Genomic DNA, 254,968 nt, shown 5'->3' with positions numbered 1-254,968 from the left:
GGACCTATGCAACAAAGAAAACTGTTCTTGAGAATATAATATTACCAATGTAGCATATTTTATGTTCTTATTTATTAACACAGTAACCAGAATTCCAATGTTGGATGAATAATTTAAGAAACCCAAAGAAATCAAATACTTATAGATGTTAAACATTAATATCCATCAAATACACATTTTATAGTATTACTAATATATAATAAAACTCTCACATAATAAAGTAGTCTGGTAATTCCATTCATTATGAAGAGCTAAAATGAGGTAACTATACAAATCAAAAATTCAAAAATCTGAGTTTTTCTTATTTCACTGCTTGCCTTAAGCAAATTATACTCAATTAGGACCCAAGTTTCCTCATCTGTGACAATAAAAAATTTTATCTAGAAACAATAGAACATGATTGGGGTTTACTGGATTCAGCATACAGTTGATCTTTTATTTGCTAAAAGTTCCATATTTATAGCAAATTTTCAGACCTATTTAATGTTTTCACTATTAGTTCATTTTCTGGAATTATTTCTAGTTCAGAAAGTTTATCATTTTTTGAGCTGATATCTTGACATAGAACACAGTACATCAGCCAAATAAGCAGAATGTACACCTCACTTGGACCATCTCCCAACCGTGATTACACCCACCCTGGTTGGGATTCTTGGAGAAGTCTTTCCTAATGACATACTTCACACTCCTGCCAGACGGTGCAATCAAGTATGGTAGATCTTTGCTTAAGAGATTCTAAGAGTGAAATGTCTCTACTTAGATATTCTTGCCTAACGAAAATTTCTCTTTAGAGGAAAGTCATCATCTTGGGCAGACCTAAAAGGGAACACCTCTGGATGGTGGCATGTGAAGAGGGGCATTTGGAAAATGGCATCTACATTGTTAGCTAGGCTGTCTGGAATGTGAGTACATAATAGATATTGTGGTTTATTCCCCAGTGTATCCATTATATCCCAGGAGACTTTGTGAGCAAATTATGGTGACTCATTTTCCTAACAACGATTAATTCAGGAAGAGCCTGTAACCCAACTGTGGCTGTTATATGTATAATTCTAAAGTGACGCCCCCACAGATGTCTTACCTTAATCCCCAAATCTTATAAATATGATGAGATATCACCTGAATGATTATGTTACATTATTTGTCATGTTTGGTTTTTTAAAAAGGGTGTACCCAATCTAATCACACAGGCCTTAAAAGTGAAATGCTTTCTTTAATTGATGGGCAAAAAGAAAGTCTGAGAGATTCAAAGTACAAGAAAGATTCAAATGAACTCCTTGATGAGGAACGTAGTCAGACCCAAGAGCTGAGATCAACCCCCAGCTGAGAGCCAGCAAGGAAACCGGGACCTCAGTCTTACCACCACAGGGAACTAGATTTCACAACCTGAATGAACTTGGAAGTGGATTCTTCCTCAAATCCTCCAGAGAGCAGGCCAACACAGCCTTCACACTGACTTTAGCTTTGTGAAGTTCTAAGCAGACAACTCAGTAGAATCTGCCTGCGCTTCATCCTATAGAACTGTAAAAGCATAAATGAGTGTTGCCGTGAGCTACTAGTATTGTGGTGATTTCTTATGACAGTAATAAAAAAACTTGGTTCTGAGGAAGTTTTATTACTTCTACAAAAGAACCACGGGGAAAAACTATGACCCTTCCTTCTTTGAATATTGCTCTGTCTGAACCTAATGCCTACAGCTAACTTGTAAATGTACACAATTATGTGGATGACATTCCTAAAGATGAATCACCCTGGCGATTGTGGAATAACCCCTCCTACTACATAAGATTATTTGAAGATGGAGCAAACCTAAGTCTTTGAGCCACTAAAGAAACTAAACTTGCTGTCCACTCTACCTCTGGAATTACTGATATGTGAGATAATAAATTTCTTTATTCTTGTAAATCAGTTTTAGTCAGGGCCTGTTACAAAATATTTTAACTGATAGGTTTATTGACATACAACTACAAATAGTCCTTGATTTATAATCATTTAACTTACAATTTTTGACTTTATAATAGTGCTAAAGCAATATGCTTTCAGTAGAAACTTTACTTTGAATTTCAATATTTTCCTGGGCTAGTGAAACTATTACACTGTCTCATGCTGGGTAGCGGCAGTGATATCCTGTGGGAGCCGCAGGGGACCAAGGACAGAGTCCTCCACTGTGAGAATGGTGGAGGAACTTGGTTTCTGGTCCCTGGAGCCGGCGGGTACCTTGACATTTTCCTAACCTTCTCGTTCCCAGCCTTGAAGGATATAACAAGATTTTGGCATAGGTGTCATGTTCCAAGACGGTTATGAGAACTTCTTGCCCTTTTGATAGCTTAAGGGAGTGCACGAACTTTGAAAAACAACATTGTTTCTAGTTCCTTGCGGTCTTGCTTCAGGCGTTAGCAGTTTGTATATAAGACAGCTGTTCCTTGAATAAAGTTGCCATTTGCCAGCAGAGCATTTGGTCCTCTCCATTCTTTCAGTCCCTCGCCTCATCTCGCGATCGCCCTTGCTGCGGCGGGCCGCGGCAATATCCCTCACCACAAAATTGGTGAGGGATACCTGATTGGAATCAGAATAAACTAGGTCAGTGAAAATATTGCTGCATGGAATATCTGAAATTGTCCTGACTATGTGCTCCTCTAGGACTTTAATGATGTCATGACTTATATTTAAATCTTTTATCCACCTTGAATTTATTTTTGTGTATAGTGTAAGTTGGTGCTCAAGTGTCTTTTTTTTTTTTTGCATGTAGCTGTCCAGCTCTCCCAACACCATTTGTTGAAGAGGCTATTTTTACTCCATTTTATGCTGCTGCTTCTTTTGTCAAATATTAATTGACCATAGAGACTTGGGTTTATTTCTGGGCTCTCTGTTCTGTTCCATTGATTTCACTAATATGTCCCCTAGAGCAAGGAACATAAAGGAAATAATAAATAATGGGACTTCATCAAAATAAAAAGCTTCTGCATGGCTAAAGAAAACAGTATTAAAATGAAAAGAGAACCAACTGTATGGGAAAACATATTTGCCAATGATACCTCAGACAAGGGTTTAATCTCCAAAATATATAAAGAACTCACACAACTCCACTCTAATAAGACAAGCAATCCAATTAAAAAATAGGCAAAAGACTTGAACAGACATTTCTCCAAGGAGGGTATACAGAGGGCCCAGAGACATATGAAAAGATGCTCAGTATCACTAGCTATCAGAGAGACGAAAATTAAAACCACAATGAGATACCACCTCACACTGGTCAGAATGGCCATCACAAATAAAGCAACAAACAAGTGTTAGAGAGGTTGTGGAGAAAAGGGAACCCTAGTGCAGTGGAGGTGGGATTGCAGACTGGTACAACCACTATGGAAAACAGTATGGAATTTCCTCAAAAAACTAAAAATTGCCTTTTGACCAGGCAATTCCACTGCCAGGATTATATCCTAAGAACCCTGAAACACCAATCCAAAAGAACCTATGCACCCCAATGTTCATAGCAGCACAATTTACAATAGCCAAGAGCTGGAAGCAAACCAAATACCCATCAATAAATGAGTAGGTCAAAAAACTGTGGTACATTCACACAGTGGAATTCTATGCAACAGAAAGAAAGAAGGATGTCCTACCCTTTGCTATAGCATAAATGAAACTGGAAAATTATGCTAAGTGAAATAAACCAGGCAATTAAAGACAAATACCATATGATCTTACCTTTAACAAGAACCTAACCAACAAAACAAACAAACAAGTGAAGTATAATCAAAGACACTGAAATTGAGAACAGGCTGACAGTGACCAAGGGGGAGAAGGAAGGGGATTATAGGGGAGAAGGGTGAAGGGTTTGCAGGAACAGTTATAAAAGACACAAAGACAATAACAAGGAGGGGGTAGAAACAGGGGAGGGAGGTGGGGAGGGCTGGGGTTGTGGAAGTTGGGGGAAAAGGCAGAAAACTACTTGAACAACAGTAAAGAATATTTAAATAAATAAATAAATAGAATAAACAAGGTCAAGGGCACAGAGACTAGAATTTTGAGAAGTGCTTGTCCAACAATCAGAAGTAGAGCAGAGATTCAGAAAACTTAAGATAAAAAACAATTGGCTGAGTATTGTAATTCCAGTGCATTATTTTATTTCAGTGAAGATAATTTCATTTGTGAGGCGAAGGAGGTGGAGGGTAAGCAAAAGACCAATTGTCGGTTGGGCAGTGGGAGGGGCACTTTATCTTCTGAGACAGGAGGGAAGAAAATATAGATGAATGCAGATGTTTATCACCGCGGAAATGCACAAATGTGGGCACATGGAAACAATACAATAGCAGGGTACCTAAGCTCAAGTGAACTAATCACAAAGAGGAACAATGCTTAAGCAATTTCTTAAAACACCATCCTACATAATCAGAATAGCTATTGATGTCCAGGAAATGGCACCAACCTCAAATGCAGCTATAAGAAATAATTTACTTTTCTACAATTCTCAGTAGAGATGGCTGTAGCAAGTAATCTTACAGGAATTTGGATATTGGGTAAATAAGATGGTCCATAAGGCTTAAACTATGTACTTATTTATAAGTGATTTGTATGCAGTCATCTGAAAGACAGAATGCCTGCCAAATGTGTAAGATTGGACTGTACTTTATTAAATATATTAACATAGGTAGTGAAAGACACTGATTGGTTACAGAAGTAGAGTAAAAGGGGACTCACCCAGGAGAATCCATCCAAACACAGGGATGAATATGTTTTTCCTGCTGGCAGAGCTCTCCTGTTGGGAAAATTAATTAAGAAAATATACACCCAGAGATTATTATAATTCAATCTATAGGCAGAATAACATGGTAACTAGGAGAAAAAGAAAACTTTTAACTGACCAATGACATATGAGCTTTGAGGCAAAGAGGATAAAAAAAAAGGTTGTCGGTTATATGGAAGAATTTACTACTGTTCTATAATTTTTTCACTTCTACATGTTTTGTTTTCCCAACTATGTCATCAGGTTCTTTCTGGTCAATCTACATAGTAAGATTGTAAAGGAAAAGAAACTCTCAACATCAGTTGCTCTAGAGAGGGGATTACAACATAAATCCATCAGGTCTACCATCAAAAATGCAGAACACATTCTTTCCCATGACCTTGCAGGAATTTCTGTCAATTTGGCCCTTGACTTGGAATAGTATCAAAACTCTTCTGATTTTCACAGTAAGCTTACAAAGTAGTCACAGCTGTTGTCATATTACCAATTAAGGGTAAGAACTGGAGGCTATGCAAAGAAGTAGGGATTTGTTCAAGATTACACTACTTCTAAGAAACAAAAACCCAGAGCGGGTAGGAGAAGACCATCTTCACTTGTCTGACAAATGAAGTGTTAGGTCTTCCGGGTACCACAGAAACAGACATAAGAAGACAACATCCTTAGTGTCAAGGACATTACAGTCTAATACAAGAGTAGGCAAACTACAGCCCCCAGGCCAAATCCACTGCCCTGCTTAGTTTGTAAATAAAGTTTTACTGTAACATGCCCACATCCTTCATCTCTATATTGTTAACTGTTTTCCAGCTACAGCAGACTTGAATAGTTGCAACAGACCTGGGAAGCCTGAAATATTTACTACTTAGCTGTTTAGAGAAAAAAAGTCTAGCAATCTCTAGATTAATAACTCCTTGCATTCTTGCTCACTTCATGGAAATCATGTCTGTTTTTTAAATATTTTTAAGTTGGTGTTATTATATTAAGTTGATGTGATACATTTTTAACTTTTTAAAGAATTTCAAATGTACAAAAAAGTTATAGGAATAGTTAAAAAATTCCACATACCCTTTACTCAGATACAATTATTAATATTTTGCCATATATGGTTTATCTCTAAATTATAATTTTCATATTAGATAATTATATTTATTCCATATATTTATATGTATTGTAATTTTATGAATCATTTGAGATAAAGTTGTAGATACCCTGCCTCTTGTCTGCTAAAAACTTCAGTGTATGTTTCTCACACAAACACAAAAATAATCAAAGTCAGGAATTCTAATCTTGAATAATATTATCTAATCTATAGAACTTTATTTAAGTTTTACCAATTCTTCAATGATATCTTTTATAGCAAAAAAAAGTCTGGTTCAGGACCAGACTGGGAACTAATCTGGGTCCCATTTTACATTTAGTGTTTATGGCTCTTTTATTTTCTCGGATCCGGAATGATTTGTTAGTCTTTTATGTTCTTGATATTTTGGAAGAGTACAGGCCAGTCATATGTCCCTCACTTTTAGATTCATCCAATGATTCCTTACAGTTAGAGTCAGGTTATGCATTTTTGTCAGGAATATACGACATAAGTGTTGCTGTGTTCCCACCAGTCCTTTACATCAGAAGGCACATGATGTGGATTTTTCTCCCTATTGGTGATGTTAACTTTGATCACTCAGTTAAGGTGATGTCTGCCAAGTTCCTCCATTGTAAAGTCACTGGATTTTCTTATGTAATTAATTGGTAATTTTTTATAAGATACTTTGGGACTATATAGATATCCTATTCTTTATCAGGGAGATAGTTTAAGTACTTATTATGATTCATACCTGAATTAATTGTCACCAAAGAATCAATTTTTTAAGATTTTATTTAGTTATTTTCAGGGAGGGGATGGGAGGAAGAAAGCGAGAGAAAGAAATATCAATGTGTGGTTGCTTCTCTTGCACTCCCTACTACGGACCTCACCTGCAACTCAGGCATGTGCCCTGACTGGGAATGGAACCTGCAACACTTTGATTCACAGTCCAGTGCTCAATCCACTGAGCCACACCAGCCAGGGCCCTAAGAATAGGTTTTTGACTTTCCATTGGAAAGGAATGAGTCAAAAGGAAATGGACAGAGACTCCTTGAAACCACGGCACATTATGTCTGTGTTAGACAGTTGAGCTGAGAACTCCAGGAACGTTCTAGGCCAAAAATAAGAATTCTTTTGTAGATTTTAAAGGAAGCAAAATTTTTAAATGTGGAAGAACATGCTGCTATTATAGCTAAATGGCCATTAGTGAGAAGAGGACTGCACCCTAGTTTGCAATAACTCACTAAATAGTTAAACTTTAACTGCAAGAACTTGCACATACATCTTTGTCTAGTGAATGTTCAAGAAAATCAAAGAGAACAGAAAAAATGTTAGGACCAAGAATTCAGCCTAAGGTGCTCTAAGCTTTAAATTTTATCAAGAACCAAAACAAGGTGATCACTGGCCCAGGGTTAGAATGTGTTCCACCGAGGTTGAGAAGCAACCCATCCTCGGTTTGTGCTCAGAGAGTAAAGGAGAATATTGTAGGTAAGGGAATTGTCTTCCTCTGCTCATCTTAGTTTCTCCAGTTGGGGCCCTATAAATCAGACTGCCCAAACACAAATTAACAAGAGAATAGCAAAACAATTTATCAATAATAAATTAAAAATAAATAAATTAATTAATAATATATTAATGAATGTGTTATTAATATGTGTGTCATGCGTGTATGCATGGGAGCACTCAGTGACGAGTAGCCCAAAAAGATAGTTAGAACTTGAGTTTAAATACCAGTAAAAGAAAAGGAGTTTAGGGCTTTGGAGTAAAGAAGGCAAGTTATATGAAAATGACCAGGAAAAGCATGGTAAACAAGGGTTGTTTAGTGAAGTTTGTTATGCAAATTTAAATTTGTGCCTTCTTCACTGATAAAAGTTGCTAAGAGTCCTTCTCTTCCTGGTAAGGGAATTGAAGACATCCTACAAATGAAACTTTTTTCACATTTTTTAAATTTTATTTTTAATATATTTCATTGATTATGCTATTACACTTGTCCCATTTCCCCTCTTCATGCCCCTCCACCCTGCACCCCCCCTCCCACCCATATTCTCCCCCTTTAGTTCATGTCTATGGTTGTACATATAAGTTCTTTAGCTTCTACATTTCCCATGCTATGCTTGCTGCCCTCCCCCTGTCTATTTTCTCCCTATCATCTATGCTATTTATGCTCTGTACCTTTTCCCCCTCTCTCCTCCTCCCACTCCCCTGTTGCTAACCCTTCATATGATCTCCATCTCCGTGGTTCTGTTCCTGTTCTAGTTGTTTACTCAGTTTGCTTTTGTTTTTGTTTTAGGCATGGTTGTTAATAATTGTGAGTTTGCTATCATTTTACTGTTCATATTTTGTATCTTCTTTTTCTTAAACAAATCCTTTTAACATTTCATGTAATAAGGACTTGGAGATGATGAATTTCTTTAACTTGACCTTATCTGAGAAGTGCTTTATCTGCCCTTCCATTCTAAATGATAACTTTGCTGGATAGAGCAATCTTGGATGCAGGTCCTTGCCTTTCATGACTTGGAATACTTCTTTCCAGCCCCTTCTTGCCTGCAAGGTCCCTTTTGAGAAATCAGCTGACAGTCTTATGGGAACTCCTTTGTAAGTAACTGTCTCTTCTTCTCTTGCTGCTTCTAGAATTCTTTCCTTCATTTTAATCTTGGGTAATGTGATTATGACGTGCCTTGGTGTGTTCTTCCTTGGGTCCAACTTCTTTGGGACTCTCTGAGTTTCCTGGAAATCTATGTCCTTTGCCAGATTGGGGAAGTTCTCCTTTATTATTTGTTCAAATAAGTTTTCCACTTGTTGCTGTTCCTCTTCCCCTTCTGGTACCCCTATAATTTGGATGTTGGAATGTTTAAAGATATCCTGGAGGTTCCTAAGCCTCTCCTCATTTTGTTGAATTCTTTTTTTCTTCATTCTTTTCTGATTGGATGTTTCCTTCTTCTTTTTGGTCCACTCCATTGATTTGAGTCTCAGTTTTTTTCCCATCACTATTGGTTCCCTGAACATTTTCCTTTATTTCACTTAGCATACCCTTCATTTTTTCCATCTAATTTGCAACCAAATTCAACCAATTCTGTGAGCATCTTGATTACCAAGTGTTTTGAACTGTGTAACTGATAGGTTGGCTATCTCTTCATCACTTAGTTGTATTTGTTCTGGAGCTTTGACCTGTTCTTTCATTTGGGCCATTGTTTGTTTGTTTGTTTGTTTTTTGTCTTGACACACCTGTTGTGTAGTCAGGGGCAGAGTCTTAGGTATTAACCGGTGAGGGGGGGAGGTAACCCACATCACTGTGTTGTGATGCTTTGTGTGGGAAGGGGGACTAAGCGGGAAAAATGGCACTTGCTCTGCTCTCTGCCAGATTTCAGTCACTTCCCCTGCTTCCCACCAGTAAATTGGGCCTTTCTGGTGCTGATTCCCATGTGGGTGGGTTTGTGCACATTCTAGGAGCCTGTGGTTCTCTCCAACAAACTCTCCTGTGAGGCTGGGAGTTTCTCCTGCTGCCTCCTCAACCCCCACCATTGTTTCAACCAGAGGTTTGAGGCTTCATTTCCCACCTGCTGGGCCCCTGGGTTGCACAGACTGTCTAGCTCCCCAGTTGTTGCTCCTGGTTGTCTGCGCACAATGTGGGACCACTGGCTCCACCAGCCACTGCCTTGCCAGGAGTCCTCTCTCCTGGGCTGCCTGTTTCTACCCCTCCTACTGGTCTGGATAAGTATGTCTTCTTTAACTCCTTGGTTGTCAGGCTTCCTTACAGTTCACTTTTCTGGCAGTTCTGGTTGTTTCGGGTTTTTTTATTGTTGTTATCCTTCTTTTGGCTATGCAAGGAGGCACAGTGTGTCTACCTGTGCCTCCAGCTTGGCTGGAAGTCCAAAACTTTTTTTACGAATGTAAATTTCCTTTGGGGTGGGACCAAAAAATTTGTGTCCTCTTTTTAGGACTTTACCTACATCTCCTGGTTTTCAATAGCTTTTAGCTAGAAATAATTCATATGCTCGAAGGAGCATATTTTGGAGTGCGTGTTCAGGTACCCTGCTAATATCTATAAAGTATTAAGGTTTCTGCTAGTTCTTGCAGGAGTGGAACCAGAATCCATCTCAAGCTGCCAGAACCAAGTTTGGCAAGTATTATTGGATGTTCTTTGCACCTTTTCCCTCGTGAGATGGGCAGCAAAGAACATGACTGCAGGGCTTTTTCAAGTCATCACCAGCATGTTAAGCAGAGTATGGTGCTAGAAAAAAAGAAAGGGATGGTACAGAAAAATAAAACTTTAAAAAATTTTAGGGATTACTTATAGTGGATTTACCTTCAATTTTTTATTATGGTAAAATACAAATCACAAAATTTATCGGCTTAATACTTTAAGTGCACTCTTCAGTAGTATTAAATACCTTCAAAATATTGTGCAAAAATTATCATCTCCATAAATTTTTTTATTTTGTAAAACTGAAATTGTATACCCATTAAACAATAATTCCCAGCTCTGCCTAGCTCCTCAAAACACCATTCTACTTCCTTTAGTTTTTTATTAAATATTTTATTGTTGTTCTATTACAATAGTCCGTATTGTACTCCAGTGTGAGAGCCAAGCCCTCCTGCTCCTGAGTGCCCTTGAAGACAGGCAGGCACTTGCTAACTCACACACACCCCATACACTTGTCTGCACACACACTCACTCACACATGTTCTCACTCACTCTCTGCTGGACTTTCGAGTTGATTGCTCTGTTGTTCAGCTACCAGACCTGTCTGGTCTGAGACCTAGTGCACAGAGCTTCCAGGTATCCTGCAGCTATCTTGGATCCCCATTCTGATTTCTGATTCTATGATTTTTACTACTCTAGTTACCTCATAAAGTGGAGCCGTTCATTATTTTATGACTGGCTTTTTGTACTTAGCATAAAGTCTTCAAGGTTCATCCATGTTGTAGCATGTGTCAGAATTTTGCTTCCCTTTTTTAAAAGATTTTATTTATTTACCTTTAGAGAGAGGAGAAGGGAGGGATGGAGATAGAGAGGGAGAGAAACATCAGTGTGAATACCTTAATCTCACATGTTGCATAGCCCCAACTAAGGATCTGGCCCATAACCCAGGCTTGTGCCCTGACCAGGAATTGAACCAGTGACCTTTTTGTTCACAGGCCAGCACCAAATCCACACCAGCAAGGGTGGTTTGGTTTTGTTTTACTTAAAATTTTATTTATTTATTTTCAGAAAGAGGGAAAGGGAGGGAGAAAGAGAGGGAGAGAAACATCAATGTGTGGTTGCCTCTTGCTCACCACCTAGTAGGGACCTGGCCCACAACCCAGGCATGTGCCCTGACTAGGAATTGAACTGGCAATCCTTTCGTTCACAGGCCAGCACTCAATCCACTGAGCCACACCCGCCAGGGCCATGAACATTCTTTTTAATCTTCATAAAGTCTAGTGTGTCTAGATTTCTTTTGTTTCCTCTGTCTTTGATGGCATATCCAATAAGTCATTACCAAATCCACTATCATGAAGCTTTTGCCATATGTTTTCTTCTAAGAGTGTTATCATTTTAAGTCTAGTTAACTTCTGTATATGGTGTTAGCTCAGGGTTCAATATATTATTATTATTGAACTAATTTATTATTTTCCATGCGAATACCCAGTTTTCCCAGCACCATTTGTTGAAAAGACGCCTTTCCCCATTGAAGGCCTTGGTACTCTTGTCAAAAATCATTTGACCCTATTTGAGGAAGTTTATTTCTGGACTCTGTTCTCTTCCATTGCCTAATATGTCTGTCTTTAGACTTATACCACCCTGTTTTGATTACTGTAAGTTTATAAATCAGGAATTGTGAGCCCTCCAGCTTTGTTCTTCTTTTTAAAGATTATGTTGGCTATTTGGTGTATTTTGAGAGTTTATATAAATTTTAGGAGCCCTGGCTGGTGTAGCTCAGTGGTTGAGCGTGGGCCTGCGAACCACATGATCGCGGTTCAATTCCCAGTCAGGGCACATGCCTGGGTTGCAGGCCAGTTCCCAGCAGGGGATGCATGAGAAGCAACCATACATTGATATTTCTTTCTCTCTCTCTCTCTCTCTCCTTCCCTTCCCCTCTAAGATAAATAAATTTTTAAAAATCTTTTAAAAAATTTTAGGATAGATTTCTCTAATTTTGCAAAAATCATTGCTAGGATTTTGATAGGGATTTGTTTGAATCTATAAATTGCTTTCAATAATATTAACATCTTAACAACATGCATCTTCTAATCCATGAGCATGAAATGTATTTCTGTGTATTTTTGTCTTGTCTAATTCCTTCCAGCAGAGTTTTGGAGTTTCCTTTGTAAAAATATTTCACCTTTTTGGTCAATTTCTACATATTTTACTCTTTTTTTCATGCTATGAGTAACATGCAACAGTATTTAAACTTTTGATTAAATAAAATTTTTCACTTAAGAAATTGTTTAATATAATTAAAGGTTTATATAGGGTTTAAAACTTTTTTATGTTTTTATTTTAATTGTTGTTCAGGTACAGTTTTCTGCCTTTCACCCCCGTCCCAGCTCACCCCCCCCCAGTGCTCCCCACCTCCCTTCCATTTCCAACCCCCCTTGTTATTGTCCATGTGTCCTTTATACTTGTTCCTGCAAACTCTTCCCCTTCTCCCCTGAAATTCCCTCCCTTCTTCCTTCTGGTCACTGTCCATCAGTTCTCAATTTCAGTGTCTTTAGTTATATTTTGCTTGTTTGTTTGTTTTGTTCACTAGGTTCCTGTTAAAGGTGAGATCATATGGTATTTGTTTTTACCACCAGACTTATTTCGCTTAGCATACATACAGAGGATCCAGAGACACATGAAAAAATGTTCAGTATTGATCACTATCAGAAAGATGCAAATTAAAACCACAATGAGATACCCCCTCATACCGGTCAGTACAGCCGTCATAAACAAAGCAACAAACAAGTGTTGGAGAGGTTGTGGAGAAAAGGGAACCCTAGTGCATTGCTGATGGGAATGCAGGCTTGTGCAACCACTATGGAAAACAGTACGGAATTTTCCTCAGAAAACTAAAAATGGAAATGCCTTTTGACCTGGCAATTCCACCCCTAGGATAATTCTAAGAACCCTGAAACACCAATCCAAAAGAACTTATGCACCCCAATGTTCATAGCAGCACAATTTACAATAGCCAAGTGCTGGAAGCAACCTAAGTGCCCATCAGTAAGTGAATGGATAAAAAAAAACTCTGGTACATTTACACAATGGAATTCTATGCAGCAGAAAAAAGGAGGATTCCTACCCTTTGTGACAACATGGGTATTTTATTCTTTTTGATGCTATTGGAAATGGAACTGTTCTTGTAATTTCATTTTCAGATTGTTTATTGTTACTATATACAGATGCAGCTGATTTTTGTGTTGACATTGTATCCTGCTGCTTTGTGGAATTCACTTATTCTAACAGGTATTTTGTGAAATCTTCAGAGTTTTCTGTGTACAATATTATATAATCTGTGAACGGGTAATTTTACTTCTTCTCCAATTTGGACGTCTTTTATTTCCTTTTCCGGACTAATTGCTCTGACTAGCACTTTCCATACAATCAGTGATGAAGAATTTTTGCAACTTTATAAATTGTTGTGACTTCCACAATGTTATAAGACTTGACTTTGCTTATTTGTTTATTATTTTATTTTCAATTTTTGCAGTTTATTGAGCAATCTTAAATTTTGAAGGCAGTGCTGAGGGGAAAACAAGGTAAAGGTATGCCAAAGGTTAATTTTAGCCATTAATCAAAGGACATTCTCACATATGCTCAGGAAAACTCAAGTAAGTATGGATTTTTCTTCATTGATCATTTTGACCACACCCATAAAGTCCATTCATAATTCACTTTAAAGGAGTATAATATTTGAAAACAATCCAAAGAATGAAAATTAACAGTCATTGAGTACATAGTCTATGATTTGACACCACCTATTCCTTAGAACAATTGTGTAATTTTTTTTAATTTACAGAAGAGAAAAACTAGAGTTTAGATAGGGTGGTGATGAATGTGTGATCTGTAAGTTAGAGAACTAAGATTAAAGCCCAGTTCTGATTCCAGAATTCTTTTCATATGCCATGTTGCTTACATATTACTTTCATACTAACAAGCATTTCCTTGAAAAATAAAAAAGAAGAAGAAATGGCTAAGGGCAATAATAATTTGTAAAATGACTGTTATATGTCATTCACATACCTTTCAAATTTCAGTTGGATTATAAGAATTTTCAATCTGTGCAAAGAATCACTTGGTAATAGCTATTATCTATTACTAGGAGTAATGTCTATTTATTTTTGATCTAGAAAGTCCACTAGCTTCTCTAAAGACATTTAAAAGGAAGGAAATTCATTTCAGTGAATTCCTAAAGACTACAGAAACATCAAACTCACACCAACTACACAGATACAAAAACTAAAGAAGAATAAAAATGAAAATGCATGTGATAGGTTTATGGGTTGTTTTACTTTCTTTTAACAAATCAAAGTATCCTTTATTGCTATTGTCTTTGTTTATTTTATAACAAATAAACATCAGGAAGAAAAGTATTACAGTGGAGTTTGCTTCTTGATTGCACTTTTAGCCTCATTTTAAAAATTCCCATCCTTATGGAGAAGAGACTGGTGGTTGCCAGAGGTGAGGGGTTGGGGGTTGGGTGAAAAGGTGAAGGGATTCAGAACTCCAAATTGGTAGTCACAGAATGGCCCTGGGGATGTAAAATACAGCATGGGGAATATAGTCAATAATGTTGGAATAACGATGCACAATGCCAGGTAGGTACTTAGAATATCAGGGAGACCACATTTGTAAAATGTGATTGTATAACCACTATGCTCTATACCTAAAACTAATACAAAATAACATTGAATATAAACTGTAATTGAAAAATAAAATAAAAAACAGAAAAAGAATGAGCTCAGACTGATGTAGCTCAGTTGATTGTACATTGTTCTGCAAAGCAAAAGGTCACTGGTTTGACTCCTAGTCAGGGCATATGCTTGGGTTGTAGGTTCAGTCCCCAGATGGGGCATGTACAAGAGACAACCAATCGATGCTTCTATCTCACATCAGTGTTTCTCTCCCCCTCTCCCTTCCCTCCTCTCTTTCTAATAATAAATAAATAAATTTTTATTAGAAAAAGAATGAAAGAGTAGATACATAAAAGAGGATATTATCTTTCTGAACATTGGAATGAATTGAATTCTGGATGAACTAACTTAGAATTAGCTTTTTTGGGTGCTTTTACAACACAAATGCTTCAGTCTATGCTGAGTCAGTAAATTCTGTCTCCCAGGCAACTTTGTGTAAATCAAAGCTGAAGGTCAGAACAAAATTAATGCATTACATTAAAGAAATACAGAATTGTTTTGCATTTCAATTAGTGCTATTTGGTTTTGTATGTTTAAATATCTCTGTTATCATTTTTTGGTTAATTCTAGTTTGAATCTCTTACGCATTTAAAGTCTAAAGCATTTTACATAAGAAAATTTAAATTAAAAAATAAACAGTAGTTAAACGAAAGAATTAATAAAGTGGTAAATTGTTATCTTTGTAAGTAATACAAGACATTAAAATCCAAACAATAAGATAATATTTTTCACCAATCAAATGAGCAGGTTTAGAAAATAACACCCAGTACCAGTAAGGGTTCAGAGAAATGTTTCCTATTTTGTTTTCACATTTCTACAGCCTCCTACTTGAGGTTTTCATTATCTTCTGCCTGGAGAATCTCAAGAACTCCAATCTGACCTGTCTGGCTGATTCAGTCTTATATATCTTAAATCCTACACTGCAGCCTGAGAAATTCATCTACAATTTCATTCTAACCATATTACCACGTGTGTTTCTCAGCCTTTCAGTTTCAAAGGTGGGAGAGTTAATATTGCCTCTGTAAATAAATAGCTAAATGCATGACTGTGTTGGCAAAAATGGCACCAGGTGTTAGACTGGTGGAGACAGCCAGGACCTTGGTTCAGTAACCTCAATATCAGAGTTCTGGCTAAGAAAAAAATTCAAGGTTGGAACTCAAACTATAAAGGAACGTTTATTTAGAAAACCACAGAGCAAGTGACCTGGAGAAGAAATTGGCTCAGGGAACAAGTTACTGGGGCAAAAGAAGGGCACAAAGAGCTGCCCTTCTCTGAGCTGCCCAGAGAAAGAGAGAGACAAGGAAAATGTCTTAGGGAAGGGGGCGGGGGAAGGTCAGGGAGTGCTTCATAGAGAGAGCCACACAGAGTCCGCCATCTGAGGGTATTTATCTGGAGGTCTCAGTGGAGGATCCCAATAGAATATTCATCAGCTTTTCAGGTGTGTCCTTTTAGGGTCATAGTTTCCACAGATCTAGGGCTTCTTTTAACCCATTGGATGGGCTACCTGCTTTCTTCTTGAGCTGACCTATTGGAGCCTGTTCCATCATTGTCTTCTGTCTTTGTATGGAAGTCAGATGGGTCTTTTCTTCAGCCTTCTTATTCTTCTCTAAGGGGGCAGGGTTCTAACCCTTGACTGGCTACAGGCCAGGGGAGAAAAGGTCAGGGGGAGGATCTGATTGCATGACAGGAGATGATCTGGGGGAGGAAAGGGTGCCTCAGAGTGAGGTCCTAACTAACAATATTTATTTTCAATCATTGTTCTCCCAGTTCTGCCTTTTGCCAGGTACTCATTGCTAGGTGCCTGGGACTTCCTGCCCTGGTGACATTCTGTGCCTGACCCATTGTCCTGCTCTACTCATGCCTGTGTGACTATCATAGCTGCAGTTCAGTTTGACATGGTCATTACAGAAAATAAAAAAATCACCAAACCCAAGGTTTGTTCCTCTGACAGCCATAGGAAGCCAAATCAAAATTACAGTGTTGCTTAGTAAACATGGAATTAGCAATTCAAATGCTTAAAGAAATCAGGTTAAAGGAGCTTGGAGTTCTCACCACCTCAGCGATTTTTGTCGATCTGCACATTCTCTGCTTGGACAGTGCTTATATGGACAATGGCAACTTTTGGTTTTAGGGTTCCATATTTTCTACTCCCAATGGAAGTCACCGTTTTTGTTTATATGAGGGGTTCAAAACATTTCCTCTACCATCTTGGAGTCTCCAGCTAGGCCTGAGAATTATATTAACATAAGACAGATCAAAAGCAGACAGAAGAAAAGCATTCACATTTTATTTTCACATGTACATGAGAGTTTTCACTAGAAAACAAAAACCCAAGAAGTGATTAGACCTAAATGCTTGTATATTGCGTTGAACAAAGTGTAGTAAGTGAGTAAAAGTACATAAAGTATATTAGGAGACTAAAGGAAAATAAGGATTATTTTAACAGCATTTATGGGTACATATTTTTTTGAGCCTCACTTCCCTGTCTCTAGTGATAAGAGTGTACTTTTCTTCTAGGTTCAGAAAAGGCATCTTTTACACAGGAGTTTTCAGGAAGAAAAAGGAGACCAGAAGACCATCTTTTGTTTTTCAAGTATCTGTAGCTCAAAAATATTCATTATGCCAAGTCAGCATCTTTTGGATGGTGTATTTGGAACCCCTTCATTTACATCATCTTTCTAAATAAGATTGATACCACTGCTTAAGGTTTTACTTATTAAACTTTAATCATATTCCAGACTTGTCTACCAAGATGGCATCTAAGTTTATTTTCATTATATTATGAGGCATTCCCAAACTCTTTAGTCCTGCAGTTCTACACAGTCCCCAACTTAAGCAAATATTTGAGTACCTACTCTATGCAAAGTATTATTTGATGTTCTGAGGATAACCAACGGCTTAGACGTACACTGTGGCACTTTTTTAAAAAAATGCCACAGTGTAGCTTTCCCAGGGGGCGATGTTATTTTTTATTGTTACCGTATGGCTTCTCACTGTCAGCACTATTTCCAAAAATGGAGTATTGTTAGGCTTGCTACAAACATTAAGCAATTATTTTATAGCACAAATGATCATCTCATAACTATCTATTACATATTGGCTTCAAAATGTTGACTGAGGATGACACTACTTTTACATTCTCCTTAAATTTAACAGTAGATAATTTTATTTTTCTACAGTTTACTTGCTATTATATTTTTTCCATTACCATTATGCCCCTTATACCACTTCCACCTCCACCCGTTCCCCTCCCCACACTGTTGTCGGTGTCCATGAACCATTTTTTTTTGCTTGAACCCTCCACTCTCACCCTATTGAACTGTCAGCATGCTCTCTATCTATGAGTTTGTTCCTGTTTTGATTGTTAGTTGCTTATTCATTTGATTCCACATATGAGTGAAATCATATGGTACTTGTCTTTCTCTGACTGGCTCATTCCATTTAGCATAATGTTCTAGAGGTCTGTGCATCCTCTCACAAAGGGTAAAATTTTCTTCTTTTTTAAGCCGAGTAGTATTCCATTGTGTAAATGTACCATAGCTGTTTTATCCACTCATCTACTGACGGACACCTGAGTTGCTTCCAAATCTCGGCGATTGTAAATAATGCTGCAATAAACATAGGGGTGATTATATTCTTTTGAATTAGTGTTTTCAGTCTCTTCAGATATATTCCCAGAATTGCTGGGTCAAAACGCTTAATTCCATTTTTGACTTTATGAGGTATCTTCATAATGCTTTCCACAGTGACTGTACCAATTTGAATTCCTATCAACAGTGCATAAGCATTCCCTGTTGTCCACTTCCTTCCCAGAATCCAAACCATTGTTGTTTGTTGATTTATTGACAATAGTCATTCTGACAGGTGTGAGGTGATATCTCCTTGTGTTTTTTAATATATTTTATTAATTATGCTATTACAGTTGTCCCATTTCCCCCCTTTATTCCCCTCCACCCTGCACACCCCCTCCCACCCACATTTCCTCCCCTTTAGTTTATGTCCATGTGTCACAAGTTCTTTAAATTCTATACTTCCCATACTATTCTTGCTCTCCCCCCTGTCTATTTTCTACCTACTGTCTATGCTACTTATTCTCTGTACCTTTTCCCCCTCTCTCCTCCTCCCACTCCCCTGTTGCTAACCCTCCATGTGATCTCCATTTCTCTGGTTCTGTTCCTGATCTAGTTGTTTACTCAGTTTGCTTTCGTTTTTGTTTTAGGTGTGATTGTTAATAACTGCGAGTTTGCTGTCTTTTTACTGTTCATATTGTTCATATTTTTATCTTCTTTTTCTTAGATAAGTCCCTTTAACATTTCACAAAATAAAGACTTGGTGATGATGAACTCCTTTAACTTGACCTTATCTGAGAAGCACTTTATCTGCCCTTCCATTCTAAATGATAGCTTTGCTGGATAGAGCAATATTGGATGTAGGTACTTGTCTTTCATGACTTGGAATACTTCTTTCCAGCCCCTGTTTGCCTGCAAGGTCTCTTTTGAGAAATAAGCTGACAGTCTGATGGGAACTCCTTTGTAGGTGACTGTCCCCTTATCTCTTGCTGCTTCTAGGATTCTCTCCTTCATTTTTATCTTGGTTAATGTAATTATGATGGGCCTTGGTGTGTTCCTTCTTGGGTCCACCTTCTTTGGGACTCTCTGAGCTTCCTGGACTTCCTGGAAGTCTATTTCCTCTGCCAGATTGGGGAAGTTCTCCTTTATTATTTGTTCAAATAAGTTTTCCACTTGTTGCTCTTCCTCTTCCCCTTCTGGTACCCCTATAATTTGGATGTTGGAACGTTTAAAGATGTCGTGGAGGTTCCTAAGCCTCTCCTCGTTTTTTTGAATTCTTGTTTCTTCCTTCTTTTCTGTTTGGTTGTTTCTTTGTTCCCTCTGGTCCACTCCATTGATTTGAGTCCCAGTTTCCCCCTGTCACTGTTGGTTCCCTGTGCATTTTTCTTCATTTCACTAAGTGTAGCCTTCATTTTGTCATCTAATTTATGACCAAAATTAACCAATTCTGTGACCATTCTACTCACCGGTGCTTTGAACTGTGCATCTGATAGGTTGGCTATCTCTTGGTCGCTTAAAAGTATTGGCTCTGGGGCTTTGATTTGTTCTTGTGTTTGAGCCCTTTTTTTTTTTTTTTTTTGGTCAGGACGAGGGCAATTGCATCACTGGGTTGTGACACTGTGTGAGGGGAAGGGGTCAGAGAGGGAGCAATGACGCTTGCTCTGCTCTCAGATTTCAGTCCCCTCTGCCTCTTCCCACAAGCAAATTGGACCCTTCTGGTGCTGGTTCCCAGGTAGGTAGGCTTGTGTATGTTCTAGGACCCTATGGGTCTCTCCAATGAACTCTCCTGTGAGGCTGGGAGTCTCTCCCAGCACCTCAAACCCCACAAGTGTTTTCAATCAGTGCTTTTAGGCTTTATTTCCCTGAAGCTGGAACCCTGGGTTTCGCAGTCTGTCTTGCTGTCTATTTTCATCTGGTTTATCTGCACACAAATGTGTAACTGTGGTCTGCTGGCCGCCTTGTGCACCTCACTGGGTCTGCTCGTTGCTTCCCCACACCCTGGGTCTGCCAACCACTGCTTTTTCTTTCTGTGACCCCTCTCTGCCAGCCCCTGTCTCCGCTCCTCTTCCCGGTCTGGATGAATGGTTGTTGGACTTCCGTACAGTTCAATTTTCTGTATGTTGGTTGTTTTTTTGTTTCTAAATTTTTGTTGTTCTTAATTTTGGTTGTGCAAGGAGGCACAGTGTGTCCACCTACGCCTCCATCTTGGCCAGAAGTCTCTTCATGTGTTTTTAATTTACATATTTGATGATTAGTGATGTTAAGCATCTTTAGTATGTTTAATGGCCATCTGTATGTCCTCTCCAGAGAAGTGTCTGTTCAGGTCCTTTGTCCATTTTTTAATTAGATTGTTGTTTTCTTTTTCTGGTGTAGAGTTTCATTCAAATGCTTAAAGAAATCAGGTTAAAGAAGCTTAGAGCTCTCACCACCTCAGCAATTTTCATCAGTCTGCATGTTCTCTGCAGTTTTTTATAAATTTTGGCTGTTGATCCCTTATGAGATGTATCGCAATATGTTAGACAATTCTATGGGTTGTCATTTCATTTTGTTGATAGTTTCTTCATTGTGCAAAAACTTTTTAGTTTGATGTAGTCCTATTTCTTTTCTTTTTAATTTTTAATTGTTACTCTGTTACAGTTGTACCAGTTTTCCCCCTTTGCCCTCCCACACCCAGCCCACACCCTGCTCCCACAGTCAATCACCACACCATTGTGTATGTCCAAGGGTCATTCATACATGTTCCTTGACTATACACTTTCTCTGCTTTCCACATTATCTTTTCCCCCAACCCTCTGGTCATTACCAGTCTGTTCCAATTTTCCATGCCTCTGGTTGTAATTAGCTCATTAGTTTATTTTGAACATTAGATTTCTCTTATAAGTGAGATCATATGGTATCTGTCTTTCACTGCCTGGCTTATTTCAGTTACCATAATAGTCTCCAATTCCACTCATTCTCTCTCAAAACACATGAGTTCCTTCTTTCTCCTGCATAGTATTGCATTTTGTAAATGTACTACAGTTTTTTGATGCACACGTTTGCTAATGGGCACTTAGGCTATTTCCAACACTTGACTATTGTAATTAGCATTGTTTTGAACATAGGGGAGCTTAAGTTCTTGTGAATTGGTGGTTTGGGATTCTTAGAATATGTTCCCAGTAGTGGAATTGCTGTGTCTAAAAACAGTTTAATATTTAGTTTATTGAGTAAATTCCATACTGTTTTTCACGATGGCTGCACCAGTCTGCATCCCACCAACAATGCACTGAGGTTTCTTTTTCTCCACACACTAGCCAGCACTTATTGTTTGTTGATTTAGTAATGGTGATCATTCTGACAAGTGTGAGGTGATATCTCCTTGTGGTTTTATTTTTTCTTTTTTTATTGTTGTTCAAGCACCGCTATTTCCATTTCCACCCCACCATTCTCCACTGCCTCACCCAATCCCACCTCCCACCTTCAATCCTACCCCCCTTTGGCTTGGGGTGGAAATGAAAATATCCATGCATCCTTTACACCTGTTCCTTAACGACCCTTCCCTTTCTTTTCCCCATCATCCCCTCAACTCCCCTCTGGTTACTATCAGTTTGTTCATTATTTCCATGTCTCTGGTTATATTTTGGCTTACTTGCTTGTTTTGTTGATTACACTTATAGGTAGATCATGTGATATTTGTCTTTCACCACCTGGCTAATTTCACTTACCATAATGCTCTCCAGTTCCATTCATGCTGATGGGAAGGGTAGGAGCTCCTTCTTTCTTTCTGCTGCATAGTATTCCCTTGTGTAAATGTACCATAGTTTTTTGATCCACTCATTTACTGATTTGCACATTTGATGGCTAGAGATATTGAGCAGCTTTAGATATATACATTCATATATACATTCATATATATATTTCATATATCTATCGGCATTCTGTATGTCTTGAAGAAGTGTCTATTCAGGCCCTTTGCCTATTTTTTAATTGGATGGTTCTTATTCCTGGTGTTGAGTCATATAAGTTCTTTATATATTTTGGAGATCAAATTTTGTCCTATGTATCACTGGCAAATTTCTTTTCCCATAAAGGTAAATCAATAAATGTAGCACACTATATTAACAAAATAAAGGAAAAAATCACATGATCTTGTCAATATATGTTGAAAAAGCATTTGATAAAATCCAGCACCCATTTATAATAAAAAACACTCAGCAAAATAGAAATAAAGGGAGCATATTTCAACATAAGAAAGGCCATATATGAGAAACCTACTGGCAATATCATACTCAATGGGCAAAAACTAAAATCCTTCCCCTTAAGATTGGGAACAGACAGTGTTCCACTCTCACTTCTGCTGTTCAGCACAAGTATTGGAAGTTCTAGCCACATCAATCAGGCAAGAAAAAGAAATAAAGGGCATTAAAATTGGAAACAAGAATGTAAAACTGACATTATCCACAGACGACATGATAGTGTACACAGAAAACCCTATTGTCTCTACCACACAACTACTCAACCTAGTAAGTGAACTTAGTGAAATAGCAGGATACAATGTCAATATTCAGAGACCAATGGCATTTTGTATACCAACAATGAGATATTAGAAGGAGAAACTGGGAGGGGGGAGAGGAATCCCATTTACCATAGCAACAAGAAAAATAAAGCACCTAGGAATAATCTTAACAAAGGAGGTAAAAGATGTGTACTCATGTGTACTCAGATAACTGTAGAACATTGAATAAAGAAATTAAGAAGATACAAATAAATGAAAGCATGTATCATGATCATGGATTGGAAGAATTAACATCATTAAAATTCCATACTACCCAAAACAATTTATAGGTTCAATATAATTCCTATTAAAATGCCAATGGCATACTTCACAGATGTATAAAAAATATTTCAAAAATTTATATGGAACCAAAAAAGATCCCAAATAGCCTTGCCATCTTGAGAAAAAGAACAAAGTAGGGGGGAACACAATTCCTGATATCAAACTATACAACAAGGCCATTGTAATCAAACAGTCTGGTACCGTCACAAGAACAGACTCATAGACCAATGAAACAGAATAGAGAGCCCAGAAATAAACATACTTTTTAAATTTATTCTTCATTACCCTTGCCTGAAAAAATATATTTTTAAAAAGCATTGCAATGAGCAAGCAATGTCTGAAATTTTTACTGCCTGTGTTTTTTTTCCCTAGGATTTTTATTGTTTGGGGTCTAATATTTAAGTCTTTAATGCATTTTAAATTTGTTCTTATGTGTGTCATAAGAAAGTAGTCTAGTTTCATTTTTCTGCATGCATCTATCCAATTTTCAAACACTATTTATTGAATGAATTATCTTCAGCCCATGGTATGTGCTTGCTTCCGCACACAAATATTAATTGACTATAAGGGTGTGGGTTAATTTCTGGGCTTGCTATGCTGTTCCCATGATCTATGTGTCTGTTTTTGATGTCAGTACTATGCTCTTTTGATTACCATGGCCTTATAGATTAGTTTCATATTATGTTCCATGATTCCTCCAACTTTGTTATTTTTTTTCTCAAGATCACTGTTGCTATTTGGGGTCTTTTGTGGTTTTATATAAATGTCTGAAATATTTTAGTTCTGTAAAATACATCATTGGTATCTTAATAGGAACTGCATTGAATCTATAGATTGCTTTGGGTAGTGTAAACATTTTAATGATGTTAATTCTTTATTTCCATGAAAATGGTATGTATTTCCTCTCATTTGTATCTTCTTCAATTTCCTTCTTCAATGTCTTATAATTTTTTAAGTACAGGTTTTTTACAACCTATTTAAATTTATCTTAAGTATTTTATTCTTTTTGAGGTAATTGTGAATAGAGGTGTTTTCTTAATTTTCCTTTTTGATAGCTCATTACTGACATATAAAAATGCAACTGATCTTTGGATATTAATGTTGTATTCTGCTACTAGAATGAATTCATTTTTTGGCTCTAGTAGTTTCTTGGTGTAATCATTAGGATTCTCTATGTACAGTATCATGTCATCTGAAAATAATGACAGTTTTGCTTCTTTGTCTCCAATTTGGGTGATTTTTCTTTCTTTTCTGATTGCTGTGGCTAGCACTTCCAATACTATGTTTAATAAAAGAGATGAATGTGGACATCCCTGTCTTATTCTCAATCTTAAAGAAGATGCTTGTAGTTTTTGCTCATTGAGTATGATGCTGACAGTGGGTTTGTCATATATGGCCTTTATTATGTTTAGGTATGTCCCTCTAATTGCACTTTGCTGAGAGTTCTTATCATAAATGGGTGCCAGATTTTATCAAATGTTTTATATCTATTGATTTGATCTTATAGCTTTTATCCCTCATTTTATGTATGTGGTGTATCATCACATTTATTGATTTGCAAATGTTGTAACAACCTCACATTCCCAGAATAAATCCCACTGGATCATGGTGTATAATCTTTTTGCTGTATTACTGTATTCAGTTTGATAATATATATTGAGATTTTAACATCTATCTTCATCAAGGATATTGGCCTGTAAGTTCCTTTTTCCAGTTTCTTTATCTGGTTATGGAATTAGGATATGCTGGCCTTACAAAATGAGTTTGGAAGTCTTGCCTGCTCTTAATATTTTTTGGAATAGTTTGAGAAGGAATGCTGTTCTTAAAATGTTTGGTAAAATTCACCTATGAAACCATCCAGTCCAGGGTTTTTGTTTGTTGGAGTTTTTTAATTACTGCTTCAATTTCACTAATTATTATCTGTCTATTCAGGTTCTCTGATTCTTCCTGACTTAGTTTTGGAATATTTTGTGTCTCAGAATGCATTTTATTCACGTTGTTCTTTGTTGGACTGTAGTTGGGATATTTTCTTACTATTCTTTGTATTTCTTTGGGGTCAGTTGTTATTTTTTCATCTTACAGTTCTTAAAGATTGTATTTATTTATTTTTAAAGAGAGGGGAAGGGAGGAAAAAGAGAAGGAGAGAAACAGCAGTATGTGGTTGCCTTTTGTGCACCCCCCTACCATAGACCTGGCCCACAGCCGGGCATGCATCCTGACTGAGAATTGAACCAGTAACCCTTTGGTTCAGAGACCAGCACTCAATCCACTGAGCCACACCAGCCAGAGCTCTCCTCTTGCATTTATGATTTTGTTTGTTTGGATCCTCTCTCTTTTTTTCTAGATGAGTCTGGTTAAAGTTTTCTCAGTCTTGTTTATCTTTTCGAAGAACCAACCCTAGGATTACTGATATTTTGTATTTTTAGACTCAGTTTCATTTACTTCTGCTCTGATCTTTAATATTTCCTTTGTTCTACTCACTTTGAGCTTTGTTGTTCTTTTTCAAGTGTCTTTAAGTGTAAAGTTAGATTGTTTATTTCAGCCTTTTCTTTTCTTGTTTTTTTTTTTTTTTGAGATAGACTGTAATGCCATGATTTGCCTTCTTACAATAGCTTTCCCTGTGTCTTATAGATTTTGGCTACAGTTGGCTTCATTTTCCTTTGTTTCAAGGTATCTTTTGATTTCTTCCTTGATATCATTGTTGACTACTCAATGTTCATTAGCATGTTATTTAGCTTCCATGTGTTTGTGTGTTTTTCAGTTTTCTTCTCATGTTTGATTTCTAGTTTCATAGCATTATGGTCAGAGAAGATGTTTGATATGATTTTAATCTTTTTAAATTTATTGAGACTTCTTTGTGTCCTAATATGTGGTCTATCCTAGAAAATGTTTCATGTGCACTTTGAAAGAGTATATATTCTGCTGCTTTGGGTGAAATGCTCTGAAGATATCAATTAAATTCATTTTATCTGGTGTGTTTATTTAAGGCTGCTGCCTCCTTCAATGGACTTCTATCCACTGAAGTCAATTGGTTGTTAAAATTCCCTACTATGGTTGTATGTCCATCAACCTCTACCTTTATATCTTGTTAAGATTTGTTTTACATATTACAGTACTACTATATTGGGTCCATAAATGTTTACCAGGATTATACCCTCTTGTTGGATTGTTGGACACTACATTATATAGTGTCCTTCTTTGTTTGTTACTATAGCCTGGTTTTAAAGTCTATTTTTCTATTTAAAGTCTATTTTTAAAGGCAATATAAGTAGTGCTACCACAGCGTTTTTGTCTTTTCACTTGCATAAAATACTTTTTCTTTCTCATTACTTTCAGTCTGTGAGTATCTTTGACTCTGAGGTGGGTCTCTTGGAGACAGCATATATATGGGTCTTGTTTTCTCACCCATCGAGCTACCCTATGTTTTTTGATTGAGCATTTAAGACATTTACTTTTAAAGTGGTTATTGATAGACATGTATTTATTGCCATTTTATTTTTAACTATTTTGTATGGCTTTTTTGTTTCCTTTTTCTCCTTGTTCTTAAAGCAAGCTTTTTAACATTTGTAGCAATACTGGTTTGGAGGTAATAAACTACTTTAGCCTTTTCTTGCCTGGGAAGCTCTTGATTTCTCCTTCAATTTTAAATGATTGCCTTAATAGGTAAAGTAGCCTTGATTGTAGGTCCTTGTTTTCATTGCCTTGAATATTTCATGCCACTCCCTTCTGGCCTGAAATGTTTCTGTTGAGGTATTAGATGACAGTCTAATTGGAGCTCTCCTGTAAGTAACTATCTGCTTTTCTCTTGCAGCTTTTAAGATTCTCTCCTTGCCTTTAAGCTATGCCATTTTAATCATGAAGTGTCTTGGTGTAGACAACTTTGGGTCCATCTTTTTGGGACTCTCTGTGCTTCCTGGAATATGTGTCTTTTTTTTCCCCTTCACTGGAATAGAAAATTTTTCAGTCATTATTTCTTTAAATAAGTTCTTGATCCCTTACTAACTCTTCTTCATCTGGTATTCACATGATGAGAATTTTTATGCTTCATGTTGCTCCAAATGTTTCTTAAGCTCTCCTCATTTTTTTTAAATTTTCTTTTTCTTTTTACTGTTCTGCCTGGATGTTTTTATTTCTACCTTATTTTCCAAGTCATTGATTTGATCCTCTGCTTCAACTAACCTACTGTTTATTTCTTCCAGTGTATTTCTTTATTTCAAAGACTGCATTCTTTATTTCTGATTAGTCCTTTTTCATAGTTTCTATATTTTTCATGCTGTTTAACATTCTGATAATCATTATTTTAAACTCTATACCTGATATATTGTTCACCTCCAATTCACTTAATTCTGTTTTGGAAAATTCTCATGTTCTTTCATTTGAGACCTCTTTCTTTGTCTTCCCATTTTGGCTACCTCTTTGTGTTATTTCTTTGTAGTAGGCAGGTCTGCAAAGACTCTGGTTCAGACCTATGTCAGACACTGCCTTTGAATCTCCCTGGGCAAGCTATTTGGAGCTATTAGTGATCCCCGATTTGTGGCTCCTTCTGATGGGCCTGGGTGTGTGTAGAAAGAACCTACCTGCTCATCAAGGCCAACTTTTATCTGCACCAGGCATAGGGGAGTATCAGCTAGTCTCAGCCCTCCCAGAGATTTACCTTCACCTGCAGGCTTTCTTTTAGGCTTAATCACTGCGAGCTGTACTACTTAGCAGCTAGGCTAAGTTCCACAGGGTGGGACAAGAGGGGTTCCTGCAGGGGGTGCTATTGCTTCCCCACAACATGATGCAACATGGAGGGGAGTACTCTGCCCAAGAAAGATAGTTCCTGCAGTATGGAGAGTGATTCAAAACAGGACTCCTGGCAGCTGACCCTTCAGCTCTCTCTTCAGAACCACCAGCCCCAGACTCTCCTTACTTGTCTCTAGACTTCTCTGCCCTCTGTCTGCTAGAGATCAGGGTAAGAGGCTGCCAACAAAATTTGCGTGGTGTCCCTTTAAGAAAATATCTGCATTGCTAGCCATCTTTCCCCAGCAGAGAGAAGCCCTGATGTTTATCACATCCAGAAATTATTTGGGTTCCTTTCCTAGTTCTTGTGCTCTAGGCTGGGGATCCCAGCTTGGGTTTAGAGCCCACACTTCTAGGGAAAATCTCCTGCCCCTCACCACTTAAACATCCCTCCAGAACTTCAGCCACCAACCATGGGAGCCCAGTCAGGCTTCTCGTGTCTCTGCACTTCCTACTAGAGTATTGTAGTGGTGTGGGGTTTTTTTCTGTAAGTCCTTGGTTATAAGGCTTCTCTCTAGCTATTGTTCATTTGGTTATTCAGGATGATTTTTCTATAATGTAGTTGTAATTCCAGTTTGGTCCTGGGAGGAGGTCAGTGTGTCTTCCCCTTACTCTACCACCATCTTGGATCTCTGGCTTTTGTTTCAACAGTAGGAATTTTAGATAACATGATAGGTTTTGCTTTTAATTCATGTAAAGGGATTTGAATTGGGGGCACAGAGTTTAAAAAGTTGTCATTAAATATTTTGCTATATTTACATACTTGCCTTATCCTCCATCACCTGACAGTATCAAACCTTTATCTGAGCTCTGAGTTTGAGCAGCAATGGTTAAGAAATCCTTGTACAATTTTGTGTTCCAGAAAGCGGCTAATCAGAAAGCACAACCCTGGCCTTTCCCATTGCAAGAGGCCTCCATCCTTCCTCATAACTCTCCTGGGGCTATGACTTCCATATTTATCTGCCTCTATAAAATTCCAGGTTTCTACCCTTTCCATGAGGATTCCATATTAATAAATGCTTTCTATATTGCAATTATTTAAATAAAATAATCTCCTTAAATGTCCAGCACACTTTGTCTTTACACTCTAAGTCATAATGTTCAAGGCTGCCTTAACACAAAATTGATTGGGTTTTTATGAGGATTAAATGAGTTGGGGCCAACTTGGGGCCTGGCGCATGACCCAGGCATGTAACCTGACTGGGACTCAAACCAGCAGCCCTTCAGTCTGCAGGATGATGCTCAACCCACTGAGCCACACCAGTCAGGGCTTGTGTATTAGTCTGAGTGGTATCAGACATCAAGTACATTATAAATGATATATTCTGTAATACTTGTATTACCTATAATTATTATTATTATTTATTATTAATCCCTAATCAGTGTGAGAGAATAAATATTGTTTAAATATTATAGAAAATGGTTATTACACTTGTTGAAGATGGTAATGCAGGCTGTTCAAGAGGAATCATTGCAATGGATGTAGAAAAACTGCTATGGGTTGTTGCAGAAGGGGAGAGCCTGGTTACCACAAATAACCACAAAAATAACCACAAAAGCTGATTGGATACAACTTCAAATACAGCATAGTCACATGGGAACTTGTAGCCAAGGGGCAGGGTAGGAGAGGGGTCATTACTCCGAGGAAACCAAAGGCAATTTTGTCCAAACCTACCTAACAGGATTCTTGCTGAAGGAAGGCTAGGGTTATCAGATATCCCCTGGGGGATGATGGCAGATGAGAAACCCAATTAAATATTGAGAATAATCAGATATAGAACATGGGCGATTCCAGTTAAACTGACTTATCAGGATACTTGCTAGAATTAGACAATGCTGAGAGAAACACCAAAGTCTAAAAGTCAGGCCTAGTTGGGAAATGGTTCAGCAGAGACTGAGTAGTTTTGTCAAGGAGAGACTCTTTATCATCAGGGAAGGGTGCTTAGAAAAATATGGTCATCTATATACTTAACTACAGTGCTGCAATCTGACCTGAATTGCCCAGAGGAGGAGAAGGAAAAGGTTTAAGGGGAGGTGTGGGGATACGGCCAGGCTCTTCTACAAGATTCCCAATGCTACATTGGGACAATAATGAGCATCTTCTCTTCCCACCTCACCATTTGAAATCTGTGTCCTCAGTCTAAATCCCCTCCCCACCTCACAGCACCACCGTTCCCATCTAGCAGACACCTCTTCCTTCTCCTTCAATATACTGCATTCTTCCTCTACATCAACATCTTCTGCACCCAAAGCAACTTAACAGCTCCAGTTCTCTTAGTCCCCACTTCCCCCCTTAACGCTTCAAACCTCCATTTCCATTCTAGTACCCAGACACTTGCAGGGCCTTTGCTTTGACCTTCTTCTCATCCTAATGACCAATTTTTGATTATTTAAACCAAAAATCCCTCTGTTGACAGAACTTCTTTTTCACCTGCCACAATTCCACTTTTAACTTACAGGCTAACCTTCACCATGACTTTTAGTTATCTAGCAGGTTAGAAGTTATCTTCTTGCCTCCTAAGACTTTCTTCAGACTCCAGTGTGTCAGGGATGTTTCCAGCTTCAGGGAATTAAGTGAATTAACTCAGAATTTTGTGAGAGCTTCAAAGGGTTAAAAGTAAGCTGAGATAGTGATCACTTAGGGGACATTTAAGGTATGAGAGACTGGCTCCAGTCCTGAACAGCTATATCCACCTGCATGTTGATCCACCTACCTGTGGCATATAAATACAATATTATCCTTTCTGTGTGCTCCAAGATATGGAAAAGGATGGGAAACACTGAACTAAAAGAACAGAACTTTACTAACCTTCTGGGGTAGACTGTTCCAGGCTAGTGCTATAATTCAACAATGCCACTGGACAACCAGGCTCTTTCTACCTTTTTGGTCTGTCATCCTTGTCATGCTCTCGACATCCTCTTACTTGCTGCCTCACTGTACTAAATGGTGCCATGTCTCCAGGCCTCAAAACCACAAACCACATCTGCTTATATCTCATTGGCCAGAACCATGTTGCACGCCCACTTCAGTTTCAAGAGAGGCTGGGGAGTTGAGTTTTACATTTTATAGCTACTATAATAGAGCCAGATAAGAAAAAGGCAGGGAATGAGTGTTGTATGAACCAATCTATAATATCCGACAAACTGAGATTCCAAGATGACAATATTGAATACTTCCATCTCTAGCAGAAATTCAATACCCTAGATGTTCCCAACTCTGCAGTGGACCTATAGTGTCTCACTGAACCCTGAATCTTTCCCAATATCTGCTTCTAGCCACTTCTTGAACAGCAGGATGGTGGCGAAGGAAGAACGAGCCCAATCTAATGATTAATTCTTACTCTTCAGTTGAAATTTCATCTTATTGCAGCTCAGCTTTTGTGGTTATTACTGGTACTTCTTTTAAATGTCCACCCCTTTTCTTCATAGGAATGAAAATAATACCAAAACTATATAGTGTCATATCTCTTGTCATATGGTAAGTCAAACTCCCCTTTATGCTCTTAATACTAATAGCAAAAGCAGAAGGAAGAGTGAGACCAGCTCAAGATCCAAGACAAGTGGCAAAAGCATTAAGACTGAAGAGAGGGCTGTTGTGAAACTGAAGTTGAAAGGAGCCGATCGAGGTTGCAGCTGTTATTCAGCAGCCGTGTGAATAAGGAGGGCAATACATTCAGAGGGTGTACATTACACCCAAACAGAGTTGTTTGGACTACGCTGGGTTCTAATCTGCATTATTCTCTGATGTGGTCTCTTGAGAGCTCTGGTCCTGCCTCCAAGAATGTGCCACAGGTATTAGTTACATCCGCTGTAGTTTCTCCTATATTTCTATTTCTTTCCTTGGCATTTTATTTTGTTTCAGTTCCACATTTCAAAGTCCTCATAGAGTAAGCCCAGGCAAATGTTTATGGTCTGATCTGCACAGGAACATTAGAGTGATATTGGAAGCAAAACAGAAACGAAAGCCACCTGCATTGCCATCTTTATAAGTTAAGTTCCAATTTGCAGGGCATAAACCGTGAGAAGCTTCTGGTACAAACTGCTAGGAGAAAGAATGGTGCCAGAGACCCTGACCTGGAGCTAGGACCGCATCTTACCCCCTTGGTTTAGAAGAGCAGGAGCACAAAACAGCCGTTTCAAAGCTGCCGATGGTTTTTGTTGCATCACAAAACATGGAAACATATTTGGGACAAACAGTTCCTTCGTTCTCATTAACCCCCTCAAAATTTTTTTGTTATGTAACTGGAAACCAGTGACTACAATGATAAAAAGAGAGGTTTTGGTTAATTTTGTAAAATATTGTTCACTTGGTAGATGAGCTGAATTTCCACAGATTTGGATCCCCCAATGAATGCCTTCCCTGAGATTAGCACGCCTTTGTACCTTACAAGAGTTGCTTTTCTTGGGAAATGTGAGCTGAGGACATTGCTGATAGAAGATAGGGACCTGGGGGCCAGAGGATGAAGGAGCTGTTTACATAAAACACATTCTCAACACTGCTACTTTCAGCTCCTGATTGTGAGGCGTGATATAGAGTTAGGGAGGCAGAGTCCTCTGCCCAAAATCTTTCATCATCTAACAGGCTGAGGAATGTCAGCTTTTAGATAGAACCTCAGATGTGGAAACAGCACTCAATGCTTCTCTCTCTCTCTTGCTCTCTCTCTCTCCCCTTCCTTTTCTCCCTCCTCCTCCTCCGTCTCACACCCGGACCCCTCCTTTTCTCCTTCTTTCTCCTCTTTCTCCTTCCTTCCCTTCTCTCTCTCATCTACCTCCTTCTCTGCCTCCTCCTTCTCCTTTTTCTCCCTCCTCCCCCTCCTGTTTCTTTCTCTCTCTCTCTCCCCACCCCTTATTTTTCTGTATTTATAATCTCTGCTATCTCTCTAGTAGTTTCATTATCTTGTATTACAAACAAGCATTCTCCACAAGATAAGAAATAGTATCGCTGGCATCTATTTTCAAAAACGAACCCTAGGATCCAAAAGCAAGGCCTTCCTTGCTATCTCCATTTGGTGAAATGGTACGATTTGAATCATATGACTTACCTCAGCAGAGGCGGAAGTATTCTGACTGACCTGGGCTGAGCCACATGTTCAGGAATATATGCTTTGCCACTGAAGGAGAGTGTGATGGGAATTGGCCAGTAATTTGACTGGTGTCCTTGGCAGCTAAAAACAATAGCTAGCACTTGCATTATGTGAAAAGCTGAGCAAAGAGTTATTTCTTAACTCTGGGCATATATCCAGTGCTTCAGAGCCCCATTCGTGCTGCCTTGTACTCTCAGGCAAGTCCTTAAGGAAACAGAGAAAAGACGTATCCAAAGCTTGAACACTAGCTCTAGGAAAGGCACCCAAATATTCGTGAGTGAAGAAATAAATGAAAGTCTTGAATGCATTATTTCCAGACCTTTCCCATCACCTACTTTGTTCACCTTGCTCCTTTTTTGTAATGATGTCACCTATGGTGGGGGCCAGGGGTGTGAGGCACGTGGGGATGGGGGGGTTCGGGGGAGGGTGCAGATAGGTAAGAGGAGTTGTCCTGTCTAGCTGATTGTTGACTGGATACTAGAGGATGAAGCTTTAGGGATACAATTTATTTTCAACAACATGAATTTGAGCCATTTAATACCCATCAGCATGTGAATTAGAAACCCAAGGTCTTGGGTTTTTAAATGTGTTAGTCAGTATTGAGTGTAATCAAGTTGAAACTATATATAGGATCAGATTTTTAATATTTACCATTTTTTATTGAAAAATATCAATAAAAATAATTTTTAAAAGGGGAAAACAGTTTATGGCAGTAATATAATTGCAATCATTAATAAATTGCCTACCACAGATTCTTAATTACTATTCAGGACAATTAACAATTATGTTTTATTGTCAAGTATGTATCAAATTTACTTTGCAAATTCTTTTCTCTCCAGTTTCATTGAGATATAATTATATATAATTATAATTATAATTATTAGTTTACGTTGTATAATGTAATGATTTGCTATGTGTTTACATTGTGAAATAATTACCACATAGTTTACTTAACATCCATCTCCTTACATATTACTTTTTCTTATGATGAAAACTTTTAAGATCTACTCTTAGTAACCTTCAATTTTCAAATATACAATACTGTATTGTTAACTATAGTCCCAGAATTCATTTATCTTATAACTAGGAATTAATTTTGTTTTTTGTTTTTACCACTTTCACCTATTTCCACCACTTTTGGGGATATTGGCCTATAATTCTCTTTTCTTGTGGTATCCTTGTCTGGTTTTGGTATTGGGAAATGCTGTCTCATAAAATGAGTTGGTAAGTGTTCCTCTTCTACTTTTTGGAAGAGTTTGAGAAGGATTGGCATTAATTCTTCTTTAACTGTTTGGTAGAATTCACTAGTAAAGCCATTGAGTCCTGACTTTTCTGCATTGGGAGCTTTTTTATCACTGATTAAATCTCCTCACTAGTAATTAGTATATTCAGATTTTCTATTTATTCATAATTTAGCCTTTGTAGGTCATATGTTACTAGAAATTTATGTATTTTTTTCTAGGATGTCATTTGTTCATGTATAATTGTTCATAATAGTCTTTTATAAACTTTTTTATTTTTTAGATATCAATTGTAATGTCTCCACTTTCATTTCTGATTGTATTTATTTGGGTTCTCTCTCTTTTTCTCTGGGTGAGTCTAGCTAAAAGTTTGTTGGTATTTCTTATATGTTCAAAAATAACTCTTAGTTTTATTGCTCTTTTTAATTGTATTTTTATTTATTTCATTTATTTCTTCACTAGTCTTTGTTTTCTTTCACTTACTAGCTTTGAGTTTTGTTTGTTCTTCTGTGTGTAGTTTCTTGAGGTTTAAAGTTTGCTTATTTGAAATATTTCATGTTTCTTAATGGAAATGTTAATCACTATGAACTTCCCTCTTAGATTTGCTTTTGCTGCATCCCATACATTTTTGGTATATTGTATTTACATTTTCATTTGTCTCAAGATTTACTTTAATTTATCTTTTTTTTTAAGTTGTTGTTCAGTTAGTTGTCTCCATTTCCACCCCATCACACACCCTCAGCCCACCCATCCCTGCCCCCCACCCTTGAAATTACCCATCCCTGCCTCCCACCCTTGAAATTACTTGGGCTTTGTCCATGTGTTCTTTATACATGTTACTTCATGGGCTTTCCCCTATTTTCCCCCATTATCTCTCTCCCCTCCCCTCTGGTTACTGTCAGTTTGTTCTTATTTCAATGTCTCTGGTCATATTTTTGCTTGCTGGTTTGTTTTGTTGATTGGGTCCACTTATACATAAGTGGATCATATAGTAAGATCATATGATATTGGTCTTTCACCACCTGGCTTATTTCAGTTAACATAATGCTCTCCAGTTCCATCCACGCTGTCACAAAAGACAGGAGTTCCTTCTTTCTTTCTCCTGCATAGTAGTGCATTGTGTAAATGTACTACAGTTTTTTGATGCATTCATTTACTAACGGGCACTTAGGCCATTTCCAGCATTTGGCTATTGTAAAATTGTACTGCTATGAACATTGGGGTGCATAGGTTCTTCTGAATTGGTGTTCCAGGATTCTTAGGGTATATTCCCAATAATGGTGTTGCAGTTCCATTTCTAGTTTTCTGAGGAAGTTCCATACAGTTTTCCACAGTGGCTACACTAGTCTGCATTCCCACCAATAGTGCATTAGGGTTCCGTTTTGTCCACAACCTCGCCAGCACTTGCTGTTTGTTGATTTGCTTATGATGGCCATTCTGACCGGTGTGAAGTGGAATCTCACTGTGGTTTTAATTTAAAAAATTAATTTAAATTATGCAAAATGCATAATTTTTTCTAAAAATTATGGTTGGTTCTCTTTTCATTTTACTGATGTTTTCTTTAACTATGCTGAAGCTTTTTATTTTAATGAAGTTCCATTTGCTTATTCTTTCCTTTATGTCCCTTGTTCTAGGATACATATTGGTGAAAATATTGCTGCATGGAATATGTAAGATTATCCTGCCTATGTTCTCCTCTAGGACTTCCATGGTGTCACAACTTACATTTAAGAGTTTAATCCACTTTGAATTTATTTTTGTGTATGGTGTAAGTTGGTGAGATGAAGTTTGATTTTTTTGCACGTAGCTGTCCAGTTCTCCCAACACCATTTGTTGAAGAGGCTATTTTTATTCCATTTTATTTAATTTTTTTATTACATATGGATTTTTTGTGGGAAGGGAGGAGTTCAATGCTCCTAAAACCTGCATTGTTCAAGGGTCAACTATGTAAAACTCCTGGTGAAGCCAAGCACACCTGGAATTGTTTCAGAACTACTCTTGTGGCCCCAGATCCTTACCAATTTAAATACATTTATTACTTTCTGGTTTAGAGTAATTCCTTATTGCTCAATGTATTTTTTACCAAAAGCACAAATGTAGAGGAGCCTAAGTTTTCTGGATATCTCATCAAAACTGCATATTCATCTTTTCTCTGCCCTGCTTTAAATTTATTACTTGTTATTTTCTCTCTGGGAAACAATGACAATCTTTCCAATATGCAGTTTATACTTTCTCATCCTAATCATTGTTGCAAAGCTTTTTTTAAACTTGGTGCTTTTTTTGTTTGTTTACAGAAAATAGAAAAGAGGAAACACTTTTCAAACGTTTACTTTGCAAACTCTACATTGTCCAGAATGTTCTTCAAAAGTACAATTCCACCCTGATGCTGTTAGTTTTTTATGAGGGTCACTGTTCTTTTCTAAGACTAACATTGTGCATCCTGGTATCTGTGTGATTCCAGTAATCTGCAGCATTTATAGCCCCTGTGTTTTGTCTCTTCAGTTCTCTGCCAATAGCCTTCTTCAACCATGCTAGGGAAGATGGTTCCCTATAGTAACATAGTCATACAACCTCACTTTGTAGATTAATCACTAACATGGACTGATTACTCTCATTTTTGACATTCTTATAAAAATAGCACATGCTCGTTAAAAGATCATCTGAAGAATTACAAAAAAGAACCAAAAGGAATAAAGATTTAGCCCTACTCTCCTTCTAGGTATATTTTTGGTGTGACATTTATATGCATATTTGTACATCTGATTATATCTCTCTCTATAGTTTTATTAGAGCATATTATAAAGTCAAATCTATAAGAATGTTTAAGAATCTTGTTGAAATTTGCCAACTTCTTATTTCTTAAAGGGAAAGTACAGAAATTATCTGGGATTTTAATAATTAATGGAAAGCAAGGAGGTTGGGGAAACAAGTTACTTTATATAATAAAAAATAATGACTGGTTTTATAAATCATTGACTTGGATTCAAGCCTTACTTTTGCAGCTTAAAAACAACAGCTACTATTACAAATTATTCAAATTATACTTTTATTCATCCTTCTCCTTGTCTTGCTTCTCCTCCTCTTTTTCCACCCCTACTAATATTTTCACTCTCCTTTAATGTAAAGTGGTACATTAAGAGAGAGTAGGTTTTAAGAGTTTTAAACCTACTTTCAAGAGTAGGTTTAAATTGAATAGAACTTTCACTAATCTTACCTCAGCCTTTACCCATGTGAAAGTTTCCATATATGGCCTAAATAACTTACATTCAAAAGAGATATTACATTAATCTTCAAATAAGATCTGTTTTATGTTGCTGCTAATCAAATGGTAGACAAAAAGGGTCTCTTCATAAGTTATTTAATAATTCAGTAAATTATATTTGCTTTCTATTTATAACTTGAAGCTATTATATTAATTTAAAACATATAGATTCTTTCTCCCATAAAGAATATTATCCTATATATTAACAGAATTATTTTGTAATTTTTAACTATGAACAGTTTCATGTAGAAGTGATAGAAATTATTTGGCCTTTATTGAGTATACAGAATTTATGGTCTTTATTATATATGTGTACTGTACATTTTCTCCTTCAACATTTTGACAAGCAGCTATGATGACAAGAACCCTGTTCACTGAGCGATCTTTACTGAGATTTTGTACCGGCTTGGTGTGCGGTGGTATGGTAGAGAACATCTGCTATAATAAGCAAATCTGTTTTATGCTCTATTTAGAGCACCAGACCTTGGGATCAAACCCTGGGATCTCAAATGAGGAATTGCTTAAATGCTATAGTGGAGACAAGCAAACTTTGGGTTGGGCTGCCAATATTGTTGGAGCACACATTAATATTGTTGAGGAATGATCTTCTCTTTAAGCTAGAATACTAGAAAAGAGGCTTTCAAAAAAATTTAGCATTTCAACTTGCTCATCTGATTGCCTAATTATATATACAAGGTCTGTCCAGAAAAAGTCCAGCCTTTTTAATATATGAGAAAGTATGCAGGACATTCATGTAATCTGGTAGCTGAGGACAATGTACTGGAATGTGCATATGTGAATAATAACAACTTCAATGTACTAGTAAATGGGGGCAGTAGACACTGTTGAGTGAGCATGTGTCTTGTGTGGCGCTCACATTCAAAATGACTGACTTCATGGAGCAACAAATCTGCATCAAATTTTGTGTTAAGCTTGAACATTCCTCCATGGAAACTATTTGGGTGATCCAGAAGGCTTTGGGGATGATGTAATGAGTGTAGTGCAAATGAAAGTGTGGACTAAATGCCTCAAAGATGACCAAGAATCTATTGTGTGACCCATGTTCTGGAAGGCCTGCAGCAGGCAGAACACCTGAGAATATTGAACATGTATGGGCAGCAGTCAACAAAGATCAGTGACTGACAGTGAGAAATAGAAGCTGATCTGGGGATTCTAAAAATTACTGTGTCTAAGATTTTGATTCAGGATCTTGGCATAAAACATATTGTGGCAAAATTTGTTATATCTTTCTTGTTGGGATCAAACATCCTAAATAAAGAATGCAGATACATTTCTACAGAAAAGTCAAAGTAAACAAAACAAAACAAACAGGAATAAGTTACCTTAGGCAGGGGCTTAGAAGGTTTGCCATGGAGTCCTCCAACAAATTCAAAATGTGATCAGAGTGAGTGAGGAAATTCAAGAACCTGATAGGTTTAAATGAGTCACATTTCAGCCTTCTCCTTTAACTCTCGTAATGGAGCGGGCTTTCCTGAAGGGACAAAAAAAGCAAACAATTGGCAGAGAAAATGTGATTATACCAGGCAATTTTCTGAAAGGAGCCTGGAATAATGTAGCCAAAGATGTTTAAATGTGTCTTGGTTTGAAAATACAGTTACAAAGTATATGTTTTATATATATTTTGTTCATGTAGATAAAAGAGTTAATAGACTTTTACCAAATGCCACCCGGTACATTCAGAATCATAAACAAGTATTAATCTAAACACTAAATTAAACACATATTTGTTTATTCTGCAAAGAGTCGAAATTAACTCACCCAGATATAAACAATAATTTCTACTCCTTAATTAACTAACCCTACCACACCCATGGAGACACCTTCCCTTAGTGTACTTAATCTGTATTCCACAATTTAGCAAGTTATTCCCTTATTCCTAGACATTCCGAGTACACTGTGAGGTTTTTGAAAATATCGCTACTACTGCATTTGGTTCATATTAGGAGCTAAATAGTATTTATAGGTTAAGTAAAAGTATTTGCAAGAAACTGCTGGAAAATTTTCATAAAATATGGAGATAAATGTGCTCACCCATAATTTTGTCTCATTTTTCTTTTAGTAATGAGTCATATTTTTAAAATATAGAGTAATAACTTGTATGTCCACCCTTCAACAAGATTTGGAGATTTCAAAACAGATGATCTGTAAATACGTACGTAATGAAGGAATGTGTAATAATTATTAACCTTGAATTATAGGTTCCTGAATCTGAGATAAGATCACTTTATCTCATTGTGAAGGACTCCTTCAAGTAATATAGGAAAATAGTTTAACTTAAATAAAACAAAGCTTTGCAAGGGGAAACCTTTTGCTCAATGCTCCATAGATATTGTGCTAGAAATATGTAACTCCTCAATATACACATCTTACTGCTTTGATGAAGATAATTAGTGAAATTTCTAATGCCTCTTATTGAAGATGAAAAAATTATAGTAAAATTGACATGTAGAATAAATACACAGAGCACAGAGAACTTTTAGGCCAGTGAAACTACTCTGTAAAATCCTATGCTAGTGGTTACATGACATTATATATTAACATCAAGAATGAATGTGAACTATGGACTTTGGATGATAATGATATAATATACTTTCATCAATTATAACCAATGTACTTCTCTGTTGGGGGATGTTAATCATAGGGGGGGGCAATATGCATATATATGTGTGTGTGTGTGTGTGTGTGTGTGTGTGGTCAGGGCATATATTGAAAATTTCTACTTAATATTGCTGAGGACCTATAACCCCTCTATGAAATAAAGCCTATTACAAACCAACCAATAAATAAGAATGACTATAAGATTGCTTAAAGAACTCTTCAGTGCCTCAATTTGTGGTCTCTGACTTCCTGGAGTATCCTGTGCTGGTAATGGACCACAGGGCTCAAACCAACCACATAATTTAAGCATTTCTGTAATATTTGTGGACTGAAAGACTATTTCTACTATTTCATCATTTCTCTTATAAAGACAAATTCCTCTGACTCTGACTTTGTATGTATACAAACTCATCCTCCAAGGCACTAGGAAAGTTACAACTTCATGCTACCCACTGAAAACATGACTTAACCAGGGCTTCATTATAAATCTGATCCCAGATCTCATTAAATGTTTGGGACCAAAAGACAAAATAAAGCACATATGTCATAATTTTTACCCTCTCTGTGAAGGTCATTTGATGACTTAATTCTGACATAACCAGTACATAGGATACAAGGATTGGAAGTTCTCCACAATACACTTTTCAAATGTGTAACAAGACAGAAGCAGGAAGTGTACACTAAAGATATTTCAGTGGCTCAGTCAGCAGCTCTCCACAGGGTATAACGACATCTACAGGAATAACATCAAACCTTGATTCTTGCAGTTTTGTTATGTTTCCTATTAAAAACGACATTTTTACAGAGCTTTTCAATAAAATCAGACAATTCCAAAACATTTCTTGCATTTGTGAAAAAATATGTTCAAAATGTATCTTTTGGCAGATCATTTGTCTACTTATTTCTCCAGCTGCATGAAAAATAAGAGCACCATATCATTTTAAATTAAAGGTGTAGGGTAAATCTCAAATTTAATAGGAGATGATTTGTTGGAATCAACAAAAAAGGAAGCCTATGATGTTGGAACAACTACTTCATGACCTCTCTGGACAAGTTCATCCAGGATTATCTTCGTATTGACCCAGTGGTCTATCTTCTGTAGACCACACCAGTACCTTTCCACAGCTCCCAGGGCTAAAGTTACAACTCAGCTACTGCAGCAGAATGACTGGAATCCATTTCATAAACATCCTGGTGGAACACAGTACTTCTTCTCAAATTGCTGACACTTCTGCCATTGACCATGCTTATAGCCAAGGAAAGATCAATCACAAAATTAAAATCACAACTCGTACTCCTCTCAAAGTATAACCACAGAACTAGCTCAAACTGGTCTTATCCTGTTTCTATCAAGACCCAGAACCAAAGTATATGCCACTCAAGAGTAACACTTGTGAACCCTTAACTATTCCCCTCGCTGGAACCAAAGGACCTGGAAATGACCAGACATGAAACACCAGATCCCATTCATAATCAAAGGGACCATTGTCCAGGAAGATCTGGTGCTGAAACTGTTACTGAACAAAGGGTCCAAGGGGGGGGCAATACCTGGCCCACCGAGGGGTGCCAAAAACTGCTACAGAAAACAGGGGCCCCTCCCAAGGACGATACACTAATATCTATAGGGCTCTTCTGTCCGCCGCCAATTGGAAACACATCTCTCAATGCCAGAGATTTGTGAAAAGGAAACAAAATGTTTATTTAATGCTATTCAGGCCTAATGCCTTCCTTAAAATATTAAAGTCTTTAAGGGTATACACCTACACACACACACACACAGCGCTCCCTTCTCCCACTGTCCCAACTCCGGGTACCGTAAATCAGGAAAAGAGCACACGTCCGTTTTCAGGTCGCTGGCACGTGAGCTGTGTCGCCTGCCTGTCCAGGCAGGATCTCCAATTAATCCAAAGTCATGCGGCACCTTCCACTGGCAAGAGTTCTTTGTACCAAGTTCTAGTCAAAGTCTCTCCTGCTTTCCAGGCCACTCAGCCAAAGGGAGCACGCCAAAGCCGTGTGGGCCTCTTCTACCAAAGCCGCGTCTTTCTTCTTCACCTGGCCGCAGGGATCTCCATTCTGGCAAAGTTGCGTGGTTTTCTCTTCCACCTGGCCAAGAGGGGGTCTGCACTCTGCTGAAACTGCATGGCTCTCCCTCCTAATGGCTACAGGGGTCTACATCTTTCTAAATAGCGTGGCTCTCCCCCTCATCTGGCCAAGAGGGGGTCCTCACTCTGCTAAAGCCACATGGCTCTCTCGCAGGCACTCTCTCCGAGAAGCAGCCCCAGTTCCAGCCTGGTTAGCCCCCACTCTGCTAAAGCCACATGGCTCTCAAGCAGGCCCTCTCTCAGAGGCAGCTCCCAATTCTCGCCTGGGTAGTCACTCACTTCTCCCTCACCCAAAACTTGGCCACAGCTCTTTAACATATCTATCAAACCAGTTAGAGGTTATAGATATGTTAAATACCATTCCAGAGGATAGCTGCAAAACTGTTGCTATGCAAAACAGCTCTCAATGGCCCTGCTCCATTCGTCCCTTCCCCCAACTGACACCTGGTGGGGGGGGGGGGGGTGAGGACATCCTAATATTTCCTCCAATATTCCTGTACACTTTGAGTTCTGGACACCATTCTAAATCTTTTCTGGGCCCCCCTTGGCTGCACCCTGTATCAAAACCTCTTACACCTGTTCTAAACCCTGGATCAGGGAGACAGATTTGAGCCCTGCCCCCAGTCTCCTTGTCAGTTGACTCACAAATAAAAGCCTTTTTGCAAAAGCTGATATCATAGTATTGGTTTCTATGCATATCAGGCAGCAAGCCCTCGCTCAGTAACAAAAGTAAATACATGCACAGTGAGAGCATTTGGATGACAAGTGGAAAGAGTGAAAGATAGGTAAATAGTTAGGCAATGATGATGACTCAGATTTTTGCATGAAAACACTACACACATTTATAACAGGCAAGTTTTATTAACTATCTAGTGTGATGATTATTTACTACTCATTAAGTGGAAGTGGATCAACATAAAGATCTCCATCCTTGTCATCATGCTGAATACATTGAGGAAGAGGAAGAAGAGAAGGGGTTGGTCTTGCTGTCTCAGGTCACGACAGAGGTAGAAAAGTTGTAAGGGAGACAGGAGAGGCAGGCACACTTGGTGTAACGTTACAGTAATACACTTAATTTCTGTCTGACTCCTTTACTTTTTATTTCTCTAAAAATGCTTCTATACAGTGCCAATCCGTCCACTGTTGACCACTGTTAATAAAAAATGCCTTCAGGCACAGTCCAGTACACCCTGTTAGAGGAAAATCTTGCCCCTTGAGGACCACTGTTCTAAACCTAGGTTGACCAGTAACCACCTGTGACACTTGAAATGTGGTTAGTCCAAATTGAGGTGTGCCACAGAAGAGTTCATGTTGTAAAAGAAGTCAAAAGTAACCTTAAATATCAGAACCCTTCTACCAGATTGTCTGATTACAGTTTGTTTTCTGGCACTGCTTCTCCATCTTCTTCCTCATCTCTGGCTTATATGGTATTTCTATTTCTAAATTTTTAGGGAACCTGAATAGCATTTTTCACAGAGGCTGCACCACAATGCATTTTCATCAACAGTATATAGGGTTTCCTTTTCTCCACATCCTCACCAACACTTCCTGTCTTTTGTCTGACAACAGCCATTCTAATAGGTGTGAGGTAGTATTTCATTCTGGTTTTGATTTGCATTTTCCCAGTGATTAGTGGTGTTGAGAACTTTTTCATGTACCTGTTGGCCATTTGTATATCTCCTTTAAAAAATATCTATTCAGATTTTCTGCTCATTATTTAATCGGATTGCTTTTGTTTTGTTGTTATGACTGTTGAGTTGTATGAGTCCTTTACATACTTTAGATATTAACCCTTTATCATATATAAAGCTTGCAAATATTTTCTCCAATTCTAGGTAGCTTTTTCATTTTGTTAATGGTATTCTTTGCTATGCAGAGCTTTTCAGTATGATGTAGCCCAACTTGTTTTTTTTTATTGTTTTTCTATTTACTACTATTTAAAATTTTTTCTATTGTTCAATAACAGTTGCCCCCATTTCCCCCATTACTATCCCCTGCTCTACTCATCCTGCACTTCCACATGCAATCTCTCCCCTCCCCTTGTCTTTGTCCTTGGCTCCTTTACACATGTCCCTTGACTCTACCCTTCCCTTTCTTTCCCCCATTATTCCCCACCCTCATCCACTCTGGTCACTGTCAGTTTGTTTTTCATTTCAAGGTCTCTGGTTATATTTTGCTCACTTGTTTGTTTTGTTGATTAGGTTCCACTCATAGGTGAGATCATACGGTATTTGTCTTTCACTGCCTAGCTTATTTCACTCAGCATAATACTCTCCAGTTCAATCCATGCTGTTGCAAGGGGTAAAGTTCTATCTTCTTTCTGCTTCATAGTACTCCATTGTGTAAATGTACCACAGTTTTTGACCCACTCACTTATCTGTGGGCACTAAAGCTGTTTCCAGCACTGGGCTATTGTAAATAACACTGCTATGAACTTTGAGATGCATAGGTTCATTTCAGTGGGTATTTCGGGAATCTTAGGGTATAATCCCAACAGTAGAATCACCAGGTCAAAAGGCAGTTCTATTTTTAGTTTTTTTGAGGAATTCCATACTGTTTTCCATAATGGCTGCACCAGTCATCCACAGTCTGTGGTTATCTTCTTCCATTGTTAATCTAGCCAATTGGTAATCAGCATTCAGGCTTAGGCTTTATAGGGTGGAGCAGAACAATTCCTTTCAGCGGAGCTATTGCTCCCCCTCAGGCTGATGTCACTTGGAGGGAACTGCTCTGCCTGAGCAAGATGGCTCCTGCAGTATGGGCAATGGCTCAGCACAGGGATCCTGACTGCTGCTCCCTCAGTTCTGTCCCCAAAGCCACCATCCCCAGCCTTTCCTCCAGTGTCTCTAATCCACTCTGCCCACCCCCCACCTTGCCAGAGCCAAGGGTAAGTGGCTGCAAGTGAAATTTTATGCATTGGCCCTTTAAAAGGCTCTCTGTGCCTCTAGCTATCTCTCTGGTACACAGAAACCCCACTGCTTTTCACAGCTGAATGTTGTCTGGGTTTCTTTCTAGCTCTGGTGCGTTAGGTTGGGAAGCCCAGTTTAGGTTTAGACCCCACGTTTCTCTGGGAGAACCTCCCAGCTGCTGAAATTTCCTTCTGGAGCTTCAGCTGCTGCCTGTGGGAGGCCAGCCAGCCTTCTTGCCCCTCCCCCACACTCCATACCAGTCACATTTTGGTGAAGTGGTTTCTTCTCTCTTCCTGTGGTTATAAGGCTTCTCTCCAGTTATTGTTCAGTTGGTTCCTCCAGATGATTTCTCTACAATTTAGTTGTGATTCCAGACTGGTTCTCGGAGGAGGTTAGTGCAGCTTCCACTTGTCTGCACTCTTGGGTCTCTCCTAAAACCTATTTTAATATTATTATACCCATACCAGTTTTATTTTGGTCAGAGTCTTTATGGCCTAAACTTTTTAACCATTTTACCTTCAACTTTTCTGCATCCTTATATTTAAAATGTTTCCTTTGCAACATATAGGCAGCCACTTTGTCCCCATCTGACAATCTTAAACTTTAATTAGAATATTAACCCATTTGTAGTTAATGTTATTTTACTAATACAACTATTTGCTTTCTACTTGTCCCATTCTTTCTCTATTCCTTTTTCCATTCTTTTGCACTGTTAAATTAGTAATATTTTGTTTATTCTTTTCCCCACTGCCATTAGCTTATTAGTTATATACTTTTAAACTTTTATTTTAAGTTTAAAAGTATATAACTAATAAGCTAGAGCATGGTTTCTAGAGCATGGTTTCTCAAGGATGTTATGATTAATATTTAGGACTACATTCTTTATGGAGTGTGGGGAGGGGCTGTTCTGTGTGTATTGTAGGATATATAGCAGCATCCATGGCTTCTACCCACTGGATACCAATAGCACCATCCACACTTCCACAATCATAATAATCAAAAATGCCTTCAGGCACAGTCCAGTACACCCTGTTAGAGGAAAATCTTGCCCCTTGAGGACCACTGTTCTAGACCTAGGCTGACCAGTAACCACCTGTGGTGCTTGAAATGTGGTTAGTCCAAATTGAGGTGTGCTCTAAGAGTAAAATACCAGGTCTTAAAGACTTAATATGATTTTTTAAAAACCTTCTTCACAGTGTTTGTATTGATTTATGAAATCTAAGATGTATTAGATGAGAATATACATTATTAATATAATTTCACCCACTTTTTTTTTACTTTTTGTAGATAAGACTGCTAGAAATTGAAGAATTATTTATGTTGTTCTCATCTGTGGTTTGCAATATATTTCTTTGACATCACTTCTCTAGAGATTATGGAATGAATCCTTCACTTATTAGAGTCTATTATAAATTAATTAGTACTTTATCTGTGGCTAGTGTGGCTCAGTGGATTGAGCACTAGACTGTGAAGCAAAAGGTACACAAGCTCTGGTTTGCACATGCCTGGGTTGCAGGCCAGGTCCCTAGTAGGGGGCTCATGAGAAACAAACACAAATTGATGTTTCTCTCCCTTTCTTTCTGCCTCCCTTCCCCCTCTCTAAAAATAAGTAAAGAAAATCTTTTTAAAAATTAATTAGTACGGCCCTGGCTGGTGTAGCTCAGTGGATTGAGCACGGGCCTGTGAAGCAAAGGGTCACTGGTTCAATTCCCAGTCAGGGCACATGCCTGGTTTGCAGGCCAGGTCCCCAATAAGGGACACATGAGAGGCAACCACACATTGATGTTTCTCTCCCACTCTTTCTCCTTCCCTTCCCCTCTCACTAAAAGTGAATTAATTAATTAATTAAAAAAAATTAATTAGTACTTTTGAAAATTACCAGACAATGAGAGGAATTTAGAACACCCTGTTAACTGTTCTTTTCCTCCTTTTGTGCTACTGCTATAAATTATTCTTTCTCTTATTTTTTTTCTCAGCAATATTTTTCTTCTTCACATCTTATTTTATTGATTTTTTTTTTAGGTGGAGAAGGGAAAGTGGCAGAAGAGAGAATAGAGACATTGCCTTGTTCTGCTCATCTGTGCATCCAATGGCTGCCTCTTATAAGTGTCCCTACCAGGGACTGAACCTGCAACCTTGGCACACCAGAATGATGCTCGAACCAACTGAACTACCCTTTAACTCCTTGGTTGTCAGACTTCTATACAGTTTGATTTTCTTGCAGTTCTGGTTATTTTTTGTTTCTAAATTTGTTGTGGTCCTTCTTGAGGTTGTGCAAGGAGACAAAGTGTATCTACCTATGTCTGCATCTTGGCCAGAAATCAGTTTAGTATTCTTCTGACACCAGGCATAATTATTACAATATAATTGACTGTATTCTTTATGCTGTACTTTTACATTCCTGTGACTATTGCATTAAATGCTTGCTATCTTATCCAAGAATAGTAAGGGAGTTTATTTTCAATGCTAAGTAGAACATTGATTTTTAAAAAGTTTTTTTTAACTTTTTAAAAGTCTTTAATATTGTCTCTATCTCTCTCTATGTGATAAATTAATATGCACTAATGCATTCAGAAAATATTCTTCTTTCTTCAATAAGTCCACTTTACCTGGCTGGGTAGCTCAGTTGCTTAGAACATCGTCCTGATACACCAAGGCTGTATGGATTTGATCCCCAGTCAGGACACATGCAAGAATCAACTAATGAATGCATAGATAAGTGGAATAACAAATTGATATTTCACTCTCCGTAGCTCTCTCTCTCTCTGTCTCCCATCCTCTCCCTCTAAAATCAACAAGTAAATTTTAAATATAAAAACACATTTTTAAAAGAGAAATCCACTTTATCTGTCTGCATGAAAGACAAGAAACTTGTTGGCTGTATGCTCTCATTTTTCTTATATTTTATAAATTTTGAAAATGAGATAGATACATTATGTCTCTGGTAGTATTCGGTACTCAAACATGTGGGCCAAGAAACTGCAATGCCCAAGGATGGGGGCCTGGCCTAGACACAAGTAAATTAAGTGCTTCAAATTGCATCATCACAATTGTCACCTTTATTATCTTCATTGATCTTCCTGTTTCTCTCTCCCTGTTTCTCTCATCTCTCAGAGGGGAGGGGATGTATTGGTTTTCTTGTTGATGTTTAACAAATTACCGCAAACTTAAAGGCTTTAAACAACACATATTTATTCTGTTAAAGGTGGAAGTCAGAGTCCAAAAGTAGTCCCACCAGACTAAACTCAAGGGATGGGCAGGGTTAATTCTTTCTGGAGGTTCATAGGGAGAATCTGCTTCTTGCTGTGATGGTTAATTTTATGTGTCAACTCAACTAGGCCACAGAGTGCCAGATATTTCATTAAACATTATTTGGGGGTGGGGATGTATGCAAGTTTATAGATGAGATTAACATATGAATCTGTAGACTGAGTAAAGCACATTGACCTCACCAATGGGGGTAGGCCTCATCCAATGTATTGAAGGCCTGGATAAAATATAAAGGGAAAGTAAGAAAGAATTCACTCTTTCTGCCTCTCTTCAAAATGGACATCAGTCTTCTTCTGACTTAGACTTAAACTCAAAATGGAACTTATACTATATACACTCCTGAGTCTCTGTAGCTTGCCAACTAAAAACCTTGGGACTTCTTGGTCTCTAAAAGCCAATTCCTTATAGTGAATCTCTTTATATATTTTTTCTGTTCCTCTGGAGAACCCAGACAAGTGAACTTGCCTCCTGCACTACTAGAGGCTGCCAGCCTTACCTGGTTTGTGGCCACATCCCTCCAATCTCTGCTTATATGGTCACACTGCCTTCTACTCACTCTGATCTCCTGCCCTGTCTCTCATAATGACTTGTGAGTATAGCAGCTCCACCTGAAATGAAGTATCCAAATAATCCAGTACAATCTTCTCACCTCAAGATTTTACTCATATCTGCAAAGTCTCTTTTACTTTGTAACTAATTGACAAGTTATAGGCATTTAGATGCTGACATCTTTAGGTGGTCATTACTCAGCCCACCTCAGAGGATGTCTTGTTCACCAACTGTCACAGTAAAGTCCTAGGAAGTATTTTTATTGGCCCAGCTTTGGTAACAAGCCCATCCCTAAAATAATTACCATGGCCAAAGGGATGTCAAGAATTGGCCAGCTAAATTTGCATTTGCACTCCTTCTGAAAGACAAAATGGAAGTGTTGTGGCGATGGTCACACCAGGTCCATAAGAACTGGAGAGAAATAGCTCCCCCCAAAATGTATTGCCATTATCAGAAGAGAAAGGGCTGGTGAGTAGAAAACAACAACAACAAAGTACCAACAGATGCTCACCACGCAGTCCCACTCGGACCACACAGTCAGCACTCTGATAACAGCGCAGGACTGCCCTTATTGAGAAGTTCTAAGGATAAAAACGTGTGCTTCACAGGTTTATGGTTTGGACAAAAATAGCAATAAACAAAGGCATGGGATTTAGAATCAGAAAAACCTGGGTTTATAGTCTGACTCTAACTTTTCTGGCTGTGTACACCGTTAGACATGTTACTAAAATTTCCTGATTTGCAGTTCACTCACAGGTAAAATAAAGTTGCTCGCTATATTGGACATGGATATTTTTTAGTATTCTCTGACTCTGCAGCACATTTTGAAAACACCTTTACCATACTGGAGTATCCCCAGATTTCAGAGTCCTGCTTCCACAAGGTAGAATGCAGAAAACAAAATTCCCAACCTCTCATGCAGTGGCTTTGGCTTCTCCAGTCAGGCTCACCCACACAGAATAGTGCCAGTAAGGAAGCAAGGAGAACAGGAAGCTCCAATCAGAACCCACTTTGGCCGGCACGAGAGGCAATAATGCTGCTTCTTCTGATTGCAGCAGCAACGTGTACACAGTTTCTCAATGCTTTCTGAGTCCAGCTCTCAGCACAGAAGTGACCTAGCCGGGGGGGCTGGGAGCTGGAGGCACCCTCCCCGATGATCTGTGAGACACGCTCCTTTTCCTCTCTCGGCCTGCTGTGCCGTGTGGTTTTCAAAATCGTTCCATGAGCTTAACATTCAGTTTAGTTTTTCAGGCCTCCCAGCAACTCGATGGTCAACAAGTATCCTTTTAATAAACTTGCTTTTTTGGCTTGTCATGTTTCAGGATAGGCTTCTGAGGGGCTCCAATGAAGACACACCTTATTCATGGAAGCCCAGACTCAGAAAAAGAGTTCTACATTGATTTTGTCGATTTTAGATACAAATAGGTATTTAAAACTACAGTTCCAAAGGGAATGCCTCCACCATTGCCTTCTTCAAATCAAAATGCTAAAGTATTGAATTTTATTTTTTAAATTTTGAGGTCATTCCCATGACTTTCTAATGTATCTGGCATACATTTTTTATTTCCCATAAAAATGTTGGCAACATTCCCTAGAGGGAGCAATCTTTTTAATATATCAGGTCATCTTTTTGTTTATCCCAGAGGTAAAGGTTTAATATGTGGTTGCACTGGAAATAGTGCTGAAATTTCAGAATGCATTTAAAATAGTGACACTCATAATCTATAATATTCTACTGATTTGGAATATAGTTTACAAGAAAAACCAATTACTTTTATAGAGAAATTGAAAACCTTACACTGAGAATATGTGAATGATTTTCTTTTAAACAAATTAAGAAAAGTGATTCATCTTTGCTGCAAAGTGATTCTGTTGCATTTAATCAGGGAACATTCACAGTGTTTGAGCTCAGTGTTTCTGAAAACCTTAAAAAAAAAAACAAGAACAACAGCAACAACAAAATAGAGCACATTTTCCCTCAGGCTTTAACTTGAAAACTCAGTTAAAAAGTTATTGATGAAAGACTGCACCAGCTAAAATATGTTATCCTAATTTATGAATCAATAAGCATTTCTGTGATTTTTTTATGCACTATCAATTACATAACTTAATTTATGCTTAACTGATGTCCAAATGTGTCGGTAAATGAGATGCCTAAAGCAACGTGTGGATCTATACAATTCCGTTAATGTTGAAAAAGTCATGGCACTTGTATTCTAATCATAATGGAGCTTACGTAGACTGTTTTAACAATTGGCATACTAGATTCATTTTATTTATATAGTGGTTCTTCTTTTCTTGCACCTGGCTGATCCACCCACACACCAAAAAGACTAATTGAAAGTCTCAAGAAAAATTTTAGGCAATTGCCTCCCTACTTTTCTATTTCTCTTTCCCAAAACTCACACCTCCTTCTAGCCTGCTTTGGTTTTTGATTGGCTGCATTTGTAACAGAGGAGAACCTGAATTTAAAATATTGCGTGAGAAACTGGCATCCTTTCTCAATTTAGGTACCTGTAGACAGTTTCCTGGGAGATCTCTGCTTTGCTCCTCCTGATATTTTTCCTCAAGACTCCTTGGAATCTAGAGCTTGCCCCTAGGGTAAGGTGTGGGGACATTTACATACTGATGAAGGAGCCACTTGGGAAAACATAAAGTAGGATCAGAAAAACTTCCTTTTTAAGGTTTAACATTGTTAGAAATTTTCTGACAGATTGAGGAGGATCCATCCAGGATTTTTCATTGGAAAATAGCATCATGGTCTTTGAAGTCGAACTCTCTCTCAGTGATTTACACTAAGACCTAGAGAAGTCAAAAATATAGATGTTCAAAATAACCAGCTTTGAACAAAGCGTTTATGAAAAGGACAAAGCTATTCCAGTAGATTCTAGTAATGGCCTGACATGTTATCAGTTTGGGGGATGAATGACGGGATGTGTATGAGTATAAACTTGAAGCCTGATTATGGTAAAACTGTAGAGGGCTGAAGAGAGCTGGATAAGAAAGGATGTTACTGCAGCAGCAGATAGATGTTTTTCAGACTGTGCAATACAGGTGCTCAGTAGAGACACCTAGTCAATAACAAACAAACAAACAAACCTGGCACAAATGCCCTCAATAGACTTTTGGTTCTCTCTCCCCACTTCTTTCTTTTAAGATTTCATTTATTTATTTCAGAGAGAAAGGAAGGGAAGGAGAAAGAGAGGGAGAGAAGCATCAATGTGTGGTATCCTCTTGTATGCCCTCAAATGGGGACCTGGCCCACAACCCAGGCATGTGCTCCAACTAGGGATCAAACTGGTGACTCTTTGGTTCACAGGCCCCACGCTCAATCCACTGAGCTACACCAGCCAGGGCACTCCTCACTTCCTCTTGGAAGCTGAACTGATCATTGTAGACCATTTTTTGTGGGAAGGCCACAGGAGGCAGACATCGTTCTTTCTGCAAATATGATAATGAGGTATGCGAAGCTGCTAAATTAAGTTGTGGTTTCAGCTCTACTCACTCTTAAGAGTTTTAGCAGCCTTATTATACTCCCATGTCTCTGGGTATAAGCTACATCTATTGCAAACTTAGATCAAAGTTCTAATTTTTCTATGGAATGCAAAAATTGAGCAGAAAAATATAGTCGATCATGCTTCTTAAATACCCACATAACTCAAAATATTAGGAAAGGTTTCTTTTAAAACAAAAAGCCAATGTGTAGATTTTTAATAGCCTATTTTACAAATGTCAAAGTATTTAGGCAAACAGTAAAGACCTAGCTAACTGAAAAAGAACCTGAAACACAAGACTGACTGAATGATAAGAGAAGGCCACTTTCTGTTTAAGAAAGGATGGGTGACAAATAGGAAAAGACTTAGATAAAAGTAAGACCAAACATAGCCTAGAAATTGAAACTGTTTGTCTTTACTCTGTGTTTTAAAATCAGATTCACACTACCACTTCTTACATGGTTGGTACCCAATAAAAACCAAAATTTTGGACAAAAATATGTTATAAAATGAAATGGAAGCATCCCATTTACAAAATCACATTTTAAAAATAAAATACTTAGTAGTAAACTTTAAAAATTAAGATCTTCTTGTAAAGAAGGGGTGTATGAAAAAATAAATAAATGGAGGTATACTTTGATCTGGTATAGAAAGATTCTTTTTTTTGACAGTGAAGCTCTGTTCCATTTATTGCAAGTACAAGCAGGTTTTTATATTTTCATTTTTGGTAGTGATTGACATTTACAGGTGTATAGCATGATCAGTTAAGCAGAAAAAATCAATACAAAGGTAACCAGGAAAAGTACGAAAGTTTAGAAAGATTGAATAAACACATATATTCTCCCAAAGTTTAATAGGTTCATTCAATGTCATCCCACAAAAAAAAAATGCAAAGAAGTATCTTCCTCTCTTTGAACTTGCAAAAATAATACTATAATTTACTTTAAAAAATAAATGTATAAGTACAGCCAAAAAAATCATTAAAAAGATTAATGTGGAGGGAATATGACTACCAGCATCAATATGTGTAAAGCTTCAATAATAAGAAATGTTATTACTAGCCAAAACCAAACAGGTCTGTGAAACAAAAGGGAATTCAGAAATAAACCCCCAAACAAAATAGGAATTTAGTACATATAAATATATCTTTTCAAATGATTGAAGAAAAATAAATTATCCAATAAATGATGTTAGAACAAATGACCTAGCAATTTCAGAAGATCTTAAAATAAATTGCACATATGTAAACAACTAAAAATTATATCATAAAAACACTTAAAAAGATCATTTTTTATAATTTTATTTAGAAGACTTTTTTCAAATACACTTTATTGATTATGCTATTACAGTTGTCTCATTTCCTCCACTTCATTCCCCTCCACCCTGCACACCCCCTCCCACCCACACTCCCCCCTTTAGTTCATGTCCATGTGTCTTAAGTTCTTTAGCGTTTATACTTCTCATACTATTCTTGCCCTCCCCCTGTCTGTTTTCTACCTACCATCTATGCTACTTATTCTCTGTACCTTCTCCCCCTCTCTCCTCCTCCCACTCCCCTGTTGCTAACCCTCCATGTAATCTCTGTTTCTGTGGTTCTGTTCCTCTTCTAGTTGTTTGCGTAGTTTGTTTTTGTTTTAGGTGTGGTTGTTAATAACTGTGAGTTTGCTGTCATTTTACTATACATGTTTTTTATCTTCTTTTTTTTACATAAGTCCCTTTAACACTCCATAAAATAAGGGCTGGTGATGATGAACTCCTTGAATTTAACCTTATCTGAGAAGCACTTTGTCTGCCCTTCCATTCTAAATGAAAGCTTTGCTGGATAGAGTAATCTTGGACGTAGGTCTTTGGATTTCATGACTTGGAATACTTCTTTCCAGCCCCTTCTTGCCTGTAAGGTCTCTTTTGAGAAATCCGCTGACAGTCTGATGGGAACTCCTTTGTAGGTGACTGTCCCCTTATCTCTTGCTGCTTCTAGGATTCTCTCCTTCATTTTTATCTTGGTTAATGTAATTATGACGTGCCTTGGTGTGTTCCTCCTTGGGTCCAAATTCTTTGGGACTCTCTGAGCTTCCTGGACTTCCTGGAAGTCTATTTCTTTTGCCAGACTGGGGAAGTTCTCCTTTATTATTTGTTCAAATAAGTTTTCCAGTTGTTGCTCTTCCTCTTCCCCTTCTGGTACCCCTATGATTCAGATGTTGGAATGTTTAAAGATGTCCTGGAGGTTCCTAGGCCTCTCCTCATTTTTTTGAATTCTCGTTTCTTCATTCTTTTCTGTTTGGTTGTTTCTTTGTCCTTTCTGGTCCACTCGATTGATTTGAGTCCCAGTTTTCTTCCCATCACTATTGGTTCCTTGTGCATTTCCCTTCATTTCACTTAGCATAGCCTTCATTTTTTCATCTACTTTGCGACCAAAATCAACCAGTTTTGTGAGCATCCTGATCACCAGTGCTTTGAACTGTGCATCTGATAGGCTGGCTATCTCTTGATCACTTAGTTGTATTGCTTCTGGAGCTTTGATCTGTTCTTCTGTTTCAGCCACTTTTTATTGTCTTGTCGCACCTGCTATTTACTGAAAGGCAGAGCCTTAGGCATTCACCAGGACAGGAAAACCCCTGTAGCTGGGTTGTGATACTGTATGTGGGGGCAGGGTCCTAGAGAGAACAATGGCACTTACTCTGCTCTTTGTCAGACCTCAGTCCCTTTTGCCACTTCCCCCAAGTAAATTGGGCCCTTCTGGTGCTGGGTCCCAGGTGGGTGAGCTTGTGTATGTTCTAGGACCCTGTGGGTCTCTCCAATGAACTCTCCTGTGAGGCTGGGAGTCTCTTCCTGCACATCAACCCCCACAGGTCTTTTTAATAGGTGTTTTGAGGCTTTATTTCCTGGTGCTGGGCCCCTTGGTTGCATGGTCTGTCTTGCTCCCCAGTTAAGTGTGAGCAAATGTGGGACTGCCTGGTCAGCCAGCCATCTTTGCGCATTGTGCCTCGCTTCACACTCACCCCCTCGCTGGGTCTTCCCATTGCCACCCCATACCTGGGGTCTTCCAACTGCTGCCTGGGTGCCCAGATCCTGTCTGCTGCCATCTTGCACACAAGGGGTGCCTTGCACACCTGCTGTCACTGCTTCTTGTGCTGCAGCACCTCTCTGCTTGGCCGCCCAACTCCACCTCACCTACTGGTCTGGATAAATGTGTCTATTTCATCTCCTTGGCTGTCTGACTTCTATACACTTCAATTTTCTGTCAGTTCTGGTTGTTATTTTGTTTCTAATTTTTTATTGTCTTTATTTTAGTTGTCCAAGGAGGCACAGTGTGTCTACCTACGCCTCCATCTTGGCCAGAAGTCCCATTTAGAAGACTTTTTATAAGATTAAAAATCCAGAAGTCATTAGGAAATGGATTAATACATATGATTACATAAAAACTAAGAATTCCTTCAAGGCAAAAGCAAACACTACAAATAAAAAACAATGTACAAGCAATCGAAGGAAAAAAAACTATTTTTAACAAATGACAATAAAATTCTAATTTTTTTAATATGAAATTAACACTTGCTAATTAGTGAGGAAAAAAGGCAACAGAATAGACAAAAACTGACATAGGGTGTAGATTTGTAAGTCTATTTAAAATATTTTATTTGACAAAGGAACACTTCTGGTACAAAACAAAGTCTCTTTCATGAGTCTTGATTCCCATAGGCAGGCCTTATACTCAGCTGGGAGACCTTGTGTGGCCATACTAGTTGCTTATGACTCATGCCTAATGTGGTCAGCACCTACGCCCCTTCCAGTTGTTATATAGGTTTAATATCATCCTTGCTAGTGGGGGACTGATGGACAATAAACCAACAAAAATGTACAGCAGAGTTTCTCACCCTCTGTAGCATTGCCAGTTTGGACCAGTAGTTCTTTGCATTGGGGCTGTCTGAAATATCGCAGGATGTTTAATAGCACTCTGGCATCTACCCAGTAAATGGAGGTAGTAGCAGCTCCTCCTCCCCAGTTGTGATAAGCAGAATTGTTTCTGGACATTGTCTAATGCCCCAAGCAAGTAAGTGTTATACGGTTGGGTGGAGAGAGACCGAATAGAGAGGAGATATGTGTACCTTCAACAGGGTGGTAAGGGAAGAGCTCTGAAAAGATGCCATTTGAGCAGCAACCTGAAGTGAGTAAGCCACATTGCCCTTGAGGGAAGAGGATTCCAAGCAGAGGGAACAGCAAAAGCCAAAGGCCCCAAAACATAACTATGTCTGGCATGCTTAAAGAAAAGCAAGAAAGCCAAAGTAATTGGAGCAAAATGAGAGGACGAAAGAGAGAGAGAGAGAGACATATTGGTAGATGAGGTCAGAGAGGAAGCTGGGAGCCAGATCCATTACAGTCTTGTAGGCAGTGGCAAGAACTTTGAATTTTACTTTGTATAAAATGGAAAACCACAGGAAGGTTTTGAGAGAAGACTGATGTGATTTATCTAATGTTAACAGGAAAAAAAGAATAAAAATAGCTAAGAATCTTATGAAAAAATAATCAACTTCAGTTGTAATTAATTCAAAGGACTTTTAAAAAATTGATATACTGCTTTTTTCACCAAGGATATTAGCAAAGGATAAAAAGTTGAAACACCCAGTGATGGTGAATCTTTAAGGAAACAGGCACATTCCTCTGCTTTTGATGGATGTAAATTTCTTTGAAGAACAATTTGTTCACATCTATTAAAATTATAAATTGATATAATTGCATTTAAAAAGAACTTAACATACAGATATAGTCGCATGAATGTGCAAAAATGAAGTTAAATCTTGTTGCATTGTTTGAAATAGTAAAATCTCAGCGTTTTGTTGAGGGTCACCACTACATTGGACTAGTTATATAAATTAAAGCAAATCCATGTAATAGCAATTGTGCAGTAATCAAAAAGTTTAAGGTAAATCTATATAGGCTGAAATGGAAATATTTCCAACAAATATTGAAACATTAAAAAACTAAACTTAAGGACAAAAGCAACTTATAGTATAATTCCGTTATTATTTAAAGCATTAGAAAGGCACATGTTTGTTTGCTTTAAGGATATTTCTTTTCTTTATATTTGGTTCCAATTAACTGATTTGTTCCCTGTAATTTTCACTGAACATAGTAAAAGATGATTGTTAGTGATTAGTTCCTTTTGCTTGGGTGTTTGATTTTTAGAACTTTGCCTATTTTATATGTTTAATTTGAGAAACTTTGCTTTTTTAAAATTTTGCATTCCTTACATTTATATTTTAATATAATTTTATAATAAACATAATAATAACTCTAAAAGTAGAAACTCTGTACTGCCATATGGGCAGAAAATTCCTGGAAGGATCCATAAACAGCTGTTACCAATGGTTATCTCTGGAGGGTGGAAGCAGAAGTGAAAGGGGGGGAGATTTTGTATTTCATTTTATATTTCTATATACTTATTAAAATTTTAACATGTGCATATTTTCTATAATATTGACAATTTGAAGTAAAACAACAAAATATAGTCTTCTAGAATATCAGTGCCATTCCATGAGCAGTCTCTACACCAGTGGCTTTGAACTCCCATCTCCTGGGTCTGTCTTCCATTCCTGGTGCAGGATTACTTCTTGGACACGATAACAGATTTTCCTTTCCCAGATTTTTTTCTCGATAGTCTAACTCCATTTTCATTTCCTGTTCTTCCTAGCACTTCAAGTAACCATCTCATATGATTTCACTTGTGGCCCATCTGCTTGTGTAACTGGGATTCAAACTTGGCCTTCTGTGCAAGAGGGTCAGGTCAAAGTTTAATAAAGTCCCAAGTACAAGCAAGTAACACTATCACCTAGGAAATGCTTTTGTAAAAGATGATAACATTTAATAGAATCAACTTCATTAAGATGCTCAATAGTGGGATTGCATACAAGGGAAAGTTAGATTTAAAATGGTTTTGCTGTTGTCTTCATACTTTTATCATCAAAATATAAATTACTATGGATTTTATATGGTTTAGGGCTGTTTGAACAAATGCATGAGTTAGTGGGCATTTGGTCCTTCCAAACGTCTGAGGAGAACTGTGGTACATACTAAAAGGTCCTTGATATTTGGTTTTGTCCAAAACATCCATTGAGATATTTGGCCTGCATAGTTAACATAAATCCTGCTCTTCTCCAAAATTTGGACCCTAGCCCACCTAGCCACCCCCATGTGCCATTACCAGCTAGGCTACCGTTACAAAAAGGGTTATTATTGGTCTTACAGGCACAGCACAATTATTGGACCAGTAAAACGTGATAGGATCCTTTATGTATTAATCCTGAAAACCAAAAGCATAAATAAATATATCTGATGGTGGACCCTTTGAATAGGACCAAATTTCAAAGATCTTTCGGTGTGGACCAAATGTCTCTGTGGGTATCATGAGCAGAACCCAATGTTTTTCAATGGATGCATGCCTAGCTCAGATCTACTCGCACCACAAAACAGAGGTACCAATGACAAAATAGTAGATGGTTTGGTCATTTTTTTCTTACTGGCCTTATTAGGCCCATGTTTGGTGCCACACAGTTCAGAAAATATACAGGGATATTGTCTTAGATTGATTTGGGGCAACATGGAGTTTGCAAGGAAGAATTTCTTATCCTTCTGTTAACCACCCTTCCTCCCGTGTTGGTTTCCTCTCACCATTCTTAAACACTACTTTCATAGCCATTACTCCCGCCTCTCAAATCTAGGTTCAGTGCTTTTCATCTCTGCTACTGTGATAGGTTACCCTGAGCTGTTAACAGGTAGCCAATAATAAATGATGGCATTCTTGACATTTTCACAAGGAATAAAACAATGTATGTAGGTGTACATGTCAATTTTTGATGTCCAAACTCATTCATGCTTTTTCTAACCTTTATTGTTTTCCTTTATATATAACATCTATTTCCAAGCAGAGTTTTCTATATCAAAATGTACTGATTTGTTGACATGTTCTGGCTGAATAACTGTCAGATTCCAATTTGGCCTTTGTTCTTTCTTCTGCTCCAAGTGGATAAACACTAAGGAGGAAAAACACCCAGATATTCAGAACCAGCCCAAATAGCATATGTTTTGTCCTACTTAGCCGGAGTCAGTGGCATTGCAGCTTCAATGAATAAATGTTGTTTGCTGCAGCAAAATAATAAACAGTCATTATTTTTCAGTAATTATACTAAGATAATTATCGAGGTATCCTACTCTTTAAGGACAGATGAGATTCCATAAACTGTCTGAAACACTAATTTGATTAAATCATGTTTTATATTTTAATTACAAAATTGGAGATATTCTCATGGAAAACAAATTCTGTAATTGCCCAAGTCAAAAGCTTTTAGGAAAGAAAAGACTGTTATGATGATTAGTATTGCAGTTTGCTAGGCACTGTCAGATAAACACATTCCAGACCATTGTTGTACCTAGTGATTAACTCTTTTTGTCTTCAGGTATTGAACATTTGGACAAATCTCAGCGGTAACTTCCCTACTTGACAATCTACCCTTTCATTATTCCCTTCCACTAGAAAACCTTAGGAATGTCTGTTTTGCCAAAGTATATCCAGGTACTTCATAGAATGCTCACACCTCTTATGCTTTCAAAATGTGTTTGTGAACCTGTACAGATAGGTGACTAACACCTGGTATATTTCTCAGGAAAATTTCTTAACTTCAAGTAATGTGTTAGGTTCCTATTTTGTCAAGCCTGAAGTTTCATATGTTGAGTAATAAATTATATCTGCTATGAATATTTTACTTATTATAAACCTCCCTGTCAATGTAGAAAGCATGAAATATTAGCAATAGGGCTTTAATTTGCAACCAGCCTCAGAAGGACTGCTACCACTTTATACACAAAGATGTTTCATCTGAGATATGAAAAGAAAAGACCAAAATTTTAGTTGCTAACATAAAATAGTAATTATTGAGAAGGGATAACAATGCTATATATATATATCTTTCAAAAATATGATTACATGAGAAATTAAAATGCTTTTAACATTGTAAAAATAGGTTCCTTAATTTAAGATACATGCATTTGCAATATGGAGTGAAAGTTTCTTGAAATCTTATTTTAATTACCTGCTTTGTAACCTGTATATAGGGTCTGGCAGAAGTAAGGCCTCTTTGACTGTGGTTGGTAGGGTAATAATATGGGTGTAATAATTTATAGTTTTAATTTGAACATTTCACCTAAAATATCATCTGGTGTGCTTGAGTGTGATATTGTTATGTTACAGAATTACACACTTATGATTTTGTAATAAAGAATTTCGTAATAAAAATGGGAGTTATTTGTGCCCTATATTTTGCAAATACAATAATTTATGATTACTAATAAATTTGGTAACTCATCAATTTTTTATTTATTTAATAGTTATATTATCAGCTCTGACAAAGAATACTTATAATTATTAAGTTGTATTTAGATTTTTCTTTTCAAGTTCCTTTATAAAACAGTTTGTAAAGCTGAAAACATTTTCTTAAGAAAAACATTTCATTTATTTATTTTTAGAGAGAGGGGAAAGAAGGGGGAAAAAGGAGAAAAACATCAATCAACTGCATTTCTTATGTGCCCTGATCAGGGACCAAACCCACAAGCCAGGCATGTGCCCGGACTGGGAATAGAACCAGTGAACTTTTGCTTAGTGGGAACAACCAACTGAGCCACACCAGTCAGGGCAAGCTGAAAACATACTTTCAAGCCAGGTCTTTCTTCTCTACATAACTATGTATGTTCTCCTTCTAGAACTTTCTTTGAAGTGACAATAGGCCAAAAGATGAAGAGGGAAGCACTAGAGAGAAATCAAAATTTTACTGCAGCAATTTTATTATTGTCGAGTCAACTTGCCAACCTTAAAAGAACGGTGACATGAAGTGGTGAGAAAAAAAGATCAGATGGAACAAGGTGGAACAAGGTTTGAATGAAAGGCTGACAAACTTGGATTGAACTCTACAAGTAAAATGAAGTCAGTGAAATTTCCTGACTAGTGGACTGACAATAAAACATTACCCATGCAAAGGTTAATTGCAACTCTGTTACAAATTGACAGGAGTCAACAGAGACGGGAAAGATGAGATAGGAATCTGGTCACAATCATCGTAGCCAGGTGTTCTGATGTCCGGCATAAAGTGGTTGTGAAGCAGAGGCAGAGAGCATTTAAGAAATATTGTGAAGAGGAAATGGGCATTTTGGGAACTGATTGGTATGGGAGGGGAAGATAAAAGAGACTCTCAGGCAATGCAGCAAGATTAACAAATATTTTTAAAGTAAGGATGTCTTTTTAAGAAAGTCATAGCCATTTGCAGGATAGTAGTTGTACCTTAATCCAATGGAGAGAAATCCATCATAACAAACAGCTGCCATTAACTCAATATTGCTTTTAGATGTAGTTGTGTTTTATGCATCACAGCAGACTTATGTCTGCTCACACTGTGCCCTGCTCGGCTCTTCTGCGTGTTGACATCGATATGAATGCTACCCTGGGAGTTGCCCAGTAGACAACCTACCCTACTGTACATGGTGGCCATGACTGCAGTTTCTACACGTCTTTAGAAACTGTTGAGTGAACTTTGAGAAAACCCATTTATTCAGTTTTCAGATACTATCTAGTTCAAAAGGGATTCAGGGACGCTTTGCAAGGACTTCTGAATTCCCCAGAAAACAGTCATCCATAGACTGGCTACCAACAGGAGGGTTATGTTGTTGTGAACAGTGACAGGAAAGTTCATGGAGGGGAGGACTCTTTTCCCACCAAATCCCTGGTGTCTCTGCTTCCTAAGATAAAGTAGGGGCTAAGAATTATCTACTATACAATATTAGTTTCCCAGAGCTGCTATAAAAATTTACCACAAAGTTGGTGACTTAAAACAATGGAACGTTTTTTTCTCACAGTTTCAAAGACCAGACACCCCAAATCAAGGTGTTGGCAGGCTCATACTCCCTCTGAAGGCCCCAGGAAGGATCCTCACTACCCTTTCCAGCTTTGGGGACTCCTAGCAATCCCTGGTGTTACTGGGCTCGTGACAACATCATTCCAATTGTGTCTTTGTCTTCACACAGCCTCCCCAATCATCTCAGCATGCCCTCACCTCTTCTTAGCAGGACCCGTCATTGGATGTAAAGCTGACTAATCCAGTAAGACCTTATCTCAAGATCCGTAACGAATTACATCTGCAAAGACCTTGTTCCTACAGAAAGTTATATTCTGAGGTACTACATAGACATGAATTTTGGAGAAAACTATTTAACCTCCTATATATAACTAAGTGAAAACCTAAATATTTCACAGACATGTTCTCACATCTCTGAAAAAAATATTGCATTTTTATAGTTGAGTTTTATAAAGGTAAAGAAGCATTATGTTCTGATTCTGGAACTCAAATAGGAAAATAATAACCCAAGGCTACATTGGGAATTGGTTAAAAGTGAAAATATTTCAATGAAACAAAACAATACAGGGCATGAAAGAAAAGGCAAGGCCTCCGAGCTCCTGCTTTAACCTCTGGAGAACACAGCCCTCCCCTGACAGGCGGCTTTTATACACATGTGCTTTCCCACTTGTGATAGACAAATCCTGCTTTTATTTCATTATAAGAGAGGAAATGAAGGAAAGGAGATAGGACATAGTTCTGCAGGCTTGTTATCTGACTTTCTTTTCATAAAACAAAAACCTTTTATTTTCTTGTTAATTGATATTTAAATTGTACAATTAGTTATTATCTCGATCTTTCTTTTTTCTACCTCAGCATATTCACACACTGAAGCCTGATTAGAATGTTTTATTTTATTTAAACCATTCTGATTGTTTATTAATGTGCAATAGAATGTGTAGGATTTTTAAAATATTAGTTTATAATTCCCTTTTTTAAAAGTTTATTTTATTCTCATTCAAGAGAAAAAGAGAAAGAAAAACATCGATGTAAGAAAAAACAATGATTGGCTGCCTCCTGCATGGACACCAAGTGCAAATCAATGCACTTGGCCCTACTGGGAATTGGATCGTGACCTTTCGATTGTGGGACAACACTCCAGCCTACTGAGCCACACTGTCTGGGGCAATATAAATAATTCTTTTTGAAATTTGATTAAAATTTGGAATTTAAAAAATTCATCACACTTCTTTTCATAACCTGAATTCTTTATCCTCAACATAAAGAAATAGGAAAAAGATAATATGAGAAAGGACTGTAGATTTATAAAGCTATGTTCTTCTTATTCTTTGTTGCTTTCATGTTTCCATGTAGTAAATTAAGGAAAAAATTACATCATTGTAGGAATTTAGTAACCTTTTCCTATATAAGGCTAAATTTGTTCTCCTGTCTAAATTAAACTTAAGAACAGAAGAAATAAGTTAGCCAGAATAATCAGGGCTGATGGTAAAGAGATGAGTAAAACTCTGCTCCTGCTACTGAAGTGCTGAACAAACTAGTGTTGACAAAATAATTATAATAAACACATGCTACAGCGGTGAAATTTATATATTAATATGGCATTATGAAAGACAAGTTGGTCAGAGAAGGCTTTACTGGGAGATAACACTGGAGCTAAATCTGGAAGGATAAGAGAGACTTTGCCAGCCAGATAATAAGCTAGAGAAGGATGTTCTAAGTAAAATAAACAGCTGTGCTAACTCATGGAGAATGCTGTGTTCAGAAAACGGTGAGAAATGTGTTGTGCCTGAAGAATGGGGTTTGTGTAGCAGATCGAACATAGCAGGGAGTGGGGATAAAAAGGAAAAAGCTAATCAGGATCAGGTTGTGATGTGTTTTGTTCATGCAGTAGCAATAGTTCTTTACAAATACTAGATCACTACATTTTAATATCTCCATGAAAGCACGTTCCTTTGCATTTTTCTACTTCTAAAATCAAGCAATGATGAGACTTACTCATCATTGTCAGGGTAGGAGAAATACTTTAAAATAATGTGAGTTTTGATGAGCTGTCAGTCTCCAAGCAGATTTTCTTGGACCTCTTTGGGATGCTAGTAATCGAGAGAGCTAGATATTTATAAGAGAGAGACAGGGGCTTACTAAATTCCTTGACCTCGCCCCCTAATATTTCAAAAGCCATCCTACAGAGTTTGTGTAGGGAGAGCCAGTCCAGACAGGATGGTGAAATTGAAAGAGTCTGCCCCTTTCAGCCTTGTGGATTTTAGTAGAAAGATAAGAGGTAGACCAGGAGCACATTTTCTCTCTCCTCTCAGTTCCTGCTTTGAGACAGCAAAGGGATTGCAGGTAGATGGTGGGGCATGAGAGAAAAGAGCATTTAGAAACACTGAAACAGATATTGCAAAGACTACGCGCATTGGGTCCATAGACTCACTGTGTAGGAGCAGCCACAGCAGGCCTAGGAAAACCCCATCCTCCACTCAGTGCAGCGTTCACCATGCCATGGGAACCTGACATGAAGGCAAGCATAGACAAGGGCCAGAGATAACTGGAGGCACAACTCCTGGCTGCTCCTGTCCTGCAGGGATCCTGGAAGTTCCTGAACGCTCTACAGAAAGGGGACCTGAAGCAGCTGAGAGTGCCAGTAGACCAGCATAGCCTGGAGTCCCAGAAAGCACACTCAGTAAAAGCAGTGTAAGGCCCAGAGCAAATGACCAGGCTTCAGCCTTAGGTGCTACCATATCACCCTAAAAGTTGTACCTCCGTGCTCACCAGTCCACAGAGAATACCCATCCAGGCTCTTCACAGCAGAGATTAGCCAATCAGCCAGCTAATATTTTTGTTTTGAGTAACAACAAGCTTTGTTGTAGGGATATAGAAATGAATAAGACAGGCAGAACTTTATGATGGTTTTTGACTTGAGCCCCAAATCGTGAGAGGGAGGAGGCACATGGGGATCTGGAGAAAAGTATGATGTGGGCTAGAGCCCTGTGACTGAGGAGGACAGTGGCAGGAGATGAAGTGAGAGAGGGAGGCAGAGGCAGAAGATGGAAGGCTTTTAAGGTCATGGTAGAGAGTTTGGAGTTTATTCTGGTTATAGGGGGAAATCATTGAAAGGTTGCATGAAGAAGACTGACTTGATCTGATTTCCCACTAGAAAGATAATCTTAGGTGTTGTGTGAAAGGCGGACTGTAAGGGACAAAAGTGAAAACAGGGAGGCTGGTCAGGAAGTGATTTTAGCAGTTCAAGTGAGAAATAATGGATTCTTAGACTAAGTTACAACAGCAGAAATAGTGAACATTGTTAGATTTAGCATGTATTTTGGAAGTAGAGCCAAAAGGTCTTGCTGATGGAACTGATTGGGAGGTAAAAAAAGAAATGGATGTTGTTGGTTTGAGCAACTGGGGTACAGTGGCCATTCTGACATGAGGAGCGTTTGGTGGGAGATGAGTGAATTAGGAGAGTTTTGTCTTGGCCTTGCTAAGTTTGAGATGTCAATTAGACATCCAAGTGAAGATATCAAGTTGGGAGATGGATATATGAATTCAGAGCAGGACGATTTGGGATTGGAGATGAAAAGTCAGCCCACAGGCCACCTGCAGCATATGGATGGTATTTAAAGCAAAGGGGCAGGATGAAGTCACCGAGACAGAGAGGAAGGAACTCCTCCGTCACCACCACAAGTTTGTGTGAGATGTACCCCCTGTCATCAGCTCAGAGACCCCTGGGGGGTAATGGTAAGAGGAAGAAGAAATCTGAGAGACTAACGTCCTAGAAGAAACTACACATTTATTCCAAGAAATGTTTAAAATTACTTTCCTGGATTAAATTTACAAATTTAAAGTAGGATTTAGATTTTCTTTTAGCCACTATACAGTAAGAGAGGGCTTATCAGATCAGCCTAGAGAAAATTAAAAAAATTTCTGTTTTCTTTATTTACCTGAGCATACTATGAATAAATCTGAGATCTTGTTTCATATATAATTTTAAATCCAACAATATTTGCTGTGAATAAATTTCCCCTGTTACTCTCCTGAAATGAAATCTGTGGGTAACAAAACTGGCCTATTCACGGTTTAAAAAAATAATATACTATGTAATGTTGTATATATAAGAAATAAAAAACAAGTAATTTATTACAAAATAAGATGTATTTCAGCATGTTAATGCCCGAACACAACTACACTGGAAAACAAGAAGCAGTTGGATGCTTGCCCCTATGTACAGATAGACCCACCACAGATCTGGCAGTCATGAATGTGGATGCATTTTCAGCAACGCAAATTCCCCAAGCAACACTCACAATCAGTGACATGTTTCTCCAAAGTGGCAAACAACTTTTGTAAAGTTCTAAACAAAACTAAGGTACATACTTCCCTCAGTTTACACAATACAGTTCACCCTGAACCACAGGAAAGGGAGAGGGTGTTAGGCATATCCACCACCGCTACTATGTAGAACTTTTGACTCCCCCCAAAGTTAATTCTTAATAGCCTGCCATTGACCTATCTTACTGATAACAAACACTGTTGATTAACACATATGCCATATGTTATATGTATTATATTACATACTGTATTCTTACAATAAAGTAAACCAGAGAAAAGGAACTATTATTAAGTCAGGGCACATGCCTGGGTTGCAGGCCAGGTCCCCAGTGGGGACGACCAAGAGGCAACAACACATTGATGTTTCTCTCCCTCTCTTTCTCCTTTCCTTGCCCTCTCTCCAAAAATAAATAAATAAAATTTTTTTTAAAAGAAAGAAAATCATAAGGAAAAGAAAATACATTTACAGTATTTATCAGAAAATAAAGGAGACTCCCGCCAAGATGGAGGCATAGGTGGAAACACTGTGCCTTCTCCCACAACCAAGTTTAAAAACAACAAAGCTTTAGTAAACAAAAACGCAGCCAAAACACAGAAAATTGAACTATACGGAAGTCCAACAACAACGAACCATTCAACCAGACAGGTAAGAGGGGCGGAGCCAGCAGCAGAGCAGGATCAGGCAGGAAAGCTCCCCTGACCCAGGCATGTAGGCAGCCATGGACAGATCCCAGGTGTGGGGTAGCAATGGGTGGACCCAGTGAGGGCGTAAGGTGGCAGGTTGACTGAGGTCACACATTCGAGCACAGATAAACCAGCAAAGGAGTGAGCAGTGAGACAGACCACACAGGCCCCAGCAGCAGGAAGCAGCGAGGGGACCGCCATTGCTCCTCTTTGACCTCACCCCCACATGCAGTATCACAACCCAGTGACTGAGTTGCCCTGCCTTGGTGAACACCTAGGGCTCCGCTCCTCATATGTAACAGGCATGAACAGTCCAAAATATGGCTCAAGAACTCAAAGCCCCAGAGCCAATAAACTCCAAGCAACCAAGAAATAGCGAACCTCTCAGATGCAGAGTTCAAAATACTGGTGATCAGGATGCTCACAGAACTGGTTGATTTTAGTCACAAGTTAGAGGAACAAATGAAGGCTAAACTAATTGAAATGAAAGGAAATGCACAGGAAACCAATAGTGATGGAAAGGAAACTGGGACTCAAATCAATGGAGTGGACCAGAAGGAAGAACAATACATCCAACCAGAAAAGAATGAAGAAACAAGAATTGAAAAAAATGAGGAGAGGCTTAGGAACCTCCAGGACATCTTTAAACGTTCCAACATCCGAATTATAGGGGAACCAAAATGGGAAAAGGAACAGCCACGAGTGGAAAACTTATTTGAACAAATAATAAAGGAGAACTTCCCCAGTCTGGCAAAGGAAATAGACTTCCAGGAAGTCCAGGAAGCTCAGAGAGTCCCAAAGAATTTGGATCCAAGAAGGAACACACCAAGGCACATCATAATTACACTAGCCAAGATAAAAATGAAGGAGAGAATCCTAGAAGCAGCATGAGATAAGGGGACAGTCACCTACACAGGAGTTCCCATCAGACTGTCAGCGGATTTCTCAAAAGAGACCTTACAGGCAAACAGGGGCTGGAAAGAAGTATTCCAAGTCATGAAATCCAAAGACCTACATTCAAGATTGCTCTATCCAGCAAAGCTTTCATTTAGAATGGAAGGGCAGATAAAGTGCTTCTCAGATAAAATCAAATTCAAGGAGTTCATCATCACCAAGCCCTTATATGAAATGTTAAAGGCACTTATCTAAGAAAAGGAAGATAAAAAATATGAACAGTGAAAGGACGGCAAACTTGCAGTTATTAACAACCACACCTAAAACAAAAGCAAACCAAGAGGACAGCTAGATGAGGAGCGGAACCATAGAAATGAAGATCACATGGAGGGTTAGCAACAGGGGAGTGGGAGGAGGAGAAGGGGGGAGAAGGTAAAGAAAATAAGTAGCATAGATGGTAGGTAGAAAACAGATAGTGGGGGAGGGCAAGAATAGTATGGGAAATATAGAGTCTAAAATACTTGAGACACATGGTCATAAACTAAAGGGGGGAATGGTGGAGGAGGGGTCTGCAGGGTGTAGGGGAATGAAGGGGGGAAATAGAACAACTGTAATGGCATAATCAATAAAGTATATTTTAAAAATTTAAAAATTAAAAATTAAAAAAGGAAAATAAAAATCTGCAGATAAGTGGACCGCACAGTTCAAACCTATGTTATTCAAAGGCCAACTATACTTCCGCTCCAGTAAAACTTCTGTTTAAATGTGTATTAGGTTTTCTGCTTGCATAAATTTCTTGAGAGCCATTTTAAAGTTATGAAGGATGTGAAATAATTTTTCATTAAACAAGACTGTCAATGCATTTTAGGGCATCTAGCCTCCTTGCCTCGTGATCCAATAAAAGCTAGTAAGACTCCCAATCCTTGTGACAGCCAAAAACGCACCCAGAAATATGCAAATATCCCTAGTGAGCAGTATTACTCTCATTGAAGATCACTTTTGTTTCTTTTTATTATTTTTTTAGAGAGAGAGAAAGGAAACAGGGGAGAGAGAGAGAGAAAGAGACATAAAGTTTTGTTACACTTATTTATGTGTTCATTGGTTGATTCTTATATGTGCCTTCATGGAGACCCACAACCTGGGCATATAGGGATGACACTCCAACCAACTGAGCTACCCGGCCCGGGTGAAGACTGCTCTTGAAGTGATATGAAACTATTTTTCAGTTAATAGAGATCCAATGAATAATCATAAGCAGAAAGGTGTTCGCGCACCATTGTTTTACCACCAGTGGCATTGTATAGATGGAAATGAGTGGAAATTATTGGCTAAGAGTTCCATTAAGTAGCTGTTGCAGTGCTTCAGATAATAGATAATAAAAGCCTACATGAAGGTTGCAGCATGATAAAGGAGAAGAAGAATCAAAAGCTAGAGATAGTCTAAAGAAAAGTGAAAAAATTTAGAGGTCAGTTATACATAGATTGGGGAAGAGAGAAAAATGCAGTATGGCTCTGAGCTTTCTAATTTGAGAGACTGTGCCATTGATAACACCATTAGCCACATTAATGAATACAGAAAGAAAAGAAGGTTTGTATCATAAGGGAGTAGAAGACAAGTTAAGTTTTATTTTATTACTATACAGCTTGAAGAAATGGTAGGGCATTTTTACTCTCACCATTAATTCGTTCAGCAAGTGTGCATTGGCTGTCAGCTCTGCCTGTCCTCAGCTTTGTAGCGGTTAGACAGTTAAGATGTCCACCCTCAAGAAATTGCCATCTAATAAGAAAGACATTTCAACCAAAAATCATAAACACAATTATCTAATTATAAATATAGTTCAATTGTGAAAAATACAATAAAGAGTTTGGCAAAGTCAACCTAAATAGTCTGAGCAGTAAGGAGATGGCCCCTGACTGAGAAGCTCCTGCAACTTTTATGCCTTGCAGTCTCCCAACCATACTTCTTTACTTCGCTCTGCCCTTCACTGCTAAGGTCTGACACTGGTTGAGAATCATTGAGATGACTTATTTACGTTCCTCAGCCGTTGTTTTCTGTAGTCTCTGAGCCAGATGGGCAACCTTTATTATCCATCAGGGCTTTCATGTGAGAATACACACAACTGAACCAACTGGGCAAATTAAAATAAAATAAAATAAAAATATTTTTAAAAATAAATAAAAATAAATCATTTCTCCCTATTCAAACCCAGACCTTTTCTTATCAACACCTCTAACTTTTGGTGAAGCTGTGAAGCAACTGACCTTCTTTGAAGTCTCGTACACAGTCCACGGAGCAGACTCCTCACACCTGTGTCCCTATGCCAGATAATTTCCAGATATACATGCAAATATTTTCCTGACTCTTAATGTCACTCTCCAATTATCCCTATAAAAATCCACCTCCACTTTTCTGATTCATATGGGCAGCCTACAGGAAAGCTTGTTCTTTCAGAAATTGTCTGAGCCAACAATCTTTATGAGAATAGGAAAGCAAAAAGCCAATCTAACAACATTGTAGAAGTCTTAGAAAAATCAGCCGGCCCTCAGTGCAAATCCTGGTGAGTGTTCTCAGCAACACACAAAACAGTGAGATTACCTGACACTCCTCATACCCCAAAGAAGACTTGATCCCAAGGGAATCTCTCCTCACTTATACCTTGTAGGAGGGGCCGGTGTGGAGTGCAGGGCAGCAATTCTCAGATGACATAAAGTTTCAATTGTGGTCAGAATAAAAGGGAGAGGTATTACATAAAGCAGATGAAATAAAATTCTTCTTAAAATCTTTCCAAATGATGTTCAGAACATCTGCCTTCAAATTATTCAATATTGAATTGCCTGGAAGTCATATCATCAACACAGGAAATGTCAAAGGTTTTTTATGTTTTGAAATTTTGCCTGCAAAACTATGTTTTAAATATACTTTTAATAAGTAGGTCACAACTACTTTCTAACTCACAGTTTGAAAAATCACATTTGTTCGAACTTTTAAATTTGCTCCTAGACCCAAACCATAGTACAAACACACACACACTACTTTTTTTTAATAGAACAAATACAAAATATTGAAATCCAGGCTATAGTGAAAATTTTAAATGGTAACATCAATCTATACTTAAAAATATTATCTCACATCACAACAATCATGAATTCATAAAGCCCAGCCATCCTCCAAACACATGGTAGCTCTGTTGGGAAAATTAATGAAGAGGACAGTTTGCATCTGCAACGGGCCATTTTACTATTATTGACAATTTAAAGACTATAAATAAATACAGGCATTTCTTTGTAAAGCAAACAGGGTCAGTGGAACATCTATAGGAGAGTGATTCATTTGTGCTAATATACAATTAAAAATTGTGAGAATTTATATACTAAAATACTCTGATTATTTTAAGAAATAGAAATAATATATTGTATGTGTCATTGAATAGATAATTGAAAGATTTTCTTAGGCTCCACTGAGGAAGAAATGCCAATCAGCCACAGAGTTAGGCAGTATAGAGCTTTACTGGGGTTTGCACAGCCCGGCAAGGTTCTCCAGTCTGCAGAGTGGGGCCAGGGAAGTCGCGCCCAAGCAGAGAATGTGTCAGGGTTTTATTTTGGTTGGTTCTCTTCGTGGGAGCTGGGGATTGGTCCCCTTTGAACAAAGCAGCAATATATTATCAGTGGTGGTTTTCCTGGGGCTCAGGTTGCTATGCGGATATCCATTTTGGCAAAGCCCACCCTTTGGGCTCTCTGGTTTGACATCAGCCATCTTTTCCAGGTTGTAGTTCAGCCGCCATTTTTTCCTGCACCACCCATCCTGACAATAATCTGAAGCCATTATTATTATACTTTAATTACAGTTCTAGTGAAGTTAGAATCAGTTGCAATTCTGCACTGAAAGATGTGACATTTAAAAAGATATTGCTTCTCTTTCAGCTACTAAAAATGGTAACAATGGAAAGCATGAAACAATCTCAATAATTAGAATTGGAAAGGGGGTGCTGATAAACAGATTCAAACCTTAGGGCATATATTCAAACAAACAAACAAATAGAAAAAAAACATGTATCTATATAATGAGATCTCACTTTGCAATAATCTCTTTGGGAGCTCTTTTCAGATTCAGATATGAGAACCTGGGAAACACAAGCTGATGCAATATTTTGAAAAATCCTCCAGGGAAAGAACATCTACAAAACAAGCATATCAAATTAATTGTGTTCAAAAATTCAAGCCAATATGGTAACACGGAAAGAACAGTATAGGATCATGGAAGTAAAATCGTTTGTATTACCATTTTAAAGCATTCTCTCTGTCTAGGGACTATACAGTAATTACTTTAAAAAATATACTGTATGTCTCTTATCTGAAATTTTAACACTATATGTAGGTATTTTGTCTATTTATTTTTTTAAAGTGTTATTTTAATGATAGCATTCAATGTAAAGTAATGAAAACAAAAACTGCCCCCAAAAGCAGTGTTAAATAACTCCTTCTTTGACCACACCAACTTGAAAAATATTAAGGCAAGTTTAATGTTCAGAATAAATCCCATGGGATTTGAGAATATTTTCATGACTATGAATATGAAAGCTCCCATGAGAAACATTTGCATTTTGCCACTGCATAAAAAACAAAACAAATTGCAAATGAGGTGCAGAGAACTTGATTAAAAACACTTAACCAAATTTTAATTCTTAAGTACCTACCAAATAATTGTGATAATATTCTCATTGACTAGTTAATGTGAAAAATTTAATTTTTAATCTTAAATAGTTTTCTAAAAGTATAAACCATCCTCACCCTAATCTTGGTTTACAGTTAGTTTAAAGTGTTAATATATAATAAGTAGGCTACCTCCTGAATTATTAGGGAAAGTAATCACTGTGGTATTTGTTTTTATATTTTAATGTATCCAGTGGAAAAGATAGTTCTGTGAATTTAGGAAGATATAAAAACTTGTGATGATGTCTGTGCTTAAAATTCTTATACATTATTCAGTACTTATAATAATCTTTTTGCTTTGATATGAATAGCAACCTTACCCAGTACTTAGAAAATTTAGAAATCTTGATAGAACAGGAAGGCCTCTTACAAGTTACCTAGTATAAAGCTTGCATTAAAATTTTATTTTTGAATTATAGAATCAAATGTGCAGGAAAAAAATCATATACTTGGTGTCCATTCACTCTTCTGTTGACTGTTCTATGTCTTTGCCCATTTGCATTTTTCTGTTGGGGTGGTTGCCCTTTGTTTATCGATTTCAGATTTCTTTGTGTATTAGACACTGGCCTTTTCTTTAGCAAATGTATCCCAGCATTTTTTCTATTTTGCACTTTATTGATTGTTCTTTACTGTATTTGAGATTATTTTTTCATATAAATGTTTACACAGTAGTTTCATTGTTCATTTAGTGACTTCTAATTTTTATGATATTCTTAAAATGTCTGCCTCATTCATGTTTTCTGCATATACATTTATGGTTTTGTTGAATAACAAAATATTCACTTAAGTATTTGATCTAGCCATTTTGATTATAATCAGAGTAGTTAGCCTTATTTTTGATTTTCCAAGTGAGTAGCCACTTATTTTAATAACATATATAATCTCTTTTTCCCTCTGACTTGAATAATACTATCTGTGATAGACTGAATAATGTCCCTCTTAAGATGTTCACATCCTAATCCCCACAACCTGCAAAAAGTTAGGTTATATGACAAAAGGGAGGTAAAGTTGTAGGTAGAATTAAGCTTGCTAATCAGATGAACCTGTGATGTGGAGATTATCCTGTATTACTTAACTCAACACAGTGTAATGAAGAGTGCTTGTAATTGTTAGGAGGTAAATAGAAGAATCAGAGTCAGAGAGAGAGGCCAGAGGATGCTATGCTGCTGGCTTTGAGAATGGGGGTAGGGACCAAGGATAATGCAGGCAGCTTCTATAAAATGGAAAAGGCAAGAAAAAGGATTTTCCCCAAGAGCTTCCAGAGTGAATCCAGTGCTGCTAACACTTTGACTTTAGCCCACTAAGAACTGCTTTGGACTTCAGACCTCCAGAACCACAAGGTAATAAACCTGTGTTGTTTTAAACCAATATGTTTACAGTAATTTGTTACAGTAATTTGTTTTACAAAATAAAACTAATATGCCTTGTTTTGCAAACAAGGAAATAGAGAGTTAAAGTGCCATTTATTTTCTAATTAATGGCAAATTTTGGTTAATATAAATGGCCCCTTATTTTCAGTCTTAAGAGTTCAACCTCTTATATTTGTAAATACTAAAAATTAATAAAGGAATAAGAAAAACTAAAACTTAGAGATATAGCACAAATAACTGAAAAGTTGTATTATAAATAAAATTGATAAAAGATAGAAGGTAACTATTATGCTGTTCAACTATACTATGGAGAGTTTGGCTGCTTACCCTAAGGATGTAAAATGCAATTCTTTTAACTTTAGAGTATAATTTATTATAGATGTACCTGACATTTTTAGAATTTCTAGAGCCACACAAGTGAATAGGTCATAACAATGATGACATAAAATAAAGCTTTTTGTAATAAGAATCTATGAAACTTATGAGAAGTATATACAACCTTACCTCTGTACCCAATAATGCTTTCCTATTTTTAAAAAATATGTTTTATTGATTATGCTATTACAGTTGTCCCACTTTTTCTCCCCTTTATTCCTCTCTGCCCTTCACCACCCCTCACCAGCATTCCCCACGCCACTTAGTTCATGTCCATGGGTTGATCATACAAGTTCTTTGGCCTCTCCATTTCCTATGCTGTTCTTAACCTCCCCTTATCTATTTTGTACTGACCATTTATGCTTCTTATTCCCTGTACTTTTCCCCCCATTCCCACCTTTCCACTCCCCACTGGTAACCCTCCTTGTGATATCCATTTCTGTGATTCTGTTTCTGTTCTAGTTGTTTGCTTTGTTTGTTTTTTTGTTTTTATTTTTGTTTAAGGTTCAGTTGTTGACAGTTGTGAGTTTCATCATTTTACTGTTCATATTTTTTATCTTCCTTTTCTTAGATAAGTCCCTTTAACATTGTATATAATAAGTGGTTGGTGATGATGAACTCCTTTAACTTGACCTTATCTGGGAATCACTTTATCTGCCCTTCCATTCTAAGATAGCTTTGCTGGGTAGAGCAATCTGAATGTTGGCTGGATGTAGGTCCCTGTCTTTCATGACTTTGAATACTTCTTTCCAGCCCCTTCCTGCTTGGAAGGTTTCTTTTGAGAAATCAGCTGATAGTCTTATGGCTGCTCCTTTGCAGTTAACTGTCTCCTTTTCTCTTGCTGCTTTAAAGATTCTCTCCTTATCCTTCATCTTGGGTAATGTAATTATGATGTTCCTTCATGGTTGGCACCCTGTATTGTTGGGAACCCCCCTGCGTGATTTCAGGAATTGTAACTGTTCCCCCTGGTTAAGTGGGCGACCTCCAGAATGTGGGCCACAGGAGACAAAGCTCGTCTCTGGCAGCAAGTGCTGCTTGTGCTTCTTCCCCTGCCCCCAAAGCATGGTTGATGTCCATGGCAGGTACGACCCCTCAGAGAGTGGCAACCTAGGCCAGACACAATCACTTGGGAGGCCATCATGGAAGGACTCAGGGGGCTGCAACAAGGAGGGAGCAATGGACCCTCATCCCCCTGGCTATTGTGATGTAGCCTGAGTCTTCATTTCCTTTTGGGAGAAGTGCTGCCTGGCTCTAATCCACTTAAGCCTAAAAACCTATGATGGGGAAGGTGGTGCAGCCCTGTGCTGGAAAGGGTGGGTATCCGTGGTAAATCAGGCATAAGAAAGAATATATAACAATCCTGTGAAACCTGCGTTGTTTAGAATGCTCTCACTTAAATGATAAGAGTCCAAATAAGAAGTTTGTTCCTCAAAGTTTTATGACTTGTTTAGCTATCTGGCCCTTACTGAGAATAAGCCCTCATGGTTCTTTGAATGCTATCTATTGTTTGATCTTTACTGTAGTCTTGTGCAAACAAACCTGATAAAAGCCCCTTGAGCAGGGGGCTCTTGGCCTTTCCCCTTTGAGGGATCAGCCACCTTTCCTCCCCAAGCAGATCATGTCTTGGTAATATTTACTTTCATCTGTGGCACACAGGGGGGACTTGTGAGGAAAGTTGCCCCCACACTGTGTATTTTTTTTATTTCACTTTTCATAGCCTTCACTTCTTCCTCTATTTTGCATCTGTACTCAATCATTTCTGGGAGCACCCTGATTACCGGTGTTTTGAACTCTGCATCTGATAGGTTGGCTATCTCTTTGTCACTTAGTTCTATTTTTGGAGCTTTCATCTGTTCTTTTATTGGGGCCATATTTTTTTTGTCTCAGTGCTCCTGTTACATAGTAAGGGGCAGAGCCTTAGGTATTCGCCAGATTGGGCAACCCTCTTTGGTGTGTTGTGGAGATGTATGTGGGGGGAGGGTCTGAGAAGGAACAATGCCACTTGCTCAGCTTTCTGCTGGCTTTCAGTCATTTCACCCACTACCCACAAGCAAATTGGGCTCTTCTGGTGCTGATTTCCAGGTGACCGGGTTTGTGTATGTTCTAGGACCCTGTGGATCTCTCCAACGAACTCTCCTGTGAGGCTGGAGTTTCTCCTGCCTCCACAACCCCCACAGGTTTTTACAGTCAGAGGTTTTAGGGTTTATTTCCCTGAGCTGGAACCCTGGGTTGTGTGCTCTGTCTCATTCCCCAGCTGTTTCTCCTGGTTTATACACAAAGGTGTGACTGCCCAGTCCACCTGCCATCTCCTTGACACAAGTCCTCTCCTCCTCAGCTGCCCATCTCCTCCCCTCCTACTGATCTGGATGAATGTTTCTTCTTTAACTCCTTGATTGTACAGGACTTCCATACAGTTTGATTTTCTGGCAGTTTTGGTTATTTTCTGTTTTTAAATTTGTTGATGACCTCCTTTTGGTTGTGTGAGGAAGCAAAATATGTCTATTTATGCCTCCATTTTAGCCAGAGTTCCAATGTATACTTTCCTTTCCACACAAAGGTTGAAAAGGACAATTTCTTATATCAGCAAAAAGTGTAGGTTAAGCAGAGAGAATCTTTCTGTTAATGGGAAAAACCTGGTTCTTCTTGCTGACACAGTAAAGAATTACAGATCAGCAAGTCTATTAGTAAGCACCCAGGGTTTATCAGTGATGTGTTCTAATGGAAGAGAATGGCCCCTGCCAGGGTGGGGGAGAAAGGCAAGAGCAGGAGTGGCAAGAGCCCCCAGTCTTTTATTCTGAGGACTTACGTAGTTGGTGAAATGGAGGTGAGGGAGTTACATATTGATTGGTAGGTAAAGGTGGTGCCAGCTTCCTCCAGGGGGACATGAGGGGACATGACTACCCAAACATAGGTATGCGTCGGGGTTCTTTCCAAGATAGTGGAAATGGTACATACAATTTTAAGGACTTTCCTCCCTCCTTCTACACCTTGGGATATTGAAGACACCTGACAGTAAGATTGTTACAGAAGCTTTTAGAAGCCCAGTTTCAAGGATTCTCCCCTCCTCCTGTACTATCTTTGCTTGTGTTATTCAGAATGCCTGGCAATCTTATGGAACCAGGCTCAGGACCACTGAGTTAGTGGATGAGACATGTCTCCTTCTTTCTCCCTGTGCTGGTTTACTACCCATCCTACCTAAGTGCCAAAAGGCACTGCCTGGCAACCAGGGTGCTAGACAGTGTCCAGCAAGAGCCATGTAGTCTCACAGCTCTTTCTCTGCTGTCTCCTGCCTCATTTCTATGTGCACTATCTTTCTCACCATATCTTTTTCTAATGTATAGCAAGCATGAAGTGTTAGGCTTTCAAGAATACAGGGATTTACAGTCAAAAGAACACCATAAGTTTAGGCTTTCATGTACCCATTCAGCACCAAAGTGAATCAGTAATATATAAAAACAAAGAGACCTCATCAGACTCAAACATAAGATGCATCTCCATGGATGAGAATCAGAAGAGAAATGCTGCAGGTTCTGCTGGGCCCTAAATCCAAAAATAAGCATTGGTAGATGGTTATTTAAGGCTAACAGGAACAAAAAATTATGCCATGCAAGACAGAGAACTGAAACCACATCCACTGATCAAAGATAGCACCTAAGGTGAAACTCACCTCCTAAAAGGAAAATGGGAAAACGTGGTTGTATCTGCTTCTTTGCCCATAGCACACATGGAGCTTCGGGCCTAGGTAGAGAGAACAGACAAGTCCTTGACTACAAAGAAAAGCACGTCGTTTGTTCTGTTATTGGGGAACCAATCTGCAATGCTGCCAAATCAACATGAAGCAAGGACTCCAAACTAATGTAAAACTTGATTTTGGCCTGGAGGTGATCACACAACCACCAGACAAACACAGATGAGCACAGAGGTAGAGGGAATGAGAGAGCAATATGAAGTGGAATTCCAAAAATACATACATTTGCATTTGTGTGTGCATAAGAATAGTAGCAATAAAATCAACAGTCACAGGAATCTATCCATCCCAGATGAAATTAATTTGGAGAATAGTCTAACAAAAACATTAAAATAAGTGTTTAGCAAGTTCACTGATATAAAGGAAGGCATAGTTTTCTTTTAAAAAACAAAAAATGGAAAACAAAAGGAGAGAAAAATTAAAGAAAAAACAAACATGAGAATCACAGAACTTGTAAAAATTAAACTAAGAGTCAAAGCTACTGAGATTTTCAAAACTCAATAAATGGAATAAAACTTTAGATATAATATAATGTATACAGAGAATTAGCACACTTGAAGATAATATTGAGAAATTTACCAAAAAATAGAAATTAAGGACAAAGAAATTTATTTAAAAAGAAAGAAATAGAAAAGATAAGACTTAACATTTTTTGAAAAGAGATCAGGCAGTAGGAGCTTTAATATGTATCCAACAAGGGTATTCTAACAGATGATGGTGAAGGAAATGGCTGAGAAACTTCCAAACTCAAGACAGATATAAGTGTTCAGATTAAGAATACTCTAAACAGCATGTAGAAAAAATGCAAATAAATTCATACTGGGTATATCTTAATGAATCTATATCACATTAAGGATAAAGATTAAAAATATAATGAGACACAACCAACCACACACTACTAGAATGGCTTAGGTACAAAGAACAAGTAGAACTCCTCCTACGTTGTGGGTAAGAATATAACACTGGATAACCATTTTGGAAAACACCTTGGCAATTTCTTATAAAGTGAAACAAATAGTCTTCAAAACAACGAGCAATCACATTCTTGAATACCGACCTATCAGAAACAAAAACATACGTCTACACAAATTTCTGTAGAACAATTTTATTAAAGATCTATTTATAATAGCACCCACACTGGAAACAATCCAAATACTTATTAACTGGTGAATAGCGAACAAATAAACAAATTGTGGATCATCTTTACAGTGGACTACAACTCAGCAATAAAAAGACACAAAGTACTAATACATGCAGCAATGTAGTTAAGTCTTCAAATTATCACACTAATGATAAAAATCAAATGCAAAAATCTCTATGATTCCATTTATATAGTATTCTCAAAAATCAACAGAGATAATGATAAGATTATTGTCAGATATTAGAGATGGGGAGAAATTGAATAACAAGAATTATGAAAGAATGTTTTTGGTTAATAAAAATGTTCTATATTATTAAGGTATACACATAAAAAGAGAAAATTTTACTGTATGTAAGATATACCTCAATAAACCCGAGTTTTAAAAAACTAATAAAGAGCCATGGCTGGTGTGGCTCAGTTGGTTGGAGTGTTGTCCGGTAGCCAAAGGGTTGTGGGTTCGATTCCCAGTCAGGATATATACCTAGGTTGTATGTTCAGCCCCTGGTCCAAACATATGTGGGAGGAGGCAATGGGTCAGCGTTTCTCTCTCACATTGATGTTTCTCTACTCCCTTCCTCTCTCTCTAAAAGCAGTGAAGAAAAAGTGTCCTCAGGTGAAGATTTAAAAAATAATAAAGAAAAATATTAAAAGCTGCCAGAGGGAAAAAGAACACATTTTAACCTATAGCAGGCCTCTCCTCAATAATAGGCCACAGAAGGCAAAAAGTAGCTTTAAAGCATTGAGGAAAAATAACTGTTAACCTGAAATTTTATATCCAGTTGAACAATCTTTCAAGAGTGAGGCAAAATAATTTCAGATATACAGACTCAGAGAATTTACTACTTATGGATTCTCACTAAAAGAATAAATAAAGGATGTCTTTCAGTAATAATTAAAATAAAATCAGTAGGAATATATGAGATTTTTACTGATGTGTTAAAAATTAATTTAAAATTTAATTAGTACTGATTGTAAAAAAGTCTCACTACTTTTTTATTTAAAAATTTAAACAATCATAAGATTGGAGGGTATAAAAATGGATAATTAAAGCACACTAAGATAATTTTTATATTTGGGCAAGAATAGAAACACCAAATAACTTGAAATCTGTAAGAAAAACTTGTATTTAAATATTATGCCAAAAAATATGGATCACAGCTAAAAGGTGAATATATAATCAGTAGTAAATGACTTAGCAGACAAAAAGCTGAGAATTGAAAACTGATGAACTAAGGGAAAGTAGAATAAAATTTTAAAGCAACAACAAAAAAGATAGGCATAAAATATGAAATAAAATGATAAAAATTAGTGGAGATAAACCAAAAAATGAGACTCTTTGAGATTGTTATACAGGCTTGACAAAACAACAAAATCCTGCTTTATATTGCTAACAATATACTAAACCAAAAGACCACACATGATAGTGGAAAATAAAATATAAGGATATCTGATATCTTATGCAAACACTAATCGAAGAAAGGTATTTTAGCAATATAATATTTGAAAAAATAAAAATTCAAGAGAGCAAGAATATAAACCACAGACTATGACAAAATATTTACAAAAGACACATCTGATTACAATAAGCAAAAACTGTTGTCTAAAATATATATAAATTTAAAACCAAAATAAGAAAACAAAAACCTCATTAAAATATGGACCAAACCCTGAACAAACACCTCACCAAAGAAAACATACATATGGCAAGATATGCTTATGAAAATACACTCCACATCATGTCCTTAGGGAATTTCAAAGTAAAACAATGATGAGTTCCATTACATACATATGAGAATGGCCAAAATCCACACACTGACAACACCAAATGTTGGAAAGGATGTAGAGCAATAGGAACTCTCACAGATTGCTGGTGTGAATGCAAACTTATATAGCCACTTTGGGAGACTTTTGGAAGTTTAGTGACTTCTTACAAAGCTATACATATTCTTCCATATGATCCAGCTACTGTGCTCCTTGGTATTTATCCAAAAGAGTTAAAAAGTTACATCCCCACAAAAAACCTACACATGGATGTTTATAGCATCTTTACCCACAATTCTCAAGTCTTGGAAACAACAAAGATGTCTTTCAGTTGCTGAGTGGTAAGTTGTGGTACATCCAGAGAATGGAATATTATTCAGCACTAAAAAGATACGAGCTGTCAAGCCATGAAAAGACGCAGAGGACCTTCAATGCATATTACTAAGTGAAAGAAAACAATCTGAAAAGACTACATATTGTATGGTTGCAATTATATGACTTTCCTGAAAAGGCAAAATGGTAAACACAATAGAAAGGTCAGTGATTGTTGGAAGTCTGAGGGACAAAGCTGAATATGCAGAGGAAGTCCGAGGCCTACTAAAGTAATAAAAATACTCTGAATGACTTTATAATAATGGCTATATATCATTATACATTATACTCTCCTCAAAAATAACAGGCAACAGAAGGCAATAAAGTAAAAGCTTTAAAGCATTGAGAAAAATTCATTGTATTTCATAAACTTGAAATTTTATTTCCAGTCAAACTATCATTCAAAAGTATATGTTATATATTTGTCCAAACCCATAGAATTTACAAAAGCAAAAGTGAATTCTATATTAAAGGATGGGCTTTGGGAGATTATAATGTAACAATGTAAGTCCATCCCTGGTTTAAAACACACACACACACACACACACACTACTCTAGGGAGAGATGTTGACAATGGGGAAGCTATGTGTGTGTGGTGCAGGGGTACATGAGAAATGTCTGTACCTTCCTTTCAATTTAGCTGTAAACCTAAAGCTGCTCTAATAAAATGAAAACTTAAAAAAAGATGCAGTGTCTGGGCAGCGGAATCTTTGTAGGACTAGCTTGGCTTCAGATTTAGTTTGTATTTGCATAGCTGCCAAAATGGATTCTCCTTTCCAGAGATTCTGAGAGGTATGCAATATCCTTTACTAAAATCCTTTTCTGCTGATACCTAGCAGAGCTGGTTTTATTGTTTACAACTAAGAACCCCCACTGATAACAGCTGTGAGGTCTAATCCACCTGGAAAATAAAGAAATGTCATCACACAAGGTCTGTCGAGAAACAAAGGCTTTGCCCTTGGGCTGTATTGTTGGAAATCTGAGCATGCTAGCATGGGCAAGAGTTTGAAGAACCCACTGACAAGCTACTTAAACTGCTCTCTCTGATTTGTTTACTGCTAAATCCAGTGGCCTCTGTTCTCTTCTCAAGGTTGACCATTATGCCATATTTGACACTATTGACCACTCCTTCCCTCTGGAAGCTCTATTAGCCCTTGACAGAAAGCATGTCAAGGTCAGAGATTGAGCAGAATTATTTTTATATTCCCAGCATATTGCATTCGGCTTGACACACAGCACTCAATGCAATTTCAATGAATGAATGAATGAATATATAATGAATTTATAACTAGGACTAAAGGAAAGAGCATAACTGAATAAGCACACAGAAAATTTGGTTGAATGGTAAAAAAATAACAGTAACTCATTTTGAATGTTTTGAGCTCATTTAAATTATAGTAATTAATTTTCATGTAAGCATATTGTGGATTAATACAACAAATAAGTTAGATAATTGTCTCGAAACTAAAACATACCAATGGGATTTGCTTGTTTGCTAATATATGTTGATTTGTAAATTAAATCGGAGAGTAAAGAAATAATAAAGGAGCTACAAAAACTGTATAAAGCTATAAAGATTCCAAGGAACATCAAAAGTCCTGTGGATATTCAGTTCATTATACAGGTCTTCACCTCAAAAAAAACAAAAGTGTCCTTGCTGGTTTAAAAACACCACCTCATTTTTGGGTCTTCAATGATCATCAGATTGATTTTACCACACCTAGCTTAAAATCTGAAAATAGAAATTATTTTTACCAGGACAAAATTGAATCAACTCTGTAGGAGATTTACATTTTAATCATGCTTAGATCAAGCTCAAACGTACCCAACCTAACCAGACATTAATCTACAAGCATTGATTGATCAGGAAGAGGAGTCAGAACACAATAGCCTATGGACCAGATTCAGCCCCTCATCCATTTTTGTAAATAAAATTTTATTGGAACACAGCTGTGACCATTTATTCCTGTATTATCTATGGCTGCTTTGGCTCTACAATGACAAATTTAAGTAGTTGGGACAGAGATGGTATGGCCCACAAAGTGCCTAAATTATTGACTATCTGGCACTTTACAGAAAAAGTTTGTTGACCTCCAATTGAGAATACATGGAGAACGCTAAGAGGTCTAATCTACATTTTCAGACTTGTTCAAAAAGTTCCCCCAAAGAGAATTCCTTCTTTTTCGATGTCACAGCAGAAGTTTCTCCTCTAATCTACCCCCTTATCACCTTCCCCTTGCTCCCCACTTCATTATAATCAGGGTTTACAACTATGAACAATTCATGGAACAAATTCATAAGTAATTAAACTTTGTGATTAAAAAACTATGGTATTTAAGAATTCCACACCCACTTGTAAATTATCCTAATTCTTTTCCCTAAGTTCTCACATTGTTCCCACTTTTTCAAAAATAGTAGTCTCCTTTTTTATCTACAGTCCTTTTATTTCTCAATCAATTTTTCTCTTCTTATTTTCCATGAATATCTTTAAAATAATACTTTCTTGTGTACCTGTCCTTACCATTATTTTCATCTGGCTCTACACTCGCTTGTGCATATTTACCTGCTTCCACAGCTTTCATCATCCTTCCGTACAGCTAATTCCCCCTCGCTTTGACCTTGCCTTTAAACCTCATACCTGCATTTCCAAATGCTATGCATCTTAATTTTGGTATATTGCTTTACTACCCACATTTGTCTCATTTAACAAACTAAATTTCTTTTTGACGTCTAGGTCATTATCACTGCTTGCAAACACAAATCATAAAACGTATCCAAAAATTGCAACTTTTCATTGTTTACATTCCCTGACTCAGCTAATTGCATCACTTTCCAACTGGTTTCCAAAGCTAAAAACAAAGGAACCCTCTCAACCATCTACTTGTCACATAATTTAAAGATCTGAAGATTCTTAAGTTTTAAATGCATTTAGAAATTCTTTCCTCCATGTCATTTCCATTATTGTATTTTATGTCCTCATCATTGAATAACTTTGAAACAGTTGCAATCCGTACTCCTGTCTTCAGTTGACTGTTTCTCTAACTCATCCCTTGTACTCTTCCCTCACTTATCTGGTTATAGTAACAATTTGATCATGACACACCTTTGTTCAAAATTTTTCAAGTTTGAACTACAAAATGTTTGGAGCGGCATTCAAGGCCAATCATACCCTGAGCTACCTTTCCCGATTTTTTTCCAACTAAACCCTAATAACTGGGTTTAGTGAAATTTAAACTCTAATAACTGAATTATTTTTCATTTTCCAAATCTATCTGTGGCATAGAGTTGAGTCACTTTTCATTCACCCTCCTACGCCCATCATCCTAAATCCATGTAAGGAACAATAGGTGGTTATAGTTTGACTCACACTTAGATTTTTCTTTGCTGATAATCCAGTGCAAGTTGGCTAGAGGAGAAAAGAGCGGACTTAGTAAGGTGCTTAGAAAGGCTGCTGAGGAGACTCTGAGGAAGGAATAGATGATTATAAGAAAAGAGAAACTTTGCAGAAAGAGCAGTGTTCAGCTGTTTTGCTGTGTGGCCCCTCCCTTTGTTTTCTCATTAAGTCTTTAGTAAGTCTATATTACAAAGCAAGTTGAATTTATTTAAGGGCTAAAACTGAATGCTCTGGTCTGAAGGTGTACACGAGACTAGTCCAAGAAGAACTGGATTCCACCAAACTCTGTAACTATTTGCTTCCACATTTATTTTGTAAATTTCTTTGAAGGCATGAATCATGTTTTATGGTAACTGATCTCTGTTTATGCTACTGATTTAGATTCTATCCACCTCTAACCTGTATTTTTCCCATAATCTTTAACACTATCTCTGTGTTCTGCTCCCCCATTCCTTCATACTACAACCAGCTGGACAAGTGAGCAGGTGCTCTTCCACAATTTTATCTCCTACATCATGTCACTGTCACATACCCTCCTCTCCTACAGCCTGTCGCTGCCACCAGAAAAGCACGTGCTCAGGAAAGCTCCTTGAGCCTATTTGTTCATCACTTAAACCAGAAATTTAAAAGTTACTAAGATTCTTTAGAAAATAGCTGTCCTGTTAGATATCTTACCCATTACCAAACAACTTTTGCTGGATATACCCCCTCCTCCCATTAAATAACATTACATATGGGACACTTTTACTGAGGCTCGGGTGGGACATTGTACCCTCAAAGCTCTGTTGTCCAGTGTACTGAGTGAAATAAGCCAGGCGGTGAAAGACAAATACCATATGATCTCACCTTTAACAGGAAGCTAAACCACAAAACAAATAAGCAAGCAAAATATTACCAAAGACACTGAAATAGAGAACAGGCTGACAGTGACCAGAGGGAAGAGGGGATGAAATTTCAGGGGAAATTTCAGATAATACTTATACTCAGATAATGATATGGACACGTNAGACACTGAAATAGAGAACAGGCTGACAGTGACCAGAGGGAAGAGGGGATGAAATTTCAGGGGAAAGGGGGAAGAATTTATAGGAACGAGTATAAAGGACCCATGGACAACAACTAAGGCAGGCGGAAATGGGAGGGAAGTAGGGAGTACTGTGGGTGGGCTGGGATGGGAGTAAAAGACAGAAAACTGTACTTGAACAACAATTAAAACAAATTTAAAGTGAAGATAAAATACAATGAAATAAAATTTAAATACATTATAAAAATAATAATAATGTTTAAAAGAAAAGTATGCTAAACACTGTTCTAACAGTGCCAGTTAGCAAGAAAGACAATCCTTATACTCATTCTTGTTACATTCTCATACAGACAGAACAAACAAGTAAATAAAACAAGAAAATACCAGATAATGATATGGACACGTTCAATCCCTTTAGATCTTGTTTGTTTATTATGTACATTACAGAAGTCAGGCAACTGAGCTCCTCTGAGATACTGGAACTGCGACCTGAAGGACAAGAAGAAAGCAGTTATGTAAATATCTGAGGAAAGAGCATTCCTGGCTGAGGGAACAGCTTTGGTGATAGATCAGATCTATCATCTAAAGGTCCTGTCAAACACTAACAGTTTTTGTTCCATCTGGTTTGGTGGTCAGAAATTTTGTGGGCAAAAAATAAACTATCAATCTCTACTATCTCTACTATCAATCTCTTCATCCTTCTCTCTCCTCACAAATTCCTTTCTTCTAACATAAAAGTCATTGTTATAACTAGTGCCTGTAGGGGGTTGGTGTTTAAACGTACCAACATGGGGCTGCTACTACGCCAACTGTTGCCAAGAGAAGCAATCACCCCCAAGTCACTGTTTTATTGTTTTATATGGAACCAAGCATCTATCCTCTTCATTCTACTCAAAGAATATGGTTTCCAAAGCAAGGTATACAACACAATGGGGAGCAAGAATAAAATATTAGACTCAACACATATTAATTAACATTGAAATATAAAATATGAAGGGATTATGCTTTTCTAATACCTAACATGCTGACTGACACTGCTGTCCGAACTTGGCCCACAAATCAAATACATAGCAGTCGGGGAGGGCATCGAGGTGTTCATTTCCTGTCTACGTATTATGTTGTCAATATGGTTAATTTTTATAAAATAAGATCTTTAAATAATAATGGAGTCTTTCCATTATTTTGTAATAAAGCAAGAGTTCACCATGAAAATCATTTTTACCACATGGTAACCTATTTACTGGTTTTCTGTACAAAGGATTGTCCAACTAAAAGCTGAGTAAAACTTATCTGTAAAAATAAGTTGACAGGTATTCCCAATTTGCTGACCTTTTCTAGGAATACAAGTGACTGTGAGGTATTTCTTGGAAAAAAATACTCTTAGTCAGTTTCTTCAAAGTAAAGGTGACATTTTTAATAATGAAAGAGAAAGTAACTGCTTCTCAGATGGCATTTGTGCTATGGACAGAGCATTTCCTGTTTTTAAAATAAACACTTGGAAATGTTCCACTATTACATAATTTTGTTGCTGAAAACAATTTTTAATGTAAACCTCTTCACATCTGCACATTTAAAAACTTAGAAATAGTTATTAAGACTGTTTTTAAAAATCTTTCAAATGAATAGTTTCAATGAGTCAGTTGAGCCCATTTCTTAAAAATTCAAAAAATGCAATAACTTTCGACTAGTTTGCCAAGAACAACTGACTGACATTGGGAGTTATATATGTTTGCTAGCTGAATTTCAACAAACTCTTCCTGTAATTGGGGATGGGGGTGAAAAATGAGTATCATGATTTGGCAAGCACGGATAATGGTATGCTTCCTCCACCTGGCTGTACTTATTTTTGTGAGATAGCTCTTTCAGCTAAAACAGCCATGAAAAGCAACATGGGAGTACACTGAAGTTAGAACCAGACCTCTGAGCCACTATATCACAAGGCGTGAAACCAAGATTGTTTTAATTGATGAAGCATTGTCAATCAAATTGCTCTTACCAGAAAGACAAAAAGCTTATTGAACCATTGATAAATAGAATAAAATAATATGGAAACTATTTTTTAATTTTCTTAATCTCCTCGTGCTTCATATCAATTTTGTGTTTGTTTTACCAAATATATATTACAGCAGACCTTTGTTATGTATAATTATACAATTATAATGTATGAGGAATGTTTAAAAAACTTTAGTTTGATGACAAACAGAATAGAAACAGAGGCATAGGTATATGGAACAGACTGATAGCTGTCAGGAGGGCAGGGGACTAGATTAAAGAAGGTGAAGGAATTACCCAAAGAACAGGTATGCAGGACCTATGGATGTGGACAATGGCGTGGGGATTGCCTGAGGGAAACAGAGGTGGGGGGAGTGGAGGTGGACAAAGGGGGGATAAATGGGGATGGAAAGCAACTTCGCTTTGGGTGATAGGCACATGCTGCAGTGTGCAAAGGATGTTGTGTGGAGACGTACACTTGAAATCTGTATGGTTTTAGGACCCAATGTCACCCCAATAAATTCAATATCATTTTTAAAAATTTTGAGGTACATAATCAAAAACAAATTTTGAACCCTGGCTGGTGTGGCTCAGTGGATTGAGTGCCAGCCTGTGAACCTAAGGGTCGCTGGTTTGATTCCCAGTCAGGGAACGTGCCTGGGTTGTAAGCCAGGTCCCCAGTAGAGGGTGTGCGAGAGGCAACCACACATTGATGTTTCTCTCCCCCTTTCTCCTTCTCTTCCCCTCTCTAAAAAATAATAATAATAATAAATAATTATTTTTAAACAAACAAACAAATTTGGAGATCACTACTTTCATATAACTAGTCTCACCATGTCTCAGATTCCTGTTACCTCAGGCATCTTTGAAAGCACAGTCCTTCCATCATCTATTACAACTTGGCCCACTATTCTCATACTGCTCTGTAATTTTCCATTCTGACTGAATCCCTCTCCCACCTCAACCTTTCCACTCCGCCCTCTAAAAAGCCTGGGTCAAGATCAACACACTTCTAGTGGTAGCTGATCTCATTAATGCCTGCCAATGGATCACATCTCCTGATGTGACATCATTGTGGGTCCTGTCTCTTGAATCTGAACTGGTCTTGTGACTCACTTTGATCAACAGAATATGGCAAAGGTGAGGCAAAGCCAGTTTAGGGTCTAAGTCTCAAGAAGTTCTGGCAGCTTCCATTTTTGTGCTTTTGGGAGCCCTGAACTGTCATGTTAGCAGTCCAGTTACACTGCTAGAAAGTTCAGGAGGAGAGGGAGAGACCCCGAGATATCAGAGAGAGAGAGAGAGAAAGAGAGACAGAGAGACAGAGAGACAGAGAGACAGAGAGAGACTGGCCCAGGCATCCTGCTAAGCCCAGCTTTTTCAGTCATTTCCATTAAGGTGCCAGATATGCAAATGAACCAACTTGGATTTTCCATCCGAATCAAAGTTCCAGATGACTTCAGCTGCTTCAGACCTCATGCGAATCAGAAGAATCACCCAGCTGGGCCCAGTCAACCTACAGTATCTTGAGAGATAATAAAAGTGTTATTTTAAGCCACTGTGTTTGGTGTAGTTTATTAAGCAGCAATACATAGCAAAACCCTGTTACATTCTTAATCTTTTGGAAACCTTCCCTTCCATCTTTGGATTGAAAACTGACTTCCCAGTTAAGGACATTTTACTTAGAGTCTTCTCAAGAGACATCTGCTTTTCCCATCACACTCCACCTACCACAGGGCCAATAGAGTAGGTATTGTCCTTGCTCCCTAGCGTCCTCCTGCAGAGACCTCTGCTCCCTCGAAGCCCATGCCATCTGGCTATATCCCTCTCTAAATCACATCACTGCCATCTGCTGATGTCTTGGCCATTCCTCATTCTCACAGATAACCTAGCCCCTGGCTCACACTCCATCTCTACTTTTGTCATCATGCTCTCTGATTTCAACATCTATGTGGATAACTCAACTTATAACCTTCCTCCCGGTTCCTTGACTTCTTAATTTTCCCTCTACTCCTCTTCAGCCACCTGTTCCCATGATTGGACACTAGAACTTTTCAATGGAATCAGCTCCAAAAAAAACATTTCAGATATCCTTTTGGCTCATACGTGCTATTAACTGTACTGAAACCATTTTTTTTAACACATTAGAATTTCCAATATGCAGCACTGAAGAAAACAATACAACCAGGCTGACATATTTCCATTGATAATTACAAAACTCACGTGGACATTCAATAGTCCTAACAACGCTACTTAATTTCTGCATTCAGTTTGCATTCATCATTTTGCACACAACTACTTCCTGCTGTCTCTTCTGTCCTCAAACCGCCTACTTCTCCTGCCCTGCTTCATGCTTCATAAATAAAATAGAGGTTATTCAGTGGAGACTCTCCATTTTCCTGCCATCAAATCTACTGACTAACTCACCTGTCTGTATCTTCACTACTGTTACAGAGACTCACTTTAGGTGTCTGTCTTTCAGGCCCAGCACCCTGCTAGAGCTCTGTGTCCCATCTCCTCTTCCTTTCCAAAGGTTTTGTACCTTCCATTGTTGTTTACTTTGCATTATCAATGATCGTTCACTTCAGTGTAAAAAATAAAATCTCTTAAAACCCGTATTTTCGTTTATTAGTCCAATGTACACAAGCAATCACCTATTGGTCCTTCCTCAAAGTCTAACCTTTGCTTTGCTTCCCAGTATTCATAACAATTATTCTTGCAGAATCAACAATATTCTCATTGCCAAATCCAAGGCATACAACTGGGTTGCCATCTTGTTTCTCTCCCGGTTTTTCTCATTTGAATACAGGACACCACAAACCATCCAGTCACTTAAACCAGAAATCTCAGGCTTAGTTAGTCTTAATCACTTAGCCTTAATTTCTCCTTGACTCTCTCCCCCAAAACTAATTCATCAGCAAGTCCAGCCTTTCAACTTCTAGACCTCCAATCCTCTTACCTTTCTCCTCCACTACAACTACCCTGGTGCAAGGGTAGTTGTACCAGGGTAGTACAACTACCACATGTCACCTCACGGATCACCTCACGGATCTCACAAGTCTCTCGTCAGCAGCTCTCCTTATTTCCACTTGTCTTTGCAGCAGCCAAAGTGATCTTTCCAAATTGGAAATCAGTCTACGTTACTCCACTGCTGAAGACCTTTCACGGCTTCTTATTTGTACTTAGAGTGAAATTCAGACTTGTACCATGGTATAAGGGTAATTTTTGTACCCTTCTCTCTGCATTCCACAGGGAGGAGAGAATTCTCTCTCTGTAGAAAGAAAATCATGGAAATAGTCCTGGGTTTTTCTCAGCAATTGCCCCCTCCACTCTCATCCCTTAGGACCCCTTTTTACTCCTAAGAGAGAGAATAATCTCACTGATGAGACAGGTAACAATAGGAACTGAGAGTGTGTGGCTCTAAGACTTCTTGGGTTCTTTCTTTCAGAATGGCTTAATTCCCCTTTGCCTTATAGTAAACAGCTTCCCCTCTGTAACAAAAGCCTGCAATTCAGTCTGCGTGAGACAACAGAGGAAGTAAACTCATTCAGGATGATGACAGTGGGAAGAGTAATAGAAAGCCCATTTTCCTGTATTCTCCAATAAGCAGAATCAGTGATACAGCTGCTATTTTGATCTCCATCTAATCTGACTCATGAGTCCTATATCTCATTTGGTTCTAAATTCTGGAAAAACGCAGAGGGCTTAAAGCCCCAAATTTTACTATATCTAACTTTTTGCTACCTCTGCAACTTCATTTTTTGGTACTCTTCCCTGCTTCATAGGCTCCAATTATTCTGGCCTTCTTTCATTTCCTAAAACATCGCCACAATTCTCCTGCCTCAATATCTTTGCATGTGTACCTCTCTCTGCCTGAAAAGATTCCCCTCTGGCTTTTTGCATGATTTGCTTCTTAGTTTTAGGTCTCATATTATTACTTACCCTGTTCCAAGGGTGGCCTTCCCACACAATGTTACATAAAGGTACTTCCACACTGCCATTTTTGCCTGCTGCAACTCCTTACCCGCTTGCTTCACAGTACTTATCACATCTTTATGTTTGTTTAATTTGCTTGTTTGTCCTCCTTACTCAAATGTGTTCAATGAAGGAACAAGTTTTTATTGTCCACTGTTATATCCCCAAGAATTAGATCATAGCAGGCTAGTAATAAGCATTTCTTGACTAAATAAATGATTACATGAAAGAGCAACTTAAAATTAATACCTGCTTTGCTGACTTGATTATTATGAAGTGTTTATTCTAATTAATTTCATGTGAATTTTTCATATTCCTATCATTGTTTCCCATACAGAAAACCAGGAATTAGTTTGTTTACCATAAAAACCAGGTTCCAGAAGTTCAAATGTTTTAGAGAGATTATTAAGAATACAGAGCCAGGTTAATAATGTTTATTGAAAACTTACACATATAAAACAATTACCAGGTTCTAGGAAGGAAAAATAAATCTAAAAAGTGGATCTGGAAAGATGAAAATGTATATCCATGAAGTGATTAAAGCACACATATAAGATGATAAAGTCTTGCCCTGGCTAGTGTGGCTCAGTGGATTGAGTGCCAGTCTGCAAACCATGGGGTCATGGGTTCGATTCCCAGTCAGGGCAGGTGCCTGGATTGCAGGCAGGGTCCCAGGTGAAAGGCATGTGAGAGGCAACCACACACTGATGTTTCTCTCCCTCTCTTTCTCCTCACTTCCCCTTCTCTAAAAATAAATAAATAAAATCTTAAAAAATAGTAAAGAATAATGTGATAAAATCTATTTTCTGGCATGATTAGAGAACTAGTTAATACATTTATCAAGTATACTCATATATAGATATCACATATGTAATTTTTATACATTTCGAAGAACAGAATAAATTTAAAATTGAGTACTGAGGCAGATAGAATAATGGCTCTCCCCAACTCCCAAAATGTCCATGTCCATGTCCATGTCCCTGGAACCTGTGAATATGTTACCTTACATGGCAAAAGGGACTTTGGAGCTGTGATTAAATCAGGGATCACAAGATGGGAAGATTATCCTAGCAGGCCCCAGATAATCATGAGGGTCCTTGTAAAGGGAAGAAAGAGGCAGAAGGATGAGTGTGCTGTCTGGAAGTAGCACACAAGCTAATAATGTCAGAAAATGCAAGGGAAGTGATTCTCTTCTAGAGTCTCCAGAAAAGGACCCAGCCCTGCCAATACCTTAGGTTTAGCCCAGTGAGCTCCATTTTGAACTTCTGACCTCTAGAACCGCAAGACATAAATCCGTATTGTTTTAAGCCAATAATTGTTTGGTAATTTGTTACAGGAGGAGCCATAGGAAACCGATACAAGTACATTAAGCAAACTTTATTCAGTTCTTAATACTTTGGAATCTTATAGCACCTCAGGATCATTATGGGAATTAATTAATATTGACTGTAAATAAATAGACATACTGGTTAATGAGGTTTTTCTGTTTAGAAGTCTGAATAAGCCAGTTTTTATTATAAAACCTACATATGCACTAATCAGGGTTGGAGCAGACTAAATTAGAATATGTCTTAAGGTAGTTTTAGGTGAATTTTTTAAAAGATTTTATTTATTTTTAGAGAGAGGGGAAGGGAGAGAGAGAAACATCGACGTGAAACATCAATTGGTTGCCTCTTGTAAGCTCCCCACCTAGGGACTGAACAGGCAACCCAAGATGTGCTGACTGTATGCAAACGGCTGACCTTTCACTTTGTAGGAGGACGCTCAACCAATTGCGCCACACCAGTCAGGGCTTTAGGTGAATTTTTAAGTAGATAAAAGAGGACCCTGAAAAGAAGAGCAGAGCCTCCAAGAGGATCAGGAAAAATTCTAAGAGTAGGAAAGAGGACAATTACTGGTAATTTGATCTGTATATAAAGGAAGATAATCTAATCAGAATTCCTCTTTTGAATTATTTTATTTCTTTATCTAAAAGGCCATTCTTTTTTAAAAAAGATTTTATTTATGTAGATTTAGAGAGAGGGGAAGGGAAGGAGAAAGAGAGGGAGAGACCCATGAATGTGAGAGAGCAGGCGCCTGGACGAGGAAGGAGAGTAGAGCCTGTGACCTCTTGTTTTGCTGAGCGACACCCAACCAACTGAGCCATACCGATCGAGGCTAAAAGATCATTCTTAAAAATGCTGGTAATGTGTTTCACAAGAGAAAGTATAGTTATAGCCTATTAACATATATTACTCGATTAATTTCCTATCATCTGAAAACAAAGCATTTTTAAAAAGAAACCAGATAGATATCCTAGCCAGTATGGAGAAGTGGGTAAGATAAAATGCGGGTGTCTTTTTCTCATGCATTGTCATAATGAAAGTGAGCTTAGGGATGAGGAACAAGTTTATACAAGGCAGGTGATAAAATGGAAGGAGCAGGGACTTTGAAATCAAGCAGACTTGGTTCAGATTCCAGCTTTACATTTTATTGGTCCTGTCACATTAGGCAAATTAATTAAAATATTTTGACTCTCCATTTCCTCATCTGTAAAATACCTAACTCATGTGGTTAGTATTAGATGTTAGTATTACATAAGAGTTTCTGATACATAAATAACCAGAACAGGAGGAATGAAATTTCTTAAGACCGAGTTTTTCTCTAGCAAGTCTGTGAGGATGTGCATAAGAGGGTAGGCGGGGTGGAGAGTAGAGATAACTTCCTTAGTTCTACATTTAGTAGAACTAAATGTCTCTATTAGAATCAACCACAATGAGAAAAATATTTCCTAAATTTGAAAGACAGTTCATTCTTTCTCCTCTCGACAAATTCTCCCAATTTTTACAGAGAAGAAATCTGAGAGAGACAAAATGAACTGCTTCCAAAGACAAATTAACTGCCAAAAGAGCTAGTTAGAGGTGGAGTGAGACTCAGCATTCTTGTGTGCTGAACTCTCTTTCCCTCTCGTAAATACCCTCAACTATTAGGTCTCTTGGTGTTGTTCTCAAGCCATCTATTACTTTCCTTTGGCATTATTTTCTCATTGCAATGAAATGTGGAAGACAAAATGAGGTGAGAAAACTCAGTAAAGTGCCTGTAAACATGAGATCTCATTTTTCTCTGAGCTGGTATCTCACTAATGAGCTCTTTAAGGACTAAGTTAAATTTGAAGTTTAGAGGAAAGGAAACAAAGTCTACCCTTTGTTTTGATAAGTTTACCCTTACTTATCAAATGGTCTAAAAAGATACAAATATGTATAACAAATTCCTGCATGTGTCATTTAGAATTTTGGAAGTATTAGCAAGCATTTAAACCCTCCTTTGATGCAATAGAATGGTGAAGTCAAATTGAAATTAAAATAGGCTGAATGTTATTTCAAGAATTACTGAGCCTATGTCCCAATTAAAAGTAGCTTTGTTAAATATTCAAAAATAAAGTATTATAGTGGTACAGAGATCCCATCTTTTATACTTGTAAATTTCAAAGTAGCAGGAGAAAAAAATACTTGTACAAGAAACTCTTGCTTCAAATAAAGATATTTTACAGACCAGTGTTATTTTTTAGTCTGTTGAGGTCACACGAATAAAATATTTTCCCTCAACACATTTATCCACATATTATTGCAGTGAACGTTTGAGTTAGAAAAGCTTAGATTTTACTTCCGTTTCCTTTATTAATTAGTTATAGCTCCTAAGTTAAATTATTTGACCTCTCTGAACATATTTTATACTTTGGAAAGCTAAGATCATTGTACCTCTGACATAGTGCTGTTATATAATTTAACATAATAATGCTATACAACATCTAATCAATCACCAAGCCAATACCACCTCTTTACCATGTCTCAAGCCTGTCCATTGCTCTCTATGCCCATTGTCTCTATTTTAGTTCAGCTCACACCTGGAATATTACAACAGTAGCCTAAGTGTCCCGGCCTCCAGTCTAGAGCTCATTCTTAGCCACTTTTCCACGTTGTAACTACTGAAATACTAACTATGTCATTTTCAAACTTAAAACCCTCCAACTACTCCCTGCTGCCCTCAGGATAATGTCCAATACCTCCCCTCAGTCCCCAGGCCTACAGGATGTGGCCCCTCTTACTTGTCCACTTTAGTCCCATGACCTTCTTTCTCCCTTTCCCCAGAGGGAATGGAATGCATGAGTCACTCTGCCCATGAATTGCTTGCAGGTTCCTGTAAAGTGTTTTATCCCATCTAAAAACTATCTATTTTCGTGGAATAAGTAGACATTAGTCAATTTGAGGTGATAGACCATGAAAAGAGTTTTAAGATTTCATAAGATCTAGAAAATGGTTAATATATTAAGTAGATGAGAGGTGGGGAAGATAGGGTTACAGGGAGCCAGGGGTTAAGACATTTTGATTGTTCAGTCTGATGTCGCCTAATTTCACTGAGACCTTTTAAAAATAAAGAGTTTAAGCAGAAAACTGTTCCCTGCCAAATCATTGTTTATCACTGCGAAGTTCAGTTACCTACTCCAGTGAGATTCCCTTAAATGACATTCAGAGCATCATGGTAAAGAGGAAGCAATCTGTTCCCTACTATTCTTGTAAAGAGCATTCTCTCTCTTCTCTTTTTACTTTCTTTCTCTCTTCCCCTCCCAGTACATTTACTTTAAAGAATTTAAATCACCTTCTAACCTCTGTGAGGTTACCTGCGTCGGTAAGGTGTGTTTATAAACCATACCAAAATGTAAGTTTCCTACTCCTTTCTAATAAACATTTTCCTTGATAGTCTCTGCACCCCCAAAGCTAGGGTAACCACAAACTAATTCTCAACAACTGGTCATTCAAATAAGTCTGTGAAACTTTCTGATGATGTATATATTTTGGATAGAATTTGAAAGTGTCTGCGTGGGGCCAGAATTTCATCCCTCATTTGGGAGCAGGCCTAATCACAACCCCATTGTTGCCTGACATGGAGGACAGGCACCAGCAGATTTATTTCTGGAAAACTCTTTTACTATCAGATGAATATTCTTTTACTTATTTATGTGATCAATGATTAGAAGTATTATCAAAGCAATTTTTCTCACATATAACATCTTCAGGGGCAGGGGCCGTAAGAGGCACTCAGTAAATCTCTATTGAGTGAATGGGTGCATAAAAGTACAAAGTCTAGACTCCACCCGGTGGGGGGCTCGAGTCTAAGAACAAACATAGCAGCTATCATCATTATAAATGGTATTGAATAATTTTACTTGGTGCTAATAAAAATATTAACAACATTCTTGTTCCCTTTCAGAATAAGAATTCTGAAAGAATGAAAAGGCTTATTCATACAATAGATTTTTATTGACCACTTGCTACAATGTGCTAGCATTGTTTTGGCATTGGTGATATAATGACCAAGAAGGCAAGACAAAAATGTCTGCCCTTCAGGAACTTAAATTTAATGGGGGTGACATTCAATATAATAGCTTAGTAAAAAGTGCTAAGGAAAAAATAAAGTATGGAAGTGGGAATATGCAGTGAGAGAGTGTTGAAATGTTAGAGAAAATAGCTAGGCAAAGACTCATTCAGGCAACTTTTGAATTTAAAAAAATGAAGTAAAGATAGGAGAAAAATGCTATACTCCTATAATAGGAGAAGAAAGGAGAGGGGAACTAATATTGAACGTGAAAGAGGTAAGAATTCCTTCGGTCCACTTCTGCATGTAGCAGTCAGTATAGGAGTCCCCCCTTATCTCAGGTTCCACTTTCTGCAGCTTCAATGATGTGCAATCAAGGTACAAAAATATTAAATGAGAAATTACAGAATTAAGCAATTCATAAATTTAAGTTGTGCTCTGAGTAGTGAGATGAAACATGGTGCCATCCCTCCCAGGGTGTGAATCATCCCTTTGTCCAGCATATCCACATTGTACACCGCCGCCCCCCACCCCCACAGCCGTTAGTCTCTTAGTGCCTGTCTCAGTTATCAGACCTGTTATCAGAGAGAGAGTGGGGGAGACTACATCACAGTCATGTAACTTTTATTACAATATATTGTTATAATTGTTCTCTTTTATTATTAGTTATTGTTAATCTCTTACTGTGCCTAATTTATAAACTTTACCACAGGTATGTATGTAGAAGAAAAATTAGATAGTATAACTAGTATTTGGTACTATTAGTGTTTTCAGGCATTCACTGGGGGACTTGGAATGTATCCCCCGAAAATAAGCAGGGACCACTGTAGTAGGTCTCACAACAGTTACTTACATACCAGTCCTTCGGACTCACACTGCATGCAGTACGCCTGGACAGCCCAGTGATTTTAATTGGTATGAGTGCTGAGGGGATGGCTTGGGGATTCAAGCAGAAAAAGAAGGACACTCAAAGTAGCACCAGGTGGGAAGTCACGAAGATATACTAATTGCCTTTGCTAGTTCCCATTCATACATTCAAACAAGAGAGATGCTCTCAGAGGGTATTGCAGCACATAATTAGAAAAAGAAGTAGCAGGAAAAATTAAACAAGTCTGGAAGATATTAATGAAGGTTAAAGAGAGAAAAAGAGGGATGAAAAATGAACAGCAATATAAAGCTCCAGGTGGTTTTTGGAGAAGTCCAAAATGAATGTGGAACATGGTAGGGCATGTGTGAGTTTGGAGGAGGATTGGAATGTGCATTGGTGTGTGTTATGGATTGAATCTTGTCCCTGCAAATTCATATGCTGAGGTCCTCACTATCAGTATCTGGGAATATGACCTTTTTGGAAATGGGGTGGCTGCAGACATGATTAAAGATGAAGTCATACTAGAGTAGTTGGGCCCCCAATCTGCCTGGTGTCCTTATGGAAAAGGAAGATTTGAAGAGACATGCCACGTGCTACCACAAGCCAAGGACCCATGAGAAGCTAGAAGGGTCCTGGAAGAAGAGATCTTCCTTTGTGCCTTTAGGGTGAGCATAGCCCTGCCAACACTTGATGTCAGCCATCTGCCTTTTCAACCATGAGACAATCCATTCCTCCTGTTCTAAGCCACCCAGTTTGCGGTACTTTGTTATAGCAACCCTAGGACACTGAACTCCGTAAGATTATTTTGAGGCAAACAGAAAAATCACCCTAATATCACAGAAAGGAAAGAAATGTAGCACACCAGTGAGGTGCCTGATTATCATGTGCATTAGATTCATCTCTGACTTCTGCAGTTAAAGTATATTTCCTTGTTTACCAAACCTCTTTCTTTTTAACAATTGTGTTGTTTTAGAAAAATCACATAAAACCTGTTCTCTGCTGAGCAAATTACAAGGCCCATTCTGACTTGTGAGCTTGTAGTGTCAGTTAGATCACTTGCCATACAAATGGCAAGTGATCTAACAGTAGGAGGGATGAAGAGGGTAAAAAGCGCTTTTTCAACATTGGATCAAAGAGTAAAAGTTGCAAGGGGAAAAGAAACCTCAATTCAGCTGTTCAGCATCTCCCTCCCACAGGCTGTGCAGCTGACTGCTCCCCTCTCCCCTGCACGTCTTGACTCCTTACCCCAACTGTCAGGTGTCAGGGCACGACCAGGTGGCGGAAAAATGGAAGATTCCCTCCATCCTCCACCCCCAGGGCAGAGAACCCCAAATCTGCCCCACCTCGCGCGCATGCCTAGTTGGGAGGGCGCCAGCCAAAGGGAGCACTCCGCTCAGGTTTTCCCAGCAGCTGGGAGGTACCGGGAGCCATCGGCGACCCCGTGGACCGAGGACGCTGCGGCCAGTCCACCCTGCGGGGCAGCAGCCAACTCATCCGGACCTTTGTTTTCTAGTCACGTTCAGAGGGAGCTGGGTACATCTTGGTAGGGTGGAGCCCGACGGCACCCCTGTTAAATGGCTTCTCAGGCGTCTTCTAGGGAATGGAAGGCCGCACCCCTCTAGAAAGGAGGACGACACACTCCCCACACTCCCCGAGGAAATCCTGGAAAGGTCCCTCTTCTCGGCGGCTCAGACCTCTCCGTTTTTAAACTAGCTACAACCAGGACAATCTGAACTGTCCCACCGATACTCCCGCTAATAATAAGCGCCCCTCCACTGGGCCCAGAGGCCACAATGAAAACGGGCGTCCCTAAGTATCTGTCTCCAAGAGGCGCTGGCCTCGTCTCCTGGACGTGCATCCCAGTTTCGTTTCAGAGGTCCCGCAGACGCGACCTGGCGTCTACTCCTTCGGGAAATTCCCGCCTTTGCAGCCGGATTGTCCTGTAATGAACACGAGGTCGTCGTTGTCCGGGTGTGGGTTGGCGGAGTCGGGGTAACAAGCCTGGGGCAAATCGGATGGTAGCAGCTTCAGTAGCGCCCCGCATGGCCTTCTCAGGGTACGCCCTTCTGCCCGCAAGGCGGTAACCACCAAGCTCCTCCGCAGGGACTACTGCTGGTCCGCAAACACAGGCCCACCCGCAAGCTCAGATTCGCTTGACACAAGAAAAAAAAATAGAGGAACTGAGCATGCTCCGTGGGGAGGGCGGGGCACTCCGGCCGCGCGTCGGGGCGGGCACTTCTTAGGCCGCCTCCACGCCTCCGCCGTCCGCCCGCTGGTTCCCTGGTTCCGAGCCGCGCCCGCCGCAGGCTGCGCCCGCCGCCCCGCCCCACCCCGCCCCACCCCCAGCCGCTCGTCCCCGAGGCCGCGTCGCCCGCAGAAGCAGCAGCAGCAGCAGCAGCGGCAGCAGCAGAAGCAGCTGCTGCTCCTCCCCGGCGTCTGCCCCCCGTGGTTCCCTCCCTGGCTGCGGGAGAAACAGAGGTAGAGGGAGGACACGGCGCCGCGCTGCCTGCACCGGAGTCCTTCGCCTCGCCCTGCCGGCTCCTCACCCTCTGGAGGAACATGGGTAAGTCACCCTTCCTCCCCCGTCATCGCCTGACATTTTTCTCTTTCTCGGCTTGTTGCGGGGTAGGAAGCATTTCTCGCTCAAAGTTGCCAGATTTCTTAAAAATCCCGGTGTTAGACACTGCTCTTCCTCCGGGGAGAGTCAGCGCACGCGGAACGCACGCCGGGTCCGAGGTCTCGGAGGGTCCTGAGCTCGGGGTCCGACCACCGCCCACCTCGCCACCTAAGCCGCTTCACCGGCACCCCGCTGCCTCGCCTCTCCTCCTCCATTCCTCCTGCTTAAGCCGGTGGCCGGGCACCAAGGAGCCTGCCCCGCGTGTGCAGGGCTGCAAGCGGGGGTCAGGCTGCGAGAAAGCCCACTCCACCGAACTTCCCTGGCAGGGCGACCTTTCCCCATCTTGGGATCGGCTCTTTCCAAGACGGGGAAGTGAGAGCAAGTAGTTCGTGAGGTGATTTTACCACCTGCACGGAAGTGATTTTTTTAGGGGAGAGCGGACCGCCTCATAGGTTGAAAGGATGACTTGTCAGAGGCCACGAGGGACCCGAGGAAGGATGGTTGGAGCCGCTAGCTGTTGAATTAGTGTTTGGTGAATACAATGTACAAGTATTCCTGTGCTCAACCCATTTACTGGGCTCCTTCGCCTGTCTACTGTAGCAGGAAACTGCACCATGTAGCACGTTACCAAACTTAGTTATTCGTTCCCAGCTTCCCCTGCCTAAACCTACGTTAATCTGATTTTGGTTCCTTTGTAGTTACAATTAATCTCAGGAGGTTGATTTTAATGAAATATTTAAATGCAAATGTGTATTGTGAGACTACATATAATTTATCCTGAAAATTTTTCTTACTTTGTTGCCTATTAAATTCAGTAATTAACGAAAACGGCCGATGAATTCTTTTAATGTAATTAAAAGCCATAAGTTTTTAAAACAAGAGTAGCAGTTTGGAATACCATACTTATTTCTACATGTTCCCCAGTTTGTTTTCACTCCTGTCTTATAATTTCCTCTTTTTAAAATGTGCACCATTGGCAACTGTCTACTGGGGCTTTTCTCACCCTTCTGTGCAAGTTATTTTAAGCTGAAATGAGTGTGGTCCTTTCATCTGTCATGCAGTGTTCAGCATATCCAGCCTTAGGTCCTGGCAACCCAGAATCTTACAGGAAGTTATCTAAATCTAGAAATGGTGTCAATGGAGCTTACTTTTGAAAAGCAAATGCTTTAAGGTCTGATTCTGACCTTTGGCCATTTATCTGGAAGAAGCCGGTGTTGCAGGAGGAGGTGATATGAATGAAAAATGGATCTAAGGCTCTTAATTTTATTTTTCAGTTGTTTAGTATTTTCCCTTTTAATGTAATACTGGTATGATGAACAAATTTCTGGAAAAATTGGGTGGCTCATTTATATGTAGACTTTCTCTGGGATCATAGATTTTAAGTAAATATTAATACAGATTATTGGACACATTTTGTTTTTCCCTTGAACATACTAAATTTTTATTCTCAATTATAGACTACAAGTTTGGTTTGTAAAATACATTTCTGCATGTTTCAAGGTGAGCTAAAAAAATCCATTTAATTAACAGTTTAACTTTCCTGTCAAATCAGTACCTTTTCAATGGGAGAAATCCAATGCTCTTGCAATGCTAGTGAATAAAAATACTTAAAGCAAATGAAATTATTTACTAAAAAATAATCTTGAAACTCTTGAGTTATTGCTTGACTTTAAAAAGACCAAATAGAAACCCATCTCTCACATGAAGCTTCTCAGATAACTCTTTGATTAAATTCACCTCTCTCTTTGTAGAGCTCTGCGCTTTGTTGGAAGCTTTTTAGCGCTTACATAATCTACTTTATAATGAGCTGTTTATGTGTGTGTTGTGTATTTAATCGTGAGTTCCAGAAGATGAAAATTGTCTTATTAATTTTTGTTCCCCACAGTGCTTTCCACATTGTAAATATTCAGTAAATCTTTGGTGAATTAATTATTTAAAACCTGTCTGTTATTTTTAACTTGTTAACCTGGAAGTACAGGCCCTAAACAAACAGTTGAGTTGTTAGGCGTTACAGAGGTATGGAAGAAGCAAAACAGAGAAGTACAATTAATTGTATTATGACTGCTACTCTCTAGAAAAAGAGTGGGATTGTCTCAGCGGTATGGGTTTTGGGGCACCTCCAGCCAAGCCATTTCCTTCTACACTACTGTTTTCACTGGTAAGGCAATTGAATGTATGATCAGTAGGTACAGACAATGATGTAAAACTGAAACCTTGGAGAGCAGTTTTATATTCTGAGCCAAGGGAGTTTTTATAACTCTTCATGTACTCACAAGAGGCAGAAGGAAGTCTGATAAGTGTTAGGGAGAGAAATCACTTTTTTAATTTGTCTTTATAAAAAAGAAATAAGATGACTTCAAAAAAAGATATCCTTATGGCAGTGATTTTTCTCCATAAGAAAATGAAGATAACTTTCTATATAATTTTATGGACCGTACTATTATTTTAAATATATATTTTATTATAAATTCAACGTGTATTTAATACTTATTGAATATCAGCTGCACACAATGTACTGTGAGAGGACAAAGATGAATAAAACATTCATATTTCAAATTGCTTATAATCTTAACAGGAAGGCTTATAACATACACAGGTAACTATAGTAGAAATAAAGTAGAAGTGATATTAAAAAAGCCTTTACATATATTACAGGGTTAGGATGGAGAGGAGATTTTAGAAAAATGATGTTATTTGAATCAAAGGTTGGGTAAACTTCTGAAAGATACAAATGAATGAAGACTGTCAGGTTGAGGATGGGAGGAGAGAGATGGCTTAACTGAAGACAGATGGAGAGGGAATATTCAAGGAGTTTCCAGATATGATTAAATAGCCATGTTTGCCTGGAGCAAAAGGTAAGGAAATAGTAGGTGGTAGGGATGAAAAAGTATTAATAGAGAAAGACCAGATAGTAGAGGAGAGTAAATGCCAAGCTGAGGAAGTTTTTGGATTTGACTTGTCTACGGAAGGACTATTAAACATTTTTATATAGTGAAGTGATGGATCACATCTCTAGTTTAGAAAAATTAATCTGTCAGTGAAGTGCAGGATGAATTAGATAAGAAATTAGAGAAGGCTTCAGAAGGTGGTGGCTGTAGTTTGGGGGGAAATATTTAATAGCCTGAACTAGGCTTAGGCAGTAGGAATAGAATATTGCAAATAAAGAACGGGATTTACTTGGCAATTGATTGAATATAGAATTGAGAAAGGAGTCACACATTATCACCTTGGCAGTAATGAGAATGTGCAACCTAGTAATATATATTTAACCCATTGGAAGAGGAAAAATGAGTAGTTTTTTTGGGGACCTTTGAGTTGTACATTTTGGTCTGTAATTTAGATTATCTGTTCCTTAATGGACAAGGACTTTCATACTGTTTGAATACATTTCTAACACTAGTGCTTGGCACACAGTAGCTATGCAGTAAAAGTTTATTGACTGCTCTGGCCAGGTGCTCACTTGGTTGGAGCATCATCCCTTAAACCAAAAGGTGGTGCTTTCTATTACCAGTAGGGGCGAATAGGTAGGTAATTGAGGCAGCTGATTGATATTTCTCTGTCAAATTGATGTTTCTCTCTCCCTCTCTCTGCCTGTCTCTCTTGTGATATCCTCCAGTGAGGATTAAAAAAGAAGTTTATTTACTGACTGAAACTAGGTACAAAGTATTTAAGTTATTTTAGTTCTCAAGAGGCTCCAACTAGAGAGCTGGAAGTTATCCACAAATACCCTGCTATGATATTTGAAGTCAGATGGAAAGATGAGAGGAAACAAGGAAAAAAGAGAAAATTTGGCCAAGGTAAGAATCTTGAGGAATACCCTGTAGTTAGGGTAAAGAGTAGAATGATTTCACACTGAAAAAGACAGGAATAGGTAGGTAAGAGTGAAAATACTAGAATTGGCCTATAGTTGACTTCGAGAAAGAGTGAATTGTCAAAAAGGTTTGTTACTTCACAACAGTCAGAGTATTAAGGACTGAGAAAAGGTTCGAAGTTTGTGTGGTTTGTTTAGAATATTACCCAGTATATATATATATATATTTTTAAATATTTTATTTATTTATCTTTAGAGGGGAAGGGAAGGAGAGAGGAAGAGAAACATGAGTGTATGGTTGCTTCTCGTGCATCCCCTGCTGGGAACCGGCCCCTGCCAGGAACTGGCCTGCAACCCAAGAATGTGCCCTGACTGGGAATCGAACTGCGATCACCTGGTTCGCAGGCCCGTACTCAGTCCACTAAGCTACACCAGCCAGGGCTCCAGTATATATTTTTAAAAGCTGCTTTAAGAGGTATAGTAAATATGGAGGTCAATTATCAATGCTAAATGTTAATGAGTAAGTGGAAATAGTTTATTATGTATAGTCATTCTGTCTTCCTTGCCCTGCTTAAAGATCAGTAGATTAGAATAGATTTTTTTTAAAAAAATTACTTACTGAATTTTTTAGAGAGAAAGAGAAACATCAGTTTGTTGTTCTACTAATTTATGCATTATTTGGTAGATTCTTGTATGTGCCCTGGCCAGAGATTGAACCTGCAACCTTGTCATATCAGGACTATGCTCTGAGTTACCCAGCCAGTGTCAGCATAGATTCTTTAACATTTTAATAATGTTCCACTTTACATGGAGTGACACATGCTGTTTTCTTGCCTGGGAATAATTTGTAATCTCACCATAGTGCCTCATACCTCTCTGACATGTCTTTGTGACTTAGTATAGTAACTTTTATTTTTGAAATGACTGTCATGCAGAGTGAGTTTAGGAATGGTTTCATAATTTTATATGACATTTTGCATATTCTGTACTGATGAATGGTTTTATCCATTTTTATTTACTATTAGTCTTTGCAAAATTGGAATTTCTCTAGTTATATGTGTGCCTCTAATTTTATTCTTATTTCCTGGAATTTTGTTTTTCCCTGTAAATATGTATTTAGCATTATAGATATCTTTTTTCCTTGTATTTTTAAGTCCAAGAGTGGTTTTATGAATAGTGAAAAAATAGTATGTTTATTTGTACTTTGCAGGTCACAGTAGAGTGATAAAATAATTTTGTAGGCTGATAATCACTAAAGTTAATTAAGAGAGCATAGATGATAATTTTTCTTATGTTGGCATTATATCTATTTGTATATGCTCATTTTTTTCCATATGGGAGAAAGGCTAAATTCACTATCCCTGGAAGTATCCTATTCTGAAGTGTCTAATACTACTATTTAGAAAGCAGTACTAGCTTTAATTCATTTTGAGAACCATAGAGTTTTAACTTTCACAGTGAAATGTTGGAACTTCTAGGTATCTTTGGAGAAATGTTGGGATTGCTCTCTCCAGAGATTCCAGATTGCCTGAATCTGAGCTTGGTAATTCTGGAGCTCTTGGTGGTACCACAGTAGCCCTAAGAATGATCTAAAATTTTAATACCCACTCATGAACATTAGGGTGGGAGAAGGAAAATATACTACTTTGAGAACTCCATGTTAATTTTAGATAACTAAATGTTTGCATAACTGTAAGGAAAAAAATTTTTATTATTTTCCAAGGCATTTAACTTAGCAAATAGCTCTTTCTTGTGGAGAGCGATAATAATAAATGAAGATATTAGAATGGATTTTAAAGTCTGTTTCTTTCTATGATTCTTTGAAACTATGAAATATACTTAGTATCTTTGATGTTTTAAATATGTTATAATCATTCCTATATAACTTATTTTTCTTTAGTATTCAGAGGGTATTATGTACTTGAGGTAGCAACTTCAGGGTTTGAACCAACTTACTAGCTTTATCTAAATAGATGGCCTGAAATACCCATGCTGGCCAAGATATGGATGGTGGATTCAAGTTGCAGAGTAATGTAATTCTCTCACTGCATCTATTGATGCAGTGACAACTTTTGTCGCCTAAAACATTCTAGGAGTTAAAACTGAGAATTAAGATAGTGATAAATGGACGTAGTTAAATTGCTAACTTAATTTAACTTGTACTTACAAATTCCAAAGTCCTTTTTGCTCACAAAATGAAATGTTTCTGTGTGTGCTCAGTACCTGGCTTCTTCTCTAAAGACTGTTTTTGCTCAATTGTGACTGTGTCTTTGCTTTCAACTACTATTTACATACTATTGGCACCTAAATATATATCTCTGGGCTGTACCTGTATATCTAGCAGACTATTAGACATCTCTACATGCATAGTAAATTCAAATGACTTGAGCTCAAAACTGAATTCATGGTGTAATTTTTAATAATTATAACCAGAGGTGTGCTGGTTAATACTTAACCCAAAGCGCCTGTGCAAAATGTTTAGACTTTTGGCGGTGGTTCATTTCCTGTGAATGCACAGTAGGGAAGAGATGAAATGCAGCCTGCCATAATGTAGATTATTTGCTACACAGACATAATGACCTCATGAAAACAAGTATTATAAAATGTAATAAAATAATTAGCGAGTAATGAGTTTTGAGTATTACCTTTTATAGTGTTCTCACATAACTTAATTTTAAGTTTATATAATTTAATTTTTAATAATGTCTGTTTTGATAACTGCCTTACAAAGTTTCTGAAAATTTAATAGTTCTATCTCATGTGCTGGTACAGGGGGCTTTCCAGTATGCCATTGGACTAATAATGACCATTTATTAAGAATTACTGGTATCAGTTATATTTAGCTTTACTGCTTTTTAATATGTTTTTATAATTTAATTTTAATCCTGTCAACAGTTCTCTGAAGTGGGTGACACTATCCCCATTTTATTGACTCAGAGGATTAAATAATTTATGCAAGGGGATGCAATTCATCTCTAAAATCCCATTTTAACGGTTCTCAAACTTCAGCTTGTGGAAGAATCACCTGGAGAGCTTATTCAGGGGAAAAAAATTACCGGGCCCAACCTCAGAAACTCTGTTTCAGTAAGTGTGGGGTGGGTCAAAAATTTTTATTGTCAAAATATTCCCAAATGCTGCTGTGCTTTGAATAGCACCACACTGTAAAGCAGAAGTATGCAGACTTTTTACTTAAGGACCAGATGATAAGCATTTTAGGCTTTATGCAGGCCAAGAGGCAAAATCAAAGGTATTACATGGATAAAACAAAATACATATGATGAGAGAAAACAGTAACTATCATCAAAATTTTTTATTGCTGAAATTCAAAATACAAAATTAATTCACAGTTTATTGTAATATAGGCTTTAATCATCTTACATTTTCACAAGCTTTGTAGGTTTACTCAATTAAGCCTTTTTCTCTTCCTCACATATTTTCACCATAATCAGTTGTAACAGCAGATTCCGCTTCAGGTTGTACTGCATTCATGTTTTTTTTTTCAGCTTAGAAAATATTCTTGCATATTTTTGTTTTATGCAGACTTTCTGTAGAGGCCGGTTGTTTAGTCACTTCATGCTCAGTATTGACTTATCAAAAATAACCACCCTAAGCAATATCGAACATATCTGTCAGCTCATCAAGAACCAAGAAACCTCTCAAATTCGTTTATCCTTTTTTTAATTGAATATTAATATGGCCCTGTGTCCTCACTTCTGCAAGCAGCTGTTTTCACTGAAGGCTATTCTTAAACAAGTCCCCCCTGCCCCAAATATTTCTTTGGTTGCTGTAGTTAAAACACAATTTAATTAACTCACCATGAGTAAGCACCTTTTCTTGCTTGGCTAACAAATGAGCCACACAAAAACATACTTTGCAGTTTTCTCTTCTCTTCTCCTCTCTTCTCTAGAAATTCTGCTGTGATGAGACACTTTGTTTTATATTTTCTAATTTCTCTGATGATTACTTTCCTATGAATTGTGAGTATGATGAATGCTTAGTCTGGTAATATAGGTATATGTTGTATTTTTCTAGCATAGCTGTAGTGTCATTGCATGAGATAGTAGTTTTTCCTCTAATTCAGTAATAAGATAATCCATTTATCACTTTAAATTCATGACACTTGAAGGACACTTTTTCTGTTCTGACACTATGGTGAAAATGCAATGTTGTGGTATGACAATAGACATGGCACTTGAAATACTGGACAGTCGTAGCTGCGGTTTGTAATGCATCAAGCAACAGTGTGTGACTGTGAGAGTGCCACATAGGTTCTTGCCTTAGCTACTCAACTGTCGTCATAGTGTGGAAACAGCTATAGACAATGCATAAAGGAATGATTTCTCTCCACTGGTTGTGTGATTTAATTTTCACAATAATCTCTTAAGTTTAGAATAACTGTGTTAATTTTCAAAAAGTGATAGGTTTAATTTTACCACAATTTTGAATACAATTAACTCTTTAGTAATTCAAAAGCTATAAGAGAAATCTTAGAAACTGCAAAATCAAATACCTCCTTAAACCAGATAGAATATTAATTAGTGATACATATGATATATATAGTCATCAGTCATCTTTAAACTGAATTTTCAATTGACCAGAATGATATAAGAAATCAAAGAGATGGAGGATAGGATCTCTGTTTTCTATATTTTTCTTGTGCAGTATAATAGACTTTGGCAAGTTATTTAACCTCTTTAAATCCCCATTTCGTATGTTTTAATATATTATTATTATTATTATTATTGAATAAGAACCAAGGAATAGATTTCAAATGAAGTGGAAAATAAGAAAGTGGAGGGGAGCCCATTTCATAGGGAAATAATATAAATTATAATATGAAAGCCTTCAAGCTCAGTTACCTAAAAAGATGTACCAGCCCTGGAATCGTGGTCTGTTTTACTATTTTGTTCCATTTTTTTAATATTTTGGCCCTTGAGTTTAAATATACTTTTAAGGAAAAAATTATAGCATGGCATTTTAAAAAGTCATAAAAGTGCTGGGCTGCTGGATTGTTTGTACAACATATTATTTTCTTATATATTAGAAAGCATTTTCCAACATTAAGTATTATATAAAATTAACTAAAATATTTATATAAGAATTATATAAAAGCCTATGATTTTTAAATTATTTTAATATATATTAAACATTATGTAACATTTATAAAATAATTTTAAGTAGCTAGGAAGTTCCCCAGTTTATGGGTGGAAGTTTTGTTTTCCATAGTCAGAAAACACAAACCAGGAATCATTTTACTGTGATAAAAAATTTCTTTAACTCTTAGGAAAAATATTCCCCTTTGAAGATTCCTTAAGTAACTTTAGTATAAAATATGAACCATCATTATAAAAAAGCAAAACTTACATTGATGTATGAGTATTCTCTACAGAAATACAGATGTTTATCTTTAAGGTTATAAGATATTTGGTCTCAAAAATAAAATTATTTAGAACAAGCACAGAAAATTTACATGAGCTGATTAAATTAATATCTTTTTAATTGCTAGAATGCATTCCTGGGGAGGATAGTGATAAGCTCCAAGAAAGAATAACTGTCCACTGTGTCTTATTTCTGGCTTTGGTATGGCTTGTATGTAACACTATCAGTCAAATCAGAAACTCAAGACTACAATGTTAGGCATTATGGAAAGTGAAAAAATAAGTAGCGCAAGTAACCACATTTTCTGCTTTTTAAAAGCTTCACTTCTAACTGGTAGATAAAGAATAATAAAAGAAATGAATAGTAGATACAGATAAGGCCATAGTTCTCAAAAGAGAAACAGAAACGCCTAAGAATTTAAATTAGAGGTTAGATCATGTTACCTTTTTAGCGTCTAGTACAGCTTCTCTGAAATATACAAGTGCTTATTAATTAAAATGACCTGGAAATTTTGCCTAGAATTCATTTACTTCATCGGTTAAACACTTACTGAAAGCTAGAGTATGCACTTAGCACTGTACCATTCTTGAGATACTATGGCAGAGAGTGCTTCCTGGTACATTCCATTGTGATTATTTTTTTGTTTTTGCAACATAGATCTGTACACAGTTGTTAGCTAGTGCAGCTATTTAACATGGTTGGGTAGTAAATTCATTCTTGAAGAGCTTACATCTATATAAAGCAAGATCCAGATAGTCCTTGCTTTGCACAGTTCTGATATGCATGAGATCTGCATGGGTTTTGTTTAAGATGGTAATGTGCAGACGGCCTGCCTGTTCAGTGGAAAGAACCAGGACTTTGAAGACACACATGTCTGGATTTATTCCAACTTTGGCACTTATCTTTCTGGGCAAGATACTCGGCTTCCGAATTCAATTTTTCCAAGTATTAAAATGTAGATAATAGTAATACCTATTTCACAAGGTAATTTTAAATATTAAAATTTAATCTCTATTTCCAAGTTGAGAGTTTTAATTTCTATTTCCATGGCTGAAAATATAGTCATTTTGGGGAAACACTATTTTATATTGAGGTTTAAACCAATCAAAGGATATAGTACTACTTACTATTTTAACAAAATCATGCAGTGAGTATGAAGTTATTGGAGCAGATTATACTTTTCTTTTTTTTAAAGTTAATTTGAAAGAGACAAATAGACAGATGTTGATTCGTTGTTCCACTTGCGTATGCATTCATTGCTTGATTCTTGTAAGTCCCCTGACCAGGGAGGGAACTTGCAACCTTGGTTATCAGGACAACGTTCTAACCATCTCAGCTACCCAGCCAGGGCCTCTATTTTCCAAAGATAACTACAAACAATGTCTCTAACCCCACATATTCTTTTAGAACTTGCCACTCCTCATTGAGAAATCCCACAGAGTTCTCTTCTGTGGGATTTGAGCACACTTATGACTGGTAAACCAGTAGAATGCTTCAAAAATAATACTGTGTGGGCTCAATCTTAAAAGGTAGTACTTCTTCCACTGTGTTTGTTTGAACACTCACCTGCTTGGAGCACTGAGATGTCAGAGACCTTGAAGCTGCCGTGCACTGAGGAAACCAAGCCATGTGGAGAAGCCTAAGATCTCATGTAGTCAGTCCTAGCCTTTAAGTACTTCCAGGCCAGTCATCGGACATGTGAGTGAATGAACAATCAGATGATTCAGATGATACCAGCCTCAGCCACTGAATTACTCCCAGAGACATCCCTAGACTTTGAGACTCTGCTTCAAGGCTCCAGTCCTGCTGAAGCAGAGATAAACCGTCCTTAATGTGCCCTTTGTGAATTCCTGGTTCAGAGAATCTGTGAGCACAATAAAATGGCTTTTGTTTTATGTCAGTAAGTTTGGGGTGGCTAGTTATGTAACAATAATGATTGGAAAGGATATAAAACCTGAAAGATACATTGTCTCACCAAGAAACAGGTTACTATTAAAAACTCATCAAAGTGGGAACTACCTGTTGAATAAATGTTTATTAGGTTTGTTTTTTTCATTTTAAATGAAGATAGCCAAACAGCTCTCTAAATGAGAAATTGATTTCCTTATCCAGTCAGTTAATCAACCAAATGTTCACTGGGTACCTCTTATGTGCCAAGTAATAGGTATAATGAAATGACTATACAACATACATCTTAGGGGGATATGTTCTAAGACTGCTCTCCCCACCCCAGTGGATACCTGAAACTCAGGATAGTACTGAAACACACACACACTGTTTTTCCTATACATACATATCTGTGATGTATAGGAAGTTTAATTTAATTTAAGTTTTTAAAGTATGATTTAAAAATTAGGCACACACAACCATAATAATAAAAAAGAATTATAACAATATACTCACAAAAGTTATGTGAATGTAGTATCTCTTACTATACAACACTTACCTTTTCTCTTAAAGGAAGCACTTTACAGCTTCTCTTTGGCACATATAAATTTCCAGCACCACTATTCGTGTACTTTGGGGGCATTATTAAGCAAAATAATGGTTCCTTGAAACAAGCACTGTGGTGCCATGACAGTTGCTCTGATAACCAAGATGGTTACTGAGTGACTAGTAGGCCGGGAGAATATGGCATGGGGAGCTGGACAAAGAGGGAGGGTGGGACTGAGTGGGAAGGCACAAGACTTCATCCTGCTACTCAGATACTCAGAACAGGATATAATTTAAAACTTATGAACGGTGTATTTCTGGGATTTTCTGTTTAGTATTTTTCGTCCGCAGTTGACCACAAGTAACCGAAACTATGAAAAGTGAAACTGCAGATAAGCGAGGGACTACTAGAACTAACAAGGTGCCCTGTACAGTATTGTGGGGGAGCATCTATTAAAAATTAAGCAAAATATGACCAAAGATACTGAAATAGGGAACAGGCTGACAGGGTCCAGAGGGGAGAGAATCATAGGGGAAAAGGGGATGGACTCACATGAACCAGTATAAAGGACACATGGACAATAACTAAGGGGGGGGTGGAAAGGGGAGGGAGGTGGGGAGCACTGGGGGGGGCAGGGCTGGGAATATAAGACAGAAAGCTGTACTTGAACAAGAATTAAATTAAAAAATTATTTTAAAAAAGTTAAGCAAAAAATGTTAGAAATTGTGACCGGTGCTGTGAAGGTTGGGTGCACTGATTGAGAGTGACCCTGGAGGGTAGTGAAGAGGAGATTTAGAATGTGCAAAAATGGTCTCTGGGCTGGTGACATCTAGGTTCAGACTTGATGAGGAAGGGATGGCAAGCAGAGTATTGGGGTTGGGATAAAGAAGAAGTTTTCAAAGACCCAGGTATCAATATAGGTGGTGCCAAATAAGTCTTAAGTGCTTTTATTACTTATTAACAGGTAGTTTTGATGGGTTGCTGTAATTTGACTAATGTTATGTCTTATTTTTCCCCAGTGTTGTGATAAAAGTTATAGTTGAAGTTACCTTTTACTTTAATTATAAGAGAACTTAGATGTTATACATTTTTATACTTTATTTAAAAAGTTAACTTATTATCCATTTAATAAGATTAAACAAGTATATCTGAGATATGCCCTACAACTTTTTAGTTTATCGAAGAGATACTTACAGGTTTTTTTTCTGTAGAAAAAAAAGCAATTTCTTGAAACTACCAAGCCCCTCCTAAGGAAAGAAATATTAACCTTGGTTATGAATGATATCCTGGGATTTTTAATAAAGTGCAGGTTTAGGCTTACTAAATTAGTCACTGGTTGTATCAGTCATCACTAGAGCAGGTTAGTGTTATTGATCTATATTTTTAAGGCTGCATCTTCCTGGGTTGACATGGAACATAAATTATTTCTTATTTTATAACAGAGGATTCCATTATATTTTTAGACTCTGTCATGAACTGGCAATGCACAAAAATCTCATATAATATATACCTTACTTTGAAGTAAGAAAATGCCTGAAATTCTAAGATGAGAGCAACAGTCCAGGTAGGGATGTGGTCCTGGGTATCCTACTAGAGTGTCCATCAGGTAGAAATTCTTTGCATAATGTCATCCAGACAGCATTTGTCTTTTTCATTGTGTTGACATTTGCACTAATAAGATGTGAGTAAAAAACTGCCAATGCTTTAGTCTGTGTGAACCAGGGTAGTTAGTAATAGCACCAAACTGTACTAGTAGTTACAGTATTCTTTATTTACCTTCATATTGTTGAAGTAATTATCAGCAGTTTCATTTAAGAATGCCCATAACAAAGCAGGAAAAAAGTCTTTTTCAAAATATCAACCTTGCCCTGACCAGTATGGCTTAGTTGGTTGGGTATCATCCTGCAGAGTGAAGGGTTGCTGGTTCAATTCCTGGTCAGGACACATGCCTAGCTTGTGAGTTTGTCCCCGGTAAGGAGCCTATGAGAAGCAACTGACTGATGTTTCTCTCTCACATTGATGTTTCTCCCCCTTTCTCCCTCCCTTCCTCTCTCTCTGAAAATACATAAATAAAATCTTTTAAAAAACCCTCAACCTTTGTGTACACATTAAAGCTTTTGTCTGATGAAATGAGAAGTACATACATAGCACTTTCATTACATTGCAAAGTCTGGTGGTTATTTTGAAGAAAAAGCACTTGTGGTTGAGTTGTGAACTGACCAAGGTACTTTTTTTGGTCATGGAATAACATTTTTTATTTGAAAGAAGTGACAAACTGATTTTTCGTATTTGGCAGACATTTTTCTCACAAATGAATGAGGTTAATTTGCCATTTAAGGAAAACAACTGACCGTATTTGCTGCCAGTGATAAAAATGGAGTTTCTAAGAAAAAATTAGTGATTTGGAAAACTTATATCACCTTGAGCTTGACTAGTTCTCAGTATTGAAGGAGTTTTTAAATGAGATTGGTGGCATTAACAAATGTGGTATTTTAAAATAGTTCAATGAAATGTGTCAGTATTTGGAAGGTATGCATAACTCTGACCTAAATTTTAATGACCCAGTGTATTGATGATAAATATCTTGTATGCATAACAGATTTAAACTATAAGAGACCAGTGGATTTTAATGTAAGAGTTGGAAAGGGTCATTAATATTGTTTCAGATTCCACATGGCAACTATCCTTTAAAAAACTACCACCTGTTATGTTTTGGTGTGATATCAAAGAATATCCATGATTATCAGAAAATGCCATTAGATTCCACTTCTGTTTTTCAACTATGTATATGTGCAGTGAGGCTGAATTTTCTTCATCTACTCAGCCAAAACAGTAAATTACAAAAGATTGAGTAGAGAAGCAGATATGAGAATCAGCTATCTTCTATTAAGGCAGACGTTACAGTGATTTGTAGAGAAAATACCACCTTTTTCGATGTGGTGCATAAATACAATGGGATACTACTCAGCCATAAGAAAAGGTGATATACCGTCATTTGCAACAATGTGAATGGATCTTGAGAATGTCATGCTAAGTGAAATAAATCACATGGCAAAGTCAGTAACCATATGATTTCACTCGTATCTTGGATATAAAACTGAAAGCAACAAACAAAGAAGACACATAGAAACTCGTAGACACAGACAACAGTATGGTGATTACTAGAGGAAAAGGAGAGTTGAGGAGGCAGAAACCGGTAAAGGAGCTTAAATACATGGTGATGGAGATGACTGGGTGGGGAGCACAGTGATTTATTATAGAATTATACACTTGAAACCTATAAAATTTTATTAACCAATTTCATCCCAGTAAATTTAATATTTTTTTAAATACCATCTTCTTCAATAAGTTTTTATCTTTCAAATATAGGTATTTTTCATTATAATATCAATTATGTTACAGTAGTTTTATAATTGTCAGATTTAAATTAACTAAAATCTTAAAAAGTCTGTTTTAATTTTTAGTATATTAATTATTAATAGGAATAATTGGTGTAAAACACTATTAGAGATTCTGAATAATTTTTAATACTGTAAAGAGATTTTGAGAATCTGTGGCCTAGGCACAGGAGTGTCCAACTTTTTGGCATCTCTGAGCCACACTGGAAGAAGAATTGTCTTGAGCCACACATTAAATATATTGCAACACATAATCACAAAAAAATCTTGTAATGTTTTAAGTAAATTTATGATTTTGTGTCGGGCCACATTCATAGTCATCCTGGGCCACGTGTGGCCTGAGGACTGCCAGTCTGACACCCCTGTTGGAATCCAAATAAAATTTAGGAGGTGATCATAGTTTTATGATAAAAAATGTACATTTTTTAGCCCTGGCTGATGTAGCTGAATGGATTGAGTGCGGGCCTGCGAACCACACGATCACGGTTTGATTCCTAGTCAGGGCACATGCCTGGGTTGCAGGCCAGTTCCCAGCAGGGGACTCATGAGAGGCAACCATACATTGATATTTCTCTCCTCCTCTCCTTCCCTTCCCCTCTAAAGATAAATAAATAAAATCTTTTTAAAAATATACATGTTTTGGCTTAAAGCGATATTTTGATTTGAAGTGTTTTTCAAATAGCAGTGTTAAAATAGGTTATGTGGTTATCAGACTTGGTATTAATTTAAGTCATATTATTTTGAAACATTTCTAAACTTTTATCTTTTTTATGTCTTTAAAATACAGCAGAGGAAGCATAAAATGAATAAAATACTACAATTTTTCTATGGAACTAAAGTTTTGGTTTTTGTTTGTTGTTGTTTAACTATGACTCATTTCCTGAACAAGCTAAAAAATAAGGTATAAGAATGCTGAAAAAGATGTTCTGTGACAATTTGTTGGATATTCCTGGCATTTTCCCCAAAATAGAGCCCATTGCCTATTAGTGGTAACTGTTACGTAGCATGAGGTGGCCATATTGTTAGTGAGGTTTCTGATTTCTTTTTTTTCTGTACACAGATAATCTCAGTGATACCTTGAAGAAGCTGAAGATAACAGCTGTTGACAGAACTGAGGATAGTTTAGAAGGATGCTTGGATTGTCTGCTTCAAGCCTTGGCTCAAAATAGTAAGTTTCATTATGTTCACTCAAATGCCAAAGAGAAAGATCAGCAGTCATTGGTATGTAGTTTATCGTGTAACTTGCACTCACATAACTTGAATTCTTTTGAATCCTATCTCTAAATACTGAGGTTGTTTTACATATTCACTCTCCTACCCCACATCTCCACCCACAAGGTTCTAAAAGCCATGTTGATAGTTGGAAGAAAGGAGGGATTGACTGGTGGCAATGATGGCATTAATACCGTTCTCAGAGAGAAGCCATTATTTTACTCATAACAGATAAGCACCGTAGTTGCTTTTCTTCCTAACACATTGGTTCTTTCTCTTAAAAAAAAGGAAGACTGTGTTTGTATGTGGGAGGCTAGGGAGGAGAAGCAGAGGAACCTTAAAATACCTAATTACTTTTTCTGAGATTTTATGGCCACACTTTTAATAATTTTACTTAAAAAATGTGTATGCTTAGATTTAATTGAAAAGAACCATTAGTAGTTATGCCCAAGTCCCTTGAAACTGAGGTAAGACTTTGGTGGTATGGTAAATAATGTTATAAGTAAAATTTATAAAGCTCTTCATTGACAAACACATTCTATTATTGCATTTGATCCATCATATTTCTGTGCATTAATTTCTGTATTCTCACAGTGAAGAGATAGGTGTAGAATGAATTTCATTTCACTTGGTTGTTCTATGGTTTGCACTGTGCTTGTTTGTAATTATGCCATTATCTTATCCTGGGACTAATTATGTAGTGACAGAGAATTTAGGGGAGAGAGAGTATATATTGTTAAAAGTTTCAATTTCAAGCACTCAGAGATATATGTGTCACTTCTTTTTAATTCATTTTTTAGTAAACTGATTAGAAAATCTAAAATAATTGATTTTAGTACTCTTCATCAAAAAACACGTTTTAAAGCTTGATTTGAACATTCTTTTTCCATAATTCTCTTTCTTTTGATGTTAGACATAACAGAGAAGGCATTTAACATAAAGACTTTAGTAAGAGCATCTGGATAAGGTTCACAATGGTAAAGGAAAAGAGGTACATGTAGTAAATACCTGTGGCTATTTAAATCTAATAATTAAATTAAAAACTAAGTTACTTAGTTTGACTTTCAGTAGCCCAGTTTGGCGAGTGACTGCCTTCTTGGGTATCACAAATACAAATCGTTTCCATTATCACAGAAAGTTCTTTTGGATAATACTGGTCTAGAGGACTAGAAAAACCATGTGATGGCCTGATTTTCACACATGCTTATATAAGCAGATTTATATAATCATGTCAGTAGTCTAAGTAAATTGAGTATTTCAAGTTCATTTCTTTTGAATAGTTGTTTTATTATGACCCTTTGTTTTCAATGGCCCAGATTTTTCTCTGTGCTAGAAAAAGGTAGAAATATTTAAGTGAATCATTTGTTTGGGAACTGAAGGGCATGGATGCAGTATCATTTGTTGTGTGTGGAGGGTTGCTCAGTCCTTCTGTAAAGACTGATAAAGAGGTGGAGAAAAAAATTTAAAAAGGAAGCAAAAGTTTATAACTTTTTAAAGAACAGATTCAAGAAATATTAATAATTATGTAAATGTTCGATTAAATTTCAGATTTACAGGCTTACTCATGGAATCTATTTATTGAAAATGGTCTTGAATTTGTCTGTCATCAAATATTAAAGTCAAATAGCCACAAGGTATTAATAAAAAACAATAAATTCTACTGTTTATTGACTCCCCAGGAAGGAAATGAAAGAAATAAGTCTTTTGTAGAAGCTATATCAAAATTTATGCCCTCATATCTAAGATATTGGCACACAAGAATTTTTTTTTTTGCTTTACCTCTAAAACAGCTTTATTGGTGTCTAACATCTAATTGGATACCATCAAAATATGAATGGATTTCTCATTCCTAAATTTTTGTTTTGTATCTTCACAGTGCCTTCCTTACACCTTCCCAGGCAACTACTGATCTGCAGTCACTACAAATTAATTTGCATTTCCTAGATTTTTACATAAATGGAATCATGCCCATATGATTCCTTTTCACTTGGCTTCTTTCACTCAGCATATTTTGAAGGCAAGAGAATTTGACGTAGGAAAGGGAAGTTCATGCAGATGAACTAGTCTAGTCTAGACTAGTCTAGTCTAGTCTTTGACTGAAAGACTGATTTCTATCATTGACTAAGCACCTACTGTGTACTCAGCACTAGACTGTATAGCACTATAGAAAGCACTGAGACTCTTTCTCAGCACTGTGTCTTTCCTGTAGCTCTTGAGGAGGTACTATTACCACTATTTAAAAGACATGGAAACTGACCCTGTAGTGTTACTTGCTTTGCTCTGGCAGAATCAGAGTTTGGATTGAAACTCTTAGTTTACAAAATAAAAAATGACATTCTGAGTAAAGTGCAGCTTTTTGCTGAATTTACGGAATGTGAAATTGTTTGTGTAAGCTAGGTTTTAATATGCCTTAAATATTTATTTTTTAAAAAATTAATTTCAAATTGTTATTTAACAGAAAGGGTGATGTATAAACCTTTGTTTTTTCCACTTGAGCTGTAGACTGTTACTTTTAAAGGTATTTATTGTTATATTTTATAAAATTAACACCTGGTTTTTAAATAAGAGAAAGTAAAAATACCAGTAAGATGTTTACTTTATACAGTTGTTCCTACTTCCCTAAATAAAGTGATTATTCTGTTGCTACTGTCCTCTTAAAGGTAAAATTATACAACATCTAACTTAAGTGAATCTCTAGTGTTATATATAAAACAGAGACCTTCTAGTTTCGTAATTCTTCTTAGTGTCAGGTGCTTTAACTAAAAATATCACTGTTTGCACCAGCATTGCACCTGATCGAGAAAGAATGATTTCTCCGTTTTGTCCAAATATAAGATGGTAATGTGTGCAATGGGAATCTAAACTTAAGTTTCATTTTATAATCTGCTACCCTCTCATTGGAAAGGGCAGTTTTGAAAGCAAAGAAATTAAGATTCTAAAGTTTACGCTGTGGGAATTTAGTATATTTGAATTGCATGTTACAAATGATCATAATCTGAAATTAGAACTTTGATGTATGACTTCAGAGTGCTTTTCATTTTTGTTTTGATAATATTAAATACAGTATATGTGTCAGAATCTTAAGAGATAAGAGAGAATTTTAGTACTTACTAGGTTTTATGGAAAATGTTTTGTTAAGCAAGCATTTTGTGTAAGTCTCTGATCTAAATTAATATAGAAGTATTCATTTTCTTATATAAACACCTCAGATCTCAGTTTTAAAAGGTTTTTAGTAAATATATGAAGGCTACGAGCCAAGAAATCAGCTTCTGTTTATTTTTGTCTCCTTTGATTCAGAAACTTGTTAGAAGATTCTCAATAAATGCTTGCTGAATTGTAGTATGATTACTTTATTTTGTCCTTTTTTGAAAATTAGAACAATATGGCACCTATTTTCATCTCTAAACATTAAGACAGGAATTGTCATTAGAGACAATCCTAATCACCTTGCAAGACAAACTGTCATAAATCAGAGGCCCAAAGACAAGAAGAATTACAGTCCATTCCTTATAAAAATTCTGTTCCATAGTAAGAGCATGGGGACTATGTTGCATAATTGGGGAACAAAAAAACAATGCCAGCATGATAACCAACATAGCTTTAAATTATTTTCCTGTAGGATTAGGCTGTTTTCCTCTGGCTCATTGTCTCATTTACCTTAAAGTACTGTAACTTTGTTTAGTTAATTGCCTGATGACAATTTCTGTTTCATACAAGAGTTACATAATTGTTTATTTCTATAGAACAACCCTGTGAGCCCTGGCTGGTGTAGCTCAGTGGGTTGAGTGCTGGTCTGCAAACAAAAGGATTGCTGGTTCAATTCCAGTCAGGGCACGTCCCTGGATTGTGGGCCAGGTCCCAGTAGGGCAGCTGGGAGAGGCAACCACACATTGATGTTTTTCTCCCTCTCTTTCTCCTTCCCTTCCCCTCTCTCTAAGAATAAATAAACAAAATCTTAAAAAAAATAAAAAACTTAAAAAAAACAACCATCCTGTGAGAGAACACATTTACTTTTCTTTAAAGAAAAAAGTATTTGCTGTCTAGCTCCACATTCCTAACTTTATATCATAGTATTTTTGTGCCTGTTGAATTCTTAGGTTATTTCTCAGCCCTAATATTAATTTTTGGCTCTCTTCTAAAATATAATCCTAAGTATATCAAATTATGTACACAAGCTGCTAATGTAGGTTACTCTGATTTCCTTTCTAACAGTAAGAACTTTCTGTTATTTGTTTTTGGTCTGCTTTGTGACTTTTATGTTTATGAACAAGTTTACTGTCAGGTACCAATATTATTTGTTAAGTTAGGGACTTTAAAACTTACGGTCAACTGTTTTTCAATAGCCATGTTAAATCTATAATTATTGAACATGAAGGATTGCTGCTGTTTCAGTAGAAATGAAAAATTATTTCATTTAATTCTTTTGTAGTAATAACCAGATTTCACTTTTTTACCCTGAGTTATCAACTACACCATGGAAGAGATATGTTTCCTTTGCGTGCTAATTCATTATGTTCTTCACTTCCTTCACATATTTTTGTATCCTCCGGCTCTTTTTTATTTTGTTTATTGTTTCATGAGAGCTTATGGTTGGTACTAATCATTAATTATCAAAGGGTCAGTTTTTCCTAAATAAATACAAGGGGGAGAAAAAGTAGATTTATAGTAGGTTTACAGTTCATACAGAAAAAGACATGCAGGTTATAGCTTTATTAACTCTGTTTCACATACAACTATAAATCTGCTTTTGCCCACTTCATATAGTATTTGAAGAACAGAGGAGATGAAACTAGATAAAATGGTCAACTAAAAGCACATCGACAATTCTTGATGAACTGACACTCCGGGATTGCCATTATTCTGTAATAGTGACAGCAATCTAAATCTGAATTTTTTCCACACATCCTGTAAAAATTCATACAGATCAACAAAAAGATCAGATAAAACCAACTAACCATGACCTATTCCTCCAGCATAACTAGGAGACAGACTAGTAACTACAGATTATCTAGGAGAGAAATAAGTGTACAAATATAGCCTAGTCAGCTTCAGAGCCCATTTTGAAAGTGTTCAGTGAAGACTGCAGAGACTAACATGGAAAAGGTGAAAGGGGAATGGGTTGAACCATGATCCCAGGGGTGATATAGTACACAATCAAAATTGCCTTTAGAAAGAAAAAGTCCTACTTTGGTGGGAAAATACTAAGAACTGCTCTTAGATCCTATTAGAGTGCTGGCTGTTGGGAAATTAAAAGGAGGAGATATACAAAGAACACAGAACCCTATAGGCAACAGATCGGGACAGTGCTGCTTTTGTGTATGAAATGGCTCACCTTTATAACTTGGTGGTGAAGGGAAAGAAGGAAGTAAGAAGGAGAAATTAAGTGTTTGGTAGAAATAAGAAAACCATAAAATAACTCTCTTTGGCTTAAGTTCAAAAGAGGACTCTTTTGGACTAAGAAACCTAGGTATTTGTTTAAATCTTTACTTTTTACTGTGTACATCTTTTATTACTAATTAAGGAAAATAAAGATTGCACTGAATAGGAAATTACAGATGATATATCCAAAAATGCTACAAGGAATAAAGCAGAAAATAAGAATCAAAACATTTAGCTGTTAAAATTTTCCTCTTAAATCAACCATGAAGCAGTTATCAGTAACAGAACATTATGACCTATATTAAACATCCTTAAGCCTTTGCAGATGTGAAAAGAAGAAACCTCAAGTAACAAATTCAGAAACTTGGAATCCAAATGGATAAATACCAAGAAGATGTGAACTAAGACTTGACCAGGAGAAATTTAAGAAAAAGACAGGATTATTTTAGAAATTAGGACTAAATTACAAGGTACCAAGGAAGAATAGAGGTAACTGAAAATTTAGTATGTAACATTGAAGATAATTGGCAGAAGAATGAAGACAGAATAAAGCATCAGTAAGCAAGTGAGTGGTATAGATGATAGGCAGAAAGATCCAACATACATACAACTGGAGTCCTTAAGGAGAAAAAAATGGAACAGCTAATCTTTAAATCTGTGAACTTTTCTGGAGTAAAGAAAGACTGGAATCTATTGATAGGTCTCACCGTGTACATGGGAAAATTGACTAACTAAAATGAGTTAGTCAATTTTGGAATGATTAACTCAAATGAATAGTCTAGTAAAACTTAAGATTTATAGGTAAAAATAAGCACAAAGGAAAATTCTCAGGATCTCCATGCCAAAAAATCATTATTTAAAAGGAAAGAAAAATCAAAATGGCATCAGACTTCTCACCAGCAATATATAAAGCAATTCAATATTGAAGTAGTATTTCACAAAATTCATGGAATAAGAAATTTCATATTGAGCCAAAGTGCTCAGTAAGTATCAAGACTACCTATAAGGTTTCTTTTGAGAAATCAGCTGATAGTCTTATGGGAACTCCTTTGTACATAACTGTCTCCTTTTCTCTTGTTGCTTTTAAGATTCTCTTTTTATCTTTAATCTTGGGTAATGTAATTATGATGTATCTTAGTGCATTCCTGTTTGGGTCCAGCCTCTTTGGGACTCTCTGAGCTTCCTGGACTTGTATGTCTATTTCCTTCACCAGATTGGGAAAGTTTTTCTTTTATTATTTTTTCAGATTACTTTTTAATTTCTTGTTCTTCCTCTTCTTCTTCTGGCACACCTTATTTGGATGTTGGAATGTTTAAACTTGTCCTGGAGGTTCCTAAGCCTCTCCTCATTTTTTTGAATTCTTGTTTCTTCTTTCTGTTCTGGTTGAATGTTTCTTTTATTCCTCATGTTCCAAATCATTGATTTGTGTCCTGGTTTCCTTCCTTTCACTGTTGATTTTCTGTGTATATTTTCTTTATCTCACTTTGTATAGTTTTTGCTTTATTTTGCATCCATACTCAATCATTTCTGTCAGCATCCTGATATTCATTGTTTTGAACTCTGCATCTGATAGGTTGGCTATCTCCTCATCACTTAGTTCTTTCTCTGGAGTTTTGATCTCTTCTTTCATTTGGGACATTATTTCTTTTTCTTGGTGCATTATAGGCAAGAAGGGACTGGAAAGTAGTATTCAAAGTCATGAAAAACAAGGACCTACATCCAAGATTACTCTCTCCAGCAAAGCTATCATTTAGAATAGAAGGGCAGATAAAGCACTTCCCAGATAAGGTAAACTTAAAGGAGTTCATCACCAAACACTTAATATATGAAATGAAATGTTAAAGGGACTTAACTAAGAAAAAGAAGAAAATAAAAACCATGAACCGTAAAATGATAACAAATTCACAACTCTCAACAACTGAACCTAAAAAAAAACACCTAAGCAAACAATTAGAACAGGAATAGAGTCACAGAAATGGAGATCACATGGAGGGTTATCAGCAGGGATGGGGAGGAGGGGGGATAGGGAAAAAGATACAGGGAATAAGAAGCATAAATAGTAGGTACAAAATAAATATAGGGAGCTTAAGAATAGTATAGGAAATGGAGACACCAAAGAACTTACACGTACGACCCATGGACATAAACTAATGGGGGAAGTGCTAGAGGAAGGGGTATGCAAGGCTGGGGAGATACAGGGGAGAAAAAAATGGGACAACTGCAATAGCATAATCAATAAAGTATACTTTTAAAAAAGCCTAAAAATACTGTGGAAGAACCTGGGGAATACTACTCACTAGCCTTCTAGAGCAGTAGTCCCCAAACTTTTTAGAACCAGGGATTGGTTTCATGGAAGACGATTTTTCCATGGACAGTGGTGGGGTGGTTTTGGGGTGATTGAAGTGCATTACACTTATTGTGCACTTTATTACCATTATTATTACATTGTAATATATAATGAAATAAATATACAACTCACCTTCATGCAGAATTGGTGGGAGCCCTGACTTTGTTTTCCTGCAATGAGGTGGTCCCATCTGGGGGTGATAGAAGACAGTGACACCTGAAGTGTGTTACTTATGTCTAATTTACTCCATAATCTGGTTTTGGTTGCCGTCACTGCAAAAAAAAAGACACTACTTCACAAAGATAGGGTGTTGTAAATGGAAGCAGGCTTTCCAGTGTTTTCGTGGCAATCCCAGGATATTCCGCCTTGACTTTAACCCAGTGTATGGAGATTTGAAGTTGCTCAAACATACTTTTTGACAACTGTCATTTGCAATCTCAAGCAGTTGATCTTCTTCTAGCACAGACAAAGTGGATTCATGTGGCTTATTTATAATTTGGTCAAGGATCCATTCCTTCCCAGTTAGGGGTCTTTTATGGTTGGGAGGTAATGCCCAGGCTGTTTCAAAAGCCGAGATAGGTGATCATGCATCAGTTGGGAGAAAGGAGGCCCTGGCTCAGTCTCTTTCAAAATCTCTGGTAGTATTTGAAACACGTCAAAAATCCCAGTGTTCACTTGTTGCCCCATAATTACAGTTTGGCTTTGAATGCAGCCAATTTATCTGCCAGCTTGAACACAGTTGTCATTCTCCCTTGAAGTGACAGATTTAATTCATTGAGTAGGTTGAAAATGTCACACAAGCACATTTGGTGACCCATTCTGTGTCCCTGACATGTGCTGCCAGTGGTGCCTTTTTTCTGAAAGAAATGTCTGCAGTGGCTCTTGAAACTCAAAAGCTCTGGTCAGCGGTCTACCTTTAGAAACATCTCACTTCTGTGTATTAGGGAAGACGTGTGTGCTCTGCGTCCATCTCCTCACAGAGCTGTGTGAATAGACGTGAATTAAGAACATGCACTTTTTAAATGTGGTTGATGATTTTAGTCATATCCTACAAAACGTTAACTTCAGGTGACATTTTTCAGCCAGGCTAGCCGGCCTTTCTTTGTGGATGACAGTGTGTAGACTCACATTCAGAGGCGACCTCTTTGGCCCGAGTACTGTAACCAGAAAGCCATCTAATCATGGCAGCTGCTCCATCCGTGCATATACTGACACAAAATGACCAATTCAGTTTTCCTGATACGAAATCATTCAAAGACTTGACCAGTTCTGCAGTTGTGGTGTTGGTCGGCAACTAGAGTGCACATGACACATCCTCAGGAACCTCCTCCTGAAACATGCATCACACAAAAACAAGCTTGCTCTGCTGTCAACGTTGGTAGACTTGTCAACCTGGATAGCACACGCAGTGACTCATGAATCCTGACAGTTGTGCCTCCATCTCCTCTGCTGTTTCATCACTTCGTCTAGTTATGGTGCTCGCCGAAAGAGGAACATGTGTCCCCTTTTGCACTGCAGCGTCTCGACAGATGTTCACGACAGATGTCCTTTGCAGCAGGCAGGATTAACTCTTCACCAATCGTAAAGGGCTTCTTAGCTTTATGGTTAGCCACTAAGAATTACAGTCCTAGTGCAGACACTTCTGGTAAAGTGGTGGCCTTCAATAATTGTTTCCGTTCTTCGTGTTCACATTTTTTTTTCTTTTGAAAAACTCCAAAGGTCTGTCTTTTAATGCAGAGTGCTTGGTCTTCATGCCACAAAGCAGTTTCGAAGTTTTCATGGCTTAGTTGGATAACTGGTCACCACATATTATACAAAGTGGGCGTGGAGAATGTGAATCACCTGTTGCAGTGAGCCCATAATTTCAGTAGGACTCTTGGTATTTTCTTTTAAATGCAGCCTTCTTTATGTTGGCGGTGTCAGAGTCTTCTGCTGTCTCTTCATTGAGCCTTTCCCCCTTTTCAAAGAAGCTCTCCGGCAACGTTTGTTTTTTGTCATTTTGGCCATTGTTAGCATGAGGGCTTACCAAAAGTGACCGAGAGAAGTGCACAGTGTGGGAAAGAGGCACAGATGGAAGTGGTAAATAAAATAGTGGGCAGGCCATGTGTGGACTAAAATAACTGTTGCACTCTGACTTAAAACCTGCCACCAGATGCAGCTGTGCAATTGAACTACATCAACTCACTTGCCACTATAAGCCTGCCACCAGATGCAGCTTAATTGTCACTTGCCACTCACTGATAGGGTTTTGATATGAGTCTGCAAGCAATTGATTTCTTATGGTCTCTGTGCAGCCAGAGCTCTCTGCCAATGATCATCGGTATCTGCAGCCGCTCCCCAGCACTAGCGTCACTGCCTCAGCCCCACCACAGGTCATCAGGTATTAGATTCTCTTAAGAAGCGTGCAGTCTAGGTCCCTCACATGAGCAGTTCATAGTAGGGTTCACACTCCTATGAGAATTAATGCCACTGCTGATTTCGCAGGAGGGTGGAGCTCAGGTGGTAATGAGAGCAATGGGGGGCAGCTGTGAATACAGATGAAGCTTCACTGGCTTGCCTGCTGCTCTTCACCTGTTGTGTGGCCTGGTTCCACATATGATCCATGGCCTGGGGCTTGGGGACCCCTGTCAGAGGAGTCTGCTAAACTCATGCTGTCCAGTACAGCATCCATTCTCTGATATGACTGGAAGCATATGAAATGAGGCTAGTCTCAATCTAGGTATGCTTTAAGCATAAAAATACAGGGTCTGGCACAGATAACACCCCTCTTTATTACATATAAATCTTTTGTTACAAAATCATAAGTGTGTAATTCTGTAACGTAAAAATATCACACTCAAGCACACCACATGACATTTTAGATGAAATGTTCAAATTGCTGTCCATCTCCCGTGAGAGTCATGTACTGTCCCAACCACATTCAGTGCCATTACTTTTGCCTGACTCTGTACATGCTAGATTTCAAAGATTAACTACCAAAAAAAGTAAAATATGTCATTAACAGTATTTAAAATATTGATTACGTATAGAATTTCATTTTTTAAATTTTGTGAATTATATATAAATGCTTGATTTCTTCTAGTATGGACGGTGGCTGATCGAAGTAAGTTTAAGGATTGCACCAGTGAGTATAATATGATGGAAAATGCAGCTTAGAAACAAAATTATTATCATCATAAATAAAATACAATTGGATTATCCAGTGTAGGAGAGGACATTTAAGATAATGAACATTAAGATTAATAAGATTATTGTTCTAGGGTTAAATTCTAAGTAGGAAACAGTAAATATTCTGTGTGCTTAGTGAAAATCAGAAGGAAGGGTATATATCCAAATATATTCATACCAGGAGTTTATAGAAAAGGGATCATGGAAATTATTGAATCTGATTGGAAGGGTGAGAAAGGCCATCTGTTCATTTCTCACAGGCCATGAAATTGATAAACAGAAGCAAGAATATAACTATCATACTGGGTGCTGTTTGCCCTCTGATACATTTTTTTAAAAAAGTGTATATGGAACGCTTCACAAATTTGCATGTCATCCTTGAGCATGGCCATGCTAATCTTCTCTGTATTGTTCCAGTTTTAGGGCATGTGCTGCTGAAGTGAGCACTGACATGCTTTTAAGCACTATACGTAATCAGAGCCCCCTCCCCCCAAAAGTTCTCATGTACATTCTCCAGAAGGAGATAAGCCTCTATTAGTATTTGTAGTTGTGATTGAAGCATTGGCAGAGGATTTGGATTTTCTAACAATAGCTGATACGTGTTACTGTTTCTGCTTTTAAGTTTGCTACATTTAAAAAAAAGAACTTATGTTCCTAACAGAGTAAAATAAATAAGAGAAATGTGATTTGAATTGGTGATATATGCCAAATATATACTGAAAAAGATCTACCATCCTCTGCCCTAGCTGGGTGGGTGGTTTAGTTGGTTGGGGTGTGGTCCCATACACCAGGGGGTGGTGGGTTCAGTCCTGGTCAGAGCGCGTACTGAAGGCAACCATTTGATGTTTCTCTCTCACATTCATGCATCTCTCTCCTTCTTTCTCTCTCCCTTCCTCTTTCTAAAATCAATAAAACATATCCTCAGGTAAATATTCAAAAAAATCTACCACCATCAGCATTTATAGTACCAATACTGACTTACTGTCACCAAATAGTACACTTCAAGTTATTGTTGGGGGACAAGTGATTGATTTGTGTTAGTGTGTCTTTCTAACATTCTTTTTCAGCAGGGTTCCATGTAACTGCTTCTATAGCTTGCTGTAGGTCTTTTGTGGCCATCTACTTGATTGATGTTAACTGTTTATCTAAACAAATAAGCACTAACCCAGTGTGCTGAATGTGTCAAAGAATATGAGCCATGCAAATTGGACTTTTAATTGGAATAACAAATTGGAAGTGAATTAATATTAGCATCTGAATAAAAATTCTATTTTCAGCAGAAAGGTATAATTTAATATGTAAAAGAGAATGGTATAAGTAGTAAGTATATTAGTTAAATTAACCTGTTTTCAGTATTTTTGCTGTGATTATAGATGTTTGAACCTGATACTAAAAGTATGGGCAGTATCACATTATCTTCAGTTGTACTTGATAGTCCATGACCATTGTGTTTCTTCAAGAAAACTTTTTAAACGTGGTCTAATGCTTCCACTTTTGCTTCTTGTAATTCAGATTTCCTGAGTACCCATTTTGCATTATTAACAAAATATTAAAGTTTCACCATCAGGTAGCTTTGGAATCTATAAATGAGACATTTGGGTAAAAAATAAAAAGTCAGTGAATTGTTTTTTTCTACTAAAAGCTTGTATGTAAAGTAATGTCTATTCTTGTTATAACTGTTTGATTTTATTATGTTCAATAATTTATTGATATATATATATATAGTATAAGATGAAAATCTAATTATATATTTTTTCTACACTCAGTTTCCCAGCACCATGTGATCATTTCATCTATCCCTTGTTGTTTGATAATACTCCTTTTATCATATAATAACTTTAATATAATGGGGTGAGTTTGGGGGTTTTATTTTATTCCATTAATCAGTCTCTTATTGTGTTCTAGCCATGCTGTTTAATTATGGTAGCTTTATGGAGGACAATTCTCTTTATAGATCTGTCTCAAAAATTTTATTTTCATGGGTTGTTATATCAGAGAAATATTGGAAATACTTGTCACAGTGCTAAAAAATCCTGTTGGAATTTCAATAAGCTATAAATTAATTTGGAAAGAACCAAAAACTTCTATTTTTTTGCTTTTTAAATTTTTTTTATTTTTAATATATTTTATTGATTATACCATTACAGTTGTTCTATTCCCCCCCTTCATNGTTGGAATTTCAATAAGCTATAAATTAATTTGGAAAGAACCAAAAACTTCTATTTTTTTGCTTTTTAAATTTTTTTTATTTTTAATATATTTTATTGATTATACCATTACAGTCGTTATATTCCCCCCCTTTATTCCCCTCCAACCACACAGTCCCTCCCCCACCATTCCCCCCCTTAGTTTATAACCACGTGTCTCAAGTTCTTTAGATTCTGTATTTCCCCCACTATTCTTGCCCTCCCCCCTACCTATTTTCTACCTACTGTCTATGCTATTTTCTGTACCTTCTCCCCCCTTATCCTCCTCCCACTCTCCTGTTGCTAACCCTCCATGTGTTCTTCATTCCTATGGTTCCGCTCCTCATCTAGCTGTCCTCTTGGTTTGCTTTTGTTTTAGGTGTGGTTGTTAATAACTGTGAGTTTGCTGTCCTTTCACTGTTCATATTTTTCATCTTCTTNGGACTTCCTGGAAGCCTATTTCCTTTGCCAGATTAGGGAAGTTCTCCTTTATTATTTGTTCAAATAAGTTTTCCACTCGTGGTTGTTTCTTTCCCCCTTCTGGTACCCCTATAATTGAGATGTTGGAACGTTTAAAGATGTCCTGGAGGTTCCTAAGCCTCTTCTCATTTTTTTGAATTCTCATTTCTTCATTCTTTTCTGGTCGGATGTTTCGTTCTTCCTTCTGGTCCATTCCATTGATTTGAGTCCCAGTTTCCTTTCCATCACTATTGGTTTCCTGTGCATTTCCCTTCATTTCAATTAGTTTAGCCTTCATATGTTCCTCTAATTTGTGACTATAATCAGCCAGTTCTGTGAGCATCCTGATGACCAGTGTTTTGAACTGTGCATCTGAGAGGCTGGCTATTTCTTGGTTGCTTACAGTTATCGGCTCTGGGGCTTTGAGTTCTTGAGCCATCTTTTGGACTGTTCGTGCCTGTTACGTATCAGGATTGGAGCCCTTGGTGTTCACCAAGGCAGGGCAACTCAGTCACTGGGTTGTGATGCTGTACATGGGGGCGGGGTCAAAGAGCAATGGCGGTCTCGTCTGCCACCTCCTGCCGCGGCCGCCACAGCTGCCACCATCACCGGGCCCACGCGTTTCATACCACTGCACGGGAATGTACCACCGAGGTCAGCCCTCCACCACTGGGTTTGCCTCCTGGGGCCTTTGAGGTCCGTCTCACTGCTCACTCTGCTGGTTTATCTGTGGGCAAATGTGTGACCGCAGTCAGTCTGCCCCGCACCCGACTGGGCCCGCGCTGCCTGCATGCCTGGGTGGGGGGATCTTTCCTGCCTGTCCCTGCTCTGCTGCTGGCTCCGCCCCTCTTACCAGTCCCAGTTGAAGGGTTCGTTGTTGTCGGACTTCATATAGTTCAATTTTCTTTTCTTCGGCTGTGTCTTTGTTTACTAAACCTTTGTTGTATTCAAACTTGGTTGTGGGAGAAGGCACCGTGTTTCCACCTATGCCTCCATCTTGGCGGAAGTCCTGAACCAAAAACTTCTCAATATTTTGTCCATCAATCTAAGAACATGTATTTTAGTTTCTTTTATTTGTCTTCTTTTATGTCTCAGTTAGATTGTGTGGTTTGTGTCATATGCTTTCCATACATATCTTATTTAAAGTATTCTTATGTATTTTACGTTTTGGGGGGATTACAATGGATTTTTCCCATTGTAACTTTTAAGTGGTTATTTTTGGAGATCATTTTGAAAAGCTATGTTGATTTTTATATATTTATATCTAACTCCCTTCTGAACTCACTTATTAATTAAAATAAAGTTATAACTTGGGCTTTGAAGTCAAACCACCTACAAAGTGATATTTTTCTTTCCTCTTTCCTTCATGACTATTGTTGACTTATGTACTGGCTTGAACCTCTGGCACAATAGTAAATAAAAATAACATGAATAGTGTCTCATTTTAGTTTCTGGTATTAATGGCAGCCTTTCTGATGCTTTACTGAGTCAGTATAAGACCTCTTGATTTAATATCAAAGTCCTTTTTTGTGTTAAAATAGTCTTAATTAAATAATGATTTTTTAAAAAATCAGGAGTAGGTATCTTTAAACCATAAATCCTTAGCGTAATCAATTAATATTTTAAAAAATAAATATCCACCATTTTTATTGTTTTAAGGTTTGTTTATAATAAAATTATTTGTTGGGAGCATTAATAATAGAGGAACTTTTTTTAAAAACAAGTTTCTTTCTCTCTCTTTTTTAAACATTTATTTATCTTTAGAGGGGAAGGGAAGGAGAGGGAGAGAAATATCAATGCATGCTTGCCTCTCATGAGTCCCCTGCTGGGAACTGGCCTGCAACCCAGGCATGTGCCCTGACTGGGAATCAAACCACGATCCTTTGGTTCACAGGCCCACTTTCAATCCATTGAACTATACCAGCCAGGGCAGAAATTTCTTAACTTAGTGATATATAGCCCCCACAGCTTCAAAACTGCAGTTACTAAATAGCACTAGTTTTTCTGCCAAATAATTGTTTGTTTACAATTACAAGGTCATATCATATTACCCTTTGAATTGTGTCTATAGCTATAATTTAGATAGTTTTTGTTAGTTTGTCTATATTATTTAACCCTGAAAATATAAACTTGATTGCTTATGATTTCTTTATTTCATTTTAATGTAGCTTTCCATGAATTCCTCATAGTGAATTCATGATGTTATGTGAATTTTGGCATTTCAAGATTTAGTGAAAGATGAGTATAAATTGTTTGAACCACTTGGTATTAAAGACCATTTTAAAAGTTTATAACTCTTGACTTCAAGGAAAGAATCTGTGACCACATCACCCTGAATGTGCCCGATCTCATCTGATCTTGGAGGCTAAGCGTGGTCGGGTCTGGTTAGTACTTGAATGGGAGACTTAAGGGAAAGAAAAAATACTAGCCAACCGAGTTGGTAATTAAATTTTTCTCTTTTTGAAGATTTGATTTTGTATAAAACACAAATCTATAGTTTAGGTATTATTTTAAAACTAGAAGAGATGTCATATGGGGATGTGTTATACACTGAATTAATAAATAAAAGCACAATTTTATTTTTTATTATTACTATAATTTTTATTTTTGAATTATGAATGTCTGTTGAATTATGAACATCTGCAGAATTGTTGAAATAGGAAAAACATTCATAATATTAAAGACAAAATACAGAGTAAAAGATTATTCTTTACTTGAAGCAATCAAAGTAAGGGAACAATAGCTAGGAAATGGAAAAGGTTCGAAATTAAGAAACACTTTCTAGAAGCATATTAAAAAGACATTGAAGAGCCCTGGCTGGTATAGCTCAGTGGATTGAACATGGACCTGTGAAGCAAAGGGTCGCTGGTTCAATTCCCAGTCAGGACACATGCCTGGGTTACAGGCCAGGTTCCCAGTATGGGATGAGTGAGAGGTAACCACACATTGATGTTTCTCTCCCTCTCTTTCTCTGTCTTTTCCCTCTCTCTAAAAATAAATGAATAAAATCTTCAAAAAAAAGACGTTGAAGAAATGTATGCTACATCAGAAATATATCCTCTTTTTAAAAATATTCATTTATCTTTAGTGGGGAAGGGAAGGAGAGAGGGAGAGAAATATTAATGTATGGTTGCCTCTTGTGTGTCCCCTGCTGAGAACTGGCCTGCAACCCAGGCATGTGCCCACACTGAGAATCAAACCTTGACCGTCTGGTTCGCAGGCCTGCACGTAATCCACTGAGCTACAGCAGCTAGGGCAGAAATATATCTTCTTAACTGAATATAAGATACTATGAATTTGGCCAAAAAGTTTGTTGTTTTTTTCCATACAATGGCTCTAGTATGCTTAGTTGTCTTTAACATCACTCAAAACAATTTTGTTAGATTGCATTGTGAGAGCTGTCAGCATGCATTTTTAAATCATCAAAATTGGTGGATTTTTGTGCAGGCATTTTAATATTGAAAATGGAAGAAAATGCACATTTTCATTGCATTAGGATTTATTATTTCAAAAAAGGTGAAAACACAACTGAAACAAAGATTTGTGCAGTGTATGAAGGAGGTGCTGTGACTGATCCAATATGTCAAAAGTGGTTTGTGAAGTTTCTTGGTACTATTGATATTTTGGCCAAATAATGCTTTGCTCTTGGGCCATGTTATACATCGGAGGCTGTTTAGCAGCACCCCTGGCCTCTACCCACTAGAAGGGAATAGCAGGAGACAGCTGACATACTGAAAATACCCAAATCAATAAAGTTATTGGTGAAAATGAAAAATGTGTCTTTTATTTTATGGAAATAACTAAATGGACGTTTTGGCCAAACCAATAGAACATTGTGTGCTAAGAGCTAGATTGAATCCATACATCTTTTAAATTTAAAAAAACAACAACTATTACTCTGCCTTTTGTAGGCTCATTTTGAGGCTTAACACAGTGAATATTAAAAAGTAGGTCATGAAGCCCTGGTTGGTACGGCTCAGTGGATTGATCATGGGCCTGAAAAACAGAGGGTTGCCAGTTCGATTCCCAGTCAGCGCACATGCCTGGGTTGCAGGCCAGGTCCCCAGTAGGGGACACATGAGAGGCAACCAAACTTTGATGTTTCTCTCCCATTCTTTCTCCTTCCCTTCCCCTCTCTCTAAAAATAAATAAATAAGATATTTTTTAAAAAGTAGGTCATGAAGAACCTCAGTTAAAATCAATTATAGATTCACGTGTAGAAGATTCTAATATATACTAATGGTGTTATTCCTCACTAGCAGTTATCTATCCCAACATATGACTATTATACCACACAATCCATTTTGATATCTTAGTGAAATGCATATTCCATTGTGATGGTTACTTTTATGTGTCAACTTGGCTAGGCCATGGTGCCTATATAGTTGGTCATACCTTATTCTGAATATTTTTGTGAGGCTGTTTTTAGATGAGATTAACATTTAAATCTATCAGTTTGAGTAAAGGAGATTGCCCTCCATAATGTAGGTGGACCTCCTCCAGTCAGTTGAAGGCCTGAATAGAACAAAAGATTGACCTTAACAAACAGCATCCCCTCCCTCACACCTACCCCACTGCAAGAGCAAGAGAGAATTCTGTCAGCGTACAACCTTCAGATTTGACAGCATCACCAGCTCTTCCCTGGTTTTCCAGCCTGGCTGCTCTCCCTCCAGATTTTTGATTTGCCAGGCTCCATAACTGAGAGAGCCAGTTCCTTAAAATGTTTCATGTATGTATGTGTGTATCTGTCTGTCTGTCTGTCTGTCTTTATGTCTATCTATCATGATTTTCCACCTGTGTGCCTGAAGAATTCTTAAACCGTGCAATATCTGACTATTTAATGAGGGACACTGATTTCTTTTCCCTTATACTGTCAAATGTAAAAAATGACAACAGCCAACACAATAATAGCCATCTAGTGTGAACGCATCAAAATTATACCTGTGTTTTTTGTCAGATTGGCAAAAATAAAATAATGTTTTTTTGGTGTGCCACAGAATTTTAGTAGTGAGTTTATGTGTGCCATGAAATGAAAAGTTGAAAATTGCTGATCTAGAGATAGCAATTGATCTCTTGTATGTATACCCCATAGGTTCCGTTTCTCTTGACAACCCCAATAGACTACTACTCCTAGAAAAGAGAATCCCTTATCCTTTTTAACAAATATTTCCAAGTAAGCACACATACATGTCACACAGATATATATTATGGATTAGACCAAGAAAGATTGTGTGAACGTTGATAGGGCCTTTGATTCAACCAAAGCATTCTTTTCGAAACACTGAAAAGATACTGCCTATATGAGAACCTTGTCAAAGTGTGATCCACAGCTTAGCACATCAGCATCCTCTGGGAGCTTATTAGAAATGTAAAGTCTTGGGCTCCACCTAAAACTACTGAATCAGAACCTCTGGGTGTAGGGCCCAAGTATTTGAGTTTTAGCAATCCCTCTACATTTTATGAATTCTAGTTTATAAAAACATTGGTCTGAGACAGTGATATTCAGTGGAAATATGTGAGCCACATACCATAGTTTAAAATTTTCTAGTAGCCAAGTTAAAAAAGGTAAAAACAGCCCAGCCCTGCTTGGCTCAGTGGGTTTGGGCATGGTCCTGCAAAGCAAAAGGTCACTAGTTTGATTCCCATTCGGGGCACATGCCTGGGTTGCAGGCCAGGTTCCCAGTCAGGGACATGTAAGAGGCAACTGATGGATGTTTCTCTCCCTCTCTTTCTACCTTCCTTTCCCTCTCTCTGAAAAACAAATAAAATACTTTTCAAAAAAGGTAAAAAAGAAACAAATGAAATTAAGTTTAATAAACATTTACTTACATGTTATCATGAAGCCCTGGCTGGTACAGCTCAGTGGATTGAGCGTGGGCCTGCGAAGCAGAGGGTTGCTGATTTGATTCCCATTTCAACATGTAATCAACATAGAAATTGAGTCATTTTACATTTTTTTTCATACTAAGTCTTTGAGGTTATAACTTAATCTCGATTTCAGCTAGTCATATCTCAAGTGTTCAGTAGCCACATGTGAGAGTGGATACTGTACTGGATAGCGTAGGTGTGTAGAACCATGCCAGAGTGATTCATAAACGAAAAGCATTAACATGCATATTATTAGTTACTCAGAGCACAACGCATTATAATTAGTTCAGTTTGTTTCATGTAAAGTAACTACTTCTAGTATCTTCTAAAACAGTTTTTGTTTAAAAAAAGAGTGAAGGGGATTAAGAAATACAAACTGTCAGTTATAAAATAAGTCATGGGGATGTAATATATATAGGCAATAATACCATAATAACTGTGTACTGGTTACTAGCTTTACTGTGGTGATCATTTCATAAGGTACATAAATGTCTAATCACATGTTGTACAGTAAACCTAATATTGTATGTCAACTATAATTTTTTTAGAAATTCCGTCAATAGTTGAAGAGTTAACTGTTTTAAAAAGCTGAATGAAGTACTAAAGTCAGACCATTTCCTATTGCCTTGTATTTTATGATTATTCCTTTTTAATTTGTCAGTAAATCAAATACGTGCACTCCTGTCAGACACTGAACATACCTCTGTTACAGTATTTATGATAAATTATAATTTTACATTTATCAGTCTCCAACATAAAGTAATGAGCTCTAAAGACAGGGACTAAATTTCTGCCATTATGAGGACATAGCACTCAGTGTATGGGACATACTGAATAAATGCTCAGCGTTGAATATATAAATGAATGGGACCTGAAGATGGAGAGCTGTGCAGTCTGAATCTTCACCTCGTCAAAGTATGACAAGACAGCACAAAATGTTCCAAATCTGACTTTAAACTAGATATTTTAACATCTGACCAAGGCAGTATGACTTGGCAGTATGAACTCAGCTGAATACTCTAAAAACCTTCTAATGGGTCTATGTACATTTAGTAGCTGGACTTTTTTTTAAACTCTAGACATGAGTATTTGATGTGCAGGATCATGAAATATCACACAGTATTCTCGACTATGCTCCAGCAGCCCTGTATAGTAATTCCAGAGAGAAAAAAAGATTTTCACTCCACATAAATGTGCTAGCTATCTCAGATCTCAAAGAAATATACAGGTATGTTGTTTGTTTTGCAAGTAGTGTTAAAACAGCCCAAATTACCAGGTGAATGTATCTGACAACAAAAGGCACTGAAAATTATTAACTTATTTTTTAAATACAGAAAAAGAATTCTCTGTTACATAGCCCTTTATATGAATGTTACCCTAAAAAATTATACCTAAATTTTACCCTACTAAAAACATGAAATAGCCCTGGCTGGCGTAGCTCAGTGAATTGAGTGCAGGCCTGTGAACCGCATGATCGCGGTTCGATTCCCAGTCAGGGCACATGCCTGGGTTGCAGGCCAGTTCCCAGCAGGGGACTCACAAGAGGCAACCATACTTTGATACTTCTCTCCTTCCTTTCCCTTCTAAAAGATAAATAAATAAAATCTTAAAAAAACATGAAATATTTACATTTCCTCAATTATTAGTTATTTGTTATAAAAGAGTAAAATGACTGAACCACATGGCACATAATAATATGGCATAAATATGACTAAAAATATGGCATGTAATATGTTTGGCCTTCGTGTTTTCCATCAAGATCTTATTGTAGAGCAAATAGAAAATAATGTATTGGGCTGGCCAAAAAGTCCATTTACTTATTTCCATAAAATAAAAGACACATTTTTCATTTTCACCAATAACTTTATTGATTTGGGTATTTTCAGTATGTCGGCTGTCTCCTGCTATTCCCTTCCAGTGGGTAGAGGCCAGGGGTGCTGCTAAACAGCCTCCGATGTATAACATGGCCCAAGAGCAAAGCATTATTTGGCCAAAATATCAATAGTACCAAGAAACTTCACAAACCACTTTTGACATATTGGATCAGTCACAGCACCTCCTTCATACACTGCACAGATCTTTTTCTGTGTTTCAGTTGTGTTTTCACCTTTTTTGAAATAATAAATCCTAATGCAATGAAAATGTTGTGCATTTTCTTCCATTTTCAATATTAAAATGCCTGCACAAAAATTCACCAATTTTGATCAGTTTTTTAAATGCACATGACACCTGTCACAATGCAATCTAACAAAATTGTTTTCAGTGATATTAAAGACAACTAAGTGCTACTAGAACCATTGTATGAAAAAAAACTAAACAAACTTTTTTGCCAGCCCAATAAATTGTGTGAGGTGAGTTCATTGTTTTAGATGCTTGTGATTTTTTCTTCCTATAGCTATGTGTTACAAATCTTTTCTCATTGTGCTAAAGGAATAAACAGAATGTTTTCATTTGGCTCATTATAACTTAGTTATGGTTGTTCATCTTTTCTTTCTGATGTGTGCCTGTGGGAGGGATAACATAAAAGGCAAGGTAATTTTCTACAGTGATTTCTGAAGGTTTATGGAACATTTTCGCATATGCTTGCTCTTGAAAAAAATATAATCCAGGTCTCGATTAGCTTAATGAAAAGTGAAAAGTTTAGTCTCTTCATGAACTAGTTATTGGTAGGTATTTCTACAAAAAAGACTTTCATTCTTGATGAGAGAATTCTTATAAGACAGTCTTATAAGCTCAGTTCTTTTTTTTTCTGTTAAAGTGATTACAACTACAACATCAATAATTGTAACTGAGTTGCTCCCTCTTTAGTATTCTATAACAGTTTATACATTCCTCTGTTCGACTTATTTCAGTATGTATTTTTGTATATCCTTATTTCATTTATTCAGTGACAAACTCCTTAAGGGCAGGGTAATTCTTTTGAACTAGCATTAATTGGACATCACCGTGTATTTAGTACCTTGCCTTGGAGAGTTTGGATAGACAAGTAATAGATAAATTTTAATAGAGTATAATACATTGTATAATAGATCTGATACCAAAATGTTGGAGAAACAGAGCTGGATTCAACTCATAGTTGTAAGAGTGTCTCAGAAAGTGTCCTAGAGGGACTGACACTTCACCCGGTTCCTGATGGATAAAATAGGTGTTTTGCAGGCATACTGTACTTCTCCTACCTCTCTTTTCTTCAAACTTTTGATAATATCCACCAACTATTTACCACATCTCAATTCTGATAGCTTTCAGCTGCTGGCAAAAAATTATCACCATCATCATCATCGTCGCCGTCGTCATCGTCATTGTCAAACAGTGGTATAGAGTGTGTCTAGTACAAATTTGGGATATCTGGCCTCAGTTTTTAAATGCTTTTACATATTTTTTCTTCATGGAATATATATTTTTCCCTTACTGCTGATTACAATATGCTTCACTGTCTTTTAAACTTTAGTTCCAGTGTTACCTTGCTAATGAATATTTCCATGATCTTCATGGAGCTATACATAACCTCCATGATGATATCAGTCACAATAATTGTGATCATTTATTAAAGTCTGTTTTCTACTAGACAGCTCTCTGAGGATCTGATTTATATTCTTTTTATCTTATATTCCCAGCATAGTAGGGACTCAGTACAAATACATTTTTTGTGTGTGATCTTATCCACTCCCAAGTTTTCAACTACTAAATAGGTTCTGATAACTCGCATGCAATTGCAACATTGTGTTTGAGTATTGGGGAGGGAATGATTTTGATGAGCATGATCAGTGAATACTGTATTTTGAAAACATAGTGTACTTTATTCAGTTAATGTGAGGACCCAGGTATTGTAGGAAGAACATTCAAACACTGGAAGCAGCATATACAAAGTCACAGTTGTGGGAGAAAACCTAGTTTTATTAGAAACTGAAAAGTGTGGTATGCCTAGCAAAAAAGAAAAGGTACATTCAGGGAAGATGATAACCTGGAAAAGGGAGAGATCACATTATGAAAGATGTATGCCATGTGTCTTAGTCCACTTGGGCTGCTATAACAAAAAAAAGTCTAGATTGGATGGCATTTCTAACAGTTATGGAGACTGGGAAGTCCAAGATCAGTGTACCTGATGATGTGATATCTGGTGAGGTGTGCTTCCTGATTCATAGATAGCTGTATTTTTGCTGGAACCTCACATGGTGCAAGAACCGAGGCATCTCTCTGGGATTTCCTTTTGTAAGTCCACTAATCCCATGCATGAGGACTCTGTTCTTATGACCTGATCACTTCCCAGAGGCCCGACCTCCTAATTAGTATCACGTTGAGGGTTAGATTTCAACATACGAATTGGGGGCCATAAACATTCAATCTGTAGCACAACGATAAGGGGAACCATTGAAAGCAAATGAAAATCAGGTTTTTATTTTTAGAAGAGATCTATGGTAGCAGATTTAAAGAAGGGTTGGAGGATAGCCAGTAAGAATTTAAAAAGAGGACATCTTTTTCTAAGAAACAAGAGTTAAGGGTAGTTTACATCATAGTTAAGTTTAAGAGTGAAGGAGCAAAATATTTGCACTCTGAGACCAGGAAAGGGTATCTCTTGACAATGATGGAAAATATGACAGATATAGAGTAGTTAATGTTTAGAATAACTGGCTTAGGAAATGTGACAGGGAAATGACTAGAGTTAAATAAAACATTACTGAACATTGGAGAAGGTCCAATTAAGATTGTAAGATGTGAATTTATTTGTGGTACTAGCAGACATATTTAATAACAAAACACTTTAAAATTAGAAAACAAGACTAAATATGTGGCTGGATTCATCCACTGTCAGGGATTGAGTGACAACGTGAAAAAGGATTTTAGGAAACTTGCTGAAATCACTGATCATTTTATTCAGAGTAGGTAGGGATGAAATGAATCGTGGAGAGGGCCATTAGATTGGAAAGGAAGAAATTGAAAGACTAGAGGTTTCAGTGAGGGTAAAAATTGTTCAACAATAAAGAAATAAAATATATGATAGAAAACTGTGATCAGAAAGTAATTTCCAAATTTAACCTTTTGACTATGGAGCAGTTCTACATGATCATGGGGCCCTGGCATGATTGCGTGTTGGATTATTAGAGGACAGTAGAGAATTGTTTATTAAAAGTCAGGGAATGTGATGCCAACTTATTAACCGCTTTGTGTAGATTCATAATTCAGGTTGATAGCAAGTGTTGGAGGGGAGGAAAAACCTGAGAGCAAGCTCCAGTGTATTTTGATGGTTGTCAGAATACTAGTGATGAGAATGGGGCAAATAGAATGTTACCAGATGGTAGGGAAATGAGAAATTGTTCTCGAGTGAAGCCAGAGGACAAATGGTTCACAAAAGATATTTTCAGCTGAGAAAATACCGACCCAGGCTCTAAACTCTGAGTCTTGAGGGTAGAAGGTAGAGGAGAGTTGAGTGTTGTTTGAGAGCAGTGAAAGGAGGAAGATAGAGTTTTGGGAGTGGCTGGCATTTGTTTACAATAGTTTAGAGATCCCAAGGGCACAGTAAAAAGGGGTTCACAAGTAGTTCTGAAGGGAAAGTTCGGGTCTAGGGAAGGTGCCAGCAGATGGGAAAGTTTTTTACCTGACCAGCTCACAGTTATTCTTGTTCCAATTACTTTGTCTATATGGCTTGGGAGATTATGATCTATTTTCTCACTTAGGATCTTTTCTTATCCTCTCTTCTTAAGAGAGTGAATTCTTTTTTGACTATATTCTTTTCTCTGTTCTCCTGAAGTAGGTACTGTTAACAGACCTCCTTCACACTTTTTCTCTTATCATTTCTGTGAAACCCTGCTTTATCACTTACCTTAGGACATTTTGCCGTGACCTTTCCCCCTGTTGGTTTTGTAGAATTTAAATTTGGTATTTGTCTTAGGTATTATATGGAGACCTAAGCTATTGCTCTAGTACCATTATATTTTGTAAATCCAGGACCAATTTGAAAACCTTTCAGCATTCATTTTACGGTGCTACATATTATCATTCTTTTTTTTCAATTGTTTTTTATTTATTTTTAATTTTTAAATTTTAATTGTTCAAGTACAATTTTGTTTTTTACCCCTAACCAAGCCCACACCCCAGCCCTCCTCACCTCCCTCCTGTCTCCACTGCCCCCCCCGCCCCTTGTTATTGTCCATGTGTCCTTTATACTAGTTCCTTCAAACCCTTCCCCTTTCCCCTGAAATTCCCTTCCCACCCTCTCTGGTCTTATATATTACTATTCTGCAGTCTGTATAGGGCATTATATCTATCAAACATCTCCAAACATCTCTGAATTGGGTCATTTTGCCAGTCCTTTTAGGTTCCTAGACACAATTCCAATGTGTGGGAGAGGGGGATTTTCTCACACGAACAACAAGCAATGCTCTGGACACTAGCTGGGTGTCCCTATAATTCAACCTAATTCTGACACTGTCTGCCTGAAGACAGCATCAAATTCCACAGGCCAAAGGTTCAGCTCTGCAAGACGGCTTCTGCTCCCATGTGAGATGCCCTGCTGTTATTTGTCCTTCTGTCCAATGGTCTATAAATTGTAGGTTCCAGAGATACTGTAAGCTATTTAACTATTTCTTTTTGCCAGGCTTACAGTAGTGTCAGTTTTAAGTGATTGCTTACTCCTTTTTTGTCTGTGTACCCTTTTGTTTTCCAGAAAACTGGAGTAAGTTTTGCATCACATTAACTTTTTTACATAGAGTTATATATAACCCAGTTCCTTAAGTGGGTTTCTTGAATCACTCCTTTTTTAAAGGTGCTCCATTGGGAAATAATTTGTTTATTTGAGAAACAGTATATATTCCTGTAGGCTTATAATAAACATAAATAAATTAAGGTCTTCAAAGAATCCTACTGAATTCTAGTGCCAAATCTCTTTAGCTTTGTGTACTTCATATTTTTACCCCAAGGTATTTCACAGGTTGGAGATGGGCCTTTTACTGAAAATATTCTTCACTGTGTTTTATGGTATTCTCATTCTTTTGGTATGAAGGGAGGAAATCTATATTTACTATAGAAATTTTCAATAATTACTTTGAACTTCTAGGTGAACAATTCTAGTTATATACTTGTCTTTTACCACAATTATTAACACAGTTCCTCCTGGCGTGTATTTTCTTGGTAAATATCTTTCTTTTATTTTTTAACCATAACAAGACTTTATGACCTAGTTACTGATAGTTTCAAAGAAAATAGTCAAACCAGCATATCTCCTTGCTTATTCTACTGGTGATTTCCAAACACATAACTTCTCCGACTCCCACAGCTTACATTATTCCTGGAATTTAAATGACTGCAGGGCTATCAAAATTACTTGTAATTTTATAAAATGACTCTCACAACTTAATCTTTTAGTAAGACCTGTTTCTGATAATGTATCATTGTGTAAAATGGGTCCTTGTTTTGCCCTCTTTATTTTCACACCTGCATACATCCTTTTTCCCCTGCAACTTATGTTCCTTTTATTTACTTAAAGTCCTTGTTGGGATGAAAACGGGTCTCAAGTGACAGAAACATCATTTTATTTATCTCTCTTGCCCACTTTTATGTACTTCAATTTTTTTTCTAGAAACACTAATTTCTCATTTGTCTTGCCCTTATTTTAATCTTATACCCAGTACATTTTTCTTAAGTGTTTTAAATCTATTTTACCTGCTTCACATTCTTTATACTCATTTCCCATTCTCTTCTTCAATTACTGCCTCAATTTACCTCTATCAAAATATTATACATCCCTTTATCACCCATTTGCCTGTCTGTAGTTCCTACTTCTGCAGAATATGTTATATAGATTTTTTTCCACATCATAGCTTGGCAAATTGGATCAGGGTATTCTCATCACCATATATCTTCTAAATAACAGTGCGGTAAGAAAAGCAGTGGACTAGTAATGAGAAAACCTAGATTCTTGGGTTTTTATCATATGCCATCATTTATGATATGAGAAGAGCATGAACTATCATTTTTACCTCACATGACCTATTTTAAAAATGAAGAGATAATATGTTTGAAACATTAAAAAATTTTTTGAAATGCTTTTAATATAAATTTAAGATAGAGATTTTATGGTAGGCAGATATCAGTCAGGTACCTTTAACTGATGACACTGAATCTCAATAGGAATTTGCTGAAGTGGTGGGTGGGGGTGGCATTTCAGATGCAGAACATTTATGGTAAGGAGGTATAAAATAAGATGAGGAATTTGGATTACTTTAAGTATTCTAGTGTGGCTGAAGTGTAGGTTGTTAATGGAGGAGTATCAGGAGACAGGGTTGGGAAATATTATGGATATGCCTGAGTGTTTAATTAAAAGTTATGCAGAGAGGCCAGATGGAAGCTGAGAAGGAGGAAGCTACATTAACCTTCTCCCAGGAACAAACTGGTATTACAACTAAATTATAGAAAATTCACCCTGAATAACCAACTGAACACTAGCTGGAGAGAAGCCTTATAACTAAGAACTTATGGAAGAAACCACACACTATCACAGCAAGACTGGCAGCAAGTATGGAGGTGAGAGAGGGCTGGCTGGACCCTTATGGGAGGCTGCTGAAGTATGAGAGGGATATTTCAGTGGCTGGGTGGGTCCCCCTGAGAAGTGTGGGTTCTGAACCCCAAGCTGGACTCTCCAGCTTATAGCACCAGAGTCAGGAAAGGAACCCGGGAAACATCTTGCTGTGAAAAGCAGTGGGGCTGTGTCTACCAGGGAGAAGTGGCGAGAGACACAGAGAGCCTATTAAATGATCAACGCACAAAATTTCATTTGCAGCCACTTACCCTGGGTGCCAGCAGAGGGAGGGCAAGGTGAAATAGAATCATGTGAGGAGAGTCTGGGGCTGGCGGCTCTGGGGAAAGAACAGCATTCAGGATCCCTGTGCTGAGTCATTCCCTGTAGTGCAGAGGCCATCTTTCTTGGCCAGAGCAGTCCCCTCCATGTGACATCAGCCTGGGGGAAAGCAATAGAGCCTTCTGCAGAAATACCACTTGCCCCACCCTGTAGAGCTTAAGCCTAGCTGCTGAGAAGTACAGCTAGAGGTTATTTCAATGATTAAGCCTAACAGAAAGCCTACAAAGGGAGATAACTCTCTGGGAGGTTTGAGACTTTAGTGGACTTTCCCACAGACACAGTGTTAGTAAAAGTTGGCCTTGTGCACTACTTGGTTCTTTCTGTACACACTCAGGCCCAGCAGGGGAGCCACAAGCTATGGATTGCTGCTAGTTCCAAATAGGTTGTTCAGGGCCAGTCACAAGCAATATTTGACACAAGCCCGAACCTGGAGTCTTTGCAGATCTACATTGTATATAGAAACAAACACAAAGAGGCAGGCAAAATGGGTAGACAAAGAACAGGCCCCCAAATGAAGAACAAGAGAATTCCCTGAAGGAGAACTAAATGAAATGAAGGCATGCCATTTATCAGAGAATTTAGAGTAATAATTACAAGGATGCGCAACCCCATGAAAAAAGACATAGAAACCATAAAAAAGTACCAGTCAAAAATAAAGACTGCAATGTCTGAAATAAATGATACACTGGAAAGAATAAACAGTAGATTAGAGGAAGCAGGGGATCAAATCAGTGATTTGGAAGACAAGGTGGAAAAAAACACTCAAGCAGAGAAGCAAAAAGAATTAAAGAAATGAGGAAAGTTTAAGAAACCTTTGGGACAAACGTGAAGCAGAACAACATCTGTATCATAGGAACACTAGAAGGAAAAGAGTAAGTGAGCAAAAGATTGAGAACCTATTTGAAGAAATATTGACTGAAAACTTTCCTGACTTACTCAAGGAAAAAGACACACAAGTCCAGGAATCTCAGAGAGTCACAAACAAGATGGACAACCCAAACAGATGTCCACTCCTCATAATTAAATGTCAAAGATTAAAGACAAGAGAATTTTAAGAGCTGCAAGACAAAAGCAGTTAGTTGCCTACAAGGGAGGTAATATCAGAGTGTCATCTGATATCACAACAGAGACATTAGAGGCCAAAAGGGATTGACATGAAATACTCAAAGTGATGAACATAAAGCACCTACAACCAAGACTACTTTACCCATCGAGGCTATCATTTAAAACTGAGGAAAAATAGAGCTTTCCAGACAGCAAAAGCAAAAGGAGTTTGTTATCACCAAACCAGTACCATTGTTAAAGGCTTGCTTTAAGAAAAAGAAGAAAGAGAAAGAGAAAAAACAGAAGAAAATAGTTAAAAAAATAAAATGGCAATAACTATATACCTATCAATAACCACTGTAAATGTGAATGGCTTAAATGCTCTAGTCAAAAGACATAGGGTAGCTCAGTGGATAAGAAAACAAGACCCATATATATGCTGTCCTCAAGAGACCTGCCTCAGAACGAAAATACAGACCAAAAGGAAAATGACAGCAAAAGATACTTCATGCAAGTGGAAAGGACAAAATAAGTTGGGGTAGCAGTACATGTATCTGACAGAAGACCTTAAAACCAAGGCCAATAGTAAGAGTCAAAGAAAAACACTGCATAATGAGAAAGGGAACAATCCAAGAGGATATAACACTAGTAAACATTTATACACCTAACATAGGAGGACTTAAATATGTATGGCAAATTTTGATGGACCTAAAGGGAGAGATCAACAGAAATACAGTCACAATAGGGAGCCCTGGCTGGCGTAGCTCAGTGGATTGAGCGCGGGCCTGCGAACCAGACGATCGCTGTTCGATTCCCAGTCAGGGCACATGCCCGGGTTGCAAACCGGTTCCTTGCAGGCTGACTACCAGCAGGGGATGCACAAAAGGCAACCATACATTGATGTTTCTCTCCCTCTCTCCTTCCCCTCTAAAAATAAATAAATAAATAAAATCTTAAAAAAAAAAAAAAAGAAATACAGTCGCAATAGGGGAATACAGTCGCAAAGAAATACAGTCGCAAAGGGGTGTTAAACCCCTTTGGCTTCCATAAATAGATCTTCCAGACAGAAAAATCAATAAGGAGACAGTGGCCTTGAAGGACACACTAGAACAAATGGACTTAATTGATTTCTGTAGAGGATTTCATCCCAAAGCAGCAGAATACACATTTTTTTCAAGTTCCCATGGAACATTTTCTAGGATAGACCATATGTTAGTACACAAAACATGTCTCAAGGATGAAATTGTAACTAGCATCTTCTCTGGAACTAGAAATCAATCAGAAGAAATCTGAAAAATATACAGAGATACGCAAGCTAAAAAACTTGTTAATAAATAATGAATGGGCCTTCATTGAGATGAAGGAAGAAATCAAGAGACCTTGAATCAAATGAAAATGAGAACACAACAACCCCAAATCTGAGGGATCCAGGGAAAGCAACCTAGTAGGAAAATTCATAGCATTGCAGGCCTATCTAAAAAACAAAACAAAAAAATTAAATAAATAATCTAACTTTACACCTAAAGGAAGTTGAAAAAAGAACAACAAAGTCCAAAGTGAGTAGAGGAAGGAATAGTAAAGATCAGAGCAGAAGTAAATGAAATAAAGTCTAACATAAGATACAAAAGATCAGTAAATACAACAGCGGGATCTTTTAAAAGATAAGTAAGATTGACAAACCTTTAACCATACTAATCACAAAAAATAGAGAGAAAGGACATAAATAAACAAAATCATAAGTGAAAGAGGAGAAATGACAACTGACACCCAAGAATTACAAAGGGTTGTAAGAAAATGTTATAAACAACTATACATCAACAGACTGGACAACCTGGACGAAATGGATAAATTCCTAGAAATGTACAATCTTCCAAAACTAAATCAGGAAGAATCAGAGAATTTGAATAGATTGATTATACCCATTGAAATTGAAACAATAATCAGAAAATTCCCAACAAACAAAAGCCCTTGACCAGATGACTCTTCTTAAGTGAATTTTACCAAACATACCAAGAAGAACACCTCTCCTTCTCAAACTATTACATAAAATTAAAGAGGAAGGAAGCCTTCCAAGTTCATTTCATGGGGCCAGTATTATCCTGATTCCAAAACCAGATAAAGACACTACAAAGAAAATTATAGACCAATATTCCTGATGAACATAACCCTCAACAAAATATTAGCAGCCTAAATACAGCAATGATCAAAAAGGTCACACACCATTATTCAGTGGGATTTATTCTGGGAATGCAACATTTGCAAATCAATAAGTGTGGTACCAAATAAGCAAAATAAAGGATAAAAACCACATGATCATATCAATAGATGCAGAAAAACCATTTGATAAAATCCAGCACCCATTTATGATAAGAACTCTCAGCACAGTGGGAATAGAGGGAAGATACCTAAACATAATAAAATTCATATATGACAAGCCAGCCAATCACCAGCATCATATACAATGGCCCAAAACTACAATTGTTCCCCATAAGAGTGGGAGCAAGACAGGGATTTCCACTTTCACCTTCCTTATTCAACCTAGTATTGGAAGCCACAGCAATCAGACAAGAAGAAGAAATAAAAAGCATCCAAAATGGAAAGGAAGAAGTAAAACTGTCTTTATTTGCAGGGCACATAATATTCTACATGTAGAACCCCAAAGATTGCACCAAAATACTACTAGAACTGGTAAGTGAATTCATCAAAGTAGTAGGATACAAAATTAATATCCAGAAATCAGTTGCATTTTATATGCCAATAATGAACCAAGAGAAAGGGGGATTAAGTAAACAATCCCATTCACAAATGCTTCAAAAATAATAAAATACCTAGAAATAAATTTGACCAGGGATGTAACCGAACTGTACTTGGAAAATTATAAGACACTGAAGAAAGAAATTGAAGAAGACACAAATACTGTAAGTGGAAACACATACTGTATTCATGGATTGGAAGAATTAACATCATTAAAATGTCCATACTACCCAAAGCAATCTATAGATTCAGTGCAATTCCTATCAAGATGCCAGTGATATATTTCACAGAACTGGAACATAATATTTCAAAAATTTATATGGAACTGCAAAAGGCCCTACATACCAACTGTGATCTTGAGAAAGAAGAACAAAGTTGGAGAAATCAAGCTTCCTAATATGAAACTATGCTGTAAGTTCATAGTAATTAAAACAGCAGGGTACTGACATAAAAACACACATAGATCAGTGGAACAGAATAGAGAGCCCAGAAATAAACCAATACTGTTATAGTCAGTTAACATGCAACAGAGGAAGCAGGCACATACAATCAGCTAAAGATAGTTTATTCAATAAATGGTGTTGGGAAAAATGGACAGGTGTGTGCAGAAAGGGAGAAATAGACCACCTTTTTACAGCACACACAAGAATAAATTCAAAATGGATTGTGAGACTTGAAACCACAAAAATCCTAGAAGAAAATATGTCACAGTAAAATCTGAGACATTTCTCATAGTAATATTTTATCTAATATATCTCCTCAGGAAAGGAAACAAAAGATAAAATAAAGAAACAGGACTACATCAAACTAAAAAGTCTTAGCAAAGGAAACATCAGCAAAATAAAAGACAACCCACAGAATGGGGGAACATATTCTGATACATCTGATAAGGGGTCAGTATCCAAACACTCTAAATACGTTATAAAACCTAACACCAAAAGAACAAACAATCCAATTAAAAAATGGCAAAGAACCTAAATAGACACTTCTCAAAAGGGGACATGTAGGTGGCCAGTAGACATATGAAAGGATGCTCAATATCACCAGTATCTGAGAAATGCAAATTAAAAGCACAATGAGATATATTCTCATACCCATCAGAATGGCTCATCAATAAATCAACAAACAACAAGTGCTCATGAGGATGTGGAGAAAGGGAAAAAACTTTTACACTGTTGGTAGGAATGCAGAGTGGTGCAGCCACTCTGGACAACAGTATGGAGATATCTCAAAAAATTAAAAATGTGACTGCCTTATGACCCGGTGATTCCACTTCTGGGCTACTTGAAGAAACCCAAAACACTAATTCAAAAAAACATAAGCACCCCTATGTTCATTGCACTGTTATTTACAGTTGCCAAAATGTGGAAGCAGCCCCAGTGTCCATCAGTAGATTAGTAGATAAAACAACTGTGGGACATTTGCACAATGAAATACTATTTAGCCCTAAAAAAGAAGAAAATTTTTACCTCTTGCAACAGCATGGATGGACCTGGAGAATAATATGCTATATGTAATAAGCCAGTCAAACAAATGCCAGATGATTTCATACGTATTTGGAATGTAGTGAACAAACTGATCTAACAAGCTAGAGACAGACTCAAACAGAGAGCAAGCTAACAGCTTGGTGGTGGGTGGGGCAGTTAGCAGGTGGAGGGAATGAGCAAAAAGGAAAAAAGACTCTTGGATATGGACAACACTGTGGTGATTGTGGTAGAGGAATAAATGGTAATGGAACAATAACAAATGAAATTAAGATAATTTTTAAAAATTATGGAGAATCATTTAAAGATGTAAAATAAGGAATGCATATGGTGAATACGAAATATGTTTATGAGATACACACAGACACATACACACATACTATCAGTTCATTTGATTCCCAATTTTCCTATAATTACTTACCTTCTATCATTTCAAGAATACCAAATATTTATTGAAGCATCAAAAATATGAAAGATAGGTTGGTATGACATAGACAGAACCTAATCTTACCTAATTTGACATAAAATTTCCATTTTCAGAAGTTATTCTGATATCTTTATGGATAACTGATGAGGGCAGTGGGAAGGCTTGAGTTAGGGAGACTCTCGAGGAGTCCATTGCATTTAATAATGGTCAGAACTGAGAACCTGATATAACAGGAATGTGGAAAGGGAAGGTAGATGTACAAGATGCTAGTGAGGTGGAATCTGTGGAACCTCCATTCTGATTAAATGTGGGTGGTAGAAAGGCATTTGCTAAAAGAGAAAAATTTGTAGCCCTCTAGGATTTTTGGCTTTGACGGAGTCCCTGTCTGTCACTGAAATAGAAACTAGGATGGCTTTAAAAGTTAAGACCTGTTTGGTGAATATGAAATGTGTTTATGAGATACAAACACACACACACACACACAACATACACAGCCTTTGTTTTGAGTTGGATAAAAGGAGAAAAGATTTGGGGCTTGTCCCTGTAGTAGTAAATGAAGTTTTGAATTTGGATCAGGTTGTCTGAGCACAGGGCTACGCCACTTGTTACACAATATTCTAGAAATTTACCCCTTGAGAAATACATAGTTCTCAGAAATAAGGATACGCATGAATATCCTTGAGTCATATTCCTGGTTGTTGCAGTCCATCCCAGCTCTGAGTCTCCTCTTCACAGTCTGTCGTCAGGATTTCTTGGACATGGAATATAAAGATACTGGTTCTTTACTGTTCCCATACCTCTAATTGAAACTTTAAACTTTAAATATTGTTTTACTGCTTTAAAAAATACTATCAGTTTATCCAAATACATCTAAGAGGGTCATAGTAATAGCAATCATTAGTTTTGTTTTTCTAACTTGGAGTTTACTATAAATTGACTATCAATTGCTTTTTATTAACTTATCCTCACAAAACCTATATGCTAACATAACATCATAAGTTTGGCTTATTGTAGTAGCATATTTGAAAACCCTATCTTGGTATTTAACCATGAAGCCAATTATTTTAATGTATTTATTTGGCAGATTTATTGGGAACTTCAGCCTTAAATTATGAGTTATTTCCATTCCTGCCTATTTCTTCTCTTCACCAGGTTGTTGGCCTTGAGAAGTTCTATAAGTTCTGCTTTAACTTTTCCTCCCTATAATACATTGCAGCCTAGCTTCTTGATTTGCTCTTCTTTCAAGTTTCTCTGACCTGATGGCCCAATTTTCTTTTTCTGTCACTGGCAGTTTCATAACTAAACTGCCTATTGCCATCAGGGGGCCAGGACCACGGACCTCGGACTGTGAGGACAGAGCGAGAGCTTTCAGCACTCTTAGAGCTACTGCCGTGGCTGTGAGTCCCGCAGGAGGTCCTCCTGCAGATGTTATTTTAGAGTTGCAGTTGCCTATCATACAAGGGGGACCCCCCAAAACCCAGAATTTATTTATAAAAAAGTGTGTATTCTTACATGTTTAAACTTCAGTCACCTTCAAAGTACTCTCCATTTGATGAAATACACCTATTGAGATTTCTTTTTTCCACTGCTCAAAACAGTTTTTGAACTCGTCAATTTCTATGCCTTTTAGTGGTTCAGCCATTTTTTGTTTCACCTCTTCCACATCAGCAAAACATTTCCCTCTGAGGACTTTTTCCATCTGGGGAAAGAAAATAAAGTCACTTGGGATGAGATTGGGTGAATAGGAAGGGTGGGCATGGGGTTCAGGCCATTTTTGGTCAAAAACTGCTGAATACTCAGGGTGGTGTAGGCAGGTGCACTCCTAAATTACCCATGATGAAATGAGTAAATGCATTGAGTCTTCAAAATTTTTTCACTTAAAAATAAATAAATAAATAGAATCAGTGAGGAAAAAAAAGTTTCACTGAAACTGAACTCAGCCTCTCACAACAGTGTCAGTTAATATACTAATACAGATGAGTTCCTACAGCACTTACCTAGTGGAGGAAGCCAACGCTACAAGGGGCTTGTTCTCCAGAAGATAATTCTGTTTTTTGAGTGGATCCCCCCCTCATATATGGGTTTTTAACATTCAAGGGTTACCAGCCACCTGCAATTTGTAGGCATACTCAAACATTTTTTGTGACCACAGCTACATGTGAATGAGGACAAATATATTGAATTGATTAGTGCAAACATTTGAGGGGAGTGAAAATGTCTATTGTAGTCTGGCTAAAGTAATGAAAATTCTACCTTTTTTTACAACTCCTGAGCACAGTGTGTGATTTTTTTTTTTAAGTAGCTCTTCATTTAGACCTGCAAACACGAACTGCTAACTACTTCTTAATGCTCTTTTAAAATCATTTCAATGGTGCTGATATCTGAGAACATCTTTTAGTTTCACAGATAACTATGTGTTGGAAATGCAGTAGAATGCCAGTTCAGGAAGTATATATGAAATGAGGCTGAAATGTTGTAATTATTTAAAGACAGTGACATTTTAGTGATAAGCAATATTTGGTTCCTTATGTTTTTATGTCACAGGAAAGAAGATAATTCCCAGCTGTTTAATTTAAATTCTAAACCTACATAGAAATCCACATGCTAACAGGTAAATGGAATTCCTGTTAGATTTTTCTAAATTCAGATTTATATCAGGAACCAGATTATATTTATTTTGTTTATCTCTCAGACAATAGCTTAAAAATACTATTCCAAGGCTCTTGATTCAGCTTAGTATAACTATTCTTCCAATTCCTTGAATTATAATCTGTGGACAGTCTCAGCAGAGTACAAGAGTTTTGTATAATTTTTTTTCCTTTTGCCCCTGACATTTAGCTCTGAAGTTAAGCCATTCTTTCAATTACAGTGAAAATGAGGTATGCATGGGTGATTTGCAGTTAACCACTTGCCTCCATGCACACAAATGCCTCGGCTTCACATCTAATTGTGATTCATGCCTTATGCCATACTCTTGCTCTTTCATCCCTATACCAACAGATGGTGGGACAAGACCCCTGGGGCAATCTGCCTCACTGTTGTTCTAAGGTTGTATGTCTTCTGGTAGCAATGGCCAGAAAAGGAAGGATATTAACAGGGGAAATTGGCTTGAGTACTTTTTGGCCTCTTGTTTAAAAAAATAATTAATGGAAATTTGGTGTCAAGTTTTAGGTGGTACCTTAAAAACTTTTTTTTTCCCCTGTCTGGTGTAGATCAATGCACTGAGCATGGGCCTGAGAACCAAAGGATCACAGTTCGATTCCCAGTCAGGGCACATGCCTGGGTTGCAGGCCAGTTCCCAGGAGGGGACACACCAGAGGCAACCATACATTGATATTTCTCTCCCTCTCTCCTTCCCTTCGCCTCTAAAGATAAATTTTTTAAAATCTTAAAAAAAAAAACCCAGCCCTGGCTGGTGTAGCTCAGTGGATAGAGCACGGGCCTGCGAACCAGACGATCGCGGTTTGATTCCCAGTCAGGGCACATGCCTGGGTTGCAGGCCAGTTTCCGGCAGGGGCCAGTTCCCTGCAGGGGATGCACGAGAAGCAACCATACATTGATGTTTCCTTCCTCTCTCCTTCCCTTCCCCTCTAAAGATAAATAAATAAAATACTAAAAAAAAAAACAACTTGTTTTTTAATCCATGAAGAAGCAAAAAGCAAAGACATATTTATATTTTATAACTGGACTTGCTGAAGACACCTTTATGTCCCTATCACATGTACATTACATTTGTGATCATCTGAATTATAAGAAACCTAGTAAGTGACAGCATACAAAAGAACAGGTTTCATCTAGTTATGCGTAAGTTTTCTGTTCTAAAAAATACCACAGGTTGCCAGGTGACAGGCATGTCAATTTGTTAGCTTAATAGAATCTGAAGTTGCTGTTTATGCTCTGTGATTAGTATGATTGGTGATGTTAGACAAGTTTACTTCATCTTTCTGGGCTAATAAATAAGACTTTCAGAGTATCTCCAAATGTCTTTTTTATTATAGTACATAAAATATTAGAAGCTGAGCCCTGGCTGGTGTGGCTCAGTGGATTGAGTGCCAGCCTGTGAACCAGAGGTTCGCTGGTTCAGTTCCCAGTCAGGGCACATGCCTGGGTTGCAGGCCAGGTCCCCAGTAGGGGGCACTCGAGAGGCAACCACACAGTAATGTTTCTCTCCCTTTCTCCCTCCCTTCCCCTTTCTCTAAAAATAAATAAATGAAATCTTTTTAAAAAACGTAGCTGAAATAGTACTAGCTGTATGAAAATACACTATGCTTATGTTAGGAAAGAAATGCATGAATAGAGTTTCATCATTGAATAATCTTGGTTTTTTTATTTGTAGATACCAATGTCATGGAAATACATATATATAAACTAATTACAGATTATTTTTTTAAAGATAATAAATACATGGGAGTATAATTACCCATATACTTTTCATTTGACAACTCTAGCTTCTCATGATGAAGAGAGTGTGATGGTTCTGTTACCCTAGGTAGTGAAGGTGTGCACAAAGCAATGTGTTTTAACTTTTTGACCAGAACCTACGGTTAGAAATATCTTTCACATACAGTGGGCATGCACATAGCATATGCATAATTCAGAGTTTCACTAACAGTGAAACTTTCCCCTCATTCGGAGCAAAATTTTTCCTGTTCTTTTGTTGTTGTTGTTGTAGATGTTAATTTTATTCTCTTTTTAAGAATTGCTGGTTCTTGTTGACCACATATGTTTCAGAATTTCTGATCAGGACCCACAGTTTGAAAAACACTGCACTATTCTGTGCTTGCTGTAATGAAATGCATTTATTTTCTGTAGACTTTCTCAAATTATTCTATTAAAAATTTTTTTCCTACTCTATTGGTCACATCAGCTACCATTTACTTAACAAGAAATCTAAATTTAGAGTTCTCTTGTTTGTGTGTAAAGCCAAAGGATGTAAAGGATATAGAACCTCTATACATAAAAACAAATTTAAATGGAATGTTTTAATGAACTGCACAACTGCCTTTAAACATGTGTCCATGCCTCTTCATTATTTAGAACCAAATAGTAATTTTATTTTCTTGAGCTTGTCTTTAGTCCATGATCACTACAGCAGGTGTTCCTGTTATCTTTTTTTAATAGTTCATGCTTTATTAACAGATACATGAAGTGGCTTGGTTTCATCAAAAGATTCTTTATATATATTTTAACTAAGAAAGAAAGAAAAGAAGCAAGGGACTCTTGAATTTCTATATCGCCAAGTCAAGTTCTAAATACTGTGGCCTTACTGCTGTTAACTATTTTCTGTCTTCATTAGTGGTGGTTTGAAGAGTTGTACGGAAAACATAGTAGTCATATGGAACTATATAGTTTCTCCATATAACATGATGTAAGGTGAATTTTTTGCTCATTTACTTGCCATTCTTTTTTTTTTACTTGTGATAGCATATAGGAAACCAGAGAATGAATACACATATGTGTATATAAAATACTATACTATTATAGAATGCAGAAGGGAAATAGAAAAAAGGTATTCTTACTCTGCATAGAGAGGATTGAAACTAACATTGAAAAGTAAGCTTAGTATGCAAATGGTATATTCAGAAAGGATTCCTTTATAATCTGACGGTAGATAGGCAAAAAATTGTATTATGAAGTATTTTGTGCAGATAAAAACTGAAGCAGGTTGTGGAACTGAAGGTCATTTTATATAAATACATATATTTGAATGTATACTGAACAAACTTTTATTTGGATGGTGAAAATTCTTGAATGTTAGTGCATAAAGTTGTCAGTGTTAGTGTTGAAGATTTTCATTGAAGCTCTTTGTTTATATCTCTTGCAGATATGGAAACAAGTGAAAAAATCCAAGGAAGTGGAATACTTCAACTGTTTGCAAGTCTCTTGCTTCCACAGTCTTCCTGCACAGCCAAAATAGCTAACATCATAGCAGAAGTAGCCAAAAATGGTGAGGTTTTCCTCAAGAACTTTTCTGCTGGGAACATCTTCAGTTTTACACCTTACTTGTCAGTATGTTTTATTAATTTATGTTTTAATTTTGTAGATTAGACATTTTTATGTTCTATTTCTCTTTTCTTTGATTTTTTTTCATGTAATTGTTAAAAATGACTATAGTTAATAGTCATTTTCCTTATTCATTTTCCATTTGCTATTCCAGTCTTCTGGAGAAGAAGTAAAGGGAAGTCCTGCTCGTCCCTTTTGTACCTATATCATTTACTACTTTGTACATAGGATTCTTGAACTTGCCACTGAGTCACTTACCTTTTTCACGGAGAGCTTTCCTTTTTCAGTGTATTTATCGGTTTATGTTATACCCAGGTTCAAACTGTTTATTTTTCGTTTGGCCTATCCTCCTGACATTAGCATGTGACAGCCAAAGAGCAGTTGGAATGTACGTTGTTTTCTGCATTCGCCTTCTTAGGAAACATTTATTTTTTTAATTTCCATTTTTTAAATACTCTGGAAAAATAAAATGACAGCAGAACTTAGGTAATAGCCAGTCCATCCCATTATGTATAATTTATATCTGATGAGACATTCCTTGGAAGAGTTTATTATAGCAGAAGTATTTGCACATGATTTTAATTCAGTCAGTTTGAGAAAACCATGACTTTTTAAAGCAGTTTTTATTCATAAGGGAAGGCCATAGTAAATGTAATACTTTTAGTGAGTCTCAATTTATGTGTTTGAGATTATTTGTAGGCCTTTTATTTTAGTACATTTCATTTGTTTTACCTTTAAGAGAAGACATTTAAAAACTCTGGCCTTATTTGTGTAGTCAGTATGGTAGGTGGCCTAGTAAAACAGCCTGTTGGTAAATGTTTTACTGTGAGTTTTTTTCTACTTGTTTAGAGGTTTTCAAAATATCTTTCAAGTTTCAGTAAAGTTTTCTATATTGATAAGTCACTTTGGGGGGTTATTAACTGAAAACTGGCCACCTGTTGTTTGTATTATCACTATACAGTGCTTTGGATATGAGGTGGTCATAAATGCTCAGAGATCTTGGAATATTTAATGTACTTAAAGCAGATTTGAATAACTCCAAATAGATAGTGAACACCTTGGGACAGCAAAGAGCTCCTGAAGCAGATTTAGTCTGAAAATGGAACCCCTTCAGACATGCTATGTTAGCCTACAACAAAACCACTATCTGAATCTTAGATGCAAAGCAGCTTGATTTTTAAGATAAAATGGTTTATATTTAATCTCATTAGAATCACAATATAGATTTCCAGAAACTAAGCATGTATGCGTGGGAACCCTTTGAACAAGGATAACAATCACAGCCAGTCTGTGGCCTCTCCAGTATTATATATCTATATATACTTATATATAGATAAATAATATATACCTTATAAACATTTCTGATAAGTTCTTGTATATCCATCCAAAGTAGGTGAGTTCATGTTTTTAAAACTAGCTAAGGAAGAGCTGTACTCCTTGCTTAACAAGTAAACTGTCTGAGAAGCAAAAGATTTTAGAAGGAGTTTACTTTCTCCAGGCAGTATTGCTTTTACATTGACTGAAAGATGAGGAATATACTAGCTTTGTTTTATCTTTTATCTTCAAAAAAACCCTGAGTTATAATTGACATATAATATTGTATATGTTTGAGGTATTCTTTATATGCTTTTGAATTATAAAAAGTTTAGAATAGTTTTATTTGATTCCCAATTTTCCTGTAATTATTTACCTTCTATCATTTCAAGAATACCAAATATTTATTGAAGCATCAAAAATGTGAAAGATAGGTTGGTACCACATAGACAGTTAGAACCTAAAAGCAAAGGAAAACAGTAATTTGTCATGCTGCCATTGCCTGAAGGACAGCAATGACAAAACAAATAAGCAAAACAATAAGATATAACAACAGACTCCATTTGTGAAATGAATGCAAATCAGACTTTTCCTAAATTTCTTATTTTAGTAGTCACTTAAATGATGTCCCTGTTGGAAACTAGGCATGGCAGGAGGTGAAAAGGATATCTGCCTTTAATTTAATTAATTTGAATTGGTGACAAGTTATTTTAAGATTTGAAATCTATAAAGATTCTAAAGTAACTATTAATTTAAGAGATGGATAAGTAGATTGATGTGTCATCTCCTATAGTCATTGAATTCATGGAAGAATATAGTGTAATTTGTTTTCCCAGTAGGTGATAGAATATGTCCTTCTACTGAGTTAAAAAAAAAAAACTTCAACAGTAAACCAAAAGGTTAGCTTTAAAAGTAGGGAAGTACTCTTACTCTTGGAAGTTTAAGTTAGAGAGCTTTTTCAATTATATAAAGGTAGGTAAGAGATAAGGTAGAAATGCAATAATTTATTTAGGTAAAGAGGAATTCCTTTGTGATTTACAGCTATCTTAGGGGGAAAGGAAGTTGTTACAGAGGTAATAGTTCACATAATAGCCCTATATGATGCACTCTTAGAATTTCAAAACAATGTATGTTTCTTTGTTTTTATCCTTACTGGAGGACATTTCTTTATTGCTTTTTAAAGAGAGAGTGAAGGAGAGAGGAAACAAGAGAAACATCGATTCAAGAGAGAAGCATCAATAGGTTGCCCTATATGTGCCCAGACCAGAGACCATACATGCCCGGACCGGGAATCAAACAAACCCACAGGGTTTGTGACCTTTTGGTTATGCCGTGGCTATGCTCCCAACCAACTGAACCACCCCTGTTAGGGCAGTGTGCTCTTAAGAATTTGAAAATGAAGAGAAAGAGGGGGAGATTACTTATGAGGGTATTTGTGGAACAAATTAAGGACAAGAGTGAAAAGAGTAATTTTTATTTAGTAGGATAGAGTACAGATTCAAGAATTAGATCTTTATTGACTAATTTAATTGACAAGAACATCCTTACAGTAAGTCCTAATATCCAAAATGATGATTCTGATATTGGCTATTAGAGAGCTGTCATCAATTAGGTGTCTTTATTATCCTTAAATTTTGTAATAGGCTTTCATGAGAGACACTGTAAAAAGGTTGGCTAATTGTAACTATGATGGTATCATTGGGAATTACTAAATTTAGAATAGTATATTATAAAGCTAAGGAAAAAAGTTTGAGGTATAAGAAAACATTTGGTGCTTTAGACCAAATGCATGGGTACAACAACAGATATGAGTAATCTATAAAGTGGATTTTAATAAAGAACAGGAATGAAGATAAATAATAGATGTTTCTGTTGTCTTACCAGTTGAAAAGGACCTATTTTTAATGATTCACTTGAGCCTTTTTAAAAAGTCTTATATTTTAGCTTTCTAGAGAACATAGAGTGAAAATTCTACAATTTGATGGCTTACTTTATAAATATAGTACATTACGTTCTCACTTAGTGTCATTGGTAGGTCTTGGAACTGTGGTGAAGCACTGTATGACAAAAACAATTTTATCATAGGCTAATTTGATATAAACAAGAATTAGGTTTCTACTGCATCTCATCAGCATTATAACAAAGCATCTTTGAATGGAACAGCTTGTTTGAAGACCTGCTGTACTTTAATGATCGGGCTCATGGAAAGACCATTACCAATATTTCTATCATTACATGCTGTTTCCTAAGCACATTCAGTTATTATAAGAGCATAATGATAAGTTAGGTATAGCAGACTGTCGGCGAAGGAAAATTACAACCCCACACATTTTTGTGTAGTCATTTCATGAAGTATGTAATAGACTTGTGTTGGTACTTTTGAACAGAAATGTACTCTTCAAATAGTAAGCTACTTTGGACACTTTAATAGGAGGTATTTATTTTATTTAGGGGCATGATTTATGGAAGTTGTGAGTCTGTAGATTTTTAATTAAATATGTCTCTTATTTTCAGAATTCATGCGAATTCCGTGTGTGGATGCTGGATTGATTTCACCACTGGTGCAACTACTAAATAGCAAAGACCAGGAAGTGCTGCTTCAGACGGGCAGGGCCCTAGGAAACATATGTTATGATAGCCGTAAGTGTTGAAGTATCAGTGGTACACTTACACACTTTTGTTTAAGTACTGTGATTTCAAACTGATTTCCCTCGTAGTGCTGGCACTGACTTTTCTAGGCTGAGACACTAACATGGGCCAGTATGACAGCTCTGCTTATTTAGCAGGTCTGTTGGGGATACGGGCCATGATTCTTAAGTAAGAAGGTATAAAAAGTGAGCTCTTTTCCGCTACTTCACAAATCATGTTTTCACAGGAAAGTAAGTCAATTCCTAAGAAATTGGGCTTTAAATTAAATATATACATCTTTTCAATAAGGTTTTATTAAAGTATCATCTCTGAATGCAAATGCTTATAAATAGTTTTTTAAAATTTCAAAGTCTCCAAATACATTTTTAATTTTTTACAATTGAGTAAAACCATTCATAAAATTCATAATCTTCTCAAAAGCTAGATTGGCCTCTTACATTTGCATTGACTTCATTCCTATTTGTTATAATGTCACTGTCATCCTCATCACTTTCTATAACACACTGTTCTATTAGGCAGAATATGGTATATTGCAAAAATTTTATGTTTTCTGCTTTTCCTTCCCACATATGTACTGAAAAATCTTGAGTATATTTAATTTAATTAGGCTTATCCTGATTTTCCTTAGATTTCAATTTTTGAGCCAAAAACATATATTTATATAACTGGGATAACTTTTTTTTTTAAGATTTTATTTATTTATATTTAGAGGGGAAGGGAAGGAGAGAAATATCAATGTATGGTTGCCTCTCATAAGTCCCCTGCTGGGAACTGGCCTGCAACCCAGGCATGTGCCCTGACTGGGAATCGAACCGCGATCGTGTGGTTCGCAGGCCCGCGCTCAATCAACTGAGCTACACCAGCCAGGGCACTGGGATAACTTTTATTGCTTATTTTCCCTCTTGAGTTTATAATTCACCTTTTCAGTGAGTTATGTTTTGTTATAAACACAGAAGACAAAGCCCTTTTATAATAGACAATGCTTCCAGTAGTGATTTGTGTATATAAGCCAGATATTACATAAGGTCATAAACATATTTAAACATATTTATTTATGATGAAAGGAAGGAAGGAAGGAAGGAAGGAGATTGAAACTATAGCTCTCAGTTATAACTTGTCTGTAGCAGTGGTGGTAAGGCTAGCCTCATTTATTCTCCTTTCTTTTTTGGAACATTAAGTATTATATCTGGCCCTGGCTGGCGTAGCTCAGTGGATTGAGCGCGGGCCTGCGAACCAGACAATCGCGGTTCGATTCCCAGTCAGGGCACATGCCTGGGTTGCAAACCGGTTCCTTGCAGGCTAACTACCAGCAGGGGATGCACAAAAAGGCAACCATACATTGATGTTTCTCTCCCTCTCTCCTTCCCCTCTAAAAATAAATAAATAAATAAATAAATAAATAAATAAATAAAATCTTAAAAAAAAAAAAGTATTATATCTGAGGACAATTTTAACTTACAGTTTCCAGTCTCCATTACTGCTTATAAATTTACCTATCTGTTTGTTCATTCCAGTTATTTTTATCCTAGAGTATAAACTTTATTTATAAAAACCTAGTGCTTTATGTTTATAACTTTGCATTTTCATATTTATGATTTTTTATTAAACAGCATATCTTAATAGTATTAGTGTTGAAGAATGAACCACTTATATATATTTCATATGATTAAATTTAACAGTATATTTTAAGGACTCCTGCAGAGTAACCATCAAAGATTGATGGCACGTACCTGGACAGCATTGATCATTACTGTTTTTATTCCTATCCTTCCATGTTTATTACTAGAATTTTTTTTATTTTATTTATTTATCTTTAGAGGGGAAGGGAAGGAGAGAGGAAGAGAAACATCAGTGTATGGTTGCTTCTTGTGCATCCCCTGCTGGAAACTGGTCCCTCCCAGGAACTAGCCTGCAACCCAGGAATGTTCCCTGACTGGGAATCGAACCATGATTGTCTGGTTTACAGGCCCGCGCTCAATCCACTGAGCTACACCAGCCAGGGCTTATTACTAGAATTTAAGGCTGTTGAAAGTATTTTTCAGTTTTGTTCAGTTTAGTTATTCTTGAATTATGCATTGCTTGAATATAGGAAATATCTGTTTTGCGTACTTTGGCTTTGAGTTTCACTTAATACTGGTAAAATAGAAGAAGCACCCATAGTTATTTATTATTTCATCTTGCTCTGGTTTTTATTGGCACAGAATAATTTTATTTTCTGTGTACTTTATAAAGACCTTTGAAGTTAAGGTAATAAATGTCTGGTTAATATGATTATTATTTTGACGATTATTATTTTTATAATATTTATAATATTATTATTATTATTTTGACAGTACAGTCCAATATTTTAGTGTTTATCCATTTACTCTGTTCTTACAAAGTATGTAGTATAAAATTCTTAGGCTATGAAGTTAATTTTTTTATTTCATTTATCCATAAATATTTATAACCACTTCATTCTCATTTAATTCAATGGAAATTATAGCTAAGTGGAAAATTAAGCATAGTGAATATGAGCTATTTTTTATAGTTTGAATCCTTGTTTAAGAAAAATGAGGTTAGTAGTCTTAAAAATGAATTAGTATAAGAAGTGATTTGTTACTGTAACTCATGCGATGAAATTTGTTCATTTGTCCTGCTTATACATATAATTTCAATAGGACTGTATGCTTTCTTACCCTTTTAAACTCTGTGAACATCTTAGTGATTTCTCCAAATAATTGTAGGAAAAGTACAGCACCTGTATTTGAACTACAATAATAATATTAAGTACAACAATAATATACACGTACCTATATTTGAACTACAATAATAATATAAAAGTCTATACATGTGATGCTGTGTAGTTGATTTGTGAATGTACTTGAAATACATTTCTTATTTTATGACAATTGGGAGTTTGAAAGAACCCATAAATTAGATTTCTCTTTTTAAAAAGTATTGAATGGCTTCTATTTTAATTAATTAATTAACATTCTTTCCTCTTGAGAATGTAATGCTTCATTCTTAAAAGGATGATAGAAAACTATACCTGACAACTTTGTAAAACAAGAAATCTTTTTCTTACAAATAACATGTTTTCCAGTTCACATTTGTGTTTTATTAAACTTATTCATTGGAATAATCAGTTTACTTAACATTTTATAAATGTTCTCCAAATGAATAATTTTTAATGTAAGTTTATTCAGAGTAATACTAGGTTTACAATAGATAGTAAAGCCAATGTACATATAAAATAACAATGAATTCATTATTAGAGTTAAATATCTGAGCAGTATGTGCCTTTTTTACAGATTTTCATTTTGACACTTAAAAAGTAAAGTGTTTGCTAGCGTATTTCAGTTAAATCCATGGTAATCTTTTGAAAAAAGTAGGTCAGATTTCAATTTTACTAGCTTTATAGTGCCCATTTTAGGAGCTCTTCCTAATGGAAGGAAATGTTCTTATATAATCTTAACATCAGGTAACACACTGATAGAGCTGCCAAGTAGGACAGAGCGAGGCTTTGTTGCCGATGAATTTATTGAGTTCCAGTCTCTCTCTTGTATAGTGATATGAAAGAATCACTGAGTAGGAACATTTAAAATACCTCGCCTTTTTTTGTTTTTCCAGAGAGCCTTCAAGGTGCTTCAGTTATAGATTTTTCTTTAGAAGTGCTCAGATTTCTGACATAAGCCACATTTTAGAACTATTTTGCTCTCTAGTTTTGGCAAAATGACTTATGAGAAGTTTGATATGTTTTAGATCAAAGAAGAAAAAAATTATATTTCAATTTAGAAAGGAATCAGCAAACTGATGGATTTTCTAGGGAACATGATTTTAAATAAAGAGAAGTATTAAATTTCATAGGTAAATATCTTTGGCCTCTTCATTACACATTTCTTTCAAAAGTGATAAAAATGAATTTTTTTTCTTCTCATATAGCCATCTTTTGTGCAACTGTGTAATTCCTTTCAGTGATCAGCTTTGTCTTCAAAGCTGTGTGCATTTAAAATTGCTGATATACGTAAATGTCCTTATAATATTGAAGAGCTTCATATCAAATTTGTACCCACTATTTATAATTCATAGGGATAAATTGATGGTTGGAATTTATTATATGCAAGTGTTACTGCTTGAGATTAGGAAACAATTGATATGGGAAGTACTGGTTAAAATTTCTGTAGTAGAAGCTAGACATAAATAATTATGTGAAATTAAATATGTGCCTTTTTCTACATCAGAAATTATAATGTACAATTCAAATTAATCATGTTAAATAAATATGCATCTTTATAGAACTAAAATTAATGCTATTATATAATTAGTTTTATTATTGGAAAGATATATACATAAGAAGTTTATATGAAATGCTATCATACATGATACAAAGAAACTTAGATTCTTGCTCACTGCTGAATATCATATCATTCAAAATGATATGACATTAAGGCTTGCCATACCCAATGTTTATTAAGTGAATTAAGTATTGTTTATTTCATTGACTTCAAATGTAAGTGGAAAGGATGCCCAAATATATGCATGGACTTATTTGTGTATTAGTGATTGTAATTATTATTTTTATGGAATGCATGAAGAAAGAATTCACTGTCTGACTATAAATGCTGAAAAAGAATTAGCAATGATACTATAATATATTGAAATGTAATTTGGTTTGTTAAATATGAATTAATATAATACAGACAAGCTTTGAAATTGCTGAAGTAATCAAAATATATTTATAGCAGTTACAGTCCACAAGGAATTATTTATGTCTGGCATTTAAAATAAATATATCAGTGATATAAAATAGGTTAAGCATTTTATTAATTATATAAAAGGGTTTTGCAGGTCTGTATATTTGCCCTACTTTTTACTAGTATTCAATTTTAGAATTACCAGCCAATAAGTGTAAAAATAAGATTCTTCAACTCTTACCAGTTTATCCATTGCATTTTATTTATTTTTTATGACTTTATTGGTGTTCAGTTACAGTTGTCTTATCTGTTGAATTTTATGAATGGGTTTATTATCAAAATGCATGTGTATATAAGAATAAATAGCTACATGAAACTGTGATTTTAGAGACAGTAATTATTGCTATTATTCTATGAAAATATTCCATAGTAGAGATGTCCAATATATTGTACATAGTTGGGAATAGATGTTATTGTGTAACACTATCATGAACTGTAAAAAAAGGTTCATGCCAAGAAAAGTTTTGAATATGGTAAGGAAAATAAAATGTACAAAGAAACACAACTTGTGAACAATTATAGAGTACACAGTAAATCAGAATAAAAATAAACAATGAGAGTAGTACTTGGAGCCATTTTTTGAAAAGTAAGCAAATAAGTACATTGTTTATTGAAGAAATATAGTTCATTTTAAAATTAATATAAATAATGGAATTTTAATGTGTATCCTGGAAATATTGCAGATTGATAGGATTTTTAGTTCTGCCATTTACTAAATTGTCATTTAATCTTTCTCAATTTTAGTTTCCTTAGTGGCAGAGTGAACTTGTGTGGTTTAAATAAACAAGGTTTATCTATAGATGCACAATATAATTATAAATTGCTATGGAAAAGAAATACATAGCATTTATATATGATCATTTGTCCTGGTCAGTTTGGTTTCTTAAACCACCATTTATTTCTCACAGTTCTAGAGGCTGGGAAATCCAACCAAGATCAAAAGGCACCAGCAGATTACATAATCTGGTAGGGGCACTCTTTCTGGTTTGCCTTTTCATTGCTTCCTCACATGGCAGAAAGAGAGAGAGGAAGCGGGCTCCTCTTCGTTCTCTTCTTATAAAGGCATTAATCTTTTTCATGAAGGTTCTACCTGCACGATCTAATAACCTCCTGATACCATCACAATAGGAGTTAGGATATAAACATATGAATTTGGGAGGGATACATTCAGTCCATAACATTATTACTTCGAAAAAGTATGTTATGACAATCATGTAATGCATACATTACATTACATACATTACTAACTTTATAAGCTATTTAAAATAAATATATAAAGACCAGAAGCTATATAAGGAGAGGCAAAGATAAAACTAGTACAAGTCAGGGATAATATAGTTGTTATATTGAGCAGTAATTTAATTTGTGCTTCTAGGCAGGCAAGGTTAAGAAAATAAAGTTGATGTGCTATGTAATTTTCACTTTGTACTAAGTAGAAATATTTTAGTTCTTCAGTTGACCTAAAAAGACCTGTTGAGACAAATGATAGAATAGATTTGTCATAAGGATATCACTACCTCTTTAGATGATTCTGAGTGCATCCTTCTTAAAATATGCAAAGAAATATACAAAAGCTGGCATTAAAGACAGTGTCTTCAGTAATAGCTCTGGAAAAATTACCCAGATATTCTCCATATGAATGTTCTTGTACTAATCTTCAACAGAATCCAAGAAATAATACTGATTACTTTAGTAAAGGTAGTGCTGTTTGGGCAATATAATTCAAATCTATTGTTTTGGTAGTAGAACTTGCTTCAAACGTACAGCTTAAAAACTTAAAGAGTTTTTGACTTGAATATATTTCCTAGTTTATGGTAAAACCAAATACAGTTCGTTTTGCATTCATTATACCTGCTCAATTTTTGTGTTGTATAATGTTTTCAAATAGTATTTTCTGGGACTGAAAAATATGCTAATCTTTTATTTGCATGAAAATTAATATTTTAAAATACCACATATATAATGGTTATTTTATATATGTAATAAAATTGCATAAGAAAGTTACTGTGAATTGAAGGTAATGAGGCATGTATATCAGCACATTAAAAATAATACACCGTGTGATGAATGCTATAAGAGAATGCACAGTAAGTTTTTGGAGGGAGCTCATTTGTGTTTGAGCTCATCCAGTGATATTTATGGAGAAGAAAACATTTAATCTGCATAGAATTTGGACCTGTAGAGAAAGGTTAAAAGATTTTTCAGGAGCACAGAAAAGCATTGTAAAAGGTAGATAAAATCTTGGATAGATATGTCTGGAATTTGTATTGGAAAGGGCTTTACACAATGGGGAGTTATTGCAGGTGTTTGAGGAGTAGAATTAAGTGCGGAAATTGACGCTATTAAAAATTAATTTGAAAGAGATACACATTATAAGCTAGGCAGACATTCATAACAATTAGTGTGATTCTTAGTAGTATGTATCTGAAACACTTGGAGGACTTTTTAGAAGTACATTTTCTTGGCCACAACCTAGAACCACTAAATCAGAATCTCTGAGGTTAGATTCCAGCCTATCATGTATATTCTGCAAAAAGCTCCCTAAATGACTCTAATGTACTTACCTACTTAAAAAGTTTTGGACAGTGACTAAATGAAGAATAGTCAGTTAAGAGGTCTTTTTTTTTTTGAAACTTGCAGAACAAATTTAAGAGTACAGAAAGGAAGTGTGTTTGTGTGTGTGTGTGTGTGTGTGTGTGTGTGTGTGTGTGTGTGTAAGAATCCAAGAAGATATCGGATAAGAGGAAGGAATCTATTAGTCCAAATTAAAAATTGGATAATACGAATAGCAGAAATAGTGGAATAAATGTTTGTAACTCTTAAAAAAGTGTGCTGTTACTGCTTCAAGTTGAATTTTAAATCGAAACTGTGTATGTGCACACATCCATACACACAATCTGGCATGATTTTAACTATTAAATAGCTGATACAGAAGCATCTTTTATATTTAAAATAACTGGAAAAAATAATTTTGATCTTGAGCAATTAGATTAATAAGTTTGAGCAATAAATTATTTTCGTTGTTGCCTGAATGCTCAGGAATCATTTAAGGTAAGGTCATTTTATGGAAATAATTGATCTTAGTAAGTCATTTTATAATTTGTATATATAATCACCATCTTCTAATAAAATGATAATAGAAATATATAAGAAGTAGAATAAATTTAGTGGTATATTTAGCACATGTGTAGTAATTTATGGGTGTTCCATTATTAAGTAAAGGCTTTTTGAAAAAAGTGGAATTGTCAAATGGTTACTGATGTGAAGAATCTGTTGTACTACAGAAGTTAATACTACTATCAGCAGGTGCACCTAAGTTGTGTCCATCAACTGCCGTGCAGTGGCCTCATGTTAAACTGCATCTGTAGAACTAGTGCTTTTCTTCCTGATCCTTCATTCTCAATGTAAATACATTTGGAATTTTCTTGCATCAAGGGAGAATTTACACCTGAATATAATACTGTGCCACAAAATTGCAACTTCATGCTTCTTTTTGATATATGAGTATTTAAGTCATGGTGGGTTTTTTGAAATTGCTTATCATTATAATTTCACTGATGTAATATTTACAGTGTCTACTTCTATACCTAGTCCTTCATGCATTTTACCTACACTTGGATATGATGAGTAAGTTGCAGTTTGAGTTTCAGTAAAAATATTGATGGGTTCAGAATTTTCATTTGAATGCTTCAAACATATTTGAATATGTATAAGGTATGTAATAAAAATCCACTGTTTTGGCAGAATTATTGGGGGGAAATGTAAGAATTTAATTTTTTCTGTAGTAGATTTCATAAATATCTTTTGACTTCATCTTGAAAAACAAGTAGGTATGTCTATTTGCCATTCCCTTGTTTCAGAAAAATGAAATAACACTTGGCAAAATTAAAAGACAGGATAGTTAAGAATACAAAAAAAAATTCATATAATACACATTAGAATAGCCAAAATATCTGACTTACAGAAATATGATACTACTCTTTAGGTCATTGGCTACCAACTTTTTTTATGCACACACAACAGAAACTTGATTACATATCATTTTTGCAGGCTGCCAACTCTTTTGAATAGGAAGACCCTCTTTTTAACACCAAAAATAATTGTACCCCCTGGAAACTATAACTCACATACAGTAATAATTGTAATTAAGAAAACTTTATATCATAGATTCAAATGCTAGAATTTCTATATTGGAGGATAAATTTTTATCATTCACAGAACATGTATTTTAAATCCAGTTTTATGATGTTGAGGATTCTAAATCAAAGTTAAAAGAGACCTGCCACCATAGTAAAACAATAAACTAACAAAGATTTGACCTGTGGAATCTTCTTTTTAATAGGCCTGCTATATGACACAGGAAAAAATATTTCCTAAGTGAGGTTAGAATTAGAAACATACTTTTATGTCATTGGAGATAACATTTATGTTTTTGCCTATAGGAAGTCTCAATACCTACACCATGGGTCATATGATTTGAATGTTTTTCTTTTCTCGTGTTGATTGTAAGGAAATTCTTTGTGCTTTCATATTCTCAGATGGATAGATATATAACTAGATAAATATACACAAAATACTTTAACCAAGAAATATTGATTGAGCCATTGTATTGGGGATACTGTGCCAGGTAATGGGGATAATAGTAGAAAGTAAGAGCAAGAAGTCCCTATCCTTATGGGGCTTATATAGGAGAAGACGAATAAGTAAACACTACTAAAAAGATATTTACAGGTTGTGATCATTGATGTCAAGGGAATAAACAGGTGATGTAATGGAGCATATCTGAAGATGAAGAAAGTTCTCTCTGAGGGTGTTACTTGATCTGAGGACTAAAAATGGGAAGAATTTAGCTAGTTGAACAGAAAGGGAAGAATATTCCTTATAGAAGTGTAGAAATTGCAAAATTCTCAATGAGGAATTTAGTGTGTTAAAAAACAGAAAAGATACCAAGGTATATGAGATGCCATGAACAAGGAGAGTGGTGTGCAACAAAGTGGAAGAAATAAACCAGACCTAGATCATAGAGAGCCATGTGGATCATCCAAGAGCAGCGATTTTCGACCAGTGTGCTGCAAGAACTTTTAAAACATGCAGTGCCTGACTTTTTAGTCAGGGACACTGACCTCTTTTTCCTTAGATACAACAATAGCTATCTGGTGTGAATGAATTAGAATTATATCTATTTTTTTGTCAGATTGCCAAGAAAAACATTTTTGGGGTGTGCTGTAGAATTTTAGTAATTATGTGTGCCATTAGATGGAAAAGGTTGAAAATCGCTGTCGTAGAGTAATGAGAAGCCATTCATTGAAAGGGATCCGATTCACATTTTAAAAGCATCGCTCTCAGAGCTGTATGGAAAGTGGCTTGAGGAGAATGAAGTTAAGAGCTTCATTCTCCTTAGAATAGAAGAGCTTAGAATAGAAGAGTGGAAAGTAAAAGGCTTGCAGTAGTCCCAGGCAAGAGATACTGCTGACTTGCATTGGGTTAATGGCAGTGAGGATAGAGGGCATCAGAAGAGTCTATAATGTGTTTCTAGAGGTGCCTTTATTCTCCTGCCTTTATTTATCAAACTTTTGTGAGCACCTACAATGTTTCACATACTGAGCTAGGTCTGAGAAGTAGATAACTAATGCACAGTTAAGGAGAGAAAAGTATGAAGAAAATATTTAAGCAATAAACAATTCAGTTTTCAGAGTACAATGGAAACACAAATAATTTTACCTAGAGGGTTTAGAAAAATATTCCTGATATTTCCCAAAATAAATATGCATTTATTATATGTAAAAAAGGTGTACTGTATTGTTTAGATTTTGGTGGATTCCCTCCCTTAATAACTCTTGAGAAAAAAATTTATGTAATCCAAACTATGTAAATTTAAAAGTGTGTAACCAAGTTTAATAGTCCTGTGTACCCCAGAAAGCACCAACACAATCAGGACACCAACCATTTCATCGCAGGCCAAACACTGCTCACGTTCCCTTCTGTCCCTTGCCTCTGGCCCCAGACAAACCACTGTTTCTGTCACTATAGATTAGTTTGACATATATATGTATCTGGATCCATACAGTATGTATTCTTTTTTGTCTAGCTTCTTTAAATCAGCCTAATGATTTTGAGATTCACTCATATTGTCAGGTATGTTAAATAATTTATTCTTCTTTATTACTGAGTAGTATTCATTGTATGGGTTACATCACTATTTTTACTTTTTTAAAAAAATATTTATTTATTTTTAGAGGGGAAGGGAAGGAGAGAGGAAGAGAAACATCAATGTATAGTTGCTTCTCGTGCATCCCCTGCCGGGAACTGGCCCCTGCCGGGAACTGGCCTGCAACCCAGGCATGTACCCTGACTGGAAATTGAACCACGATCATCTGGTTCACAGGCCCGCGCTCAATCCACTGAGCTACACCATCCAGGGCTTTTTTTTTTTTTTTTAACTATTTTTACTTTAAATCCATTCATATTTGTAGGCATTTGGGATATTTCTGGTTTGGGGCTATTGTGAATATAGCCACTATAGAAAAACGCCAGCCCCAGTTTATGAAGCTGATTTTAATGTATAACTTTTCTAATTAATTTCGCAATAAATAATCAGCCAAATCACAAAATGAAAAAAAAAAATCAGGGCTAAAAGAAATAAGGTATGAGGACTTCCGCCAAGATTGAGGCATAGGTGGAAACACTGTGCCTTCTCCCACAACCAAGTTTGAATACAACAAAGGTTTGGAGAACAAAGACACAGCCAAAAAACAGAAAATTGAATTATACGGAAGTCCGACTACAACTAATTGTTCTATGGGGACAGTAAGAGGGGCGGAGCCAGCAGCAGAGCACGGTAGAAGGTAAATGATTGAACCAAAAAGCTATGGTACACTTACACAATGGAATTCTATGCTGCAAAAAGGAAGAAGGAGCTTCTACCCTTTGTTTATGATAGCCATTCTGACTGGTGTTAAGAGGTATCTCACTGTGGTTTTAATTTGCATCTCTCTGATAGCTAGCGATATCGAGCATCTTTTCATGTGTCTCTGGATCCTCTGTATGTCCTCCTTGGAGAAATGCCTGTTCAAGTCCTCTGCCCATTTTTTAATTGGGTTGCTTCATCAAATTACTTTTTAAAAAACTGTCTGATTTTAATTCAGTTCCATAATTCAGGCTTCCTGAAAAACATACTAATATGAACAAAAATTATGTGGCATATCTTCATTTCTTTCTTTTACTATAAAGCACTACATATTATTGATCTAACAAAGTTTAGGTGTTAAAAATAACGTATATTAAATGCTTATTAACTGACTCATACTACATTATGTGGGAGAGGAAGTAAAAAAATCATCTGGTGTTCACTCAAGTCACAGGTTGTCCAAAGGAGAAAAACCTATTCTGTTATTTTAGCTTTTCGTTGCTTATTTAAGATGGATTTTCAGGTCACTGAGGAAATGTTTTTGCTACTTATTTGTCACATCACTATGGTTTTGCTACTTTAAACCCAATTTATTTAAAGTCCAGTATGAGAAAGAAATTTATATTAGAGACCTACTAAAAGAAAAGCTCACTTTATTATGTCAGGAAATCAGAAAAATTTATATAGGACGCGTATAACTTCCTATTACTCTTCATCCTTAGAAAAAGAATTTATTAAAGGCAATAGTAAGAACAGTACCATTTTAATTTTATTGTACTTTTTATGCAGAGGAAATAGTACAAAGCAGTAGATATGTCTGAAAATTGATGGGTATACCTATGCTTGTTTAGGTGGTTTACTGAGAACATTAAAACTCAGATTTTCATATGGATTTGCTTAGTTTTACTAAGAATTCTGATAAAATCAAAATGACCTTAATTTTCCAATGAACAAAAAGGTTAAGGAAGTATTTCATATATTCCTCTTAATTTAGAAAAAATGACAAGAATAAAGAATCAAACATGGTAAAGCATGCTTATACACACATATACTTTTTTACATAAAATTTTCGAATTTGGAAATATAAAAAGGTTTTCTCTCATCACTTGGTTCTGCTCCATCTTCTCTCAATTAGGTGAAGTTTATTTTTGTGATTTATAACAGATTAAATAAAATGTTGGTTTAGGATGAGCTTTCAGTAAAATTCTTAGGACATATTCCTGTATCCAGAACTCTAAGAGCTAAACTATTAATACTGAAGCATAAATGTATTTAATAAAGTATATACTTATGAAAGGCTAACTTCTTCAAACAATACTTAGAGTGGACCAGAGACATAGATTTCAGTTCAACACTGTCACCAATTCAGTTGTTGATCCTTAAAAGTCACTTGAACTCTGAGGCCTATTTCCTTATCTATAAAATTGGAAGGGGTAGATTAGAATATTTCTAAAAGTCCCTTGTATTTAAAAAACTTGACAACTTCTGGGTGGGCTTATTCTTTTAATCTTTCTAATTTCTCAAAGTTCCTTGAATCTACATAATACATCTGAACATTTTGCTAAATATGAAAGATAACAAGCTTTCTGAGTGTTTATGACCAAAATGTATTAACATAAAGATACAGAAATTATCCACCAGCAATTTCCTCTTGCATATCTCAAAATTATTACTGCCCCCCAGGAAAACAAAACAAGCAACCACAACAAAACTCAGAAAAACATAACAAAACAACCTGCTCTTCCCTAGATCAGTAAACTGCTCCATCCTCTATCCAGCTGCTCAAGTCTCAGTCTAGGAATCACTCTTCATTTCTCCCTTACCTTCATTCCCCAGTCATGTACTATCTTACTAGTTATTTTCTGATTGTCCAAATTATTCTTTGTTTCTCTACCCATCTTTTTCTGCCTTTTGAATAAATTGGGTAGTTTTATTTCACTCATTTATCTGAATTATTACCTTGCAAATAGAACATATATAATATTTATTAAATAAATTCACCCCCCCACACACACACTCATTACAGTAGTAACCTCAAAGGTCACTGATCACAGATCACTGTAAGAAATAAAGTAAAAAGGAAAAAGTCAAAATTTTGTAAGAATTATCAAAATGTGACACAGACATGAAGTAAGCAAAAGCTATTTGAAAAATGGTACCAAAAGACTTGATCTACACAGTGTTGGCACAGACCTTCAAACTGTTAACAAAAAAGAGAGCGAGAGAGAGAAATGCAGTATGTGCACAGTGCAAAAATGCAAAGTACAATGAAATAAGGTACCTTTGTGTTGTAATATATTTTGTTTTTACATACATTAGAAATCCTGCAACATACTGTTATTTTCACTTTATGCCATCAGTTATCTTTAAAAGTATGTAAAAAACTGTTTAATATTTACTTTCATTTTTATGTTTATTTATTATTTATTATTTATTGTATTTATTACTTTCATTTTTATTTATTCTTTATTCTTGTCATTTTTTATTATTTTTATTATCTTTGTCTTATTTCTTTGGATAGATCAACATTTTTGTCTAGTGTTAAACACATTCTACCTGAAAGACTTTTTTAAAACATTTTTTTTGCATAACAAATTTACTGTTAATGAATTCTCTGAGCTTTTGTTTGTTTGAAAATTTCTTTACTTTACCTTAACTATTAAAAGATATTTTCACTGGGTATACAGGGTCCCTCCCCCCACCTTCTTTTTTGTACTTCAAAGATACTCTTCCATTGTCTTCTGGCTTGCATGATTTTGGATAAGAAGTCTGCCATATTCTTATTTTTGCTATTCCAAATATAAATATTTCTATTTTTTCCTCTGGTTCTTTTCCTGAGATTCTTTTTCTTATTTTTTAGCAGCTTAGCTATTTGCTGTGTATTTTTGTATTGTTTTCTTAGCTAGGGTTCTCTAAATATCATAGATTTCTGGCATGCTATCTGTCATTATTTTGGGGAAATTCTCAGCCATTATTTTAAAATATTTCATTTGCCCTGTTCTTTATTTCATTTTTTTCTGTGATTCTAATTACACTTATGTCAGGCCATTTACTGTTTTCTCTCAGCTGTTAAGGGCTTTGGGTTCCCCTTCAGTCTTTTGTATTTTTTCATTTAGTTTTTATAGCTTTTGTTGATCTACAGGATCACTGAGACTTTCCTTGGTTTTGTTGAGTTTACTATTCAACCTCTTGACATAATTTTTCTTCTTTGGCATTGTGTTTTTATTTTTAGCATTTCCATTTAATTATTTATAGTTTTTATTCCTCTGCATAATTCCCAACATCTATTCATGGATATTATTCACCTTTTACTTGGATCATTTAATGTATTTATCATTTTAAAGTTCCAGTCTGATAGTTGTTACATGTAAGTTGCTTATGAGTATCATTCTAATGAATGATTTATCTTTTGACAGTGAGTTATTTTTTCCTCTCTTTTAAAAATGCACCTATTAATTTTTTTCTATTGAATGCTGAACATTGTGTGGACAAAAACAGGAGATATTGTAGTATGGAGTGGAGGTCCAATCAACCTAGTCAGAAGTTGAGTTGGGTTTACATTAGCCATTGCTAACTTTGTTTCAATGCAGTAAGTCTTCCTAATCTTTCATATTGGGCTGTTCATGTCTTATGCTTACAATAAGAGGTGCTGATGGACTTTTTTTTTAGTCTTCCTGCTTTCTCTTCAGCACACGGATGTGCTACAGGTAGCCATCCATACATACCTGTAGTACAAGTGGATTCTCTCCATACTCTTGCTCCTTTCCCAGCAGTAGATAACTGTTGACAGCTGCCGTGCAAACAATCGATCACTATTACTATTAGTCTGTGTACCAGAAAACCATTTCTAAACATTTTAATGGGAAGCAGAGAAAAATTAAAGATACTAGACTAAGTGATGAGAAAAGAAACTGATTTTCCAATGGCTTTGCCCTTTTCACATTTTGCTACGTATGATTAATTAAAGTCTTATATTGATTGATTAAATAATTAAATATTGATTAAATAATTGAAGTCTTATTATCCTTGAGATATTTAATAATATCCTTGAGATATTATTAGTGAAGTCCATAATTTCTGTGACATGTATAAAACCTGAATATTACAGGAAAGGCTTACTTACATGCCAAATACTGATTTTTATTTTTGCAAATACAAAGCTCCAGCATTTCACACTGTTTATGTAAGAAGTGTATTAGTTTCTTAGGGATTCTATAACAGTGTACCACAGACTGTGTGGCTTAAAACAGAAACTTATTGTTTTACTGTTGTGGATGCTGTAAGTCCATAATCAGGGTGACTGTAGGGCCATGCTCCCTCCTATGGACAAGGAAGCCCTTTTTGCTTCTTTCTAGTTTCTGGTGTCAGGAGATCCTTGGCTTGTGGTAGCCAACTCTAATCTCTGCCTGTCTTTACATGACTGTATTCTCCCCTTTGTGTTTTTACATCTTTAGCTAGCATTCTNTTCCTAATCTTTCATATTGGGCTGTTCATGTCTTATATGCTTACAATAAGAGGTGCTGATGGACTTTTTTTTTAGTCTTCCTGCTTTCTCTTCAGCACACGGATGTGCTACAGGTAGCCATCCATACATACCTGTAGTACAAGTGGATTCTCTCCATACTCTTGCTCCTTTCCCAGCAGTAGATAACTGTTGACAGCTGCCGTGCAAACAATCGATCACTATTACTATTAGTCTGTGTACCAGAAAACCATTTCTAAACATTTTAATGGGAAGCAGAGAAAAATTAAAGATACTAGACTAAGTGATGAGAAAAGAAACTGATTTTCCAATGGCTTTGCCCTTTTCACATTTTGCTACGTATGATTAATTAAAGTCTTATATTGATTGATTAAATAATTAAATATTGATTAAATAATTGAAGTCTTATTATCCTTGAGATATTTAATAATATCCTTGAGATATTATTGTTAGTGAAGTCCATAATTTCTGTGACATATATAAAACCTGAATATACAGGAAAGGCTTACTTACATGCCAAATACTGATTTTTATTTTTGCAAATACAAAGCTCCAGTATTTCACACTGTTTATGTAAGGAGTGTATTAGTTTCTTAGGGATTCTATAACAGTGTACCACAGACTGTGTGGCTTAAAACAGAAACTTATTGTTTTACTGTTGTGGATGCTGTAAGTCCATAATCAGGGTGACTGTAGGGCCATGCTCCCTCCTATGGACAAGGAAGCCCTTTTTGCTTCTTTCTGGTTTCTGGTGTCAGGAGATCCTTGGCTTGTGGTAGCCAACTCTAATCTCTGCCTCTGTCTTTACATGACTGTATTCTCCCCTTTGTGTTTTTACATCTTTAGCTAGCATTTTTTCTGCATCTCTCTTCTTGTAAGGATACCAGTCCTGTTGGTGTAAGGACTTACCCAACTCCATTATGACCTCATCTTAACTATGGGAATACATTCTGGGAATTGCATTGTTATATGATCTTTGTCATGCTAGCATCATAGAAGTGAATGCACAAACCTGGATGATGTAGCATACTACTATAATTGTATCTGCTATACTTTTATATGATTAACACACATCAGGTTTGTTTACACATGTATCATCACATACATATGAGTAATGTGTTGCACTGTGATGTTACAACATCCCTTGATGGTAGGAATTGCTCAGCTCCATTATAATCTTCTGGGACCATTGTTATATATGTGGTTGTAACAAAAACGTAATTATGTGGCACATCACTATGATCACATCTACAATGACCCTACTTCCAAATAAGATCACATTCTGAGGTATTAGGGGTTAGGACTTTAACATAGATTTGGGAGGATGAGGAGACAAAATTTGACCTGTAATAAATAGGAATAACGTCTATGTCTCAAAAGCATAATATTTCAAATAGATTAAGATATTTAAATACTGACTCTGAGAGACAGGCTAAGAATATATACATAAATAAACCTACATCATGAATTTGCACTTTAACTTCTTAGGAAAAATTTTGGTATTTTCCAATTCGTGTAAATTTAAATATAGCAATGAACATTTGTAAAAATCACATTTTAATGAAAACATTTGCAAACTCCACCCTGTTTGCTGCTTATTTGGAGCATTATTTATGTAGTATTCTGGTAAAATTAAGTAATTTGATCAGTTTTTCTGTAATGGGATAGTTTGGGGATTTTCAGTAATATTTTTTATTTATCTTTCTAAGACATGTGAAATTCTAACACATGCGAAATTCTAACACATGCGGCCAACATACACTGAAAACTAATGATTTTAAACTAATGAAGTTTGAAATCTAGGATTCTAGTCTCAGTTGTAGTTTGATGGACAAAAAGACTCAGTAGCATTTGTAACCCCACATTTAAAATGGATCTAGTTTATGTTTTGAACTTCTTGCCCAGAATATGTCATGTTCTTAGAGGTTAAAAGTGGCAGAGTCTAAAGGAAAAGCCTTAAGGAGCTTGATTAAAATACATTTTATCATGGTACCTTTGTAATACTATCACTTTTTGCAAACTAATACCAGTAAGGACTTAAGTTATAATTGTTTTGACTTTAAGCACCTATTCTAAAATACCTTTCTCTTCACTCAGAAGAAACACATCAATAACTACTACTTTTAGATAGTATAATTTTTCAGAACTCAACAGGAAAGTATGACTCAGCCTCACAGCTTAGCTTATAAAAAGAATTTATAAGCTAAGCTGATCTGGCCCTGGCTGGTGTGGCTCAGTGGATAGAGCGTGGGCCTTTGATCTGAGAGGTCGCCAGTTTGATTCTCAGTCAGGGAACATATCTGGGTTGTGGGCCATAACCCTGATTGGGGGCATATAAGAGTCAGCCAGTCAATGTTTCTCTCCCTCTCTCCCTCCCTCCCCTCTCTATATAAATAAATAAGTAAAATCCTTAATATTAACATTAAAAAAAGAATTTCTGACTTATTTTCCATTAGTCTTTATAGTCTGTAGTAACAGTTGGAAAAAGAAAAATAAGTGCCTGATTTATAATGATTAATGATCGGAAAGCTAAAGCAGAAAAATTCAAGGGTTTATTATAATGTTTTAAAAAGAAAAATCACACACAGCATATTCCTTTTTGTGTGTATAAGAAGGACACAATAGAAACAGAAATGAATAAGAGTGTCAGATCTAAAAGGGTATTCAGCAGTTGTCTGCTTCTCTTCCCTTTTCTAGATGAGGAAACCGACATCAGCAGAGGTTAAGATTCTTTCTTATGGTCAAACCTAACAAAACCCCAAACTTTGAGGCTTTATAGTTATTTTATGTCATTACTTCAATAATATTACATTTTTTTCTAATATTAAAAAACTTATACCTTCTCAAATTTCTGAAGTTAACATTTCAAATTTTAGCTAACAAATTGTAATTCCCGCTCCCAACAACCAAGACTAGTCCTGGGATTTCATCATTAAATGTTCTTTCCATTCAGGTTTTTAGAGACCTTAGCTTATGACATATTTATAGCTTCCTTTACTTGAAGAGAAAAGCCTTACCTTCTGTTGAAATAAATATTCTCTCTTTCTTTTTTTTACCTTTAATTAGCTAGAACTGAACTTAAATTACAATATGAGATACTGGAAGTGATTAGAAAATGATATATATAAACCTGCATTTAATAGTGGAGAGGGTGAAAAAGTGAGGAAGATTTTATCTTCTGTAAATGTCTTCTCTTTCTCTCTGAAGCAGAAATCATGCTTACCATTAAGAAGGCAGAGGTTGCTTGGCTGGTGTGGCTCGATGTAATCAGTGTCAGTTTGATTCCTGGTCTGGACCACGTGCCGGTGTTGCTGGCCAGGTCCCCAGTTGGGGGCGTGTGAGAGGCATCTGATGACACATTTGCTGATTGCACATTGTTGTTTCCCTCCCTCTCTTTCTCCCTCCTTGCCCTGTCTTTAAAAATAAATAAATAAAACACTAAAAAAACAATGCAGAGGTTGGGGGAGGGTAGAACTTATAGAATAAGTCGAAAATATTTGGGTGGGTCGTCATGGGCAATGTGACAGGGACCTGTGAAAAGATTGTGCAGCACAACTTTAGGACTTGTTCATGCTTATAAGACCTATAGTTTTACAAGGTCAAAAGATTGTGTAATCTGTTCATTCTTTATAGTGTTTCTAAATATTGTTCTTTAAAGCACATCTCTAGGGGTTTTAGACATTTCTTACTTTCAGAATGGATTTTGGTAAATGGGTGTGGGAATCTGTGAATTTTGTTATGGATATGAAAACTGCATTATTGTTCTTTCTCTCTCCAAAGCTTCCCCATTATACATGAAATAGATTTTTGTCTGTTGATTTCTTTCTGTTGCATTTCGGACAGCTATTGTGTATATTGGTTTTAATATGGATACCCTAGGACTCATGGATACCCTAAAAATTGGGGGGAGGAAAGATACCAAAGAACTTTTCAGAGATGAATCTTCAGAAATTGATTCTCAATTGATATTAAGAATGCACTATTGTCTTTGCTGAATTGAATGGCAAAGATATTTCAATACGCCATTTTTAGTGTTTAATGAGGGAAGATTGAATTAGAATTCAGGTTTCCCAAGTTTTAATTCAGAATGGTGATATTTAATCAAAGTTTCTTTGAACAAAACCTGAGTTGAAGTATAAGAAAACAGAAATGTAGTTTATTATAAGTTACCTTATTTCACTTATCAAAGTATTATCTCAAGTACATATACTGTAAAAGTCATTTGTATCTATCTTCTAAGTGCCTTAGCTTTCATATTGGCCATCGGTAACCTTAAAAAGCAATCTTTAATTATGCCGAACACTCTAGCGCTTGCTGTAGTGCATGTTGTATGTGTGCAGCCTATGCACAGCCAACACTGTTAATTAACACTGAGAGTGTTACATGCAGGATGCTTTTATAGAAAATAGAGAGAGGCAGTGCACAACCTATGACAGCTTATGATGTTAAAGGTGAGCTCTTTTGATTTGCTAATAAACCTTTGAAAACGTGAAGGATGATTTATTCAATAGTGTCTGTACACACACACACTTGTGTTTTTGAGCATTAGTTTTTAACAAAATTTAGAACGCTTATTATGATCAGCTTCTGCTGTTTATTTCTCTCGTGAAGTCATAATTTTCTGAGGGGCTGCATCATAATTATCACCACAGTAACCATTCCTGACGTCACAAAGGATTATTACTTCTAGTGGGAAATAAGTAGGTTGATCAAATGGATAAACAGGGAACCAAGATTTTGTTACTATACAAGTAATTAGAGGGTGGGAAGGAAACTAATATCAAATATGTATGTAGGCATATTTTTAAATAGGTTTTTAAAACTGATAATTTCTGAGAAGAAATATGAAAAAGGTTTAAAAGGCTTAAACCACAAAAGTGGAAATAGTATGAAAGTTAGAGACTTTTGAATTGTAAGAATAAATTAGTATTTTGAAAAAATTAATTTTAGGTAGAATTTCCTAAGGCACATTATGGGCTGGTTTTACATCCAGCAACATGCTGCCTCCCCAACTATCTTCCTCAGTCTTTTCGAAGATGTAAGCCGTCTAACTTCTCTTTTGGGAAAGTTCAGGATGATAGAAATGATAAAAACATTATTATTTGCTGATGTTATCATAAGGCTTTTCTGTAAGCATGAATATCAAAAAGTTCCAGAATTTGCTCCAGTCATACTACTACATAGCTTTTATAGCCAATTTCTACTAGCTACTGGGCTGTCTTTCCATTTTTTCTTTCAAATTCTAAATCAATGCATGTATCTATTTATCTCTGTCTTTCTCTCCCTCCCTCCTTAACTTAAACTATTCTGGGTTTCTTTTTTTCATATACATGCTGCAAATTCTTGATATTAAATTAATAGCCTTACTGTACATAGAGTGAAGTGACTGTAAGCAAAGACCTGCTCCTATATATTCTGGAATAGTTTCATCCTCACCCATCAGATTTCCTAAACTTTAAAATTCAAATAATGTCCAAGCGGTAGTGAAGGGATGAGCAGCGGAAGTTTACACAAGTGCTGGAGGAAATGCACATGGCTTTGGAAACCTGTTTGTCATCATCTAGAAAGTAAAGGGTGTGCAGATTATATGAAACAACAATATGTTTATACATTGTAAATAAAACTCAGAACTAGGAATAATTCAAATAATCATTAGCAAAAGAACAGACAAATAATTGTGATGTGTTCATACTATGAATATTGTACAGCAAAGAAGCATAAGACAGAGTAGATGAATTTTACAAACATAATGTTGGGTATAAGAGGGTAGACACAAAAAATAAATACAACATGGTTGCATTGAAATAAAGTTCAAAAATAACAGAGCTAAATGATATTCTGGTGGTAAAAACATGGAAAAAAGCACATGCACACCCACACATTCGTGTTCAAAGTGAATGCCGATTTACCAAAATCTAACTAGAAGCCCCATTCATTCAATAAGTATCCAGGCCTACTATGTATTAGACATTTGCCTGTAAGGAGGGATGGCCTATTTGGGGAAACATACCAGTAATTTTGAAATTAGGGTATACTGAAATACAGGGGTGTTAAACTCATTTTCACCAGGGCCCACATCAGCCTCACGGTTGCCTTCAAAGGGCAGAATGTAATTTTAGGACTGTGTAAATGTAACTACTCCTTAACCAGGGGCAAGGAGCTTGGCGCTGCTGCCATGTACAAACAAAGTGGTGGGCCAGATTCCGCCCCCAGGCCTTGTGTTTGCCACCTGTGCTGTATAATACATCACCTTACCAGCTAAGTAATACTTTTCATTATTATGCTAATACAGTTGTCCTGATTTTTCTTCCACTATTACACATGTTCATGGGTCATACATGTAAGTTCTGTGGCTACCCCATTTCCCATACTGCACTTTACATTCCCATGGATAAAATTTGTGAGACATGAACAAAGGAGAGGGGATTGACTGGGTGAGCGGGGTGGGATGGGTGAATGGGGGGCAAAAGGGAAAAAAAGAAATTGGGACAACTGTAATAGAGTAAATAAAAAAGGAAAAATGATAAATTTGTGAGACATACTATCCATGGCATAAATGTTTTATTACTTCTTGCTTTTGGCTACTGAAGAGTAATGGAAATGCTATATCTCTTTAGATTTAAAGTCCTAGTCTTATCTAGTGTGAAGAAAGAGTATATTTGTGCTGGAAATTAGTTTATGTAACAGGTCACTATCAAAGACTGTAGCAGGGCTTAAAGAGTGGTGGGCTGTACTTTATCTGGTGGTTCGATACCTCATAATTATAGAAATTAAGATATAAATTATATTTCTAGAGGTGCCTATTTAGTATGCTTCACAATTAGAAGTTACATATGAGAAGAGTTCAAAGTGAGCCTACATTCAGGAATATGAAATTTGGGGGTAAGGAACCTTTTGGGAATTACTTTTAAGTGAACAATAATACTGCTCATTTTAATAAGATAAATCCATAGAGCTACAGTGACTGGAAAAGCAATTTCTATGGACTTGTGCAACGACTTATGTTTTAATATGTATTTTAAATAATTTGTAAGATGCTTTTAAAGACTCTTGCTGATTTTGGTAGAGTGAAAAAAACATAGCATTGATTTACTTCTTTGCATCCTCAAATTCTTTAAAATATTTTAATAAAATACTCTTTAACCTTATTTCCCTAGCTGATTGATCAAAAAAAAGAGGGGAGAAAGGGAGGAAGAATGACTATAAACTGTCCTGTAGTGGTGGTGAATATTTTTTCAACTCAAATATCTATTATTATTATTATTATTATATGTATTTTGCTTTGCTTTTCTTCTCTAATTCTTAATAATATAATTTCTAATACAGAGTTTGAGTTTATTCTCAGCAACCAGCTCTCAGTAACATGTGAGTGAAGAGTTATGTTGTAGACAATCCCGACAGGGCAAGGAGGGAGGGAGGGGATGGAAGAAGGAAGCAAACAAAGTAAGAAAACACTGCGGCTCTGGAACACAAATAGGTAATTTGCCTTCTAATTGTAGCTATATTCTTATTTATTTCATTTTCAAATTTGTTGAATACATTTGATTTAATTTATTCAGGTGGTTTTTAAAATATTGAATAGCTGAGTATTGAAAGGAAGTCAGCTTAGCTTTTAATGTTCACAGTAAATAGACTCTACAGTTTCTAAGCCTTAGTTTTCTAGTACAGGAAATTAAGGCTTAGTTGGCCTCTAAGATTTCTAAATCTAAAGCATTCACAGTTTATATTTTGAAAGTCCATATCTATTCAGCAATTAGAATCAAAAACTATTTGAGCTGTGTATTTTAGTGGTAAGATATACTGTATATTTATATTATTGAAAGTCTGAACATTTAGATTTGTAATCCTAATGTTCAGTTTTTCTCTGATGTCATTGAGTTACAAATTGCCCAACAATTTAGATAATTTATATTTATGTTATTAGAAAATAAAACTTTGGAAGTTAAATTTCTAAATGAAATATAACCAACTATGTTGGCTAGCACATGTGACTGGTTACCCTGGCAATTAAGAATTTTCTGTGATTATTAGCTGATTAGCATACAGTAAATCTAAGTGGACATGAACTAAGTGGATAAAAGTCATCTTAGTATGGATTTTCTTAAAATTTATCAAAATTATCAATCATTTATGAGGCACTGCTATTGAAGTTGTGTATATACTATAAGAAATGATATACATTGTCTGATATGATTTGGCAATGGTTGTATAAAGATATGAACTCAGTTTCAGTTCTCTTATTACAAAAATAAAAATCCTTTATTTTCTAACTTTAGATCTATAATTGCTTTATGAGCCATTTCTTTTACTGATCCTTTATTTACGCTTATATTGCTCCACTATCCAGTTCAAGAAGCTACTAGCCAGATTTGGCTCTTTGAGCAATTAAAATGTGAATTGATATGTGTGTGTAAAATACACTCATAATTCAAAGATTTACTACAAGAAAAGAATGTAAAATATTTCATTAATAATTTGTGTGTTGATTGTATGTTGGGATAATCATATTTTAGATATATTGGATTGAGTAAAATATATTACAAAATTTTTCACTTATTTCTTTTTACATTTTTATTGTGTCTACTGGTAAATTTGAGTTGTACATATGGCTCACATTTGTGGCTCTCGTATTTTTATTGGATAATACTTTCCTATATTTTATATAAGGAAGCCAGATTTAGAACGACATATTTTTTCATCTCCTTTCATTCTTATGCTCAGGAGTTAGTATTCTAAGGCTATTTATATGTTCCAACAGTTAAGTGACATCTGTTTGATATAACAGAATATATATTTGACCATCATTTGACTTCTGGTTGTAATGTGGAACTATATTGGTGTGTTCTAGATTGTAGAGAATAAGAAAAAATGAAATACAAACTAGCAAGAACTGAACAAGGAGTATGTTTATAGACTATAGAAAATGTCACTAAAAAGAGCCTTGTCCTATATTTAGGCCTTATATATGTTGTGATCTGGAATTATACTGTGCCACAGACAATTTTCTTTGATAGTATGTATCTAACTGTGAAACTAATGATAGAAAGATGTATGTAGTGTTTTCCAAGGTGAGAAAAAATTTCAATAAAATATTCCTATTTTTTATTTTTACACTGAATTGTCATTTGTGAAAGAGGAGGGGAAAAATTTCACGTTACAATTACAAACTCCTAAGACACAGAGAAGTTCTTTGAGCCCCTATATGATACCAATGCAAATAATCTTTTCTTCTTTTAGAAAGAGATTGTCTCTTTTCCCCATCCCACCCCCATTTCCATGTTTATTTGTTTTGCTTTGTAATTCCAAAACCATATTTAATGCCCTTCTTAGATGTATTTTCTATTTACTCACTAAATAAAGAATAACACTGTTATGTTTTGTATTTGAAATTGTAAGGTACATTTCTTTTTTCTTTTATTTTTAATTTAACTCTTTGTTTTACAGATGAGGGCAGAAGTGCAGTTGACCAAGCAGGTGGTGCACAGATTGTAATTGACCACTTAAGGTCACTGTGCAGTATAACAGATCCCGCCAATGAGAAGCTCTTGACTGTCTTTTGTGGCATGCTGATGAACTATAGCAATGAGAATGGTAAACAAAATTGAAAACTTGCTTTATCTCTGGGGGAAAATTAAAAATCATCAGTACTGTAGTATAGATCAAAAATATTTGGAAAAATGATGAACAAAGAATTCATAAGTAACATATAAAATTAATTAGTCAATATGAAATTACAATATTTTAAAAACAAAATGGTCTAATCTATTAAATGGGAGTAGTTTTACAAGGGTTGCCCATGTTAACCAATATCCAAAATAATCAAAATAAAATAGTATGGTATGGTTTAAGATTTCCTGCTATGAGCATTTTAAAAATAAACTATTACAATAGCTTCATGTTTATTACTTTATATTAACAACAGGAAACGCTTTAAAACACAAATACTGTCTATAAGTAAAATTATTTTATCTAAATACTAGATTTAGTAGTAAAATAAAAAATCTTTTAGTAAAATCTGACAAAGTTCAGAGCAATTGCAGATATCAGATTTGAAAAATTTAGTAAATACTTATAAACAGAAGTTTCTTTTTTGTGTAAAACATTTTTGGAACCTAGCAATAAATAATATGTCAATAATTTTCAGAGAGCCTATTTGGCTGTTAATCAAATGAACATAAAAACTGACATAAAAAAAAACTGACATGAAGGCTTCACAAATGGTCTTCAGAAACACCACTAATTCTAATCCAAAAGGGACTGTGACTGAGTCCGTGTTGTAGGAATTCACAATGTGTAGAGAAGTGCACTGAGAAGATAATGATTAAAAACATGAAAGTCCACAGTCTAGATGCATAATATATCACTTCTGTGGGAGTAGGTTTTTTCCTGGTGTGCAAGTATTCCCAAGAAATAACGTAGATACTTTGGAAAGCTAATTAGCTTTTCTTGGAACATTATTGGAGCAGTGCTGTTTATGTTCCATTATTCTAAAAGCTGCAGTTTGAATGCAGCTTTCAAAATTTACTAGATAAAATAGAAGTAAAGTTATTTTCATATTTTAAAGGAACAAATGCCAACCTTATAACTATCTTCTTTCCTCTGCTTTCTTTTTATATTAGTCTTTCATAGGGATCATAGTTTATGAAGTGATTCTTTTTCTCCATAGCACTATTTAACGTATATTTTATCCTTTTTTGTTTTGTGTGATTAATAAGCATCTTTCTTTCCTGTGTCAATTATTTACTTAATCTTTTCTTTTAAAATAGGCGATTAAAGCATTTCCAACTTAAATACTAGGTCTTCTTGGATAACTTTGGATCATTTGGTATTGCTCTTGTCCACCTAGATGAGTCACTGAAACAAAAATCAATAGAACTTTTTGAAATTCAGCACTCAAGTTTTCTTAGCACAGAAAAATAAATGAAGTTCCTTTTATGTGTGTTTACTGTGGAATTTCAGTTTACAGGCCTCTGCTATTACTTTCTGAGAGGAGTAGTTGGGTGATGAATACCTCCTTGTTACTCTAGCAGAAAAAAGTAACTCTGCCCTTGGACCCAGTAACTTAAGCCTTATTTATACAGAGTTACACGTTAGTCCCATAGATAAATATTTTAAATGCAAAGATAAGTACCAGAAGGGATCATAAAGACCCACCAACATAGTTTCTCTGATGAGAACATTTTCAAATTGTTTATTAACTCCTTAAAAGTGTACTGACACCAAGCTAAGACTTGGTTTATATTGATTCCTGGCTATATAGTGGACAGCCCTGATCACACCCAATTTTTAAATGCACTAATAAGGAATAAAACAAGTTTCCTATACATGTGCAAGACAGATATATTATGAAAATGCTTACTCAGTAAAGGCATTTTGTACCCTTTGGTAAAGTTGCATAACAGCTAAGGTTCACAAGTTTTAAAACATTTTGATCAGCTCAAGACTTGTAGGCTATGGGCTGAATATATTCATTTGTTTCCTTGTTGGTGAAGCAATTAAGACTTTTTATACTTAGGTAGGTGTGGGGAGTATCTGAATAGAAAAAGTTATAATTGCGTAGCCAGAAAAATCTTATCAATCATGTTATATAAATAATATGTTTAAATAGAGTAAGACAAAACATTTTATTCAGTAAAAATCATTTCAAATTTATCCTTTTGGAGGAAATCATAACTGTTTTTCACATGATAAAAAAAGCACTCTTCAATGCTGTGGCCCTTCAAAAGAGTCTGAGTTTTGGACAACTATGGTTAGACAAAAGCATATTGGCAATCTGTTATCCAAGTTGAGGAAATGTAGTGAACTTCCCGTATTTTCTTCATCTACTTACAACTTTAAAGTTTTAGTTATTTTATCAAGAAGGAATTATAACCTATTATTGTAGATATTTTTATCTCATTAATTTCTTAAATAACTTTATGTCCTAGCCTTTGTCACCCAATGCCAAAACATTGCAGGAAAGACTGAAAATTTTGTCCATATATCCATCTGTTTGCAAATACATTATCATTTTAGCACATAGTAGGAGTTTGGAAAATATTTATTGATTGACTTTTCTGGACACATACTATTGCCTAAAATTTTTTATTAACAAAATAAAACTTGGAAGAAAAATGTTATTGGAATGCTTTTTCTCATTAAGTAAATTAGAAGCATTATAAACTCTTGCCCACTGTATTAGCTGATAGTCCCCATTTATGTACATGGCAGTAGCAGAAAAGGACATGAAAACATGCTGATAGTTAACAGTACTGAATCTATGGTTAAATATCTACCGTAGATAATTCACAGACTTGATAAATCTGCAGTTGTGTTCTGGAAAGTTAATTGCAACTTGAACAGAAATAAACCAGTAATCTAAAGCAGCAATTTTCAACCTTTTTCATCTCCTGGCACACATAAACTGATTACTAATATTATGTGACACACCAAAAAATATGTTTTTTGACAGTCTGGCTTTCATTCATTCACACTGGATGACTGTTGTTGTGTTGACTGTTTTTTATTTGCCAGTCTAAGGGGAAAAAGGTCAGTGCCCCTGACTAAGTAGTCAGGTACTGCATCTTTTAAAAATTCTTGTAGCACGTGGCACATTGGTTGGCACTCGTTGATCTAAAGCAGAGCACCAGAATAGTTTAACACCCTGTTCAGGAATATATCAGTGGTCACCATTTTTATTATATTAACGAGTAACCACTGCTAATCAATAAATATCTTTTTAAAAGGTCTATAACTGAGAATTGAATCTTTTTCTTAATACTTACATTAGATTGAGAAACAAAATACTGGAAGAAGTCTATTATAACTCTAAAGCAAATTAATAATGATAATCATTAAAGCAGTGATTAGTTACTTATTTTATATAAACTATTTCAGAAGAGAGAAGACTAGGGGAAATAAACCTTCCATAAAGAAAGGAAAAATTAGCCCTGGCTGGTGTAGCTCAGTGGATTGAGTGCGGGCCTGCAAACCAGAGTATCTCGGTTCGATTCCCATTCAGGGCAAGTGCCTGGGTTGCAGGCCAGTTCCCAGCAGGGGACACACAAGAGGCAACCATACATTAATATTTCACTCCCTCTCTCCTTCCCTTCCCCTCTAAAGATAAATAAATAAAAAATTTTAAAAAAAGAAAGGAAAAATTAGTTTCCTTCTAAAATGAGTAATGTAATATATATAGTCAATGATTGGCTTCTTCATATGACCTTGTATATATCATATGACCTTTCTGAGTGTTTATGACCAAAATGTATTAACATTCTTCATATGACCTTGTATATATCATAGGACCTTATATATATCATATGAATGTAACACTTCTTCATATGACCATGTATATATCATACATGATTTTTACAAATAGAACTGATTTTTCTGTCATATCTTAATAACTCCCTGTTACTGAATTTCTCTTTGTGTGTGTGTATGGCTCCTGAAACCTCTAGGATATTCTCATGAATAGTCTCACATTTATTTGCTGTATGGACTTGCCGATAACTGAACTGTGGTTGAAAGGAAGCCATCTGTGATTTAGGAAATGTAGCTCATGGGATATGTTATGGGAGCATAACAATTGAATTTAAATAATAAGTCCAATACTTAAATTCAGTTGTTAAAAATAGGCCTGTGAATTATTTTCTCTCCTCTAAAGATCACTTAATAATGTAATTAATTTCATTTCAACCAATAGCCACAGTTTCACACTTCTAGTTGTACAGTTTATTTTCCTAGTGAATTCAGTCCAGTAATTTGGCTTACTTGTTTTTTCTTCACTTAAAATAGGAGGAATAAAAGTTATATATAGGAATAACTATATTGAGAAATAGTTTTGATTGAAAATTAAAAAGCGCTCTGGCACTGGGTATATTTTATGTTTTGGTATGACTTTATTATAAGTAAGAAAGAACATTTCCTAGATGTTAGATGTTTAGAAGATGATTTGCTTTGCATGAGTGAGGAACTATTTCCACAGGTTACATACTGTGGGTGTAAGCTGATTAATAATTCCATGTATTTCCCAAATACTAAAAACATTACCTGATATTAAGGGAAACAAACAAAAAATTGAAAATTGAAAATTTTATACTTGCAGTTCATTATCTTTTTAAAATTATATTGATTTTCTAATACACTATTTTCACTTCGCTGTTTTTTGTTTATAAAGGCATTAGAGACATACTTCTAAATCCACATCCTTGAAGCCCAGATTGTCAAATTAAAGTACAGTACTCTGATTGTGCAGCTGTAAAGTTTTTAGGCTTTAAAAGATAGTGGCAAAATTCTTTATTTACTTACTGTTGCACTCTTTTGTAAAAAGTTTCTGAAGTTTATTGTTCGTCCAATTGAGCTTTCTGATGAATTTACTGAAGCAGTTTGCATTCATGAAATTCTGCTGCAGATGTCATTTTCAACAAATTGTTTTACTGAAGGTCAGTGAAGTTAGTTGCTGTACCTTCTGCTATTTCCGCCTATTCATTTGACACATTAGACAAGGTTAGCTTTTCATCAGAATCCTCCTAAACCATTACTGTAATAATGCTGTTAATGGACAGGCTAAGAACTTGGTTTGTAGTAGAGGTATGCACATTTTGGTTTAATTCCATATGGCAAATACACTAATGCTCACATTTGGCCATTATAGAATGAACTTTATGAATGAAAGAATCTGAGATTTTGTTATAAAAATATTAAATGAATTGTTACGGTTCTTTTTAATGACTTAAAAGTTTGGCATTATATTACAGAAATAATACTTTCTCAGGTTATCAGCTTTTCAATTGTTCCTGATCATGACAGTGCATTCAGCATTGTTCCTGAGTACGATGGCAGTTAGCATTGTGATAACTAAATAGATGTCAGTTTTAACTGAGGAAGTGTAGTCACAAAGTGTGTGCGGGGCTCCTCATTCTCTTAACATGTTTTTCTTTTTTTTAATTTGCTTTATGTCTGAATTAGAGATGATTAATCATAGATGTTACTGAATATTATTTTTGAGATTTTCTTCATAGTGAATATTTGAGATGGCAGTTGGTATTTTGATTTTAATTCATCCTCACAAGATGTAGAGAATTCCCAAATTGAGCTTTTTCTTAAAAGATTCAAGGCCCCAATGGAATTAAGTAACTAAAAATTAAAAGCAGGGCCTAACAGTTATTTCATGTTGTAAATTCTTAAGAGAATAATTTAATCTCTATTCTACCCTCATATAATTTTTATGTTTGTGTAGTTTTGCCATTATAAGTATACATTTACATTTCAATGGATAGGATTTCAACCTATGAAGCACATAGATTTTCTTCATATATGGAATACTTATATATATTTAAAAATTAATATGTAAATAGTAACATAAAAAATTGAAAGGCCAGGCCTTGTTTTTACTATTGCTGTTACTACACTGTTGAAATATGATATCAAAGCATATGATTAAAGCCAGAAATATGATATCAAAGCATTGACTAAAGCCAGAGACAAATCATGAATTTTGGCCAACTATCAGTGTATCTTTAATTTAGATCACTTAAATTATCCATTCAGAAAGAAAGTCAGGGCAGAATAGTATCAGTTGTAAATTAACTTGTATAAAAATTAGTAATCTTGCTTTCTAACTACAGGTAAAATCCTGTTAATATCAAATTGCATATATTTTATTTATGAAAAATTTTTTGAATTAAACACTATTTGGAAAATGGGTATTGGCTAGAAATCAGAAATATTTGGTTATGTAGCTATGTCTTATTAATACAGTTGGTGTGTTGTTAAATAACTTCTGTGTAATTTTAAAGTGTAAAACTTAATTAATGTTCCAAGGTAACTAGTAATATTTTCTTTTTAAAAAAAGCCAGTAAATCCTTTTGTAAAACAATTTTTATGTTTTTAAACACGTTTGTAGATTAAACACATGTTGTAATGTAAATTAACCTGATTGTAGCTTAATTTACTATATGGAAATTTAGGTTTACATTTACTATAGATACGGCTTTTCTCTGGGTAGTGCCACGTGAGCGCGGAGGCTGGATTTACTTACTTCTCCCAGTAAGAGCTGCTTAAGCAACAGCTGGCAGCGTTCCTCTTCTAAAACCAATGCACACAAATCCACTATTAACCTGAAAAAACTAATTTCTTTGTGAGATGAAAATACAGGGTTTCTTTACTCAGATAGATACATCTTCGAATCTATCTGAGTAAAGATACAAGATAGAACAAGATAGATACGAGATAGAACTTTCCTTTATAGCAGTATTCATTATAACAAGAACTGATCTATAGTAAATAGTTTAACCTGGAGTGGGTCTAGAATAAACATGTTCTACTAGCTTCAAACATAATCACTCTAGATGTCATTGGAGTGAGAGCAGTAAATACGTATGCCTCTTAGGAACAATAAAACATTTTTTGTTCCTCTTGTGATTTTTGCTTTGGGGCTTTTTCTTGTTGCTGCTGTTTTGTGTTACACTCACTCATGTAATTTTGTTCTTACTTTTGGAAGAGGGAAATTTTCAGAACCAGAAAAAACCTTCTGAATTCTTTTCCATTTTCTATTGTTAACTTTTAGAAAGCAAAAAAATATGTAAATGAATTATTATTTTAAACTTTCAGTATTCTGAAAACTAATGAATCTTGATTCTATTTTATCTTTGAATTTTCTATCAGTAAAATGTACACTTTGGGGCTTCAGTTACTAGGGTGATTTTGGTGCAAAACACCTAATGCATGTTCTGTGTGAACAGAGCTTCTAAATAATTGATTTGAAGTTCATTTTAATCACACAAAGATTTTTAATTTTATATGCTCAACACTAGTTTACAGTAACAGCTCTTCATATTCCTTATCAGTAAACAAAAAGATACTCAGTAATAAGTCACCAAAAAGGCAGTCTTTATTTGAACCTTCACTTGTGTATGCATAAATATGAAGTTTTTTAACCAAGAAACTACCCTCTTAGTAGCTGTATTTAAGTAAGTTTAGTTTTTAGTGCTATAATAGAGCTATAACTCTTTTAAACTCATAATTTATCTTTTCTTGGAAATAAAGCTTTGCCATTAATTAAGGATAATTTTCTTCAGTCTCTATTATGCTCAAATGGTTTTTAGCCATTTTGTAATAGAACATCTCATCAAGATTTATATTTGCTTGTTTTTGTTGTTTCAACTGTATACAATTCACTTAACTGTAGGTGGGCTTTTTATGTAAGCTTATTGTAAATAAGATACTCTTATTTACAAGACTTCAAATCAATTATTTAGAAGCTATGAAAAATATATATACTATATGTACATACTAATGTAGAGACTGTATTTTGAATCGTGTGTGTTATTTTAAGTTTCTTTATTCATTTAAGTTCTATTTGGCAATAAGTTTAATAGTCTTATAACTTTGTAAGGGTCCTTTCTTAGGGATGGGATAAACATGTGTTATAATCTTAAGAAATGTTTTCTTTTTAGTAATTGTTTAACATCAGTTGAGTTACTGGAATTCTTGGCATACTTTTCTGGACCTATAATCTATACCATTGTTTTTAAACATTAAACTTAAAACTCAGGGGGAAAAAGGTTCTTCAACTTGAGATCTTCTCTCCAGATCTCCATTCTTTGGAGTGTCCATGAGTGTGACCCGAAGAACTTGGAACCATTGAAATTCAAATGTAGGTAGGTAAGTGTTCACACCAGCGCATGCATTGATTGCCTTATATCTCTTTTTACACGCATCTGTATTGCACCCCCTCAGTGCCTTTTCCCCCTCCCTCCCCATAGATCATGTAGGGCCCGTGTCGTCTTGGTATTATGTAGTTGTGTGATTCTGTATTTTGGTCACTACGTGTCTGTGATATATGTCACAAGCAATTTTAGAATGTCTTCAGATGTTTATAGGACATTGTGCTGTCTAAAGATGGTCACACATAACTGTTTGCTGTATATGGGCCTGAGTTGCATTTTTGTGAATCGTGTTTGTTGAGCTCTGAATAAACATTCCCCTGGAGTTGCTGATTCACTGAGGAACACAAAAAGTCTCAGTCATGCATTATTCCACTGACTCACTCAAATTTATGTAGAGAATGTGAACTATTTCTGGTTCTAAGAAATTCTTTCAGTTAGTTTTCAACTTAAAACTGATACTCCTTGATACCATTCATGATAGCATGAGTGTTGACTACAATCCTTTGAAGTCCTCTCTTTGGGCAATAAAAAAAGTGATTGAACTTAATCATTTGTTTTCAGTGGTAAGAATTCATACTAATTTAATCCGCACAAACAGGACTTCTATTTAGCAACTCCCCCCAAATATTTATTGATAGCATACTAAGTTGTAACTGAAATAAACAGACTAAATCATGGAATATTTTCCTAGACTTAAGTAGAGTTTCTACTCAGATAAGCAAAAGGAGATGTTTAGGTGCTTAATTAATTAGTATAATTTTGCTCAGAATATCTGAGCACCAAAATCTAGGATTCCTAACATACTTTTTTATTTTTATTTATTTTATTATCACATATGCCAAGTACATCATTGAATTTCAGAGTCTCTTTTCCATGTTTTTTTTTTCTGGTTTGTTTGTTTTTTGGTTAATCTCCTGTAAAAATTAGATAATTCTTTCACAGTGGTTTTTAAACTTTTGGTTTTAGGACTCTTTCAGGTACTTAAAAATTATGAAGGTTTCAAAGAACTTTTGTGTTTATGTATATGTAATATCTATCACTTTTTTGTATTTATACATATATATGTAATATCTAGCAGTATTTACTGTATTAGAAATTAAAATTGAGATGTTTTAAAATTACTTAGTATTGCATTTTAAAATAACAAAAACCCACTGTATGTTACCATAAATAACACTTTTATGAAAAATAGTTTTTCAAAGTTAGAAAATAGTAAGAGTAGCTTTTATTTTCCTGTGAGTGACGGTGAAGAATGTAATGACTGCTTGTACAGTTTGGCGCCACTGCCTGTGTTCATACGAAAGCTCCAGCAGTTCTACCCACCGTTGTTTTCCACCATCATTGCAAATGTTCATACGGTGAAAAAAGCAAAATAAATCTTGGTCATTTATTGAAAGTAGTCTTGATTTAGCAATCCTTTAAAACAGTTTTGGCAATTCCACTTTCAGAACCATGTTCTAGGAAGCCTGCCTATTTTGAAAGGAAAAGTTTTACCAACGTGTTTGAGTAAAGGTTCTTTTCCCCTCTTCTGGGCCTCCATTATGTAAGTCTCCTCGCAATTGGTATAAACAGGCTTTAGAGTTATTTGAGTATAAATTTTATTTTAGTTAGCATTATAGAATTAAATATTAAAAAAAGCAGCCAAGTGCTCTAAAATGAGTCTGTCCACTGGATTACTATATATTTTTCCTTTATACTTGTATGTGCTTTGTGTGTTGTATGTGAGTATACAATTAATTTGGCTCTTGGGCAGCTTTAAAACATTGTCATGCGGCAACAAGATGTTCATGAATTACGGCAGTTCACACTAAATGCCATTGTGCTAGTAAGCTACTTTTTTCCTGATCTACCACAGTTTCAGATACTCTGCTTCAATATGCCAAAGATTGTATGAAACTCTGAAACATTTTTTAAATTGTTCCTCTTTCCCTTGACACCAAAATTCTTAATACCGTAAAAACATTTAACTTTTTGCCCCTCTTTTCCCTGCAACCAAAATGCACAATATTGTAAAAGTGGTCCAAGAAAGTGGTAGAATAGGCCAAGAAAATGCCAAATTAGGAGAACAGGAAAAACATCTATCTTCTAAGTGTGGCATTCTCCTGTTGAGTTTTCTTCTTCATAAAATTTGTTATTCTCTTATGTCCCTAGACTGTTGGATCTTTATAGTTTGTACCAACAGTACTGAGGGGGTGTGTAATGCTTATGTACATACAGATACACCGTGGAGTTTGACTCACTCAATGCATGCGCTAGTGCTCACGCTTACGTACCTGAAATTAAATGACTCAACAGCTCTGCTGTATTTCAAGGGGTAGTCAAAATGAATAAATAAATAAATGAAAGTTTAGAATACTGATAAAGAACAAGGATCTGCAGAGGTGACTCAATAATAAGGAACTCTAGCTACTGGTAAGTAATCAAAATAATTTCTAACTTGGAAAACTTCTCGGGCATAACCATTATAAATAATGTAACCATAATACAAATATTCTGCCAGTACAACATATAGGTACAATACTATACCCTGTCACATAACTAATTTGCCTATTGGACTCATAGTGTGAATCGTTCATTAATTGCTGAATTGTGTAGTTAGAGAAAATATTTAACATCAAAAGAATAAAAATTCATTTAGTTGAATGTATTATTCTTTTATTTCTATCTCTATTTAGAACAGACTCCATACTTTCATTGAAAAATTTGAAATTGTTTTTAGACTATTTGAATTCTAGATGTAAACTTCCCTTTTTCTCAGGCCTGTTTTCTGTTCTTGTTTTGGTAATATGCCCATTTCTATTACAGATGGGCCCCCACAACTGCACCAAGCAATATTTGTAATTACCAATGCATCAGTTTTCAGGAAAATCAGCTTCTTTTGGCTATCTCTTCACACCTTACTCTAAAAGCAGGAAAAATTAACTATAAAGACCACCATAATCAGCTGGCATGTGATACAGCTCTACCCAGCCTTTATGTTGTTTTTCTGATAATCACCCAACCACCTCCTTATCTACTGCTTAAAAACTATGAAGAGTGATAAAGAGATTAGTAGGCAAACTCTGTCAAGGGAAGCATGCTACGAGGAAAATTTGTTTTATAAGAAACATTTTTGTCTTTAGATTATTAATAGGTAACTTCCTAGAATTTGGAGAAAATTATTTGCTTGAAAATAGCATGTGATTTTTAAAAGAAAAATTTTGAAAGCATTCCTGTATTTTGGATGAAATAGTTATTAACAGTAACTTTGTGTTTATGGCTTAGCTTATTCTAAGAGGCAGTACTTTTGTTTTGCATTTTGGTTTATTTACTTCCAGTTTTGTTACAGGTATTTTGTTCTTGTTAACGAGCCATTGTCGAAATCCAAGTCATACTAAGTACCTTAAAACTAATTAGTTTTTTTAGAAAAATAAAGGCAAGCAGTAATGACAAAGTCATAGTGATCTTATTCTCTTCACTTCTCAAGCCAAGTTTTCTTTTCTTTGCTAAGATGATTGTTATTATTAAATAAAATTTTTAAAAATTATTTAAGTAACCCTTTCTTTCTTTGTTAAAACTACTTTTCATGCTTGTAGTCATCAAGGAATGAATGCTCTGCTGCAATTAATCAAACGATTTCCGTAAATTATATACTTTCCATCATTTATTAAGGAATTCTGTCTTCTCTCTTGGTCTTTAATAAAACTTGCTTTTTTAAATGCTTTTCATGTGCTGGATGACTTTCTGTAATGCAGATGTTACTTTTTCTAACCTTTTCATTTAAAAACCAATGGTACTGTTTAATAATTTACACATCTTTAAAGCCTGCTCTGTAAAGGTATAAGACGCTGTCTTCAAAATTTTAAAAAGTGATATTTGACATACTATTTGAATTATTTTTATTTATACATTTTTTTAATTGTTGAAAAGGTTCAAGACTCAATTCTTCTGAAGTAGTATCTTAAAATTTTTCAAGACTAATATGAATGGGCATAATGTTGCTTTGCTGTAACTGAAATAATATTGAGTTTGCAATACAGAGAATAAGAGGTGTTTTCCTTCTTACTAATACCTAGTTGATACATAAGCACTATTTTTTGTTTGTTCTTGCAGATTCCCTTCAAGCTCAGCTTATCAATATGGGTGTTATTCCTACCTTAGTGAAATTGCTTGGCATCCACTGCCAAAATGCAGCTCTTACAGAAATGTGTCTGGTTGCATTTGGCAATTTAGCAGAACTTGGTAAGTCTTACACATGAACCGCTGAAGTAATTAACTTCTTAATGTGTTTAAAAATTGTAATATATTAACAATATAGAAACCCATGTTGATTTTATTAGTTTACTTTTTGAAGGATTGTGAATATTTGCCTCAGTGTATAAAACTGTAGATCCAGTTATATCTTATGAATGTATTATTTCAAATCGAGAGCTACAGCCATGACTGGGGTGTGGCTGTTCGTTGGGCATCATCCTGCAAAACAAAGGGTTCTGGGCTTAATTCCTGGTCAGGGCACGCGCCTGCATTTATAGGTTCCATCTGCAGTCAGGTCCCATACAAGAGGCAACCGATTGATGTTTCTCTCTCACTCGATGTTTCTCGCCCTGTCTCCCTCCCTTCTCCTCTCTCTAAAAATAAATAAGTAAAACCTTTAAAAAAATTGAGAGCTACTTTGCTTCGCTAATTATGTATTGAAGTTTAAATTTTACATTTGCGTATTATTTAATAGACTTGAACATTTGAAATGATCTCCTCTTGACTTTAGTACTTTTACATGGAGGTGGTCTTAAAATCAAGTAATTGTATTCCTAAGGCAAAAATAAAGGACTTCATAATTTATTACATTGTCAGGTGAAAAGGAATCTAGCAGACTGTGGTTCTTCCTCCTCTTTTTACAGAAATTCCTAAATGATAGGAGACTTTTTTTTAACTCACCAGAAGATGTGTTTATTCATTTTAGAGAGCGAGAGAGGGAGAGAAACTTAAATGTGAGAGAGAAACATTGACTGGTTGCCTCCCATATGCACCCTGACTGGGGAATCAAACCCACAACCTAGATACGTACCCTGACCGGGAATTAAACCACAACCTTTTGATGTATGGGAGCCACCCAGCCAGGGCATTAGGAGACTTGTTCATAAGAATATACTTGTAAAAGCATTAGAAAGATTTATGAGAAATCCTTGAAATGCAAAAGGCAGGCAAAAACAGTCCATAATAGAAGAGGACTAATGAACCCAGCCACCCCCATCTCTTTTCTCTGTTTTACTTTTCTCTCTGTCATTTATAGTAAGTACCCTTTCTTCTCTCCTCCTAGGATTCTTGACAGGAAGTTAAAACTCTTGGTATGAATCTTCTGCACAACACCTGTATTCATAACAAATTGTTTATTATGGGAACAATCAAACCAAATGATGTTTTGTCAGAGCTAAATATAATAGCTACAACAAAAAATTCATCTATTCTATTAATTATCCCCATTTTATAAATAAACAGAAACACCAGAACTCTTAGATTTGGGTTTTCTAACTGAAAGATCATGTCATACTACATATTAAAATCTTGATTTCGGTACTTTACTTTTGCATTGACTTCAGTTTAAGAGAATAGAGATTATCACAGTTCATTTCTAAAAGTCATTCTTTTCCAGTGGATCACCTGTTGGCATCTGTAAATGTTTCTTCTCTCCTCTGCTCTTCTTTTTCCTGCTCTCTTGGTATTTCCATCATTTAAGTAAGACTAAGAATGAAAAAACATTTATTTACTGTTCACAAGTTATTATTTTCCATCAAATGGAATGTAAGAGATTGTATTCATTGTAGTTTGTAAAAATAAAACATTATGTTATAATCTCTGGTAATGTCATATCTTTGTAACAGCAATATAAACAACATTTAATATGAGTTATCTGTGTAAAGATATCAGAATTTGTTTGGGAGATTGCATAGACCACCTCAATTCAACCTCATCTCCCTGATCTATGTTAAAAAATGGATATGTATTTAATATAGTTCAACCTAGTTTCATTCTCTGTTCCCAGATGTTACTGCCCTTAGCGCATTTAGAGGAAAAAAGGTAAAAGAGAAATACTCTTTCTTTTTAGAGTTTATATCATCATGAATATGTTACACCCAAGTAATAACTAGTTATACATCAGCGCCAACATAGAACATATATGCCCCAAAATACTTTTCAGTGGGTTTTATTGCTCATGAGTTAACAAGTCACATAGTATTATTTTTATTGACACAAGTCTTATCAAGTTCATATCACATTCCTGGTAGTATGAGTATAGAATTCTATGATGTTATCTGAGAACTAAAGTACATAATTCTCTAGATTGGGAGGGTCTATCGAATATCTAGCCTAATGTGTGAAAACAGACCCAGACCATAGCATATCAAAGTGAAATTTTAGAATAATAGGAACAAAGAGAAAATCCCACAAGTGTTGCATACAAAAGATGGTGAATCAATACCTATCAAATGTCTTTAAAAACACTGGCAGCCAGAGGAAAAAATGGATTTTATTTACAATAAAGACATTGTCGAACATGAACATCTCAGAAAATTGATATACTTAATACCTTCCCTTTGGAAACCACTGCAAAATGTATTGCATCACAAATTAAGAAGGCAGACAACATAGGAATCTGGAAACAGAATATTCAACAAGAAAACAAAAATTCCTGGTAGTATGGTGGCATGAGAGCCCCAAATAGTCTATTTTCAAAGAGCAACCAGTCCAGATCGGAGCACATCAGAAGCCTGCTGGAGGCAGACTTGGGAGAGTTCTTATAGGAGATAAACTGATCCAATGCCTTAAGTGAATGAGTGTAATAAGAGATGACTGGATGACCAATAAGGAGTTTGGATGTTAATTAGTGGTAAGTCATAGAAAACTTAGCAAATGAGATAACAATAAATCCAGGGAAAATGGAATAGTATATTAATAAAACACTAATAATTGACATAACCAAAATTACAGTATCATTACATTGAGAATATAGAGGGATACGGTAGAAACAGAAAAAAAAAAAAAAGAAAGCTAACGCTTCATCTTTTGTAGTAAAAAGTCCGTCAAAAAGTGGCAATACAAATGTTAGTTCAAGATGTGGGGGTAAGCCCTGGCTGGCATAGCTCAATGGATTGAGGGCGGACCTGTGAACCAAAGGATCATGGTTCAATTTCCAGTCAGGGCACATGCCTGGGTTGCAGGCCAGTTCCCAGCATGGGATGCATGAGAGGCAACCATACATTGATATTTCTCTTCCTCTCTCCTTCCCTTCCCCTCTAAAGATAAAAAAAAAAGATGTGGGGATAAGTACCAGTTAATTAGCTGAAAGAGCCTTATGTACTTGTTTCTCAGGGAGGAGAAATGGGGAAGAAGGACTACATTCTGCTGGTAACGCAAGTATTAGGACAGACTACTATTGAAACTAATGTATAATTTTTATAAAAATCAGCCCTTAGAAAATTAGGTTTCTGGCTAAAGGTTTCTTAAGGATATGGTGCGTTTAATTAAAATAAAATGTCCAAATCATACTTTATGCTGCCTTTTCTCTGTATCCATCTGTAAGGTAAATACAGATTTTGTTCTTTGACATCTGTGTTAATCATAGTACATTGTTTCCTTGTGCTGGCAAATGGCCTGCATATTAGGAGCAGATTTCTGTTTCCTCTTTATCTTTTAAAGTTGAATTTGCAATATTTTTATTTTATTTTGGCAGAACCTAACTTCAATTAATTCTTCATTCAGTTACACATTCATATAATCAGTAAGTTTCTTCTGAACACGTGTTCTGTACTGGATACTATACTGTACACTGTGTTTGTTGTAGATAAAATAATGTACACCGTTCCTGCCCTTAAGCATACATATAATTTAGTCAGATGAAATTTTTGAAATGAATTTTAAATAAGCATATCCCTATAAATTATGGTAAATGCTATTGTGGAAATGTATACAATGACATGAGGGACTAATTTAAATTAGAGGCATAGACTCTAAGTGGGAAAGACCATTTTCTGACAGGATTTCAAAATGTTTATCTCCCCTACTCAGTATGTAGTGCCTTTCCTGGGAAGCCCCTGGAGGATGCCATCGCCAACTCAAAACAAGTGGAGGTGAAAGGGCGTAAATAACTGAGTAGTACCAAAAGGGAAAGAAAAGATTCATCAAAATAATGAGTAAGAGAAAATTCCAGGATGTCAGCTGTACCCCTAAAAGGAGAGAGCAGTCAATCTAGATTTTCTTCAGAATTCTTTGAGAGAACCATCCAGATGAATTAATAGGATATCTGATGCAGCAAAAGAAATTTGAGAAGAGAATTGGAAAAAAATGAAAATGGATTCTGGTTGCATTTTGGAGACACATTAGTAGACCTTGGTAATCTGCAAATGTGGTGTTGACTGAGAGCAGCCAAGCAGTAATTACCAGGTTTCTACTTACATAGACAGATAGAGTGTTCATTTACCAGTTAAGAAAGTCTGGGGGAAGAACAGAAAGCAAGGTGTAATGTCAAAAGTCCATCTTAGGACTTCCAACCAAGATGGAGGCATAGGTAGACACACTGTGCCTCCTCGCACAACCAAAAGGACAACAACAAATTTAAAAACAAAAAACAACCAGAACTGACAAAGTCAAACATTATGGAAGTCTGACAACCAAGGAGTTAAAGAAGAAACAGGGCGGAGACAGGCAGCCAGGCAGAGAAGACTCGTAGTAAGGCAGCAGCTGGTGGACTGGTGGGTGAGTTGGTGGCTGGCAGATAGGTCAGTCCCACATTCACGTGCAGATAAACCGGGAGATAAACTGGGGAGTGAGACAGACCAAGCAACCCAGGATTCCAGCAGGGAAATAAAGCCTCAAAGCCTCTGACTGAAAATACCTGTGGGGGGTGAGGCAGCAACAGGGGAAACTCCCAGCCTCACAGGAGAGTTCATTGGAGAGATCCACAGGGTCCTAGAAGTACACAAACCCACCCACCTAGGGATCAGCACCAGAAGGTCCCAATGCTTGTGGGTAGTGGGGGAAGTGACTGAAAACTGGCAGAGAATAGAGCAAGTAGGGTTGTTCCCTCTCAGACCCCTCCACCACATACAGCATCACAACGCAGCAACGTGAATTGCCCCACCCTGGTGGACACCTAAGGCTCCACCCCTTACTACATAACAGGTGCACCAAAAAAGACAAAAGAAATGGCCCAAATGAATAAACAGATACAACTAAGCAATGAAGAGATAGCCAGCCGATAAGATGCATAGTTCAAAACACTGGTAATCACGATGCTCACAGAATTGGTTGAGTATAGTCACAAATTAAATGAAAAAATGAAGGCTGTGCTAAGTGAAATGAAGGAAAAGGTACAGGGAACCAACAGAGACAGGAAGGAAACCAGCACTAAAATCAGTGGTGTGGACTAGAAGGAAGGAAGAAACATTCAACCAAAGCAGAATGAAAAAACAAGAATTTAAAAACATGAGAAACCGAGGAACCTCTGGGACATCTTTAAATGTTCCACCATCCAAATCATAGGAGTTCCAAAAGGAGGAGGAGGAGAAGAGCAAGAAATTGAAAACTTATTTGAAAAGATAATGAAAAAGAACTTCCCCAGTCTGGCAAAGGAAATAGACTTCCAGGAGGTCCAGGAAGCTCAGAGAGTCCCAAGGAGGAACACACCAAAGCACATCATAATTACATTAGCCAAGATTAAAATGAAGGAGAGAATCCTAGAAGCAGCAAGAGATAAGGAGACAGTTACCTACAAAAGAGTTCCCATCAGACTGTCAGCTGATTTCTCAAAAGAGACCTTCCAGGCAAGAAGGGGCTAGAAAGAAGTATTCCACGTCATGAAAGACAAGGACCTACATTCAAGATTATTCTATCCAGCAAAACTTTCATTTAGAATGGAAGGACAGATAAAGAGCTTTTCAGATAAGGTCAAGTTCAAGGAGTTCATTATTACCAAGCCCTTATTTTATGAAATGTTAAAGGGACTTATCTAAGAAAAAGAAAATAAAAAACATGAACAGTAAAATGACAGCAAACTCACAATTATTAATAACCACACCTAAAACAAAAACAAACTAAGCAAACAACTAAAACAGCAACAGAACCACAGAAATGAAGATCACATGGGAGGTTAGCAACAGGGGAGTGGGAGGAGGAGAGAGGGGGAAAAAGGTACAGAGAATAACTAGCATAAATGATAGATAGAAAACAGACAGGAGGAGGTTAAGAATAGTATAGGAAATGTAGAAGCCAAAGAACTTACATGTATGACTCATGGACATGAACTAAAGGCAGGGAATACGTGTGGGAGGGGGTGTGGAGGGCAGAGGGGGATAAAGAGGGGGAATGGAACAACTGTAATAGCATAATCAAAAGATACAATTTTTTAAAAAGTCCATTTTAGATACGGGGTTTGAATTCAAGAGACATTTAAATGGAGATATCAAATGGCCTGGTAAGTAAGTAGCCTGGGGTCCAGAAGAGGGCTAGAGATGTAATTGTGTAACTACTGTTTTGATACAGTGGGATAGAATTAGATTGCCTCGGGTTAAAGACCGAAGAGGTAAGAAAGCAAAGGATCAAGTCCCAAGTAACTGGAACTTGGAAAAGGAGGGACAAAGGAAACTACAGAGTAGATGTGGGCCACAACTAGTTGGAAGTGAGTTAGTAATGCATTTGAGTTAAAAAATGACGAGAGTTTATGTAAACAGGACTATCAAGAAATTTGTTTCTGGCCCTGGCTGGTGTGGTTCGGTGGATTAAGCATTGGCCTGCAAATGAAAGGGTCACCAGTTCAATTCCCAATCAGGGCAGGGGCCTGGATTGCGGTCCGGGTCCCCAGTGGGGCGCATGGGAGAGGCAGCCACACACTGATGTTTCTTTCCCTCTCCTTCTCCCTGTCTTCCCCTGTCTAAAAATGAATAAATAAAACCTTTTTTGTTTTAAGAAACTCTTTTTCTGAAGGTAAATAGATTGGATGGTATTTGAGGAAAAGTGGAATAGAGGAAGTGTTTGTTTTTCACATTCCTTTTTCTGTGAGAAATACTAATGTATATTTAAATGCTGATGGTTAGGCTCCTAGAGTCAGGAGGCGAGGTTGGAGATGCAGAAGAGGTGAGAAGGAATGAGACCCCGAGTACATGGGAAGAATTGGTCTTTAATATTAGGCATATCAGGATCACTGCAAAAGTGCATTACTTTAAAAATGCAAAGATGACATAAGTCACCTTTAATTCAACACATAAAGTTCTGTCTATTCGGAGTAATTTTTTTTGTAGTTTTTCTTCTTTGACTAAAATCTTTGAAACTGAATTTAAAACTTAGTAATTTTATTGTTGCTATGGTTACTTGTATGTAATGGTACTGAAAAATTTTACAGCCTTGAATATAAATGGATTAGAACATTTTCTGTAAAGGCTTGGACATTTTTTCTTTACAGGAACATCAAAAAGTGGATTTGATCCTATATATGAAGAGTGTTTATGTTTATCAGTAATGGTACATAATGATAAAGTATTGAAAGTAATTGGAAACAATCTCTGTGTTTAATTTTGTTTGCTTACCCTAAATTTTTCTTTCTTTTTCCTTGTAGAGTCCAGTAAAGAACAGTTTGCCAGTACAAACATTGCTGAAGAGTTGGTAAAGCTCTTTAAGAAACAAATAGAACATGATAAGAGGGAAATGATTTTTGAAGTTCTTGCTCCATTAGCAGAAAATGGTGAGAATGTAAATGCATGTCTTGATTTTTTTAATCATGTAGGCCTTTTCCATTTTTTCTAACATTACTTAATTGCCAGCTACTTGATTGTTCTGTTAATGATACAAGTTTTATTTTGGATATCTCCAACTTTAGCTACATTGTCTACTTCATAACTACAAGGGGGAACCCGATAAAACTGGAATTTATTTATTAAAAATTGTGTGTTTATTCTTACATATTTAAACTTCAGTCCTTCAAGGTACTCATACCCTTTGATGCAATACACCTATCAAGACTTTTTTCCACTGCTCAAAACAATTTTTGAACTCATTAAAATGATGTCTTTCAGTGCTTCTGCCATTTTTTTGTTTCGCCTTTTCCACATCAGCAAGATATTTTCTTTGAGAACTTCTTTCATTGGGTAAACAAAAAAAGTTTTTTGGGGTGAGATCCAGTGAATGGGGAGGATAGGGTATGGGGGTCATACTGGTTTTAGTCAAAAACTGCTGAACACTTAATGCAGTGTGGGCAGGCATGCTCGTAAACCACCCATCATGAAATGGGAAAAGGCCTTGAAAGAATCTTCAAAAAAAATTCACTGAAGCTGGACACAGCCTCTCATAACAGCCCCAGCCAGTATAGATGGGTTCCTGTACTACAAGGGTCCCACCCTCCAGAAGATAATTCCAGGTTTTATGGGGCGTTCCCCATCATGTGTGTGTGTGTGTGTGTGTGTGTGTGTGTGTGTATGTGTTGGCCAAGGCTACTGTCCAAGTTTCTTTGACTTTAAAATTTTGGCAAAGATGCTTCTATAGTTTACACATTCTTATGCCAGTCTGGAAAAAGGCAGCTGAGTGGCTGAACTCCAGTTATGTACTCTTGTGGAGCAAAGGGGATAAAAGTTGGAGTTCCAAGCCTATGTGGCTTGGTAAACTCCTTTGCCTGGGGAATAAAAATTTTAAGGGACATACCCTAAGAATAAGAGTGAACCAGAGTAAGTAAACCATCTCATGTAAATAATTTTTCAAAGACAGTTTCTAACACATAATCAGAGAGGACCAGACACATGAAGAAACGACATTCTAAGAAAGAACCAACATTAAAAACAGGCAACAGCAGCAGATCTGGAGATACTGAATTATTAGATACTGACTCAAAACAGTTTCGCTTATTATGTTCAAAAAGTTAAAAGCGAGCTTTAAAAATTTAGAAGAAAAATGAAAATTATTTATAAAAAGTGACTTGGTAGATTTGAAAAAGGAACAATTGGAAATTCCTGTATTGAAAAATACAACCCAAATTAGGAATCTAATGAATGAGTTTAATGACAGTTGAACTCATCAATTATGAGTTAAACAGTTGAATTAGAGAACCAGTGAACTAAAAGATTGAAAGGAAATCCAGAAAGAAAAGAACCAATGTACATAAAATAAAATAAGAGTTACGAAGGATAAAATGAACAGCTCTCATATACATTTTCTGGAGTCCCCAAAAGGGTGGGAGGAGGTGGATAACAGGATAAATTTAAAGAAATTTTGGTAGAGAATTTACTAAGAATTATGAAAGATATCAAAGATTCAAGAGCCGAATGAATGTAAAACAAGATAGAAAGAAGTTTCCATCCAGATACATTATATTGAAATTGTAGAAAAATAATGACAAAAGTCTTAAAAAAGCCAGGAAAAAAACTAGTTTATCTTAAAAGGGGCAAGTGTTCAACCCATAGCTAACTTCTTAACAATGAAAGCCAGATGACAGTGAAGCATCTTTTATGCACTTAAAGAAAATAAGGCCACTCTCGAATTCTAAACCCAGTGAAACACCCTTCAAAACTGAAGCAAAATAAAATTATTTTCAGATGAAAAACTGAGAAAATCACCTATACTCATTCAAATGGGAGGGTTGCTAGCTTGATTCCCAGTCAGGGTACATTCCTGGGTTGTAGGCCAGGTCCCCAGTGGGGGGGTGTGCAAGAGGCAACAACACATTGATGTTTCTCTCCCTCTTTTTCCTTCCCTTCCTCTCTCTCTAAAAATAAATAAAATTCTTTTTAAAAAGTTAAAGGGAGAAATTATGTGAGCTCACATTCAGAAAAGCATTTAATATAAGTAACTGCATTCATGATTTTTTATCTTCAAATGAAGATGTGCTTACTGATTTTTAGAGAGAGGGGAAGGGATGAAGAAAAGAGAAGGAGAGAAATATCAATGTGCCCTTCACATGCACCCCAACTGGTGTCCTGACCCATGACATAGGCATGTGCTCTAACCCGGAATCAAACCCTTGACATTTGGTTTTGCTCATGGTGCCCAACCAACTGAGCCACCCCAGCCAGGGCTGCATTTATGATTTTTAAAAACTCTTTGCAAATCAGCCCTGGAAGAAAATGAAAAGTACGTATACTAGAGGCCTACAGAAAACATAATGATGAAACAAAAAGTATTTCCTTTGAGATTGAGAATTAAAAGGATTATCCCTACTTCTGTTTATTCTTGTAGGAACTATCTAGTGCAATAGAGTAAGAAAGAAAAAAGATTAGAAAGAATAAATAAAACAATATTTGTAAATTATATGATTATGTCCAAAATCCAAAAGAATATATGGATAAATTTTTTAAAATTAATCAGAACTAGTTAGATTGCTAGCCGAAACAAAAAATCAAAACACTGTATTACTATATATGAGGAAAAAAGACTTTGAAAATGCATAGATTGGAAACTTCAATACTGTAATGGTGTTATACCTCCTCATCTTGATCTGTAGACTCAGTGAAGTTCTAACCAAAGGACCAGGAATAGATAAGATTCTGTGAAAATAGCAAGGTAGCAGAACTGTTTTACTGTATAACAACAATTAAACTTTCCTGTCTGATAAAACTATAGTAATTAAAGAACAGTGTGGTATTGGTATAAGAATGGACAAGAAGACCAATAGGAGAGCCCAGAAATAAATAGATACATCAATAGATGTTTACTTTAGGGGTTAAAAAAGAAGTCACTGTAAAACAGTACAGAATGGACAATTTCAATAAACAGTACTGGCAATATGAAAACAATACAGTTGGAGAGACATATATATCCCCCTTCATACTATATTTTAAAAATTAATTTCAGGTAGATTATTGACCTAAATGTGAAAGTTAAAACCCCTGAAAGCTTGTCTTAAAATAAAGGTAGGAGGCTATCATCGTGGCCTTGGAATATGGAAAATTTTCTTAGGTCGCAAAAAACTTTTAACGATAAACAAAAAGAGTGATCAATTTGGTTATTTTAGCAGTAAAACCTTCCGTTTCTTAAGAAACCATTAAGAGGAGAAAGGAACACAGTGGGTGAGAGAAGATATCTATAATACGTGCAACAGAGAGAAAGTTTACATGTACAATATGTAAAAACTTCCACAAATCATTAGGAAAAATGTAGAAATCTCAGTGGGAAAAATGTGGAAAAGACTTGACAAAAGATAAAATCCAAATGGCTAACAAAACCTAAAAAGACGCTTAAGTTCATTAATAGTCAGGGAATGCAAAATAAAATACTAAATACCCATTAGAAGGTCTGATAATAGCAAGTGCTGGTGAAGGGGTGTCGCAGTGGAAACTCATCAGGTGCTGGTGGGTGTGAATTGGTGCACTGTAGAAAACAGTGTCTGCTGACTTGGAACTATGTGTTTCCTGTGATTTAGTAATTCCACTCTTAGGAGCACACCAGTACTCAGAAATATGTGCACCAGGAACCGTTATAGGAAAGTTCACCGCAGCATTATTTATACATGATTAAAAATTTGTTGCAAGTCATATTCATCAAGAGGAGAATAAATAGATCATGGTAATTTATATAATGGAAAATATATAATTAAGAAAAGAAATACAGATTTAAAACCAATAGTGTAGATGAATCTTTTAAACATGTGAAAAGGAAAAACCAACACTAAAAAATGTATATTGTAAGATTCCATTTATATAAAGTTTAAAACAAGGTAAAATTAAATTGTAGTTTTTAGAAGTGACTATTTGGTGAAACAATAAAGTTTGGATGTTACTACCATAAAAGTCAGGAGAGTGATTTGAGAGAGCTGGAAGGAGGGATTTGTTATAAGAAAAGGGAATGCACAGAGGGGCTTCCTGGGTTATTGGCAGTGAGTTTTTTTATTTAGGTGGTAGTTACATAATTATTTGCTTATTAATAATTAAGTGCATGTTTTAGCAGCATTATTTACAATAGCCAAATTCTGGAAACAGCCTAAGTGCCCATCAGTAAATGAATGGATCAAAAAACTGTGGTATATTTACATAATGGAATACTACTCAGCAGAAAGAAAGAGGGAACTCCTACCCTTCACCACAGCGTGGATGGAACCAGAGAGCATTATGCTAAATGAAATAAGCCAGGTGATGAAATACAAATACCACATGATCTCACCTGTAAGTGGAACCTAATCAACAAAACAAACAAGTAAAATAGAACCAGAGACATGGAAACAACAAACTAACAGGGACCAGAAGGGAGAGATGAGGGGGTAATAAGGCGAAGAAGGGCAAAGGTCAAGTCAAGGAACATGTATGAAGGACTCATGGACAAAGACAATGGGGGGCGGAGTTGAATGTGGGAGGTGAGGGCAGGGGAGAGTAATGTGAGAAAAAAACAGGTACAACTATAATTGAACAGTAAAAAAAAAATTTTTAAGAAATTTTTAAAAACTAAGTGAATATTTTATGCAGTTTCTGCATTTGTGGGATTTTTTTTTACTAAGAAAACATTTTAAAAGACACACATGACACATATATGTATGGATAGATACATACATGTATATGTAAAGGGCAGTGATAAAGATAGATGTCCTTGGGCAGAATGATGATGATAGATGTGTGCTGGCTATCTGCTGTAGCAGAATTCCTTGCTAATCCTCCTAATTAGGGCTATTTAAATCTCTCACATCTACATACGTGTGATTACAATCAAACCATGAGAGGAGAGATCTGAAACTTGAATCCTAACATATTTTTAGTTTTCTGAAGAATAGTATCTTTTGTCTTAGATCCTATTCTTAAGGGAGGAATTAGTTTTTCATCTCCTTTGGTAGTTTGGCCGAACGAAGGTTTTACTGTAACCTGCAGTCCATTTTTATGCCTGAGAGTTACCTGTAACCAGCCTTGCAATGTTTCAAAACACCAATGTTTTTATTTCTTCTTTTATAATTGTGAGGTATGTTGAATGACACCTTGGAAAACTTATTTCTGGACTATCTTTGGTTTTCCTTATATGCCAAAGAAAGTGATTCCAACATTTCAATTAGGATTTTGTATACTTCAAGGTTCCTTAGTGTTTTTTAGGCTTTTTATCATGGCTTTCCATTCCAGTCACTGCGCATTTCTACATCCTAGTATTCTGTAACCAAGGAAACGCCCTACTTTCAGCATGGCACAGTGCAAATGTACCTTTTTAAAAAATATTCCAGGTTGAATATTCTGTGTTTTCTGAGATAATATTCTAAAGATCAGTGGCCCTTCTGGTTTAAAAAATCTAAATTTTAAAATTTAAATTATTTTTCATTTTTTTATTTTAATTGTTGTTCAAGTACAGTTTTCTGTCTTTTACTCCCATCCCAGCCCAGCCCACTCCACCCACCCAGCCCTTTCCACCTCCCTCCCATTTCCACCCCCTCTAGTTTTTGTCCATGTGTCTTTTATACTTGTCCCTGTAAACCCTTCCCCTTTTCCCCTGAAATTCCCTCCCCTCTCCCTCTGGACACTGTCAGCCTGTTTTCTATTTCAGTGTTTTTGGTTATATTTTGCTTGTTTGTTTGTTTTGTTGTTTAGATTCCTGTTAAAGGTGAGATCATATGGTATTTGTCTTTCACCACCTGGCTTATTTCGCTTGGTATAATGCTTTCCAGTTCCATCCATGCCGTTGCAAAGGGTAGGAGCTGCTGCTTTCTTTCTGCTGCATAGAATGCCATTGTGTAAATGTACCATAGTTTTTTCATCCATTCATTTACTGATGGGCACCTAGGTTGCTTCTAACTCTTGGCTATTTTAAATTGTGCTGCTGTAAACATTGGGGTGCATAGGTTCTTTTGGATTGGTGTTTTAGGGTTCTTAGTATATACTTCTGACAGTGGAATTGCTGGGTCAAAAGGCATATTCATTTTAGTTTTCTTAGAAAATTCCATACTGTTTTCCATAATGGATGTACCTGTCTGCAATCCCACCAACAGTGAACCAGGGTTCCCTTTTCTCCACAACCTCTCCAACACGTTTGTTACTTTGTTTCTGATGGCCATTTTGATGGGTGTGAAGTGGTATCTCATTGTGTTAATTTGCATCTCTCTGATAGCTAGCGATATTGAGCATCTTCATGTGTCTCTGAATCCTCTGTATGTCCTCCTTGGAGAAGTGTCTGTTCAAGTCCTTTGCCCATTTTTTAGTTGAGTTGCTTGACTTCTTAGAGTGGAGTTGTATGAGTTCTTTACATATTTTGGAGATCAAACCCTTGTCTGAGGTACCATTTACAAATACATTTTCCCATACAGTTGGTTCTCTTTTCATTTTAATGCTGTTTTCTTTAGCCATGCAGAAGCTTTTAATTTTGATGAGATCCCATTTGTTTATTCTTTATGCCCCTTGCTGTGGGGGACATATCAGTAAAAATGTTGCTATGTGAAATATCTAAGATTTTTCTGCCCATGTTTTCCTCTAGTACTTTAATGGTGTTATGGCTTATATTTAAGTCTTTTATCCACCTTGAATTATTTTTGTGTATGTTCTAAGTTGATGATTCAGTTTCATTTTTTTACATGTAGCTGTCCAGTTCTCCCAACACCATTTGTTGAAGAGGCTATTTTTACTCCATTTTATGTTGCTGCCCCCTTTGTCAAATATTAATTGACCATAGAGAGTTGGGTTTATTTCTGGGCTCTCTTTTCTGTTCCACTGATCTATGTGTCTGTTTGTATGCCAGTACCAGGCTGTTTTGATTACAGTGGCCTTGTAATAAGGTTTGGTATCAGGTATTGTGATCCCTTCTACTTTATTCTTCTTTCTCAAAATTGCAGCAGCTATTTGGGGTCTTTTATGATTCCATATAAATTTTTGAAGTGTTTGTTTTATGTCTGTGAAATATGCCATTGGTACTTTAATAGGTATTGCATCAAATCTGTAAATTGCTTTGGGTAGTATGGACATTTTGATGATGTTAATTCTTCCAATCCATGAACAGGGTATATGTTTCCATTTGTTTGTGTCTTCCTTGATTTCTTTCTTCAGTGTTGTGTAGTTTTCTGCATACAGGTCTTTTACCTCCTTGGTTAGGTTTAATTCTAGGTATTTTATTTTTCTTTTTGCTATATCAAATGGGATTTTTTTCTTGATTTCTGCTTCTACTGTAAAAAAATCTAAATTTTTACACATTAAAATTGCCAGAAAGAAAAAGTCTTAAATATTTTTAAAAATCTTTGTTTCTTTCAAATAACACCGCAAAACTACTATTGCTATAGATGCATGCATATATAGCTTAGAGAAACCAATAACTAACATAAAGTTCAACTGAAAAATAAAACTTAAATTTAAAAATTCTGTGTGGCAAATGTATTCATAAGGTCAATTGTCAGCATTTATTCTAAATAGTTTTAGGTATACACAAAGCATTTTGGTAAGACAGATTAGGTTAGAATACAAAGATGAATGAGTTATATGTATAACATCTGCTCTGCTGGAAGAGACAGATAAGGATGCTCATATAAAATCTTCAATGATGTAAGTTCTGTAATGAAAAAATATTTAAGTTGTTAGGGTAGTACAAACAAAACTGACTTGAGATGGGAGTAGAATTTGCTATGAAAATAATTTTTGAGAATATAATTGGGATGTAAATTCTGTCTGTAAAATTCCTTACATTGTTGGTTACCTATCAGAAAGCTTGAAAGTTATTTTTCTTTTTCACCTTTTACTATGGAAATTTTAAAACCAATTCATGTGTATAGAGAATATAGTATAATGAACCACCATATATCATCACCCAAGAAAGTTTAGATTAATGAAAACCCGAAGCCATTTTTAAAAACATGACTTTTAAAATTTAGAAAGTAAACTGCCCTAGAAAGATAACATTTATTCAAATGCGTCCAAATATACTTGTGATACAGTTTAAAATTTACCAGTAGCTTTTTACTTTTAAATAACTTTGTATGCAAATTCCATTCATGGATATATTTTAACTTTATGTAATATGTATGTGTGTTTTACTTTAAACAATTTGGGATATCCTATAGTATTGACTTCTAAATATGAGCATAACTGGAATAACAGTGGAATGGCATTACTTACCTTCAGAGTTGAAAATCAGTTTGTTTAGGTGATGCCAGACATTGTGAAATATAATGTAATTTTAGATACAAAAATGAAATAAAGCTTTTCTGTATTTTGGCTGTATTGTCAGACACTTCCTTTTGAAACTGAAATCTTCAAAGGTATGTTATCCTAATCACGCATTTTCTTGTTTTCTCTCTTCATAATGAGTTCCTTATCCCAGAACTCCAACTTCATCTCAAGTTTTGGTTATTTTTTTTCACATTCTTCAGATGCTATTAAACTACAGCTGGTCGAAGCAGGCTTGGTAGAATGTCTGCTAGAGATTGTTCAACAGAAAGTGGATAGTGACAAAGAGGACGATATTGCTGAGCTCAAAACTGCTTCAGATCTAATGGTTTTATTACTTCTTGGAGGTAAGTTCTAATGAACACCAACCAAAGAACATGGTCATCAGATTCTTAAAAATTTATTGTCTCTTTTGTGAACACTGTATCGGGCATGTCCTCATTTTCCTATCTCATTAAATCCTGTCGATGTGACGATTTTGAAATCTTAAACATATGGAGAGGACTACAATAATAAACCTGGAAAAGAAGAGTCTTCACTGTCATTCATATTTAAAGAGCTGTCATATAGAAGAGACAGCTATGGCACCCAAGGACTAAAAGCCAGGTGGTTGCTTGGGACTGAGACTAGAAAAATTCTAAAGTCTTGTCCAGTCTCTACTAAAAATTTATTAAAGAAGTCATTACTTTTCCCCTTATATATTATATAGTCCTAGTTGGATATTCATTTTGAAATACAGATTTATTATTTGGAATTATTTTTCTCTTACCTGTTCGTTTTATTTACCTCCAGATGAATCCATGCAAAAATTATTTGAAGGAGGAAAAGGTAATGTGTTTCAAAGGGTGCTCTCCTGGATTCCATCAAATAACCACCAGCTACAGCTTGCTGGAGCATTGGCAATTGCAAATTTTGCCAGAAATGGTAAGCATATTGTTTTATTTTTAAAAGTTAGATGTTCTGTATTTTTCTTTGACATTACATGTACTAAAACTGAACAGTTCAGAATTATAAGTAGTATGTATGTGTACTGCTACTATTATTTTTCAGAGATCTGAAATATTTGTAGTGACTGTACTAACAAATTACATATTTTAGGCAATTCAGCTAAGTTCTGGTACTTTAGAGATCATGAACAGTGATCATGAAGTCCTTTGAGTGCTCTGTAATTCAGAGATCGATACACTCGAGTCCTATTCTAATAAACATCTGATCTGAGAGGATATATCTCTTGCCTGGTGCTTTTATTTTGGACTTAATAATCTGGGTTTTCATTGTAGGGTTATTGTGCCTTAATTCATACTTTAATACATACAAAACTTAAATGTGTCCAATTCTCTGGTTTACAGTGGGATATTTAATGTAGCTTAATATTTCAGAAGCACCAGACTACCACGTGTATTTCTGAAGTGTGGCACTCCTGCTGCTAGTCTAGAAACTAATGCCATGTGTAGGGAATAGGGGCTGCTTGTGTGTTTAGTGTGAACTGTTATTAGAATAGGTGACATTCGATTTTCTCTCCATTCGTTTGGGAGACCATCACTAACTCCTTAATGATGGAATTAAAACTTGAAAAATATTGATGACTGTTAAAGCTAAATGTGGGGTAAATATCAGTTCATTTTAATATTCCTTGTTTTATAAATGTTTCAGAAATTCTATCATTGAAAAATAATTTAGGTATAGGCTATGAAAACAAAATGTAAAATACTGTACCTGTAACATTGGCGGAACTCTGGCATACTTCGCTATCGGTGGACATCTAAGCATGTGGTTTTTACTGTTTCATTTTCTGATATATTATCAGGTTAGGTTAAAGAGATTTTTATTTTTAATATTTTATCTATTTTAAGAATTTTATAATCAGACTTCTTAGTAAAAAATATCTATAAATCTGATGGGAGAGTTAGAATTCATTCTCTTTTCCTGTGGTTCCATTTTCACTAATGTAAATAATTATCAGGTATCAGTATTACAAAATATTTATTGATATTTGTACAGAGGATGAAAAAAGGCTTTGTTTTGTTCAGATGGAAACTGTATCCATATGGTAGACAATGGAATTGTAGAGAAACTTACGGATTTACTGGACAGACATGTTGAAGACGGAAATGTAACAGTGCAGCACGCAGCACTAAGTGCCCTCAGAAACCTGGCCATTCCAGGTAAGGCTGAAGAGTGAAAGGCAACTCTGTAAAAAATAAAATCCATTGTTTTGGTAATGTAGTTACTTTATGCATCTTGTAGACCTGCCCTGACCATGAAAAAAAAGTCTTCAAATCATTAACATTTTTTTACTGGTAAATGGAGATAATGTGTTAAATTAGTTTTCTGCAATTATGCAAGCATAGTCTTTTCCTTTGTTCAGATCATTCAAATAACTCTGTTACCTTCTGTGAACTCCCAAGATTTTTGGAGTATCATATTTTATGGTTAAGCTTTTTAAAGCATCTTCAGTTTAGGTAAGAAAATGGCACCGATTAACAGAATCCCCTAAAGAATTACTTTTAAAGTTGTTTCTTTTTCCCTACAAGCAGACATAAAATTTTTAAAAATAGTTGGGGGGAGGAGGGTGAAAGGGGACTACATTGTAATGGAAAAAATACAATAAAGATTAAATTTTAAAAGATAGCCCTAATGTGTTCTTTTGGATTAAAAGTTTTTGAGCCATGAAATTACATTATCATGGGAAGTAATACAGGAGATGATTTAAACTGTTCTTTTATTCTACTTTCTAAAAATAAATTTCTGGTTAGATGAAGTAGTATAACTATCTGAACATAAACTCTGTATGAAATTAGTTTGTTTCACATACAGGTGACGTTTAGTAACATCTGTAACACCCATTTTATCACAGTAGGGTCAAGAACACAGGTAAAAAGAAACATTAAATTTAGGGATTATGTTTTTTGTAAACAAGAAGGCAACATTGTCAGATTTCCTTTACAAATTATTTAAGTAAGTATGTTGAGGTTAGGTTTGATTTTGTATGTTATGTTCTTATAGACAAACAGGATGCAAGATTTTTTTGTAATAGAAAAATGTAAAACATGGGGCGTTAGAGATAATAAGACCCTTAATAAATGTGTATTGAATTGAATAATTATCATCAAGAATGCTAAGAGCATTTTAACCTCTTTTTTTTCCTCTTTCTCTTTTTAGTTGTAAATAAAGCAAAGATGTTATCAGCTGGGGTCACAGAGGCAGTTTTGAAATTCCTTAAATCCGAAATGCCCCCAGTTCAGTTCAAACTTCTGGGAACATTAAGAATGTTAATAGATGCACAAGGTAAAAGAAGTTCTTTCTCAAAGTGCATTTTGGTTTCATAGTTTCGATGGGCCTCTAGTTGAAGAAGGACTTGTTTCTAGCTTTCAGAACTATGTAATCACAAAGATAAGCAGCAAGTAGAGTCAAAAAGAGAGTGCTTTTAGAACCCATGTGTATTTATTCCCATGCTTGTTATAATTGACTTTCAGTGGAAACTGTAGCACCTCTGTTAATTAGTGTGTATAGTCCTAGCATTAGGTTGATTAATGAGCAGTTCCTAAGTGTTTTTGTTTTAGCATTCCATACCCATTTTTACCACATCTTCAAAATCAACAGCTTCAATACAGTGACAGTCATTTTTTTAAAAATTTGTTTTGCAAACAGGGAGATCAATTTTCTGTGTACAGAAACAGCAATGAAAACCACTCTTTGAGATTAATCACGTATAAATTCTAAAAATCTTTCTCTATATGGATTCCTTAAAGACCTTCTAAAAATCCTTTATTATAGTTTGATAGAGTACTTACTAATAGACGACCAGGCTGACCTGAAAGAATTTGAAGTTGCTTATTTTTGTATTTTGTATGATAGTCCACAAGTTTATAGGAAAGGCCAGATAGTCCATCAGATATGAAGTGCTGTGTTTGTAGTTCTTGCTTTAATAAGATTCTGTTGTGTTTTTTAAGCATATAATTTTCTTTTATACTCTTTCATCTTTCCCAGTTATTTCAGTTGATTGCCTATTGGTGATTCATTCCTTGGTGGTTTACCTTCTTTCCTATAGCAGAAGCTGCTGAACAGCTAGGAAAGAATGTTAAATTGGTGGAGCGTCTGGTGGAATGGTGCGAAGCCAAAGATCATGCTGGTGTGATGGGGGAGTCCAACAGACTGCTGTCCGCACTCATACGACACAGTAAATCAAAAGTAAGTTCCAGAGGAAGCCATTCACTAAAAACATGTCAGTGGCCTTTTTATATTTATATATAAATACATTAATCAAAAATTCTGGAAAAAATTGAAGATTGAGCTTTTTTAAAGATTGAAGATTGAAAAAAATTGATTTTGTCATGTACCATAATAGTTAAGAGTAAGGCTTTGGGATCAAGCCAAAATGAGTTCACATTTTATCTTCACTATTTACTTGGTCAAGTGTCTTTACATCTAAGTATCTTAATATATAAAAACTGGGATAATACCTAGGTGAGAGTGCTGTGAGGATGATTCAGTGAGATCACGGATACAGAGTACGTGGTTGGTACCTGGAACACAGTGAGCATTCAGTGAGTGGAGGTGGCTGCTCTTGGCTGTTATTTTTTTTACCACCATTAGTGTCACCATTAGCAACATCACTGTCAAACATCTTGGTGCTAGGCTCTAACCAAGCTATCTACTAGAAATTAAATGATATGTGGGTAACATTTGATGTTCAAAACTCAAACTTGGGCAAAATCTATTCTCATGGCTGTGTTCAGCTGCTTATGTCTTTGGCACATGGCTGGTTTTGTTGAGTAAATGAGCATATGAACAAATAAGGATTTTAAGGAACACAGTAATGAAAACTCAGGCCAGCAGTTCAGCTGCTGATTTAGTGTCTAGATTGTGTACCTTTTATTTTTTATGACCTTTTTTTCTAAGGGGATCCTTTTGACCATTTCACTCATGTACAAGTGCAGAGACCAGCTGTACCCTGATGTCAAGAAAGGGGTGATGTTTTAGAGGTTAACTTGGAATCTCCCAGGAGGAGAAGGGAAAGATTCATTGATGAATTCAGTACATAAACTTCTGCATAGACTACAAATATTAAGTACAAGAATCTACATTTGAATTTGGNAATAAGGATTTTAAGGAACACAGTAATGAAAACTCAGGCCAGCAGTTCAGCTGCTGATTTAGTGTCTAGATTGTGTACCTTTTATTTTTTATGACCTTTTTTTCTAAGGGGATCCTTTTGACCATTTCACTCATGTACAAGTGCAGAGACCAGCTGTACCCTGGTGTCAAGAAAGGGGTGATGTTTTAGAGGTTAACTTGGAATCTCCCGGGAGGAGAAGGGAAAGATTCATTGATGAATTCAGTACACAAACTTCTGCATAGACTACAAATATTAAGCACAAGAATCTACATTTGAATTTGGACTTCTTAACCACTTAATCACTGACTTTGGACAAATTTCACAACTTAATCTGAGCTTCAGTTTCCTCATCTACAAACTAAAGATAATACCTAGCTAATGAGATTTTCTGTGAAGATAAAAATGAGCTAATATCTATAAGCTACCTAGTACAATGCCCAAGGTCTAGTCCCTGCTCCATACAGGTTGCTTTCAGTATTCTCTCCCATCATATGATACAAGTACAATGCTTCATGTGTCTCTTATCCCTCATTCTATCAGGCAAAGCAGCTTCATACAGTAGCTTTTTGATAAGTATTTATTGAGGTGGGAGGAGAGACGGCAGGCATTTTTTAGTATATTTTATTGAGTATGCTATTACGGTTGTCCCAGTTTTTCCCTTTGCCCCTCCCCCCATCCAGTACTCCCCTTCCCTCTAGCAATCCCCGCCTAAGTTCATGTCCACAGGTTGTACGTATAAGCTCTTTGGCTTCTCTATTTCTTAATACTACTTTTAACCTCCCCCTGTCTATTTTGTACCTACCAATTATGCTTCTTAATCCCTGCACTTTTTTATCCATTCTCCCTCTTCACCCCCCTGGCTGATAAGCCTCCAAATGATCTCCATATCTCTGATTCTGTTCCTGTTCTGGTGGTTTGCTTAGTTTGTTTTTGTTTTTTAGATTCAGTTGTTGATAGTTGTGAATTTGTTATCATTTTACTGTTCATAGTTTTGATCTTCTTTTTATTAAATAAGTCGCTGTAACATTTCATGTGATAAGAGCTTGGCAATGATGAACTCCTTTAGCTTTACCTTGTTTTAGAAGCACTTTATCTGCCCTTCCATTTTAAATGATAGCTTTGCTGGATAGCATAATCTTGGTTGTAGGTCCTTACTTTTCATCATTTTGAATACTTCTTGCCTGCAGGGTTTCTTTTGAGAAATCAGCTGATACTCTTATGGGAAGTCCTTTGTTAGGTAACTGTCTCCTTTTCTCTTGCTGCTTTTAAGATTCTCGCTTTACCTTTAACCTTTAGTATTTTCATTATGAAGTGTCTTGGTGTGGTCCTCTTTGGGTCCAACTTATTTGAGACACTCTGTGCTTTCTGAACTTGGATGTCTAGTTCACCAGATTAGGGAAGTTTTCTTTCATTATTTTTTCAAATAAGTTTTCAATTTGTTGCTCTTCCTCTTTTCCTTCTGGCACCCATATGATTCAAATATTGGTACATTTAAAGTTGTCCTGGAGGTTCCTAAGCCTTTCCTCGTTTTTTTGAATTCTTGTTTCTCCTTTCTGTTCTGGTTGAATGTTTATTTCTTCCTTTTGTATTAAATCATTGATTTAAATCCCAGCTTCCTTCCCTTCATTTTTGGTTCCCTGTATATTTTTCTTTATTTCACTTAGTGTATCCTTAATTTCTTCCTTTATTTTGTAAATGTACTCAATAAGTTCTCTGAGCATCCTCATCACCAGTGTTTTTGGACTCTGCATCTGATAGGTTGGTTATCTCCATTTTGTTTAGTTCTTTTTCTAGAGTTTTTTCTGTTCTTTCATTTGGGCCATATTGCTTTGCCTCCTCAATTGGCAGCCTCCCTGTCTTTGTATCTGTGTGTTAGGTAGAGTTGCCTTTACTCTGTTTTAGTAGCATGACCTGTAAATTTTGTGGGGTGGAGCCATAGGTAATTACCAGGGTGGGGCAACCAAGACGGCAGGCATTTTAAGAGGAAATACTTAGATATCTGTTGCAGAAATGGGAGACAGAAAGGAAGCTATGCTTGAACTCAAGAGGAGGCTATTTGTTTCTAATACACAAATTGCCTTCATTCATTCCCCATCCTACAATACAGCGGACTTTTAGGATAAATCACAAAATAAAGAATGAAATGACAGTCCAGGAACCTTTCCAGTGTGATTTATGTATCTGTGAATCTCTGCAGTCTTCCTTACTCAATAAGCTCCTTTGTGATTTTTATAAAAATCTTTACCAGTTTTAAGATTTCTGTATCCATTTCAAATAAACTGCCACTGAGTAAGCAGTATTTTGGGAGGCTTTCTTTTAATTAGAAAAGGTTTTAAAAGATAGTTTCTCACTTTCTAAAAAAGGTTGGCAGGAAAAGACCTAATTAGAGCAGGAACATAGCTACCATAAACACTCAGTACTTGGACTCCGTTGATTTAATTAAATCTATTTTTTTAAGATTTTATTTATTTACTTTTAGAGAGAGGGGAAGCGGGTGCAAAAGGGAGAGAAACATCAATTGGCTGCCTGACTGGGAACCAAACCTGCAGCCTAGGCTCATGCCCTGACCAGGAACTGAACCAGCAGTCTTTCACTTTGCAGGATGATGCCCCACTAACGGAGCCACGGCAGTGAGGGCGAGACTCCACTGATTTAGAATGTTTGCTTGCCAAACAAGAGTGGCCTCAAAACAAACATACTTCTATAAATACTGTTCTTCAAAATTTACATAGATGGAAGCATAATAGAATCCTTTCCTCAAATACTTTAGCAAATTAATTTTTAAACTATTTCTAAATAGGTTTATACCAATGAAGCTTAAAATATCCAGCTTACTTCAAATTACTAAAAATAGTGGAAAGTAGCAAAGAAAATTTTACTTTAAAAATATTCTCTAATTGAAACCTTCCCCTAAATTGTATTTAATCCAAGATTATTTAGGCAAGAGACCCCTGAGAAACAGAAATGGTTACTAGGAATAAATGTGACCATTTTTTCATCTGACCTTTATTATTATCTTCCTATATGTGCTTTTCATGTCATAACTATAATTATCACAGAAACCTGTGAGATGTATCTGTGTTGCCTTATGTCAACATAGATAAAGTCACTGAGGTGCAGAGAAGTTCAGTTATTTGTTCAAAGGCAGTGCTGATGTTGGGATTTATTCTGTCCCTTTGTATGTAATCCAGTTTTGTCAGTTTCAACAGGATAAAAGGTACCCCAAAAAAAGAAAATGCTTTACCTGTAGCACCAGGAGAACAATACCTGGTGCTGTAATAAAATATTGAAGAAAAAACATTTTTATTATTACCAGTTTCGTTTTCTTGTCGATGTTGTGGTGAGTCAACACTTGGGCCAGTGGCACTTGTGTTTCTTTGACTTTCGTAGTTTCTGGGACTGTTTCTTGATATGAACTGCAATGGTCTTTTTCACTCAGATAATTTGAAGTTGTCAGCTTTTGATGAATTTATTGAAAGCTAAAAGCTTTTTCTTCTATGAAGAAAAAAATTATTAAATGTAATGATTCATACAGGACACTGTCAGAAAACCACTCAACAGTGAACTGACTGATTATAATGCAGTTTCTTTGTGTTTAAAATTAAAGTTTATAATTCTGAGATATTTATTTATTGTAGGATGTAATTAAAACCATTGTACAGAGTGGTGGCATCAAGCACCTAGTTACCATGGCAACTAGTGAACATGTAATAATGCAGAATGAAGCCCTTGTTGCTTTGGCACTAATAGCAGCTTTAGAATTGGGTAAGTACCCTAGTGACAAACTTATTTTCTCCTATTTTTATATTGGAAAAAACGAAGCCCAAGAGTGGCACAGAAGTGCAACAGAATCTTGACTAGAATCATTTTGCCAGTGTGTGTCTGTACCTATATGTAAGTAGATGGAAAATCAGAGTCTACAGATTGTTACCACCACTGTCCCTTCTGGTTGTGCTTTTTGGTAACACTTTTAGGGTAGTTCAACTTTTAAATGTTATCTCAAGTTAATAAGCACTTGAGAATACAGAAAACTCTTCAGCAAGCCTCACAGAGAAATGAAACAGTTCTTAGAATGCAACTACAAGTTTGGGTTTTGCTACTTTTCCAGTGACGCAGACCTTCTCTTCCATCTCTGCTACTAAATTCCTTCTTGCTAATCTATCACCATGGTTTCCGTTGCTTCATAGCATCGCCTTCATTTTAAATTCTCACCTTCTGTGTCACTCTTCTGTGTGTTTTACATTCAGAATTCTCCAAAAACAATTTAAATAATTCATTTAGTATCTTTCTTGCAGCATACAGCATCCTTTTGGTCAAATTTTTCCTGAGAAACTAGCTCATAGACATCTAGCTTATGGATAGCAACCTTTGTCTTAGGAGCCAGTTTCTGTTGTAGTCTGCTGGGGACAATTACTGTCACGTGGCCTGTGGTTAAGGCCTGAGGCTGCCTTACTCAAAGGAGGAGTATACTTAGTGTCCTATTCCGATCAAAGTATTTTGTGTAAATCATGTGAACTGATCACCTCTTAATTTCCACTGATGATTTATGTTCATAATTTGCACCCTAGGGAGATGGACCCACCAACCCCTATCTCAGGAAGATAAACGTGGTATATCTTCTTTCACTGTCAGATTTGTTCATATTTGGGGTATGAGAAATTTGGGTCTTTGCCTCTTATAGGGTTGTGAATTTTAAAATAATGTATAGGTTTTTTAAATAAGTATAGGTTGGATGTAAAATGTTTTGCATTTTTTAAAGATTTTATTTATTTTTAGAGAGAGGGGAGAGAGAAAGAGAGAGAAATATCAATGTGCAAGAGATACATAGATCAGTTGCCTCACACACACCCCTAACAGGGAACCTGGCCTGCAACCCAGGCATGTGCCCTGACAGAATAGAACCGAACCGTCAGGTTCTCAGTGGCTCAATCCACTAAGCCACACAAGCCAGGGCAAATTTTTTGAATTTTAATGATAGAAGAACTTCAAAACAATGCATGCTTACTCTCAGTGACTTTGGTTTGTAGCTAGAGAGGCTGTGGAGGTCAATTTGAGTTCTGGCTTGACCTGTGACTTCCCACGTGGTTGAGCAGATTATGTGAGTCAGTGTGGAAGTCCACGTACCTTTAAAGGTGGAAGCTGTGATGGAGGGGTGGGAGTTGGTGAGGACATTGCCAAACTGGGCCCATAGGCTAATTTTAAATGGCTCAAAATATCAGAGCATTTTCAGAGTATCCTTGACCTCCCAGCCTCAGGTGAATCTGGTTTTGTGCCAGTACTTCCAAACAAGCTATAATTTTATCAGCTTCCTGATAGCTGAGCATTTGCCTGAATCTGGTCACCTTTCCAGAGAACTATATAAAATAGCAATGTATACCTTTTTAAAAATTTGTTATCTAGTGTTTTCTAGGCTCCTTGAGCTTAGGATAGAAAAATAAGCCTATATTATGTTTGTAATGTATCACACACTTTGAAAACCATATCTTCCAGTCTTAATCCCTTATAGGCTATTTGATATTAAGGAATAACCATTAGAAATTTTTTTAGCATGACTAACATTAAAGCAACATCTTTAGGAGTTACTGTCTTTTTCCCTGGCTGGTGTAGCTCAGTGAATTGAACACAGGACTGTGAACCAAAGGGTTGCTGATTCGATTCCCAGTCAGAGCACATGCCTGGGTGGTGAGCCAGGCCCCCAGTAGGGGGCATGTGAGGCAACCACACATTGATGTTTCTCTCCCTTTCTTTCTTTTTCCCTTCCTCTCTAAAAATAAATAAATGTTTTAAAAAGAGTTATCTTTATATAGGTAACTGTAGATTTACATGCAGTTTTAATAAATACTATAAAGAGCCCTTGTATAATTTGCTCAGTTTCCCCCAAGTGTAACATTTTGCAAAACTGTATATCATATAAATTCCAACAACTGATGAATTTGCCTATCTTATTTAGATTTCTCCAGTTTTACTTATACTCATTTGTATGTATGTTAGGTTTTATATTCTCCTTTTTCACATATGTGGGTTTGTATATTTACCACCTCTCAAGATACTGAATACTTACAATACCACAAGGATCCCTCCATTTATAATTACTCACCTACCTTCTACCCCTACCTCCCATGCTTTTCCTGATTCCTGGAAACCACTAATCTGGACTTCATTTCTAACTTTTCTAATGTTATATAAATAGAATCATATAGTACGTGACCTTTTGGAATTGGCTTCTTTAGCTCAGCATAATTTCTTAAAAGAATCATCAGATTTGTCTTGTGTCTCAGTAGTTTTTTATTGCTAAATAATATTCCATGGTATGTACATACCACAATTTGTTTGACCATTCACCATTTGAGCTGATTCTAGTTTGAAGCTTTAAAAATAAAGTTACTGTGTACATTCATGTATAGGCTGTTATGTGAATATAAGTTTTTATGTCTTGGATAAATGCCTAGGAACGCAGTGGCAGAGTTATGTGGTAACTGCATTATACAAGCTCATCTGTTTTTTTATAGAAAATCCTGCTGGCATTTTTATAGGAATAATGTAGCACTCTTTATCTCTTAAAGATGCATACTGAAATACATATGGAGGAAATCACATGACTTACAAGCTTTGCTCCACAATAATTTGAGATGTGTGTGAGTAGGTAGATGAAACTAGAGATAGATGAAACAGGACAGGCCATGATAATATAATTATACCATTTTTCTGGTTTTGTATACTTACATGTTTAACAAAAGATTTTTAACTAATTCATATTAAAAGGAATATGTTAATTCTAAATTTTAGATTAAGCTGAAATTTAACTCCTTTTTTAAATGGGTTCTGAATGTATTATCTTATGTCCGGGTCATTATTATTTACAGTCCCTTTTGGAAGGTTTCATGTGGTCAGTTTCTAGGAAGGGAAACAGATTGTACTGGATTTATACACAGTGGCTGTAACTGCTACTTTAATTATTGTATGTTCTAGGCACTGCTGAGAAAGATATAGAAAGCACTAAACTTGTACAAATTTTACACAAACTGCTAGCAGATGAGAGAAGTGCTCCTGAAATCAAATATAATTCCATGGTCCTGATCTGTGCTCTCATGGGATCTGGTGAGTGTTTCTTTATCATTTGTTTTCTATCCATCATTGTATGTTTGACATTATTAAATATAGAATAATAGGAAATGGTGATGTTGGGTTAAAAAACACTACAAATTAGTTTACAGAGGTTATAGGACTACTATTATTTATTTATTTTTTCAATTCTTTTATTAAAGTATAGTTGGCATATATCACTGTTTTTAAATTTAATCTTTATTGTGTTTTCCCATTACCATTTAGTCCCCTTGTATCATCCCTGCTCTCCAACAATCACCACACTGTCGTCCACATCCGTGAATCCTTTTTCCTCAATCCCCTGCCCCCTAAGCTCCCCCACAACCCTTAGCTGTCATCCTGCTCTCCATCTATGAGTCTGTCTTTATTTTCCTTGTTGGTTCAGTGTGTTCACTGGATTCCACATATAAATGAAATCTTTTGCTCTTTGTCTTTCTCCAACTGGCTTATTTCACTTAGCATAATGTTCTTTAGGTCTATCCTTACCATTGCAAAGGGTCAAGTTTTTCTTCTTTTTTTACAACTGAGTAGTATTCCATTGTATACATTTCCTGTAGTAGTTTTATCTACTCATCTACTGATGGATGCTTGGGCTGCTTCCATATCTTAGCGATTATAAATAATACTGCAGTGAACATATGGGTGCTTATATTCTTTTGAATTAGTGTTTTGCGTTCCTTTGGATATTCCCAGAAGTGGGATCACTGGGTCTAAAGGCAGATCCATTTTTGATTTGTTGAGGTAAATCCATACTGCTTCCCACAGGGGCTGCACCAATCTGCATTCCCACCAGCAGTGTAGAAGGGCTCCCCTTTCTCCACATCCTCACCAGTACTTATTGAGTTGTTAATGTTAGCCATTCTGATGGGTGTGAGATGAAAGCTCATTGTGGTTTTAATTTTAATCTGATGATTAGTGATGTTGAGCATCTTTTCATCTGTCTATTGGCCATCGTGTGTTCTCTTTGGAGAAGTGTCTACTCAGGTCCTTTGCCCATTTCTTAATTGGGTTGTTTGATGTTTCGGTGCTGAACTTTGTGAATTCTTCATAAATTTTGGATATTAACCCCTTATCAGATGTGTTGGCAAATATGTTCTCCCATCCTCCTGTGGGGTGTCTTTTTGTTATTTTGTTAATGATTTTTTTCCTTGCAAAAACTATTTAGTTTGATGTAGTCACAATTGTTTATTTTTTCTTTTGATTCTCTTGCCTAGAGAGATATATCTGATAAAATACTGCTTCCAAGCAATGTCCAGGATTTTGCTGCCTATGTTTTCTTCTACAGTTTTTATGGTTTCAAGTCTAACATTTAAATCTTTGATCTATATTGAATTTATTCCTGTGTGTGGTATACAAAGGTGGTCTAGTTTCTTTTTTCTACATGTATCAGTTCTGTTCAATTTTCCACAAACCATTTATTGAATAAACTGTCATTAGTCCATTTTATGTGTTTGCTTCCTCTATTGAATATTAATTGACTGTAAAGGATTTATTTCTGGACCCTCTGTGCTGATCCATTGATCTACCTGTCTGTTGCTATGCCAGCACCATGCTGTTTTGATTAAAGTCTTATAGTAGAGTTTTATATTAAGTATTGTGATTATATAGTAGAGTTTTATATAGTAGAGTTTTATATTAACTTATGCTGTTTTGATTATTATGGCCTTAGAGTTTTATATTAAGTAGTGTGCCTCTAACTTTGTTCTTCTTTCTCAGGATCACTGTTGCTATGCAGGGCCTTTTGTGGTTCCATATAAATTTTTGAAATATTTGTCCTAGTTCTGTGAAATATATTATTGGAATCTGGATAGGAATTGCACTGAATCTATAGGTTGTTTTGGGTGGTGTCAACATTTTAATGATGTTAATTATTCCTGTCCATGAACATGGTATCTCATTTGTATCTCCTTCAATTTCTTCCTTCAGTGTCTTAGAATTTTCCAAGTACAGGTCTTTTACATCCTTGATTAGGTTTATTCCTAGGTATTTTATTCTTGAAGCAATTGTGAATGAGATTGTTGCCCTATTTTCATTTTCTATTAGTTCATTATGGGCATATAAAAATGCAACTGATTTCTGGATATTAATTTTGGATCCTGCTTCTTTGCTAAGTTCATTAATCTGTTCCAGTAGTTTGTTGGTAAAATCTTTGGGATTCTCTTATGTACAGTATGACATTTTCTTTTTTGAGAATGTTGTACCAACCTTGCACTCCCAGAATAAATCTCACTTGATCATGGTCTATGATCTTTTTAATGTATTGCTGTTTTCGGTTTGCTAACATTTTTTTTGAGGATTTTAGTATCTATGTTCATCAGGGATACTGGCCTATAATTTCTCCTTTGTAAGGCCTTTATCTAGTTTTGGAATTAGGTTAATGCTGGTCTCATGAAATAAGTTTGGGACCCTTCCCTTGTCTTGAATTTTATGAAATAGTTTGAAAAGACGAGGTGTTAGTTCTTCTTGGAATGTTTGGTGAGCTTCCCCTTTGAAGACATCTAGTCCAGGGCTCTTTTTTTGTTAGGATTTTTAAAATTATTTCTTCAATTTCAGTTAGTGTTGTCTATTCAGATTCTCTAACTCTTCCTGATTTAGTTTTGGAAGACTGTATGTTTCTAGGAATTTATCCATTTTATCCAGATTGTTCGATTTGTTGGTATATACTTGTTAGTAATATTTTCTTATAGTTATTTTATATTACTTTGATGTCAGTTATTATATCTTCTTTTGCATTTCTGATTTTGTTTATTCAGGACCTCTCTCTATTTTTCTAGGTAACTCAGGTTAAAGATTTCTCAGTCTTGTTTATCTCTTCAAAGAACCAGCTCTTAGATTCATTGATTTCTTGTGTTATATTTTTACTCTACTTCATTTCTTATGCTCTGATCTTTAATATTTCCTTCCTTCTCACTTTGGGCTTTTGTTTGATGTACTTTTTCAAGTTCGTTTAAGTGTAAAGTTAGATTGTTAGTTGAGCTTTTTGTTTGTTTGTTTTTTGAGGTAGGCATGTAAGGAAGGCTATGAATTTCTCTCTTAGGAAGGCTTTCTCAGCGTCCAGCAGATTTTGGATTGTTGTGTCCTCATTTTCATTTGTTTCAAGGTATCTTTAGATTTCTTCCTTGATCTCATTGTTGACACATTCATTGTTTAATAACATGCTATTTAACTTCCATGTCTTTATGTACTTTTCAGTGTTCTTGTGATTGATTTCTAGTGTCATAGCGTTGTGGTGAGAGAAGATGCTTGATATGATTTCAGTCTTAAATTGAGACTTGTTTTGTGTTCTGACATGTGGTCTGTCCTAGAAAATGTTACATGTGCACTTGAAAAGTATATAATAATATAATATGTAATAATATATATAATAATATATATAATATATAATACATATATATTATATATTATATATAATACATATAATATAATATATCATTATATATTCTGCTGCTTTGGGGTGAAATGCTCTGAAAATATCAATTAAAACCATTTGATCTAGTTTGTCATTTAAGCCCGCTATCTCCTTGTTGATTTTCTGCCTGAAAGATCTATCCATTGAAGTCAATGGGGTGTTAAAATTCCTGAATGTGACTATTTCTGTCAGTGTGCATTTATACCCATCAAGATTTGCTTCACAAATTTAGGTGCTCTGTATTGGGTGCATAAATGTTTACTAGGGTTATATCCTCTTGCTGGATTGTCCCCTTTCCATTATGTGGTGTCCTTCTTTGTTTCTTACTATAGCCTTGGTTTTAAAGTCTATTTTGTCAGATATAAGTATTGTAACTCCAGCTTTTTTGTTCTTTCCATTTGCATGAAATATTTTTTCCATCCTTTTATTTTTAGTCTGTGTGTTTCTATCTGAGACAGGTCTCTTGGAAGGAGCATATTTGTTTGCTCCTTTTTGTTTTTTTTTTGTTTTTTTTTGTTGGGTCTTGTTTTTTTTTCCATTGCGCTACCTTTTGGTTTTTTTGGGGGGGTGGTTAGCATTTAAGCCATTTGCACTTAAGGTGATTATTGATAGATATGTATGTAGTGCAATTTTGTTACACTATTTTTCTCTTTTTTTTTCCTTTCTCCTCTTCTTAAAGCAAGACCTTTAACATTTGTTGCAGTATTGGTTTGGTGTTAACAAACTCCTTTAGCTCTTTGTTATCTGGGAAGCTCCTTATTTCTCCTTCCATTTTAAATGTTAGCCTGGCTGGGTAAAGTAGCCTTGGTTGTAGGTTCTTACTTTTCATCATTACCTTGAATATTTCATGCCACTCCCTTCTGCCCTGAAATGTTTCTGTTGAAAAATCAGATGACAGTCTAACTGGTGCTCCCTTGTGTATATATACCTACTTTTCTCTTGTGACTTTTAGGATTCTCTCCTGGTCTTTAAGCCATGTCATTTTATTCGTGATGTGTTCATTTTATTCGTGATGTGTTCATGTCATTTTATTCGTGATGTTTGTCACTGTATTCCATCTAGGCTTCTTTGGGCCCAGCTTGTTTGGAACTTGAAGCTTCCTTTTTCCTTCTCCAGATTTGGAAGTTTTCAGTTATTATTNACCTTGAATATTTCATGCCACTCCCTTCTGCCCTGAAATGTTTCTGTTGAAAAATCAGATGACAGTCTAACTGGTGCTCCCTTGTGTATATATACCTACTTTTCTCTTGTGACTTTTAGGATTCTCTACTGGTCTTTAAGCCATGTCATTTTATTCGTGATGTGTCTCCATCTAGGCTTCTTTGGGCCCAGCTTGTTTGGAACTTGAAGCTTCCTTTTTCCTTCTCCAGATTTGGAAGTTTTCAGTTATTATTTCTTCAGATAGGTTCTCAATCCCTTGCTTGCTCTGTTTTCTTCTAGTATTCCTATGATGCCAGTGTTCGTGTTGTCCAAAATATTTCTTAACCTCATTATTTTTTTTTAAATTCTTTTTTCTTTGTGCTGCTCTGCCTGGGTGTTTGTTTTTTTTTTTAATCTTGTCTTCTAAATCACTGATTTGATCCTCTGCTTCATCTAACCTACTCTTTATTCCTTCCAGTGTATTATTTATTTTAGATATTCTTTATTTCTTACCATTCCTTTTTTTTGGTTTCTATGTCTTTTTCCATGCTATCGAGTATCCTTTTAATTATTAGTCTAAAATAAACTCTCTGATAAATTATTTGCATTCATTTCACCCAGCTCTTCTTCGGAAGAATTCTCTGGTTCCCTTCATTTGGGGTCTGTTTCCTTGTCTTCCCATTTTGGCTACTTCTTTGTATTTATTTCTATGTGTTAGTTAGATCTACAAAGACTTTGTGAGATGCTCTTGTGACTGGCCCTGGGCAACCTGTTCCGAGCTATCAGTGATCCACAGCATGTAGCTCCCTCTGCTGGGCCTGTTTGTGTGTGGAAAGAACCTGGCTGTTTACCAAGGCTGGCTTTTATCAGCATCAGCTTTGGTGGATGGTCAGCTAAAGTCTTACAGAGTTCCCAGAGACCAGCCTTACTTGTTAAACTAATCCGTGATGTAGCCTCAAGCTGTAATCAGCAGCCTGGATTAAGCTCCACCGGGTGGGGCAGAGTAATTCTTGTGGGTGATGCTATTGCTTGCCCTCAGGCTGATGCCATTTGGAGAGGAGTGCCCTGCCTGAGAAAGATGACTTCGGCAATATGGGGAATAACTCGGCACTGGAATCCTGGCACCTGTTTCTTCAGTTCCCTGCCCAGAGCCACCAAACCCAGACTGTGCTCAACTGCCCAGACTGTGCCCAGACTGTCCTAGCTTCACTAGTCCACTGTGCCCTACCTCCTCCAGAGCCCAAACACAAGGTGGTGTGCATCTCTACCCATCTCACCCTGATGGACAGAAACCCTGCTGTTTTTCATAGCTGGATGTTATCTGAGTTCCTTTCTGACTCTAGTGCTATAGACTGAGAGGCCCAGCTTGGCATTTAGACCCCACACTTCTCAAGCGGAGCCCTCTCACCCCTGCAGTATCCCCTCTGAAACTTCAGCTTCTGCCCATGGAAGGCCATCCAGCCCTCTTGAGCCTCCTCCACACTCCCTACTGGTCTTGTGTTGGTGACGTAGTTTTTTATGTTTGTCTGTGGTTATAAGGATGATTTCTTTACAATTTAGTTGTAATTCCAGATTGATCCTGGGAGGAAGTTACTGTAGCTTCCACTTACTCCTCTGCCATCTTGGATCCCATCTGGATTACTTTTACCTTGAAAATATTACTAAAAGATTCTTGCAATAATTAAAAATATCATATACCAAATACAGGCAAAGTCAAGGTTAAAAATCAATACATATAAGTTTCGTCAACCTTAAAATATTATTTCATATAAAGAATAAGCTCTGATATTGCATGCCGTATTAGCTAAGGAATTTAAGAAGTCAGTGACATAATTTGGTATAAGTTCCATGGAGAATTGAAAAGAATGTGTTATTCTGCTATTGCATAGAGTGTTCTTTAAATGTCAGCTAGATCCTTTGGTTGGTAGTAGTGTTGAGTTTTCTGTATTCTTGCTGATTTTTTGACTAAAGAGAGGAGCGTGAAGTCTTCAGCTATAATGGTGGATTTATCCATTTCTCTTTCAGTTCTGTCTGGTTTTGCTTCACATATTTTGTAGCTCTGTTTATAGGTACATATAACTTCTAGGATTGCTATTCTTTCCTGGTGGATTGACCTTTCTACCTTTATGTAATGTGCCCCTCTGTCTCTGATAATTTTCTTTGCTTGAAGACTACTTTGTCTAAGAATAAAATAACTACTCCTGCCTTTCTTTGAATAACAAGCCTACTTTGTCCACTCTTTCAGTCTGTTCTTTCATATTTGAAGTAGAGACACATATTGTTGGGTCATATGCTTTTTATTTTAAGTATAGTAGGTGTACAGTAGAGTGATTCGACATTTTTATACTTACAGTGTGAACTGTCACTGTATAAACTTATCACACTATTAATTATATTCCCTTCACCTTTTTCATGCACTTTGCCTTCTGGTTACCCATCCGTGTCTTTCTTTTCTTTTTTCTTTTCTTCTTTCTTTTCTTTCTCCTTTTCTTTTTTCTTCCTTTTTTTCTATTTTTTAAATTATTTTTAGAGTCCACGTATAAGGGAAACCATACAGTATTTGCCTTTCTCTGATTTACTTCATTTAGCATAATGCCATCTAGGTCCATCCATGTTTTCAGAAATGGCAAGATTTCATTCCTTTTTATTACTACATAATATTTCATTGTATGTAAATATCACATCTTTTTTATCCATTGGTTATTTTTTTTAAAATCACTGGACACCTAGGTTGCTTCCATATTTTGGCTATTGTAAATAATGCTTCAGTGAACATAGGGCTGCATTTTGTTAAATTATTTTTTATTTTCCAGTATAGTTGACATGCAATATTAGTTTCAGGTATATACCCCAGTGATTAGACATTATGTAACATACTAAGTGATCATTCTGATAAATCTGGTACCCATCTGACACCATATGTAGTTATTAGCATATTGTTGATTATATTCCCTATGCTGTACTTTACATCTCCATGACTATTCAGTTACTACCAATTTGTACTTCTTAATCCCTTCACCCTTGTCACACAACTCCCCAAGCTGTCATTTATCTGGCAACCATCAGAATGTTCTCTGTATCCATGAGTCTGTCTATTCTGCTTGTTCTTTTATTTTGTATTTTAGATTCAGTTGTTGATAGATATGTATTTCTTGCCATTTTATTGTTCATATTTCTCCTTCTTCTCCCCCTCACCTTCCTCATTTACAGGAAGGGGAACTCCTTCCCCTTCCCCCTCCCCTTCCCTCTCCCCCTCCTCCTTCCTCCTCCTCTTCGGAAAGACCCTTCAACACTTCATGTAATGCAGGATTAGTGGTGATGAACTCTTTCAACTTTTTCTTGTCTGGGAAGCATATTTTCTGTCCTTTGATTCTAAATGATAGCCATATTTGGTGTAGTAATACTGGTTGTAGGTCCTTGCACTTTGAATATTTCTTGCAATTCCCTTCTGACCTACAAAGTTTCTATTGAGAAATAACCTGACAGTTTTATGAGAACTTCCTTATAGATAACTAACTGCTTTTCTCTTGCTGCTTTTAAGATTCTCTCCTTGTATTGAAACTTTGGCATTTTAATTATGGTGTGGCTTGGTATGGGTCTCTTTGAGTTCATCTTGTTTGGGTCTCTCTGTGCTTCCTGGATTTATATGTCTATTTCCCTCACCAAGTCAGGGAAGTTTCCTGTCATTATTTTTTCAAATAGGGTTTCAATTTCTTGCTCTCTCTCTCCACCTTCCAGCGCTCCCCACCACCCATGATATGCATGTTGAAGTTGTCCCATAGGCTGTTTATACAATCCTCTATTTTTTTCCTTTTTGCTATCCTGATTGAGTGTTTTGTGCTTCCTTATATTTTGAATCACAGTTTTCTCTAGAAACTAATACAACTAATATCATTCTCAGTTTCATCTACTTTACTGTTGATTCCCTGTAAATTATTCATTTCAGTTAGTGTATCCTTCACTTCCAACTGTTTTTTTTTCATGTCCTTTTTTTTTTAATGCCATTCAAGTTCTGAGTTCATCTCTTCCCCTTAGTTTTTTGTTAGCATCCTTACCTAGTGTTTTGAACTCTGCTCCTAGTATCTTTCTTTGTCTGTATTTTGTTTATCTCTTTTTCTGAAGTTTTGTTATCTTCTTTCATTTGGGCCATGTTTCTTTGTCTTCTCATTTTGGCAGCCTCCCTGTGTTTGTTTCTAAGTATTAGGTAGAGCTGCTAGGTCTCCCAGGCTTGGTAAAGTGGCCTAATGTAGTAAGTGCCCTGTACTGTTTAGTGGCACAGCCTCTTTGTTCAACTAAGCTAAGCCATTCAGGTTTGCCCCTCTGTGTTGGCTGTATGTATTATCCTCATGATGTAGTTAAGCCTTGATGGCTATTGGCCTGTCAATGGAAGGGAATTTACCCCCAGGTCAGTCAGCTACAAGGACTGGCTAGAACTTCCATGGAGAATTAGCTGTGCAGGGCCCATCCCACTAAGCAGGACTTACTTCAGCAGGGCTATTTCCCACTGAGTCTGCCCTTGAGCATGATGCTTTGGGTGGTGCTTCGGTGTAGTCTGAGGCAGTCCACTGGGTACGCTTGTTCTGGGGCCATCCGTCATGATGTACAAAGCAATGTGCATGTGGCTGCTACTTGTGCTGGGCCTGGAGGTGCAGAAGAGAGGGCATGCTGCAAACCAAGGCTGGCTGCTGCCAGTGCTGGGCCCGGGGCCACTTAGCAAGTGGTATGGGGTATGCCGAGGCTGCGTGCTGCTTGTTTAAGAGATCTTAGTAAAGTCTGAAGCATGAGTCAAGACAGGCCATTTGTATGGATAAGCCACTCATATCAGCTTGGGTGGCCCAAAGTTGGTGGGACGGAGTCTCAGGGAATCGCCTTGATGGGGTGAACAGTGAAAGCCAGCTTGATGGAAACTCGGATATGGGGCCCACCTGCTTGCTCAGTGTAGGTGTGGCTTCTTTATATCCTTTGTTGTAGGACTTCTATTCACCTAGATTTCAGGTGGTTCTTCACCATGATTGTTCTGTAATTTAATTGTATTTTTTATGTTTGTAAGAGGTTTTGAGAACCATGTTTACCTACACCGCCATATTGACCAGAATTGTCAATATGGGTGCATTTATATTTTTGAATTAGTTTTTTTGTTGTTTGCTTCAGCTAAATACCCAGAGGTAGAATTGCTTGTTTATGTGGTAAATCTATTTTTAGTTTTTTGAGGAATCTTCATACTGTTGTCCATAGTGGCTACACTAATTTGCAACAGTACACAGGGTTCCCTTTTCTCCACATCCTTGCCAACACATGTTGACTTTTTATAATAGCCATTGTTACTGGTATGAGTGATATCTCACTGTTTTACATTTCCCTGATGATTAGTGATGTTGAGCATCTTTTCATTTGTCTGTTGGTCAGCTGTACTATATATCTTCTCTGAAAAAATATCTTCATGTCCTTTGCCCATTTTTAATTAGATTGTTTGAGTAGTATGAGTTGAGTAGTATGAGTCTCAAATATTTTGGATGTCAACCCCTTGGATATATCTTTTACGAATTCTCTCATTCGGGTTGTCTTTTCACTTCTTTTATTGTTTCCTTCACTGTTCAGAAGGTTTTCAAAAGGAAAATCCAAAAATTTCCTTTTTTCAAAAGGAAATCCAATTTGTTTATTTTTGCTTTTGTTTCCTTTGCTTGAGGGGAAATATCTGAAAAGTTACTTCTCACATTAATATCAAATAGTTTACTACCTATGTTTTTTTCTCGGAGTTTTATGATTTTAGATCTTACATTTAAGTATTCAATCCATTTTGAGTTTATTTTTGTACATGCTTGTGCTACCTTATATTTTGAATCACTGTTTTCTCTAGAAACTAATACAACTAATATGATTCTCAATTTCATCTACTTTACTGTTGATTCCCTGTAAATTACTCATTTCTGTTAGTGTACCCTTCATTTCTGACTGTTTTTTAATGGTTTCCATGTCTTTTTTTATAATAGCACATTCTCTTACAACATATTTTTGTATGTGTTATAAGAGTAGTCTTCATTTTTCTCCATGTATCTGTCCAGTTTTCCCAGCAGCAGTTGGTGACTGGTTTGTCATTACACTATTGTATATTATTACCTTCTTAATTGGCAGTATAATTGAGGACTTATTTCTGAGCTCTCCATTCTGTTCCATTGATCTGTGTCTGTTTTTGTGTCAGGACCATACTGCTTTGATTATTATAGCTTTGTAGTATAGTTTGAAAATAGGCACCAAGATACCTCCAATTTTGTTCTTTTTCAAGAATGCTTTGACTATTTGTGGTTCCATATAAATATTAGAATTTTGTTGTTCTGAGAAGAATATCAATGGTATTTTCATAGGAATTGGATTGAATTTGTAGATTGCTTTGGGTTGTATGTTTATTTTCATAATACTAATCCTTCTAGTCCATAAGCACAATATATCTTTCCATTTATTTACTTCCTCTTCAGTTTTTTTCTTCAGTCTTATAGTTTTGAGAGTGTAGGGCTTTCATTTCTTTGGTTAAATTTTTTCCTAGGGATTTTATTCTTTTGATGCAATTGTAAATGGAATTGGTTTTTTCATTTCTCCTTCTGATTATTTATTAGTATATAGGAACACAATGGATTTCTGTATATTAATTTTGTATTCTGCTTCTTTACTGGATCCTCTAGGGTTTTCTATATATAGTGTCCTGTCATCTGCAAACAGTGACAAATTTACTTCTTCCTTTCCAATTTGGATGTCTTTTATTTCTTTTTCTTGTCTGATTGCTGTGGCTAGGACTTCCAATACTATATTGAATGATAGTGGTGAGAGTGGTCATCTTTGTCTTGTTCCTGATCTGAGAGGAAAAGCTTTCATCTTTTCACCATTGAGTATGTTAGCTGCCCTCTTGTCATATATAGCCTTTTTCAAGTTGAGGTAAGTTCCCCCCCTTTTTTTAGAGCCTCCCCCTTCTTTTCCCCATTACCCCTCTTTCTTCTACCCTCTAGTTAACTATCAGTTTGTATCTTATTTCCATGGCTCTAGTCGTGTTTTACTTATTTGTTTTGTTCACTAGGTTCCACTTATAGGTAAGATGATATGATATTTGTATTTCATAGCCTATACCCACGTCATTGAGAGTTTTATCATAAATAGATACTGAATTTTGTCAAATGCTTTTTCTGCTTCTCATGAGTGAATCATTTTTATTCTTGGTTTTGTCGATGTGATTAATCAAATTGTTTTGTGGATGTTGAACCAACCTTGCATATCAGGTATAAATCGCACTAGATGATGTTACATAATCTTTTAAATGTACTGTTGAATTCAGTTTGCCTATGTTTTGTGGACACTGTTGGCATCTATGTTCTTCAGGGATACTGGCTTGTAATTTTTTTTCTAGTGTCTTTGCCTGGTTTTTGGTGTCAGGGTAATGCTGGTCTCAAAAGATAAATCTGAAAGTGTTTCTTCCTCTTCAGGTTTTTCAAATAGTTTGAGAAGAAAAAATACAAAAGTAATCTCTGGTCCTAGGCTTTTGTTTGTGGGGAGTTTTTTTGATACTGCTTCAGTGTCATTGCTAGCAATTTGGTCTGTTTAGATTGTTTCTTCCTGGTTTACTCTTGGAAGATTGTGTATTTATAGAAATTTATTCTGGATTGTACAATTTGTACAATACTTATTCTGGATTGAATAAGTATAATATATGCCAACAAATTGTACAATCCAGAATACTTATTCAAGAACCATTCTTTAATGGTTCTTGTATTTTGTGTATCAGTTATACTTTTTATTGGTTTTATTTATTTATAGTCTCTTTTGCTACAGGCTTATAATTTAGTATGCCCTTCCAAAGATCCAGCTCTTAGTTCAATTATCTTTTCTATTTTTCTGTTTTCTATTTTATTTATTTTGGTTCTGATCTTTATTATTTCCTTCATTCTACTTACTTTAGGTTTTGTTTGTCCTTTTTCTAGTTTCTTCAGGGATAAATTTAGACTGTTTATTTCAGATTTTTCTTGCTTTTTCTTATTTTTTAAAATATATTTTATTGATTATGCCATTACAGTTGTTATATTCCCCCCTTCATTCACCTCCACCCTGCACACCCTTGACCCCACCATACCCCCTTTTAGTTTATGACCACATGTCTCAAGTTCTTTAGATTCTATATTTCCCCTACTATTCTTGCCCTCCCCCTATATATTTTCTACCTACTGTCTATGCTACTTATTTTCTGTACTTTCTTCCCCCTTCTCCTCCTCCTACTCCCCTGTTGCTAACCCTCCATGTGATCTCCATTTCTATGTTTCTGCTCCCGATCTAGTTGTCCTCTTGGTTTGCTTTTGGTTTAGGTGTGGTGGTTAATAACTATGAGTTTGCTGTCCTTTCACTGTTCATATTTTTATCTTCTTTTTCTTAGATAAGTCCCTTTAACATTTCATATAATGAGGGATTGGTGATAATGAACTCCTTGAACTTGACCTTATCTGAGAAGTGCTTTATCTGCCCTTCCATTCTAAATGAAAGCTTTGCTGGATAGAGCAATCTTGGCTGTAGGTCCTTGGATTTCATGACTTGGAATACTTCTTTCCAGCCCCTTCTTGCCTATAAGGTCTCTTTTGAGAAATCCACTGACAGTCTGATGGGAACTCCTTTGTAGGTGACTGTCCCCTTATCTCTTGCTGCTTCTAGAATTCTCTCCTTCATTTTAATCTTGGGTAATGTAATTATGATGTGCCTTGGTGTGTTCCTTCTTGGGTCCAACTTCTTTGGAACTCTCTGAGCTTCCTGGAAGTCTTTTTCCTTTGCCAGACTGGGGAAATTCTCCTTTATTATTTGTGCAAATAAGTTTTCCACTCGTGGCTGTTTCTTTCCCCCTTCTGGTACCCTTATAATCCAGATGTTGGAACGTTTAAAGATGTCCTGGAGAAATTCTTGTTTCTTAGATTCTTGTTTCTTCCTTCTTTTCTGTTTGGTTGTTTCTTTCTTCCATCTGGTCCACTCCATTGATTTGAGTCCCAGTTTCCTTTCCACCACTATTGGTTTCCTGTGCATTTCCCTTCATTTCAATCAGTTTAGCCTCCATATGTTCCTCTAATTTGTGGCTAAAATCAACCAATTCTGTGAGCATCCTCATCACCAGTGTTTTGAACTGTGCATCTAAAAGGTTGGCTATTTCTTGGTCACTTAGAATTATAGGCTCTGGGGCTTTGAGCTGTTCTTCAGTCATAATGTTTGGTCTGTTCACACCAGTTATGTTTGAGGGGTGGAGCCTTAGGTTTTCATCAGGGCCAGGTGACCCAGTAGCTCGATTGTGACGCTGTATGTGGGGGTGGGGTCAGAGAGGGGAAAAAAAGTGGTACTTTGCTCCACTCCGCTCTCTCTCAGATTTTTGCCCCCTCTGCGGCTTCTCACAAGCAAATTGGGCCCCTCTGGTGCCGGTTCCCAGGTGTGTGGGCCTGTGTACTCTCCAGGATCCTGTGGGTCTCTCCAATGAACTCTCTGGGAGCCTGGGAGTCTCTCCCAGCCCCTCGACCCCGAGAAAGTCTTTCCAGTTGGTGCTTTCAGGCTCTTATTCCCGTTGCTGGGGCCCTAGCCTGAGCGATCTGTCTCACTGTTTGCTCCTTCGCTTTCTGTGTGCAGTTTATCTGTGTGTGAATGTGTGACCGCAGTCAGCCAGCCACCCTGCGCCCTCACTGGGTCCGCCCGTTGCCACCCCTACGCTTGGGATCCACCAACCACCTGTGCCTCCGCTCCTGGGTCAGTAGGACCAAACAGTCTTTCCAGCCTTACCCCACTCAGCTGCTGACTCCGCCCCTTTTACCAGTGTGGCTGGGTGGTTCATTGTTGTTGGACTTCCGTACAGTTTAATTTTCACTGTTTTGGTTGCGTTTTTGTTTCTAAAACTTAGCTGTCTTTAAATTTAGTTGTGGGAGGGGGCACAGTGTTTCCACCTACGCCTCCATCTTGGCCAGAAGTCTCTTTTCTTGCTTCCAGAAGCAGGCCTGTATAGCTATAAACTTTCTTCACATAACTACTTTTGCTATACCCCATAAATTTTGTAAGTGTATGTTCTTATTTTCATTTGTCTCAAGGTAGTTTTTCATTTCCTGTTTGATTTCCTGTTTTGATCTGTTTGTTTCAAAGCATGTTGTTTAATCTTCATGTATTTTTGTGTTTTTTCAGTTTTCTTTCTGTAGTTGATTGCTGGTTTCATGCTATTTAGATCAGAAAATATGCTCGGTATAATTACAGTCTTTGATTTTACTGAGGCTTGTTTTGTGGCCTTGTGTGTGATATATCCTAGAAAATATTCCATGTGCACTTGAGAAAAATGTGTAATCTTCTGTGATTGGATGAAATACACTAAAAATGTCTATCAGGTCAAATTGATCTAATACTCCTCCAGTGCAACAACAAAAATACAATGTGATTTAAAAATGGACAATGAACTTGAATAGACATTTCTCCAAAGAAGATATATAAAATTGGACAGTGAGCACATGAAAAGATCCCCAGCATCACTAATCAGTAGGGAAAAGCATATACTACCTCATACCCATTAGGATAGCTATTATTTTTAAAAATGTTGGTGAGACTGTAGAGATAATGGAAGCCATGTGCATTGCTGGCAGGAATATAAAGTGTACAGCCACTATGGAAAACACTATGGTGGTTCCTCAAAAAATTAAAAATTATCATGTGGTCCATCAATTCCATATATATATCCAAAGTAACTGAAAGCAGAGACTTGAGTGGGTATCTGTACAATCATAACCATATATTCATAGCGGCATTATTCATGATAATCAAAAGGTGAAAAAAAACCACAAAGGTCTATTGATGGATGACTGAAGAAACAAAATAAGCTATATACATACAATGGAACATTCAGCCTTAGGAAAGAATGAGATTCTGACACATGCTAAAATNTCCTTGAATTTGACCTTATCTGAGAAGTGCTTTATCTGCCCTTCCATTCTAAATGAAAGCTTTGCTGGATAAAGCAATCTTGGCTGTAGGTCTTTGGATTTCATGACTTGGAATACTTCTTTCCAGCCCCTTCTTGCCTGTAAGGTCTCTTTTGAGAAATCAACTGATAGTCTGATGGGTACTCCTTTGTAGGTGACTGTCCCCTTAATCTCTTGCTGCTTCTAGAATTCTCTCCTTCATTTTAATATTGGGTAAGGTAAGTATGATGTGCCTTGGTGTGCTCCTTCTTGGGTCCAACTTCTTTGGAACTCTCTGAGCTTCCTGGAAGTCTATTTCCTTTGCCAGACCGGGGAAGTTCTCCTTTATTATTTGTTCAAATACATTTTCCACTCGTGGCTGTTTCTTTCCCCCTTCTGGTACCCTTATAATCTGGATGTTGGAACGTTTAAAGATGTCCTGGAGGTTCCTAAGCCTCTCCTCATTTTTTGAATTCTTGTTTCTTCCTTCTTTTCTCTTTGGTTGTTTCTTTCTTCTTGTCCACTCCACTGATTTGAGTCCCAGTTTCCTTTCCACCACTATTGGTTGCCTGTGCATTTCCCTTCATTTCAATCAGTTTAGCCTCCATATGTTCCTCTAATTTGTGGCTAAAATCAACCCATTCTGTGAGCATCCTGATCACCAGTGTTTTGAACTGTGCATCTGAAAGGTTGGCTATTTCTTGGTCACTTAGAATTATAGGCTCTGGGGCTTTGAGCTGTTCTTGAGTCATAATGCTTGGTCTGTTCACACCAGTTATGTTTGAGGGGTGAAGCCTTAGGTTTTCATCAGGGCCAGGTGACCCAGTAGCTCGATTGTGATGCTGTATGTGGGGGTGGGGTCAGAGAGGGGAAAAAAAGTGGTGCTTTGCTCCTCTCCACTCTCTCTCAGATTTTTGCCCCCTCTACGGCTTCTCACAAGCAAATTGGGCCCCTCTGGTGCTGGTTCCCGGGTGTGTGGGCCCGTGTACTCTCCAGGACCCTGTGGATCTCTCCAACGAACTCTCTGGGAGCCTGGGAGCCTCTCCCAGCCCCTCAACCCCGAGAAAGTCTTTCCAGTTGGTGCTTTTAGGCTCTTATTCCCGTCGCAGGGGCCCTAGCCTAAGCGATCTGTCTCACTGTTTGCTCCTTCGCTTTCTGTGTGCGGTTTATCTGTGTGTGAATGTGTGACCGCAGTCAGCCAGCCGCCCTGCGCCCTCACTGGGTCCGCCCGTTGCCACCCCTACGCTTGGGATCCACCAACCACCTGCGCCTCCGCTCCTGGGTCAGTAGGACCAAACGGTCTTTCCAGCCTTATCCCACTCAGCCGCTGACTTCGCCCCTTTTACCGGTCTGGCTGGGTGGTTCATTGTTGTTGGACTTCCGTACAGTTCAATTTTCACTGTTTTGGCCGCGTTTTTGTTTCTAAAACTTAGCTGTCTTTAAATTTAGTTGTAGGACGGGGCACAGTGTTTCCACCTACGCCTCCATCTTGGCCAGAAGTCTCTTTTCTTGCTTCTTGAAGTAGGCCTGTATAGCTATAAACTTTCTTCACATAACTACTTTTGCTGTACCCCATAAATTTTGAAAGTGTGTGTTCTTATTTTCATTTGTCTCAAGGTAGTTTTTCATTTCCTGTTTGATTTCCTGTTTTGATCTGTTGTTTGTTTCAAAGCATGTTGTTTAATCTTCATGTATTTTTGTGTTTTTACAATTTTCTTTCTGTAGTTGATTGCTGGTTTCATGCTATTTGGATCAGAAAATATGCTCGGTATAATTACAGTCTTTTTTATTTTACTGAGGCTTGTTTTGTGGCCTTGTGTGTGATATATCCTAGAAAATATTCCATGTGCACTTGAGAAAAATGTGTAATCTTCAGTGATTGGATGAAATACACTATAAATGTCTATCAGGTCAAATTGATCTAATGTGCCTCCAGTGCAACAACAAAAATACAATGTGATTTAAAAATGGACAATGAACTTGAATAGACATTTCTCCAAAGAAGATATATAAAAATGGACAGTGAGCACATGAAAAGATCCCCAGCATCACTAATCAGTAAGGAAAAGCATATACTACCTCATACCCATTAGGATAGCTATTATTTTTAAAAATATTGGTGAGAATGTAGAGATAATGGAAGCCATGTGCATTGCTGGCAGGAATATAAAGTGTACAGCCACTATGGAAAACACTATGGTGGTTCCTCAAAAAATTAAAAATTATCATGTGGTCCATCAATCCCGTATATATATCCAAAGTAACTGAAAGCAGAGACTTGAGTGGGTATCTGTACAATCATAACCATATATTCATAGTGGTATTATTCATGATAATCAAAAGGTAAAAAAAACCACAAAGGTCTATTGATGGATGACTGAAGAAACAAAATAAACTATATACATACAATGGAACATTCAGCCTTAGGAAAGAATGAGATTCTGACACATGCTAAAATATGGATGAGCGTGGGAGATACTATGCTAAGTGAACTAAGTCAAACACAAAAGGACAAATACTCAATGATTCTACTTATATGAGGTACTTAGTCCCATTCAAAGACAGAAAATAGAATGGTGGTTGTCAAAAGCTGGAGAGATGCACGTTTGGGAAGTTACTGGTATGGAGAATGAAGTTTCAGTTGGGAAGAAGAGGAAGGTCAGGAGACAGATGGTGGATGGTATTTGCACAGCAGTGTGAGTTACTTAATGTCCCTGAAATGTACATATAAAAATGATTAAAATGGCAAGTTTTATATATTTTTACATTAAAAAACATGTTAACAATTATGAGAATATTTGCCAGGAAATAAATAGACAGATTCTAGCAAGGCAACAAGTAAAGAAGCAAATGGAAATTTTACAACTCAAAAGTATAGTACCTGAAATAAAAACTCAATGGATAGGCTCAACAGCAGAACAGAGGGGACAGAAGACAGAACAGTAGCAATTACGCTGTCTGAATAACACAGAAGTTATGAACTGGGGAAAAAACCAGAACAAAGCCTTAGGGACTCCTGGGATATAACTAAAGATCCCACAGTTGTGTCATTACAGACCTGGAAGACCAGGAGAAACCAAGGTAGGGCTGGAAAAGAACCTGAAAAAATATGGTTAAAACTTTCTGTGTTTAGCAAAAGACATAACTTACAGATTCAAGAAGGTGAGGAAATCTTAAATAAGATAAACCAAAAGAACTTCATGCCAAGAAACATTAAAGTCAAACTTCTGAAAACTAAAGTCAAAAAATCTTGGAAGAGATGGAAATGACACCTTACCAAGAGGTGGAAAACAAAAGGGAGAGTTTGGATTTCTTATGTGAAACCATGGAGGCCAGAAGAAAGTTGCACTACAATTTTCAAGTGTTGAAAGTAGTGAACTATTAACCTAGAATTGTATACCCAGAGGAAATATTTTTTTGAAATGGAAAAATGAAGACATTCTTGGGAAGACAAGAGAATTTGTCTAACCAGAGTAGCCTAAAAGAATGGCTAAAGGAAGTTCTCTAAACAAAAAGGAAATGCTTAAAAAAGAATTCTTGGAACATCAAGAAGAACAACAAACATGGCAAAGATGTAGATAAACACAATGGACTTTTCTTCTTAGAGTTTCTGAATTGTTTTAATTGAAAAAATACAGTGTTTTAAGTAGTTTTAAATGTATACAAAGTAAGACAGTTGTCTGAGACAACTACATTGTAAATGAGAGAGAGCAACAGGACTAAAAGAATGGTCAAGCAATCCACAGGAACTCAGGAAAAAGAAATACGAAACAAGCAGAAAACAAAAATGTGAAATTGCCGGCTTAAGCCATAACATACCAGTCATTACATTAAATGTAAATGGCCTGTACCAGCAGTCCCCAAGGTTTTTGGCACCAGGGACCAGTTTCATGGAAGACAATTTTTCCACGGACAGAGGTGGGGGGCGGAGATAGGAGGTAGAGCTCAGGCAGTCATGTGAGCAGAGCTTCACTGGCTTGCCCACTGCTCAACTCCTGCTGTGTGACCCAGTTCCTAACAGGCCACAGGCTGGTACTGCTCTGCTGGCCCTGGGGTTGGGGGCCCCTGGTCTAAGCACACCAACTAAAAGAAACTGATAAAAGTGGATTAAAACATATGACCACGGCTGCTGACTGAGCTCACTCTCCAAGAACACACCAAATGTACACCTGTGAGTCAGTTTACCAGCTTCTGTACAACAAGCAAAAGAGAGGGACCACATAGACAAGGTTGGAGAACCACAAGAGCTCTCCAGGAGCTGAGGGAACAACCCTGGACTGGAGGAACTGGTGAGTGCCATTGTTTAATTTATCCTGAACATGGATAGCAGGCGCAAGCCCCATCCAGGTTCTCTGGCTGACCTGCAGTGTCCCCAGCCACACCTCCTAGAGCTAACTCCAGCAGAAACAGAAGGGCACTGTAGCACGCATACAAGCTGTCCCTCCACCTGGAGATTGACCCAGCAGGCACAGCGTGGTGCTGCTTTGTGCACCCACTGGGTTATGCATTCATGGGCTTCTCCACCTGGAGAGAGTGTGGAGCTAGCAAAATGCTGTCGTACCCACATGTAGGACTACCCAACCTAAAGAAGATGCAGAGGAAGCAAAACTTTGCAATACCCACCCACAAGGCTGCCCTCTGTGGAGCCAGTGGGGTGCTGCTGTGCATAGGCACAAGGCTGTCCCACCTGGAGAAAGGGCTGAGCTGTATGATACTGAGATGCAGAGTGACCCTGCCTACACCCTGCTCTGCCAGGGGACAAATAAAGAACCAGGACATGCAGGCAGGGTTGAGCACATGAGGAGCTGCACTGCCTGAGCAGGAATAGAACTAGCAGAGCGCAGCTGTGTGCATACAGGCCTGCCTCACCTGGAGAGGGAGGTGGAGCTGGTGGGGTGTTAAGATGCATGTGAAGCAGCTTGCCCAGGCCCTCTTACAGGAGCCATCTTACAGAAACAGACAGACTTTTGGGTCAACCCAGTACTATAATCACAGTGAATCAACCACTTAAAACGCTAATATGAAGGTTTTAAATGGATCACAGATATTTAAAGCAACAGGCCACACCAAAACCACACCCACCAGCCTCATCTACATCAGGTGACCCTGCCCAATTAGAATGGCAAGGAAGCACACACATACAGCGGGCTGCCCCACCTGCAAACCACATACCCACCCCAGTTATAACCAGCCTGCCAAAAACTGTTCACAGTTTACGCAGAGACCACTCTTTAAAGACTGTGAGATAGCAGATTAGTTAATACAGGACAGGTCAGCAACCAGGAAGAAAATAGTGGAAATTATCCAATCAGAACAGCAAATTAAAAAAAAAATTTTTTTAATATAGTATAAGAGAACACTGGGATGACGTCAAGCATCTTAGCATTCACATTGGAGAGTTTCCAGCAGAAGGGAAATAGAAAGGAAAAGAAAGTGTTTGAAGAAATACTGTCTGAAAACTTTCCTAATCTGGAGAAGGAACCAGACATGCAGGTCCAGGAAGCACAGAGAGTTCCAAACAAGATGAGCCTAAAGAGACAGTCAGCTGTCTCCCAGGTGGTAGAATGTTAATTGTTCTCAGTTACCATCTCAGTTTGATTGCTGTCAACTTCAGCTGGTTTACCAGACTATGGAGCGTTGTCCAGCAAGAAATCTCTACCACAAAACTTCACAAACCACTTTTGACACATTTGATCAGTCACAGCACCTTCGCCATTCACTGCACAAATCTTTTCCTTTTTTACATTTCAGTTGTGTTTTTACCTTTCTTAAAATAATAAATCATAATATGCCAAAAATTATGCGTATTTTCTTCCATTTTCAATAATAAAAAATGGCTACACAAAAACTAACCAATCTTGGTAATTTTTTAATGCACACCAATATGATAGCTGTCATAATACAATCTAATAAAATTGTTTCAAATGAAGTTATAAGTGCTACTAAGAGCCATCTTACAGAAACAAATGGACTTTTGGGTCAACCCAGTACTATAATCACAGTGAATCAACCACTTAAACAACTAAAACGAAGGTTAAAAGACAATAGTGGTAAAATTAACTGTAACTAGAATAATTGATCACGGGTTACACAGAGATAGAAAGCATGATGTCAAAAAAAGAGTTGAGGAGGCACTAAAAAGTAGTGCTTCTAGAATTCAGTTGAGCTTAAGTCCCTATCTGCTTAAAACAGACTGCTATAGGAGGTGGACATATATATGAACTTCCTGGTAACCACAAACCAAAAACATACAAAAATTCACTAAAAAGGGAAAGAAGGAGATCCAATCAAAACACTAAACAAAACCAGCAAATCTAAAGGAAAGAGATCAAGAAGGAACAGTAGAGAACAACAAAAACAACAAGAACAACAAAAACAAAAAAAATGGCAATAAGCACTTATCTGTTAATAATTACTGTAAATGGACAAAATGTAAATGGACAAAAATGTCCCAGTCAAAACACAGGGTGGCAGAATGAATTTAAAAAACACTATATGCGGCTTACAAGAGAGTCTCTTTAGATCAAAGACACACAGACTGCAAGTAAAGGGATGGAAAAAGATAGTCTCCACAAATAAAAACAAAGAGAACTGGGGTAGTAATACTCCTATAACACAGAAACAGACTTCAAAACAAAGAATGTAAGAGACAAAGAAGGATATTACATAGTTTTAAAGGGGTCAATCCAAGAAGGGGACGTAACAACTATAAATACATACTCTGCCTACATAAAACCACCCAAGTATGTAAAGCAAATGTTAATAGACATAAAGGCAGAAATTAACAGTAATACCATAGTGGTGACTTTTTTATTCTACTTATTTCAATGAATAGATCATTCAGGGAGAAAATAAGAAAATAATGGCTTTAAATACCATTCTTCTCTTAGAGGACTTATTTATATGTGTTGGTTATTAATCCCTCATTGGATATATAATTTGCAAGTACTTTCTCTCCTTCTGTGGATTGCCCTTTCACTCTGTTGAGAGTGTCCTTTGATACACAGAAGTTTTAAATTTTGATCAAGTCCATTCTGTCTGTTTTGTTGCCCATCCGGGAAATTATTGCAAAATTCAATATCATGAAATTTCCATATTTTTCTTTCAAGAGTGTTACTGTTTTAGCTTACATTTAATCTTTGTATACGATGTAAGGGTTTAACTCCATTCCTTTACTTGTAGGTAGTCAGCATGTTCAATACCATTTGTTAAAAAGACTATCCTTTTTCCCATTGAACAGTATCAGCACCCTTGTCAGAAATCATTTGAGTACATATTTGAGATTTTATTTCTGAGTTCTCTGTTCTATTGGTCTATAGGTCTGTCTTTATAGCAGCACTATACTGTTTTTATTTTTGTCACTTTTTTAGTAGGTTCTGAAATGGAGTGAAATCATTTGAGTACATATTTGAGATTTTATTTCTGAGTTCTCTGTTCTATTGGTCTATAGGTCTGTCTTTATAGCAGCACTATACTGTTTTTATTTTTGTCACTTTTTTAGTAGGTTCTGAAATGGAGTATGATACCTTGAACTTTGTTCTTTTTCAAGATTGTTTTGGATATTCAGAGTCCCTTGAGATTCCATGTGAATTCAACATGGATTTTTGTTTTAACTAAAAACTGGTTTAGTTCTATACCTCCATCTCATTAAAATAAACACATCAGTTTGAGGAATGCTGATTGCTTTAAACTTAACTGGATCTCAGTCTTCCAATGTAGTAGTTTGATGTGGACCCTGGCTTGTGGGGTCCCACACACTGTGGATGAGGGAGAGACATTCACACGGACTACCAAGTCCTGTGGAGGAAAAGGGACAGCATGGCTTTTTCTCTCAAAGGGAGCAAAAGCTGTGGCCCTCACTGGGTTTCTTGGCATATTGCATGATGGTCCTCATTTCCTATGCACAGATTTGCTTTAGGTGGTCACCTTTTATAAAAAACAAAGGAGATGCTGCTGCTGATCACATCACAGAAGGAGGATATTTGCAAATGAAAAGGGAAAAGTAGTTGAACCGGTTACACTCATCCTTGGAAGGTTTAGCATAGATTTTAGGAAGTTACAGTAGGCACTTTCTGCCTCAGTTCAGGGTGAGGGAGTTTTAGCAAAAGCAAGTCTCAAAGGAGTCTAGGTACATTGCAGGCCTGATTCCCCACGGGAGAACCTATCCGTGAGTGTGGGTCCTCTGCATCTCTGAGTGGGAACTGGGCCCACGCCATGCAGAATGGTCTTCTACAACAGTTCTCAGAGTCTTAAGAGTTCTGTATTTTCCAGTAACTGAGATTACATAGAACAAGAAAAGCCTGAAAGAGGAAGATAGGAAATCTACAAGGGAATGTAGTGTCACAAAGAATTGGAAGGTCGTAAAATATATATACCCTTTTTATTTGCCACAACATTAATTTGAAATAGATCTAAGAAAAATAGATTTTTCTTTCATTAACCTTCATATTCGAACTATATAACAAAACCTTAGCCCTGGCTGGTATAGCTCAGTGGATTGAGCGCGAGCCTGCGAACCATACAATCGCAGTTCGATTCCCAGTCAGGGCACATACCTGGGTTGCGGGCCAGTTCCCAGCAGGGGACTCACAAGAAGCAACCATACATTGATATTTCTCTCCTCTCCTTCCCTTCCTCTCTAAAGATAAATAAATAAGATCTTTAAAAAAAACCTTAAGATTATACTGTGTTTAATTATAACCCGTTACCCTAATCAACCTTACACTATAAAACTTGACATATGCTTTATCTTTATAGTAACATAGCAAGTAAATGTTCTCTGATGGTTTTTTTTTTATTATAACATCTCTAGAGAAGACCTTTATAGGCTACTGCCATCTTTTTCCAGAATTGTTCCTAGTTTTATGGTACCATCTGAATAAACATTTTGGATATATGTTTGTTATCTTGGTTTTTGTCTTCCAGAATCTCTACATAAGGAAGTACAGGATTTGGCCTTCCTAGATGTTGTGTCCAAACTTCGCAATCATGAAAACAAAAGTGTTGCCCAACAGGCCTCTCTCACAGAGCAGAGACTTACTGTGGAAAGCTGAGAATGCCCCTCCCCGGAACATGGCGTCATCCCTTCTCTGGTTTCCCCTCTGTCCTCCATCCAGCTGCCTCTTCTGCTTCATTCTCATCCACATCACTTGTGCATGCGTGTAATGTTTCAATACCAGTTGAAGAACTCTATGTACCTGCCCAGTAAGATTTCTAAACCCATAATTAGTGTGACCATGAATTTGTCAAAAACAAGTCTCCACCCATAACTGTTCTCTTCTATTCCTGTTGCTTGAGCTACATTAAGTAGAATGTGCATGTTATAGTCCTATGATGATGTAAACTTGGTACTAAATAATGACTTGCTCCTTACACTTGGTAAACTACATAATAATGTACTGGTAAATTAGAAACAAACAAGAATGCAGCAGGATCTGTCTAGCTTATTAAAGGTGATATTGAATACTAAAAATAGCTCCATTTTTTGGTGCTTGGTAAGCACAATGACCAGAAACTATATGGCTGCTCACTCATTAGTCTTACCTACTAATGTCAAACCTATGGTACCTGGAGTTAAATGAAACCCAGTGCTCTCACTCTTCACCCTATGGTTTTTCCTTCCTGAATATGTAGACTCTTGAATTGCCACAGACTTGGCAGAATTTCCTGAGGTTTTCATTTCATGTTTAATTGGCTGTCATCAGTAGCCTGATGTTGAAAACATTTGTAGTTTTCAGCACAAAACTGAGGGGTTGAAGAATATCTATTACACTAGTACATCTTGGCTTTTTGGCTATATTTTAGATTCTTATAATGTACAGTTCCACCTCAGAACCTTTTCCATCAATTAATCAGCATTGTCTAGCACTTGTCTTTAAAAGTCACTTAGGCATTGTTTTCAACTAAGGAACTTGAGTATAGGTCATTGGACACTGGATTTTTTTTCCTGTTTTTCATCATTCAGCTCAAAAGCAAGAGGTTTCCTCTCATAGTCCTTTTAAATCTTGTATTAGAATTAGCAGAGTATAGGGAAATAAATAAGAAATAACTTTGTCTAAAGAAAGGAAGCAAGTTATAAAGCCATAGTAGCCAGTCCAGTTCATTCTGCAGATGGCTTCATACCAGTAGCTGTTAGAGTTTCCTGCCTCCACTTTCCACGGAAAACTACAGTAGATTTTAAAGGCTCGCAGAAAAGGCGTGGCACCGGGTATGGAGCATGAGAGATGAGAAGACCTCCTTGGCAAAATACAATGTACTCTTCACTGCCACCACCAAATGGATTTTTAGAGCTTTGAAACAATCTTTGTAAATTAATCAAAACATCCCTGTGACACACCTGCCTTCTCCCCGTGTCCAAGTTTGACGGACACAGGCTGAGGGGTAGAATGGGCCCAAGTGGGCAGCCAGGGGTGTGCAGTTGCTCCTTCCCCCACTGCGAGACTGTGAACATCTCTCGGTGATCAAAGTTGGACTTTTAACTCTGAACAGCTATAATTCAAGAAAGTCAAAACCCCAGTGGAGGTAAAGAACCCTTTGACTTATTCCCTTTAATGTCCAAGAAAGGGACTGTTAAATGCTACACTTCCTGTAAGAATGATCTTGTTTATTGTCTTCTCCTGGGCTGGATCGTGGACTATATTTTATTATAGTTTTGAAAGACATCTGTAATGTTGCATAATAGGCTGTCCATATTAATAACTGAATAAATAAATTGTATATCAAACCATATGGCATCATTTGGTTTGTTTGAGTATTTTGCTTTTATTCCCACCTCCTAGAAGAGCGCTTACTCATCGCTGGTGCTCAGTACGTAAGTAGTATTCGTTGAATGAATTTCTATTTCCATGTAACTTCCACACTGCCTAAACAAACTCAAGATAGATTACTGGAGAAATTAAGATATTTGTCTGACTTCAGAGAATTTTGGGGGGGATTGTAAGATATGTCCCTGCTGAAAAGCATTATATAGAAATCCTCCGATCGGAAGGATCAAAAAAAAACCACGGATTTGAGACAAGGCTCCATGTGGGCCAGCTGCGAGCAGTCAGTTTGCTGATAATGCTAGAAACCCTTGTCTTCAGCAAAAACCAAGTGCCATTCAAATCACTACTTGTTCTATGGAGGAACCAGAGCTTGTGCCCTTATGGTGATAGAGGCCCACCACACTAGCTGCTGTGCTGCTGTGGTGTGGCAGTGGGTAGGAGCCTGCAGACAATACTGTCCCTTAAGCCCTATGGCTTAACAGAGGCCACCTTTAAATTAGTTTGCTACCCACTAAGGGGGCATTCTAAGGGAGGTCATGGGAGGAGCAGCACCACAAAACTTGATCACTTTATGTCAGGACTAGAGCACAGACGAAAAGCGAAACAGCCAGAAATGAAAGGGGAGATGTAATGCCCTAGAATGTCCTCCCTCCCTCCCTCCAGGCAGCATTAGCTCCTTGGAATCCTGTTAACACCCAAATAGCAACCTCATTGTTCTCACAGCAAAATTGTTTAAATATTGCCCATAATCCAGTGTTTTCCTCGCCAAGACATGTTTTGAATATAGTGATAACAATGGAGATGTGGAACAAAACGTTTCAGTTCTCAAACGATTTCCCCTTGGAGGGAATAGAATTCAGCTCTCAGGCACAAGCATTAGTGTGAAGTGTTCTGCGAAACCCTGCGTGTGAACATTTCAAAAAGAAGTGCTCTTTGGTGTCATCAGAAGGCTTATTATCTAATTCTGCTGAACATGAGGGGTGAAGATATCTATTACTTATGTGAGCATTACCCTTTATGTCCAGCTGCTATTAGAATCAGTAAGCTTAAAAGCCACTTCTTAACTCTAAGAAGCCGTAATATTTGAAAATATGAAAATACTGAAAAGCACTTAATGATATTTGGAAAGAATATTCATAACGAATCAGGAAAAATTGTTTAAGGGTTTTTCAAAGATGAGATCTCATACTTTACATACATAAATATGTATAGTGTGTAGTTTCATAGATACGTGTTTTATAGGTGTGTCTGAAATGCTGTGAATGACTATTTTAAAAATGTGATAAGTACAGCTTTGGCCAGTATGGCTCAGTTGATTGGGCATCACCTTGCAAAACAAAAGTTCACAGGTTTGATTCCCAATCAGGGCACGTGCCTAGATTGTGGGTTCGGTCCCCGATCGGTGCGCCTGTGAAAAGCAACCAACTGATGTTTCTCATATTGATGTTTCTCTCCCTCTCTCTCTCCCTTTCCCTCTGTCTAAAAAACCCTCCTTTCCTCTCTCTCTAAAAGCAATGAAAGAATGTCTTCAGGTGAGGATTTTTTTAAAAAGTGATCAATTTAATAATCCCTCCTTTCCAGAGTTTTGTGACATT

The 254,968-nt window shown here is 36.5% G+C and overlaps 1 protein-coding gene, 1 non-coding gene and 1 pseudogene across 5 annotated transcripts; 1 reads left to right on the top strand and 2 right to left on the bottom strand.

The window, feature by feature from the left end:
• Nucleotides 1-40,512: 40,512 nt before the first annotated feature.
• Nucleotides 40,513-41,262, bottom strand: LOC118982173 (UDP-glucuronosyltransferase 2B31-like; annotated as a pseudogene).
• A 59,358-nt stretch (nucleotides 41,263-100,620) lies between these two features.
• RAP1GDS1 (Rap1 GTPase-GDP dissociation stimulator 1) lies at nucleotides 100,621-253,321 on the top strand. 4 transcript variants are annotated; one of them, XM_037039118.1, is made up of 15 exons: nucleotides 100,621-100,834; nucleotides 116,971-117,078; nucleotides 156,914-157,036; nucleotides 160,921-161,046; nucleotides 186,626-186,772; nucleotides 198,928-199,056; nucleotides 206,420-206,545; nucleotides 215,102-215,245; nucleotides 215,691-215,822; nucleotides 216,929-217,063; nucleotides 218,061-218,186; nucleotides 218,953-219,089; nucleotides 223,656-223,782; nucleotides 226,987-227,115; nucleotides 251,536-253,321. In XM_037039118.1, the coding sequence occupies exons 1-15, from the start codon at nucleotides 100,831-100,833 to the stop codon at nucleotides 251,661-251,663; spliced, it is 1,821 nt and encodes a 606-aa protein (XP_036895013.1). In that variant the 5' UTR covers nucleotides 100,621-100,830; the 3' UTR covers nucleotides 251,664-253,321. The 4 variants fall into 4 exon arrangements, with proteins under 4 accessions (XP_036895013.1, XP_036895012.1, XP_036895014.1 ...); XM_037039117.1 differs by having other exon boundaries at nucleotides 218,950-219,089; XM_037039119.1 differs by lacking the exon at nucleotides 186,626-186,772 and having other exon boundaries at nucleotides 218,950-219,089.
• LOC118982188 (U6 spliceosomal RNA) lies at nucleotides 128,358-128,463 on the bottom strand. Its single transcript, XR_005065495.1, has one exon. It is a non-coding gene; the product is annotated as a U6 spliceosomal RNA (small nuclear RNA).
• Nucleotides 253,322-254,968: the final 1,647 nt, after the last annotated feature.

The sequence above is a fragment of the Sturnira hondurensis genome, unplaced genomic scaffold, assembly GCF_014824575.4.
Source record: "Sturnira hondurensis isolate 20B ecotype Veracruz unplaced genomic scaffold, ASM1482457v3 Scaffold0025168, whole genome shotgun sequence".
Taxonomy (NCBI): Eukaryota; Metazoa; Chordata; class Mammalia; order Chiroptera; family Phyllostomidae; genus Sturnira; species Sturnira hondurensis.
This window is presented reverse-complemented; position numbering and strand designations above follow the sequence as displayed.

Excerpts from the sequence above, each read along its gene's own strand:
- RAP1GDS1 (XM_037039117.1), top strand. Across the intron at positions 117,079-156,913 it reads TCAAGCCTTGGCTCAAAATA|ATATGGAAACAAGTGAAAAA; the intron begins GTAAGTTTCATT and ends TATCTCTTGCAG. Across the intron at positions 219,090-223,655 it reads TACGACACAGTAAATCAAAA|GATGTAATTAAAACCATTGT; the intron begins GTAAGTTCCAGA and ends TATTTATTGTAG.